The following is a 288,358-nucleotide window of genomic DNA, read 5'->3' as shown; positions in this document are numbered from 1 at the left end:
GAGCTCACCCCATCGCGGGGATTTGAACCGCCGACCTTCTGATTGGCAAGCCCTAGGCTCTGTGGTTTAACCCACAGCGCCACCCGTGTCCCTATCTAGGGTACATGGCATGGGATTAATGAAGAGCAGTATGGGCACAACCGTTTGCATGGTGATTGTCCCAAGCAGCAGGTGCTCCTGAGCATAGACTGGGTCTGCCGCTGCCATCACAGTCAACACTGCATCATGGGTGATGGAGGAAGAGACAACGTGGCCCACTCATTGCCCGATTTGGTCTCACATGCTCCCCAGGGAGTGCATCGCTGACAGGAGGCTGTGCTGGAGTTGTGTCAGGCAGCTGTTCCACCACAGTAGGAGCATTCAATGGCAATGAGGTGGGAGCCCTCCAGAAAAGCCCACTTGGCCCATCCCCAGGTGAGCATCCAGGTGAGTGCCTTCCAGACCAGCAGGCCCTTCTCCAGGATGTGGTACCATGTTCTGGCCCCAATCCTCCCCAGCCTCTAGCCAGCTCTGCCAAGAAGTCTTCATGACGCACAAACCTTTTATAAAAGAATGGAAATGGTTTATTGAATATTAAACAAACTAATTGGAAGCAGATAAGAACATTGGCAGGATTATTGCAATAACCTGCAGTTTTATAAGAGTATATATTTAAAGTAGATGAATGAGTAAGTTAAGTTAATTTGGAATATGCAGAAAATATAGAAAATAAATATAAGGAACTGCAGAAAAGGAGGAAGGAAGTCGAGTTTTGAAATGTTAAAACGATTGTAAAATTATTGAAATGTATAAAACTGAACATCATACGAAAGAAGTCTCAGTGACAAATGTATTTTCTACTTCAATAGTGATCCTGTTAGAGGTGCCAGGATGAAGGGTACTATAGAAATTTAACGAATAAATTAATTTAAAAATGTTACTGGCAGAAGTGCGTGTCCATTGCACAGGTGGCAAACCACCTGGATAGAAAGCAGCCACTTTAAAACTGCATCTTTAACACGTGTAGGAATGTCATGGTAAGATGTTTTCGGCATCTTAAAGCTTTCTGAAGGTGTCTCTGTGCCTGCCATGGCCTTGAGGAGAGTGCAGGTGCAGACCATGAAATAGTGTTACCGCCAAAGAAAGAGGATTACAGAGCACATAATAACCAGCTCACAGGGCGAAGGAGGAAATGGTGTGGGACAATTTCTCAGTTTATGCTTGAGAACCATCTGCAGCAGTTTCCTAATTTCTGTGGTTTTAAGCTGATTTGATGTCATAATTGTATGCATTGAAACTGTTTAGTTTTGAGTTGTTAACGTGTTGCTCTAGTTTTGAGAGTACTGAAGCCATTCCAGTTTGAAATCCTCATCAAGTAACACGTTCACTGAAACAATGATTATTGAACTGGGATAGCTCAGTCATTAGAGCATGAGAATTAATCTTAGGGTTGTGGGTTCAAGCCAGATTCCTGCACTGCAGGGGGTTGGACTAGATGGCGCTCTTGCTCCCTTCCAACTCAACAATTCTGTGGTTCTGTGACTTCTTTTTGTTGTGTATTCCTGGATTTCTGCTTCTTCTGGAAAACTGATAGATCAGCCTTCCAACAGAGGGCCATGCTTCCTAAACACTGCACTCATGTGCTCAGAAGGCACCATTCCAGCATGTCATACACACTCCCTTGCACATCCAACATGGCAAGAGAGTCTATTGGTGTGGAGAGGAAGTTCACCTTTTGGTTAGAGTCCCGCTGAAGAATGAAGCAGTGGGCTGGATAAGAGACAGCACTCCTCTGCCCACTGTTTTCAGACACTTAACTCATGTTCTGTGGTAAGAAGAGCATCGTAGAATCTCAATTAAAGCATGCAAAGCATGAGTTTTTTTAGAGCAATGCGATGGGCCACAAGGTAGGTTATTTTCTTTTCTTATGGCTAAAGCCAGGAGTCCTTCAAAGTCTACCTCCCACCCCCACACTTAGATACCTTTTGAAGATTTAAAAATAACATTCAATATCAAGTTCTTACTCAAGATGCTTTTCTGTTCTGTTCGCTGGCCAGTGTGAACTACTGCTCTGCTGGTTGACCTGTGCAATCCCACCCCACGTTTTTCAGACTTTGCCACCATTCCCAAAGCGAAGTTGCTGGTTAACCTTCAGATGAAAGTGGCGGAGCCAGCAGGTGAGGAGGAAGAGGAAGAGGAAGAGGAGGCAACGCTTCCCACCTGAGTGAAGACGATATTCACGTGAATGGAAATGGAGGTTTGTATGTGGCTGCCTTTTGACAGGTAGATGAGGATCGTATGTTTTGTAAAGAGAAGTTCTCTGCTACACACTGGTCCTTCACAAGTACATCATAGTGCAAATCAACGATATGAAATACAAGCACGATTTAGCAGTAAATATCTTGACTTATTTTTAGGTTATCAAGACCATGGGCGACAGAACTGAACGGAGCTGTGCAGACAGAGCCTCTGTCAGGCACACTAGAAGGAGTTCTGGCAACTGTGGTTGTCATGGAGAGAAACATAGAATCATAGAACCATAGAGTTGGAAGAGACCCCAAGGGCCATCCAGTCCAACCCCCTGCCAAGCAGGAAACACCATCAAAGCATTCCTGACAGATGGCTGTCAAGCCTCCGCTTAAAGACCTCCAAAGAAGGAGACTCCACCACACTCCTTGGCAGCAAATTCCTGAAACGTATGTGAGAATCATCAGAGATGCACTATTACATGCTCCGTTGCACCTACAAAACATGCTTCTGATCTGATATTTTTCATTGTACTATAGTGATGAAGGTTTTTGATGTCATGGACTCTGCGTAAGGATATCTTGGAGCCGTGAGAAGATCTGAGCATTTTGAAGAGTCAAGATGGAGTTCAAGAGCAACAGATGACTGTTGCAATTCTATTTTGTCCCAGCTTGCTTACTACACAATGTCCTGCAGTGCAGTTTTAATGCTGCTACTTTCTACCTCAAAATGTGACTCTTTAACATCACCTGTTCCACAGGTGTGCCAAATAACAGCAGGTTTTATTTACAAAATTTGTAACTGCTGTCTTACTGTTAATGTAGCAGTCATTAAAAAATAGTCAACATTTGAGGGATTCTTTTATTTGAACCCCACTTTTTGAGATGCATTGAACACCTTTTTGAAAAACATTGCTGCAATGTCATCTATTGCTGTTGGGCCATTCCATGAAAAATGAGCCTGATAAGAATGCTAGATGAGCGCTGGACTTTGGTGAGGAAGATTCCAAACGTGCAGTCTAACCGTTTTTTTAAAGCTAAAGACAAAAGAAGTTTAGTTTATGGACCTTCTTTTCAAAAGTCCACCCACATAGTCTTCACAGAAGTGTTCAAGTTAAAAGTTTTCTGATGATTGTCCCACCCGTGACAGCATTTCCCCCTTTATTTTGTATCGTTAAATTTCTTAAACATAATTTCTGATTGCATAGTTGTAACCAATAAACATTGATTTAAACAGATATGCTGAGTTTACCATTGATTCACCTCCCAACACACAGTTTTTCCATAAATCAAACTTATCTCAAGCTCAATGTCCTTTTTTTGTCCCACCCGTGACAATACTTCAACATTTAATAAAATTGTCAAAAATATCCATAAAAATAACAAAAAATTAGTAAAATGTTTAGTATCTTATTAAGAACATAGTTTAAATTTTGGTTGTTAATTTTTATGTATATTTACATTGTTACACATGTGTGAATACCAAAAAACATGGTCAAAGTGTCCCACCCGTGACAATGGAATGGCGCTGCTGCATAAAATGGATTCCACAATGTTCTCCCTGGCACTAATGTCTAATTGTTTATTAACACAATTTTAATAGTACAAAGCAAACCCCTTTACATCTCTTAGAGGACACATGGGGAGTCAAAAGTAAAATGGAAAACAAACCAAAACATTAATCTGTCATCAAAACCCATTAGGAAGTACAGCCGTGCCTTGGCTGTCGAACGGAATCCGTTCTGGGAGTCGATTCGACTCCCGGAACCGTTCCAAAAGAAAGGCATGGCTTCCGATTGGCTGCAGGAGCTTCCTGCAGCCAATCGGAAGCTGTGTTGGACGTTTGGCTTCCAAAGAACATTCGCAAACCGGAACACTCACTTCCAGGTTTGCAGCATTTGGGAGCCAAAACGTCCGAGTCACAGGTTTTTCGGGATCCGAGGTACAACTTTATCAAAATTCAAGTCCACAAGGTTCATAGCAGCCAGAAAGTTTTGTATGCTGCTGGTATATACATTTGTATTTCATCTTTGCTTACGTAAACAACATCAATCAGATGTAGGTTATTTGTTAATTTTTCCAGCAAAGCAACTTGCCAAACCGTCTTGTACCAATTAGCTAACATGGCACCGTTTAGAGGATTGAGCAATGTTCCGCCATTCAGACTGGAAAACAACAGCAAAAGGAAATCCTCTGTTTATTTTTCTTCCCTTTTCTTGATTTTTAATGTAAAATTATATGCTTTTCTGTGCTTAAACAGAAATATTTATTTTAGAAAGGGAAGCTTAACTCCCATGGAAGTTAATAATATGTAGAAACAGGTGGGTAGCCGTGTTGGTCTGCCATAGTATCTGAAGAAGTGTGCATGCACACGAAAGCTCATACCAAGAACAAACACAGTTGGTCTCTAAGGTGCTACTGAAAAGAATTTTCTATTTTGTTTCGAATATGTAGAAAGTTTATTATGATCAGAGTTTACTTTTTGTTTTCTATGAAACTAGAAACAAAAAAAATAAAAGAAACATTTGAATTTTCAAAAATCTCAGGTTTTAGCATTGCAAGTTTACACATCAAGTGCACACCTGAAATTAAAAGGAAACAAGCTGGCTCCCTTCTCCATGTGACAGCCCCTTAGATATTTGAAAATAGCTATTGTACAGTCGTACCTCGGATTATGAACGCTCCGGGTTGCGTACTTTTCGGGTTACAAACTCCACTAACCCGGAAGCACAACCTGATGCATGCGTGATGTGCGCATGCACAGAGCGTTTTCCACGGTTTTTCCAGTCTGCGCATGTGTAGAATGAATTGTTTGGGTTACGTCCTTTTCGGGTTACGTACTGTAACCCAGAACAGATTAAGTATGTAACCCGGGGTACCACTGTATCTCCTCTCAGTCTCCTGTCTTCCGGGCTAAACATACCCAACTCCCTCAACCATTCCTCGTAAGGCTTAGTTTCCAGACCCTTAAGCATCTTGGTTGCCCTCCTCTGCACACGTTCCATCCTTCTTAAATTGTGGTGCCCAGAATTGGGTACAGTATTCCAAGTGTGGTCTAACCAAGGCAGAATAGAGCAGGACTATTACTTCTAGACACTATACTTCTGTTGATGCAGCCTAGAGTAGCATTGTTGTTGTTGTTGTTCGGTCGTTCAGTCGTGTCCGACTCTTCGTGACCCCATGGACCAGAGCACGCTAGGCACGCCTATCCTTCACTGCTTCCCGCAGTTTGGCCAAACTCATGTTAGTAGCAGAATAGCATTAGCGATTGTGATTTTTATCTTGTGAACTGCCCCGAGACCTCTGGGAATAGGGAGGTATACAAATTTAAATCACCACCACCACACTGTTGACTCATGTTAAGCTTGTACTTTTCACATGTACTAGTAGGAAGACCTCACGTCTTCAAGATTATAAACGCCATCTCCAACTCCTCGAAAGATTCCATCAATGGTGTCTCCAAAATTTTTTACACATCACTTGGGAAGACAAGCGAACTAATACCAGTGTACTGGAAGAAGCAAAGATCACCAGTGTCGAAGCAATGATTCTTCAACATCAACTCCGTTGGACTGGTCATGTTGTGTAGATGCCTGATTATCTTCTTCCAAAGCAACTACTCTATTCTGAACTTAAAAATGGAAAGCGTAATGCTGGTGGTCAACAAAAGAGGTTTTAAAGACTGTCTCAAGGCAAAATTTAAAAAACTGTAGTATAAACACCAGATATTGGGAAACACTTGCCTGCCAGTGCTCCATTTGGAGAACAGCCTTTACCAAAGGTGTCATGGGCTTTGAATACATTCGAACTCAGGACGCAAGAGAGAAACATGCTAAGAGGAAGACACGCTTGGCAAATCCACACTGTGATCAACTCCCACCCAGAAACCAATATCCTCACTGCGGAAGGACGTGTGGATCCAGAATTGGCCTCCACAGTCACTTATGGACTCATTGTTAAAACCGTGTTTATGGAAGACAATCTTACTCGGCTACGAGTGATCACCAAAGAAGAAGATGAATGGAAGAAGACACTCAATTTCTACAAATACATATTTATATACCAATATTTATTGTTTGGGGCTCAATTATTTATGTTTCTAATTTCTGCATTGTGATAGGGAAATGCCAGATATGTTTTGAGACCTTGTTGTTGTTGTTGTTCAGTCGTTCAGTCGTGTCCGACTCTTTGTGACCCCATGGACCAGAGCACGCCAGGCACGCCTATCCTTCACTGCCTCTCGCAGTTTGGCCAAACTCATGTTAGTAGCTTCGAGAACACTGTCCAACCATCTCATCCTCTGTCGTCCCCTTCTCCTTGTGCCCTCCATCTTTCCCAACATCAGGGTCTTTTCTAGGGAGTCTTCCCTTCTCATGAGGTGGCCAAAGTACTGGAGCTTCAACTTCAGGATCTGTCCTTCCAGTGAGCACTCAGGGCTGATTTCTTTAAGAATGGATAGGTTTGATCTTCTTGCAGTCCATGGGACTCTCAAGAGTCTCCTCCAGCACCATAATTCAAAAGGATCAATTCTTCGGCGATCAGCCTTCTTTATGGTCCAGCTCTCACTTCCATACATTACTACTGGGAAAACCATAGCTTCGAGACCTTAGCTAACTGCAAATTAATAGTGGCCCTGAGATATCAATGAGAGCAGGATAACGAGTTGCCTTCCAGGATACAACCAACTTGCCCTTCCGGGCTGGTCTCTCACCACTTCCATCTTCACACACAGGGTAGATCTTACCCGTGTGGGACATGCAAGGTCAAATGCTGATAGCTAAGGAACATTGCTGTCGTGATGGACAGTTGCCACATTTCTTTCTCATTTGTCTTGATTAATTAGCAGCGAGCAGGGACAAGCAGGCTTTAAAACTTTCCTGTTGTTGGATGGTCCCAAATTTGTAAACGACACAAAACTTCAGCTTTTATTTATTTAATTTTTTTAGAATATACACCATACTTTTCACCACATGTCTCAAAGCAGCTTAGAAAAAGAAGGAAACTTTAGATTTCCTTGTCCAAAGCAAAATTTCCATCTCCAAAAATTGGTATTGGTTGGTATTCATCCCTCCTGGGGGAAGTGCTGTCTCTCATGACTAATCCAGCAGTATTTAGATGCTATTCGCAGCCTGGCGTTTTTAAAAGCTTTTAAGTCCAATTCAGCAAACTACTAACACTGCAAAGTAGAGAAGTTAGAATTATTTCTACCTTTTTGGATTTATTTTTTTAAAGTTTTACACTGTGGGAGGGTAAAAATGGGCAAACTGTTTTGGGGTGCATGCTTGCAGCTGGTAGCTGGACAATTTTCTTCTTCTTTTCTGCTGACCATCATTATTCTCTCCCACAATGCCCCCAGAAAGAGGTTATATCAAGGCACAGCAACATGGTCCCAAAGGGTTGTGTTTTGTTGGGGGGGGGGGAATGGTAAATATGTCCCCTGAAACTGCTTGAAGACTCTCCACACCCCATTTGAGGCTTGAGTTCTATATTTAGTGTGGGAAATACCTATTAGATAGGTATTTTCCCAATCACATACTGACTCAATTTCAAAACTGCACCTGTTTAGTAAAGAGATTGGAAGAGACTCTTGCACATCAGGAAAAGTTAGCTACTACAGTACCAGACATTGCTGACACAACAAAACCTTTGCGGATGCCGTTCTCCTTTACATCACATTCTATAGCAGTGAATCCCACTTTATGGCTACACAATGTGGTGAGGAGGACACCGTGTAATGATGGATAAACTCCCCTTGGCTCAGTCTGAAATTGGCTTGGCACCCAGAATGCTGAAATATCTGTGACTTGTAACCAGAGTTGCCATATTGACGGCATCCTTTCATTGTACAATATTAAATTCTTCCTAAATGAAATAAAACAAATCCGTCCTGGAAACTAATCAGAGCTCGGGCAGAGCCAAGCAAACCCCCTTTGTCGTCACCGAGTGTGATCTTTTACAGGCTCCATAAAACTCCAGAGCAGGGGAGGAAAGGGAGACATGCCGCCCTCAAACTGACTGACCCTTAAGTGACTTACATTTTATACAAATATATTTCATATATACTCTCTGTCAGCCTTCCCTTTATTCCAGAAGTGCCTAGCCCTTTTCAGTCTGAGGGCCGCATGGTGGGCCTGGCCAACTCGCATTCTAGCACATGCGGAAAGACAACACACACACAGCCTCCCCATGCTCCCCAGGGCCTTTGGCTTCTGCGCTCTAGTTGCCCTCTTTCCCTCCGCTGCTTCTGCGCTCTACTCTCGTTCTTCCTCCTCTTCCTCTCCACTGTCTTGTGCTTGCAGCAGTGCTCCTTCAGTCCTCCTTCCCTTTCATTTTAAAGGGGCAAAAGTCTTGGCCATAAGCGTTTTGCCTGGCCATCCCTGCCTGTCCCAGGCTACCTCCATTGCGCCTTTAAAGCTGCCTTCTGGCTGCACTTAACTTTGTTTTCCTGGAACGGTCATATCATATCACATCACGAGTGCCATGGGGAGGTAAATCACTTCTACTCCACTGTTCAGATGAGGGCATCTTTTCCCTCACTATAATGGCGCCGAGAGGTTTAAATCTCTCTGCCCAGCCCAGCACTATGACGTTCTCTTCCACTTCTTCACTTCTCCTCTTCTTCATGGAGGAGAGAAGCTCTCACCTGCTCCGATGTTTCCTGAACTGACTTGGAACAGGATGATTCCTTGGGTTATTAGGTGTGTGGTGGTGTACAGGTTGCTGCAAATGCGCCGTGTCTCAGGACATGGAAGAGACAGGGGCATGGTTCAAATGTAATGGTTAGCCAAACCATGGTTTATCTTGAATGAGCAAATGTGTGGATTCCAGGCTGAAGATGAGAGTGCAGTATTCCTCAGCCAGTCCTGCTGCTGCCCCACTGCCTAGGGCGAAGTCGCGGCTTGGCTTGGAGAAAGGTTTGAAGGTGATTTGCTAAATAACAGGCAGCAATACGGTAGTACCATTCTGCAGGCTCACTTGGTATCTGAAGAAGTGTGCATGCACACGAAAGCTCATACCAAGAACAAGGCCGTCTCATCCATAGGGGCTTGTGGTGCGCCGCGCCAGGGCGCCTGGCCCCCCAGGGGGGCCCCTGCGAGCCCGCCGGCATACCGGGCGCCCCCTCCCCAACCCGCCCCCGCCCCCACGGGCGGGCTGTCGGACGGGTGCTTGTGCGCCGGCGGGGCAACCGCTGCCGCCCATGCCAGTCCCTGGCTTTGGTGGCGAGCCGGCCGCCCTCGCCTCCCGTCCCGGGAGCACTGGAAGGGCGCACAGAGCCCCATGCCGCTCCAGCACCACGCCCCTCATCCCCCGCTCGCCCATCCCCCCTCCCGAGGGGCGGCAAGCGCGGGAGGGAGGCGGCGGAGAGGCAGCACGCCGGGGGCGCCGGAGGGATTGCCGCGCCACGGCGGCCGATCTCCCTAAGACGGCCCTGACCAAGAACAAACTTAGTTGGTCTCTAAGGTGCTACTGCAAGGATTTTTTTAATTTTTAATTTTGTTTTGACTATGGCAGACCAACCCGGCTACCTACCTGTTACTTGGAAGTAACTTCCACAGAGTTCGATGAAACCTACTTCCAGTGGTATGCATATAATTGCTAAGGAAGGCTGCTGTTGTGTTTCTGAGTGATGTCACCAAGACAACCAGTTTTAGGAACTGAGCACCACAGTCTGGAATGAAACTACATCAACCGTTCAAACTACCCACCTTGGCAGCGGATCAATGATATAAGTGTTTCACCACCTTGCCTCCCGGGCACACTTAAGCACAGAGACTTGATGAGGTTCCCTGTAGTTCTCTTTGGTTTAATTATCTAAATAATAACAAACTGCAGGCGTTTGTGGTGTTGTTGTGTGTATAGCCTCTTGCCATTCGAGTGGAGCATCTGTGATGTAATACCGGGGGGGGGGCAGAGGCTTGTCTCCTCTGCTGGTGGACTTGGCTGAGCAGCCCTGATGTCACAGACAGGCTGAAGAGCAAAGGAGAGGTGCGTATCAGGGAAATGTAATGAATCAGATCTAAGTTAGGGGATGTTCAGAAACCCACGGGGTTTTAGGAGTTAATGGGCACCCCAGTGTGAGTGGCAGATACCCCTTGGGAGGCGGGACATTCCGCTCTTTCAAAGGAGGGAGCAGCTGTTGGTGTGAGGAGAGAGTGGTGACTGGAAGAAGGAGGGTGTGGGGCCAGGTTAGGTTTAGGTTAGGTTAGGTTAGGAACGTTGAAGATGTGTATATGTTGCTGACAGTACTTTGGCCACCTCATGAGAAGAGAAGACTCCCTAGAAAAGACCCTGATGTTGGGAAAGATGGAGGGCACAAGGAGAAGGGGACGACAGAGGATGAGATGGTTGGACAGTGTTCTCAAAGCTACTAACATGAGTTTGGCCAAACTGCGAGAGGCAGTGAAGGATAGGCGTGCCTGGCGTGCTCTGGTCCATGGGGTCACGAAGAGTCGGACACGACTGAACGACTGAACAACAACAACAAATATGTTGCTGAAAGAAAGAGTTTACACTGTTATGAAACTAAGCTTATGAACCTTCACTGAAACCGTTATGTTCTGTAAGAAATAAAGACCTCTTATTGTTGAGCTAAGAAAATATCATCGTTCATTTGGTCCAGCGAGTTATATAGGCTCTTGAGGAGGTGAACTCAGGGAAAGGACAAAACTAACCTGAAGGGGGATAGTTTGTGCCTTGGAGTTCTCTCAGGAGGGGCTAGCGGGCGGAAACCCTGGTATTGCCACAGAGTTGCTAAGAGGGCTTAGCTAACTGATATAGTGAGGGGATCTAATGAAAGAGAGACCCCGAACTGTAGGCAAAGGAGAGGTTAACCCCTGAAGCCCAGAGCAGAGGATATAACCGGCCACGGCCACTGGACAGGAAAACTCCCGTTACTAAGAAATTCCCAGATTATTAATCAAAGGGAAGTGAAATAACAGACGGACCTCAGAGGGACAGGTGGGGTGCATTGTAATTTGACCCAGAACACCTGATTAAAAATTCACTTAGTAACGAGGGGAGAGTCTGAAGTGGAGGTTCGTCGCAGGAGCCCAGTGTTGTGAAATGGTTAGGAAAGGTTAGGTAAAGCAGGGAGAGCCCTGGGGCAAAAAGGACAGCACTTTTAAACAAAGACTGGCAGAGAACGTGGGGACGGCTGCAAAAGGAGGAGCTGCTGGGTCAGGAGAAGCGCGGTGTGGGGGGAGGCTTCTGAAAAATATACCATTTTCTTTAATTTCAGACTGATATTTTTGAAGCCACAAAAACACTTTGAGTGAATCATTTGTTGCATGCAATAGTATCTTTGGGACCCCTCTTGGATTCTGGGGTTGTTGTTGTTTAGTCGTTTAGTCATGTCCGACTCTTCGTGACCCCATGGACCAGAGCACGCCAGGCACTCCTGTCTTCCACTGCCTCCTGCGGTTTGGTCAAACTGTTAGTAGCTTCGAGAACACTGTCCCACCATCTCGTCCTCTGTTGTCCCATTCTCCTTGTGCCCTCCATCTTTCCCAACACCAGGGTCTTTTCCAGGGGGTCTTCTCATGAGGTGGCCAAAGTATTGGAGCCTCAGCTTCAGGATCTGTCCTTCCAGTGAGCACTCAGGGCTGATTTCCTTCAGAATGGATAGGTTTGATCTTCTTGCAGTCCATGGGACTCTCAAGAGTCTCCTCCAGCACCAAAATGCACTTGGAGCAGGAACCGGCAAGCCACTCCAGTATCCCTGCCAAGAAAACTCCATGGACTCTGGGGTAGGGGTTATAATAGAGGTCTTCTGACCAAGCTAACATGGCCAGGTTCAGCAGCCAGCATCGCTGCAGGAAGCACAATTGAATCTTAACAACTTTTTTGGCAACACTGACATACCTGCGCTTGGGAGCTGCTCCAAATTTATGCTTAAATTTCTAATTGCACCTGTAGATCAGCCAAGCCTTGTGTTAACTCTTCCTGTGTAATTTTTTATTGATGTTCCTTTGCTGGCGCCAGTCTGTCCCTGTTCCGCTAGGCTTAGATGATTCCTTAAGGAACCCAGCTTGGCAAGACATGGAGCATAATGAAATGCCCAAGGGACTTTGTAGCGCTATTGCTTGGAGAGGCGGGGCTGCTCTTTGTGGGAGGCTCTCTCCTATTATGCAGAAAAGAAGGGAGGAGAAACCTGGTAAGATGGAGCGAAAATGCTTGTTGTGCCTTTCTGCGTGTACTCCAGTGGTGGGAACAGTTTTCTGTCTCCCTTGACGTCTCTCTGGCTGTCAAGCATTAAGTGCAAAACACTGTATGCATGAAACATACACTCCTTTTTATGAGTTGCACGACTCCTTACTCAGAGGACCCCTGACTTCTAGGTGACATCCTTGAAATAAAACTGTGTTCTGTGCAGTTCTGCAAAATTTATGGAGTATCTCCCACTCCAAACTCTTTTGGACATGTCATAATCTTCCTGAAAAGGATGAAGGCTTCATTTATTTCAGTTTGCCTTCTCCATTTGCACTCATTTAAACAAAGATGAGTTGAAATCTAGGACACATCTTACATCTAGGGGACGAAGAAGTGCGTGTCTGAGCAGAATGTCATCCCAGCTCCTCCCCTGGCAATTGCAGACCCTCCAAGTGTCCCTATTTTCCAGGGACAGTCCTGTGTTTACAGAAGCCGTCCCAGTTTCTGATTTGGTCCTGGAATGTCCTGCTTTTGTTTAGGGCGTCCTTCTTTTCATTGGAGAAATGTTGGAGGGTATGGTGGGATGTCCGTATTTTCATAAGAGAAATGGGACGGGATGGAGTTATGTGACCCTCGAGCCAGGGAGATAAGGAACTACACAGCCTTTAGAAGACATCTGAAGGCAACTCAACACACATCCCTCTATTTCCTACTTAGAGTAGTTCCCAGTAGTAATGTACGGAAGTGAGAGTTGGACCATCAAGAAGGCTGATCGCCGAAGAATTGATGCTTTTGAATTATGGTGCTGGAGGAGACTCTTGAGAGTCCCATGGACTGCAAGAAGATCAAACCTATCCATTCTTAAAGAAATCAGCCCTGAGTGCTCACTAGAAGGACAGATCCTGAAGCTGAGGCTCCAGTACTTTGGCCACCTCATGAGAAGATAAGACTCCCTGGAAAAGACCCTGATGTTGGGAAAGATGGAGGGCACAAGGAGAAGGGGACGACAGAGGATGAGATGGTTGGACAGTGTTCTCGAAGCGACTGGCATGAGTTTGGCCAAACTGCGAGAGGCAGTAAAGGATAGGCGTGCCTGGTGTGCTCTGGTCCATGGGGTCACGAAGAGTCGGACACGACTGAACGACTGAACAACAACAACAGTTATGCATTTTGGGTAGTATCCAACTAACACGTTGTGTCAATGTGTCAGTGCAAGTATTTATGCTTGTGAAACAGAACACCCTCCCACCTTTCCATTCTATCTAGCGTTCTGTGTGTCTTCCCCAAATCTGCTTGGGGTGTTGTGTTGGGGGAACCCCTAGAACAGATTTAGCAGGCATGCAGGGGAGGAGGAGAATTGCATCAGTAGAAATACTTGCACTGGCGGGACCCATGAGTTGGATACCTCTTTGTTTGTGTGCCACCTGCTTACCAGAAATTGTCTAGAAAAACAATACGTGTTGGTTTACCAGATGTCATGCCAGAACAACTATGCAATTATTTTATTTATTTTATTAACTCAGCAGTATTGATGATTGTAGAAAAAAATTCTAAGCAGTTTACAAGAAGAAGAAGAAGAAGAGGAGGAGTTTGGATTTGATATCCCGCTTTATCACTACCCTAAGGAGTCTCAAAGCGGCTAACATTCTCCTTTCCCTTCCTCCCCCACAACAAACACTCTGTGAGGTGAGTGGGGCTGAGAGACTTCAGAGAAGTGTGACTAGCCCAAGGTCACCCAGCAGCTGCATGTGGAGGAGCGGAGACGCGAACCCAGTTCACCAGATTACGAGTCTACCGCTCTAAACCACTACACCACGCTGGCTCTTAATACAAGAAGTATTAAGATTATAAATAGAAAAAGTTAAAAACTTTTTAAAATAATTAAAATGATCAGCAAAAGAGAATAAAACACACCAACACCTATGTGTCTGGATAGGCTTGCTTAAATAAAAATGTTTTAAGCAGGCACCAGAAACAGAACAGCAAAGGCACCTCCCTGATATCAGGAGGCAGGGGGTTCCTATGTGTATGGGCTACCAAACTAAAAGATCCATTTATTACAATTGTGTAGGATTGTGCAGCACTTGTAGCAGTGCCAGTTCCACAGTTAAACAACTCTGAGCACTGTAGTTTACCCCTCACAGAGTTACAATGCCCAGCAACCCTTAACAAACAACAGTGCCCAGAATTCTTCAATACAAAAAATGTGCTTTGAATGTGCTTTTAAGGTGTACACAGCTTAGATTTGGATAGCCAACACCTGAGCTCTTGTGTGGAGGGGCACTCTACAATGATTGAAAGGCTTGAAGACTATTTTGACACTCAAATTGGTACCACCATGTGTTGTCATGCTCCATAATGAAGTCAATGTTACCTAGCTGTCAGGCCTTCACAGGTATGGACCATTTGTATTTAGGCATAGCATTATGCGAATCCCCGCGATGGGGTGAGCTCCCGTTGCTCGGTCCCAGCTCCTGCCCACCTAGCAGTTTGAAAGCACGTCAAAGTGCAAGTAGATAAATAGGTACCGCTCCAGCAGGAAGGTAAATGGCATTTCCGTGCGCTGCTCTGGTTTCGCCAGAAGCGGCTTAGTCATGCTGGCCACATGACCCAGAAGCTGTACACCAGCTCCCTCGGCCAGTAAAGCGCCGCAACCCCAGAGTCGTCCGTGACTGGACCTAATGGTCAGGGGTCCCTTTACCTTTGCATGATGTTCTACTTCTCTTCCCCAGAGATGGGACCAAGTATTTTTTTTAAATTTGCTTGTGTCACTTATTTATTATTTATCCAGGGCTTTTACCTTTTCATCCACATTTAGGGATAAACTGTTTTTTAGGAGCCTGTTTTGCTGTTTTTAGTGGGCTGGGGCCCAGGTGCTGCACAAGGCAAATACAGCCATTCCTCTTGTTGCCCTGTTGTTTGAAAGACTCTGTTGCGACTGTGATCTAGGCCCATCTGCAGTAGGGTTGCCATATTTCAAAAAGTAAAAACCAGGGCACCCTGAACGTTGTTTTTAAAAAAACCACATGTAATTTTTTATTGATTTTTCTATGATTCATGACAAAGCACCGCCTTTCAGAAATCCCCCCTGGACTGCAGCCATAATCTTCAGTATCAAACCGTACGTTTCCCAGAGTTCTCTGGAAACGGCTCTGAGAAGGCAGTACAGTGTTGTTGTCGTTCAGTCGTTCAGTTGTGTCCGACTCTTCGTGACCCCATGGACCAGAGCACTCCAGTCACCCCTATCCTCCACTGCCTCCCACAGTTTGGCCAAACTCATGCTAGTCGCTTTGAGAACACTGTCCAACCATCTCATCCTCTGTCGTCCCCTTCTCCTTGTGCCCTCCATCTTTCCCAACATCAGGGTCTTTTCTGGGGAGTCTTCTCTTCTCATGAGGTGGCCAAAGTACTGGAGCCTCAACTTCAGGATCTGTCCTTCTAGTGAGCACTCAGGGCTGATTTCTTTAAGGATGGATAGGTTTGATCTTCTTGCAGTCCATGGGACTCTCAAGAGTCTCCTCCAGCACCATAATTCAAAAGCATCAATTCTTCGGTGATCAGTACAGTAGGGGTCTCCTAACAACTCTCAGAACCCTTAACAAGCTACAGCTCCCAGGATTCTTGGAGGGAAGCCAAGGCTATTCAAAGTAATATGATACTGCTTTAGAAATGGGGTACTGGACTCCAGTGTGATGATCACAGATGCTACAACTCACTCCTCTTGGCTTCCTTCCTTCCTTCCTTCCTTCCTTCCTTCCTTCCTTCCTTCCTTCCTTATACGCCATTAGTGGCAAGAAAACTGCTATCTAGAATTGATTGTTTCTCCAGCCTCCGCCACTGTCCTTCCGCCACCGTCAAAGAAGTTATTTAACAACCTGTGTCAATCACAGCTTTTTCTCTTTGTGTGTTTGTGTGTGTGTGTGTGTGTGTGTGTGTGTGTGTAAACATTTGCTTCCCTGTTCTCCCTTCTAGAAACTTCTATAGTTCTTCCCCCACCCACTCCCGTGCCCCATTTTGACCTACCTGTCCTTGTGCCAATGACAAGACTCAGCCTTGCTCAAAGAGCTATATATCTTGCTTGAGTCAGGGCAGACCCAGGCAGCTGTTTCCCTGACCTGGGGAGGCATAGCCCATTGAAGGTTGAAAAGCCCCGGATCAAGCTACTCTTCTTGGAAAAGAACCAAGTAAAGGGGTGGGGTGAGGTGCTGGAACTTGGCTCAGATCTCAGGCTCGGGACTCGTTCTGGGAAGGGATCACTCGCGGATGGCACCCATATGCTTGCATAGCCTTACATGCCTTCATGTCAGGAGTATTATAAACATCCTTTTCCACGCTCCCCTCCCCAAATGTTTTGCTCTGGATGTTGCGATGTCCACGGTGGGCTGGGTTTTTTCAAAGTAAGCTGGCTGGCGTTGCCAAACAGCTGCTTTGTGTCTGCAGCTCATTGGAGTAGCAGGACTTGTGCTTTCAGCGGTTGACAGATCTTGGTTAACAACTCCCATCTTCTTTTGTAAAAATGGGTTGCACAGCGGCAAGTTTAGGCATGACCCATATTTTGAAAGAGGATTTTTTTGTTGTTGTTTCTCCTGCAGTTTCATGAGAAAATCCCACTCTGAGTCAATAAACATAGAGGCTTATTTTCTGCGCAAGGAGGCAGGAAGTTTGTGTTGTGTGGGTGTGTATGTATATAGAATATGGGTGGGTACATCTGCATGGCAAGGGGTACTTACAGGGACCTCCAGGCTTACATAAAATTAATCTGGGATTATTTTTCTGAAAGATACACAGCACCTCAGTGTCCTGCTTCATCAGTACAATTGGGCTCTTTAAAGCAAACGTAATTTGGGTGCAGCACATAGTCAAGGAATCACTTTTTAATATTTGTAACCTAGCCTTTTAAAAGGGGAGGTTACTGGTAATATTTATCTTCACAACAATGGATGGGGCATTGGAATCTCTCCTTGTGTAGATGAGTAACCAGTTATCACCTATAAGTCCTATGCTTTTGAAATTTTGGGGAACGGCAACTCTATAGTTCTGACTCTATGACATGGCCAGGTCCCTAGCATCTCTAGCTAAAATGGTCTCAGATAGCAGGGTAGTTGGGAAATGCTGGATAACTGCTGCTGGACAGTGCAGACAATACCCAGCTAGATGAAATAATTGTTTGACTCAGTATAAGACAGTACTCTTTGTACATACAAACGCAGGTCCTCAACATGGGTGTAAATAAATTAAAATACTTAACCAAAAGTAGAAATAATCAGAATATTTGAAATGTTTTGACAGATTTTTCTGAGCACTTGGAGTCAAAAGAAAGTAATTTAAAACAACTGTTGTCTCTGAATCTGCTAGACATTTCTCTCTGAATCTGCTAGACAGAACCAGACAGAGGTGGATGATAGATGGGTGTTCTGCCCTCCCCTCCCCCCAATCCTGGCTACACCCGTGGTCCCCAAGGTCTAAATTCAGCACTGTCTCTGCTGACAACAAGGCCTAAAAATAAATGAAAAATTGAAAAAGAAGTCATGTATAGATTCCACCAAGCAATTAACTGTGTAAGAGCAATGCGATCAAAACCTGGCAGAAGATCTTATTTGAATCCCAGTAACTGCATACTTTTATATGCCTGTTGTCTTTGTCCATGGAGTTTTCTTGGCAGGGATACTGGAGTGGCTTGCCAGTTCCTTCTCCAGGTGAATCACATTTAGTCTAAACTCTCTGCTATGACCTGTCCATCTTCGGTGGCCCTGCATGGCATAGCTCATAGCTTCCCTGAGTTATTCAAGCCCCTTCGCCACGACAAAGCAGTGATCCATGAAGGAGCTTTGGCCACCTCATGAGAAGAGAAGACTCCCTGGAAAAGATGTTGGGAAAGATGGAGGGCACAAGGAGAAGGGGACGACAGAGGACGAGATGGTTGGACAGTGTTCTCAAAGCGACTGGCATGAGTTTGGCCAAACTGTGGGAGGCAGTGGAGGATAGGCGTGCCTGGCGTGCTCTGGTCCATGGGGTCACGAAGAATCATAAAATCATAGAATCCTAGAGTTGGAAGAGACCACAAGGGCCATCCAGTCCAACCCCCTGCCAAGCAGGAAACACCATCAAAGCATTCCTGACAGATGGCTGTCAAGCCTCTGCTTAAAGACCTCCAAAGAAGGAGACTCCACCACACTCCTTGGCAGCAAATTCCACTGTCAAACAGCTCTTACTGTCAGGAAGTTCTTCCTAATGTTTAGGTGGAATCTTCTTTCTTGTAGTTTGAATCCATTCCCCTGTGTCCACTTCTCTGGAGCAGCAGAAAACAACCTTTCTCCCTCCTCTATATGACATCCTTTTATATATTTGAACATGGCTATCATATCACCCCTTAACCTTCTCTTCTCCAGGCTAAACATACCCAGCTCCCTAAGCCGTCCCTCATAAGGCATCGTTTCCAGGCCTTTGACCATTTTGGTTGCCCTCCTCTGGACACGTTCCAGCTTGTCAGTATCCTTCTTGAACTGTGGTGCCCAGAACTGGACACAGTATTCCAGGTGAGGTCTGACCAGAGCGGAATATAGTGGTACTATTACTTCCCTTGATCTAGACGCTATACTCCTATTGATGCAGCCCAGAATTGCATTGGCGAAGAGTCGGACACGACTGAACGACTGAACAACAACAACAACTGCATACTAAAACAGCCACCAACAAAGAAAGCTTGGTTAAAGACCACATGTTCCATCCCAGTGGCGATGCTAATCATGCTCATGCATTGCTATTTTAGTGTCCACAATGTTTCATGTTCATCACACCAGTAATTTTTATAACAGCTTTTTCCAACTCCCTAGATCCTTTTGACTGCAGCTCCTATCAGCCAAAGCCACCATAGCTATACTAGGGGGAGTTGATGGAGGCTGTAGCCCACAGCATCTGGGGGCTGCCAGGGTGGGGAGGGCTGCTTTATAAAAACCCAGTAATGAAAGTATGTTCATACATTTGCATAGAAGACTGCAGCCCAAGGTATCATGCCAGGCATATTCATGTGAAACAATCTCCACTGCTGTCTCCACAGTTGTTTGACATTTGCAGCACCCTTAGAGTTGCCAGTTCACAATGCTAGAAGTAAAACCAAAAGCTCCCACTATCACAATTCTACTCTGTACAATTCTAAATTGTGCAGCAGTGCTGTCATTGTATAAACTACCGAGCCAGCAACCCTATGCCCCAGGGCTCCCTTGCCTACATTTCCTGTTCCTCGTCTAAACCTTTGTAAACTTACTTCCTGCCAACTATGGACAGCCTCCCTGTCCCTAGGAATCCTGAGCTTCTGTTTTCTTCAGCCACATGGCTTGGATCCAGTCTATGCATATGGATAGCATATGATTATCCTATCTCCTTTCAACCCACATTTTACCAGCTTCTCCACAAAAGTATCATTGGGAACTTTGTCAAAAGCCTTACTGAAATCAAGATACGCTACATCCGCAGCTTTCCCCAGATCCACCAAGCTTGTAATGCTATCAAAAACAAATAAAAAAAAAAATTAGAGTCACCTGCCATTATTGGTTTACTCTGTTGTTGTTGTTGTTGTTGTTGTTGTTGTTGTTCAGTCGTTCAGTCGTGTCCGACTCTTCGTGACCCCATGGACCAGAGCACACCAGGCACGCCTATCCTTTACTGCCTCTCGCAGTTTGGCCAAACTCATGCCAGTCGCTTCGAGAACACTGTCCAACCATCTTATCCTCTGTCGTTCCCTTCTCCTTGTGCCCTCCATCTTTCCCAACATCAGGGTCTTTTCCAGGGAGTCTTCTCTTCTCATGAGGTGGCCAAAGTACTGGAGCCTCAGCTTCAGGATCTGTCCTTCCAGTGAGCACCCAGGGCTGATTTCCTTCAGAATGGATAGGTTTGATCTTGCAGTCCATGGGACTCTCAAGAGTCTCCTCCAGCACCACAATTCAAAAGCATCAATTCTTCGGCGATCAGCCTTCTTTATGGTCCAGCTCTCACTTCCATACATCACTACTGGGAAACCATAGCTCTAACTATACAGACCTTTGTCGGCAAGGTGATGTCTTTGCTTTTTAAGATGCTGTCTAGGTTTGTCATTGCTTTTTACTCTAAGCACAACTAAATCTGATTCCAACCCTGTGTCTCCACCAGCCATGGAACACTTTGTGAAGAGCTGAAAGGACTTTGAAAGCAGCTGAACTCAGGACTTGCTGTGGCCTCTGGAACAGCAAGAACTTTGAAGTAAAGAACCTTCTCTGGGATCAGAGAGAGATGCTTACTCACAAGAAGTGTGTATAGTGTATGTATGTAGTAGTGTTTGTTTGTGTGTGCCAAGTAAAAGTGAACTCTGCTAAACAACTGTTTAATGTGGTGAGCTAAGCTGCTTGACTGAAGCTTCCATTTGAGGGTGAGGATCCTGGCCCATTGGTAAGGTCTAGCTCAGGAAGTGCAGTCACTGGGGGTATTGATCTGGAGGTCTTGAGTGCAGGAGGACTGTGGTGGTTATACCCAGTTTCAGTGGTGACATGGTCCAGATCTGGCACCTATGCAGATTGTGCTATTTGCTCTTGGTTCCACTGACCTCCTGCTCTCCAAGTTGGTGTTGAAGTCATTGCTAGATGTCTGAGTCATGACACCAGTTGCCAAACTGTAGCAGGTGCAAGAGCACAGTTGAGTTCAGGTGAACTCCCAGGCTGCAAACCTTTGGAGTGGGAGTGGGGAGGGAAGCTGTCTAGAAGAGGCAAGTACACATCTCTTGAATTTTTAGGTGCTTAAAAACAAACATCAACTGAAACTCATGCATGCAGTTTCAACTGGATGATGCCTTGTATAGCTCTAGCTTGGATTTGAAATCAATAGTGGCTTCTGTTGTTTCATAACACGAGTTTCAAGAGTATTCTAAGCAAATCCAAAATTTGGCATCTCCGTAGAAAATAATGGTTTCAACAGTACCTGGCACTCCTGTTATCTTCTGGCATCCTGCGTTCAAACTGGTCGTATAGCTGTTGATGAAAACCTACAAGCATGACTAAGCACACCAGGGGTGCCATCTGGGGGGCTGAGGGGCAAAGCCCCCCCCAAATGTATTTCAAGGATGGGGCAAGGTCCCCTAATATTCTGTGGCCTGTGGCGGGCCCCGCCAGGCCTTCCCACTGCCCCACTGGGCTGACCTGCTGCAATGGCAGGCCCCACTCAGCTGTGGTGTGCCCCGTCTGGCCTCCCTGTGGCCGCAGAGGGCCTCATGGCCTCCTCCAGCCATGTGAGATCATACACATGCATGCTTCCCCCCGCCCCAAGTTGGGTGGAACCTGGCTCCTGTGGAGAACACAGAACCTGTTAGGCATCCTGCAACTTTTGAAAATCTGCATATAAATGCATGAATGAAAACTCATTCTGTTTTGTGTGTGCTAAGAGAATCATGATCACTAGCACCGATACAAATCTGCCATGCCTTATAGATTGGTTTGCTGGCTACCTTATTTCTCCAAGACCTACAGCAGAGCGCTGGGACCACAACAGGGCAGGGAGGATGTGTTCTTACACCCCTAAGGCCCTCCAAAATATATAGATAGCCTCTTCCGTCAGTAAGATGAAATAATGTAATCAAAACCTGAATGGGAAAATTGAGAGCTTTGATACACTGAAGTCTGTTTGAGTCCCTGCTCTCAAACTCGCGTCACACCAGTCTAAATTTCTGCAGGGCGCTGTGCGAGGTGACTTGGCCCTGCCTTAAAACATGCTTGACACATCCTGCCCAAATGGCTTGGTATTTAGAAAGGGAAAACAGAGCCCTAAAAGCACTCTCAGTTCCAAGTGAAGCGCAATTAAGGTGTAAAAGGGGCTGCCTGTTAAGTTCCTCTGCCACCCACACATAAATAGCTCCAAGGAGCATTTGGTCACATAACCACTAGGTTTGCAAAGGCCAGTTCTCATGTAGGAACATGCAGAAGAATTTGCATGAGGAAATTAGGCAACAAGCGATGAGAATCACCTTTGTTTCCCTGCTGCTGTTGCTAAAGTCTGCCCTGCACATGTACTCTAAACCCTGCCAACTGTCCATTATGTGGAGCATCCATAGTGAAGACAGAGATACAGAGAAGGCAGAGGAGAGTGAACTTGAGAAAACACCTCTTTCTGACAGATCCACACTCAAATAAAGAAGGGTGGCAAATACAAACAGCAGTGAAAAAAGGAAAACTAATTGTGAGGAGCTGTCTCTGCTAAAATAGTAATGGTTCTATGCATAGGAGCCAGCTCCTAGGGGCTGAGCTTCAGCCCCCCAATGAAATATTTGAAAGGGCTGGGCCCCCAAAAGTTTTTGGGCATTGCCATTCAAATTGTGTGCAGGGCCGGCGCGTCCATTTAGGCGAACTAGGCAGTTGCCTAGGGCGCCAAAATGGAGGGGGACGCTGGCCAGCCTGCCCCCCGCCCCCCGCCCGGTGCCGCTCCACCAGCGGCAGAGTGACGGGGAGGGGGGAGCAGCCCGAAATCGGGCTTCTCCGCAGTGCTGGTGCTAGGGATTGGCAGGGGGAGGGGGCGCCAGAAGGTGAACTCGCCTAGGGCGCAAAAAACCCTAGCACCGGCCCTGGTGTGTGCCATATCTCATGATCAATTAGGCGGGGCAGGGCTTACCTGCCCCCCTATTTTACTCAGGTTTGCACCCCTGGTTCGATGCAAATGGATGGTGAAGTTTGAGTACAAAATCCTAAATCAAATGCTGGCACTAGAGCTGTTCTCACCTTCCTGTATGTTTGGGACCTTTATCTGTAAAAGTGTGTATGCAGTTTTTGCAAAGTGGATCCCAATGACTGAAAAGAGCTGCACAGATCTGAATCATTGTTCCCTATTACACTCACAGTTTGCTTAACTGTGCAACTGTGCAGCTTGCACACTTGAGTCACTCCTATTTCTTTCTATGCCACTGATAATAGGAATAGGAATAATTTATTATTGGCCAAGTACATTTTCCAACATACTTGGAATTTGTTTCGGCTACATTGCAATGTAAACATACAGACACTGTTCCTCTCACAATACAAAGAAGCAAAGAAACCCCACCCATATTTTACCTCCCCTTCAGCTATACAACTACGAATTTAACAAATTAATGGCACAAGGGAAAAAACTATTCTTGTGCCTGGCCGATTTTGTATATGAAGTCCTGTAGCGACGTCCAGATGGAAGTAAATCAAGCAGATGATGACCGGGATGCAAAGGATCTGCTACAATTCTCTCTGCTCTCTTCCTAACTCGGGTAGCATAAATTGTCTCTATTGAAGGCAAGCTAACACCAATTACCCTTTCTGCAATTCTTACAGCTCGTTGGAGCCTTTTCTTGTCTTCACAGACCTACTTTGAGATGCCTATCTGTAATTTATAATCTGTGACTTTCACTTCAAGCCTGGAATTTCATTGATATCTGCAGCACCCTGTTACTGATTTTAGTCTGCACTGAAAAGGAGGCACAGCAAACAAGAGTTTTGCAAGCTGCAGCTTGTCTGATTCCCCAGCAATGAGAGTTTTGTTATGAATGAACTGCATGTAATTGAATGTTACGGGATCATTAATTAGGTGTTGGTGCTAAATAATGAAACTACTTGAAAGATCCCAAAGGGCACATGGACAATAGTCCTTAGCCTTCCCGGTATGTACAAGAGAAAGCAACAGAGTCAGATTTATGTAAAATAACATGGTCTCATGACGCATGACTGTAAAAGTTTTTTTGCAGATAAAGTCGCTCAGATTCAGAAAGACTCCACTGTGGAAGCAAGGCTGGGGCGGAAGAGTGCTAGAGTCCTGTCTGGTCGAGTTGCATGGGATCAATTGTAATCTGTTACCTCCGAGGATGTGAGCAGGCTGATTGGACGAGTGAAACCAACCACTTGTCTCCTTGATCCTTGCCCATCCTGGCTCATAAAAGGGAGCCGGGAAGGGCTGGGTGATGGGCTCTGCAGGGTGGTGAATGCTTCTCTCTGTGAGGGAGTCTTCCCAGACCCACTTAAAGAAGTGGTTATTAAACTGCTTCTTAAAGAAAAAAACATATTTTGACCTGGCCAATATGACCAACTATCGCCCAGTCTCAAATCTACCATTCTTGGGCAAGGTGACTGAGCGGATGGTTGCTAAAAAACTCCAGGCACACCTGGAGGATGTGGACCATTTGGATCCCTTCCATTCAGGATTCAGGCCTCATCATGCACTTAAACGGCCTTGGTTGCGCTGTTTGATGATCTCCCTGGTCCTTAATGGGGTAACTATGCCCCTGAAGGACCAGGTGCATAGCCTGGGAGTAAATTTGGACTCACAGCTGTCCATGGAGGTGCAGATCAATTTTGTGTCCAGGGCAGCTGTCTACCAGCTCCATCTGCTATGTGGCTGAGACCCTACCTGCCTGCAGACTGTCTCACCAGAATGGTGCATGCTCTGGTTATCTCCTGCTTGGACTACTGCAATGTCTTCTATGTGGGGCTACCTTTGAAGGGGACTCAGAAACTACAACTAATCCAGAATGTGGCAGCTAGACTGGTGACTGGGAGTGGCCACCAGGACCATATAACACTGGTCCTAAAGGATCCTCACTGGCTCCCAGACTTTTAGAAGACATCTGAAGGCAGCCCTGTATTGGGAGGCCTTTAATGCTTGGTGTTTTTATTACATTTTTTGATATGCTGTAAGCTGCCCAGAGTGGCTGAGGAAACCCAGTCAGATGGATGGGGTATAAACAATACAATAATAATAATAATAATAATTATTACATGACTCATGATATAGTGAACAAATTCTTCACCAAACAAGGGGAGTCAGGGATGCTGTAAATGCGTATAACCTGAACAGTAGAATGCACATGTGTATTGTATACATATTATTAGCAGATCTTGCAGCTTGGGTGAATTAGATTGAAAGAATAACTTACAGTTTCTGGAGTTCAAAGGCTTTATTCATGCAGGAACTGTTTACAGGATGAGTGGAGATGAGAGAAAGATATTGCCAATATCTTGTCTGGAAAGAACACTGAAAAAAATGGCTCCACATTTAGGGGTAGAGTTAAGTTAGACAAAGCAAAGCCTACAAGCAAGTGCTGGCTAGATTGCTAGATAAGCAGTGCCGTCTTCTGGTTTAAATTAATGCATGCATGAACTACAAACTCAAATGAAAGAAATGCATTTACTTTACTCCAACAATTGTAAGCTTCTGGGAGATTGTTTTTGCATTTTCAAGATACAGCATGCAGCCACATGCAAATGTACAAAACCATTTTGACTAGAGGCTGCAGTAGGAGAGAGGTGGCATCTGTGGCATGGTGCACCTTTCACCCGTTCAGTCTAAATGTGTCACCTGCAAGCCTCTTCCAGATAGATAGCCTTGTCATAGGTATCCATGCTGTAAAGGTCCAGATTGGACAACTGCAGTGCATTGTATGTGGGACTGCCTCTGAAATTGGCAGGAAACTGCTGTTTCACCCCAAATTCAGCTGTGATTAACTGGGACTCATCAACGGGAATATATTATGCTAGTTCTTCAACAGCTATGTCAGCTGCTGCGCCATTTGTGAGAAAATTTTAAACCGCTAGTGCTCGTCTTCAAAGCCCTGCATAGTTTGAGACTCAGGTATAGTTTGAGACTCAGGTATTGTTTATTCATTTATTAAATTTCTTTACTGCCCTTCATCTGAGGATCCTTCAGGTATCTGATCCCACCTGACAGGGCCTATTGCAACCTCAGGAGGGCTCAACAAGTCCCATTGTGGGCTTGAGAAGTCCTCCTTGAAAATTTTGGGGGGCCTCAGCCCCCCCCCCCCAGATTGCATCCCTTCAGAAGATTATCCTTGCCAAGGCAAACTGTGTGAGAGGCAGGATTTGCTGAGAGTCCACTGCAACAGCTGAAAGCTTGTTCACATCTCCTAGCACTGCAGAGTCTCAAATGATCAACAACAGACACTAAATTCCTACCTAGAATTTTAGAATTTCTACTCCCCTAACACAGACCTGGATGTCGATGGAAAGGTGGCCAGGAGCTATTCAGCCATTTTCAGAAATCAGAAAAGCACATACGGTACAGGTATACTTTGTCCATTTTCTGTCTCTCGCCTGGCAAAGGTGCAGCTTGGATACATAAAATGAGAGGAGACAAACCTGACTAACAGAATATGTTGAGGAAACCCACCCTTTATCGAGTTCTTTGAAGTAGAAAGGTGTCACAGCCCTATCTTGGTGAAAGATCAATCTTTTGAAATTCCACTTCTAACAATGAATTAAGTTAATTTGCTGCTTAACCCGGAGGGGGGTCAGGGAGGGATGGGCTGGTTGAGCATTATTCATTCACACCATCAGCAAATATTGCCATGGATACTGAGTCAGATGCCTGGAAGGAAAGCTTCTACTTGGTTATAAGCAAAAGTATAGAATAGGCGATACTAATTTCAGTTGATGTTGAGGAAAGATAGTGTACAAGTGCATTTACTACGGCAGGTCCAGAATTCTTATTAATCCGAGGAGAGAACCCACATAGACAGGGCAGGTTTGGGTTTTGTTTTAATATGTGCAGTGGTTTTGGCAATGGGGCCCTATTCCAACAATTACTAGCTATCATGTCTAGCCAGAATTTACACTGACATGTGCTGGCGGATTTTGTAGCAGAAGGCAAATTCATATGGTTTGGGCACCAGGTACCTTAAGGGTGACTTTCTCCCAAATGAACCTGCCTGCCAGGTGAGGTCATTATTACCGGTAGCTGAAGGCAGCCTTGTTTTGAGGCACGTTTACCGGACACAAAGGACTGGCTGGTAGTGGTGGTGGAGGTGGAAGCTGCGAGTTGGTGGGGCTCTTCAGGGCAGCCTTGACAGCAGCAGCAGCCGCAGTCCAGTCCCAGGCAGAAGAAGGCCCTCTTACAGCAGTGGTGGCAGCTGTCAGCATCAGAAGCCACTGCAGGTCATTAAGGGTGTATGGGACACGTGGAGAGGTGTGGTGGGTGGTGGGTGGGTGGATGGGAGGTCAATGTTCCCTAGAATGTCTTCTAATGCTTAACACCATGCACAGCTTAATATACAGGTGAAACTCGAAAAACTAGAATATCGTGGAAAGGTTACTTTCTTTCAGTAATTCAACTTAAAAGTTACAGGTGGGTAGCCGTGTTGGTCTGCCATAGTCGAAACAAAATAGAAAATTCTTTCCAGTAGCACCTTAGAGATCAACTGAGTTTGTTCTTGGTATGAGCTTTCGTGTGCATGCACACTTCTTCAGATACACACTGTGCATGCACACTTAAGCTCATACCAAGAACAAACTCAGTTGGTCTCTAAGGTGCTACTAGAAAGAATTTTCTATTTTGTTTCAACTTAAAAGGTGAAATAATATATGAGATAGACTCATGACATGCAAAGCGAGATATGTCAAATCTTTATTTGTTATATTTGTGATGATTATGGCATACAGCTGATGAGAACCCCAAATTAACCATTTCAACTTTGGGGTTTTCATCAGCTGTACGCCATAATCATAACAATTATGACTAATAAAGGCTTGACATATCTCGCTTTGCATGTCATGAGTCTATCTCATATGTTAAACTCCAGTAGCTAATGAAAACAATTGCTTACATAAATGGACTTTTCCACGATACTCTAATTTTTCGAGTTTCACCTGTATGTGCAGGAAATTACCTATGTGCACACCCCTAAATTGAACATCCTACCCCCACCTGGAGATCCACTAGCCAGATACAGCAGTGTCGCTCCGTATTTAATACTTTGGGGAGCTAGTAAGATCAAAATGTCGATGATACTGTAACACAGGAAATGTATACAGTTCACCACTCTCCTCTGCGATGGACCATCCATCCCTGGAGATGGGTAGATCCACATGGTTTCCAGAACTCGTTAGTGGGTTTTGTAGAAGATCAAGGCAACAGCTCTGTCGCTGCTCTAGTGGTGGTTTGGAACAGGAGGAGGACGAGGGTAAGTGAGGGGGTCATTTGATGGTGCCCTCTCCCCCCAGTTTGCCCCGAAGGGAGGGAAAGCTGTGTTGGTTGACCTTGCTTACGAAGTATGGTGAGTTTAGGGGGCTTCCTTCTTTGTTTTGTTTTTTTCTTTTCAAAAATTTAATAAAACACAAACAAAACACTACATACAATAAAAAACAATATATCAAAATACAAAACAATAACACTTATTTAAACCAATCTATCCTTCTTTATATCATTGTAAATTGATTTCCTCACATCCTCTCTGTCTGCTTTCATTGTAAACCATCTTTAGTAATTACTTTACCTTTTTATATTCTCATATTTATACTCTAATCATCTTATCTTACTTAATAGCCTTAACCTTACTTCATCTAATACAACATCTTATCTAGCTTCTATATCTGCAGCCTAACTGTCTCTTCCTGCTTGTTTTAAATATTGATTTTAGCATAGTTCTTCAAATATACTTTAAATTTAGTCCAGTCTTTCTCCACCGCGTCGTCCCTCTGGTCTCGGAGTTTCCCGGTCAGTTCAGCGAGCTCCATATAGTCCATCATTTTCACCTGCCATTCTTCAATCGTTGGGAAGCTTCCTTCTTTGGAGGGGAGGGTGAGCAATGTACCTAGCCAGCCCCATCAGCCAGTAAGAGCATGAGCTCTGCTGGCAGGGCCATGACTAAGCAGGAGCTGCCCCCGAAATGCTCCACAAAGCGCATAATTATAACGTTTGGAGTCTGGGAATTAGTTTTGACCCAGCCCTGGGTTTTTTGTTTTGTTTCGTTTTTTTGCAAGCATGTTGCTGCACTGGTAGCTTTCTGTCGGTTTCACTTGCTGCGCAGGACCTGCCGCTTCCTGAACACAGAGGACCTTCCAATCCCAACACATGCTTTCATAACCTCCAGGCCTGATTATTATAATGCACTCTACAGCCGGCTGTCCTTGAAGCTTCCCTTCGTGCAAAGTCTTATGGATGAGAGCCATCACAAACACATTCAGCCGGTTTTGTTCCAGCGGCACTTACTGCATACAAACCGGATTTGATTCAAGGTGCTGATGCTCACCTATCTCCGGGTGATGCCTCTGGATTGTTCCCCCCTGTCAATACCCCCTTTCCCCAGGCCCTGCTTTGAACGCCAGCTTTACTCAGTGAGACGCAGGGTTTGGGGCTGTGTGCATAATAGTCCTGTTTACTCTGCACCCAGTGCACTCCCACCACAGGTGACTCGCAATCCTGCAATGTAGTTTCTTAAGAAATAACTGCGTTTTGATGCCAATTTCCTCCAACCAGTTTTGATCTGATTTGAAAACGTAAGCCACCGGAGGAGGACATCCATGCCCCCTCTCTGGTATGGACAGACTGCCAGCAACTCAGAAACACTTCCAGTCGTATTGACGTGTACAGCAATGTGCAAATGTGATTTGAGACGCAGAGCAGGGTGGGGTGAATGACCTCCCTGCATTTTAAGCTGGTAATGGGTACACTGCCTTTAAGCCAACTTCCCCAGGCTGTGGGGTGAAGGTCCCACAGAGCTTCACAATTTTCCATCACCACAGACCTTCCAGATGGGGTGCAAGACACATCGCTTCTTTTGGGCATTCAGGTCAGCTGGATAGTTTGCCTTTTCAGCGCTGTTTTTAAATTGATTTTTTTTAATTGTATCTGTTTCATTCATTTTGCCTTTGTCATGCTGCCTGAAAAAGGCAAACAAATTATTTTAATCTATATATATATAAATGTTCCCATTGTGTGCGCGGCGGACACCAATGTTCTCCGTAACCGCTGGACCAAAGCGCATCAAATTAGTACAAAGCGTAACATGACCATCAAGGAAGGATCTGGCATCATAAAAATTAAAAAAACCACACCTGTCATGCCTAAAATATAGAATAAAGGCAAAAAAAATTGGCACACGCATTAGACATCACCAGAAAAACAGCGCCCTCTAGCGACGGCTATACTGGTACTGCAGGTACAAAAGCTAGACCTTGGCTCCACAATTTGATGTCATACCTGGTACTGCAGCTAATACAGCTTCCCCCTGGCAGAGCTCCGTCAGCCATTTGCAATATCACAAACTGGTAATTGAAAAGGGGGGGGCGCGAAAATTGGGTAATTGAAAATGGGGGGTGGGGTGCCGCAAAGAGGGTAATTGAAAAGGGGGGTGCCAAAAAGAGGGTAATTGAAAAGGCCCCCCCCCCGAAAATAGGGTAATTGAAAAGGGGGGCATAATTGAAAACGAGGGGGGCGAAAATAGGGTAATTGAAAACGGGGAGGTGCCGCAAACTACGGTAAATCAATACAATCATTAAAAAAACCATTTAAAAAACCCACAGCAACAAGTGCCTGGGTCAGCTAGTTATAGATAACAAACGAATATCAAGTGCTTGTTTTTTTTTGCAAGTACAGTATTTTCCTCAGTACAGTATCAATTTTCCGTACAGTATCAATTTTCCTCAGTACAGTATCAATAAGGAGGGGGTGGAGAGTGGCTGTAAAATACTAGCGTCATTTTCTTTTTCTTCTTCTTTTTTTTCTTTTTCCAGTTCTGCACCATTTCCTGGTTTGCTTCGGGCTAGGGAGACCATATGCGCTACTTTGCAGGTAACAGCCCGTCAATTTGAAAGGCTGTCAGAGAAAAAAGATCCCTGCTTGTAGGGCTGCCTGGTCCAGGCCTGGTTTGAAGCGAAAGAAGCCTGGGGAGGGGCTCAAAGGTTCCCTTCCACAGTTAGCACCTCTCCAGAGGACTGGGAAGGGTTTTGCCCTTGCCTTCCCGGCACTACAGTGACACGTATGCATTGAAATTACTGTATTTAATTCAGAATCTTAATTAATTAATTCTAATAAATTACACCTCTACCTACACATTTACACCTCCAAATCTGTGTACTTTGTCACTATGCGTAAGTGGCCTCTTTATTTTAGGTGCCAGTAAATGAGACACTCTTAGATTATACAGAGAAACGTTTATCACTTGAGGGGAAATGCCTGGGGGAAGAACCAAGAATGCATTAAAAGGAAATGCCTTCCTGCACCGAGTGTCCCCATTTTGGGAGAGGCCACATTCAGAAATGTAATTGCTTCGGTGCACTTCCTATATCACCTGTGGGTCTTGTGTATATCATTCTGTGGCATACAGGCCATAGAAGGAGCAGAGCCCTGAGTTCTCGCGTAGCAAGGTAAATTGGTACCCGGGGGGGGGGTATTTTTTGTCACCCCCCCCCCAAGGCATGGGAAGGTCAGGTGGTACCCGGTGCGGAAAATTCCTTGTCAACCCCCCCCAATGATCCCCCCACCCCGCAAAAATGGTTTTACGTTATTTCATATTTTCTTACAAAGGAATAATAACAAGTAATAATTAAAAAAAACCTTTTCTTTATATCCCACCCTCCCCGGCCGAAGTTGGGCTCAGGGTGGCTAACATCAGATACATAACATGATGATGATCTCAAAATCAAATTAAAGTCTAATTAGATGGCTTTCCACAGGGTTATGGTTGGGAACAGTAAGTGTTCTCTGAACTGAAATTTCAGCCTTCATGGCATAGGAAAACAGCCAAGTGAACAGCTATTTTGGTGGAGGAGGGTCAAGATATTAACCGATGTGCAGGAAATTTCATATATAGCCATATAATCCCTAGTATAGTAAGATAAGACCTTCGGAGCAGGTATTTTCAAAAATAAAATAAAATAAAATAATCAAATTTCCCCCCCAAAATGAATTATTCCTTGATAATTTGTCACCCCTCCATTATGGAACACAGGGCGGCCCGCCCCCACCCCCCTGCTACACCCCTGCATGCAGTATTTAAAGTGAGCCGTGCACTCAAGACACAGGAAGAGTTCCGATAGTGCTGGCCACTTAATTTCTCCATGCATCTGGGTTTGTGCGTTTCCCATGCCCCCCACGCCCCAGAGCCCAGGCCCCATCCCCATGGCATCCTGCAGCCACTTAGGCTTGCTTCATTACTTCATTGTCAGTTCTGCTCTCTGCAAACCTCCGTTCATTTTCAATTCCTTCACACCCAGCCCTGCCTGCCTGCCTGCCTGCCTGCGGTCCCTGGCACTTCTGCCAGACAGCTGGGGGATATGAATGGAAATAGTTAAAAAGCGCACTTCTCCACCCAGAAGTGGGTGTTGCCTGTGAGAAAACAGTATAAGAACAGTAGGAACTTTCAGCTGGTGAGAAAAAGCCTTGCAGCAGCATTGCTGGGGCATTTACATCTGGCAGGAATTGCCTTTTCCTTGGGACTGTAAATATACTACTGCCTGTGCAGGATGTCTGAGAACAAGAGGAAGGGCAGAGGAAGGGGCAGAAAGAACAAAGAAGGGGGGACAGAGGAGAAAGAAGGCCCCACAGAAGGTACTTTCCATTTTTAGCACATTTTACTGCATCTGAACAAGAGAGCTTCTGAGCTAATGCAAATGTACCAAGAGACGGTTTCTGTCTCCTTCAGAGATACATTCCTGAACTATTTAAAAATAGCAACAAAAAACCAATCTCAGCAGGAATCAAGGCAGGGTGTTTTCTGGAAATATCCATGGTCACGACTCATAAAGTGCTGATGTGCTGATTAGAACGTTTCATGCAAATAGGCTTTTTCTTGTGTAACATCCAGAAATCCCCTGGTGTAGCAGCCGAAGAGAAAGAGAGTGTTTTTGAGAGACAGAAGCAGTAGCAGACCAAACATGACCCAAGTAACTACTGTTGTCGATGCAGTTTTTTTCACAAATGATGTGCTTACTATAGTTCTAAATGCTTTGGTGTAATCATTATAACTCCAGATTGTTCTTATCTGGTAATTTACTGGTGCTGGCTATCAGATGTTGACTGTCAATTAGTGGGCTAAAACGGCAAGGGGGCTGTGCGCTTGCTGAACGTATTCGGTGATGCCGAGAGAAAATTTGTGCCGTTTTAATTCTTCCTTTTTTGCCATAAAAAACAGAGCAACAGGTTGTATGGTTCAACAATGCCAGTTTATTTGGAAGGAAAATTTAAATGTTTAGTAAAGATGCAGCAACAATCTCTCTCCACACACTTGAGTGATGATTTCTTGAAGCGATGTATCTGTCTGCTGATCTATCAGTCTAATCATCTGTCTACACACACACACAAAACAACAATATTGTATTGGAATGGTGAAATAGTTTATTAATCTCCATTGTTGCTTTATTTTAAACTTTCCATTCTTTCAAATAGTTGCACACATGGTCCTCCCTATTGTATCACAACATCTCTGTGTGGTAGGCTTGGCTGAGAGAGAGTAACTGCCCCAGGATCATGCTCTTTGGGGTCTCAGATTTCAACAGCACCCTGTGCAACACCCCCCTCCTTTAGAAGTAAAATACTGGTTGTGGCACCCCCTGTGTCATCCCCCCAGGCTCAGTGTGACTAAACTGGTTGTGCTCCCCGAATGTATGAAGTTGGATCTTCCTCTTTTTGAGTTCAAGACTGTATCTGCCACGTTCTCCCCAGTGCATAGATGCCTTTAGCTGTGAGTGTGAAATATGTGTTTAAATACCGGTATATGAAACCTCCCCCCAGTTCTCAGCCCCCCGCCCCCATATGGTTAGGTGTTCATAAAACATCAAAGTTCCAGAGCGCTAGATTTTGTGTCATACCCTTCGGAATTCTGGGAGTGAGAATATTATGAATAATCTAAATGCCCTTTAGCAAAGGGAGGTGTTTTTTATTTTTTTAAAAAAGAGGATCAGCAGCTGTGCCTGTGCCTAAAGTGGAGGCAGAGAGCAGACATTTATCAGCTGCCCAAGGTGACTGGATCCAGATGAAGGGCCAGCTTGGTATTCTTTGTCTCCAAAGGAGCTATGCCTTCCTGGTTCTCTGCAGGCATCAAGAGCATGATTAGAAGGAGCAGACAACGAAACATCTAACTCTGAGTAAACTAGAGCGCCTTCTTCTTTTAAGGAGAACTACCTGGTTTGCATTTTTAGAATTCTCTGTCCCCTGGAGTGTGCTGTTGTTTGATGAATGTCCCTTTGCATGTGGATCATTTGGTAAAAAACAGATTGTTGTTGTTTAGTCGTGTCCGACTCTTCCTGACCCCATGGACCAGAGCACGCCAGGCACTCCTGTCTTCCACTGCCTCCCACAGTTTGGTCAAACTCATGTTGGTAGCTTCGAGAACACTGTCCAACCATCTCGTCCTCTGTCGTCCCCTTCTCCTTGTGCCCTCCATCTTTCCCAACATCAGGGTCTTTTCCAGGGAGTCTTCTCTTCTCGTGAGGTGGCCAAAGTATTGGAGCCTCAGCTTCAGGATCTGTCCTTCCAGTGAGCACTCAGGGCTGATTTCCTTCAGATTTGATCTTCTTGCAGTCCGTGGGACTCTCAAGAGTCTCCTCCAGCACCATAGTTAAAAAAAAACACAGATTATCTGCATTTATTTCCCTCTCCCCAGCATAAAAAACATTTCTTTTCCTTGCCAAAGAGTGAACACATGGAGGAGAGGAGAGTTTTGAAGGATCCACAAAAGGCCAAGCATCACTGATCAGATATTCACAAAATATTGCCACCTCTAGCCCCCAACTAAAGCCACTCCAACCATGACCAATGATCTATAGTCTACTATGGACACTGAAACTCCCCCTCATGGGCCTTGCTTGTAGAGAGCCCCCTAAAGAAAGTTACTGATTAGCTGGTCACATGCCAGGCCCATGTCTTCTGCATCTCTGCTTAGGCCATGCTGTCCCGGGACCTATTCATGTCCGTCACAACATCCAGCTCATAAATATGACTGTTTTTTCATTTACTTTCAACTCTAACATTTTATGATTCTATGAACATTCAAAGAGGCCACAAGGCACCTCTTCTGAGAGCTGCATGCCAGTGGAGGGTAGCGCTTGTGGGGGAAGTGGGTGGGGCCAGTTGGAAAAGTGGGTGGAGCAATTGAGCTGGACACACATTTCTCTATCCTATATTCAGGCATTTAAGCTTGTGCCGATCAAGGGCACATTCCAGCCAGGCAAAAGCACTCCAGCGGGATGTGGAACAGAAGGTGTGGGTGTGCTGAGCAGAGCCCCGAAGATCAGATAGAATCACTGCAACAATTTTACATTTATTTAAGTTTTAAAATAATGGTTGCTACTATTTTTTCACTTCATTTGCATCTTATCTCAGTGATTAAACACACACCCAAACACCAACTATACGTATGTATCTACGTATATGTATGCTATCTATATGGTAACTTAGGATAGCACTTCTGATGAAATGGACTCCAGGCCCATACTGTTTTTCCTCCTGGCAGACCAGAATACCCAGACAACAGAGAAGGTAGCCAGATTTGTTGAGAGGGCCATGAAATTGAGGGCTGCCAGCTGAATAACAGTGCCCCCTCATAATTAAGATCTCATTTATTCTTGTTTTAATTGTGCCGAATCCCGATTCAGCTCATTTATTGGTTATATATGGTTTTTGTCAGTATCTGTAATATGTGTCTTTCTGATGCAACGGCCTGTGGGCTATGCAAATAAATAAAGTTTGTTGTTGTGACGTCTTCCAGGCCCAGACCCTCCAAGTGTCCCTATTTTCCAAGAACATCCTTGATTTGGAGAAGCCGTCTCAATTTCTGATTTGATCCCAGAATGTCCCACTTTCCCTTAGGATATTCCTATTTTCATTGGAGAAATGTTGGAGAGTATGGAGTTATCCAACCCCCGAGCCATCTGAAGGCAATAGGGAAGGCCTTTTTTAATGTCTAATGTTTAATTATGTTTTTATATATGTTGGGAGCTGCCCAGAGTGGCTGGGGTAATGCAGTAAGAAGCGTCGGGCATAAATAGTAAAATTATTTTCACCGGAGAAATGTTGGAGGGTATGCAGCCCGTGAAAACTTGCCACATAAATGCGTTCGTCTTTAAGGCACCACAATCTTCGTTGTTGTTTCTGTTTGCAGAAGATCCCTCTGATCCTCCTCAGGGATGATATCCTGCAGCTCTGGCCTTTGCATTATGTTGCTAGATTAACCAATGTGGTTTATACATGGTTTAGATCCCATTTTTTATTCTGTCACTTGGAGCAGGGCCTGCTTTCCTTTCTGGCTGACAGGCACCCGTGTTCTCTTCCTTGAGCAAAGCAGGCTTTTGATCTTTCTATGCCTGAAACAAAACTTTAAAATTACATCTTCCTGCTCTGCAGCTTCCTTTTTTTTTTAAAGTGGCGCATACATTGTTTCATCATCATGTTGTTTCATGGGAATGCTGCTGTAGCCTAATAACTGCTGGCTTTAATTTGAATGCTAGATGTTTAGTGCCTCGGAACAAAGGTGTTCCATAGTTATTGATAGACCTTTCCTCCACTGATTCCACTAACCCTTTTTGGTCCTGCCTGTCGCTTTCAAGTTTGCCGGAACTTTTCATGTGCCCCATTTTGGAACATTTTGGTTGCCCCTAATAAAGGTGTTTCCTGAACTCTTCCAGCTAAAGGATAAATGGACATAAATCTGATATCAGGAATCACAAGACAGAGAAACCAGTAGGAGAACACTTCAATCTCCCAGGACATTCTATAAAAGATCTCAAAGTAGCTGTCTTAATACAAAGAAATTTCAGAAATAGACTGGAAAGAGAAGTGGCTGAATTGCAACTAATCACCAAACTTAAAACCATGGAGAGACCTGGTCTGAACAAAGACATTGGATTCTTATCTCATTATACATAACAAAGCTATCTTTAGCCATCTCACCCCTTGCCTTTCCCTGCAAGACTAATTGCAGCCGTTAAGAGTCGTCTACAGGTTTTCCACACCTATCAGTTGATCACCCATTCCCACCACCCTTCTGAGTAATACCCCTCCCCACTCCCTCACTATATTTAAGGATCTGGTGACTTCTGTTTCAGTGTATCTGAAGAAGTGTGCATGCACACGAAAGCTCATACCAAGAACAAACTCAGTTGGTCTCTAAGGTGCTACTGGAAAGAATTTTCTATTTTGTTTCTTCCAGCTCTACAATTCTATGATTCTAACTGGGGGTTCTGGAGTTTTGACCATTTTAGTACTTCTTTGTATTGTTTCCCATTGGAGAGCAAAACTGCACATAGTGTTATGAGTTTGGGAGAGGGGAGTAGGCAGAGACCCCTCTGAACCCTGGATCCAGCAAGTGTTAAAAGCTCACCAAGCCTTCTAATTCTGGGAACTAGCCAAACTAGCTTCCTGGTGAGGGGATGAGGAATTAAGGGGGCTGGTCTCCTCCCTCAAGTGAAAACAACAACAACAGAGTTGAGTTTGGGCAGTGATGTTGGAGAAAGAGAGTCAGAGCAATGTTTGCTTTTGGCTTGAATCGAAGGCTGCGGAAGAAACAAAACCTTTTGGCGGTTTTGATGCTGCGAACCCCTCCATCACAGGCTCAGGTTGTATATACGTGTAAATAAACCATACAGCATACAGACACCACAGCCACAAACTCTGGGTAAACGCCTGGAACCCCTGGAATCTCACACCGCTCAGAGATTGGGATGGCGGGCAACAATATTCCCCCATGTGATTATATAATGGCATTGTGACAATGGCTGCATCGTTTTCAAACAACTTCCTCAATCTGAACTATTTTCACTGCCACAGCACACTGAGTTTTTAAGTGAGCTTTCCACGGTGACTCCAAGATCTCTTTTCTAAATAGTGTGAAGGTAGTTAGATCTCTGGCCCACTATCTGAGTGATCTGATGGATCCCACGCTGAGAAGGGCCTTTACACTGGCTCGATTTCATGCCATTCCCACAGCATTCCTACAGGGTGTATTTTCCAATACCCCTCTGGATCGTCGACTCTGCCCATGCAACAATGGAAAGATAGAGGACTTTATTCACTTCTTCCTCTACTGCCCACTATATGCTTCAATAAGATCCAGGCTTCTCCCTCTAATCCCGCCGACTATCGCCAGGGACGATGACCGCATGAAATATCTACTGGTGGATGCCAACCCCTTGGTTTCACGTGGAGTGGCCATCTACATATTACAGGCCCTGAAACTCAGGACCACCTTTTTGGCCAACTTCCCTTAGCCTTGTTGTTGTTGAGTCATTCAGTCGTGTCCGACTCTTCGTGACCCCATGGACCAGAGCACGCCAGGCACGCCTATCCTTCACTGCCTCTCGCAGTTTGGCCAAACTCATGTTAGTAGCTTCGAGAACACTGTCCAACCATCTCATCCTCTGTCGTCCCCTTCTCCTTGTGCCCTCCATCTTTCCCAACATCAGGGTCTTTTCTAGGGATTCTTCTCTTCTCATGAGGTGGCCAAAGTACTGGAGCCTTAGCTTCAGGATCTGTCCTTCTAGTGAGCACTCAGGGATGATTTCTTTGAGAATGGATAGGTTTGATCTTCTTGCAGTCCATGGGACTCTCAAGAGTCTCCTCCAGCACCATAATTCAAAAGCATCAATTCTACGGCGATCAGCCTTCTTTATGGTCCAGCTCTCACTTCCGTACATTACTACTGGGAAAACCATAGCTTTAACTATATGGACCTTTGTCGGCAAGGTGATGTCTTTGCTTTTTAAGATGCTGTCTAGCCTTAGTCTTATGTCTTATGTATAGCCTTAGTCTTATGTATATTCCCAACATGGACACTGTCGTCACGCCTGCTAGTGCTTTTTATTTTATTTTATTTGTTTTAACCTGTACGATTTTACTTCCGATTGTTTTAACTGTATCTGTTGTATTCTCTGCATAATCGTGTCAGGCTACTGCCTGGTCTTTTACTATGTGCTATGGCCATAGGGCTAATGCAATAAATAAATTGATTGATAGTCACCACCAAACCAGTCCCCAAACATGTCCACCTCTAAACCTCACCCAGAGAACTCTAGTTAAACTGAACCAAAAGCAAAGAACATTGCCTGGTGTTGTTAGCAAGATCAGTATCTTATTTACCCTCATCCAGACAGATTTTCATCTTCACTCTGATGTGAATTTAACATTTGTAGGAATGTGTATGTTAAATCCACAGCCTGTAGGAATGTAAGAATACAGCCTTGTTTAAACAAGACTGTGGGTGGTGATCTATCTTATGTGGTGTTATGTGCCGTTACCGTGCGCTCTGGCTTCCATCACGGTGTCCCGTTGTGCCAGAAGTGGTTTAGTCCTGCTGGCCACATGACCCAGAAAGCAGTCTATGGACAAACGCCGGCTTCCTCGGCCTGAAGCTAGATGAGCGCCACACCCCATAGTCAAGTTTGACTGGACTTCACTGCCCAGGGCTCCTTTACCTATTTGCCTTTAAATATTTTCCAGGGGAACCATCATGCTTGGGGAAGATGAAGGCACTGATGCATTTTTTGAACAAGAAAAAAAGGGTGTTTGCCTGTGCACACACAGGCAAATTAAAAATGAATAAATCAGTATCCGAAGGGTACAACTAATAAGGAAATGAGCCAACCTTCTAGAGAGACAAGAGCTGGTAATAATCACTCATACTTTTGAAGGGAGGAAATAACGAAATGTGTTAGAAGTGGCATTTCTTAATCTAAGCGAATTGCCTGTACTTAGAGTGCCCTAGCTCCCGTATTGTTGAGATCATTGTATTTTTGTTTAAATAGATCTTTTGCATTTTGTGTGATGAAATGGTGAGGTTTATTTTAATGGACAGTGCTTGTAAATTACGGTCCTCCTAGGTTCTAACAAGGGACACAGGTGGCGCTGTGGGCTAAACCACAGAGTCTAGGGCTTGCCGATCAGAAGGTCGGCGGTCCGAATCCCTGTGACGGGGTGAGCTCCCGTTGCTCGGTCCCTGCTCCTGCCCATCTAGCAGTTCAAAAGCACCTCAAAGTGCAAGTAGATTAATAGGTACCGCTCTGGCAGGAAGGTAAACAGTGTTTCCATGCGCTGCTCTGGAACACCAGAAGCGGCTTAGCCATGCTGGCCACATGACTCGGAAGCTGTACGCCGGCTCCCTCGGCCAGTAACGCGAGATGAGCACCACAACCTCAGAATCGTCCGCGACTGGACCTAACGGTCAGGGGTCCCTTTACCTAGATTCTAACAAAACACCAGCCTGGTGGGCCATAATGCTCAACGTGCTTGCAATGCTACCATTAAAAAAAAAAAAGGCAAGAGAAAATATCTGCAAGAGTGCCTCCTCCCCTCCGTTGTCCGTCAGGATGTTATGATCTGCAGGAGAGGCTCCTGTTATGGTGCCAACTGCCTTGGAGGTGCTGGGAGGTGTCCAGGAGAGAACCTCTGTGATGCTCCTCCTCAGCAGGGGAACACCCTCCATCCCAGGTGCCACATCTTTACAGCTTCAGGCAGTTATTGAAGACGCACCTCTTTCCCTGGGCTTTGCACAGTTTAAACTATTACTGCCAGTGTTGTATTTGGAGTGGGGCTTTCGTTTGTATCTATTTGTATTTTCTTTTTCTATAGCTTATGAAGGGAAGGTAACAAATATAACTAATAATAATAATAATAGCATTAGTAGTAGTGTAGATCCTCAGATATGCTGATGACACAACCTTGTTGGCAGAAAGTGAGGAGGAATTAAAGAACCTTTTAATGAGGGTGAAAGAGGAGAGCGCAAAATAGGGTCTGAAGCTCAACATCAAAAAAACTAAGATCATGGCCACGGGTCCCATCACCTCCTGGCAAATAGAAGGGGAAGAAAAGGAGGCAGTGAGAGATTTCACTTTCTTGGGTTCCATGATCACTGCAGATGGTGACAGCAGTCACGAAATTAGAAGACGCCTGCTTCTTGGGAGAAAAGCAATGACAAACCTAGACAGCATCTTAAAAAGCAAAGACATCACCTTGCCGACAAGGTCCGTATAGTTAAAGCTATGGTTTTCCCAGTAGTAATGTACGGAAGTAAGAGCTGGACCATCAAGAAGGCTGATCGCCGAAGAATTGATGCTTTTGAATTATGGTGCTGGAGGAGACTCTTGAGAGTCCCATGGACTGCAAGAAGATCAAACCTATCCATTCTTAAAGAAATCAGCCCTGAGTGCTCACTAGAAGGACAGATCCTGAAGTTGAGGCTCCAGTACTTTGGCCACCTCATGAGAAGAGAAGACTCCCTGGAAAAGACCCTGATGTTGGGAAAGATGGAGGGCACAAGGAGAAGGGGACGACAGAGGATGAGATGGTTGGACAGTGTTCTCGAAGCTACTAACATGAGTTTGGCCAAACTGCGAGAGCCAGTGAAGGATAGGTGTGTCTGGCGTGCTCTGGTCCATGGGGTCACGAAGAGTCGGACACAAATTCATAAAATTTATACACCGCTCAATTGCCAAGACCACACACACCTCAAAGCAGTTTACAAAAAGATAAAACAATTTCCGGCGGCGACGCCATCGCCGGGTGGTCGAAGGCTGCTTCGGGTCTGAAGCGCCTTGTCCATCCCGGGGGTTAGGAGCCGCGCTACCGCAGCGCGCGGCTCCGGTTGGGGTGCGGGAAGAGCGTCCCGCACCCTGGGCTCCCCGGCTGCGCCCGCGGAGGCTCCGAACCCTTCCCCTGCCCCCCTGTAAAGGGGGAGTGGGGGTGAAGGGACAACGGAGCCGGGCTTACGGGGATATGCCCCAACCGGGATGCAAATGCGGCGGCAAAGCCCGCGGTGAGCGTCTAAGTCTACCTGTGAAGAATGGAGCTAAAGGAACCCGGTGGTCGTGAGTAAATAATCTTGGCAGAAATCGTGTTTTTGGAACGATCCGGGGGGAAGGAGAAAGGCAGCCTGCCTCCCTCCCTTCGAGCCTAAGAATTTAACCAATTTGAGGGATTGCTGCCACAGAACTGGTTATAAAGTATCTAAAATCGATACATGAGACTGGCAAACTTTTTTCTTGGGAAGCTAACTAGCGGAAAATATCTCTATTTAAAGTTGCGGTGTTTGCGCTCCAGCTTAGGAAAATGGCGACGAACAAAGAGACAGGGGAAGAAATATGATACCCACTTCCTCCTCCTCTGCCAGTATGCTGGGTTTCGTCCTTGAACTGGTATTGAACTCTGGACTAACAGATGAACAAAGGCTCACTGCCTTGAAGGTGGAACTACTTTACAGAAAAGTTAAAGTCTTGTGTGGGGGTCTGAAATGGAACCAACTGCCCACAGAGGAGGCTAACAAAACTTTTGACACTTTGGAAGAAAATCTTGTCAAAGAGCTGAGAGGATGGATGGAAAGATGGGAAGAAATGAATGAGCTACTTCGGAGAAGAAATTCGCTTGTTGGGGGTGGCAGCCCCAAGGCGATGTCAAGATTGCTATATCCAGTCCCCGAGGTGTGAGCTCGGGGGCCAGGGACAGAGAATTAAGGTATATACAAGAAGAAAAGGAATGCTACAAAGAACCGGAGAAGCTGAGAGAGGGAGAGTTGGATACCTCGGAGCTCGTGGCAAGGAGAGCTTTGGACTGTGCCTGGATCTGTGGACGTTGGGAGAGGGAAGTTGCATGGAAGTTCAGTGCTGATGCCATCAGGAGAAGAAGAATGGACAGAGGGGGTGTGGGGTGAAGTATTAAGTAAAATCTAAAGCAATCTGTTATGGTATTTTGAAATCGGAGGGTGAACACTGTCAACAATAGTTTTGTTTTATTATTTGTTTGAACATGAAAAGAGATATTTCAAGTTTCTATGTTATTAGCAGCAGTTCAAAGGATAGAAGAGATAGATTTGCTGAGGACGATTTGTGAGGATTTATGAGGATGTAGTATAAATAAAGTCAATTTAAGTGGTTTAAGTTTATAGATTAAGACGATTAAGATTAAGATGAAGATTAAGATGAATGTTTATTTTATATATATAATTAAGTTTAATTTTTTAAATGAAGAGGTTAAAAGTAGATTATGGATATAAACTCGAAGGTGAAAAGGCAGGGGAAGTCAACTGTCAAGATTGGAAAAAGAAATTTTTTTTTGAGATGTCTAATTAAGAAGAAAAATCATGGCAATTTTTGTATTAGATGTGTAATTGTATTTGTTTTGTATGTGTATAAATGTAGGTGTGGTTAAGGTTGTATGTTGTTATAAGTAAAAATGTCAATAAATTCTATAAAAAAAAAAAATACAAAAGATAAAACAAGACAATCAAGAGGGGGGGGAATCGCAACAGGACTTTAAAACAGAGAAAACCTAAAATACCGAAGTAGATTAAAATCACCGCAACTTTCTAAGCACCTGGGTAGGCTAGTCTAAACAAGAATGTTTTAAGCAGGAACCGAATAAGTACAGTGCAGGTGCCTGCATAATCTCAATAGGCAGGGAGTTCCAAAGTTTGGGGTGCTGCTACACTAAAAGGTCAAGTTCTTACAAATGCGGAACAGGTATTCATTTTGGAACCTGCACTAGTGCCAGTTCCGCGGATTGAAGCAGTCGAGTGGGCACATGCAGAGTAAGGCAATCTCGTAGGTGAACTGGGTGGAATCTACACACAAATAAAAACGTTCTGAAAATGCTTTTTTTTAAAAAAAAGCTTTTTAAAAAATACATTGAATTTTCCATAAGGCTCACTATCGCCATCTAGTGTCACATTGTATATTGCACTTAAAACACACTTAAAACGTTTTATTTGCAGTCGATAACTGAGTCCCTGTCCCAAGTTGTTAAGGACTTTTTATACTAATATAAAGAGTCGGACACGACTGAACAACAACAACATACTAATAGTAACACCTTGAACTCAGCCCAGTAGCAATTAGCAACCAGTGTAGATCTCTGAGCACAGGTTTTATATGCTAACCAGGCCTTGCTCCTGTCAGCAATCGTGCTGCAGCATTCTGCACTATCTGCAGCTTCCGGATCAAGAGCAAGGGTAGCCTCACATAGAAAATCAATACATGAACTACTGTGGCCAGGAATGGCCCTAGCAGTTGACCCATGCCCTTTCCCAGCATACTCTATTTGTCTCCAGAAGACCTTTTTCTAAGTTTTCATTGAGTTGTTTCTCCTCCCCGTCTCCCACCCTTTAGAGTGTTGTCCCCTAAGGTTTGGTTTTACAGTTGTACCTTGGATCCCGAATGCCTTGAACGTTTTGGCTCCTGAATTCTGCAAACCGCAAATGTGAGTGTTCCAGTTTGTGAACGTTTTTTGGAACCCAAAGTCTGACGCGACTTCCATGGCTTCCGATTGGCTACAGGAGCTTCCTGCAGCCAATCGAAAGCTGTGCCTTGGTTGTCGAACGCTTTGGAAGTCGAACAGACTCCCGGAACGGATTCCGTTCAACTTTCGAGGTACGACTGTACTTCTGTAGACCTACGGTTCCTCCATGCTCATGAGACCTCTCACCACATGGGTGGATGATGCCAATTAGGAAAAATGTTGCTTAGCACATCAGTGCTTTTTTCTGGCAGAATGTATTGGAACACAGTACCGAGACCTTTTTTGGGTCACATCCAGGGAGGCAGAACAAAGGAAGCTCTACTGGGCTGGCACTAGGGAACCCTGCACCCCCTCAATGGAGCAGCTGCGCCATGGCAACTGTCAGGTGGGTGGAACCCAAGACCTGACAGCGATTGGCTGCTCCTTAGGCTGGGGTGGGGAACAGCTTCTGGCATATATGCATTGCAGTGTGGGTAGGAGGCACCAGTCACACCTGTGCATTGGCCTCCTGTCTGCAGGGGAAGATGGTGCGCATCAAGGAATTATGAATGGTGGGACCATCGAGAGAAAGGCAGGGTCCCCCCGGCACTGTCCTCCTCCCCTCAGTGCCACCACGCATGGTTGCCCCTCCCCTTCCTGTGGAACCCATATGTGCCAGCCATGGGTGTCCCTCCTTTCGCCTGGGGATAAAAGGGGATCCCTAGGATCAGCTAGTGTTTCTCAAACTAGGGTCTCCAGCTGTTGTTGGACTATACAACTCCATCATCCTTGACCACTGGTTCTGCCTCCCCCCCCCTAGAAAAAACCGCACTGGCAACATATATGCAGAGTCTACTGTATCAGATATACTGTATGAGATATAGTTAATGGTTCCGGCAGGACTGCAAGTGAGTCTTCTGCAATAGACAGAGCTTACCTAGAGTCTATCCTTCAATACCTCTTAGCCCTTCAAGTGTGGTTCAGAAACACAAGAAATCTTTCTCTCATACAGAGTCCAGCTGAACTGAGCATTAACGTAACAAAGGGCTCAGGCATGTTCAGATAACCTGCCCTCAAATAATTTTGGGCTTGAAAGGCCAATACAAGCAGATGGTAACCAATGCAACTGATATATGAATGAATGAATTTATTTTTACGGTCACAGACCAACTTAAGCAACTGATATAAAACCACTGCAATGTGCTCTGAACATCTCCCCCACATCTCTTCCCCACCACCACCACCCACGTCCATTTTGAACTGACTGGAAGCTTCCAAACAATCTTCATTTAAAGCATTTTTGCCCAATTCTTCAGCCAAAAAGGCTTACGGATCAGTCCTGCATTGAGACACAACACAAAAAAGAAAGGGAAGGGGAAAGCAAGCCAATGCAGGCACTGGTATAACACAGTTCTTATAATCAGCTGGGATTTAAGAAGTTTAGGGAGGACGGGGCACTAAAAGGCACTAGTCTTCCAGCAGGGCTACAGAAAAAAACAGCTCCAAATGAAGTACATTGCAGTACTGGTAATCTAACCTGGGTGTAACTGGGGCATGAAGCAAGGGCTGCTGTTTCCATTTGGAGTCATAATAGCCTAAGCTGGCGAAGGGAGCTTGGGACAGCATTTCCAGGGAAAGCATCAAGTCCAAGAGCACTGGCGTAGGAAGGGTGGGGCGTAGGGGGAGGGGCACCCCGGGCAGTGGGATCCTGATAGGGTTCCACCTCGGTGGGCCACGCCCCCAGAATGCGTGCTAGCCCCACCCCTGCCCGCTTCCCGCCCACAGTGCTGGAGCATGAAGCTCCACCACTGTCCAAGAGGACCCCAAATTGCAAACTTGGTCTTCCAGAGAGAGAGCAGCCTCACTTTACAGACACCAGCAATTCTGAGAGTTTGGCAAAAATATCAGGCGCTTTATTAATCTGTATTTAAAGGAAAGAAACACAAGTGGGAATGAGACTCTGGCCTTGCATGATTATACAGTGGTACCTCTGGTTACGTACTTAATTCGTTCCGGAGGTCCGTTCTTAACCTGAAACTGTTCTTAACCTGAAGCACCACTTTAGCTAATGGGGCCTCCCGCTGCGCTGCGCCGCCAGAGCACGATTTCTGTTCTCATCCTGAAGCAAAGTTCTTAACCTGAAGCGTTATTTCTGGGTTAGCGGAGTCTGTAACCTGAAGTGTATGTAACCACAGGTACCACTGTAATAATGAAGAGCCCATAGTGGATAAAGTCTGTGAGAGCCGACCAGATTTAAAAAGCTGTCCGGGGCCGAAGCTCACTGTAACGCTAAGGGAACGCAGTCTCTGTTTTATGTACTGCATTTCACCAGAGTCTGAAGTAATCCCAGTCTAGGCTTCATACACAGCTTTGGAGCTTTATGGCCCCAGGCACTTGGATTTCTGGTGGGCTTTTCTCATGCCTAATGTGGAATGCAAGAAGAATCAAACCTAGCCATTCTCAAAGAAATCAGCCATGAGTGATCACTAGAAGGACAGATCCTGAAGTTGAGGCTCCAGTACTTTGGACACCTCATGAGAAGAGAAGACTCCCTAGAAAAGACCCTGATGTTGGGAAAGATGGAGGGCACAAGGAGAAGGGGACGACAGAGGATGAGATGGTTGGACAGTGTTCTCGAAGCTACTAACATGAGTTTGGCCAAACTGCGGGAGGCAGTGAAGGATAGGGGTGCCTGGCGTTCTCTGGTCCATGGGGTCACGAAGAGTCGGACATGACTGAACGACTGAACAACAACAACAATGTGAATTAGGCCACCTCATGAGAAGAGAAGACTCCCTGGAAAAGACCCTGATGTTGGGAAAGATGGAGGGCACAAGGAGAAGGGGACGACAGAGGATGAGATGGTTGGACAGTGTTCTCAAAGCTACTAACATGAGTTTGACCAAACTGCGGGAGGCAGTGGAGGATAGGCGTGCCTGGCGTTCTCTGGTCCATGGGGTCACAAAGAGTCGGACACGACTGAACGACTGAACAACAACACCAACAATGTGAATTAGAGTTTGCTCTGAATAAAATGGTTTAGGCACCCTTTGTGTAAACAAGAGAACACATCTTACACATACCTTGCTCGCCATCTTGAGCACACTCAGCTTAACCTCCCCTGCTGGAATGAATAATACAGGTTTATCCTAGTGTGATCCTTGAAAGTGTAAGAAACTACAGGAGACTTGTGATGGCTCTTGTGGTTGTGTGCCTAATGTCTGGTGGGGCCTTTGTGGGTCAAAGGAGGCTAGCGGCTGTTGGAGAACCATTCTAGATGTGGCCCCGGGGCAGTTGCATTTGTTGTGCCCACATGTCTGTTCATGTATAAGGCAAGGAGCAAGGGAGTTTCCAATGAAAACAAACAAAAGGGTCATGCAGGTGATGGGAATACCAGGAGAATGGAGCAGAAATGTGAATAAGCAACATGTCCACATCTATCATGCCTAGATCCATCCTGATTTTCTGTTGTTGCTCAAATGGACTCTTCGCCCCCTACCCCCCCGGTTTGTTTCTTTAATTTCATAGCATTTATTTAAATAGCACTTTAGAATGCCCAGATTGCTTCATATTCATTTCCTTGTTGCATCCATTTCAACCGCTGTGGAAAGTAGGTCAGGATTATTATTTCCATAATGCAGATAGAAGAGGCAGGATGAGGCAGAATTGGCTTGCCTTAGGACAAACACACACACACACACACTTCACGGCAGAGGCAAGATTCAGACCGGGGACTTCACTTTCTTCCTTAGCTACTGTGCAAATTAGCTGTCTAGAATCTTGAATTTGACTTAGTGAGGCTGGGATGAAAATGCCAGATTAGACTGAAGATTCCTCAGGGTATTGACGACAGGATTCGGAAGGTTAAAGGAGCTTTAAGATGATCTACACTTTTGTTGATCTTCCGATACCTGCATTATGGATTTCTTTTGCCTGCAGGCTGAATATGAGGAATGTAGCTACATTTTACTGCGATGCGGAAATGCATCTTTACTGTCAAGTTTTTTACGATTCTGTACATTGCCTGGACTAGAGTTTCCCTGACAAGTAAATTAATCTCTAAAATAAAATTTCAGGTTGCTTCTAGTATAAATTCTGCATCAGATATCATGGATTCAGAACAGTATGGGGAACCTGCTCAAGATCCAGGAGTAGTCATTTGGGCTAAAAAACTATTACATTAAAGTATGGTAAAAAAATAATACATAGACCAGGCTTCCTCAAACTGACCCTCCAGATGTTTTGGCCTACAACTCCCATGATGCCTAGCTAGCAGGACCAGTGTCAGGGATGATGGGAATTGTAGTCTCACAACATCTGGAGGGCCGAGTTGAGGAAGCCTGAGCTAGGATGTGTAGTGCCTGTTCCTTCTCTTGTGTTGGGTGCTTCAGTCACCTTTCTTTTTTCTTTTTTATTAATCAAAATACAAACTTACATATACATACACATATACATATACCTACACATAGAACAAATACACATTAACACACCTACACATATAAATCTAATTCCATATACTTTTTTCATCCAATATTTTTTATTACACAAACTCTTTAAAAATATAATTTCATTCTAGCCTCCTGTTCGCTTCCAGTAAGGCTGAAATTTGTACATAATCTCTTCCTTGGGCTTCCCACTTTAATCTCTCATTAAAATTAGGACATTAGCATGCTTTCATATGCATATTTCATGACTCGGCCCAGATGTTGCTCTTTTCTATTTCCTTTTTCTTTTTGATTTCTTTTGTTTTGTTTTTAGTATTCTTTTTATCATTTTTTATTTTCATTATGCTGTTCCATTCTTGGTAGGGCAGGAGCTATTCCAAGATTATAACTGTATTAGTGTTGCACCTTTTTTTTTAGATATTGCATAAATCATTCCATTCCTTTATGAATTTTTCCTTTGGATTGTCTTTTATTTTCTCTGAAAGGTATGCCAGCTCTTAAATTCTAGCGTTTTGTTAATCCAGTCCTTTTTACTGGGTACTATTGCACTTTCCCACTTTGATCCTATTAAAATTTTTGCCGCTGCTGAGGCGTATAAGAAAAAATTTCTCACCCTTTTTGGTATTTCTGGTGTTGTTATACCTTTCTCACTGCGGTCGTGTCGGGGCTGGGGAAGGAGCTGGCAGGTGAAGGTGATGTGGCTTGAACCATACCAAAGGATCAAGACTCTTTTCGATTCATCGGGGAGATGCTTATGCATCCCTGTTCAAAATCCACAATGGATGTTGACTTTTAAGGTTATGTTCTGAACTCTGACCAAATCCACCCTAGCTGGCCATTGTGTAGCATCCTTTTTATTTTGGGAGAAGCATTGGAAGAATGTATGAAGTCTAAATGCCCCCTTGTTATTTTTCCAAGAGGAATAGGGGGCTTTGTCATTGGTAGAGATCTTTCCTTACATAGCTTCCACACAAGTTTTCTAGTCCTGGTCATCCCTATGCAGGCTGACAGAGTTTGGAAACAGTTACAGAAGATGTTATGGCGCTGGTGAACAGTTGGTTGGCTTTGCTGCAACCAGATCAGTAGCAGCTAGTGGTAGGGGCATGTTTCAACCTGATCGCCTCAAAAAGCTGTTAGATAATTTATTAGATAATTTTTCTATATCTTGGTTCGTTTTTGACATTTGTTTTGTTATGTTATTGCTCGCGGCTTTGGGCTGCTTCCTTTTGGAAAAGCAGTGAACAAACATGAAATGAAAAGCTCTAGTTCCTCTTTTTTACATAATAGGGAAACTAACCTAAAAAGGAAAGCATGGGTTGGAATAAAGCAGATGGATGCTGTTCAGAAGGAATGAGTCAGCCATGGTATGCTTCGCCTCGGGCCCTGAGAAACAAAGGTACCGTAGGTCCGGAATAGGAGCATGTTGAGAATGTGGGTGCAACTGTTTGGATAGAAATGAGAAATAGGATCAGTCAGGTTTTTTAAAGAAAGCATTTCCTAACTGACATAGCAATCTTCTACAGTAAGCCTGCAAGCTTATGCAACTTACGTGTGCACTGAGCTTATGCATGTGGCAACAAATAAATAAATACAAGGGAGTGGAGCATCCAGGAATACAGTAATGGCTTTGGCAAACCTCCCTGCCATTGAACCCAATGGGTTTTGACTTACGCAATTTTTGCCTTTAGGCACGATCCTGGAATGTAAACCCCGTGTAAGCTGCGGGCGTTGTGTACACCACCGCAACAGGGCCAGAGGATAAGCCACTGTGACATCGCCGGAATGGTCACCATATCCAAAGTGTGCCAAGTTCGGGAGGTGGAAAATAGGAGAGTGGAAATTCTTGTCTGGTGATGTTTTCATATATAATGGTTACTTTAAAGTTGCAATGTTTTGGCTTTTGGCATGGCAGGATTCAGAGACAAAGGATATTTGGGGGGGGGGAGTGTTGCGGATGATAAATGTTGGGTACTTCCAGACTGTTGCTGTTTGGGGGTGGGACTCAGTCACTACTGGCAAATTCAGGCTTCTGCACTCAAAGTTGATTTTGGAGCTCTTGAACAGGCAACCCACTTCTTCACAAACTGGACTCTTTAAAATAAGAATGTGACACAGAAATGTACTCGAAAAGTGTGCTTGATGCGACATCAGAAAACAAACAAATTAGAGTGAATAGTAATGTATGATAGTAATGTATGGAAGTGAGAGCTGGGCCATAAAGAAGGCTGATCGCTGAGAATTGATGCTTTTGAATTATGGTGCTGGAGGAGACTCTTGAGAGTCCCATGGACTGCAAGAAGATCAAACCTATCCACCCTTAAAGAAATCAGCCCTGAGTGCTCACTGGAAGGGCAGATCCTGAAGTTGAGGCTCTAGTACTCTGGCCACCTCATGAGAAGAGAAGACTCCCTGGAAAAGACCCTGATGTTGGGGAAGATGGAGGGCACAAGGAGAAGGGGAAGACAGAGGATGAGATGGTTGGACAGTGTTCTCGAAGCGACTGGCATGAGTTTGGCCAAACTGTGGGAGGCAGTGGAGGATAGGGGTGCCTGGCGTGCTCTGGTCCACGGGGTCACGAAGAGTCGGACAGGACTGAACGACTGAACAACAACAACATGCAATAAGCAGGTTATCTGGAAGCAACTTTCATTCATTTTAATGGACTTCTTTCCTCACTTTCTCCTCTAGCTCCCTCTGCTGATTCGTGTTCACAATACTTTCCTTCCTTCAGTTTCATGCCATCGCCACGTTTCCAGGTAGCACAGTCAGGTTTGCTGGGGGGTTTTCTCTTAAGCTAAGAACTTGAACATGAGAGCATAAGTAGGGCCTGCTGGATCAAGGCTATAATGGCCCACCTAGAGCAGCATCCTGTTCTCACAGTGGCCAACCAGAGGATTGTGGGAAACCAGTGCATGAGCAAAAGAGCCCTCTCCCTACCTGGCGTTATGTCAGAGCCCCTTGGTGCCATGGTCGTTTACATGACTAGCAATGCTAGCTGCCGCCCAGCCATCTCCGGATGACCCCTCACATGGCCGGGGGCTCATGATGGGATTCCAAGATTGTGAGATGATTGCTTTGGAACTGCTAGCCTAGCAGGTATACGTAGCAAGAGCAGTTTAGTTTATTCAAAGACACCTAATGAGGAGGGTGAAAAAGTCTGCCAGTAGTCATCAAGTGCTTCCCTTAGGAAATGAAAAAAACAATGGGTCTCGTGGTTCCCTTGGCATCCGCCAGCAGAGATCAGAGTGAGCCAGTGCTGTTTTCCAAGGCGCTTGAGTTAGGAGCTGTGAGAAAGTCTGGGCTTCTTCACACAAAAATGGAATATAAGCTGCCTGAAGCACAAAGCATATTAGACTCCACATATCGTTATGTATTTTATGGAATTCAGAGTCCATAATTACCTGCTAATGGGTTCCAGCAGGACTGGGATATGTCTGGGTAAGTTTAATATCTAGCTATTCCTCCCCTGTGAACTTAGATGGGATGTTTGGCGCATATATCAATGGGAATGGAAGGAGGTGGCACTCATCCCACGCACGATGTACTCACTTCCTTCGCTCAAACAAATAGAGAAGGTAGCTATCCGTTCCTCCACCATTACCCAGCAGTCTTATCTGCAGAAACACTCATTTTCGGACCCAAATGACACTGATTAAGTTAGACCGCAGTGTGAAGGAAACCCTGTTCCAAAAATTTCCAAGAAAAGGTTTATTGGTCCTCTAACTTAAATCTACACAGCAATCTATCTCAATATATATATTATTATTATTATTATTATTATTATTAATTTCCTTTGTATTCTAGATGGAAAGGTATAAGCCAAAATGTGAACCCCCTCTAAACAGCATGTGTTTGTCTCTGGTGTGTAAAAATCCCACCTTTTCCACAGGTTTACAAGTTTTGTGAAATTTCTCTTGGCACATGAATTACCTCCCATTTGTAGTTTACATATCAAAAGGGAAGACAGCTATGTGACTGAAGGCTAAATTTCTCCATTGGCACACAGCCATTGTTGAGATGTGTTACCTTGTAAGATATGTTACAATGGGAGCATGGGGATTGTAAAAACATGTCATTGTAGGGGCCACCAACCTAGTATGGGCCAGTGGACACGTTTGAGGAAGTACAATTGGTGCCAGTCACAGGATGACTGCCAAGGAGACATGGCAGAACACAAAATGCTGCCACATCTAAACGCAGAAAAGACACACAAGCACAAAATGGTGCAGGCCTGTCTCCCCATCAGTGCTCACTCACAGAGAGCTCTTTCTGCCTCTCCTCTGTTGGGGACAGATGGAGGGGTAAGTGTCTGATCCTGGGCATCTAGTGAAATCTGGGCGTGTTTTTAAAGGAGATGTTCAATGTAGGAGAGGCTGAGCCAGTGGAACCGAAACTGGGCAGGAGAGAAAAACACTGTCATGCATAGTGATTTTTTGAGGAGACACTTACTTAGACCAGGGGTCCCAAACTAAGGCCCAGGGGCCGGATGCAGACCAATGCCTTCTCAATCCGGCCCGTAGACAGTCCGGGATCGGCATGTTTTTACATGAATAGAATGTGTCCTTTTATTTTAAAATGCACCTCTGGGTTATTTGTGGGGCCTGCCTGGTGTTTTTAACATGAGTAGAATGTGTCCTTTTATTTTAAAATGCATCTCTGGGTTATTTGTGAGGCCTGCCTGGTGTTTTTACATGAGTAGAATGTGTCCTTATATTAAAATGCATCTCTGGGTTATTTGTGGGGCCTGCCTGGTGTTTTACATGAGTAGAATGTGTCCTTTTATTTAAATGCATCTCTGGGTTATTTGTGGGGCCTGCCTGGTGATTTACATGAGTAGAATGTGTCCTTTTATTTAAATGCATCTCTGAGTTATTTGTGGGGCATAGGAATTGGTTCATATTTTTTTTTCAAAATATAGTCCGGGCCCCCCACAAGGTCTGAGGGACAATGTACTGGCCCCCTGCTGAAAAAGGTTGCTGACCCCTGACTTAGACCTCTTGTGTGCACCGTATGGGGACCCCCTTTTGGATAAGCTCATAGCCAGGGCTTCCTTTGAGGTGGCATGTGCCAGTACGCCATAACACCAGCTCTTTTTTCCTTGCTTGCTGCCACCGCCACTCTTCCCATGAGGCGCTTTGGTGTGACTCTTTTACAGGAGCCAAAGCGCGAAGGGGTCGCTATTCATAAAAAGTTTGTACCAGAGCACAGGTGACAGCGGCAGCGGGGTGGTGGTGCGATCAGGCAAATATCAGGCTTGGCAGGGGGTTGGACTGGATGGCCCTTGTGGTCTCTTCCAACTCTATGATTCTATGAAATAGCGGCGGGATGGGTGGGTGTGGTGCATGCCAACACCTTTGTTCATAGAAATAAAGCACTGCTCATAGCATTTTTAACAGGCAATAATAATTCATAGACAAAATCTATGGACTGAGAAGGAGATTAAATCATAAACTGCTTATCATTAGCAGAGAAAAGAAAGCAACGTTTGATAGCTGTTCTTCATTATTTTCATTTATGGGATCAAACCTTTCATGCTTGCAGCTGCACATGAGTGTTCTGGATGCAGCAATAGGCTTCCAAATGGTTATTCTACATCAGCAAAAAGAAAAGAAAAATAGGATTGCATGCAGAAGATATAGCAGCTAAGTGAATTTAAAGAATGGGGAAGTCTGCAGGTGAGTAGAGGTGTTTAGTTGTAAATTCTAGACAGATGCACAATAGTAAATCGTTTCAGTGCATTTCAGTTGGGAACTGTGCTCAGTTCCAGGTATTATGTGCTGTTAATGGGGAACAATGCTAATATTGTCACTATGGAGAGAGAGAGAGAGAGAGAGAGAGAGAGAGAGAGAGAGAGAGAGAACCACCTTCTCCTCTTCCTTTCTTTATAAATGGACTGCGGAATCAGCTTTTATTACCACTGCTGATTCACCTAGCCACTGCTACCATATATCTGTACTATATTGCTTATGAATGCCTTATAACTATCCCAGTAGCATTAATTTAGACATGGTAAACCAGCCAGACATACTTTATAATTAAATAAAGTAACAATATTTATTTATATTAATTTATAAAAGTAAAATAAGGTAAACATTCTACTTGAATTATTTACTGTCTCTTTAAAAGTTGGTACAGTACTTTGATCAGTGGAATTGGCACTACAGTGGTACCTCAGGTTACAGGCGCTTCAGGTTACAGACTCCGCTAACCCAGAAATAGTACCTCGGGTTAAGTACTTTGCTTCAGGATGAGAACAGAAATCTCGTGGCAGCGGCGTGGCGGCAGCAGGAGGTCCCATTAGCTAAAGTGGTACCTCAGGTTAAGAACAGTTTCAGGTTAAGAATGGACCTCCAGACAAATTAAGTTCTTAACCGAGGTACCACTATACCGCAGGTGCCACAAAATAGCTGTTCTGCATTAGTAAGAACTTGTTTGTTTGGTGTGGCAGTGCTTAAACTGTGGAACTCCCTGCCTATTGATATCAAGCAGGTGCCTTCACCGTATTCTTTGCTGTCACTTGAGACTCAGGTGGTGTGGAGTGCCTTCCTTCAGTTTCAGCTGGTGGCCCAGCTGTGACCTATCTGGATAGGGATAGCTTTACTGTTGTTGTCTATGCTCTGGTAACCTCCAGGTTAGATTACTGCCTCCAAAGATGGTTCAGAAACTAGGCAGAAGTTGGCAGTCATGTTGCTCACCGGGGCAAGACGGTTTGAGCAGATTACAACGATCCTGGCCAGACTGCACTAGCAGCCAATTAGTTTCTGGGCCCGATTCTAAGTGCTGGTTTTGACCTATAAAGCCTTAAAGAGCTCAGAGCTGTGATACCATATAAACTGATCCGGACACTGAGAGCATCATCAAAGGGCCTTCTTTGTGTGTCTCTTCTGCAGTGGCTCCCCGGCAAAAGTGTTTATCACCAAGCCTCTGGCTGATTGAACACATAGCCTTTTTAAAATGTATTTGTGGAGGGGGTTATTGGCTTGTTTTGGTTTTATTATGTATTTCACATTTTCATTTTGTATTTTTTTCTGTTGCGAACCACCCTGGGATCTTTTCAGGGCTTGCTAACAACTTTCTTACTTAGGCAAGCCCACCCAGATGCTTAGAAATGCTGAAGTGATTTTTAATCTGTTTTGGTGTTTTAACTTTCCCTAGTGTGGTGTAGTGGTTAAGAGCAGTGGACTTGTAATCTGGTGAACCGGGTTCGCTTCTCCACATGCAGCTGCTGGGTGACCTTGGGCTAGTCACACTTGGGAAAGGAGAATGTTAGCCGCTTTGAGACTCCTTCTGGTAGTGATAAAGCGGGATATCAAATCCAAACTCCTCCTCCTCCTTTTCTTCTTCTTCTACTTCTTCTTCTTCTACTTCTTCTTCTTCTTCTTCTTCTATGTTTTAAAGTATTGCTATTTTTTTCTTGATTTTATTGTTGTATCTTTTAATAAACTGCTTTGAGGTGGGTTTTACACACACACACACACACACACACACACACACACACACACCAAGCGGTGTATACGTTTTATAAAACAAAGCAAAAGGTGATTGCTATTTTAAATGGCAGTTTGCTTTCAAATCAACATATGTCTGATTTAGAAGCTCAGTTCCTAAATCTATTTAATTCATAGGGCAATTATCCTTATTCTCTCTTCCTGTATCAGCCAGAAGGACTTTTACTGGCTGCCCTATGAGCAGAGGCTTGCAGGCTGCTATCGCTCTGTTCAGCTGCAGAAAATTCTGTGCTGAATTCTCCTCACCGTCCTTATGTAGCCTCGCTACCAATCTTCCCCGTAAGCCAGTGAGTCAGCTCTTTTGGGCAGGCTATACAGTCGTACCTTGGGTCCCAAACGCCTTGGTACTCGGACGTTTTGGCTCCCGGATGCCACAAACCCGGAAGTGAGTGTTCTGGTTTGCGAATGTCCTTTGAAACCCAAATGTCCGACGGGGCTTCTGTATTTATTTAATTTTTTGACTGGGTACATATGTGTGTTTGCCCCTCTTAATTTCAAAAGTTTTCAATTTGTCGTGTAATTAGAAGCATTGTAGTCTTGTTGTTGAAATGCATGTGAAATATGAACAAACTTACGTAGAAGCTTTAGAAAACTTAGTTCTGGTTTACGGTAGTGGATTTGGAATTGTAGATGATCAGAATTGTTGTTATAAGGCATAATAATAATTTTGGAAAATGGGCCTTTTCTACTAGGCTTTTTGAGGGCCTTCAAGCAAGAAATACCTGGGTCTCCATTTCAATGTGTGTTACAGATTCAAATAAAGGATAAATCTCATTGTATCAAGTAGCATGTGACTAATTGGTGAGAAATTATAAAGGCTATTTACATAAACCTTCCGCTATAGTCTCAGTTTGATAATAATCGTGTCCTTACTTCCTTGGGAGTGAGGGCCATTTAACTGAAGGGGAGTCGCTGCTGAGCAAAGAGGCAAAGGACCGGGCCGCCTGGTTTGGCTTGGGACATTGAAAAGAGGATGCATGAGTGAGTTGTGCTTCCTCGTTCCACAGTTCCACGTAATGTGCCTCATGCTTCTCCCACATTAGGCCATCAGGTGAGATTCACTTTTTGTGTTACCGTATTTTTCGCTCCATAAGACGCACTTTTTTCCTCCTAAAAAGTAAGGGGAAATATCTGTGCGTCTTATGGAGCGAATGGTGGTCCCTGGAGCTGAATTGCCCAGGGGCCAAAAGAGGATCATGCTTTTTATTTTACAAAGAGAAAAGGGGGTGTTGAAAGGACCCTGCTCAGCAGCTGATCAGCAAGAGATCGGGAGAGAGATAAGAGTCCCGACTCCCTTTCAGCCCAGGCCTCCATTGTTGAATGTGCTTCAGAGGGAGGTTGTTTGTTTCCCCAGCAACATGTGACTGGCTGATTAGATTATCTGCCTGGAAACTGTAGAAAAGGCTCCCTTTCCTTTAGAAGCTGCAGAAATGTGAGTTGAACCCCATAAAAACGGGGCTTTTCCTCTTTGCTTTTCCCCCTTTGCAAAAAAAGCTGCAAAACTTTTAGCTGATCCTCAAAAAAAACAGGGCTTTTAGAGGAGGAAAACCAGAAAAATATTTTTTTTCTTGTTTCCTCCTCTAAAAAACGAGGTGCTCCCTATGGTCCGGTGGTCCCTATGGAGTGAAAAATATGGTATTTTATGGTGTTGTCTGGGAATGGCTTTCAATCCATCTATTACTAATATAGCATGATGCTTTACACTGTGACATTTTAAAGTCTGTTTCCTGCCCTGGGCAGTTTCCAATCTAAATTTCAGCAGAAGGGAGGCAGCCGAGGGAGGGGTACCCAGCAGAGGGAAGTGGGGGGCAAAGATATCAAGAGGTTGCCCCTACAACCATGCACTTACACATACTTAAAGGTAAAGGGACCCCTGACTGTTAAGTCCCAACCCCAACTTTGCGGTTGCAACACTCATCTCGCTCTATAGGCCGAAGGAGCTGGCGTTTGTCCACAGACAGCTTCTGGGTTATGTGGCCAGCATGACAAAGCTGCTTCTGGCGAACCAGAGCAGCGCACGGAAACACTGTTTACCTGTGGGCAGCTCACTTTGCCCCTGGCTGTAGGGCGTGTGCGCCGCTCTGGGCACACAAGCGGCTATCCTGCGCCTGGCAGGGCACCCTCCGCACTGTGCCCCCCTCAGGAGCACGCCCGCTCTGGGCAGCACCCGCCCTGGGCAGCGCGGGCATATGCTCCGGCTCTGTCTGTTGCCCCTGTGAATGCAGCCTCCCAAGGTGGTCGCCTCACCTTGCCTCATGGGTTGGTCGGTTGACATTCAGTGTTGCTGTGTTACAAACATTCTGTTTGCACAAGCATTTCAGTTTGCCAGGTGGAACAATTCCCCTTGCATGCTGTTCTGCAGGTTCTCCAAATACCCCCAGAGCTGGGGAGGGGGGCATGCAGGGGGAAAGCCCTGTTGCACGCAGAACCTTGTGCAGGGCTTCTGCTGATGGGGCTCCTTGGGTGAATCCTGCCCAAGCAGCAAGGTGGATACAACTCTGGTTTGGTTTTAGTTTAGGAAGAAGGCAACTGTTAAGAGGAAGGCAGCATCATGGTCATTTATAGCACTATTCACATTTAATGAATAGTGTAGGGTTAAAGGGGGGGGGGGGCAAATCATCATTTTTGACCAGTGAAATTTACTGGCAGATGAAAGGAAGCACATCTTCACACAGTGCCTAATTAATTTACAACACTCACTCCACAAGCTTCAGTGATGGCCAACAGCTCGGGTGGTTGTTTCTAGGCTTATCAGTGGTTCTAAGTCAGGATACCTAAGTCGAGTGGAGTGGTGCTGAGAAGAGACCTCAACTCTCTCTGCATATCAAAATGAATACATGTGTCAGGAAACCGCCCTCGCCGGAGCTGGAAGCGGTGCCGGGGCTTTTTCAGTATCGTGAACCCCCGTCTCCGCTGAGCAGCTCGTCATCTTCCCCGAGTGGGGAGGGGGAGATGGAGGCAGGAAGTGGGAGCAGGGGCTGTGGCAGGGATGGACAGCCTCTGCGCCAAGCTGGAAGAGGGGGGAGAGGGACCCTTTCCGTCGCCCCGTTTTGGCAGGGAGGAAGGATGTAGAAGGGGGAGGCGGGGGTTCAGGATCCTGCGCCTTTTATGTTGGGCAAAAAACCGGAAACAGACATTCCCGGATTCTGCAGAGGGATGAGCTGGACGTCTTTATTTTAGCTCCACTGTAAATAGCTGCACAATAAAGAACTTAGTGTTTAGAAGTTCTGCGTTTGCCTGATTTCTCATGAGCAACCACTGAAACTCCTTACAACATGGAAACAGCCTCTTTTGTTGTTCACTATGAAAGCAAACGCAAATCATCTGGATCATGCCTCTTCCTTGGGCCGCATACCCTTTTTATCTCCTGAAAAAGAAAATGCATTTTCTTGAGAATTCTGCATTCTTTCTACTGGGCTGCTATCCCTTGGGTATTATACATTATTTTCTGAGCTTTGCGGACGTGCTCAGGGCTAATGGGTGTTGCTACAATATCTGTGTTTGTATTGATTATTTTGTAGGCTTCTGAATCTGCGTTGCTCAGACAGGAACTTACATAAGATTTAGTACTCCCCAGGATACTTGTTTTCAGTCAGACTGAGCTGACTTTTGCCTGCACTCAGCTTTTGGGTTTCACAGGTTCTTCTTCAGGAGACTGAACAAAGCAAAAAATAAATAATTATAATTATAATAATACATTAAACATATTTTTTTTAAAAAAAGCATGATGGTGGACCCTGCCTGAAGTTTGCTGCTGCTGATAAACATAAGATGGTTTCCATCCTTGATATAGTTCAATGTGTCCTAGCAAAAATATGTTTTATTTAACTCCTATATTTACCATAGATATGGCTTTATACTAAAACAGTCCTGAAGTGGTTTATAAAATTAATAAAGATCATAAAGCATTCAGAAAAAAAACATGTACATTAGTGAAAATAACAAGCAAAAATGTATTAGGGAAAATTGCATGGAAAGCATTAGGGAAAATTGCATGGAAAGCAAATCATACTGTGCCTGCCCTTCTCTAATATCACTAATTCCATATTCCCTCTGTACCTCATACACATCCGTAAACACTCCATCTATTTAATCACTCCAATATTCATTCTCTCTCCAATATCTTGTGCTCTGTCACCAAACCACCATCACAAATCAGTTCTTTCACTCCACTCTAAAAATATGCTGCAAAACACCAGGAGAAAAATGGAACAATTCACTTACAGAACCATAAAGGTGAAGGTAAAGGGACCCCTGACTGTTAGGTCCAGTCGTGTCTGACTCTGGAGTTGTGATGCTCATCTCGCTTTACTCGCCGAGGGAGCCGGCGTACAGCTTCCGGGTCATGTGGCCAGCATGACAAAGCCACTTCTGGCGAACCAGAGCAGCGCACGGAAACACCATTTACCTTACCGTTTACCTTCCCGCCAGAGCAGTACCTATTTATCCACTTGCACTTTGATGTGCTTTCGAACTTCTAGGTTGGCAGGAGTACAGAACATATAGGGGTGGCCAACTCCCAAGAGGCTGCGATCTACTCACAGAATTAAAAACTGGCAGTGATCTACCCCCTTTTTGAGCTTTTTTTAGGAAGGAGGAAGGCCCATTTTGGGGGATTATTTGGGTCAAAGTTGTTGAGTTTTTTTCAGGAAGGAGGTAAAATGTTGAGGGTTTTTTTTAGGGGAGCCACAGTTGTTCAGCTTCTTTGGGGGGAACCAATGATCTACCAGTGATCTACTGCAGACGTCCAGTGATCTACTGGTAGATCCTGATCTACCTGTTGGACATGCCTGATTGTATCAAAACAGATTTCTCCCCATCCATCACACAGGTGTACTCCTTCCTCTCCTCCAGGAGTGCCCTCAGACATCTCAACCCGTCACAGCAAACAGCTAAACTATGGGATGAAGGGTGACCACAGACTTGGATGGCTTTACAGGAGAAGTGGACAAATTCTTGGAGGAATTTGCCTCCGAATGTCAGTTTCTGGGAATCACAGGTGGGATGAGAACCGTTGTGCTCAGGTCCTGCTTACAAGTTTCCCATGGAGGCTTCTGCTTTGGGTACTGTGAGAACAGGATGCAGGACTAGATTAAGGTTACCAGATTTTTTTCCAATTAATCCGGGGACACTTTTCAACTTCAATGGATTTTGTATGGGGACTGATTTGTAAATCTGGGGACTGTCCCCAGGAAATGGGGATGTCTGGTAACCTTAGACTAGATGGGCCTGATCCAGCAGCTTCTACTTATCCTCTTATCCTTTTTAAAAACCCATTCTCAATATATCCTCCCAGGAGTTCTGCAGTCTAAGGTATATTGACATTTCTACCATTTTTTATCTACGCTTTGGAACTTTTTAATACTTCCAGTACTGTATGTATTTTTATCATTTTGAAATTATTTTGTAGTGATTTTTAACTATCTTAGGGAGGGTGAGACAAGCAAGGCACAATGTGAATTCTAAGAATCTGACACTGTGATTGCCACTCCGTAAATATTTTGATGTAGACTGGTAATATCTTGAAGCTTAAATACTGAATTTGGCAAGACATAGGAGGAAGAGAGTGCATGAACAAAGTTTCCCTCATTTGGTCTCACTGTTGCTGCTCCTTCTAAAAAAAGAAAATATATCTTAGGTGATGCAGAATAAATAAGAGGAAGGTCATGCTAAGATAACTGACATCAATAGCATGATTATTGACTTTTGACATGTTCTTTGGCATTAAGACAAATGAGGTCTCCATAATTTCAAAGAAATTTTATTAGTGAAGTTTTATTAGCGAAGAGAAATTATCAGGATGCTTGCTATAAGCATCCTTTCATTGTGTGGCAGTGGCAGGTTGGTTGAATTTGTGCATCCTTTCCTGGTGCATAGTTAGCTAAATTGCTACAAAAGCATCCAGCAAAGGTCATAGGCACAGCAGCAGCCGCTGATACCTGATGGTCTGGACTGTTTATCTGGTGATGGCGTGAAGGGAAAGAGGCATCTAATTACCTAATTGCTGGATTTCTGAACTCTTGCGACCCAGAGCCCTCTTTATCGTCTTTCGCAGGCAGACTTTCCTTTTGGGGTCCTTTCTGCTATTGTTCAGTATGGAGCACTAAAGCCGAATGACCTTCTCAGTTCCCAGTTACTTTCTCTACGGAGATGTGCTTTAGCGTTCCCAGAATGAATAGGCAGGCACATGAGCATTAAAAAACAAAACCCTGCAGTGATTGTAGCTGAACTGAGAGGAAGAGAGAGTCCTCCTCCCCATCTCTCCCCTTCCTGTAGCCAAATGCTACCATTCAGATCTGCACAGGCTGTGCAATCGACAGCATGTCTGCCAACAGCAGCAGAGGTAAGAGAGAACGTAGCAAAGGAGATTGTGGCAGCAGCGACGCCAGAATGAGGGCAGGAATCATTCTCGGAGAAAGCCCTGCCTGAGTTGATGCTGCTTTCCAGTTGGATACGATGTGCATTTGTGTCTTTTGCGCATTTGGGGAGGAATGAATGCTGTGCTGTCATCCATGCTTAAGGAGAGTGGGGAGGTACCGGAATGAAAATGTGCAGAAGGAGCAAGGGATGGGAAGTGCTGTAGAGCCTGAAACTCAAGCATCTCAAGAGATCCAGTGGCGATCTTAATAGGGCTGCTTTCTCTCTCTCTCTCTTTGCAGCTGTCCGCCCAAAGCTCAAGAAATTGAAGAGCTTAAATGTGGAAGTGGGGGCAAAAGTTTCCATGAAATGCGAGGCAAGTGCTGGAAATCCCCAGCCATCCTACAAATGGTTCAAAGATGGCAGAGAACTGAAGAAGAGCAAAGATATCCGCATAAAATATGGGAATGGAAAGTAAGTACAAAACTGCTTCTTTTCACCCTAAAAAAAAGAGAAAAAGATTCAATGTGTTGTTCATATAAATGTCATCTTACACCTCCATTATTATTTTTTTGGGGGGGGGAACCTGGGTTAGCTAGGTGATTTCTAAATAGTAGTGATCAGGTTGAAGTCTTCCTGCATGTGACATAAAAGCCCTTTTTCACACGACCGAGTCCTAGACAGCTACTGTTACTTTGGTGAAAGAAATGCATCCATAACATGCTCAGACATGCTTGTTCTTATTAATGCCAGTGTTTTAGGGGTCAGATTCAGCATTTGTAGCATTCTAGAGCTCAAAGAAAGAAGTTTATCCAAGTTGAACTTGTTGCTACATATTGAGAAATACGTCTTCCTATAGTTTGCTACATTATGGAAGTCTTCCTATAGTTTGCTACATTATGGAAGTTCTAGAGCAAGAAAGGTCAACCAAGGAAATATTTTTAATCACATCCCTTAGGAGTGGTGATTAAGCTGCAAGGAAGATGGCATAAATTGTTCATTAGAACAAAACTGAACTGTAAGTCTGACGTTTGCTCCTGGTGTTTAACGGTAGCCTTCTCAAAGCATGGTAAGGCCATCTGATATTAGCAAAACTTCGTGTGGTGTGTCAGTTTGGGGACAAAAATAGGGAAGAGGAGCCAGATCCATACATACAAATACATCTTCCTTGATATTGTTTTTGATGTGTCTGGCCCTTGACTAATTATAGAATCAGAACTGTAGAGTTTGAATGGACCCTGAGGGTCACCGGGTTCAACTCCCTGCAATGAAGGAATCTCAACTACAACATCCCCGAGAGATGGCCACCCAACCTCTGCTTCAAAACCTCCAAGGAAGGAGATTCCACTGCCTCTCAAGGGAGACCATTCCACTGTCGAGCAGTTCTTAATATCAGAAAGTTTTTTCCTATAAAAAAGAAAAAGAAAAAGAAAACATTTTTTCCCTGATGTTTCGTCAGAATCTCCTTTCGTGTAACTTGAAGCCATTGGTTCGTGTCCTATCCTCCAGAGCAGCAGAAAACAAGCTTGCTCCATCTTCCATGGGACAACCCTTGAGATATTTTAAGATACCTATCATCTTATGTCCTCCCAGTCTCCTCTTTTCCAGACCCTTGGTCATCTTGGTTGCCCTCCTCTGCATACATTGCAGCTTGTCAATATTCTTCTTAAATTGTGGTGCCCAGAACTGAACAGGAGTGGTCTGACCATGGGTGTAGCCAGGATTTTTGTCGGGGGAGAGGCCTTTTGTTGAGGGGGGGCAGAACCTCAGTTTGCTATGTATTTTTATTGATTGGGGGGGCAGCTGTCCCTCACTGCCCCCCCGGCTACGCCCATGGGTCTGACCAAGGCAGAATAGAGTAGTACTGTTACATCCCTTGATCTGGACACTATACTTCTGTTGATGCAGCCTAGAATAGCGTTAACTTTTTTTTGCTGCTGCATCATGTGGCAGAATAATGCCTGCTGATGATTCAGGTTCATCATGGGTTAACCTATCACTCCCATTTTAGGTAGGCGATCCCTGGGAGGCGGAGCTTGTTGGCATTCTAAAAGGAGGGGGAACAACCGTTGAAAGGCAGTTGGGGGTTTGGCAGTTGGGGGTGGAGGGTTAGAGAGAGAAAATGGGAGGTTAGGCTTTGTGGAATGGGAGGAAAGGTCATTACCATTGCTAAAGGGATGCAGGAAATATTATAACTAAGCTGAATTACATGAGAAGAAGATTTGTAGCAGTAATAACCCGAGACATCCATGTTTTCAAGTTACCTAATAAAGTTAAATGTGCTTAAACGTTCGCTGACTGTGGCAGTGTATCAGTACCTTAAGAGGTGTGACTAAGAGGAGAGAACAAAGCTGTCCTGTGGAAGAGGAAACTGTTTGCTTATTCTCCTGTCATACAGAGGGCTGGACAGTGAAGCCAAGTGTGCCACTTAGTTGCCTAAAGGGGAGGCAAACTGCAGTAGTTGGGAACCCTGGTAGGGAGATCCCATAGGTGGCAAAAGGGTTTTAAATCGTAGAGCCCTGAGGTACCCCAGAGACAACTCCCATATGAACACTGAAGGATTCATCCTAGTTGTCAGTGAAACCTAGGGAGAGTCACTGTTGGGGAATTATTGAAGGGGAGGGAATAGGATCCCTCACATTTCACACTGTTGACTCATGTTAAGCTTGTGGTCCACAAAGAACCCTAGTTGTTTTTCACATGTACTGCTAGTAAGCCAGGTTTTCCCCATCCTATAATGTGCATCTGGTTCTTCCTGTCTTAGTGAAGAACCTTTGTCCCTATTGAAATTCATTTTGTGAGCTTGCGCCCAATTTTCCAACCTGTTAAAGTCATTTTGAATCCCAATTCTGTCTTGGTGCTCTTTTATACCTATATTCCCCACAAACATTGACCACATGTCATCAGAAACATTATTTCCTGACGATACCACAGTATATCTAGTCATCACTCTGTTACTTGATACACGTTCACAGTTACATCTGCTTTTAGAAGCACGTGCTGTGGGCACTTGCATGATGACTCCACAGTAAGCTAACATTTTCATGGCTGGCTTAGAACAATGGGTTCTCAACTCCTGTCCTCAAATGCCTCTCTTCTGCAAATGAAGTGCAGAAGCAGGATTGATGGCCCAGCAATAACCTACTGCTGGAAAGAAGAGAAAGTTACAAAGCACCACTTGTCACCTATAGCTCCCAGCTAAAGTATCATTAGTGACCTATAGGCTGTTCTGGAAAGTGGTGCTTCATTCTCACAGACTTTGGGTGACAGGCCTGATCTTACCTACAGCCACCTAACCCCAGCCTCCGGCAACAGCAAGCTTCTATATGGAGATACGAAAGGTCCTCCTGCAGGAAAACCAGAGGCCCTCATTTCTACCCAAGCACACTATTACAAGACCTAATCATGTCAGCCTCGAGATTCATTCATCTGCTCGTCTTCACCCGCCTTTCTGCATTCTGCATAGGACAAACTGGTTAAGCATAAAAATAAAAAATAAACACAGATTTCACATAAAAAAGCGGCAATACTCAGAAACAAAAAGGAAAACATTTCAACCTATCAGGACACTCTGGAGCTGGCCTTAAGGCTGTGATTCTTGAACAAGGGAATTTCAAAGGAAAACTGCAGTATTACAGCTTATCAAGAGATTCAGTTCTGTTATCTGTGTCCTTAATAGGGATCGCACTACAGGGGCTAATTAGCTGACCAAGGCTACTCCGAAGATACTTTTGCCAATATCACACTGTGAATGGTCACTCTCATTATTTTTACATTTACACTTTTGCATTTCGTTTCACTTTGATCTCATGGCTAACTCTCTCTCTCTCTCTACACCCAGCATTCCATACATACTGTAAAGTGGACTCAGGTCTGTAAAAGCTTATACCACAATAAATTTGTCAGGCTTTAAGGTGTCACAAGTCTCTTTGTTGTTTATGATATATTCTGGATTGCAGATTTCATCCTGCACTTGATATCTACATTCATTCAGTTGAAGAAAACAAGATACGTACTGTATATTCTGGCGTATAAGACTACTTTTTAATCCAGGAAAATCTTCTCAAAAGTCGGGGGTCGTCTTATATGCCGGGTGGAGAATCTGCGGTCGAGTATATCTCAAATTCTATATTTTAACTGGAAAAGTTGGGGGTTGTCTTATACGCCGGAAAATACGGTAATTGGATGTGACCCTGAAACTATCAATAATAATTCTGCATCCAATACCTTAATTAATTCAGACAGTTAATATGGTTAGCTATTGTCCTGGAATTTGTTCCAAACTGTTGCAGATAAAACATTTGAAGGGAAACCAAAATGCTCTTTACAAAGCAATTCTACTTCCAACTTAACTGTGCGCTTGTGAAACATGGATCACTTATAAACTCCATCTCCAACTCCTCAAAAGATTCCATCAACGGTGTCTCTGAATATTTTTGCATATTACTTGGGAAGACAGGCAAACTTATGTCAGTATAATAGTAGAATAGCCTCTACCAAAGATGTCGTGGACTTTGAAGAAGAAAGGAAGTACAAAAGGGAGAAATGAGCTAAGAGGAAGGCATGTTTGGCAAACCCTCACTGTGATTAACTTCTGCCTGGAAACCTATGTCCCCACTGTGGAAGGAAGTGTGGATCCAGAATTGGCCTCCACAGACACTTAAGGACACACCGTTAAGACGGTGTTCGTGGGAGACAATCTTATTCGGCTACAAGTGATCGCCAAAGAAGAAGAAGATGTGGGCTCTCAGACATTTGTACAAAGTATCTTGAAGTTTCTTGGGTTTTATGAAATCTGGCTTTTGCTCAACACACTGTTCCACCTTCCCACTCAAAGCGAAATTGGGGCTGGAAGTATGCAGGAGCCCCACACATGCTCTGCTAATTGGATTACCGATGCCAATATGTTTGTGATATCAGCTGCTCTCCTGCTCTCTTCCCTTACACATACCCCCCCCATCATGAAAATGCAGTCTGTGCTTTGCCTTTCTGTAATGTCTCACCATACCTTGAATATCACATGCTGGGATCAAACAACAGGAGTTGTCTGCCACCATCATGTCCTGACTGTGTGGCTTCCAGAGGTATTCTGCAAACAGGAAGTTGAACTGGGTGGATATTTCTAGTCTAAAAGGTAAAGGGCAAAGGACCCCTGACAGTTAAGTCCAGTCGCGAATGACTCTGGGGTTGCGGCGCTCATCTTGCTTTACTGGCTGAGGGAGCCGATGTTTGTCCGCAGACAGTTTTTCTGGGTCATGTGGTCAGCATGACTAATCCGCTTCTGGCGAAACCAGAGCAGCACACAGAAACGCCGTTTACCTTCCCGTTTGGGCGGTACTTATTTATCTACTTGCACTTTGATGTGCTTTCGAACTGCTAGGTTGGCAGGAGCTGGGACTGAGCAATGGGAGCTCACTCCGTTGCAGGGATTCAAACCGCCGACCTTCCGATCGGCAAGCCCAAGGCTCAGTGCATAGCTGTCAACTTTCCCTTTTTTGCAATGGGAAACGGCGCTGGAATAAGGGAATTTCCCGCCAAAAAAGGGAAAGTCGACAGCTATGGCTCAGTGGTTTACACCACAGCACCACCCACGTCCCTATTTCTAGTCTAGCAGAGTCTTTAAAAACAACAGTTTTTGTCAACCAAAATTATGTACTAACTAGAATAAGTGGCAGTCACAAAATTTAGACCTTTGCTTATTGCAAATGCTTTCCTGAAGTTCTGTTAACGGAAAACTTAAAATAGTGGTTTTAAGGCCAGTAATAGTGAGTGACATTTTAAGGCCAGTTTGTGGCGAATGCCACATGTTATTTAAGACCCTTATGCTTTCATATTGAGCAGCCTTCTCTGTTTCCCATTCCTCAAGCCAAATGAGTTTAACATCCCCTCCAGTAATGATGAGCCGTAATGGCACTGAGTACAGTGTGCTGCAGAAAGTAGCAATTACCTGTTTGTCAAATCTTCTACTTTCCCATCAATTTACCACTTGCACAGCTTCCTGGCGCCACTGGGCAGGGGAGTTGTCCTTTCCAATGAATGTTTGCCGGAGTAGAGGGGGAAACTCGTTACTTGTGAGCTGCATGTTCTGTCACTAATTAGCAGCAGGCAGAGGCAAGCCTGTCTTGCTCAGAACAGAAGGAGATTTGGGGAGGAAGATATTTTCTTCTGCTCAGTTTAGCAGGAATTATTATGTTATTGCATTATTGCTCAACTCTTTTGCCATCTTATTCACATTGTAATTAGCAGAATACAATGTGAACAAGGTAGCAAAAGAGTTGAGCAATAATGCAATAACTTAATAACTCCTCTGTCCTTGAGTACCAGCATAGTTTTAATGATTAGTACAGCGAGAAAGGAATCCTTACTATCTGAACATGACTTTAGCAAATACACTCACTGTATATAACCTCATGCCAGTTGAACCAGGACTCCCTCTTAACCAGACTAATTATTAGAGATTTGTTCTGTACATAGTTAACAAATCTGTTTGTTTTCATTTTAATCTGATTGCTTTCATTTTAACTGTCATTTTTTTCAGAGGTGAATTGGCAGTTCTTTAATTTTCCATCCATATTTAGTTCATTCCTTTTTGTTTTTCCATTGACTCCAATGGGATACTAAGCCAGTCTCCTGAAATCTGTACCTTGGGTGTTTTCCATTCTATTGTGGAACCACAGCTAATCAAAGAAGGGGCATTGAGTTTGGATGGATGCATTGTCTCAGGGCATGGCAATTCCCTTCATGGTTGTGTCCCAGATTATTCCCATTTCCCTTCCTACCTAGCTGACCCCACCCAGTTTGGTCAGTCTCTTTTTCTTTTTCTCTCATACCCATGGGTGTACCCAAGGGGGGGGGCAGGAGGGGGCACCTGCCCCCCCCCGAAGCAAAAAATAATAATAATTAAATGGTTATCGGCAGCCTAAAAGGAAAAAAAGCTCTCCTAAAAAGCTCAACTACCGGTCTTTTCCCCCCTCCCAAAATCTAAATAACAATTGAGCTCTGCCGACCGGCAACCGGCCACTGCGTGTGTGTGTGTGTGTGTTGCGCCGGCTGATCGTTGCAAAGGAGCTTTGGAAACAATTCCCTTGCATGGTGAGTTGCGATGGCTGAGGATCCTAGGAAACTGAGTTTTTCAGCCATTTGGGGGGCTTTCTGGTTGGGGGGGGAGTTTTTCTTTTCTTGGGGCATTTCTCATCCCCAAAAAAGGTCAACAACTTTGAGCTGAACCCCCAAAAACGGGGGTAGATCACTGCTGAAAGTAGATCACAGTCTCTTGGGAGTTGGCCATCCCTGGTATAAGACATGTAACTAGAATAAAAATAAAAATAAAAAAATCAAGCAAATAATTGTAATAACTACCGTAATAAAGCACTGCTATAATTATATATAATTTTCCTAAAATTTTGGTTTCATTCGCCTTTCCGTGCTGAAATGTGAAATGTCACAACCTGAACGACCATGGCTTGCCCCCCCCCCCCCAGTTTTGATCCTGGGTACGCCCCATTCATATTCTCCTCATGTTCTTTTGGTTGTTTGACTGGCAATTGTTTCCCTTTCCTTATGGCACAGTCCACTAGCATTAAACAGGTGGTTAAAATCTGCTAACTTCCCCAGTTGCCCTGTTGAGTCACAGTGACATTTGGACCGTTGGGATGAGGGACACAGTGACTGTTCCCTTCCTTCTGTTATATAAAATTCACGGGGTGTTAAAAGTCAGCCAAAAAACAGCAACAAAACCAAAACAGGAGTAATATTTATTTTATGCGCAAATGAAACAGAAACGTTCTGAAAACTATAGGTAAATTGCTGTAAAGCATGATTAGGGATAGAAATGTCAAGTATGTAGAACAGCAGGACTTGTGAAAAATCAGCATGGTTTCTGCAAAGAGGAGTCTTGACTCACCAATGTTTTTGAATGTTTGGAGTGAACACAATTTGACAGACATTATATACTTAACTATCTACCCGTTTTGACCATTTATTTCCTATTAAAAGTTCTGATGAATTTTTGGGATAGCTCTTTTTTAAACTGATCATATTCATAATAGAGGGAAATAAGCAGTGGAGTTCACCAAGGGTCTTTCTGGGAACTGGTTCTGTATAGCAGGTTCTGCTTACATATTACCTTCAGGACCTGTGGTACAGGGGCATACCCAGGATCAAAATGGGGGGGGGGGATAAGCCATGGTCGTTCAGGTTCAAAAACAAAAACAGCTTCAAAAAACAGAAAATCCCCCCCCCAAACAGAAAGCCCAAAATGGCTGAAAAACTCAGTTTCCCAGGATCCTCAATCCTCGCAAAGGAACTACTCACCATGCAAGGGAACTCAGTTTCCCAAGCTCCCTTGCAACGATGAATCCCGGCAAATTCAGAAACTGTTCCTCTCTTGCTAGCACGATGTAGCGTGGATACAAAAAGCAGACAGACGAGGAAGGATGAGAACCCAGGCTAAGACCATGGTCAGCCCTCGGATTCGCCCCCTGACACTGCCCAAGTCTCACCCTGCATCCCCATTTGACCAAGCAGGGTGCAGGCTAGGATCCGGTCTCTGATAGGCACGCCAGCTCTTTGTCGACATGAGGGAAGGGGAAACAGCTGGCGCAACACACACACACACACAGAGCGGCCAACTGTGCCTCGGCAAGAGGGCAAGAGCTCAATTGTTATTGAGATTTTGGGAGGGGGAGAAATACCAGTCATTTAGCTTTTTTTCAGGAGGAGAGCTTTTTTTCCCCCTTTTAGGCTGCCGATAACCATTTAATTTTTTTTGCTGCTGGGGGGGGGGCAGCTGCTCCCCCCTGGGTATGCCCATGCTGTGGTACCAGACCTGCAGTCAGTCAGTTGGAAGACCAGAAGTCAGAGATGAGTTTGTAGCTCAGGTAGAGCCAAAGTCAAGGACCAGAAAGGTGAGGGCCAACCAGAGAGGCCAGAGGCAAGAATATACTCAGGTCAGCTAAAAGTCAAGGTCCAGAGCAGTGAACAGAAATTCCTACCCTCCAGAAGCTGCTGTTGTGAAGTTCTCCAAATCTGTTACCACATTCACAAGTTTGTACATGCATCAAATCCCAGAGCCCTGGTCAGGCATTAGGCTTACTTGCTTTCAGAGAATGCACTGAGAGGGAGTAGGGCCATACAGTGCTGGCTCCACTTCTGACCTTTGTGCACTCGGCATTCTCAAGTGGGATTTTGTGTTTAGTTGCATGCTTAAAATCCCCTGCCCACATGCATGCTGAGTGCATGAAGGCTGACAGTGCAGCCAGCAACAATGGGGGTGAATGGCAGGTGGGAGCAGTATATATGACCCATTCTTTGAATGCAAACAGACCGAAAGACATCACCAACAGGTATGTTATGTAGAATTCTGATTCCAGAATTTGAAGTGCCCTGATGTCTCTGGTCACAGCTTAATACCTTTCTCTGCTCTGTGTCTCACTCCTATTTGTTTGTTTGTTTGTTTGTTCACTTTGCAGAAAAAATTCCAGATTGCAATTCAATAAAGTGAAAGTAGAAGATGCAGGTGAATACAGTTGTGAAGCAGAGAATGTGCTGGGCAGAGACACCGTCAGAGGCAATCTGAATGTGAAAAGTGGTAAGTTACAGAGTTTAAGTTTTGCTGTTGCTATTGTTGAAGGGGAAACGTTTGAAATCCCTCTGGATATTTTATTCCCTGAAGCTCATGAGACCTGGGAACAAGAGAGAAGCACCGTCTTTGAACATCTCTGACCAGAACTGAGCTAAAGCTTAGGCAGAGTATCTCTTCCCCAGGCCCTGTGATTGCTCTCTGTTCTAACTAGACCTGGATACAGTCACATAGTGGCCTGGACTTGGATAAAAACCAATAAACACTTTTGATCTCCATTTAATTTTTATTAGCTGTTTGGTGCAGCTATTGACTTGAAAATCCAAACTGGAAAAAGTTCTGCCCAGCCCTAGTTCTAAGGTTTCTGTTTCTTTGCACTTGCTTGGCTCTTGCCTTTAATTCCTTCTTCATATAGAGGGGGACACAAGAAGATCCTGGCTGCTGGATTAGGCCGAAGGCCCAATAGTTGAGCATCCTGCTCTCACCATGGCCTGCCAGGGGCCCATGGGAGGGCCACCAGCAGAGCCTAAGTGCAACTGGACTTTCCTCACTTGCGATTCCCAGCAGATGGCATTCAGAGGGATGCTGAACACAGCCGTGGAGGCCAGCAGCCACGGATAACCTGATCTGCCATGAATTTGTCCAGTCCTCTTTAAATTCATCCAAGTTGGTGACCACCATTACCTATTCTGAGAATGAATTGTGCGCTCTAAATATGCTCTTTATGAAGAAGTGCTTTCCTCATAGGGACGTTCCTCCACCCCCTTCATCTTTTTGGTTGCATCTTATGAATCTTTTGAGGTGAGGTGACCAGAACTGTACGCAGCATTCCAAATGCGGTTGCATCCTAGATTTGAATAACAGCATAATGATGTTGCCAGTTTTATTCCTTAGTCATTGATCTCTAGTATGGAATTCGCCTTTTTCTCAACTGCCACACACTGAGTCAAAGTCTTCACTACGACTCCCAAAGCCTTGTGTGACGAACCTCCCTGCCAACTACCCCTCTGTTACTAAGTGTATTATTTCTGAGGTGTTCCGGCTCACTTTTTCTCTTCACCCCACCTTGATCCTCGAGGTCCGTCTGTGTGGATAATCACCTTTTATTATAACTAGGGATAACTTAGTAACGGGGTTCTCTTGTCCAGCTGTCGTGGCCTGTTATATATATATATTTGCTCTGGGCTCCTGGGTTGAGAATACCTCTCAGCTCTATCAGTTCTGGGTCTCTCTCTCATTAGATTCCCCCACTGCGTCAGTTAGCTAAACCCTTTTAGTAACTGTGTAGCCTTACCAAGGTTTCTGCCCTTTTGCCCCTCCTGAGTGAAACTCCAAGACACAAACTATCACCCTGCAGGTCAGTTTTGTCTTTTCCCTGAGTTCACCTCCTCATGAGCATCCATATATCGCTGGACCAAATAAACGCCTCTTTTCTCTTGGCTCAACAAAAACAAGTCTTTATTTATTTCTGAACATCATGTTTCAAGTACTTCAATAGTTCATCAGCTTAGTTATATCTAAAGTATAAACTCTTTCAGTATAACCAACTAATCTTCATCCTATCCTAGCCTAACCACCACTATCCTGGCCCCACACCCCTCTTCTTCCCTGTCTCCACACACACCCTCCCTCTTCTCACGAAAGCTCATACCAAGAACAAACTCAGTTGGTCTCTAAGGTGCTACTGGAAAGAATTTTCTATTTTGTTTCGACTATGGCAGACCAACACGGCTACCCACCTGTAACAGCAATTTAACATTTGAGTTGTTTAAGGACTCTCAAGTAGAGACTTAAGATTACATTAAAATGAAGCCTGAATCAGTTATAAAACAGGAAACTGAGTGGAGGGGCTCTTGTTCCAACAAGACATGCTTTTCATAGTAAAAAGAAGACACAAGCGAATAAGATAGGGCTATACAGTGATTATATAAGTTGAGGGGCCAAGCGCCACCATCCTCTTCATGAAGGCATCAAACTATTCTCAGACCTCATGACCACTAGCCCTAATCCTGGGGCACGGTGGGTTAGTACGTCTGGCTGTTAACCAGAAGGTTGATAGTTCGAGTCCACCCAGGGACAGCTGTGGACAGGATTCCTGCCTTGCAGGGGGTTGGACTAGATGACCCTTGGGTCCCTTCCAACTTTACAGTTCCATGATTCTATGAGTCTGAGATCTAGCAGTATTGCTCTCTCCCCTTTTCTGCAGCCCTCTTTGAGCACACGCCCCGTGTGGATATATATTATGAGATCTTTAAGATGAATACAATCTTAAGAGCAAGCCTCTCAGCTTGTTCAGTTAGACTTCATGCCGTTTGAGATAATTAGCAAAGATTTGAGTCCAGGACACTTCCTTGCAGTACATATAAGATTTAATAGCTCTGCCATACATTTGGAGATCCCCAGTCATGCAGTGGGAGAAAAGGCAGCCTAATCCTTTGGTGAAGGATCTCCAACTGAGATCCAAATGAGGCTTACTCCATGGTAAGAGCGATTAGGAACGGAGACAGCATCAGAGAATGGAGCCTAATAATTATAATATTAAGATGTCTGTGAGAAAAGTGGACGGGTGTTAGGACATGTTTGGGTAAAGTTTTTCATCAGCGCTCCTGTCCAATTTTATTCATCTCATTTTTTATTAATCTAGATTTTCGAGATAGCCTACAAAAGAAAACCACAAGACAAATATAAAACAGATCAAAAACACCTCTCTTTTTTAAAAGAGGGAGTAGGTGAGAGAGACACACAGGGAGAGACAGAGCAAAGAAGCTGGTTTGGAATGGTTCACCCCCTCACACAAACACTCCCGACAGGCCTTACATTTTAAATCTTTCCTGGCATTGGAAGTAAAGCTGCTTACTCAGAAGTAAATCCAGTTGATGTTTTCCCCTTAGCAAGTGTGCTTTGGGTCACAGGCTGGGGGGTAGGAAAAACTCTTTGCCTTTATAAGCCCCTTTTACTGTCTTAACTGCACCACAGTAGTTTTGTGAAGCTGGATTTTACCACAGATCTCTGTGTTAAGCACATTGCCTGGTTTTAGCTTCCTTTGGCAACTTCCATCATCTTATTTATGTTCAGTGTATATTGAAATATACAGTCCATCATTTTTCCTCAGTCACCTTTAAGTCTTTTATGGCTTCATTGCCTGTCAGAGAGTACATTATATGGGACCACTTTTAACCTCAACCTTGCCAGATGTATCTCCATTTACAACTTCATAAACTAAAACATGCATTCTGGTTGACTCCTCAACATTTCATTGGAATGTTAAAAATTCTAATTATCCATCTTTATCTCCTTATTTGAATAAGAAGGTCGTGGGTGGTTCTGTTGTCTGTTTCTCCTGATGCCATCAAGAAGATATATCCTCTAGTAGAAATTGTTTTAAGCTACGAGGATAATACTGGGATCTCCATTTCTCAACCACTCCTTAAACGTTTCTTCTACTCAATCACACAAATGGCTTAACAATCAGAAAACTGCTTCAGATATCACATGCCCGGCAAGGATTCTTCTCCAGTTCTAACATATGTAGCTAAGTTACAGGTAGGTAGCCGTGTTGGTCTGCCATAGTCAAAACAAAATAAAATAAAAAATTCCAAAATAAAATTAAATAATTCCTTCCAGTAGCACCTTAGAGACCAACTAAGTTTGTTCTTGGTATGAGCTTTTGTGTGCTCATCTGAAGAAGTGTGCATGCATACGAAAGCTCATACCAAGAACAAACTTAGTTGGTCTCTAAGGTGCTACTGGAAGGAATTTTTTATTTTAATATGTAGCTAACTTTACCATTATCTCCACTCTGCTAAAGGGGTAACTTGCTTCTTCCTTTTTTTTTTTTTTTACTGCTTTCTTACCTAAATTTCCCTAGGAACAATGAAAGCACCCCAAGTCAGAATCTAAATTACCGTAGTTGTAATAGAAGAAACGTGCAAGTACCCCTTCCCCCAGATGCTTTCTTTTAAAATATTTTATAATTGATTTTGCTTTTACATCTCTCCTGGCCTATTCTTTGCAGCTTTCACAGAGCCTCCCCCCAAAAAGGATTTGATCATTAGTTAAGTGTCCACACAGGGGTATTTACTATTTATATCACTGACATCCAAGCTGTAAAGAATCAGAAGCGGTTACTGGATTCCGGTATCTTTACTTGGTCTTTAGATGCTGTAGCACCCAGTGACTAAATAATAAACATTGTTTAAACTGCCTGCACAAGAGTAGTCTGCTGGCATTTATGGTACTCCTCTAAAGGGATGATTTGAGGATTTAAGCTCTTTTTCAGCAAAAACATTTTTATTTATGGAAGTAAAATCTGTTTTATCCCTTCCTTGCATTTTTAAAGATATCCTCTCCTCTGCACCTTAGCAAGGAACAAGCAAACAGAGCCAATACAGTAATGCAAAGAAGGAAAATGTAAAGAAAAATCTCTTCCATATAGTATATATGGGGACGCAGGGGGCCTAGGGCTTGCCGATCAGAAGGTCGGTGGTTCGAATCCCCGCGACGGGGTCAGCTCCTGTTGTTCAGTCCCAGCTCCTGCCAACCTAGCAGTTCAAAAGCACGTCAAAGTGCAAGTAGATAAATAGGTACCGCTCGGGCGGGAAGGTAAACGGCGTTTCTGTACGCTGCTCTGGTTCAGGTCTGCTTAGTCATGCTGGCCACATGACCCGGAAGTTGTACACCGGCTCCCTCAGCCAGTAAAATGAGATGAGCGCTGCAACCCCAGAGTCGTCCGCGACTGGACCTAAAGGTCAGGGGTCTATATATATATAATATAAAATAAAATTAGAATTGTATAATTGTTTCAACACATTTTTGACATGAAATTTTCCCAAACCCCTAACCCAAGTGGATTTATTTAAATATAGCATTTACTTATGGTTTGTGACAATACGTTTATTTTTGGTTTTATAATGTTTCATGGTGAAATTCTAGAGATAACATAAAATCAAGATGCAAAACTCCTGGGAGGGAAACATGTTTTGTTTAATAGTGCTTCTATTTAGTGTTTTCTTTCTTAAAAATAGAAAAAAAATGATGTAATTATACATATGCTTTCATAAAGATTGTTTTAGATGTTATATTGTTTTCCAGGAGTGTTTGTAAAAACAGTGCAAAATGAAGTTGGATATCAGGCTTTTTGCCATTTTGTAAATGAATGTACATGCATGTCAGTAATGTAAAGATGAAAAAGTTGTGAATTAACCAAGAAAATGAAAGTTGAGGCAAACTGCATGTGGTACAGAGGAGCAATAAAAGAATGGAACAATTTTTTAAAAAATCACACCTCTTATTCTTGCCCTGTTTGCATATTTCTTCTTGCGTCCTGCATCTGATGGTGCCTCCAAACAAATATCATTCATACATAAATATCTATACAGAGAGTACATGATTTTTGTCTACAAAATGAAGTTACAGTGACAGGAATTATTGCCAACTCTGAATCTAAAGTAAGAAGTTGGAGTCTTTTGGAGCTACTGGAAGGCACTTCATGACTTTGTATAACTGCACCAGGTGTCATGGTGGGGTCTAAAAGGACATCACACAGAGCACACCTGAGTGACCAAGGGACACTTTGACTTTAGCCTGTCATGGGCAACAATACAACTTATGTACAGTATCATTATTGTAGTGTTATCTGGAATATGTTTGTTAGTTTATTCACTCTCTTGGAATGGGGTAGAATGAACAGTGTGACAGATGTGGTATAATTGCCTGCGATGGGTAGATGTTGCTGTGGTCAAATTCTTGCATTGTGTTCTTCCACCTCCACACAACGACTTCTGCCTCCCAACCCATATATTTTTAAGAGTGTGAGTCTTGTGGCTGCTGTGCTGCACCCCTTTGTATTTATCACTCAGTGACTTGAATACCCTACAAGCAAAGTAGCTGCAGAGAAGAGGGAATTAGACATGCCAGATCAAAACATTCACAAAAAGCAGCGGACACTCAGATTGCTTCTCTGGGGCAGCAGTAGTCAACATAGGGCTCTCCAGATGTTGTTGGATACCAGCTCCCATCATCTCCAACCAACATGGCCCATTGGTCAGGGATGGCACCTGCCCAGGGCAATTTAACCCTTCTTGAGACTCCCTGGGGAGAGTATACTAGTGTCAGATGGTGCCATCACAGGGACAGAGCCTTCTTAGTGTTGGCATTCTCATTGTGGAATACTCACCACAGAGAGGCTCACCAGGTTCCTACTTTGATTCCATTTTGTCACCAGGTGAACAGCCTCCACCGTGCCATCGTGATATTATTTGATTCTGTTCTTTTTCTGGTTTTAAATCTTCTGTTTGTATGCTTGAACTGTGTTATTGGTTGCTGTTACGGTGCAAGCAGCCCTGTGGTTTAAAGCTAATGTGTTTCTTTTCTTCCCCCAGTCACTACAACTCTCTCCTCTGGGCCTGGACACACTAGACAATGCAATGAAACAGTCAAGTCCTATTGCGTCAACGGTGGAGTGTGCTACTACATTGAGGGCATAAACCAGCTGTCCTGCAGGTAAGTGAACAGATTTCTTTTTTTCCTACACAAAAGCACCCTTGGAATCCAAGAGGGTAAGTGCTTTGTGCAAGAGGACAAGGTGTGGCATTGCCCTGGCGGTCCCTTGGCAATGGCTAAGAAGAGGAGCAGGCTTAGCTAGAGGCTGTGTCTGTGGCGGCAGGCCATTTCCCCCATTCATCTCAGTGCCTTGTGCACCATCAGCACTATAACAAAAGTGCATCTATGCTGGGTGTAAGAGCAGCATCTCTCTCTCTTTCTCTCCCCGCTCCCTTCTTTCTCTGTCTGCTGTCTTCCAGATTCAGGTAGGTAGCCGTGTTGGTCTGACGCAGCCGAAATAAATAAATAAATTAAAATAATAATAATTGTCCAATAGCACCTTATTGACCAACTAAGTTTGTTCTGGTATAAGCTTTTGTGTGCATGCTCACACCAGAACAAACTTAGTTGGTCCATAAGGTGCTACTGGGCAATTTTTTATTTCGACTGCTGTCTTCCCGTTTCTTCCAGTTGCAGGGAAGGATCACCCATTCCACTTTCCTTCGCAATTTAGAATCACTATTTTGTGGTGCAGTTTGGCAATTTTAGAGTGTGAACTTAATTGCTTTAACCCAGCAACCCCCCTTTAGATGGGTATATTTACTCTAAAATGGGGTAAGCAACCCCTACTGGGTTTGGGGACCCTCCTGCTCATCCTGCCATGCGGGGCCCTGGAATTCTGCCCCAACACCTCCACTGTCATGAAGACGATCTCTTCCAGGGTAAAAAGCCTGGATATTAATAGGCCAGTGTCTACCATTATGCCGAAGATGCCATCAGTCAGCAAAAGGGATGCATTTCGTACTTTTCCATTTCTAGTGGTCCAAAGTGAAATAAATAATCATTTAGTAAAACCAGAGCTTCGTTTTCTGGGTGCAGAGAGTGAAAGTCACATAATTTGGAGTGCTATATGGTAAGAAATTATAGATAACAGTATTTGCCTATAAATGACTACTTGCTATAAAGCAAGTAGGAATTGAAAACTGGGGATTTTGTGTGGCTTCTAAAGGTTGCCTAATATAGACCTTATCGCAGAAAAGGGGATGTTTTTCATTGCTAGTTTCCAATGGTAATGGGTCTATACTACACAACCAGCATCCTGGGTATCCTGAAGAGAAGGTTTGTTGAGAGAAAGGACTGTGGAGATTGAGGTTGCAGTCCTATGCATACCCTCCCAGGTATAAGCCTCACAGAATACAGTGTGACTTACTCCCAAGCAAACATGCGTAGAATTGCCCTGTGAGCCACCTGGAAAAGCTGACAGGTTACAATCCTTTGGCAGAACATTAATCAGGATGGTCGTTTCTGCTTGTTGTACTGGTATGGACAGTTTCCCCTCAGTTACTGGGGTGGTCAGCTCCAAACTTTGCCTCCATTCATGTTTGTGGCATTCTCCATTTCCATAGCTGACAAGACAATTCCGCATGCCTTTTCAACACGTCAAGAAATCCTTTTGGTTATCTAAGCCCACTCCATCTCACTACCATGAAGCAGTGCCAATGCAGTTGTAGGCGGTTCTGCCAGCTTTAAGCATATATATGTAATCACAGTACGCAAAATCTAGATGCCACAACTGGCTGCGTATTTCAGCCCATGCAAACTACTGAACTGGGTGCTGGTAATATTCTGTATAGACCTGAAAACCATTGCTTTGTGGCAGAGCTGGCGCTATCATGAGGTATAGCTAAGTTGGGTAGAGCATGTTACAGGTAGGTAGCCGTGTTGGTCTGCCATAGTCAAAATAAAATAAAAAATTCCTTCCAGTAGCACCTTAGAGACCAACTAAGTTTGTTCTTGGTATGAGCTTTCGTGTGCATGCACACTTCTTCAGATACACTGAAACGGAAGTCATCAGACCCTTAAATATAGTGAGGGAGTGGGGAGGGGTATTACTCATAAGGGTGGTGGGAATGGATGATCAGCTGATAGGTGTGGAAAACCTGTAGACGACTGTTAACGACTGCAATTTGGTCTTACAGGGAAAGGCAAGGGGTGAGATGGCTAAAGATAGCTTTGTCATGTATAATGAGATAAGAATCCAATGTCTTTGTTCAGACCAGGTTTCTCCATGGTTTTAAGTTTGGTGATTAGTTGCAATTCAGCCACTTCTCTTTCCAGTCTATTTCTGAAATTCCTTGGTATCAAGACAGCTAGTTTGAGACTCTTAATCTCAGGGTTGTGGCTTTGAGCCCCGTGTTGGCCAAAAGATTCCTGCTTTTGGGTTGGACTAGATGACCCTTGGGTCCCTTCCAACCCTACAATTCTATGATTCTAAACAGGTGCAAATGTTTAGTTGACTAGTCAGCTTGATAGCTTCCTCACCACCTTGAAAAACCAAGCCTCACAGTCCTTCTTTGCCTATTGGCTTGGAGGGAGAAGAGGAAGAAGGGTCTGCTGGAGGAGGGAGGAAGAGAAACAGACAGGTAACTAGGGTTGCCATACGTCCTGGACATAATCGGAAGCAGTGTCCAGGCGGAAATTGGCAAAAATGTCTGGTAAAAGCCAGATGTATGGCAAGCCATGTCAGCAGTCTTGTTTTTGCCAATTTTCCTTTAAAAAATAGCTCATAAAGCTCAACAACTTTTCACTTACTGAAATATGGCAACCCTGCTAACTGCCTCACTGTTCTGTCATTCTCCTGTTTGCTTCTTGGTTTTTCTGAGAGAGAGTATTTTGGGGTTCCTTTCAGTTTGGGGAGGAGGGATCATTTGTGATCCAGTCAAAAGGTGTTTGTGTTTGCTTCAGTTGGGACAGAGAGAGGATCTGAAGGAAGCTGGGTTAATTTCTGTGCTGGTGTGTCTGGGAAAGGCTCTTTGCACGAGGATTGGGCTGAAGTAGTGAAACAAAATAAGGCAGAACAAAATATTTTGGGGACCAGAAATGAACGTGTGTGGTGTGTGCAGGAGAGAGAAAACTTGTAACACTACTGCATTTTTAATCAGATGTCTATTTTTGGAATCCTGTTGTCTTACTCCCAGTTTATATATTTTACAGAAGACAAAGAAATGCTAGGTGTTTTTAATTTAATTATTGTTGTATCTTAAGATAGATTTCTTCCTAGGAATTAGTAATTTGGGGGTTTTCCCTAAGTACACAGTTCAGAAATTTTGGGATTCAGTCTCTATAGTTTTGTGTTGCTTTTTGTTGTTTGCAGTTGGTACTAGGTACCGTAGTTGTGCTCAGGTCAGGTCAGCTCTGGAAGATTATCATCCTTGGCTCTGATAACATTTTCAACTCTATTTGACTACCTGCTTATGGAATTATTTTTATTTTTATTACACATTTTTATCCCATCTTTCCTCCAAGGAGCTCAGTGCAGCCTACAAGGTTCTTCTCCTTTCCCCATTTTATGTTTGCAGGAATTAGGTTAGGCTGGGGGACAAATAAGCTGAGATTTGAACCTTGGTCCCTCCCCATTGCTAGTCATTTGGGAAGAGGAGGCAGGCAACATAGCAATGTAGACATGATGTTTGCTCTCCCTATCGATCTGAAACAAAGTACTTCTTCAAAGCCCGCTCTGGGCACATTCACTAACCAATCTTTGCAAATTGCTAAATCCTTTGCCGCAATGTTCATCTCACGGCAGGAAGAGCTGTAACTCAGCTTTGTTGCTGTTGTTTAGTCGTTTAGTAGTGTCCGACTCTTCGTGACCCCCATGGACCAGAGCATGCCAGGCACTCCTGTCTTCCACTGCCTCCCGCAGTTTGGTCAGACTCATGTTGGTAGCTTTACTCAAGCTAAATGCAGACACTTGCTCTGCAAGTAGTGTGGCTCATTGTCCCCATTTTAGGCAGGATTTTCTGTAGATGTGCTAAGGCTAAGCAGAGAGGGCTTTTCTTGTATATTTTCCTCTTTCCACTCTCATTTGTCTCTCAACGCAACTTTATGCATTTCCTGCAACTTCCTCTATTCTCTATTCTCCTTTCACATTACTCTAGCCAGTGTGGTGTAGTGGTTAAGAGTGGTAGACTCGTTATCTGGTGAACCGGGTTCGCGTCTCCGCTCCTCCATATGCAGCTGCTGGGTGACCTTGGGCTAGTCACACTTCTCTGAAGTCTCTCAGCCCCACTCACCTCACAGAGTGTTTGTTGTGGGGGAGGAAGGGAAAGGAGAATGTGAGCCGCTTTGAGACTCCTTCGGGTAGTGAAAAGCGGGATATCAAACCCAAACTCTTCTTCTTCTTCTCTCCTCTTATCCCACTCGCCAGTTTCTTTCATCCTTGCTGATACTGTACTTTCTTCCTCTATCATCACCACCACCAGCACCATTCTATCTCCCTTTCCAATTTCCTTCAACACTTCCTCTCCCTAGCCCTTTCCCTTCAATTTCCCTGCCTCCCAGTCACCTTTGCTCAGCATGTCAGGAGTTGGTGGTGCTGGCATTGGTCCAACCAAAAGGCTATGGCATAACTAGAGGGTGCAGCAGGCATGTAAGGAGGTACTGGGCAGGCTGTGGTACTGAGGCCCAACTGAAAGTGGTCCAAGGCTTGCAGCACAGTTGGGCTTGACTTGAGGGAAATGGCCTCATGGGTCAAAGTAGGATCTCTACTTTGGCCTGCAGGCTTGAGGTTCACCGCCGATCAAGTGGACAAACATCATTGTAGGCATTAAAAAAAACTGAAAGGCCTTTTTACCTCTGCAGAAAATGATCCCCAATGACACAGAGTACTTCCACATCATCCCTACTCTGAAATGCTCTGGTGTACCCACCAGCCTAACATTAAAAAGATAATGGAAGTCCTTCTTATACTCAGGCAGTCACAATGAAGGCCCATACAGCTCCTGCAGAGCCCCGTGTCCTTTACCTGCATGGTTTGATTTCACACAGAGGGTGATGTTTCACCTGATGTCAACCACCCACCTGTCAACGTGGCTCACAGTGATTGTGGGAGATCAGGGTCCAGCTCACTAGCCAGATCCAATTTCCCACCCTTGGCCTTTTCATTGGCATTACATTCTCTTGCGCTCTCTCTCCCCCCCCCCCCCAACTTAATTTGGATTTATAGGCTTCTGGAGAGATCTTTTTGGAAGTCCCTGCCTCTCCTCCTTGCTTCTCTCATGGGATTCTGCTGCTCACGGCAGCTTTGCCTCATGTTCAGGCTTGCCCTGTTATGTGGCCAAATCCGATGCAGTATTTTGAGACACCCTCGTTCACTGAATGATCCCAGATTAGTTGGGAACACTGAATAAATCAGGAACCAAGAAGCCTAAATAAATCAGGAGATATTGCCCTCACTTTGACTTTCTTCTCGGTTATATCATCATGAAGCTGACTGCGTTGTGTTGTGATGTCACCCTAATCATTGCATGATTCCTGATTGGCTGGGATTTGCCATGTGATCCAGGAAGGCTGTATAATCAGAAGGGATAAGTGATGTCAAAGCAATAGTATCTGCTAGAAAACAAGACGGGAAGAAAAGGAGAATATTCTCACAATCAGCTTTTTTTTTCTTTTTTGGGGGGAGGGGATACTTCTATCCCTGTCCTCCAGAACCAGTATTTCTGGCTTAAAATTTGAAACAGAATAATATTTATCACAATTTTACTCCATATACCCATGGATTTTTAGCAGAGATGGCCAAAAGAGAGTTTCTGACAGGATATTTTAGCCAAACAGACTTCTTGCTGAAATAAGTTTGACTTTCTTCCAATGTGTATTGGCTGTTTGGTGAAACAATTGTTGCAGACATACTGACTGATGGCAAAGTTGCTTTCTTAATACTAACTGGGCACCTGAAATACAAGATAGGATTGAGGTATGAAGCTGGCTTTCTCCCTGAGACAAGAATATACGAAGAAAGATAAGGGTTCTGTGACACTGAATGGAGATATATCCCGTTACTTGGTTGGCTTTCACTGAATAATTGTAGCTCATCTTTCGGGGATGGTTCTTGGCCACTGTTTGAGGACCCTTTCTTTGCCCATCCCCCTACTACATCCTTCCTTTTCTTGTTTCCTGTCCATAGCTATTGCCATCTACTATAAAATTGGGGAAAATCCTGAAAAACAATAAATACAATATTTTCCATTTATGATGTAAGAGAAAGAAAATATTAGAAGGTTTGGGAATTGGATCGTAGAAGGTATCTTAGAGTTTGGGGATAGCTGCTGTTGCTTAGAGGCTGAGACTGCCTTGGGGTTGAGCTCCCTGCCTGTTAGCTGCTTAACTTACATACAATAGACAACTGTTACAAAAATACCATAAGTCTCTATTGCTGTGTTACCCAAAGTAAGCTAACAATGCAATTGTATACATGCCTACTCCAGCTGTAGGTCCCATTGGGTTCAATGGGGCTTACTCCAAGGTAAGTGGGTATAAGATTGCAACCTAAGTGGCTTTCTAAAACGAAAACTCCCCACCAGTTGGAGAAAAAAACACCCAAATATTCCATTTGCTGTTTCTCTAAAATTAAGGAAGAATATTGCTCCACAAATAGATTTGTGCGAAAGGCATAAAACATGACTGGCTTTATAAAAACTAACATTCCATCCATCCAAGTATTGTTGTTGTTGTTAATTTGACTTACTAACTATCTGAATGCCCACCTTCCATTATGCTAATTGCCCTCTATGGAGCAGTTGGCTGCCTGGGGGTGGGGGTGTCACTGATGAGTTGTTAATGAACTCACATCATTCTGCCATGGATTTCCTTGTAGGCCACAGGCAACAGCTTGGATTTTGAACAAGCTGGAACAAACTTAAAGTAAAATTGCCATCAAATTTTCTTCTAAAACAAAATTCAAAATTAATTTCATTAACTTTTCTTTTTAACAAAAATAATTTCAATTTTCAAACATCTCTTAACAGGTTCCATATATCTCTCTTGTCTGGATTTCCCCTAAAGAGACAAAACAGCCAAGGAATTAAAACAAAGGCACTCAGTTGCGGCAATGCAGACCCAGCATTATTTCATAATCTGATTCACCCAATCAGGATTGACACAACCATAATCAGAAACAGGGCAAAATTACTGTAGATGATTTACAGAACAACAACAAAACAAAAAAAGCAAAGGGAAGAGAGAAAGAAATACTCCTCAACCATCCCAGAATTAAGGAAGCCATCCCAGCTTCTGATAGGAACCCGGAATGTCTTGTTTTTTTGTCCTGCTCTCTGGGGTGAGTCAGCTGTCTTGCACCAGAGTGCCAGACCAAAAGATGCTCAGTTTTAGGTTCCACACTCTCGCGTGATTCACCTGTCTCCCACAAGAGCTCGGGACCAAAAAACAAGCCTCCTGATTTTGATCAGTGGGATGTTGGAGGGTATGGAAAGAGAAGGTGTGTCCCAAGGTGCTTATAGGGAAAGCAAATGTTATAGGGGTGAGTGAGAGGCAAGGGTAACCAAACGACCAAGAATAGCAAGAAATGGAAGAAGTGAATAAATGAGATGCATATGAGCAAGTGATATCTGTTTTGGCTTGGTTTCATTGGCGGGTAAGGATTGAGGCAGTAAACCAAGTGCTTCAAAGAAGATACAGATCTTGTGATTCCTCTGGTCCTCAAGAGTCTTGTCTTCCTGATCATGTGTATAGTCAAGTTTCAACTGTTGGCTTTACATCACCCCTTTTCTCCCTTGGTCTTGCTCCCCGAATCGCTCTGACCAGTCGCCAGTACACTGGGGAATGGACTTTATAACATCTGGGATTATATGCTGCACTGATTCTGGATAATAGGTTCTCACTTCCCATTTCTCACATGCTGTCACAGCTGCTTTGTCTAGGGATGCAAGATAAACTTTCCATCTTGAAAATGAAGCTGTTGATTTAGTTTCAAAGTTCAGGGAGCCCTCAACATGCATTTGAGATTTCTTGGAGCTAGAATAATATAAGAGAACCTCCTTCCTTATAACAGCAATCAAAGATCAGTTTTTCAAAGCCAAATTCTATTGTTTCACTGGAGTTACAGCAAAGGGCTTCTCTGCCAGTATGGTTTGTGACTGGAATTTGAATATGGGCTAAATTTTGCATGCTATTAAATAACAAAATAGTGTTTTGCTCCTTCCGGGTTATCTTTTGCCCAGATTCTTTACTATGTAGATTAGAGGCCTCTGTATTTCACATACATTCTAAAAAATAACCTGTAAAAAAACTAGTTTGTAGGCCTACACAAATGATCAAAACAAATGGGAATATGAGGAAATTACTCAGGAATCTGCAGCAGCGTTTGACTTTATATATTAATTGGTTTAAGAAAGGAGAAATTAATTTGGACCAAAAGCATAATGGTTCACAACGTAATTCCTCACTTGACGAAGGAAACGTTTGCAGAGATGTTTTTTCTAAATGTGATGCCAATGCCTTTTTAAAATAATCGCTTCCCCCAATGCTGCTGCTTCCCCAGATTGTGCTAATGGGGGCTATAGCTTAGTTTCTCCAGGTGGGAATAAATTCATAGCTGGAGTTTATGTTTGTCACTGATTGGAGTTAACTTTACCAAGATGAACCTGGGAAAAACAATATGAGGGAGTAGCACCTGAATCAGGAAAGTCCAGACCAAGGCCCAGATGCAGTGGTGGTTTGTGTGAGGGAAAATCAGTTGAGTTTGACTCCTGGCACATGCAGAGCCTCTGAGGGTGAGTGGTTACCATGCCTCAGATATAGGCCAGCTGCCTGCCCTGGATGGGGTTGTATTCCTCTGAAGGAGCAGCTGTGTAACTGGACATCGCTCCTGGATCCCAACTCTCTTGTTAGGAACGCCTTCTGATGGGATGGCTTGATCACAGTAGTTCAAGCATTGGTAATTTCAGGATTGAATTATTATGGTGCACTATGTATGGGGCATCTCTTGTGGCCGGTACGGAAGCTGCAGTTTGTGCAGAATGCTGTAGCTCGATTACTGACTATGATCCGGCCAGCAGTGCTGTCAAGTATCCCGTTTCCCCCGGGATTCTCCCTTATTTCAAGCAGTTTCCCGCTGCTCTCCCTTATTTTTTATTTCCCTTAAATTTCCCGTTTTTAATGGAAGCAGCTCCTCCCCTGCTGGCCAGGGACTGGGTGGGAAGACCTCGCCTACTTGGAGAGAAAAGCCTCAGCCCTCAAAGCAAGTGGGAGCCGTTTCCCGTGCTTACAGGGGGGTGTATTCCTCCCCCTGCATCAGCCCCTATCCGTTGCCGCCGAGCCCCTCAGCCGGCCAATAGGGTTAGCTGGCGGGCGGAGCCTGGCTGCCTTTGAGCAACTGCTGCTTCCTGTCCTGTTTTGATGGGATCAGACAAGAAGACGATGGGGCTCCATCGCGCGGAGCACATGGCTGCCCTCCTCTTTACTGGCTGCCTTCCTCTATGCTCTGCTCCGAGCCCGAGCCTGCTTGCTTTTCCCGGCTGCTGACACGTTCAATGCTGCTCCGCCCACTTTTGCTTCTGGCCCCGCCCACCACTGACATGTGACTGTCCCCAGGATGGGTGAGACTGCTGATCCCTTATTTTCAAATCCGAAACTTGACAGCTATGCCGGCCAGGAGCAGTGGCGTTGCAATGGGGAGGGGGGGCAGGGTGCCCTGGGTGCCATGTCTGGGGGGGTGACAAGAAGGCACCCCATGGGGGCTCTCCCTGCAGCCGCAGCACAAGCAGCCATAGCGCCGCCGCAGCCACATGTGGAGGATCCTCCGTTCGCAGCTGCAGCCACGAGCAGAGGATCCCGGACCCGGCGGCAAACCGCTATGTACAGCACATATGCGGCGGCGCTACGTACGGCACATGCGTCGTACGTAGCAATGCCACATATGCGCCCTACGTAGCGACGCCTGCCTCAGGTGTCATGACACCTTCGTTCGCCCCGGCCAGGAGATTACATCTCTGCTCAAAGATCTGCACTGGCTACTGATTTGCTAGGAGCTCAAAGCTCAATATAGTATATGAAGCCCTTAACAGCTTGGGACCAGTTTCCTTGAAGCATGGCTTTGCCCCCTGTGTGCCTCAGTCAGATCTATGAAACTTGCAAGTACTGCAAGTACTGCACCATACAATGTTCACTCTCCATCTGTAGGAAGGTCAGCTTTCAGTTTGGCCGCCCCTGTCCTCTCTGGACCTTCCCACCTTCATTGTGCTGTTGTAGACAGCTGCTAAAACCCTTTTTGTTTTGGCGAGTCTATCTGGACCTGTAAATGAGCTATGAATACCTGTTTTAAAGTTTTGCTGATTTTTATTTTTATATTGATAATTGTTTTATTGTCTTCTATGGTACACCACTTGAGGATTCTTGAATAAAGCAGCTTATACATTATTCTAAATAAAAAGAAATATTGGATGGCTCACTACAGTGTAAACACTCTCCGAAAGGCAGAGAAGGACAAACGACCATCCTTTGTGCTATGAACTGTTACATCCAAACAGTACAGAAATGACAACTATTGCATGGAAAGAGACTTCAGTCCCTTTTCGGCCTCGCAGAACTACAGTTCCAGTGGTCACTCCCTCTTCCCAGGGAATTCTGGGAATTGTGAGTGGGAAAGGGGTCTCCTTACAACTCTCTGCAGCCTTAACACACTACACTCCCCAGGATTCTCTGGGGGAAGCAGTGACTGTTTAAAGCGGTATGATTCTGCTTTAAATGTATAGTGAAGATGGAGCCTTAGAAGTAAATCCAGCATGATTTTTCTGGGCATTCTGGGTTTAAATGTACATTCAGCTTTGCCCACTAGGTGAACTGGTGGTGTTAGCTTTGTTCCTTTTCCAGTGCTTGTCCGAGGATTGCCTTTTAACTTATGCCAGAGCTATGCATTGCAATCCTGTGCATATTTACTTAGAAGTAAACCTTCCTAATTTCAATGGGGAAACTCCCTAGAAAGAATGCACAGGACTGCAGCCTTGTGGTTAGAAGATATGTATAGTCAAAACACGGGTATTCTCCTCCGACCATGTTGTAATAGCATGCTCCTCCTCATTTGCTCACTTTGGGTTAAAGAAGATGACCGCTGACCTTTTGTTTTGCTAGATAGTGTCTTTTTGAAGAGAGATGCCTTTAGATTTGTTTTCCTAGTCGGCATAACTTATTTTCACTTACTTATACCTTCCATAGCCAGCTAATTATATTGAGAGATTGAAATTAGCACCAAACAATCTGAACAGGATACTGGCAATCCCAGAGATCACGACTGTATCACACATAAGGAAGAATTATGAAAAATTGGGAACGGCACCCCAACACAACACATTTAGAATGGGGGGTTATTCAAATCCCTAGGCATGGACTAGTGGGCCTTCTTTTTTTTCTCGGGGCTGAAACCAATTGCCCCCAAGGAGGCCTGTGCAGAGCTGGGGGGCAGCTGGGTACACTTGCCCCAGGCTTCGGAGGGCTGAACTGTCCGGGCACCCCCACCAGGGGCCTGCCAGGCTTACGCTGTCATGCCAAGAATGAGACCCAGACAAGCTCTGGCTGGACCTGCCCTCTAGCTTGCATATAAATTAGAAGAATAAAGCTTTCAGAAAGCATGGGGAGGGAATGGAGCAGTTGCACAGAAAAGGAGCTAGGCAGCCCCCATTTGACCCTGCAAAGATTAGCTCAAGGTACCTTGCATTAGACGCTTTCATATTTTTTTAATTCATCGCTGTGCACTTTTATTTCTAACCATAGCCTCAAGGATGATGCCAGCCTTGTTCTGTGATTTGTCCCCTTTTCCTCCTCCAGATGTCCAAATGGATTCTTCGGACAGAGATGTTTGGAGAAACAGCCTTTGCGATTGTACATGCCAGATCCTAAGCAAAGTATGTTTGAAGAAAAAAATTGCACCATACTACTTATAATCTCCTGGGTACAGCGCTGGATTTAGAATGGCATAGTGAGGGTGTTCTTTTGAGTTAAGGTCTGGGTTAAGGTTTAGGGTTACAGGTAAGGGACCAACCCCAGGCACATCAGAGGAGGAATCTCGAAAGGGAGCTGAGTTGGCAGCAGAAAGAGCCTCGTTTCAGTCTGTTTGGATGTCATGCTATCTTGTTTCTCTCTCTTTCTGGTTTTCTTTCTTTTGTTAGGTGTCCGAACGAATTCACAGGGGACCAGTGTCAGAACTTCGCAATGGCCAGCTTCTCCAGTATGTCTCTTTCCACTTCTCTCTTTCTCTGATTTATCATAACAGACTGTGTGAAAAGCTTTAAAGCAGCTCTTTTCTGAATAGGAACCTTCACTTCCCCGCTTTGTGCTTTAGTTGTTATTGCTCCTGATTCTAATCTGAACATAACTCACCGCTGATGTATAGTTCAGGCAAAATCTAAATGCAGCAAAGAATGAGGCTGTGTACACATTGTCATTTACTCCAGCTCCAGTGTGCTCCTGCTGCTGGCTTTTGTGCACAGGTGATATTACCCACAATGTAGAGCTAGCTATCCTGTAGCTGGTTGAGTAATAATGCTGTTTGATGCATTTTGTCTCAACACAGCTTAAATCTGAAAGTAAAATTTAAGCCACATTCACGTCACAGTTCAGCGGAGGTGTCTGTATTTGTGAGAGCAATTGTGCCTGTGTGTGCTTCATGAACAGTAATTTGGGGGGAATTTACATGGGCTGGGAAAACAAACAGTTTAATGAGCATTGGGTGAACACATCCCTACCTCACCTCTCGTGTGTACAACAAAATGCAAACGCAACTTGAAACACAGTAGGAAGGAAGCAACTGTACCACATTTTAAGCTGCTAATGTGTACATAGCTTGGGTCCAGTTAATCTGTGAGATGCCCTGAAAGTGTCCAGCCTGCAAGGAGTTCATTAGTTCATTATGTCACAAAGCATAATGCAAGGGGATCGTTTTCTTGTCCTCAGAGCTATAACAATTTGGCAGTTAGATGAAGATTGCACCCGACTCTGAACTTTAAAAACAACCCCAGTCTTATTCCAAGGGCACTCTATGATGGCAACAGAGGAAGTGACTGCAGCTAAAAAAGACATGGAGAGAACCAAAGTTCTTTGCTGCCATCAAATGACTATATGATGCCATTTTGCATTAAGACAATGACACTTATTAGTGGCCCAACCTGTAGCCATCCCTATGTTGATCCATCTGTTTCCCAAATGCCTGGCAGCTAGCGTAAATCCCTTGTACCAACACGGGGACCCTGCAGCTCAGTGCCACTGAGAAGCGATCCACAGAACCAGGACAATCCTGTTATTTGCTTTTCCTGAAGTGATGTTCACTATGAAATATGGCTGGCTGGCTGTTTTTTTACACATTGATCACTTTGAGAGAATATGGAAGTCTGTGCTTGCAGACCAAAATTTGATATTATAGTTGATACCAAAAAGTTGGGGAAATGTAAAGGTAAAGGGACCCCTGACCATCAGGTCCAGTCGTGTCCAACTCTGGGGCTGCGGCACTCATCTCGCATTACTGGCCGAGGGAGCCGGCGTACAGCTTCTGGGTCATGGGGCCAGCATGACTAAGCCACTTCTGGCGAACCAAAGCAGCGCACGGAAACGCTGTTTACCTTCCCGCCGGAGCGGTACCTATTTACCTACTTGCACTTGACGTGCTTTCGAACTCTAGGTTGGTAACAACAAAAACAAATTTTGAAAAAAGCATGTTTTGGACCTTCCAGTTTCACCTCTGCTGGATTTGCTGCTCAACGCCTAAAATGGCACTGCAGCCTATCACAATCTGCCCTCCCTCCCCTCCTCCACATTTTTACTACTGGTGATTTTTAGTGGATTGGGGGGATATAAACGTTGAAATAAATGATATTTTCTGCATACATGGCCAATTTCATTGCAGTGCAACCTTCTTCAAACAAATGATGCTTAAAATAGAGTGGTGCTCTTACTTTTAAGAGCTTAGGATAGGAATCCTGGCCGTATAAGTCCTACACTCTGTCATAAAGAGTATTCAATAATCTGAGCCTTACGAGGTTTTGTAAACTATAAACTAGAACAAAACCAACTCAGAACCCAATAAAATAGTTTTAAAGTTCCAACAGAATACTTGCACTCGTGCAAGTCAACATAAGTCTAAACATATGCATGTTTAGTTGGTACAGTAGTCATATGCAGGAATATTTTTTTCTAAATTCCATGGTAGTTTAGTTCAATGGGGGAGCATCTGCTTTGCAGGGAGAAGGTTCCAGGTTCAGTCTCTGGCATTCCTGGGTAGGGCTGGGAAAGACTCCCCTCTGGAACCCCTGGGGGGCCTGCGGGTGCCATTCAGTGCAGACAAACCTGATGGATCCATGGTCTAACACTGTGCACAATCTCAGTCCTGGAAGACTGGGAAGGTTTTAAATGAAAAATTAGGAGAATAATGTTTCTCTTACTTGGCCAGCCCAGAAGGAAAAGCGGAAGCTTTGGAAAAATCAACTTTTTTAGAAGAAGGAAATGAAAGATCCCTAAATGAGAGGGAACCCTATTTAAACGAACAGTTGCCCTCACCAGAACCACTAGACTCTCAGTTGTGAGTGAAGCTTGGGGGGGGGGCGGAATTAAGATTTTGTCCCCTTTCAAGTTACACACAGGAGTAGCATTCCATTTATTTGTTTTGTAATGCAAAGCTGAAGAGGAGTTTGCTGAAATGCAGGAGCAATGGTAAAAGTAACATTTCCATAGCAGTTTCTTTCATACAGCAATTTATAGAACACTGTTAGAGGTTTTCTAATATTGTACAGGATGCAGGAAAATAAAATTTGTGGATTATGTGTGTTGGGGCTTTTGGTTTTAACTGGAAAAGCCTCAAAACCAGTATAGCACTTGGAGTGGTGTCCAGCTACGCTTCCTGCTGCGTTTCCCTGCTTCTCCAGTGCTTTTGCAGAGTTGTTCAAACTTCAAACTTCTTCTTGCGCAACGGTATGTGTGCCTTTCTTGCCAGCAATTAAACTCCCATAAAGTCTAGCTTGTTTCAAGTCAAGCAAGCTTTATTTACAGGCATATAAATCACGGAGCTTCTCTCCCGGGCTTACAGAAGACATGTCACCCGGTCAAAAACGAAAGTAGGACTGACCAGGAAATAAACAGTGCATCACATAAATCACATAGGCTTCGCATACAGCAGATACCCCGGGTGTTGTGACGCATCTTCCCTGTGGGAAGAGCGTACTGTTGAGCTTATTTAACCCTGAAAGCTCCAAACCTCACAATGTGTCAGGAAACATAAATCCAAAATATTACTTGAAGGGGGGAAAGAATGAACCTTGAATGTTCTCTAAATCTTGGACCCTTGCCCAGTGGTTTGAATAATTTGTTTGGCATTCGCTACAGAATTGCTCGTACAACCATTTCATTTAATGATTGTTTTATGAAACTGCTTTGCAATCTTTATTTCAACACGAAGCCTCAGTTAACGGAACTGTAGCTCTAGGAAAGCATTAGTTAACAGTTACTTCAAAATATTTTGAAGAGGTAATCTATAAATCAGAATGTAATAAAAAGAGCAGGCAGGTTAAATAGAAAGCCTCTTTCCTACAAATATCAGTTAACATAGAGACTATAATGAGGCCAGAGACATCAGGTAGGCTTAATCGACCTGGGGGCGGAGAATCTTCTGAAGAAAAGGAGGGCCATATTTGTGTTTCCTTAGACCACAATCTGACTAGTTTACACACCTACCTGGAGAAGGCTAGGACTTCATTCCATAAAACAATCCTTTTAGGACACCCTTGTTTTCACCAGAGAAATGTTGGGTGGTATCACATATCTTCTGTGTAACAGTGACCAAGCCTTTCTGTATTTTCATCACGGCCCACATACTGCAAAGAAGAGCCAGAAGATGCTATCTTTGGGCATGCATGGTCTAGAGAGTGGGGTGGGTTTTTTAAAATCATATTGTGGTCTCAAAAGAGGGCTTTTGCATTCCAGCCGTTTACCTCCAAATGCTTCCTTGTTAAAATTCAAAAATCACAATTCACAATTTCCTTATGGTTGCCCCCGAGGTGCTTGGTGGTGCCTCAGTTTCTCATATTAAGCCCCCAAACAGCTGTTTCTCTAGCACTGTAATTCTAGCACTGCAGTGTGTTTGTTAGGTTAAAAGGTGTCAAATACAGAGGCTGATTAGTGCAGGTTAAAAATAGGGCTCTTTGTTGGAAAGATCAGTTAACATTATAAAATACAAGGAGACATTCCTAAGAAATTATCTAACCCATAGAGGTAGGGCCCAAACCTTGATAGACTCAGAGTTTACAGTCAAATAAGGACATAGGGTGGTGCTGTGGGTTACACCACAGAGCCTAGGGCTTGTCGATCAGAAGGTTGGCGGTTCGAATCCCCACGATGGGGTGAGCTCCCATTGCTTGGTCCCTGCTCCTGCCAACCTAGCAGTTTGAAAACACGCCAAAAGTGCAAGTAGATAAATAGGTACCACTCCGGCAGGAAGGTAAACAGTGTTTCCGTGCACTGCTCTGGTTTCGCCAGAAGTGGCTTAGTCATGCTGGCCACATGACCTGGAAGCTGTACGCCGGCTCCCTCGGCCATTAATGCCAGATGAGCGCCACAACCCCAGAGTCGTCCGCGACTGGACCTTAATGGTCAGGGGTCCCTTTACCTTTAAGGACATAAGAAGCAAATGGCCAGCCTCCATACCTTTAAAGCACATTTAATCAGAAAACAGCAAGAGCAGACTAGAAATTATCTCCAGCAGCAAAATCTCCAAAGAAGCCAATAGAATCTGTAAATTATTTCCCCACAGGTGGTCTAACCAGTTCCCCTCCAGTGTGTTTATAGGCGTTTATAGGCAAATTGGGCAGCAATCAGCTGAGCAGCAGGAGAAGTGGTAGTTATCTTCAGGTAGAAGCAAACACCTTACTCTTCATGAGTGAAGCTCCTATGCAAATAGCAAGATGCTCCTGGGTAACAGCACCCTGAGAATGGAGGTCTTCTGCAGAGTGTCATCTGTTAAGTGCTAAGAAAGATGATTGGGGCTGAGAAAAGAAGATAAGGTGAAGGATAAGTTTTTAATGAGCAGAATAAGTGAGTTTGTACAATGCATTCAATAGTTATGTGGCTCAGATAACTTTCCAGTGTATGGGTGAATTTGTAAGCAGTTTAAATTTTCTTTTAATCTGAGGAGCGGTTGATTCCATAATTTCTTTATATTTTGAAAAAAGAAATTCACAGACTTATGTGATCCCTCTGAAGGAAGGTGACAGGATTTAACTTCAGTAATAGCTGTCATTTGTTGGAAGCATTTCACACACATTGCCTGAGTGATTTTTACAACAGACCTATATATGGTAGGCCATTTTATTATCAGTCCTGTATGATCCCTCTTTTATTATTGACTTTAGAGTTGTCAAATAGGTCAGGAAGTGTGCCAGGCATACCGTGCAGTCTGTTATTGTTACAATGAAGGGGAGGGTCTTAAAGCCGAGAAGGAACAGCTTACAGCAACATTGGCTTTTTTATAGTACAGTGGTACCTCAGGTTGCGTACTTAATTGGTTCCGGGTTGCCGTTCGTAACCCGAAAAGTATGTAACCTGAAAATCGCGCTTTGCACATGCGCGAACTGCACAGACCGCGCTTGCGCAGACAAGCTGGAACGTGTCCAGAGGAGAGCAACCAAAATGGTCAAAGGCCTGGAAACGATGCCTTATGAGGAACGGCTTAGGGAGCTGGGTATGTTTAGCCTGGAGAAGAGAAGGTTAAGGGGTGATATGATAGCCATGTTCAAATATATAGAAGGATGTCATATAGAGGAAGGAGAAAGGTTGTTTTCTGCTGCTCCAGAGAAGCGGACACGGGGCAATGGATTCAAACTAGAAGAAAGAAGATTCCACCTAAACATTAGGAAGAACTTCCTGACAGTAAGAGCTGTTGGACAGTGGAATTTGCTGCCAAGGACTGTGGTGGAGTCTCCTTCTTTGGAGGTCTTTAAGCGGAGGCTTGACAGCCATCTGTCAGGAATGCTTTGATGGTGTTTCCTGCTTGGCAGGGGGTTGGACTGGATGGCCCTTGTGGTCTCTTCCAACTCTATGATTCTATGAGAATACTTCTGCACATGCGCGGATCACGCACGCACCCAAAAGCACTTCCTGGTTACGGGAGTACGTAACCCGAAAAGTACGTAACCCGAAGTGGATGTAACCCGAGATACGACTGTAGATGGAAAATGGGGTGAATCTGTGGCAGAGATCTGAAAACAAAAACCAGTAGAAATTACTTGAAGAAGGGAACCAAGTTACAATACAGTGGTACCTCAGGTTACATACACTTCAGTTTACATACACTTCAGGTTACAGACTCCACTAACCCAGAAATAATGCTTCAGGTTAAGAACTTTGCTTCAGGATAAGAACAGAAATCGTGCTCTGGTGGCGCAGCAGCAGCAGGAGGTCCCATTAGCTAAAGTGGTGCTTCAGGTTATGAACAGTTTCAGGTTAAGAACGGATCTCCGGAACGAATTAAGTACGTAACCCGAGGGGTACCACTGTATGGATTTCTTTGCGAGAACTTAGCGTATCAAAAGCAACGACAAATCTTAAAGATAGGAAATGGAGACATATAGGACTTGAGTAATATAGTATTGCTCTCACATGCACATACCATCTTTCCCCCCTCTTCCACCATGAAGTAGCAGCAGCAGCAGCAGCAGCCCCCTCCCTCCTTCCCTATATTGACTGTGTCCTGATAGGTGGGTCAGGGGTTTCCCTTCCACACCTTTCTTCTCATAGGCAGATGGCTCACTGATTCTTATAACATTACTATTACATTATTATACATTAATACAGATCCATTTTGTAAAGTGCCAAGTACAATGTTTCATAGGCAAAAATACAAAGGTCCCTGCCTCCAAGGAACTCTAGCCTCTAAAGGATCCTCTGAAGTTTCCATTGTATGTCATTATAATGGAAATGTTCCTGACGGGGATGGAGCTGTGATGCTCTTCGTATGAGGTTGCCCTACTAGAAAGTTTTCCTTTCTCCCCAGGCTGTATCAGAGTGCCTTGTGGTATTGGCTCCCTGTTGAAGGATTGTGTAACTCACTTGTTTGGTATTTCTGCAGTCTGAATGTATCCTCAGACCATGTTTTTCAAACTTGAACCTTCTTGAATCAATGGGATTCTTTTTCTCTTTAAAAACACCCCAAACAGCAGCAGTTTTGTGAAGTGGGTCTAGGCTTCCTCAAACTTGGCCCTCCAGATGTTTTGAGACTACATTTCCCATCATCCCTGATCACTGGTCCTGCTAGCTAGGGATCATGGGAGTTGTGGGCCAAAAACACCTGGAGGGCCAAGTTTGAGGAAGACTGGAACCGTTAACCCCTCCTGCACATGCCAGTAGTTCAAATCATTATTCCTTCATTATTCCACCCAACCCCATGACTGTTGTTAATTTTTAAAAGGAGAATCCCCAGTATGGGACTCAAATATTTGCTTAACATCACTATCACTTCTGGTTTGATACTTAGACTTTTGTGTTTGCTTTTAAGGGTGTTATCGTTCTTTGATCTCCTTGCACTTTAAAACTTGGGAAGTACCCTATGGCCAGTTATCAGAGAAAACATCAGATATCAATAAGCATCCCAAGAGTTATAGTATATGCAAATAGCCTTGGCCACAATCTGTAGAAGCCTGAAGGGATTTGGCTGATGCTCAGGATGCTACTGGGATTTTAGCTTACCTAGAGGCAGGAGCTTGCTTGTGGTGGCCCCATGTTAATTGATATGATTACCAAGTGTAAACCTTGGGGCTTCAACGAAATGGCCAGCATTTACTCTCTCTGTCCCCTTGCCCCAGGTTTTCCTTAACGTCCAAACTGAAGAAGAGTTCTGGAGAACTCAAAAGTTTGCCCACTGTGATTATTAGATTTGCTAATCAGCTGAAATTACTGTATATGATTTTAAGTCTCCTGTGTGCTGAGGAGTCAATGCAGTCTTATTGGCCACTAACAGAATTTAAGTTTTAAAAAAACAAGCCTTCAGTCAGGAATAGGACAGGAGATAAAATGGATTCAGTTTGCATTTAAAGGGTTTATCAAATTTGCCCTTTCCAAAACATTGTAGAAACTGAAACACAGCCGTCCATCAAAATTCTCATTTATATGAAATATGCTATGCAGTTCTCCAACCAAACAATGCTCAAAGTGCACATAAACGTTATATTTGTGAAAATAACATACAAAAAAGGCACATCAAGTTAGATGAAATTGCTTGCAAAAAATTGTACATTAGTCAAAACTGCATGTTAAAATGTGTTTATGGGGGGTGCACTAAAATGCTGAAGAATTTTCAAAGGTTTCTTCCTAAAAGAAAATCACAAATTGCAGCAGAAATGTGGAAGTATGAATTTAAGATTGAGAAAAATGAGAAATTGAGAGAACTGAGATTGACAGATTCTTCTATCCCTAGTCAGGAACATTGAATCTGTACTTTCCCATCCTCTACTTTATTTTCCTTTCTCCATTTCCTGTATAGGTTGCACAAGTAATGTTAGACTAAGTTTTTTATTCTTTCCTTTGGGCAATAATTATATTTCTGGGCATAATTAATTGCCCCCTTTTCATTTCTCCTGTTGTGTGGATAATGCAAACTGCTATCCCAAACCATTAATGTTTATAAGAGATAACACTATTTCTTTAATGATTCTTGGTGTTCATAAACGATTTCTTAATTTAGTGCAGACTGTGGGAAATGCCTTACAGCTTGATCTTAACCACATTCACTTGGAAGTAAATTGATTTCAAGAGGACTTACTTTGAAGCAAATGCGTTTAAGATTCAGCTGGAAATGTCTTGCATAAATTTCATTTCGTTGCAGATGTAATGGGTTGTCCTTCAGAAGTTGTTCATTTAAGCTGCAGTCCTGTACATGCTTACCTGAGCGGAAGTCACATTGAACTCAATGGGACTTACTTTTGAGTAGACATGCATAGGATTGTATTGTTAATGCTATATATTGTCATTGCCATGTATGGCAGTAAAAAAAGGGTTGTGCATACATGTGCAAATCTACTAGCTCAATGTCGCGACAATAGTGAGAAGGAAAGATCTCTTTAGCAAGAATACACCTGCACTTAAATAAAAGTACCGGTATATGTGATAAATGCCTATACCATTGCAGATCTATCTAGGCATTCTTTTACATAGAATGTTTTAAAAATAAACTGGTGGTGACAGTTCTGTATGCTTTGATTCTTCTCTTGTGATTTTGAAAACTGATATATTTTATGTTTTTTTAAAAAAGTATTTTTAAATATTTGGCAATCTCTCCTATAAACCTGTTTCTCTTTTTTTCCTTTCCTTCTCTGTTCTCTTTCTGCACTGGCAGAGCACCTTGGATTAGAATTAAAGGGTATGGACCAAACCATTCATTTGTTAACCAGATACCATTACGAGCCGCTGACAGCCCTTCACGTTGTATTTTGATAGCTTCAATGGGATGGTTTTAAAAATCAGCTGTTCTGTTCCTTGTTCTGGCACAAATTGGGCCAAACGTAATAGCTAAAATTAGACTGAAGGAATTAATTCCTAAATAATCTGCATGGGTTCATTGCAGCACTCGCCTTAGTGGGAAACGCGCCCAGCTCAGCTGCAGAGACTGGTCTGTGTTACTTTCCACTTCCGTGCTGCATGATGTTTGGATGTAAACAGAAAAATTGATCGTGTCATTCTGGAAAAACCATCTATAGTGGGAGTAGTGGACAAACACTCCAGTAAGGAAAAGGTTGGTATGAAAGAAATCAGGAAGTTCCAGCAATTCTACAAAGCTACCCTGGCTCTCAAAAAAAATAAAAAATAAACATGGAAAAGTCAATTTTTATTTTCCCCTCTGCCTCACCCCATGATATTCCTTGTTCGTTTGGAAGGAATCAATTAAAAAAGATAGAGCTAGGTAGGTCAGGAGTGGGAACTCTTTGACTTTCCAGATGTTGCTGAACTACAGTTCCCACCAAAGATGGTCACTGGCCAGGGATTATGGAAGCTGTAGTTTCAACAACATCTGGAGGACCAAAGGACCATCTCTGAGGGAGGCGTATGTTGAAATGTAAGGCCCCATAGCGGCCTGTCCTATTTCACCACCAGTAGTGCTAGGTTTAGATGAGTTCCCCAACAGCTGTTCTAAACATGACACAAAATGAAGTAAAACCCTGGGGTGGCAGGTTTCTGTGCTGTACCACTTCCAATTTCAAGCAGAGGGTATATTTACCCTTCAAAAAAATACACAATTCACTGCATATACTGGATTTAAGGCCAAACTACATGTTTAAGAGAGGTTTATGGAGGGCTCTGATTGTGTCAAGTAGCAGGCCAGAGAGGATTGGGTCCAAACAGTGACACTGGGGAAGAGAATAGCCAACCTTTTTTCTGAACAGTTTTTGCTTCCAGGTCCTCTTTGCTGAGGGGAAAATACAGATAAAATACAGTTTGGGCCCTAGCACCTTAGACAGAAAATGATGCTGAACCTTTCTCTCCAGTATGCTAGTTTCCTATTTGGAAGGAGAATTTTGTATGGGGAAACATCCAGAAATCTCCCCCATCTCCAAGTGGTACAGGCCAGAATTCTATCACCCCTGCTCCCCATAGGAGTGGCATTCATGATGGAATAGTGTTGAAAGCACTTACTGGACATGCTCGTTAAAGGTTGAGTGTTCCATGTTAATAAGAACTGCACATGCAACTGGAAAATCAGGATTCCCAGCCGTACATGCATAGAGACCCTTTCTCGCTAATGCTTGATGCTGGGTTGTCACTGCTGGGTGTGTTTTGCCTGTGTGTGGTGGCATTCACTGAGGGGCTAGTTTGAAACCCACCCACCCTTCCCCTCCGCTTATTCTGCATCATCTTGGGAAGAAGAACATGATCCCAATGCCAGAGGAACTGCACTGGGGTCTGAATGTGTATAAAAAGCTAAACTTTGAGCATATCAGCAGTTTCTGTAGGAGGCTATAAGGCCATCCCTGGTTATTACCAACCAATCATCTGCTTCCTGCTTCTTTCCCCATTCACTCAATATAATAGCAAAAAGAGCTTGTTGCGTTGTCACGCTGCTATAGTAATTTCCAAGAAAAAACGATTTCCCATGCTTAAACTTAATAAACAGAAAAATATGCTCACACATATTCAGAGCTGGATAATTTATCCCAAACACCTCCCTTTGAGTATCCTCCTTGTTCTACCCACTTCAGGTGAGGTTTATGAGGCTGGTTTAAAAACAAACCAACCATTCCACATGTATGTCAGGGTGGGGGAACCTCCCAGTTTGGCCTATGAAGCTGTTCCCCCCCCCCCAATGATACCCTCTTGCCTCACATCTGATGTCATTTCCCATGGGAAACTCATTTGCACAGATGACATGCCTGGCTCGGTTGGACTTGGGAAGAGGTGAGCACAGGGCAGGGCGAAGCAGTGATACCCAAACACCCAGCAAACCACCTGGCTATCGGATGCTTGGGTGGTGATGGCCAAGGGACCTTGATAGGCAGGTGGGTCATACCTGTGCCTGATGGACGCAGCGGTTAAGTCCAGGGGCGTACTCAGGATCAAAACTAGCCATGGTCGTTCAGGTTCAAAAACAAAAACAGCTTCAAAAAACAGAAAAACTCCCCCCCCAAAAAAACAGAAAGCCCCAAATGGCTGAAAAACTCAGTTTCCCAGGATCCTCAGTCCTCGCAAAGGAACTACTCACCATGCAAGGGAACTCAGTTTGCCAAGCTCCCTTGCAACGATGAATCCCTGCAACGATGAATTCGCCCCCTGACACTGCCCCAAGTCTCAGCCTGCATCCCCATTTGACCAAGCAGGGTGCAGGCTAGGATCCGGTCGGCATGAGGGAGGGGGAAACAGCCGGCACAACACACACACACACACACACACACACGAGTGGGCAACTGCCTCGGCAAGAGCGGAAGAGCTCAATTGTTATTGAGATTTTGGGAGGGGGAGAAAGACCAGTCTTGAGCTTTTTTCTCCTTTTAGGCTGCCGATAACCATTTAATTTTTATTTATTTTTTTGCTTCGGGGGGGGGGCAGCTGCCCCCCCTGGGTACGCCCATGGTTAAGTCCCCTTCCTTCTGCCTTGCAGCTGTTCTAAATCCTTGCTAAACAGGTTTTTGCATACTTCCTCCTCCTCCTCTTGGCTACGTAGCACTGACACGCTAATGAAGCCAGTGAAAAATTATAAAAGCGGAAGAATATAGAAAGGGAATTACTATAACATCAGGTGTCTTAGGAAAAGCACATGTCTTTCTTGCCTCAATGACAGTGGCTTGTGTTCAGAGAAAGGTTATAATAATACTTTCACTGGTACGAAACATGGAACTTAGTCCACAGTGCTTGGTTATCATTTGCCCACACAATCAGTTTGCAGGACAGCCTATGTAGGAAAGAGATGCTGTAGAAATTGGAGTTCTTGGTGATATCCAGAAGCCAAAAATAAAAAATCCAACAACTCTGGCCAGGCGGGAGATCAGTTTTAAAGTCTTCAAACAGTTTTATTGTTAAGGTATTGGAACAAATTCCAGTTGAAATAAATTCCAGGACAAAGCCCTGTTTCGATAATTCTTCAGCTAGATTTTCATGGTTAAGGTGTACCAATTCTCTGTATACATTATTTTTATTTTTGATATCTAGGAAAGAGAGGCAAGTGCTTTCCAGAAGGAGGGTATATATAGCACTAGTGAGCCTATTCCTGGGTGGAGTGTTTGTCCATGTTTCCAAATCACTTCTGAATCTTGCAAAATTTCATACTGATAGCACCAAATGGACCTGTGTGAATTCATTAACCACAGTTCATTCCCATCAGGTTCTTCTTTGTGGTGGGAATAATAATAATAATAATAATAATAATAATAATAATAATAATATTTCATAGGGAACAGCTACCTCCCACCCCATACCGCCTGCTGACAAGAATGCTGCAATTGAAGGGGAAATGTGCCTACTTATGTATCAGACCATAATTGCCAATTATCAGGAGGTCCACTTCTGTAAACGAACAAACTTCAATGTAGAAAGTGGCCTTGAATTGACAGTGCTCCTGAATCAAAAACACTTTGAAATGACATTTGGAATTGAGGATTTTTGACATCCCTACTTAGCTTAAACTCGTGTTGCTTTAAAAAAAAATGTATTTCTTTCTAGGCTCGCTGTTACGCAAGAAATATATTTTGCATCCTGTCTCTTCTTTTCAGCCCTCCCCCCCCCCAGCCATGTGTGTGCCTGTAATGCTCCATGGATGACATTTCTTCACATGCACGTGGTTTCCTCTTTACAAATTATCACACAATGATAATTTGTTATTTAAAAAAATCACATTCTAGCACATGCATGAAAGAGTTACTCCAAATTTCTTACAATTTAAGTGGAATTTCGAGTTGCTGTTTACATTGCCTCATATTCTCACTGTACAAACCTGTATACGTTTACATGTTATGAATTGTTTCATAGCTAATTATTTTTGCTGAACATTAAGGTCTCTAATTTCAAATGAAACTTTGTGATTCCAAAGTATTGCCACTACACGGTAACAGGTATAGCAACAAATGAGATTTGCAGCACCAGGCCTAGACATGTCTACTCAGAAGTAAGCTCCATTGCGTTGAATGAGACTTACTCCTCCGTGATTTGTATAGGATTGCGGGTGCTGCCATCAAATGTTTGATGTTGCAAATGGATGAAGACGGAATTTTTATGCAGGTCTCAAATGGTGGATGGATCAGCTCATACTTGGAGCCACACTTCATGTCAGAGATTAGGATTTCATGTGAGAGAAATAAGATTATGGAGAAAATTATTACCTTGATAGTTTTGCTCCTCCAAATAGTTAACAATTCACTGTTGAATTCAAGAAAATTCACAGTAAATCTTGGTGAGGACTTAAATTTCTCATTAGGAATAATTATATTCACCAATCTGAGAATCAACATTTGAGTTCTTTCTCTCTCTCTCTCCCTCCCTTCCTTCCTTCCTTTCTTTCACATCCTGCCTTATAGGAAACAAACCCTCCCAAGGCAGTTCACAATAAACATAAACCGTTGTTGTTGTTGTTGTTGTTGTTGTTGTTTAAAAACCTCACAACCAACAAATAATATAAAACTATTAGAAGCCATCAGGATCCTTCCCACCTGGCAGCCGGTGGTGGAAAAGTCTTGTGGCGGTGAGATCAGACAGGGGTAATCCCAGTTGGAGCAGATCTGAGGTTGTGGTCATGGAATTCATTTTATTTTGAAACAGAGTTAAAAGAACAAGAACACTAAAGAAATAAACTCACAGATAAATTATTGTATTAAATCTGGCTACTTTTGCAGAGCACCAAGATTCATGGGTACAGCACTCAAGAACAACATCTCTAAGTGGTTCACGCATCACAACAAAAGGGGTACAGTGGTATACCTTGGTTTACAAATTTAATCCATTCCAGAAGTCCATTCTTAAACCAAAGTGATCTTAAACCAAGGTGTGCTTTCCCATAGCAATGAGGGACTCGATTTACAAATGGAACACACTCAACAGGAAGCGGAACATGTTCTGCTTCCAAGGCAAAGTTCACAAACCAAAACACCTACTTCCGGGTTTGCAGCGTTCTTAAGTTGTTCATAAACTAAGCCGTTCTTAAACCAAGCTACCACGGTATTGGTATAAGAAATCGGTAGCTGAAGGTGGCACCACTCAGCTGACCTCTCTCTGGCTGAGTCGCTGCTGCATTCAAAGATGGCAAGCAGGCAGGGTGAGGCCAACATGGTACAAACACCATGACAGGAGCAATGGATTGGCTCCGGCAGCGCATTTGCACTGCACCAACTCTCTGCCACCTTGTCCCTTCCCCTCCCCATCCTGGTTTGCAGCAGGAACTCAGCTGGAGAGAGGTCAGTTGCAGAGAAACAGCCCCCCCCCAACATTCAAAAGGAAACTGATAATAATTCCAACTACAGCTCACCTTTGTAGCATAGATCTTTTCTGATCACAAACCAGTGCTGTCAAGTATCCCGTTTCCCCCGGGATTCTCCCTTATTTCAAGCAGTTTCCCGCTGCTCTCCCTTATTTTTTATTTCCCTTAAATTTCCCGTTTTTAGTGGAAGCAGCTCCTCCCCTGCTGGCCAGGGACTGGGTGGGAAGACCTCGCCTACTTGGAGAGAAAAGCCTCAGCCCTCAAAGCAAGTGGGAGCCGTTTCCCGTGCTTACAGGGGGGTGTATTCCTCCCCCTGCATCAGCCCCTATCCGTTGCCACTGAGCCCCTCAGCCGGCCAATAGGGTTAGCTGGCGGGCGGAGCCTGGCTGCCTTTGAGCAGCTGCTGCTTCCTGTCCTGTTTTGATGGGATCAGACAAGAAGACGATGGGGCTCCATCACGCGGAGCACATGGCTGCCCTCCTCTTTGCTCCGCTCCGAGCCCACTTGGAGTTTACATTGCTGCTCCGCCCACTTTTGCTTCTGGCTCCGCCCACCACTGACATGTGACTGTCCCCAGGATAGGGGAGACTGCTGATCCCTTATTTTCAAATCCGAAACTTGACAGCTATGTCACAAACCAGGCAGAGAGGAAGGGTTTGGGGACTGGCATGTCCAACTGGTGAAAAGGCAATTGCTTTCCCTGTTTCCAGCATTGCATGTCCTGAGTATAGAGAGATACTCTTAACATCTCAAGTGAGAAAAAGGCATCTCATCTTAATGATATTCAGTGGGATTTGCCCATTTAAGCTGCTTTGAGCTAGATTTATAATACCACATGCCCATTTCAAAAAGCAAGGTATGGGTATGAGGGCCTAATGTGTGCCTGCAAATCCTGACAGCCCAAGTATAAACCTCCTGAGTGCTTATATACTGGAAAGGTAACACAGTAGTCAAGCCATATAATCCTCAGATATATTCACACCTGAGGCTGAAAGTGAAGTCTACCATGCCCTCCAGTTCTATGGCATCAGAATGAATAGCAGGAGCAGCGGCGTAGCAAGGTTAATTGGTACCCGGGGGCAAAAAAAAAATTGTCCCCCCCCCCCCAGAGTCATGGGAAGGTCAGGTGGTACCCGGTGCGGAAAATTTCTTGTCAACCCCCCCATTGATCCCCCCCCCCCGCAAAAATTGTTTTTACGTTATTTCATATTTTCTTACAAAGGAATAATAGCAAGTAATAATAATTCCTCCCTTATTTCCAGCAGTTTCCCGCTGCTCTCCCTTATTTTTTATTTCCCTTAAATTTCCCGTTTTTAGTGGAAGCAGCTCCTCCCCTGCTGGCCAGGGACTGGGTGGGAAGACCTCGCCTACTTGGAGAGAAAAGCCTCAGCCCTCAAAGCAAGTGGGAGCCATTTCCCATGCTTACAGGGGGGTGTATTCCTCCCCCTGCATCAGCCCCTGTCCATTGCCGCCGAGCCCCTCAGCCGGCCAATAGGGTTAGCTGGCGGGCGGAGCTTGACAGCTATGCGCCAGAGCACGATTTCTGTTCTTATCCTGAAGCAAAGTTCTTAACCTGAAGCATTATTTCTGGGTTAGCGGAGTCTGTAACCTGAAGCGTCTGTAACCATCAACAGAATGACACAGGGCACAGCAGTGATTTGCCAGTGCAGCCATGCTACATCGGCTGCACCAGCAAATTCACATTACATCACAAATGTTAAAAGTAGGACAAAATGAAAAATGAAAAGAATAAATGCATCTGAGCATTTGCTAAATGCACCCCCACAGAAGGCACAGAACTCATAATATATTTGATTGCTATTCTTAAATGAATGGTGAAAGAAGTGAAACTAGTGAACATGAGTAAGTAAAAGGTGAGAATAAATGCTCCATTCTTGCTGCCTGCAACATTTAGACTGTGATCCCATGCATGCCTACTCCAAAGTAAACCTACTGAGGTAAACAGGGCTATCTCCCTGGTAAGTGTGTTTGGATAGCTGCCTGATTGCACTGTGGCCTGTCTTTTAGGGCATGTTATTTCATTTACTGGTTCAAATTTCACAGCACAGCAAAAGCTTACCTTTCATACTTTAAAGTGCATTGCTCCTTTATTTCTACAGCTGTGTTCAAATAGAGGAGCTTAGACTCTTATTGTGGAATAAATCAGAAGTTCATGGGCAGTGACACCCCCCCATTAGCCTCCTTGTTAGTTCATACCACTTTTTTGCAAAATAGCTTTAAAAGTGAAGTAGAATTCATATGGGCTGGAAAGTTACTCAGTGGATGTGAAAGAAATGAATTGACTCTAAAATAAGGGCCTGATTAAAATTGAGCCAAAATTAATCAGGGCCAGATCCAGATCACTGAATCAGGCCCTGAATTGGATGGGGGTCATGCTTGCACAGCCCCAGTGTGAATGGGGTGAGAGACTGAATAGTCTCCCTGGGAATGGAGGGTCTGAGTAAGAAATGACTGCAAATAAGGCAATATAAATTATAAAAATCCATGAAGGCGTGGTTCGTAGTCTGCTCCAAATAATTCTCAAGTTACACTTGTTGGGTACACATGCATAATATTAAGTTACAATTTCATAAAACAGAGAAGATTATGACCTTGAAAATGATCCCCTCCCAATTCCTCCCAAAGTTTTGGTATAAACAATATCAGCCCTTTGCTATAGGCAGTATTCACATATTTTAGGTACATGGAATATTTTGGATTCTGCAGAATTAGAAATACACACACACACACACACACACACACACACCGGTGTGTGTGTGTATAAAATGCCCCAATGAGAGAGAGACAGTTGTTGACGAACATCATTTCAGACAACATGGAGGCAGATACGCCAAACAAACCAACCAACCAACCAACCAACCAACCAACATGACTGGCATTAGAGACCAGATCTACCATTTCTAGGAGATTTGGTGACTGAGTGGTTGTGAGACATTGTTAGACCTGGCCTCTAAGAAAATTATATTCCAGGTTTGCTTCTCTGTTGTTTCTCAGTGGGTGAACCTACATCTAAATACCACCTGTTCACAGAGGCGTAGCAAGCCCAAGTGGTACCCGGTGCGGATTTTTTTTTTGTCACCCGCCCCCACATCCGCCCACACCCCTTCAAGTCACAGTGAGCGTTTTGCTTCCCCCACAATGCTTTGTGGCACCTCATTTGCATACGAGCCGCTGCAAAGCATTGTGGGGGAGAACGCAAAATGCTCACTGTGACTAGAAGGGGTGTGGGCGGATGGTTCCTCAGGTCCAAGTGGACTGAGTAAAGCAAGTACAGCTAATGCTTTTGCAGTGCTGTGGTGAGTCCTAAGCCCAAAGCCACTGGATTTGCTCTGGCTTGTGCTTGAGGCTCTAGGTGGAAGTGCCAAATGTTACCCCTTGAAGATGGCACCTTTGTGCCCCCTGGTGAAATGTGCCAGGCTGCTGGGTGGAGCCCTGGCTGGGCAGAGCTGTGCTTCTGTGGCTCTTCCCAGCAGGAAAGAAAAAGCAAAGTGTGTGCTGTGTAAGCCAGCTGCTGCACTGAGCGACTTATGAGTTGTGGGGTGGGCATGCTGAGAGTCACCCCCTCTCCCCTGGAACCTGGGGCAGCCTGCCCCCCCCAGTGATGCCCCTGCCTGTTCACTCACAGTTGTAGCCCCCCATTCTTTCCCTGGTTTCCTTCCTTCTCCCAGTCTTTAACCAGGTGCACTTCTGCTCCAAATGACTTGACAGTCCCTGCATTTCCTTAAAGCAAAACCCCAATATGGCCAGGCTCACAACACTGGGCTACACCTTCATGCTGGCCATATGCTACTCTAAGCCTTCCTCCGCCCAGCAAAATGTGTGTACTGACACTGAGTTACTTTGCAGGGTCGACATAACCCATGCTTTATCAGCATCAATCCTACCCTCTGCAATATGAGCATAATAATGATGGCCTTTTTTGCAGTGGCATTAGCCCAGTAATTTTTTTTAATGTTTACTAACTCAGAAAAATATTTTTTTGTATGAAATAAGATATGAGTCAGAAAGATCTTTGCTGCTGCCATTGTCTTGGAGCTACTGCACCTCAATCACAGCAACACTGCCATTCTGGATAGCAGAATTGCCTTCTGTGGGGCAGCAATTGCTTCTCCACCATTAAAGACTATCAGAAAAGTCTTAAGAACAAACCAAGATGTTCCTGTTTTGAAGACTATATAATTCATGTTTCATTCAAACCTTCTCTTTGTCTTATTGGCTAGATCTTCTTTCCTAAAAGTCAGTTATTGCTGGCACTTCATTCATTGACCAAAAGTACTGAAACGTGGGAGCAGGCTAGTCTGTCATAAAAACCAACGGGCGAGCATAGTGCTTGCAAATGGTGTCTCATGGTGAGAGCCAGTGTGGTGTAGTGGTTAAGAGTGGTAGACTCATAATCTGGTGAACCAGATTCGCGTCTCCGCTCCTCCACATGCAGCTGCTGGGTGACCTTGGGCTAGTCAAACTTCTCTGAAGTCTCTCAGCCTCACTCACCTCACAGAGTGTTTGTTGTGGGGGAGGAAGGGAAAGGAGAATGTTAGTCACTTTGAGACTCCTTCAGGTAGTGATAAAGCAGGATATCAAATCCAAACTCCTCCTCCTCCTCCTCCTCCTCCTCCTCCTCCTCCTCCTCCTCTTCTCCTTCTTCTTCTTCTTCTTCTTCTTCTTCTTCTCATATCTCGTGTTCCTCAAGTGCTAGAGACATACTTTTTTTAAAAAAAGGGAAAGAAAGCTGAGGAACTGGAGATTGTGTCTTATTCAGGGGTGTGTGGGCAATTGCCCTCCCTGCCTTCCCATGCAGGCAACCCATTTCTCCCCAGCAAGTAATCACTTCCAACCATTGGTTCATCTGCACAGCTTCTGATAGCAGAAAGGCTGGGTCTACACACATGAAAGAAGTGTTTCAGTTAAACGCGTTGTAAATTTAAACAGGGAAATCTGGTAGAGAAAAACGGGACTCCACAATGTTATATTGCATATACAACACATATAGATGGTTTCTTCTTTAGCAATCTAGCTGAGTCCTGTATAGTCTCATACTCCTCTGCTGTTCTTAGAGGCTCCAGTAGCCAAAAGATACACAGTGGTTCAGCTTCTCTTCCCCTGTCTTCTGCTTAGTTTTGTGGGTTCTGTGACTTCTAAATGCTACCAGAGTTAAGAGATGTTGGACTGTAATACTGGGCTCAGAGCGAAGTGTATGTAGGTATATATTTCCTTTGGCCTCTTCACCAACAAAAAATGGAAATCGACAAGTGTTTCCACTGTGGGTCAACATGAATTTTCTGCAGTATTTGAAGGAAATTTGTGAGTATGACATAGTGCCAAAACAGAGAAAAGAAACAAAGTAGATCAATATATATATATATATATATATATATATATATATATATATATATATATATATAATGTGAATATTGTTTTATGTGTTATATTTATTATTTTATGTAGACATAATTACATAATTTAAACAACTGCAATACATTTCATCATAGTGGGGAAGCATGACCATGTGATCTGAATGCCGGCTTACTCCGCTGTTCAGGTGCTAAGCAGCGTTGATGGTCAACTTCAAGGCCCCTCCTTTCTCTTCTCGGGGTTGTTTATCTTTAAACCAGACTTGGACCAGATAGCCCTTCCATTAGAAAGGTTCTTCAAATGCAAGACCACTCTCTGTAAAGTAGGACACATGAGCACTCTATGAACATGAGACCTCTGTCAAAATAAAATTAAAAAATTTCCTTCCAGTAGCACCTTAAAAGGTAAAGGGACCCCTGACCATTAGGCCCAGTCACGGACGACTCTGGGGTTGCGGCGCTCATCTCGCTTTACTGGCCGAGGGAGCCGGCGTACAGCTTCCGGGTCATGTGGCCAGCATGACAAAGCCGCTTCTGGCGAACCAGAGCAGCGCACAGAAACGCCGTTTACCTTCCCGCCAGAGCGGTACCTATTTATCTACTTGCACTTTTGATGTGCTTTCGAACTGCTAGGTGGGCAGGAGCTGGGACCAAGCAACGGGAGCTCACCCTGTTGTGGGGATTCGAACCGCCAACCTTCTGATCAGCAAGCCCTAGGCTCTGTGGTTTAACCCACAGCGCCACCCGCGCTTAGATACCAACTAAGTTTGTTATTGGTATGAGCTTTCGTGTGCATGCACACTTCTTCAGATACATACCTCTGTGATATGGAAGAACTGGTATGCTCTTACTTGAATGCTGTCATTCATCAGGTATTCTACAAATAGTTGTTCAAAAAAGCAGTGGGATTATTATAAAATATGGAAGAGATGTCTTGGAAAGAAAAAGGAAGCCAGTGTGAATTGTTTTTTTGTTGGATTTGATTCACATGGACAGGGAATAGTAAAAGCAAAGGTTTGGAGAGAAGTGGAATATCTACACCTAATGTTGGGCTAGGAGTACAGATTTTAGTGTATAAATCAGGAAAAGAGCCCATTGGGTTCCATCTGCTAGTGAGAGGGTTGGTATATTCAGAATTCACATTTTAAAACTGATAACGTGTTGTTGTTTTTAATTTTTAACTGTTCGTTGTTTTTATGTCATTTGCAGAAGCTGAGGAGCTGTATCAGAAGAGAGTTCTAACCATAACTGGGATTTGTGTAGCGTTGCTTGTTGTGGGAATAGTGTGTGTGGTAGCTTACTGTAAAACCAAGTGAGTGACATTTATTAATACTAAAGAGAGCTTTTATAAATGCGTGGACAGTTTGTGCCATTCTTAAAGTTCCAGTCGTTATCAGCCTAAAATACTGTTGCGTGTAACCTGAGCTCTGAGTAGCGTCACTGCAGGGATTCCAGCACTTACCCAAGGATCAGTTTCACTGGACACATAGGGTTTTATTTACACCTATGTGCAACTTTACTAAGCTTTATAGAAGGAAAGGAAGGGAGTGGGTCTGCTGTTTTCAGCAACTGATGTCACATGCAGTTCCAGAGTGCTTTCAGGCGGGCAGCTGCTAGTACCACCGAAGAGGCTAGAGCAGTGGCCACTCGCCAGGACAGGAATGGGGCCGAGTGAGGCGGAATTGAGGTCTTGTGGTTGCTCCCACAAGTGGGTGAATGCCACCACCCACCGGGAGCACTCCCCACCTCATTGCCACCTTGCTCCACTTCCATTCCTCAGCGACCAGCACCAGTGCTGCTACTCTGGTACCCTCAGGCGCCATTGTTGTCACCCATGGCAAGTTACATTGTTAACAAATTTAAAAATATAGGCAAAAAGCTGTTGAGGCATGAATTAGAAAATCTTTAAAGAAAACAAAACAAAAAATCTGGAAAAGTGGTGCAAACCAGAACAGTATTAGTGAAAGTTTATTGACGTTTAGATATTATTATTATTATTATTATTATTATTATTATTATTATTATTAATTTTTAAAGCTGCTTTATCTCACTCAAGGCATCCCAAAATGATTTACAACCAAACAAAAAACCCCACACAGAGGCATTGAAACCATATGTTAGCCAATAGGCCCCCTCTCTCAATACATCAATGCACGCATTGAAAACCATGCTTCTAAAGAGAACAACAAGGTAGTGCTAAGAACAATTTCCAGCTGAAGTAATTGTACTACTGTTCTCTTCATGCATCTCCAGTATCTTGTCTAATCGGATAAAGTTCCCATACAGGGGCGTAGCAAGGGGGGGGGCGGGGGGCGTGCCACCCTGGGTTCCATAATGGAGGGGTGAGAAATTATCAAGGAACATTTTTTTAAAAAATGCCTGCTCCGAAGGTCTTAACTTACTATACTAGGGATTATATAGCTATATATGAAATGTCATGCATATCGGTTAATATCTTGACCCTCCTCCACCAAAATAGCTGTTCACTGGGCTGTTTTCCTATGTCGTGAAGGCTGAAATTTCAGTTCAGTGGAGCACTTACTGTTCCCAACCCTAACCCTGTGGAAAGCCATCTAATTAGACTTTAATTTGATTTTGAGGTGTTTTTAGGAGGCAATTTAATTATTGTTTGAATTTTATACCAATGTTATGTATCTGATGTTAGCCACCCTGAGCCCGACTTTGGCCGGGGAGGGTGGGATATAAATAAAAGGGTTTATTATTATTATTACTTGTTATTATTCCTTTGTAAGAAAATATGAAATAACATAAAAGCATTTTTGCAGGGGGGGGGGCGGGTTGACAAGAAATTTTCCGCACCGGGTACCACCTGACCTTCCCATGCCTGGGGGGGGGACAATTTTTTTTTTGCCCCCGGGTACCAATTTACCTTGCTACGCCCCTGTTCCCATATGCAAACTGCAAAGATTGAGCACAAGCCAAAATTCTCTAATTCCCAGCCGCTTGTCCAAAGGGGGACCCTGTCTTCCTTCTTGGCACAAGGATACAGTAAAAAGAGCTGACTATTGTCAAACTTTTTATTTCCCTATTCTTTTTTTTTGTTCATTTCATTTTCAAAGGTTTACATACTTTGCCATCCACAGTACATTTAATTTTTCCATTGACTTCCCATCCCTTCCTCCATGATGTTCTACGTCTATCTTTTAATGCTGTATATTTTAACTTATAACACTCCATATATACGTCCTAAGTTATTGTCATTAATGTCGTTCTACTGTTGCTCATATTTCAAATCCTGCTGGCATTTTCATGCAATCACAATAGTTCTTTAGATATTCTGCAAAAGGTTTCCAATCCTCAAAGAACATTTCGTCATTTTATTCCCCTGTTCGTATCTGAACATCTTTTCAGGATGAAGGTAAATACATCAGTAAAATGTATTAATCTGTTTAACTCTTTAGGAAACAGAGAAATCAAATGCATAACCATTTGCGGCAAAATATGTGTCCGGCCCATCAGAACAGAAACCTTGCAAATGGCCCTAGTCACCCCCGGCTGGACCCTGAGGAAATCCAGATGGCTGATGTAAGTAGCTCTTTTAAGAAATTCAGGGTGTGGGAAGCTCTGAAATAGCAATGGGGGGAGGGGATAGATCAAGGACAGAGAGGGAAATGGCTTTTCCAGAGGCAATTCATGTAGTAATTTGGGGTTTGGGGGGGGGGCTCCCAGCTGCTGCGCTAAAACTGCTATATGTGAGGAAGCGAGAAAAGGACACAGAGAGACAAAGGCACAGAGGCTGCTGCTTCAAGTCGCTGCAGGTGCATAGCAGCCGAGTGGGCAAGCAGCAGCCCAAATGGTCTACGAACACACAGGGTGTGTTGCCTAATAATAATAATAATATTTATTATTTGTACCCCGCCCATCTGGCTGGATTTCCCCAGCCACTCTGGGCGGCTTCCAACAAAAATCAGATACAAAAATATCACACATTAAAAACTTACCTGAAAAGGGCTGCCTTCAGGTATTTTTTGAATGTCAGGTAGTTGTTTATCTCCTTGACCTGTGATGGGAGGGTGTTCCACAGGGCGGGCGCCACTACCGAGAAGGCCCTCTGCCTGGTTCCCTGTAGCTTTGCTTCTCGCAGTGAGGGAACCGCCAGAAGGCCCTCGGTGATGGATCTCAGTGTCCGGGCTGAATGATGGGGGTGGAGACACTCCTTCAGGTATACAGGACCTAGGGATGGAGAAGAAATTTCATTGCATTTAAAGGCAGATCCGTCAAATTCACACTTTCTAGAACAATCTGAGAACACAGAACCTTCCTTCAAAATTGGCAGCCAACTGGATTTTGTGGTGTATTTCTCCAATCAAACAGTGTTTACAGATACGCATAATATTCGCAGTAAAAGTTTGCATTAAAAAGGAGCCTGTTAGTGGAGATAACAAAAAAAAAGTGCATCGTATTATTAGGACAAATTGCTTGCAAAAGTGTGTGCGTTATGTAAAACTCCACTTTGAAAAGTCGGTTTGGAGAAACTCACACAAAAATGCTGAATAATTTTCATTGCTGTCGAAATGTGGAGAACTGAATTTAAGATTGGAAAATGAAATACGGAGATCACTGAAATTTGCAGATCCTTCCATCCTTTGTGCTGCCCACTTTGACAGCCACGGTGTGTCTTCAGGCTGCCACCCCCCCCCCACTGCCTTGCAATGCTGTCCTCTAAGGATAACGGGGGAGGGCCTTCGTCATGCAGCAGCTCCCACCTTTGGCTCAATTAATTGGAAAATTCCAAACAAAATAAAATAAAAAATTCCTTCCAGTAGCACCTTAGAGACCAACTAAGTTTGTTCTTGGTATGAGCTTTCATGTGTATCTGAAGAAGTGTGCATGCACATGAAAGCTCATACCAAGAACAAACTTAGTTGGTCTCTAAGGTGCTACTGGAAGGAATTTTTTAATTTTTAATTTTGTTTTGACTATGGCAGACCAGCACGGCTACCTACCGGTAAATGACAGTAAGTGTTATCTTCATTTGGGTTGTCTGAGATGAGCATCTATGCATTTCAGTTGGGGCTATTCGGTGTGTGTTTAATATTTTGGGAAGACTTAAACGTCTCCAAAGAGATTGGTTTTTTTGCCCGGGTGATGCAAATTGTCTCCTCTTTATATGCAAGTTGTCTCCTCTGGTGATAATGTGTTGCTCTGCATCTTCGGTGTTCTGTGCTTTGCTGCTGGGGGGTGGGGGTGGGGAGATGCCAGCCCAGAGATTAGCATTACAAGGTCATAAGCTTTTAAAAGCTATCATAAGCAGCACTTCCAGGCAGGCTAATTGTTTTGGAGGTTCTGAAATTGAAGAACAAAAGTCAAGCATATTTAGGGCAATCTGAATTGGCTGGCCTAATTCTTAACCCTCTGCAAATGGAAGCACAATGTTTATAGCAAGCCTATAAATAAAACAATGTTTTCAGCTTAAAACCGATGTCAGATAATTTGTGACTTTCCGCCCAGTATATGTCGAAAAACGTCCCTGCTACTGAGCATGTCATACGAAGGGAAACGGAGACCACTTTTTCAGGGAGCCATTCCTGCTCACCATCGCACCCGTGCTCCACAGGGACTCCGACTTCAAGGCAAAGGTACGTCACACCTCAGCTTCGAAACTCAGTTTTGTCTCAACTTATACCTGCATAGTGATCATAGCTGTCAAGTTTCGGATTTGAAAATAAAGGATCAGCAGTCTCCCCTATCCCGGGGACAGTCACATGTCAGTGGTGGGCGGAGCCAGAAGCAAAAGTGGGCGGAGCAGCGATGTAAACTCCAAGCGGGCTCGGGCTCGGAGCGGAGCAAAGAGGAGGGCAGCCATGTGCTCCGTGCGATGGAGCCCCATCGTCTTCTTGTCTGATCCCATCAAAACAGGACAGGAAGCAGCAGCTGCTCAAAGGCAGCCAGGCTCCGCCCACCAGCTAACCCTATTGGCCGGCTGAGGGGCTCGGCGGCAACGGATAGGGGCTGATGTAGGGGGAGGAATACACCCCCCTGTAAGCACGGGAAACGGCTCCCACTTGCTTTGAGGGCTGAGGCTTTTCTCTCCAAGTAGGCGAGGTCTTCCCACCCAGTCCCTGGCCAGCAGGGGAGGAGCTGCTTCCACTAAAAACGGGAAATTTAAGGGAAATAAAAAATAAGGGAGAGCAGCGGGAAACTGCTTAAAATAAGGGAGAATCCCGGGGGAAACGGGATACTTGACAGCACAGATAGTGATCTGTGCAAATGCAGACATCTGGGAGTGCAGAAAAGCCCTCCAGTTAATGGCAGGATGGAAATGTTCCTTGCAGGCCTGTGGCCTCATTTGCAACAGTTTAATTTCAGTAATTGACTTTTGCTTGCGCCTGTGACATTTTGCTTTCGGATCTCCCCTCCCACGTGCTTAGCAGGGTTATCTTTCTATAGACAGAGGCAGTCAGGAAGGCGTGAGCAGCCTGGCTCTCTCTCAAAATCAGTCAGGCTCCTTGGAGTGTTTTTGTGCAGCTCTGAGCAGGTTTGAGGCGGAGGAAGTCGCTTCGCCACCCGGGGCGGCAAACCTGGGGGTGGAGTCACTCCGTAGCATGCATGTGCAACGCTACGTTTGGCGCATGTGCAACACTACGTTTGACGTAGAGGAGGGAGAAAGGTTGTTTTCTGCTGCTCCAGAGAAGCGGACACGGGGCAATGGATTCAAACTACAAGAAAGAAGATTCCACATAAACATTAGGAAGAACTTCCTGACAGTAAGAGCTGTTTGACAGTGGAATTTGCTACCAAGGAGTGTGGTGGAGTCTCCTTCTTTGGAGGTCTTTAAGCGGAGGCTTGACAGCCATCTGTCAGGAATGCTTTGATGGTGTTTCCTGCTTGGCAGGGGGTTGGACTGGATGGCCCTTGGGGTCTCTTCCAACTCTAGGATTCTATGATTCTATAGCGATGCTGCGCATGCACGCAACCGAGCGGAGGTGAGCCAGGGAGGGGCGTCAGCAGCCCAAGAGAAACCCACTCCTCCCCTCCGCCCACAGCCCAAGCGGGAAGGAACAAAGCACCTTCCTGCTTAGGCTGTAGGTGGAGGGGAGGGGCGGGCTTCTCTTGGGCCACTGATGCCCCTCCCTGGCTCACTTCCGCCTGCAGCCCAAGCAGCAAAGCACACGCCAACGGCTAACCTGCTCAGCGCGTGCTTTGCTATTTCTAGCTCCAGACCGAGCCGGAAATAGCAAAGCGCACGCCGAGCAGGTTTGCGAGCCCCGCCGCCGAGCGTGGCTTCTTCCCGGCGTCCGCGGGGCTTAGCTTGGGTGTCATGCAGGGGGGGCCACCCAGAGTGTCACCTCCTCCAGCCTGGAACACAGGGCGCCCCGCCCCCTTCACCCCCGCTTCCTACGCCACTGGCTCCACATGGAACTCTGTGCTCACTTAACCCCTGCATGCCCATGTATATGCAAAGCCCATTTCCCGGTGTGGGGGGGGGGAAGCAAAATTCTCTTGGGATGGAAACGCAGCTGGGGCTGCATTCATTACCAGCCTCCTTCCTACCCCTTAGAGCTGCATACATGGGGTTAGCACATTTTATTCTCTCACACATCAAGCCTGCTAAGTAATTTGTGTGGATCTATGCATTATGAGGCTGCTGGGAGGGATCAGAAGTCATTTGCTCTGGTTTGATCCGTAGACACGGAAGCCACACTTGGAGCTTGGAGCAGACAGAAAGCCTGTCTTCGGACTGCCAGTCTGGAATTATGCTGTCTTCGGTGGGAAGCAGCAAATGCAACAGCCCTGCCTGCGTGGAGGCTCGCGCCCGGAGAGAGGCTGCCTACGCTAGTGAGGAGCAGAGGAGGCCCATGATGCAATACAGAGACTCCGTGGATTCCCTTCGAGACTCGCCACATAGTGAGAGGTCTCGTTTTCTGTTGTTATTCTCGCTTGCTATTCCCACTGGCTTGTCAGTATGGATGGTGCTTCACAGTCCCCCCTCACACAATGTCTCTCATGAAACAGTGAGAGGGAAGGAGAGGGGTATGCATACCCCTGTGTCCCCCCAGAAAAAAAAGCACTGAATTATTCCATTGTTACTTGTTGCTTGTTCACCTTGACTTTGGGGTTTTACCTTGCAAACACAAGTGGAGTTAGGTTTTCAGCCTTAATCTGCTTCCCACTGTAAATTTTAAAAATCACTGAACTGTTTTGCTCATAATTGTTCTTTTCACATGTAAAGAAGTGATCACATTTGTTTCCTGTGGGTTTTATCTGTGCTCCTAAGTTAAGGTCTGAGCCTCCAATTGAAAAAATACATCCCTTATTGTTCATTTGACCCAACCCCATGAGAATTCCCACGTTGCTCCTGTCGGTGTGGTAATTCTTCCCAGGCCTCGGAGACGATGACTTTCTCCCTTCCACCTCTTTCTATCTCATTGTAAATAAAACACACAGACAAACAGGGGGGAAAAATATTTATGTGCAAGTTGGGCTATTAGAAAGCATTAACTGCACTTGGAATAAAAGTTGTGTGCTAAAGGGGGTGGGGGGTGAGCTCTTCGTTGTGACACTTCGGCTTGATCCCAATGCCGTTGTTTCTTCTTCTAGGTACGTATCTGCCTTGACCACCCCAGCACGCCTGTCGCCGGTTGACTTCCATTGCTCAGTCTCAGCCCACATGCCCACCTTTGAGATCACGTCTCCTAATTCAGCTCATGCAGTCTCTCTGCCACCTGCAGCATCCATTAGCTTCCAGGTGGAGGAACAGCAGCCATTGCTCCGGAGGTACCAGATCCCTTCCCAAGATATGCAAAGGTATGAGAGTTACTACCAAAGAAGGAGCTACCTGAACGAGAGCACGGGGAGCTTGCCCTCCAGCCCCTTCCGCATCACGGAGGACGACGAATACGAGACGACGCACGAGTACATCTCTGCACTGGACCAGCCAAAGAGAACGGGTGGCAGCAAAGGGCGGTGGAGAAAATCTAAACTGAACGGGCACCTGTCACACAGGGGCAAAATGCTTAGAGACTCCTTTTCAGTGAGCAGCGCCTCGTACAGTGAATCTGATGAGGAGCTGGTGGCCGAGAGCACTCCTTTCTTAAGTATGAGAAACACAGAGGAAATGGACCCCGATTCACCCCCTCTGTATCGCCTGGCCGATAGCAGGACTTACTATTCATTCGACAGATGCAGCACACAGGGAGGGGGCCAACTGGCACATCATAGCAGATCCAGCCAAGATCCAGCCCCACCTTAGAGGCCGCACTGCTGACTCTTCCCACGAACACACCGGGACTGAGGAAGGGGGGGGGGAGGAATAACAGAAAAGACAAATTTTTATTTTATATATAAAAAAAGAAAAAAAATATGAAATGTTTTATTTTCATTTTAGCAATGGTGTCTTATAATAGCTAATGGCAAAGACCTTTTTATAAGGAATCTCTATTTATACGTAACATCTTGATTTACAGCTTCTGAGAAAAGAAGAAATCAACAAAAAAAATTAAAAGAGGTGGGCCAATTTTTGACTACTTACAAATCATTAAAAACAAAAAAAGAAATCGTGGTGCCTTTTGCTGTACGCTAATGCCAGAGTCCACAATGAAAATTACGTTTAAGCATTCTTGAGATCATAAGCTTTATGTTCAGGACAACTTGTTATGGAATATTTTAATAAGCACTTTTCCGTTTGAACAAGAACACCCTTTTAAATTGCTTGATATCTGGATGTTGGTAATCTAGTGCTTTTAAAATGTTGCGCACACATACACTTTCTCTTTTGTGCTCTCTCTCTCACATACAAACACACATACACACACACACACACACAACACATGTGTCAATGTTTCCATAACTACCTTTCCCTTTCAGGGAAAACAATACGTACTGGTAATTACGTTTTTTAATGCAAGATAAGTAGGAAGTGAAAAAAGCACACAGTAGCAACGGCCCTTGCAATATATCACTTATTCTAAACAGATCCATGAGCAAGGGGGAAACCAGATAATCAACCAAATTAAATACTTCGAAACGGTGTGGTTAAATAGGACTACTTCAAGAAATGCTGATTCTGAGATCCGCTTCAGCCCTGCTACTGAGCACAAGCGCTAGCTCTTCATCGGTGACTCTGAGCATCTGCTGTCTGTTCTTCAGAGCCAAAAAAAGGTGCGGCCCAGATGCTGATGCTAGCTTGCTCATAAAACCAACGTGGAAGGTTCAGGGGCTGTTGGTGACGTGTGCGCACCTATTTTAAAAGCCCAAAGTGAGCTAAGAAGCTCTTGGAAGTACATCGGCCCGGGCGCTAGCTGTCTCCCCCTCCTCCTTGTCACAAGTAGCGTCACCAGCATGTTGCTCTTGCCGCTACCTCTCCCCCCCCCAGAAAGAAACAAAATAAATGCCACTATCAGTGTGCCATGTTTTGTGACGACAGTTGTTATAGCGTTTCATAATGACTTTCTTGAAAATATATATCTGTATATTTTAGAAAGCCGCACAGCATCCCATCGTGTCAATAGCAGCTCTGAGACAACTTCTGTGTACAGCTGGCAAGAAAACTCCCGTGTCAGAGAGAGAGATCCCTCCTTTCGTTCCCTCTGGTTTACATCCTCTTTTCTTTTTCCTCTTTTGACTTCTGCATGTCCTTTGCATTTCAGATACTGTAGATTGGATGCATGGAGAAGCTGTGACTGAGAAGATTAAAATACAATTGCCAGTGTATTTCTTTTACCTTTTAGCAATAAAGTACTTTAAACCCTTTGTTCCTCATCCACAACAGGGTCCAATAGAAACGCTGCTAATTTGTCATAAAGATGATTGTTAAAAAACAAAACAAAACAAACAAAAACATTGCTCTGGATTGTCTGAATGTCAGAACTCTTGACTGTTTAACACTTGAACTTTTTTAATATTATAAATAAAAGTAAGAAATGACTTATCAAGATTCTAAAATCAATTTCACAGTCTGTGGTGTGAGAGAAAATGAAAGGCTGGGAGCCATTATAGGTCTCAGTTGGATCTAGACTAAAGTTCTCTGATTTGCAATAGCAGACCTGGCCTAATCACCATCCCTTTCCTTCAGTGAATAGCCAATTGCTCTGACCTGGGCTGTCAAAGCCAATTCTGACTAGGGATGGAAGGATCTATCAATTTCAGATCTCTCAGTTTTTCATTTTTCCGATCCTGAATTCAGTTCTTCACAATTTGCAGGAATGCGTGAATTTTTTAAATAAAAAACAAACAAACACATTTTCATTTTAGTGTGAATTTCTCCTAATAAACACATTTTATTTATACACAATTTTGACTATTGTACACATTTTTGCAAGCAATTCCCCTTAATATAATGCATTATCTTGCTTATTTTCACTAATATATTACTATTAACAACATCAATAGTAATTCTGTGCACACTTTCCTGTAATGTATCATTTTTTTATAAAAAAAAAAAACATTAGTTGGTTGGAGAATTGCATTGCAAAATTCAGATAAGTACAAATTTCAAAGGATAGTTCTATTTCATTTCACATATTGTTCCAGACAGTGTGAGTTTGAGGGTTTAGGCTTCCGACATGTACCAAATTGAATCTCCCCTCCATCCCTGGTTCTGACACACTAATAATTTGTCCCAAATTGGCATATAATTGCAATTGCATTAATGCTGTAATCCTGTGCAAATTTCCTCTGGAGAAAAAAAGCATAGGATTTGAATATATCTGCCATTTTATTGCTTGTTCAGCCAGTTCTTTTTTTTCTTTTTTAAATTGGGTTTTGCAAAATGAATAGCCTCACTTTTTATATTTTACAAACATTGAGCTTAAACTACAAAAGAAAATAAATACCCCTACTCCCTCCAACCTTCAAACACGGAAAGTCGTTCAAATGCAGGTAAGTATATTCATGTCTGGATAGCTGAGATGTCATGAGCCTCATATTTCCTTTTCTGGTGTAGGTTCAGCCTTTGAACAGGAAAAAAACGTATTAACGGATGTGAGGGCGATCTGGCTGCGACATCTGTCACCCCATTGATCGCCAGGGTTGATTCGGCTGATCTGGCTGGCTAGGCGGGTGTCCCCTTCCTCCCTCACCGCTCCATGTGCATCCCTCCCGAAGCTGCGCGCTTGGTGGAAGAGGACGACCATCCCAGATAGAAGGAGTGTACAGTTCTTCGGTCAAGGGTATACGATAGATGCGCTCCCCTGCTAGAACCTCCAAACAAGCTCAAGGAGAAAACGTATTAAAATCTATTCTCAAATCACACTCTGAATCATGATTTTGCAATTAAAATGCAGTTCTGTCTGGACTCCAGTAAGGTATTGAAGCTCCACTGAGTTTCATCAACAGGGAGCCTTGTTCTTCACACTGGGTAAAAGACACAGGAGCCAGCACTGACCTCAGATGAGGATGTGCTGAAATTCATGAGTTTTGCAGGGCTGTGGACCTAGTGGGTAGAAGTGGGTGATACCTATCCAGATAGTAAACTGCTGAGTGTGTTGAAAGGGCAACTATTTTGTCATACTGTATTTTCTGGCATATAAGACTACTGGGCATATAAGACGACCCCCAACTTTTCCAGTTAGAGTTTGCGATATACTCGACCGCAGAATCTCCATCCGGCGTATAAGACGACCCCTGACTTTTGAGAAGATTTTCCTGGATTAAGAAGTAGTCTTATACGCCAGAATATACAGTAACTACAACCAGATCCATTATGAAATTAAACGTTTGAAAGGTGATTTTGTTTTGAGTAGCTTACTAGTGCTGCATACACCAGCAGCAAAATGTGTGTTTGTGTGTGCTCTTCCTTTCTCTGAGCACAGAGTGCCTTTTTTAAATCTGTGAAATGTTGGACAGTCTGGAAGTGGTGCAGCCTTTAGCAGCAGGTGCGGCAGCCCTAATAGCCCTTTTTGGTATCCCATTCCCCTTTTGACATTTTGTAAAAAGATGGACAGGTACATTGGGGTTTATTCTAGATTTACGGTATTGAGATTTTATGCGACTTCTGCTTTCCTTTGCGTGAAACATCATATGCAGATTCACTCACCAAAGAGCCCATAAAGTTATTTTGATGTTTTCATGCATTTCTACATAGGTTTTATTACACCTACCTAATAAAACAGATTTCTTATCTGCATCTGCCTGATTTCTTTAACATACTGCCTTGTTTATATATATATATATAACTGCCAAGAGTCTAGTTTTCACCAAAGCTTTGTAAGCGTTTTTCTTTGCTGTGATACAACAAGCATTTGCAGGTTGCTTGGGCAATTAAACCAAACAAACACTTAGGAATGCCCACAACATAAGAAGCCAGCAATTATTACATACAGAAATAAAAATGATTGCATACAGAGTCTAGCCAGGTTCCAGTAATCTCTCTCACACTCCTGAGGGGAAATGGCGCAGGTGAGCACAGCTCCTAAAATACCCTTTAGAACAATGCCACATTTTGGCATAGGGCGATGGGAAGCCTGGAAGGAAAGGGTGCTGCTCCAAAAACCTGCTTGGATTTCACGGAATCAGAGAATTGCTGAGTTGGACAATGCAGGACTCTCTTGGCCAACGTGGAGCTTGAAGTCATGGCTATGAGATTACGTATCTACCAAGAGCTGCACGATGATATCATCCTGCCCCATGGGCTTTCGCAGAGTGTGTGTGAGAGAGGCAGAGGGCAGTTGCCAGTAGGTAGTGCCACCTTTGCTGATATCACATGGCCCCCATGTGATCCCTTGTGCACGCCACATACCGACCCGAATATAAGCCGAGGCACCTAATTTTCCTACAAAAACCTGGGAAAGCTTATTGACTCAAGTATAAGCCGGTTCACCTTTGCTGCTGTGGAGGAGGAGGAGGAACAAGCAGCCCAAAAGCAACCCTTTGGGCTGCTCCTTCCTCTTCCTCCTTTGCCGCTGTGGAGCTCACCCAATCGCGGGGTTTCGAACCGCCATTCTTCTGATCAGCAAGCCCTAGGGCTCTCTGGTTTAACCCACAGCACAATGTTCCCTTGTGTTATACAGAGAAGGCTGGGATCCTGTCCTGTTTAAGCAGGAGCCAGGGAAAGTGAGCACCTGTGGGGTTTTAATACTTCCTTAACTGATAGGCTTTGTGCCTTCTGGGGTCTAAAGTTTGCATTTATGTGAGCAGTTCAGGAATGGAACAAGCTGCCGGGGGAGAGTAAAGAACCGCTTTTCTTGTATGCTTCTTAAGGAATGGTTGACAGGGGTGAGCGGGTGACGGCGGCACAAGTGGAGAGAAGGGGCTTCTTTATCGCCCCCCCCCCACCTGCCTCACTCGAGTATAAGCTGGGGGCAGCTTTTTCAGCACAAAAAATGTGCTGAAAAACTAGGCTTATACTCAAGTATATACAGTAATTTGAAAATACTAATAAACACAGTACAGTACAGGGGAATATAACAAATAGAATAAGATGACTTCAGACTCCAGAGTTTCCATTTAAGGCCAAAATTGCTCTAGGAAAGAAACTGTTCTTGCAGGCTACAGAGGAGACTCTCAGTCTCCAGTATGAACATGGGACGCAATGGAGTCTGAATTTGGAACCGAGGAAAAAAACTATGTAAGCTACCGTATTTTTCCGTGTATAAGAAAATATTTTCCCCTAAATTTTTAATTTTAAAATTGGGGGTCGTCTTATACAAGGAATGTTGCAATTAAATATATAAATGAATACATGCCACCATCCATATTCTCCCCCCTCAGCCTCCCCTCACTATTGACCTCATGACAAACCTTGGTCTGGTACTCCCCCCCCCCAGCATCCCCCACTCCTGACATTGTTCCTTCCACCCAGTTCCCTCAGCCGTCCCCTGGCTACCCAGACCCCCCATTCCCCAAGCGCACTCACTCAGGCACCTCTGGCAGTTGCAGCTCCTCGATCAGCGTTCGCGTCTGCCTGCGCTCGTGGAGTAAATACGGTACATACCGTAAATACTGAGACAAAAGTGCAGCACGCAGGCGGGAGAGCTGAAGCTGCAGCTACAGTGGAGTTACACTGAGCTGACAGGAGCAGCCGCCATCACACAGCTTGCCTCACTGTTTGATATTTAAATATACGGTACTAAATATACTGGCGTTTTGAATATTTAATAAAATATCAAAGTTGTTCTGTTTGGTGTTTAAAATATTTATTTCTTAATTTGGGGCTCAAGAAATAGAGGTCGCCATATACACGGGGGTGTCTTATACGGAGAAAAATACGGTATTTCCGGGGGGGGCAGTTTGCCAAGTTTTGTTGTTGTTGTTACCTGTGACATTAGCCATTGTGGGGGGAAGGCCTGAATAGTCCCAGCTTTTTATCCTCATCATCCATTCTGAGTTTGTTGGAGTCGCACTAGATATGGCAGTTGGCTTTTATAGAGGGAACATAACTAACAGTTGCTCACCAAGTCTCATGAGCAATTCCCCCCCCCTACTCCTTGTTTTTCCTCCGCCACTCTCACTCCATCCTCACATTTCTCAGGAAGGCTAGGGCCTCCGTCAGAACGAAGGGAAGGGGTGGGGGCGAATAGTGCGCAGCAGAGCGCTTGGCCAAACTTGCACATGGTTGTAGCTTCAGCCAGACAGCCCCTAAATGGCTAACAGGCATTTCCCTTCTATCTCTTTTCACATCTCTGACATGATGTGTGAGATGCCCAGATAATTGCTTGTTCCTGCAATTGTGGTTTTTTTCCCCTTTGGGTGCTCTGGGGGAGCAATGTAATTGGTTTGTCCCACTGGCTCAGCAGGCGTACACTTGTGGGTGCCTAGCTGGGTGTGTAGAGAGCTCCAGTTTCCTTGGTGCCAGGAAGTCTGGGGGAAAGAACTTGCAGTAAAATGACTTTCCAGGGCCCTGCAGCTAGCCAAGACCAAGAAAGCACACCTTTTTCCCAGGATGGAAGAGAGGGTAGGAAAAGTGGGTGCAAATAATAATAATAATAATAATAACAACAACAACAACAACAACAACAACAACAACAACAACAACAACCAAACTGTGGGAGGCAGTGGAAGACAGGAGTGCCTGGGTGTGGTCTGGTCCATGGGGTCACGAAGAGTTGGACATGACTAAACGACTAAAGAACAATAATAAAGAATCTAAGAAGGAAGCAATGTGGACATGCATGTGGTGGTAGTCAGGGAAAACTGGGAATTCAGTGGTCAAGTTCATGACCAGATGGAATCTGAGTTTGTGCTATCTTGGGAGCCTGAGAATTTGGGTAAGCAAACTAAAAGTTGGAGGGTCTTCCCAACCCTAATCCTAAGTAATACAGTGGTACCTTGGGTTAAGAACTTAGAATCATAGAATCACAGAGTTGGAAGAGACCACAAGGGCCATCCAGTCCAACCCCCTGCCAAGCAGGAAACACCATCAAAGCATTCCTGACAGATGGCTGTTAAGCCTCCGCTTAAAGACCTCCAAAGAAGGAGACTCCACCACACTCCTTGGCAGCAAATTCCACTGTCCAACAGCTCTTACTGTCAGGAAGTTCTTCCTAATGTTTAGGTGGAATCTTCTTTCTTGTAGTTTGAATCCATTGCTCCGTGTCCACTTCTCTGGAGCAGCAGAGAATTCGTTCTGGAGGTCCGTTCTTAACCTGAAACTGTTCTTAACCTGAGGTACCACTTTAGCTAATGGGGCCTCCCGCTGCTGCTGCTGCTGCAGCGCCGCCGCACAATTTCTGTTCTCATCCTGAAGCAAAGTTCTTAACCTGAGGTACTATTTCTGGGTTAGCAGAGTCTGTAACCTGAAGCGTCTGTAACCTGAGGTACCACTGTAATAGTTATAATCATTTATTGCCCGCCATGGGAGGAGGGTATATGATAGTGTTCTTGTACATATTTGTAACTTGCACCAGCCTGTTGTTCTTTCTAAACTCTGAAGTGGAGATGAAATACCCGGAAAACTGTTTCAGCAGTCCATATCTCTTTGCAGGCTAAACTGAAAGGAAAGATCCAGATGACTCTTTCTGGGCTGGGGTTCCTCAGCCCACCCGAAATAAATAAATGTGCGGTTTCCTCCACTGTGGATAATCTCTCTATATGTGTGGGTATCATTCCTGCTGAGTTGTTGAAAGTCATCAGAAAGAGCACCAGGTAGAGTTTTGGATTAATCCACTTTATTAACAGGTTCATCATCATTTGTACATGATTCTTAGTTCATCATTTCAAATAAAACTATCAAACTGTACAAAAAACAAAGAGATTTAAAAAGGAGGTGGCAAAACAGGATGGTGGATTCCCCAGTGGTACGAAACATGGAAACTCAATAATTTATAAATTCTCAAAAGCTGTGAGAATCCAAACAAATCTCTTTTATTATCTTCCTCTTAAAAAGCTGCAAAAATAGAAACTGTAAATCACTGTAATTAGCAGCTACAAGATCCTTTAAAACTGGAACTTGGTTAACTGTGAGCATGTCTAGAAAAGAAGATGAAAATGAGTCAATCAGTAAATAAAGTGCTGAAGGCCTTGAAAACGCAGCGGAGTCACTTCTACCACAGCAAGAAAGGAACAGAAGCACAACATCCCATTGAGTGAGTATATTTATGCTTACAGCAAGATGGAATATGTACAGCTATCTGTGATAAGCGGCTCAGTCCCCCACCCTCCCCACGCATGTCGCTTAGCTTGCAGTTGCCTGGATGCCCATGAAGTAGAAGCAGAAGGGAAGGGGCACAGGAGAAGAAGCAAGAGTGAATTCCCTATTTACGGTGGCTGAGTGCACAGCACCAGCAGAGCCTGCACTGCAGCACAGCCAGATGGGATTTAGTTACAGAAGAGAAAAAGAAATGTCCATTAAGCTACTAAATGTTCAAAACGTTACTTAGCACTGCTAAGATCCCTGTATAGCAAAGTTATTTTCTTCCTGCCCGTGCTTTGGGCACTCTTACCTTTACAAGGTTATATATTTGACACCAAGTTTTAAAACTGTACATACATTTTGGCAGTAGAGCAGATAATGCAGTTATTGCAACGCATGGGACACTCATTGAGTTCGGATGACAGCATTTGATTTTACATGTATGCTGTTCATCCAGCTACCTGTAGAAATCCTGCCCATTGATTCTGTTTATCTGCTGTCCCAGTATTTCTTGACTTGTATATTGTAAGGACTGTGGCACTGCAGCACCACTGGTAGTAGTTAAAGGAACAGATTTGGTCGTGTCTCCATGTTGCTACAGCACTGCAGCAGTTGCTCAGTGGAAAATCCAGCTGCTTACAAGGAAACACAGCTGGCAAAAGAACATCCCAATCCTCGTATGGAAAACTTGTCCATTTATTGCATGCACAGTAAAGGGAAATGTCGACAGTGATAACCAGTGCAGACAGTCTATGATCCTGGAATACTTAAGCACCAGAAGAGAAGCTTCTTTGAATTCTTTCTGCTGTAGTATTTGCACTGTGTACTTAATGCACACCCAAGAAACCATTGTGCTCATAAGTTTCAGTTGAGGAGGACAAGATACCACTTTCTGGTTACCTTCACCTATTGGTTACCTGAAGTGTTTTGGTCTATCATGTCTTTCTCTGCTTTGCTGTTTACCACAGGCAACTGCCCTTGGCTTATGGAAGGGCTGGAGTAAGTCTTCCTCAAGGATACGTCTTCAGCTTCCATTGTGAAGAGGTTGGCTTCTATTTTTTCCAGATCATCTGTCCCGGCCTTTATCTTCGCACACAGAAGATTGATGTATGTCTCATAGCGGCTTTTCTGTGAAGGACAATGAAACAGACCAAAAAGCCTGAGAGAGAAAGTCAGAAATGGCCAGAACAAATAGATAGAGAGACAAGTGCTGGGGATTTCAATTTGTGACCAGGAGGATGTGTAAGGACGGGTAAGCTGTCAGTAAGGGAGCGACTACAGGACCCTAATCTGGCTCATTGCATCACATGAATTGACATATAAATCTGCTCCATCCCACATTTATCTGAATAATTTTTGGGAAAGTTATTTAAAAATCCACATAAATTTAATTCTTAAAAAAAGTTAAGTAATTAGGTGGTGGTTTAAGAGTTCTCCCTCTTCCCCTTTCTTCTTTTTTATACCTACCAGCCCTGGTTTCTGCCCACAGCAACTCCCTGAGAGCAAGGGCACAGCATGTCCCATCACGCACAGGAGGAATTGCAGTGTGTTTTCCAACACATGCAGCAGCAGAAATACTTCTTCGATGGTATGGAAGGAATAGTGATAGGGAAATGGCTTCCAGCTTGAGCTTCCATTAGTGTACTTTAGAAGTGGACTTACGTGCGTATTTTTTCTATCATTTTGAAATACATTTTGGTACATTTTTGAACTGAGCTTTTGAAGGGGAGCTAAGTCTGGATCCATGCCAGGATTAGTCCAGGAAGGGTGGATCAGATCTTGGAATGCACAAATGCTTAATTCCTCAAGCATCATTACATGCACTTGGGCTCCTGGCCAATGAATTCTGTGAGGACAGAGAAGGTGTACCTCTTTTGGGCAAGCCAAAAACAAAGAACAGCAGAAGTTCAGAAAACCCAATAAAATGCAACTTCAGCAGAAGACCTACTGAGAATGGATAACACCTTGAGCTCATGCATTGTGCAGAAATCACATGTGCAGGTGCTATGCACTGAATGCCTCACTTCAGGTGGATAATAACTTTGTTTATCTCAACAGTTTAAGGACCTTCCTATATTCCTACGAATAAAGAACCTTATTTATAGTGTTTTACAGGTATAAAACTACTTGAGAGACATGCAATTAAGTCTAATCAGGATAATTACACAGGGAACCGAGTCTTTTGACTGCCGGGAAGATATTGTAAGCCCTGAGCTTACACAGAGATGCTTAGAGATTTGCTTCGTGTGCTTCATTTCTGCACTAGGAAACCATGTTTAGGGCCCTACAAAAATATGTTCCCTGGGAGAGTATCCCAGGCACCATAAGGTATTGCTCATACCCCATCTGAGGGTGGAAAGAGGAAGTGAGACCTCAGAGAGGAAGATCTGGCTCAAGTGGGTTCCCCACCACCACCACTATGCAAAACCTTCTGTTCCCATTGCTTCACTGATGCTGGAGCTCAGGCATTTGTAGAGCCTGACAAGGGTGTGGCAGGGACATATCTAGTCCTCCAACATGCCCCAAACCAGCGGGGAGACTATGCAAACCCAGTATCTGACAGGGTGCACTTCTCGCCCATAGTTTCCAGTGGGAAGGCCACTGGTAGAATGATGGAAAGTCCCTAGGAATGTGTATGTGACTCTGCAATTCTACTTCAACCCTGGTGTCATGAGCCCAGCAGGACACTGGAACTCCAGTTCTCCCTCCTGCTGTCTGGTTGGACGGCTCATTAAAAGTCTTTAAACAGAAAGAGATTATGAGCCCACCCATGCTTCCCCAGTCATTCTCTCCAGGTTTATCCTATCTTTGTCCCACAGATCGTTTGTCACCTGGAAAGCCTCACCTCAAATATTAAGTAATGCTCTTTCAGGCGATATTCTTCAGCCTCTTTGGACTTGAGACCTTTCACTACTGGGTGTAGTTTATGCTCCGTCAACTCATCTGCAACTTGCCTCATTTTATTCTCATGAGACTGCAGCTGCTCATCCTGGAAGGCGAGGAGGAAGAGAGACCGAGTCAAGTTCTTCAGAAATAAGCACGTATGCAAATACAAAGGGATTTGCCAGAATTCAGACTTGGCACTTATTCCGGAGACATATAGTTGGAGCGGACCTGGCCAGAGTCACACATGCCTTCGTTAAAAAGTTACAATTGGATTCTCACATGGAACTGCCTTTGAAGAGTGACCAGATGCAAACTGCTGCAGCTGAAATTTTTATTGTGCTTCTGATTGGATCATGTGACCACATCATTACATTGACTTCATATGTCCATTTCCAGCACAAATCAAAGTGACCATTGTTACCTTTGAAGCACTGAATGGTTTTGGATCATTGTAGCGGAACCTGCCTAACCGCCCAGGTCATGAGGCTTTCTATATCCTGCCACCAGCAAGGGTTCAATTAGTGAGTACATATCAGATGGACTTCTCTGCAGTGGTTTCTGGACCATGGAACTCCCTGCCCCAGGGGTTCTACCTGGCCTCCTCTGTGAGGCAAGAACTTTTGTTTCAACAAAGCCCATGGGCTTAGCTGGTTTCTGGGTGATCTCTCAAACTGGATTCTTTCTTCTGCTCATTTTAGATTGTGCTGTGTTGCATGGGTGTACCCAAGGGGGGGCAGGAGGGGGCACCTGCCCCCCCAGAAGCAAAAAATAATAATAATTAAATGGTTTTCAGCAGCCTAAAAGGAAAAAAGCTCTCCTAAAATGCTCAACTACCGGTCGTTCTCCCCCTCCCAAAATCTAAATAACTATTGAGCTCTGCCGACCGGCAGCCGGCCACTGTGTGTGTGTGTGTGTGTGTGTGTGTGTGTGTGTGTGTGTGTTGTGCCTGATCGTTGCAAAGGAGCTTTGGAAACAGTTCCCTTGCATGGTGAGTTGCGATGGCTGAGGATCCTAGGAAACTGAGTTTTTCAGCCATTTGGGGGCTTTCTGTTTAGGGGGGGGGAGTTTTTCTGTTTTTTGAAGCTGTTTTTGTTTGCTGTTTACATAATATGGTCAGTAATCCAAAAACAAACTGAACCCCTAAAAAACGGGGCATTCCTCATCCCCAAAAAAGGTCAACAACTTTGAGTTGAACCCCAAAAAACGGGGGTAGATCACTGCTGAAAGTAGATCACAGTCTCTTGGGAGTTGGCCACCCCTGGTATAAGACATGTAACTAGAATAAAAATTTAAAAAAAAATCAAGCAAATAATTGTAATAACTACCGTAATAAAGCACTGCTATAATTACATATAATTTTCCTAAAATTTTGGTTTCATTTGCCTTTCCATGCTGAAATGTCACAACCTGAACGACCATGGCTTGCCCCCCCCCCCAGTTTTGATCCTGGGTACGCCCCTGTTGTGTTGTATTTTTAATTGTGTTGATTGTATGCCACCTTTATGCTGCAGAAATATTTTTGGAAATGTTAGATATGGATTTAGAATGAATATTTAAATAAAGAAATAACAAAAATAAACATGGTGGAATGTAATGGGTGGTCTATCACCACTAGCAAGGTGACCCCAATGTCAAACTTGCCACAAGGGCATCACTCTAAGGGTGAAAGGGTAGCTGTGGGAAGATCCTGGCTCCCTCTTGTGGGGGAGCTATTTTGGAGGAAGCAATACTGTAGTCAGGTTCACAAGAATGACACCACATGCCTCTTCCCTTTAACAAGAGTGGGCAAATGTGGCAGAGAGCTCAGGAAGGGTGAGGACAGAGGGCAGCCAGTTTGTTTTATCCCAGATTGCAATCCTGCTTCATTCTAGCACTATTAGTGTGTGTGTGTGATCCTCAATGACTGGGCTACTGTCATGAAGAAATTAAGAAAAAATGGGCCAAGATGAAGACTTATGTATACATTCAGCACTCAGCTGGATGGCTTTCTGCCATATATGTACATACACATGCTTTCCCCCTTTTTCCTTTTACCTGACAGAGCTTGGTTGTTGAAGATGGCAAGAGAGGACGGCAGAATTTCTTCATGGAGCAAATAGCAGCTGGAAATGCAGGGGCAGAAAAAATGGCAGCCACCAAGTTTATTCTCAGAATCCAGGACAGCATTTCTCCTTTGCTTCTATGGAGACCAGGCAGGGTTGAAGGAAGGGGGCCATTTCACACAAGAGTAGGAGAGGCAGGATGGGTCAGAAGTGGGGCAGGAGAGAGACAGAGAACACGCATGCCAATATGATAAAAGTGAAGGGAGACTCAATGCATTTCTCTTCCCACTAAGCCGCCTTCCTGAGCTGCTGGGTGTGTATTGAAGCCTTTGCTAATGACTTGAGATCCAAACAGCTTGGGGCCAGATTATCTGAAAGAATGCCTGATTCAGTATAGACCTGCCTACCCACTTTCATTGCAGCAGAGGAGGTTCTCTGGCCATCCCGCTTCCTGCGGGAATCCATTACATGACCTCCAGGAAGAGGGTCTTCTCCGCATCCACTTTGTGAATCTAAGGCAAATTATGGTGGTTGGAGACCCAGGTGCAGTTTCCAAAATAGCCCCCCCCCTTTCTCCCCAGAAGGAAGGCATGAAATAAGGTGCCACACAAAAGTCTTGTGGTATCTTAAAGACTAACATGTTTACAATGGCATAAGCTTCCCCCCTCGGTTCCCCACCCATTTTTGCACCAAGGAGCAACAGTGGGCACAAGTGTGCTGGGGTTAAACACTCCCCTGTTTCATCTAACCATGTCATAGAGATGTAAGCCAGACAAGAACCTTCATCCAGAACCAATCATCTCTTGAAACAAAATAGGAAATTCTTTCCAGTAGCACCTTAGAGACCAACTGAGTTTGTTCTTGGTATGAGCTTTCGTGTGCATGCACACTTCTTCAGATACCAATTGTCTTCTGAAGGCAATTGCCATAGCCGTATGCAAAAGTGTGCATGCACACGAAAGCTCATACCAAGAACAAACTCAGTTGGTCTCTAAGGTGCTACTGGAAAGAATTTCCTATTTTGTTTCGACTATGGCAGACCAACACGGCTACCCACCTGTAACTGCAATCATCTCTTGGTTTGCGTGGTTAACAGAATGCTTGGTGGACAGTTGCTAGTGCCTGTTAAGTAGCCATGTCTGCAGGAGGACTCAGAATAGGGATAAAGACTGCTTGAGTCTTCTGAAGGCAATTGCCATAGCCGTATGCAAAATAGTTGGCCACGGGTCTTAGAACACAGAGGCAAAACCAATAGAGTCCTTCCAAAGCCAATAGTACATGGAGAGGGGGATTATTTGGGGGTGGCCAGATCTTTCACTATTGGAGGGTGGGGTCGGAGACACATATTTGAGAAAGGGAGAGAAAGAGATAGATCACACTCATATCTTATTATTCCAAAGAACTCAGTACCTTACACACTTTCCCCAGAGGCTTAGGAGGCCATGCCTGCTTAACTTCTGCACTAAAACAGAGTCATGTTTCATCAGCTAATAAGGAACTATAATGCCAACTAAGCAGCGATGTCCTATTTTCTAATTCTGTCTTTAATAAGAAACACAATGCGACAAGGTACTTATGAATAAGCCCCCTTGAGATGAGGACTTTCATAATGTCCCCCACGGTGTGGAGAATGGCTGGACAATCTGCACTTGGCGAGGTTAAAAGGACAAGAGTAATCCCACATGGGTTCTGTTGGAACACTTACGGCGCTTGGAAGAGGAACACTCTCCAGTCTGCAGTCTTCAGCTTCAGCACATTGGATTTTTTGCTATAATCAGAGGCTTTTGTGGCTAAGGCATGGTGAATGCGGATGGCGTTCTTTAGATCTACTTCAGAAAGATCTTTGTCAGGTTTGTATTCGTCCTGTGAAGGAGAAGAGAGATAACAGTAATAGCAACTCAGATAGAATCATGCTGGAAGGGACTGACTAGGTTTCCAAAACTGTTCCAGACAGGTGTTTATCCAGTTTCTCCTTAAACATACACATACACATCTCAAATGAAGAAAATAAAAGACAGAAGGGATTGATCAAATGACACCCACCAGTTGGCAATATTTGTCTCATGGCAAAGGGTAGAAGAAACAGTGGCTTTGATTCAAAGAACCATGAGTGGAATGAGTTTGTTAGCACTGCTCTGTGAACTATTGTTCTAGAATAAGGTTTTGTGCATTGTTGCATCTTGAGTTGCATCATATTGCGTATTAGAAACATGAAGCATGATACAGGTTTTAGTGTTTAAGTGTGTGATGTTTTTAGGGAAGTGATGTGCGCTGGGGCAGGACCCATGTTGTTACATAAAATCAATGGGGTGTTGCAGAGAGAAAACGCGGGTGGCTGTGTACTGCAGATTTAGTAGACACGTTTTGCCCTACACAAGAGCAGCCAGTTGCATCAGTGCCAGCAATACACAAATTCTTTGTTAGCCAACAGTTAGAAGTATGACTTCACTGAAATGTGCACCAAACAGGACAAATCCTTTTCCTTCAATGAACTTTATTGTTACAGACCAGTGAAAAATTGTGCTCTAATACAAGTGGAAGGAGCTTTTGTGACGCAGCTCTCCTGTTGGACACCCCCTAGTGCCATTGACATCAGTGCTCTCCTCCTCCTCTGTCGTGTTCCAGGGGACTCTCGCTTGGCCCTGACACATGGCGGTCTAGGAGGTGATCCATGACCCTCTCTCACTCTGCATGGGCTCTTCGTCAATGCCAGCCATTTCCCTTGTGATGGTTGCGGCCGTTTCTTACATGGGTTCTCCCCCATAAAAGTTAACTGGTGTTTTCCTTAGACCCCTCAGCTCCTGTCCTCAATCTTGCATAGCCCCACTAATATTCAGAAGTCCAGTCCACATAGCCTTGTACTCTTGTATGATAGTTTGATGCAGTTGGTGAACTCCTGCCAGTTGGACCTCATCATGCTAGTGTTCTTCTCAATCTGCCTTTTTCTGGGCCCACACATCCATAATGATATGTGGGTGGTGTTGGGCATCGTTCAGAAGGTGGGCAGCACATGCTGTATGCCTCAAGAGATGGCAAGGGATGCTTCTGGTAATGGTGACACATAGACATTTCTTGTCCTTCTATTATTGGTGGTTACACCTAAGGCAGAAAGAATGATAGAAAATATCAAACATGACACAGCCAGCTGGCATCCATACATTTTTTGAAATACATATACACTTACAACATTCATGTACACAAACAGCCCACTTATATGGTGATTCTCAGATACAATATGCTAATAACTTACATTTCATCAAACAGGTTGTCAGTTCAGAGAAATCCTCGAAGTCTTTGTGGTCGTGCCTAAAGTTTGAGGTGTCTTATCTGTGCATTGAATGACAGAAATATATCTGTAATACGCAGTACATGGATCAAGGAAATTATGCTAAATAGAAAACAATTAAAGCCAACCAACCATCAAATGAATAATTGTCATTATGCCATTAACAGGAACTCCCACTGCAAAGTTTTTGCCAGGCTTCTGGAAAGAAAGTGTAGTACACACACAGAGTATGGAATTACTTGTAGAAATACACACTGCCATATTAATAGATGATTATTAAGCATTGCTAGAGAAAACTGACACCTGACCTCACAGAAGGCCAACCAGAGGATCCCTTCCACAGTAATCTCTGAGAAATGGGGAGAAAAGTGTGAGTCCGGGCAAAATTAAAGCAGAAACATTTGAAAACATTTCCCAATCATAAGTGATGTTTTCCACATGGTGGAAATGTGTAATGGCGTCAAAGAAATAATGGAGGATTTTTTAAAATCAATTGATAAGGATTCTAAGCTACAAAGTCCCACTGCAATACCCACTGGTATTTCCCCCCCTCTCTATTAAAAGCATTGCAGGGGGTTGGACTAGATGACCCTTGGGGATCCCTTTCCAACTCTACGATTCTATGAGTCTATTAAATTCTGTAGGCCAGAAGAATAAAGTACTAGACTCTTATATTTTAGTCCTTTGCAAAAACATATCGAGATTATCAGCACCACCCAAAATTAAAGAATAGGTTGGTAAACTGTTGGACTTTGCAGCAATGGCTAAGCTGACACATTTCCTTGGATTTTAGGAAGGAAAAGAAAGACAAGACAATAGTTTGATTAGATTGCAAAAATTTTATTAAATATAATGAAAGATGGGTTAATATCATATATGAGTTATGGTTTTTGCAATGTTCTAATAATAATTAATTACAATAGCTAATAATGTAGCTTAAGATGTAATAGGTATGCTGGCTTCTGGAGAGAATTCTTATTAACTATAAATGTAATATCAATTTGGGCTGTTTTTAAAAGAAATCCCATCTACCGCGAGTGATTAATGTTTATGCGAACCTCTAAAAGAGTGGATCTACTTTTTATCTGCAGTAGTATTTGTAAAACATATTTAACACATATGTGAAAAGTGTTCCGTTGGTTTTCCCCCAGCTCTCTTTGTTTTCCGGTTGGTCATAAATGTGCTGTTATGAAATCGTACAGACTTTAATTTTATATATTGGGGCTTCCATTTCCAGTTGTGAACTTGTAGAGTTGCTCCCCTGGGCTCTCCAAAGCTCGCCCCCCCCTCAAATTGGAGATAATGGGGGACAGCAGGGGATAGTCTCCCTCTTAATAGCTCCGATGAAGTTTGTTCTGTCCCATTTCTGCAACAGTGTGTGTGTTTGTGTGTGTGTGTGTGTGTGTGTGTAAAATCAGCATAAAATTGTGACACTCTGCCTCTCAATGAATGACGGTTTGCTTTGTCTTTCTTTACAGTTAGCAACAACTATGGAGGTTTTATCCCCCACTCCCAAATATCCTTTAAAGAGATAAAAGCTGCATGAAGCATCTAACAAGTGTAAATTGCATGTGTGCACTTTGAAAACTCTGGTCCCAAGAGCCTCTGAGTCATCATGAGATGGGGGAATGATGTGCTGACTTGCACTGTAGAGGGGGAAAAGAGGCTGCCTCATACACCTATGGCAGCAGTCATCTTCTTTGTGTGCACAATGCAAAGCATATCCGACTCATCACCCAAATCACATGACTCATGGGAATGTTGTGATGCTCAGTAGTATCACATTCCAATTTGCATGTCAGCCCACGAGGTGCAGATCAAAGAAGTTTGTGAAAGAAAATGGACTCAACACATTCATCTCCCCTCCCTACCTAATAGTGAGGAGGACTGGGAGGGCAGATATTTTTCCTTCAGGAAGTACTTTGTCGCAGGGATGTTGCATTTTGCCAGCATTTGCTAACTGGGGAATATAATTGTGTAAGTCTCGTGGGGACTGCTGTATGGTGCCGAAGGCGTCAATAGTTGTGTCGTTTTCCCAAAATGCTTGAATCAATTAAAACTTTTTTTTTGCTAATGATTATTTTAATCTCTTTTAAAGGTCATCTCTCCTCTGCTGTGGCAGGGGAGTTTAAATTAAATATTGTGACACTTAAGACTGAAAGCATATGTCTAATCTTTTAAACCAAGCACGACACACATGAATGACAAAAGCCTCTCCCCATTTGGGCGAGCTTTCCTTTACATTCCTTTCAGTTCTCTGAAGGATGTGGGCTTTCCCTCTACAGTGCTGAAAGGATACCTCACAGCACTCAAGCAGGGGGATACGGGGGGGGGGGGCTGTGCAGGCTTGCAAACAGCAGCAACAGCGGGGTTGCTGAAAGGAAGTAGTAGAGAGCAAAGAAGAAAAATAATGGCTGCTCTGCTGAGGATGAGTGATCAGCCTGGTGCTCTCCCTGAAAATCAGCTGCGTCCTTTAATTCTTCTTTTTAAGTGCAGAAAAACGTTCAAAAGAAACACTAGAGGCGTCCATTTTCCTATGACATCTGCGACCTCCTCCCCCCAAAGGGAAAAAGGCTTACCTTAGAAAATAGGGTGAAGGTAGTAAGTGGTATAAAGGTAAAGGGACCCCTGACCGTTAGGTCCAGTTGCGTCCGACTCTGGGGTTGCAGCGCCCATCTCGCTCTATAGGCCGAGGGAGCCACCATTTGTCCGCAGACAGCTTCCGGGTCATGTGGCCAACATGACAAAGCCGCTTCTGGCAAACCAGAGCAGCACACGGAAACGCCGTTTACCTTCCCGCCGGAGCGGTCCCTATTTATCTACTTGCACTTTGGATGTGCTTTCAAACTGCTAGGTGGGCAGGAGCTGGGACCGAGCAACGGGAGCTCACCCCGTGGCAGGGATTCGAACCACCGACCTTCTGATCAGCAAGCCCTAGGCTCTGTAGTTTAACCCACAGCGCCACCTGGGTCCCTAGCAAGTGGCATAGGGCTCCATCAAAGATGGGAACGGCCTTCTTCCCCCACCCTCCATTTGAGAAGTGAGTGACGCTCTCCATGCACCGACTTCTTGCAGCAAATTCCCCAGGATCCCCAACAGCAAGAGATATTGCCAGTGCTACTGCCTGGTAGCGTCACCCGCTTAACTTTCTTCTAGAAAGGAAGACAGACCTGGCAAGCTACTCCCATCTTCTCAGAGCGTTCCCCATGACCTGGCCTGTCTCCCCCTTCACCAAGGAGACTTTTTCTCTTGGAATGGAACAGAAGGCATCAGAGAGTTCAGGACAGAGCCGTCTCATCCATAGAGGCCGGTGGCGCGGCGCGCCAGGGCGCAGGGCACCCCAGGGGCGCCCCCGCGAGCCCACCGGCATACCGGGCTCCCCCTCCCCAACCCGCCCCCGCCCCCACGGGCAGGCGGGCACTCGCGCGCCGGTGGGCGGGCAGGCGGGCTGTAAGCCGTCCGCCCTCGCCTCCCGGAGCCCCAGCTGGAGCGCTGAAGCAGCGCGGGGCTTTGCGCGACCTTCCAGCACTCCAGCTGGGGCTCTGGGAGGCGAGGGCGGCCGGCTTGCAGCCCGCCCTCCCTCCCGCCGGTGCGCGAGCGCCCGCCCGCTCGCCCCTCATCCTCCGCCCGCCAGGGCGCGGGCGCCCGCTCCAACGCCACGCCTCTCATCCCCGCTCGCCCACCCCCCCTCCCGAGGGGCGGCCAGCGCGGGAGGGAGGCGGGCGGAGAGGCGGCAGGCTGGGGGCGCCGAGGGATCGCTGCGCCAGGGCGGCCGATCACTCTAAGACGGGCCTGGTTCAGGAATATGAGCAGAACTGAGGTGGGGGAAACACTTTGATTTTTGCCACAGCCCACCTTTACCCACCCTTTATTGTCACAGGTATCTGGCTCATAATCTTGCGAAACAGGATGCTGAACTAGATGGTCTACTCCAATATATGCCAAATTCATTATTTATGGTGTTTGTTTTAGGCGAAAAATCCTTGCACTGTGGAGAGTTTACTGGGTGGGAACCCACAGAACTCTCAGAGTGTTAAATAACCCGTACCTTTTGCAAATACAGGATTGTTCCTTTAAGAACAGCATAAAACTTCTTCCATCCTCTTCTTCCTCTGGGAGCTGAAAAACATATAATTCTGTTGATTACAGCATTAATACGAGACACCACAGCAGATCCACAGAAATACAATTTTTGAACTAATCCACAAAAGACTGCAATTATGACGGGGTGAGGGGGTAATACAGTGAAGTGATTATCAATAGAAAAGGGAGAGAAATTTAATCCAGTTCACATTTAAAACTGAATTTAATATATTTGCACTTTTTGAAACAACATGAGAGCCAAAACACACTTAGCTGACTTTTGTGGTGCATTTCTCCCAACCACCAGTGTTTATGAAAATGCATATATTAGGCAAAAGTATGCATAAAAACAAACATAGTGAAAATAAGGTTGCCAGGTCTGCTTCCAAAAAATAGCGGACAAGCGGGGGGGGGGTGTTAAATTAAATTAAATTATATATTTTCTTACAAACATTTTAACACATATTAAAATACCATTTCGTCATAAAGCTTTCGAATAAAAAAAAAAGGTCCACTATTTTGTGGGGGGAAATAGTGAACATAATGTGAAAAAGTGGACTGTCCACTCAAATAGTGGACACCTGGCAACCCTAAGTGAAAATAACAAAAAAAAATGCATTATATTAGGAGAAATTGCTTGCAAAAATGTCAAACTGCATAAAAATACTTTGGTTGAAGTAAAAAACCATGCTAAAATGCTGAAGAAATATCATGGTTTTTTTTTTAATGGTAATCACAAATTGCTGCAGAAACATGAGGCATTTTAAGGGAAACTGCCATAATTGGCCTTGGCAAAGGTCTTCCCATTAGTCCATTTGTGGCCTGTTTATGTGCATAAGGACCTGTTTATTTCACACCCAGCAATGGTGTGAGAGTCACCTTCCTATGGCTTCTTCTCATGCTACTCCAGTAACATTGGTGGGAATGGTGGTGAGGAATTCCAGTACAGTGGTACCTCGGGTTAAGAACTTAATTTGTTCTGGAGGTCCGTTCTTAACCTGAAACTGTTCTTAACCTGAGGTACCACTTTAGCTAATGGGTCCTCCCGCTGCTGCGTGGCCGCACAATTTCTCTTCTCATCCTGAGGTAAAGTTCTTAACCCGAGGTACTACTTCTGGGTTAGCGGAGTGTTTGCAACCCGAAGCGTTTGTAACCTGAGGTACCACTGTAATTGCTTCCACCTAAGCATAGTCCCATTCGGAGAGAGCAGCATTTACATTGCAAGGAACCCTACAAAGAAATCCAAAAGTTACCAGCGTGTTGTAAGGAGAAGCCATGGAGAAGGGACTCCCATGCTATCACCAGTGGCTAAAACAATCCTGAGAAAATATGAAGGATGGCGCATCCCATGCTTCCTTGTTGTAGCCCATGCGTGTATCAGTGAAAAGCCAGACTCTCTCCTTGAGCACAACCATTTCAACAAGCGTCTCTGCCACTCTACCGCGCATCTATTGCCCTTGTCACTGGACCCCCTTCAATACGTACTTCTCTTCCCATCCATGTCAGCATGGGTTTTCCGTGTGAGGATGCCATGCTTGTAGGTTACAGCATTCTGGGCCTGGGGGACATCCAGGAATGGATTGCTGCCATCAACTATCCTTGCCATTTTCTTTGTGCTGGCACCAAATTTATCATCCACCAGTTCTGACAACGACTTTCTGAGCTCATCTTCATCACTTGGAAATAAAGCGAAATAGAGAAGTTAAGCAAACTAAGACTGAGATGGGTTTTTTTCCCCTTTGAAAATGGGGTGTGTGGCAAATGGGCAGGAAGCAGTGTGTGTTTGGAAGGGAGAGGGAGTAGTCTCTATTGGCATTAATGGCTGTTGCTCTGAAGTCATCACTTATGTCTAAAGGAGGTTCTCCACCCCCATCATTCAGCCCAGACACTGAGGTCCAGCTCCAAGGGCTTTCTGGCAGTTCCCTCATTGTGAGAAGTGAGGTTACAGGGAGCCAGGCAGAGGACCTTCTTGCTAGTTGTGCCCACCCTGTGGAACACCCTCCTATCAGAAGTCAAGGAATAATAACAACTATCTGACATTTAGAAGACACCTGAAGGCAGCCCAGGAGAGGGACGTGTGGTGTGTTACTGTTGTTCCATTTTTAGAGAAGTTTTTAAAGTTTGATGTTTTATTGTACCGTGTTGGCCTGAATATAAGCTGCACTTTCCCCCCAAATTCCGACTGGGAAAAGTTAAAGTGCAGCTTATATTTGCAACCTTACGGTATTGCTGCTGAAACAGCTGCCCACGAGGGCCATCGGGGGTGCGGGACAATGGCGCCCGTCCCGACTGCATCTCTCAAGCCTCCCCCAAGCCGCTGTAAGGAAGGGGGGAAGGTGTCAACAAAGCAGCCCGGGAGCGCAGGGCAATGGCACACAGCCTGCCCGCCGCTCCCTGTCCTCCCCTGGGTGCGTCTTATATTCGGGCCAATGCGGTATTTTTAATATTCTGTTGGGAGCCGCCGAGAGTGGCTGGGGAAACCCAGCCAGATGGGCGGGGTATAAATAAGTTGTTGTTGTTGTTGTTGTTGTTGTTGTTGTTGTTGTTGTTGTTGTTGTTGTTGTATAATTTGTTGGAAGCTGCCCAGAGTGGCTGGGGCACCCTAGTCAGATGGGCAGGAAATTAACAGCAGCAGCAGCAGCAGCAACAACAACAACAACAACAACAACTTGGGAAATGACTCCTGACTCTTAGGAGACAGGACAAATGTTCTTCATCTGTGTGCACATCAGCTGCAATCCAAAACTACACCCAGAAAATGTACTGCTAGGGGGGCAAAAGCCAACCCTCTCCAGGGGTCCCTTGAGGTTCCCCAACAATGGCTTTGCTTTTCTGGGCACAACCTCAGAAAGCAGCCCTTGGTAAGCCCTCACTATGACAGTTGTATTCAGAGTAGCTATCTCTCAGTGAAACTGTGGTTTCTATCAAATTTCACCTTTCTCGTTGAGCCGATGTGAGAGATCACTAGGGAGACCAAATTGTAATAATAATAATAATAATAATAATAAAAATAATAATAATAAGCCATCAAAAGATTACTAAATACTTAGACTGTGTCTTTGATCTACAGATGCAGGTTCTCTTTAGACAAACATGGTTTTCACTTAGGTTTCAATTAAAAGGATGAGCAAAACAATGGAAGCTCATTTCAGGTGTCTTGTCAGATAAAGAAATGCTTTGTAAAACATTGTTATTGTCATTGTTATTATTATTATTATTAAAATCACTCTTTAATCCTCCCCCACCCCTACCTTGAGAGAGGAGGGTTTTTTGCCCTTGGGACAGAGGGACTAGTGGGAAAAGGAGAGTAATTTTGAGTGTTTCTATCCAAAACTAAAAACAAAACAGAAATCTAACAAGGATTATAAAGCAAACAGGAAAGGTTTTGAAAAATCCCCATTAATTTTCAGGGTAAGTTGGAGGGGGCTTGCACACCTCTATTGAAAAACGTAGTGCTCAGTCTGACTCAATTCCTCTCTGCAACTTTTTATCACTTGAAGAAGTGGGGAGTGCATTCACGCTATGGTTCTACAAAGATTCAGAAACAGTAAGGTTGTGTGGAGGAGGGTTCGCCGGCCTCTTCCATGTCTGTGCTCCTTAGCTGCTGAGACGAACAGCAGCAGCAGCATCCTCAAGAGAAAGAGCTGCAACAGAAGTATATCTTGTGGCTAATGCACATATTGTGTACTATCTGGCAGAAAAGCATATCTGACAGCAGAGAGATAACCAGAGCATGAAGGTAGCTCTACCATCTGCTGGGAAATCTCTCTGCTTAGAGGTTGAAATGTCCTAGATAGTGTCCTATTTTATCATCAGTTTACACCAAAGGGTGTCAGTTCTGGAAATCATATACCTGTCTTTCAAGGCTAATGAGTTCGTCACCTGCCTTGGGTATTTTTGAATGGTGTTTCTCCTCCTCCTCCTCCTCCCTTCCTGCATGCATTTATTTATTTAACCAGATGCTCAGATGCACTTTCTTTGAACTCACTTATATAACACTCCCCCCAAATGCTAGTAGTTTTACACGCAGCCAAATGGAGATAGACAGCTAGCTCCCTCCAGTGGATCTTTTAAATTAATGTTTCAGTGAAATGTATTACTGCCGCTCTCTTTCTCTCTGAAGTAAAACTGACTTTAGCAAAAGAAGACTGTATTTTGAGGACCCCACCAAAAAAACACAACACCTTTCTCTAGTGCTCTGAGTACTTGAAACTTTGCATCTGCAAAACCTTCCTGAAAAATGTCATTAGCCGGCCATATTTTTCCTCAGAAAACCAGGTAACAAGCAAATTTAAGCTTTTTTTTAGACCCAACCTGTACAAATTGTTGTGACCCACCAAGCCATCTATTAGGCTGGCAGGTGAATGGTAATATTTTTACAGTTTTACAGTCACAGGCAATAATATGTTTATTAAACACCTGGTGGGCTGCCATACCTGGCTGGTGGTGGTTGTTTGTTTGATAGGTCAGAAATAAGGGTGCTGGCCATCGGGTTGGGGTGTGGGCCAGTTTGTTTGAAAATTTGGGACAGCCTCATAAAAACCAAGGAGCAAAGCCATGCACCACGCCAACTGCTGTTTATTTTTCTTTTTTTACATCTGGAGAATTCAGGTTGTTGTGCTAAATTCCCTCAACTGCTGGGCCCACAAATCTGTCGGAATGGTTTCATTTTAAGAGTTGGTAACCCTAGTCCTAAATTGTGCAGGCCTGCTTTCGATGCTATTAAAATGACTAGAACTTGATTTTGCCTTAAAAGATCATTATGTAAAAGCCACACACAAATCCCTGTGATGTAATACTAGGGCTATATATAGATGACTTTTTTTTCTAGTCAGATTGCTGATTGACCCATTTTCTTCCTATGGCAAATGTCCCTGCTGCTGTTTGAGTGGCTGTTACAACCAGCCGATTAGATAATGTCTGTAATATAACTAAATGTGATATGCTGTGCTCCCCCATCCAAAACAATGTGAGTGCCATATCCTCACGATATTTGGCATTTTCAGAAGGAAATAAAGAACACTTTACAGTATCCTTCTCCACAACTGTACTCAAGTAGTCCTTCTAAAATGAGGTGGCGGGGCGAACAAGCAAGATTGTTCCAACAACCTGCATTTCTTCAACATGTTGTTCGTTATTTGCTTCCCTTTCTCTGCCCCCCCACCCCACCCCATCTCAAACATACACAGTAATCCCCATCTCCTGCTTTTTGTTCCCAGCATGCAAAGCTGAAATTCCTTCTCTCCCCAACAGTTGCCTGATTTTTGCAGTACATCTACAGCAGGGGTCCCCAAACTAAGGCCCGCGGGGCGGATATGGCCCGAGCGAGCCAATTATCCAGCCTGTGATGACCCCCGCCGCCCACTCTTACTGGCGTGGCATGGTGTGGTGTGGCGTGGCGCGGCTGCCCATCTCCGGGTCGGCGCGGCGCCAGAAATAGCTTGTGTGCATGCGCAAGCGTCATTTCCGGCGCACTTTCAGGTCTGCGGAGGCCCGTTCGCATGCGCACAAGCTATTTTCAGTGCCGCGCCAACCTGGAAGTGCGCTGGAAAAAGTGAGTGCATGCGCGTATGGGCACACGCTCCCCTGACCGTCACACGATCGGCACCAGAGGTACCGGCCCGAGGCCGGGTAAGTTTGCCAACCCCTGATCTACAGAGTGGGGTTCAAGTGGTGATAGTGCCATTGGGGGGGGGGAACTATAGCAAGCCTGTGAAGCAAATAATCTCACAGCATAGAAATGATGCTGAGGCAGGGAAGGCGCAATCCCATGTACTGCATTGCTGGACAGGAGGGGGAAATCCAGGTCTTAAATGGGCTTTTAAGGTTTTAAAAATACATTCTACATGCCTGACTCTATTAATTCTCCCTTGCGTTTAAATCTAATCAAACAAAGAACGTGAACTGAATAGTCATGAATTTTATTTTTGTTTTGAAATACTCATTTTGGTTGAGGGAGAATGATTAAGTAAATTGTACTCAGATCACTCAAAATAAGTTTTCCTGTTAGTTTTGCGCAAATGTTTCCCAAATACCCAATTCGACTTTTGTCCTCAACAATGACCTCCAGAAGAGTGCTTATAATGGATGCAGTCCTGGAGGAATCAGCAGTTTGCATACAGGGGGGAAAAACTGCTTGCCTTTGCGGTACTGCATCAAGAAGGACAACGTGAGGGAGATTCACGTTGTTCCCTACAATGCTCACACGATGGAAGCCACCATCTTATGTGCTTGAAGGCCGGTGACTCTTCATTCACTACAGAGTTACATGTGATCTAAGATGGTGGTACCCATTGTGTAGACTTTCCACAGGACACTTTCGATGGTTCTTGGAGATAATGTCATTTAAAACATAGCTGAAAAGGTCAACAGGAGGCTAGCAAACTTTCCCCCCCCCAACAACAACAACAACAACTCAGTTTTTTTAGTGCAGGGGTGCTAGCATGGTGCCCTTCAGATATTTTGGACTCCAATCTCCATCAGCCCCAGTCAGCATGGCCAATGGTCAGGGATCATGGGAGTTGTAGTCCACAACCTCTGACGGGCGTCTCATTGGCTACCCTTGTGCTTTGTGATAGGCAGGCTTGCACTGCAATGTTTCAGAAATAAGATGAGCTGCTTCTTCAGATGCTCTCTTTAATTTCTGCACAGTACAATGTGATCTGGTTTTAGTGGGGAGACGTAAAGAGGACGCAGAACCCAAAACAGCTGGTGTAGAGCAAGCAGCAACCCACTGCAGAAAGACCGATGGGACACTAAATCATTAAAAATGTCAAGAAATGAAGCAATAAGTGACTAAATATAATAGCAGATCAGAGCAGGTTAAAAATGATATTGCATGTGAGTGAATAATCTATATATAAATGTTCCCATTGGGTGCGCGTCCGGCCCCACCTTGCTCCGTAACCACTGGACCAAATCACATTAAATTTAGGACAAAGTGTAACATGACCATGGGGGAAGGATCTAGCATAATAAAAATTCAAAAAAACCACACCTGTCATGCCTAAAATATAAAATAAAGGCCAAAAAAATTGGCGCACGCATTACGTGTCACCAGCAACAGAACTGAAGACTTTGAAGAACAACCAATAGAAAGGCTGATCGCAGGGCAGCGTCACAGACTGTGCGCCGAACAAGAAACCTCCTTCACCTCAGTCAGCCATTTTCAGACAGCAGGGAAACCCCCCATTAATCTCCCTAGCCTCAGCCTCTGCCAAGGGCCTTACCGCCAAAAAAACAGTTAAGAGGAAGGCCTAAACTCTTCTTAGTAGTTTCAGCTCCAGGCAGGAAAAGGTTTTTAGGCCCGGGCCATACCATTCCTTATGGCGGGGGGGGGGGGATGTAGGATGAGAAAGCTCAGCAACTATGCTTTGCTCCCTATCCTGTCTCCACACACAATCCTTTCTGCACTGCTGTATCGCTTTACAAATGAAACTCCAGTTATCAGAAGAGGAAAAAGCGCCGCACACAAATGTATAAGGACCCTACCAGTTTCCTATCACCCCTCCTTGCAACGTTATGGTCCCTTCTGACCCCAGGCTCAATGCCAGAGCGGACTGTACCATGTATCAGGTTTCCAGAGGGGGAGGAGATAGTAAAAGTTCAATGGGATAAGCTGTGGGGAGGAAGGCAAAAACAGGGGAAAGACAAACAGGAGGCAGGTGGAAGTTCAACGGGAGAAGCTGTGGGTAGGAAGGCAAAAACGGGGGAAAGACAAACAGGAGGCAGGCGGAAGTTCAATGGGATAAGCTGTGGGGAGGAAGGCAAAAACGAAATATGGAGAGGAGGCAGGCGGGAGTTCAATGGGAGAAGCTGTGGGGAGGAAGGCAAAAACAGGAAATATGGAGAGGAGGCAGGCGGGAGTTCAATGGGAGAAGCTGTGGGGAGGAAGGCAAAAACAGGAAATATGGAGAGGAGGCAGGCGGGAGTTCAATGGGAGAAGCTGTGGGGAGGAAGGCGAAAGTTGGGGGGGGGGAGAGAGAGGTGCCAGTCATGAGTTCAACGGGAGAAGCTGTGGGGAGGAAGGCAGAAAGGGGGGAAAGACAAACAGGAGGCAGGCGGAAGTTCAACGGGAGAAGCTGTGGGGAGGAAGGCAAAAACGGAAAGACAAACAGGAGGCAGGCGGAAGTTAAACGGGAGAAGCTGTGGGGAGGAAGTCAAAAACAGGAAATACAAAGAGGAGGCAGGCAGAAGTTCAACGGGAGAAGCTGTGGGGAGGAAGGCTAAAACGGGGGAAAGACAAACAGGAGGCAGGCGGAAATTCAACGGGATAAGCTGTGGGGAGGAAGGTGAAAGCGGGGGGAGGGAGACAGAGAGGTGCCAGGCAAGAGTTCTACGGGAGAAGCTGTGGGGAGGAAGGCAAAAACAGGAAATACGGAGAGGAGGCAGGCAGAAGTTCAACGGGAGAAGCTGTGGGGAGGAAGGCTAAAACGGGGGAAAGACAAACAGGAGGCAGGCGGAAATTCAACGGGAGAAGCTGTGGGGAGGAAGGCTAAAACGGGAAAGACAAACAGGAGGCAGGCGGAAGTTCAATGGGATAAGCTGTGGGGAGGAAGGCAAAAACAGGAAATACGGAGAGGAGGCAGGCAGGAGTTCAACGGGAGAAGCTGTGGGGAGGAAGGTGAAAGCGGGGGGGAGGGAGACAGAAAGGTGCCAGGCAAGAGTTCAACGGGAGAAGCTGTGGGGAGGAAGGCAAAAACGAAATATGGAGAGGAGGCAGGCGGAAGTTCAACAGGAGAAGCTGTGGGGAGGAAGGCGAAAACGGGGGAAAGACAAACAGGAGGCAGGCAGAAATTCAACAGGAGAAGCTGTGGGGAGGAAGGCGAAAATGGGGAAAAGAAAAACAGGAGGCAGGCGGAAGTTCAACGGGAGAAGCTGTGGGGAGGAAGGCAAAAACGGAAAGACAAACAGGAGGCAGGTGGAAGTTCAACGGGAGAAGCTGTGGGGAGGAAGGCAAAAACAGGAAATACAGAGAGGAAGCAGGCGGGAGTTCAACGGGATAAGCTTTGGGGAGGAAGGCAAAAACAGGAAATACAGAGAGGAGGCAGGCGGGAGTTCAACGGGAGAAGTTTTGGGGAGGAAGGTGAAAGCCGGGGAGGGAGACAGACAGGTGCCAGGCAAGAGTTCTATGGGAGAAGCTGTGGGGAGGAAGGCAAAAACGAAATATGGAGAGGAGGCAGGCGGAAGTTCAACTGGAGAAGCTGTGGGGAGGAAGGCGAAAACGGGGGAAAGACAAGCAGGAGGCAGGCGGAAGTTCAATGGGAGAAGCTGTGGGGAGGCAGGCAAAAACGGGGGAAAAACAAACAGGAGGCAGGCGGGAGTTCAACAGGAGAAGCTGTGGGGAGGCATGCGCTTTCTCTTTTACATCTTCCTTTTCCATTTCACAAAATGAGCCACAACAACGCGTGGCCGGGTCAGCTAGTAATCATAATAAAAAGTACAGCTCCTTGCATCTGCATTGTGCTAACAGCCGACATGTGGGATGGATTTCTGCAGCTCCTGGTGTCACAAATGGTCAAGGGTGTCCTGCTGTAGGCAAACTGGATTCAACCCACTGATTCAGCTCCCCTGCCAAAGTTTCCTGCTTTTTTGACACCCCCCCCCCTGTCCTTCCCATTGAGCAGAGAGCAAAGGAAGCTGCTCCAAAGATGAACTCTTTGCTCTAGAATACATTCACTGTGGATGGCAGTGTCTCTGGCAACCTCTTCTACTCTGACAACCTCATACCATTCAAGATGTCGATTTCTGAAACTGTTTTCTGTCTTGGACAAATTCTAAGATCCATCATTAATCCTTTTTACAAAGGCATATTATAAAACACTTTGAAAACATACTTACATAGCCCATTCCAGTTTTTCATTTTTTATTGAGTTATACAGTGCCTGAAACAAGAACACAATGTCAGCTCTTAGTAGGTTCTCCTAAAATGATTCCCATCTTTGGACGGTGCCCATATCAACCATTACTAAATCTGCCCATAATGGTGAAATTTCGTCATAGCGATATTCTATCCCTGACCGATCGTAGGAAATGGTTTTAAAGAGCTTGTCCATCTTCATTTTTAATCAAATCGTTTAACAATAAAGGAATAGTTGTTGTTTCTTCTTGGCTTGGTCACACTTGTAGGCATTTGCAAAACTTGTAAGAATTCACATAAGGAGAGTGCTGCTGGATTAGACCAAAGGCCCAGCTAGCCCAGAACACCACAGAACTAAGGAACCTTTCGCAGCCCTAGGGCTACATTCGTTTTGGGGCTACCTTCCGCCCCGTCTGCCTCGGCCAGAATGGCTAGTGGTCAGGGATGATGGGATTTGGAGTGCAGCAACATCTGGAAGGGCCAGGGAACTACTTGTTCAAATTCTCTCATATAAGCAACGCTTCATCTTTGAAGAAGATTAGTGCACCAGAGGCAGAAGCCTAGGCTTTCATCTTTCCCCCTTTCATGTTAGCTTTCCAAAGGCAGGGAGTTTTGGCATTCAATTCTGCCATCCCGTAGCTGCAATCTGAAGTGGGGCAGCCTCAAGAAAGTGGAACCGCATGCATTTATTTCCTGATCATGACATACAGAAGAGCATCTGTAAGAATGAAAGTGAAAATAATCACAGCATAGATAGTGGAGCAGAGGCTAGGGTCCCCACCCCCCACCCCCAATTCATTCTTACTGCATGCATGTTCGGCACCTTAGCATAATGGAACTTCAGCCACAGACACTTGGAATTTCCTGCAATAACAATGCACCCCATTTCTCCCCCACTTTCCTTTACTTGATATAGGATTACCTTCAACAGATCCTTTGCAAAATCCTTCCCATCATTCAGTCTGTCCAGATTTGCTGTAAACTGTTGGCAGGACATCTTTTTCCCAATATTCTGCAATGCAGAAGAACAGATACTTTATTTCCCCCCTAAGTTTTTAATGCTACAGGCAATGTGTGTGTATATATATATATATATATATATATATATATATATATATATATATATGGAGATAAATGAAGTAAACATACTGTATATACTTGAGTATAAGCCTAGTTTTTCAGCACTTTTTTTGTGCTGAAAAAGCTGCCCTCGGCTTATACTTGAGTGAGGCGGGCGGTGGGGGCGTCAAGAAAGAAGCCCTTTCTCTCCGCTCGTGCCACCACCTGCTCTCCCCAGTCAACCATTCCTTAAGAAGCGTACAAGAACGGTGGTTCTTTACTCTCCCCAGGCAGCTTGTTCCATTCCTGAACTGCTCACATAAATGCAAACTTGGCAAAGGAGGAAGAGGAAGGAGCAGCCCAAAGGGCTGCTTTCGGGCTGCTCGTTCCTCCTCCTCCTCCACAGCGGCAAAGGTGAACCGGCCTCGGTTTATATTCGGGTCGGCTTATATTCGGGTATATACGGTATGTCAAATGAACTCTTTCTTTGCAGCCCAAAGTAGAGCAATGCCAAAGAAAGAAAATGGAATATTTTCCTTGCATAAGCTGCCAGGATTTGACTGAACCAGGTTATCAGTTTTTGCCTGTGAAAGTGAATGTGAAATGAAATGAAGAAGGCACTCTGCTGTGGGCACCCAGGCTGGGCTATGGTCTCCAGTCTTGCTGCAGGGCTTTTTTTGCGAGGGCGGGGGGAGAAACTGGGGAATTGTTTCCCCATTGTCATCTCACTGGCTTTTTTTCTTTCCAGGAAACCTGTTTGAAATGTGTGTGTTGATGTGTGACACTGGAGTTGCATTATGGGACACCTGATATTAAAAACAGAATAAAGATACAGGTGGGTAGCTGTGTAGTCTTTCCAGTAGCACCTTAGAGACCAACTAAGTTTGTTCTTGGTATGAGCTTTCATGTGCATGCACACTTCTTCAGAATAAAGATAGATGATAGATAGATAGATAGATAGATGATAGATAGATAGATAGATAGATAGATAGATAGATAGATAGATAAATAGATAGATGATAGATAGATAGATAGATATTGAGACAAAGGGTGCCTTGCACGGGTTCAACCTATCAGTTCTGAATTATGTTGCTCAGAGTTGGAATGATTGTGAAAGCCAGATTCTCCTCTCCTTGATACATCTGACACAATGGCTGCTCCTTCACTGTCCCTGGTCCCATAGCTTTTTGGTTGAGCAAGTTTGTGCGATTTATCTACAATACTAATATCACACCTCTTGCTAGAGCAGGGGCATGGTTATGAAAATTTAGCCTATTAAAACGCAATACTTCCTAATCAAGGGATTCAAAGAAGTGGATGTTGCTGAGAGTGGCATGGGAACAATCATGAGACCTGCAGACCCAGTTCGCACATCACAGTAAGCCAAACTATGGTCCGCTGTGAAAGAGAGGGCATGTTGGTGCATGCTGCTCCCATTGCGCCCACCCTGCTCCTCCCTTTCCAAGCTGGAAGGGGGGGGAGACTAGCTTAGGTTTATGTGCAAACTAGTGCTTATGGATTGTTTCTCTGAACAATCATGAGAGGAAGTGGGTTTTTTTTTTTCTTGAGGAAAAAAGTTAGGAAGACATGCACATTACACACATTTCCTTTTTAAAAAGTGCACCACTTTGGTAGGTACTGCTTTCATCATTAACACATATATTTTAACAATTCCAAGTGCCCCAAATTTATAGAAACGTAGTGCAAATTGTAACAACTGCACTTACCACCTGAGAAAGGGTTAAAGAGCAATAATAAGAGGATCCCGGAGCAGAAGAGAAAGAGAAAGGAGGAGAGAGGAAAGAAGAAATTAATGTCACAATAGCCATTGGAAGTTTACAGCTCTCAGGTGCTTTCCAAATACTTATCCTGACTGAACACCATTTCACCTACAGAAGAATTTGGGACTTCGAAATTTAATTTCCTGCCCAATTCTCCTCCTCCTTTCTCAGTGGTAACTTAGGCCTGGTTCTCACAAGCAGCAGGTAAACCCTCTTTGGCTACTAAAGCATTTTAGTTCTGACTGGAGCTGCAGATTGAATGTTCCTCACGATTGAATGTTCCTCCCCAGACAGAAAATAAAATCTGCACACAGGAAACAGGCATGTCAGAGAGAAGAAAGTTCCAAGGAGCAGCTCCCCGTGACATTTCTATTTGCAGGTAAATTGTTGCGCGGGGAAACATCTTGTTATATGAACCCCTTGCTCACTTCTGAAGTGGAACAGTGGAGAAATCCGTTCCCCGTGCCATCCAGGTCCTTTTCATACATTCCTTTGGTACGATCCCCCCTCACTCTCCTCCATGCAATTAGTGTATTCATGGAAGAACGTGTCAAAAGGGCTCTGCTGCTTGTAAAAAGTGGGCCTTAGAGACAGAAAACAGAGACAAGCATGCAACTGGGTTTGGGTTAACCAGAGCCTGTTCGTCTTGTCAAACAACAGTGTAGAAACATTAACTCAGGCTTCCTCAAACTCGGCCCTCCAGGTGTTTTTGGCCTACAACTCCCATGATCCCTAGCTAGCAGGACCAGTGATCAGGGATACTGGGAATTGTAGTCTCAGAACATCTGGAGGGCTGAATTTGAGGAAGCCTGATAATTGCTCCCTTTAAATGTGCTTAACTTTAAATATGCTTAACTGGCGTACCCAGCTCACTATGCTGACTGGCAGCTCCTTTCCAGAGCTGCAGACAACTGTCTTTCTCGGAAGTTGCTAGGGATTGTGTCTTGGACAAGCAAAGCTTGTGGTCCACCATGGAGCTGCAGCACTTCCGCCTAAAAGGATGAGTGCTACTGTCCAAATCAGTGTAAATTGCAGTGTTCTTTTCTCAGCAATCACCAATGCAGCAAGCAGAACAAAGCAGCTGGGTGCATATTTATCTAATTAAGCAAATCACAAACATAAATACTTTTTGGGTATGTGCCTTTGCCTAGTATATTATTAGCCACTTCACTCATTTGAATTTTAAGAAAGAATTTTAAGAAAGAACTAATTCAGCACTTATATTCCATAGGCAGCCCATGTGCCTCATGACACCCGCACACCAATTCTGGCATGTGGAATGCAACAAGGCTCTATCCTGGCTCCTTTGGAAGGAAGGGTCGGATGTGAATGTAGCAAGTTGCCTCTCATGCTGTTTAACTTGTATATCTCTTTTATATAGATCCTAGCCAGTCTTGGAACAGACTAGACCTGACAGGAAAGCGATATTTTTGAAGGAATCTAATAGGAGTCTTCATCATATATCTCAATTTATTCTGAAAATACACTCTTATACATGGTTATCTTAGTTTGCCCTACACAATCCCAGACTTAGAATCATAGAATCCTAGAGTTGGAAGAGACCACAAGGGCCATCCAGTCCAACCCCCTGCCAAGCAAGAAACACCATCAAAGCATTCCTGACAGGAATGGGAAGGAAGAGGCTTCCATTGCTACATACCCTCCAACATATCGCAGAGGAAAATCGAGACAATTGTCTTTTGGGTCTGCGCACTGGTGTAGGAATGTGGGACAGTTGAGGGGTATGTTGCCACAGGCAGCATTTTAGCTGCATATAGAGCACGGAATTGAATGCCCTTCCCGGCCATTGCCACACAACTGCCATGACAACAGTTTCCAAAGGCATTTTCCAGATAGAAACAAATCTGCCTGAAGAGCAGGAGCACAATGTATGTCTTCTTCTGAAAATACTTACATGGCCATGCAGATCTGTGTTGAGCAGCATCAGGGCACAAGTGAGTGTGTGGATCCCATCTGGAAGATGCAAGTAATTTAGCCTGTTTTTAAATTGCACTAACAACAAATATTCAGCATATTGGGGTCCTTGCCCTCACATTCAAAAAGTGTGCTGATAAGGTCAGCCTCATTTTTGCCCCAAATTTTCTACTTTCGCAACAGCCTCACTCCCACTTACTTTTCATCCTAATAACTATCTAGCTATTTGAAGTAAATGTGGTTATTAAGCAGGTGGCATTATTCCAGGAAACTGTCTAGTCTTTCCTCACAGTTTGCTTAAAAAGCAAAACTTACCATTATAAAGCTCATTTCAAGGGTTCAAAGTGCTGCTCTCAGGAATATGTACAAAGATTCTAAATAGGCCAGTCCAGTATTAGCATTCTCCTGTGGTGCAGTTAGATAATTTTAGGCTCTTATTGATGGAGGGGCAACTCCTCTTTAGATAGCAATGTGCATTTAATGCATTGCGTTATTTCAAAATGCAGGAAGCCAGTTATTCTGTTTTTGGGAGCCCTTCTGCTGATTCTGCCAAACTCTGCATGTTTTCTGTTAACTTTTAAGGTAGATTTCATGGACAAGCCTCTCGAAAAGCTAGTTATGGCAAGGTGATCTACGGGGCAAAAAGGCCCAGTTCTGAACATAAGGTGGTGTTACCTTCTGATGTGCTCTCTTCTGGATTGCATTGGCAATATCGGTGTGAGAAATGGATGAGGACCCGTTCCCGTTCCTGTGTCTCTCCCATCAAGGGGAAGGCTTTTAGGAATGTTCTAGACATGGAAAGGTAAGAAAGTTAGCAAATACAGTAAATCAAAAGGAGACCAAAAGCTGCTGACCGTAGGCCATGAGATGCCTAAAATGGATGTGACTCTGAGACTTCTAAAGTCACACTTTACTATTTATTATTATACTATTCATTATAAATGTTAAATCTCCACGTAGCTAAGCATGCCAACACTATACCTGGTTTGGGATGAGAATCATAGAATCATAGAATAGTTGGAAGAGACCACAAGGGCCATCCAGTCCAACCCCCTGCCAAGCAGGAAACACCATCAAAGCATTCCTGACAGACGGCTGTCAAGCCTCTGCTTAAAGACCTCCAAAGAAGGAGACTCCACCACACTCCTTGGCAGCAAATTCCACTGTCCAAGAGCTCTTACTGTCAGGAAATTCTTCCTAATGTTTAGGTGGAATCTTCTTTCTTGTAGTTTGAATCCATTGCTCCGTGTCCGCTTCTCTGGAGCAGCAGAAAACAATCTTTCTCCCTCCTCTATATGACATCCTTTTATATATTTGAACATGGCTATCATATCACCCCTTAACCTTCTCTTCTCCAGGCTAAACATACCCAGCTCCCTAAGCCGTTCCTCATAAGGCATCGTTTCCAGGCCTTGGACCATTTTGGTTGCCCTCCTCTGGACACGTTCCAGAGAAAAGGCACAGGACTGAGGCTTTCGGCATCATTAACCATGGTGACCTCTGGCAGCAGCTCTGCACAATGGGGATTAGGGGCACAGTGCTGCAGTGGGTCTGCCCCTACCTAGGGACTACCCAGACCTGGAGAAAGTTCACATGTGTTGATCTTGTTTTAGCTTTCCAGTGATTTGAATTGGTTTTTTTATGTTTTTAATTGTCCTTTATTGATATCTTTAAAGTTTTGTTATTTTGTAAACTGCCTGGTGGTCTTATTACAATCAAGCAGTATATAAATTTTGTTAGATGAATGAATGAATGAATGAATGAATAAATAAATAAATCTGACTTAATTCAGAACTCCTGGACTAACATGTGAAAGGGGGGAAACTTCATATTTTGATACAGTTCATTGCTTTAAAGAATGCACTACAGAATGCATTACAAATGCATATATTCGGATAAAATGCATTTAGAAATGTGTACATTGATAAATAAAATATTATTTAAGTACAAAATGTTATGCAGATTTTATTTTTAAAATGCAGGTTAATCCAGAAATAGAATAGATTCATAAATGAGCAAATGTGAAATTGAGAAGAACCAGAACCAGACCCATCTGTCCATCTCTGCCTCTGCCTATCCATTCCTATTGCGATCCAGAAGGACTGTGGGCTCTGGTTATATGAGTGCCATGGGTACTTGTTAGATTAAACCTGGAATGCCACTTATAACAATAAGCACAAATCTTCTCACTACTTCCCAATTTGTGTGCCTTCGTAACCTTAAATAATTAGTTGTATAGCCTGTTCCACCCTGAGGAGTTGAGGTGGACACTAAAGGCAGGAAGTTTCCAGCAAAACAGGGGGGGAAATGTTTCTATGTTATAAAAATATAATTAAAATTCATTCTGTCTTTGCCAGCCTGAGACCCAGGGAGGGGCCATAGCACATGCTTTGTGTGCTGAAGGCCTAGTTCAATCTGCACCCACAGTTTAAAGGATCTGATTGCACATAATGGGAAAGACCATAGCCTGAGGATTTGGAGAACTATGGCTGCCACACCTTGCTTGTCCCATGCCTAGAAAGCACGGGTCCAAGAGGTTTTCCACTTGTCCTGCGCTTTCTGTCCAAGCGGTCTTCTGTTTGCCCCACTGCTTACCCCAGGAAAACCCTCTTTACTGCTGAATTGTAACAAACATCCGTCTGTGGAAAACATGACTGACATTTGCCTCAATTCAGCTGGAAAGAGTGGGTTTCTCTGGGTGGGGATGGGGGGAGGTGCTGAACAAGCAGAAGTGTGGACAAGCACTCAGAGTTTTATTATTTTTATTATTATTTATTAAATTTGTACACCACCCTATACCCACAGGTCTCAGGACGATAACGGTCTAAATGGGCAAACAACTTGGTAAAAGGCAGCTTCGTATGTTCCTATGACCCAAAAAGTCTTAAAACACATCTGGAAGATACTTAGGTTTATACTCCCAAGTGTGGCTCTCTAGTGAGAGAAAGTCTCCCTCTGTGTTCTTGCTTTCTTCATCTGTTGCACAAACTGTAAAAACAAGCTCCTAATCTCAGGTGTTGCAAAGGGATCTGCGAGTGGAGATGTCTCCAAAGTACACTGAAGACAAGCTCTTCAGATCCATGTAGTTTAAAACCACCTTCTTGAATTGTATCTGGAAGAAAACAAGGAGCCAATGCAGACATCGTAGTACAGGCCTGATGTGCTCCCAGTAGCCTTCATTCATCAGATGGTGTGGGGTTGTACTGAAGCTTCCAGGCAGTCTCATTTGGCAGTTCAACACAGCAATTTTGAAAAGATCTAGAAGCTAAGCATGGAAATGCTCTCCCAGATATAGAAACAGTCTGACCTGCTATTTCATTGGGGAAATGTGTGCTTGTATTAGATGACATCCAAATATACAGAAAGTAACCATTTGGACCAAGCCCAGCACCTAGCCGGAGGGAGAAGGTTAGAAGTGCAAAGCACAGCAGAGAGAAACAGATGGGAATAGAGACTGAGAAGAAATGTACTCTGGCTGAACAGGCTGGGTGTCTTAAATGAAAGGACTAGAAGTCTGAAACTGAATCTGACTAAATGTTGTGGAGAATCATGTATGAAGGGCTTTTTCCAATGCAGAAAGGGATTTCCTACCCCTCCGCTCCTGCTGGAACTCCCCTCTCCTGGCAAACGTACATCTGGAACCTCCGTGAGAAATCACTCTTAAGTGACTTTTCTCTTTTGAAAGAGCTATCAGGCTATCACCACACATATTTGCTCATGATGTTTCATAAAGCCCTAAGGATTTTCAAAGGGAAACAGAAAGGTAACAGAAAAGGCAATGCTAAACTTCAGCTCTGATCGTTATTTCAATGAGGCAACATATGAGCCAGCACTGGGACTTCTGTTGATCCAGCAGCCCTTTCCCACTTCAGCAGCCTTCGTACAAAACCCAAAGCACCCTGCCGGTAGATGGGAAGTGAAAAGCATCACAATATGAAACTGTGTTATTGCTACACTCGGCCCACCACCCGGTCGCCTGCCCTTTATCTGATGACCCAAAATGCGGCTGATAAAACTAACCTATTTCAATGCAGTATCTGTAAATAAAGAGGAATCCAGACATAAGAGACATGCAATCAAGTTGAAAGTGCTTGATTTTTGTTAGACTCCAGAGATGTCTGAAATTAATTGATGGTAACAGAAATGGATAGTGTGGGGCCTTACCTCTAACTCACGCATTCGAGATCCCTGCCCTTGCAGCTCACCTGAGTGCTTTATCCAAGGTCAGTCCAGTGAAGTCAAAGAAACGGAGATATTCTTCTGCTACCAGTTTGCTGAATTCATTACTGCAATTAAAGAGGCCACAGTCAGTGTACTTGTGCATACTCTTCACCAGAGAATCGAATTCCACTATCCACTGAACGTGGGTTTGTGTTCCTACATTAGATACACGTCCCAGCACATCCCTAATCTGTAGTGAAACTGCTCTAGCCAAATATGAGCTCTTTCCAGTCCCATTGGTTTTCAACTGCAGAGCCAAGATATCCCACTGGACTGAAAAATATTCATGCTCCGAGTTCACTATAGAAATCTTTGTATTGTGTGACTTGGAGGTCCTTCCCCCTTTTAATGTTTGCTTCATTATTGTATTAATGAAGCAGACACTAGAATTCTCAGTGAGCGGTGAATAGCAGTTATTAAACGGTCAGGATTGGGAGCTAGCCAGGAGAACTGCTAGCAATGAAGGCTTTATACAGACCAAAGAACCGGATTGTGGTTGGGTGGGGAGCTGATGTGGTAAGCAAGGATACATAATATTTTGTTGCAATGACAGGTCCCACTCCAAGATTTATGTTACAGGTAGGTAGCCATGTTGATCTGCCATAGTCAAAACAAAATATAAAATAAAAAAATAAAAAAAAATCCTTCCAGTAGCACCTTAGAGACCAACTAAGTTTATGTTAAAACAAAATAAAATAAAAAAATCCTTCCAGTAGCACCTTAGACACCAACTAAGTTTGTTCTTGGTATGAGCTTTTGTGTGCATGCACACTTCTTCAGATACACACAAAAGCTCATACCAAGAACAAACTTAGTTGGTCTCTAAGGTGCTACTGGAAGGAATTTTTTATTTTATTTTGTTTTGACTATGGCAGACCAACACGGCTACCTACCTGTAAGTTTATGTTGTTAGCCTTTGAATGGCTTCCTCATTCAGCTTACGCTCTTTGCATTTATTTTTGGGATGTTTCACTAAAAGAGAGAAGAGGTGGGTTTTTAACAGTTACGTACCAGTATGTTGGATATTTGATAAGTGTTGGCATTTACCAATAATTTTTAGCATTTTCAGGAATGCAGTGGGAAATTTCAGAAAATTCCGTCATATACTGGTAACTCTCACAACAAGCTGCCTTGGGTAAATGACCAGATTTTGTTGTCAGTTCTAGTGTCCCTCACTGGTGCAGGTTGGAATTCACCACATCCAGATTGCTCTTTGCACATATCTACCAGCATTGATTTGTTGCAATAAATGAATTTTCAGATGGGTAGGTCTTGCAGCAAAAAGAACAGAGTCTTATGGCACCTGATAGACTGTTGTCTATGACAGCTTATGAAAGCTTAAATTTTAGTTTTTAAGGTGTCCCATCACTGTTGCTTTTAACAAATGCATTTATTAGTATATATACAATTCATTTGGAGAAGCAACATATGTAACAAAAGCACATTAATTTCCACAACTTCCCAGCATTGCTGGTGAATGGGGGATTTACCAGTAAGTGATAGGGATGAGAGTAAAAGTGAGCCATTTGTTGCCATGCTAAATGCCTTTGAATAATCAAAGCATCTTGACCACTGTTCCCCAGGCTATGCCAAGCAAACAAGAAAAACAAAAAGAAAACATTGTGATTGATGGGAGTGTGTTTTTACATGAAACTCCATTTCACATGTTATGGATACTTGAAATCATGTTTGTTAACTCCTGCTGCAGCTCCAGTATTCCAACAGGAGTAAGAATAAAAGTAAATACAAGTATTTTTTTTAAAAAAAACACATTCCCAAAGAAAAACATTTACATTCCTTTGAGTTATTAAATTTTCATATTGCCTTTCTGAAACAGTATAAATGCTGGAACAATAATTCTCCTAGGATATTTATTCATCTAGCATAATGGATTATCCAGGCCAGCTCTCTCAAGACCACCATAGGGATTATGGTTGGGAGGACAACAGTACATTCCTAGGCAGGATGGGGTTGGTGTCTCCAGCCACAGTACTTCTTCCTGTAGAACAGTCTTCCCTTTTTGGGATTCCCAACCTCCTAGATGTTCAGAGTGACACCCTTGCCTGTCCTCCTTAAAGAGTTTGTATCCAGACATAAGCAACCCACTGGTTCTCTCTCTACATCAAACTGCTGACTGGGGTCAGCCAGAGTTTTGGAATATATCGTCAGCAACATCATGATGACACACAGCTCTTCTGTGATTCTCAGATGAAGGCTCTCGGGCCAGAATTAGCCAACCCTGGATCAAGCCATCTAATTTACCAGTCATATTATGCAGTGTTTAAAGACAAGCAGTAGAAGCAGAAAGAAATTAGGCTCAGAGAGCACAAACACAGCAGAGATGTATCCACTGCAGAGCAAGGTGATATCCTTTCCTCCTTGATCTAGTCATTTGGCATCTTTTGGTCATCTCGTGAGCAATTTCTTAGCTCTGTTGCTATATTTCCCTTTCCAGAGAGCAACTATGAAAAGCAGAGAAAGTCATTGATGGGAACCGATGTCTGCAGGGATTCAGGACCGGCCAACCCCTGAGGCAGGCTAAAAGAGCCACCTTGGGTGGCAGAAACCTACAGGGCAGTGCTCCCATGAGTGCCCCTGCTGCCACTGGGGTTGTGTGGTAGCAGTTTCTTCTGTCGAGATCTGTGTGACCCCAGTAAGCGAGGCTGGGGTGAGGAGGCAGAACCTTCCTGTTTCACCTCAGGTGGCCCAATTGGTGGGGGCGCCCCTGAGGAAAATTAATTTGATTTTTTAAGCACCCCAAATGATTGGGTGATGCAGCAGTGTAGTGGAACAGCAAAAAAGATAATGCTATTCTAGGCTGCATCAACAGAAGTATAGTACTACTCTACTCTGCCTTGGCCAGACCACACCTGGAGTACTGTGTCCAGTTCGGCCCCCACAATTTAAGATGGATATTGGCAAGCTGGAACGTGTGTAGAGGAGGGCGACCAAGGTAATAAAGGGTCTGGAAACTAAGCCTTACGAGGAACAGTTGAGGGAATTGAGTATGTTTAGCCTGGAGAAGAGGAGACTGAGAAGATATAAGATGGCCATCTTTTAATATCTCAAGATGAAGCAAGCTTGCTTTCTCCTGCTCTGGAGGGTAGGACCCGAACTAATAGCTCCAAGTTACAAGAAAGGATATTCTGACTAAACATCAGGAAGTACAAGCTGACAGCAGGAGCTGTTTTACAGTGGAATGCTCTCCCTCGGGAGGTTGTGGACTCTCCTTCCCGGGAGGTTTTTAAGCAGAGGTTGGATGGCCATCTGCCATGGATGCTTTAGTTAAGATTCCTGCATTGCAGGGGGTTGGGCTTGGTGATAATACTTCTCCTTTACATCTGCAGGTGAGGCAGTGGGTGAGCCTTGCTTTGGTAATGGACTGGAAGAGAGCCAACAAACTGAAGCTGAATCCAAATAAGACTAAGGGGCCTAGACCTGAAGGAGTGGGAATGCAGCTTGGGGGTCCTTCATGATCCTTTGCTGTCGCTTGAGCCTCAGGTGGTCTCAGTGGTGCTGGTTACCTTCCATCAGCCTCAGCTGGTGGCCTTGCTGCACTCTTATCTGAACAGGGATAGCCTGATTTCTGTTGTCTATGCTCTGGTAGCCTCTAGATTAAATCAATGCAACACATTATATGTGAGGTTGCCTCTGAAGCTGGTTCAGAAACTTCAACGGGTGCAGGAATCAGCAGCCAGGTTGCTCATTGAGGAAAGACTGCTTCTGGGCCCAAGACACACTGCTGGTTTTTTTTTTGGGTTTTTTTTTAGGATTTAAAAAAGTTTTTATTTGATTCTTTAAAAATATTCTTACATATATCACATATACACATGAATATATGCACAAACAAGTTTACAACTTACATACATCTTCATCCAGAAAAAAGAACAAAAAGAAGAGTAGGAAAAAAGATAAAGAAAAGAAGAAGAAAAGAAAAGAAAAAGTAAGAAAAAGATAAAGAAAAAAAGGCCCTCGAAAACAGGACACACTGCTGGTTTTAAACAATCTATTAAACTGCGGGGGTTATTGGGTTTGCCTGTTGCTCTGTTGTGTATTTTCGCATTTTTATATTGTAAACCACCCTGTGATCCTCAGATGAAGGGCTGTATAGAAAGGTGGAGTTCAGAGGAATTTATATTTGAAGACTTGAACTGGCCTTAGTAGATTTGAAATCTCTAGCATATGCCTATTCATGGGCGTACCCAGCAAGGGGCAGGGGGGGGGCAGCTGCCCCTCCCCCTAGAAGCAAAAAAAAATAAATGGTTATAAAGTGATGATTAGGTAGGGCGATGGCAAATAATCAATTGTCTACCACACTGAAATGGTGTAAAAACCGAGAAGTATCTAGAGCCACCTAGCGACTGGTAGAGGAATCTATGTCAGCCAGCCAGTGGGATTCAAGGGAGGGAGAGGTCTCTAGCGGGCTCTAGCAGAGAGAAGAGGGAATCTTCTAGAGGGGTCTAGTGAGTTCCGCGTCACTATATAAACTGAGCCGCCCGCCGCTAGTTGCTTTCCCGTCCACCACAGCTACTGTTGAACGATCTTTCAGTACCCTTCAAAGGGTAAAGACCTGGCTCAGAAGTACAACGGGAGAGGACAGACTGACTGGGTTGTGTTTGATGAGCGTCCATCGGAAATTCTTCAAGGAAAATCAGGACTGGATTGAAACGAAAGTTTTGAACAAGTTTTCTTCAAACCCAAGAAAAATGATATTAGTATAAGACATGTAACCAGAATACAAAAAAAAAAAAATCCAAGCAAATAATTGTAATAACTACCGTAATAAAGCACTGCTATAATTATATATAATTTTCATAAAATTTTGGTTTTATTCGCCTTTTCCGTGCTGAAATGTCACAACCTGAACAATCATGGCTTTGCTCCCCCCCCCAGTTTTGATCCTGGGTATGCCCCTGTGCCTATTCCTTTTTAAGCATTAATCCTTTCCTTGTTTCTGGGGAATGCTTCCCCTGCCCTCTTTCCTATCATTTCTCTCCTTTCTCTCTTTAAACTTTAAATTAGAAACTAATATGGAAAGCAGGAATACAATGTCAGGGAAAGCTGTCACTTAGAAAACCAGGTTCCTCTTTTTTCAGCAAATGAGGTCAATGTGCCTTTAGGGAGACATTGTAATAAAGCTATTTTCATGCTGTTTGGAACTTTAAATTAGTAGGTGCCCCTTCTCTCAGAAATAAGTGTTCTGATGGGAAACTGCCCCATTTAGTTTCAAGACATACATCTGAGTGCAAAATATATTTAAATGTGAATGCTAATATAGTGGGATGGGGACAAGAACTATTGACCCTTTTCAGATTTGCCACACAGCAGCCTTAAGAGCAGAAGTACAACAAGGAACCTGGGCTCAGTTTCCCCATGCGATAAAATATTAGAGAGAGGGAGGTAGAGAGGAAGAGAGTGGTGCTGATTTGAAGCAAGCCTGGAAGTCACCCCCAAAGCCCTGAAAGACACACTCTGTCTCCAATCTCTGAGCGCAGTTTACTGTTGGTGGAAGTTGACACTATAGCTGCTCAGAGAAAAGGTGTGTATGCATGTGTCCCAGACCTAAGACCTCAAATGGAAAAGAGATTCCAAGATAAAGCCTTGAGTGAGCTCTGACACAATTACTGTAAACCCTCCTGCAAAGGGGTGAAGTTTTCCATGGAGGAACTGAATTTTTGGGAACTTTTTCTCCCACTGTGAAGATTGTCTAGATAATAATGGTGGTGGAGAAATGTTAGTGGGAAACCTTTTTATGTTATAAATTCAACAAAGTTTCTCCATACTTTTTTCAACCCCTGTTTCTCCAATCTGCTGCTGCTTGGGTGATTTATTTATTTTTACAAAGTTTTTCTAAAGCCACTCAGAAACCACATAGAGAAAATGGCAATGTCACATTGCAACCAGAGGTGGCTATGTTTTTTGACAGAGTAGATCCATTGAATCTAATGAACATTTATTTGTTTGTTTATTTAGTTAGTTAATTTATTGCATCTATATACTACTTTCATCTTCCAAGGACCTCAAGGTGGTTTACATCAGGGGTAGGCAACCTAAGGCCCGTGGGCCGGATGCGGCCCAATCAACTTCTCAATCTGGCCCGCAGACGGTCCAGGAATCAGCATGTTTTTACATGAGTAGAATGTGTCCTTTTATTTAAAATGCATCTCTGGGTTATTTGTGGAGCCTGCCTGGTGTTTTTACACCATTAGAATGTGTGCTTCTATTTAAAATGCATCTCTGGGTTATTTGTGGAGCATAGGAATTGGTTCATTCACACACACACACACACACACACCCCAAAAAACCATAGTCGGGCCCACCACATGGTCTGAGGGATGGTGGACCGGCCCACGGCTGAAAAAGGTTGCTGACCCCTGGTTTACATGCTTCTCCTCCTCCCCATTTCATCCTCACAACAGCCCTATGAGGTAGGTTAGGATAAGAGGTGGTGACTGGCCCAAGGTCACCTACAGCACTTCATGGTTGAGTGCAGATTCAAACCCTGCTCTCCAAGATCCTAGTCCAATACTCAATAGTCACACCACACTGGCTCTCTTAACATGACCATTTAGTTAAAGTCCATTAATTTCAGTGGGTCTGCTCTGAGTACACTGTCTCTCTCCCACTCTGGCCACACTGCGTTGGCTATCTAGTAGGCATGACTAGTTGGGACAAAGTGGATAAGGGTGCACATTCAGATCAATCAAATGGGGATCTTTTTCACCCATGTTGCATTTCCTTCAATGAGCATCTCCATCCATATTTTATCTGCAACTGGATCAGGGTAAGGGAACTGAGTTGGTCCAATTGCTACAAAAGCAGGGCCTTGTTCTCTCTTCCTTCTCACTTCCAGACCTTTGCAAACGTTTTCATACTCTGTGGCAACATACGGTAAGGGGGGGGGCACCCCTTTCATGAAAAGAAAACCCTCCCTCCCCCTTTGGCTCTGCACTTGTTTTATCCTGGTTCTTTGATGGTGGCACTTACTTCTTCCCAAGCTGGCGGGCTACATCACAGTGCTTGAAACCTTCAAGGTGATACAGGCGTTTGGCCAACCTCTTGGCAGCCGCGTTGTCTGCCTTGCAGCCATTGACAAGAGTATCTGTGCTTCCCTGGTCAAGTTGTTCTGTGCTGCCCATATCAGAGTCTGAGTCAGAAAGGGCATCTTTTATGCTGGCATCACTGCAAGGACAAAACAACAACAACAACAACAACAACACAGCTAAATATGCAAAAGCTTAACAGGGTTGTGACTAGGGGGAAAAAGACAATCACGAGAATATCCAAATAAAAACTGCGTCAACTAAGGAAATTTAAATTGCCCCAGGAAGTGTTGATCCAATTCTACAGAGGCATCATTGAAACTATTCTAATTCTATAACAGGTTGGTACGGTACAGCCTCCAAGAGAGACAAGAAAAGGCTCCGACGAGCTGTAAGAATTGCAGAAAGGGTAATTGGTGTTAGCTTGCCTTCAATAGAGACAATTTATGCTACCCGAGTTAGGAAGAGAGCAGAGAGAATTGTAACAGATCCTTTACATCCTGGTCATCATCTGCTTGATTTACTTCCATCTGGACGTCGCTACAGGACTTCATATACAAAATCGGCCAGGCACAAGAATAGTTTTTTCCCTTGTGCCATTAAATTGTTAAATTCATAGTTGTATAGCTTAAGGGGAGGTAAAATATGGGTGGGGTTTCTTTGCTTCTTTGTATTGTGAGAGGAACAGTGTCTGTATGTTTACATTGCAATGTAGCCGAAACAAATTCCAAGTATGTTGGAAAATGTACTTGGCCAATAATAATAATAATAATAATAATAATAATAATAATAGAAAAAAATCAACACCGTGAAAGATCCCTGTAACAAGATGAGAGTATGTAATACTTAAATAAGTATAGTAATACTTAAATAACAAAGTAGAATAGCTCAAAAAACACCAAAAAAGTTGTGAACTAATCCAAAGGAAAATAATAATTTAACAAACTTAGCAAATGACTCCGAATACCAAAAATAACTACCAAAACAACCTTGACGAGTTGCCGGCTAAAAATCTCGTTTCACTGTTGTGATTTATCAGTTTCCTCAGAAGGGAAAAAGAAGAAGAAATTATATTTTGTGTAACTCAAGACAGCTGCAACGAGATTTTTTAGCCAGCAACTCGTCAAGGTTGTTTTGGTAGTTATATATGCTCATCTCGTTACAGGGATCTTTCACGGTGTTGATTTTTTCTTTTTAACAGGGTTGTGAAGCTATCAGGCATTAACAATACCCCCATCAATTAAACCATGCTGTTTTTACAAAGCACTATATTTTTGCCCCAAATTTACATTGATAAGTTGTTCAAATAGATATGAGAGTAATATTCCCACAAGCAGATGCCACATTGGCAGACACTGGTTTAAATGTATTTTTCTTCTTCTTACAGAATCGTGTTAAATGTTTGGATCATCAAAACAGGATTTTTCTGCCTTATCTTAAAATGGTCTGACAAGGCCCTCAGCATTCCACATATAGGATGTTTGGAATACAGGGGTCACGCTTCGCAATATACTAGGATTTGGGGTAAGTCAGAAGCACAGCTTCAGTCTGTACAAAACAATTCAAATGATATGCGACCATTGTTTCTGTGGTCTTTCAAGAAGCCAAAGATCATCAATTAAGACTTCCAGATTAATGAGTTGATAGGATAGTTTTATTATGAAGACAGCTGTCGAGAGTTAACATATGTTAGGATTCATACTAGTTTGGCCTCATAACAAGTTGCCTTCAGGTACAAAACATATGCACTATGAGTATGGAACACTAAAGTATATTTTTTATAAATGATTGCTTAAAATACATGGAAAAGATGAGCAGCAACGGGTTAAGCTGTCGCTTCCATGACAGATCAGTAACACAGCCTTCTCAAAACATGTGGCATTTCTCTATCTGAGCACAGATTCTAGTGAGAAGCAGCCTTTAGACCTGAATGTTCAAGGCCCTTTTAGGCTGTTATGCTTAGAAACCTGTGCTCTGATCTTGACACATTTTTAGATATGTCCTCCTTTCCGTACATCTTATTTATTCCGTACATCTGGGATTTAACCTGGTTTCTGTCTTGGGGCTGTGCCCTGGCCTTATAGGGAAAAAAATGTACCCATCCTAAAGAACTTTAATCTAACTTTACTATAAGATAAAGATGTAGCCTTTTTATGGTCGTTTACTTGAAAACGAACATTTTAAATTAAAAATACAGAAAGACGTGAAATCCCATAACAACTTATATTTTAAAAATATGTCTTACAGTGGTGCCCCGCTAGACGAATGCCTCGCTAGACGAAAAACTCGCTAGACGAAAATGTCTATGGGGCTGCCTTGCAAGACAATTTTTTTTTTCGTTTTTTTTTTCCGTCTAGCGAAAACCGCGGTTTACATTGCCGCTTCGCTAGACGAAAGACCCGCTAGACGAAAATACTCGCAGAACGAATTCTTTTCATCTAGCGGGGCACCACTGTATTTCAGTAGCAATAAAACTACACCTTTCCTTTTAAGGTGTATCCAGAATTCTCTTTCCTTGTGTAATTTTGATTACATTATATAAATTCATAAGCTTATATAGAACTGTAATAGTCCATATTTTATCTATTTTATATAAATAATTTATTTTATATTCCATGTTTTCTTTTATTCAGTGGAATCAAACTGTTGTTACAAAGGTTTGCAGTTAACACTTTTTCTGCCATTCAATAGCTACCGTCATTTAATACTAGAATCATAGCCATCGTCTGTTGGTTTCAGGCACCAACAGTTTTTAGGCCAAAACCCACACAATACGCAGCTCCTCTGGCTTCAAAACCAATGGTGTGCATGAACAGAATCATGCGAAGACCCACAAATGCTACAAATACCCCAAATATCAAATCATGGAAGCGCGTGGTGTAAAAAATCTGATTTCTGCCATGGCAAGCCACCTGCCCTCTCAGCACTGCTATGGTTGTTATTTCTTCAACTTTAGACTACGAATTGTACGGAACATGACATGACTTGCTTTTCCGACCCTACCAGATCTGCAATATACTTCACACCCATCCAGCTTTCTCACCTCTATATAGAACTGGCCAAGGAGCTATGTGACCAAACATATATCTGCCATAGCATGCCATAGTCTGTCGTTCTGAAGCGGTGTCCCTATGTCACCAAGGAGGAAGACTCTTAAAAAAATTCTTCTGTACATAGTGCATCAAGGAGTAGGGATTAATAAAAGCAAGCCTGACATTACCTAGGGAATGATATTGTGCTAATGGGAAGATCGGTTGGTGGGAGACTGCCTATATTGGATGACGATGAGGAGAGAAAACAGCAGCGGCTTCCCTGCCATGGGGATTTTCTTGCTTCTGGAGGGCAGAAAGATGACAGGCTCCTTGCGGGGTGTAAAGGAAGCCCAGGGCCAAAGTGGACTGGTGCTGATGAGGGATTTCCTCCCAATGCAAACAAGCAGCTTCAGATAAGGGGTTTTCCTAAGGATTGCAAGGTAAAAAGGGAAAGGACCCCTGGACGGTTAAGTCCAGTCAAAGGCGATTATGGGGTGTGGCGCTCATCTCGCAGTGGAGAAAATGGTGACGATTGCCCTCCCTGCTTGTAGTGATCTTGGCAACTATCAGTGCCCACAGTAAACTAGATACAGTTACGTACTTAATCCGTTCTTAACCTGAAACTGTTCTTAACCTGAAGCACCACTTTAGCTAATGGGGCCTCCCGCTGCCCCTGCGCTGCCAGAGCACAATTTCTGTTCTCATCCTGAAGCAAAGTTCTTAACCTGAAGCGTTATTTCTGGGTTAGCGGAGTCTGTAACCTGAAGCGTATGTAACCCGAGGTACCACTGTAATTATTAACTCCCTAAAAACTTGCAAGTCAAATGCAAATTAAGGCATTTGATATCACATCTAGCAGAATTCCTGAAAGTAGAGAGCATTTTCCAAAGCTGATTGAACAAGAAGTGGAGTCTATGGAAGGAAAGCCTGATAGTGTATTTCCATCATTTATCTCTTCCCTCCTTCTCTCCCCTATAGTAAAAAAATAGACTGTAAACTCCTTGTTACCTTTCACTCCCAACCCTGCTTTCTTAAGCACTGCGGCAATATATAAATAATTAGGGTTGTTGACCCATTAATGCAATTTAAAGTGCAAACCTATATTCAGAAATAAGTACCATTAAGTTTAATGGGCCTTGCTCCCAGGTATGTGGGTATAGGATTGCCACTTCAGTTTATTAATAACGCAATTAATTAATTAATTAATTAAATTAATAAATAATAATAATACAATTAATAATCTGCCTTTAACCAATTAATACATTAACTAGGGTTATATTAATTAGGAGCATGTCATCAAAATCTCAGTACAAGTGCCTTCTGAAGATACTTATGAAAATGTGATAACAATTTAATAAACAAAATCTACCCATCACCCTCTTCAATCAAATTTAGCATCCAACAATTAATAAACTTACACTTTCATAGATTGTTCTACTAACTGGACCATTTAAAGCCTGCAGCTCTATAAATACTGCAACAACATCAAGAATATGAAATAAAGCAGAGTTTTCAAGTGATTCATTAGTGAATAATTGGTTAAAACAGCATAGTTAATCAACTGCAAATATCCAATTGATTGACAGCTGTTAGTATAAGAGGGTCATTTTACCTGATTGAATTAATAAGCCTTGTGGCATCTTCTTCTGGTCTCTCCATGTGGTACCCATTTGGGGTGTTTTTCAGAGATACCCTGCTCAGCACATTTTCGGACCGGCTGCTGGTGATGGAATGCTTCAGGGGGCTCCCAGAGTCACCATCTATCGCCCCGGCCATTGTGTCTTCCTGCCTCTCTGTTCTTGTGGGCTCCAGGACTTCCTTTCCGTGAGCAAGGAGTTTCTGTTCCAAAAGTTCAGAGCTTTCCTTAGTTCTTTGCTGAATAAGAGGTGTGAGTGGAGCTTCAAAGCTAACACAGCTGTCTGTCTCATCTGTCAGTGAGAGCACATCCAAGGAATCCAGACTGCTATAGTATGTACCCTTCATGAGGTCAGATTCAACAATTTTTTCAAAGGTAGAACTGAATCCGTCCCTGATGTCTTTGAATGCAAAATCTTCCCTGTCATCATCACTGCAACTTAGCTTGCATTCTGCACCAGTGAAGCTGAAATGAAATCATAACACTCGACAATAAAGAAGTTACATCCACTGAATGTAATTTTTTTTCAGAGATAGTATAATTTGTGAATTGGGTTTTAAGAGTAGAGATGCAAATCACAGAATATAGGGACGTTTTTGCAGTGAAACATACCTGATCCTAGAATATGACTTTTGCAATAATCTAGTCAACCGCTGTAGCACAAGATGCTCTCTAAGACCATAAAATGCCTAACAGCGTGGTAATTTCTTAGACACTTCTATGACATTGCTGAAGAGGCAAAATGTTTTTGCGTAAACTTTTTTAAAACAAGAAAAGCAGTTTGCTTCTTTAGCATTGAAAAGGGTGGAATGAGAACTTCAAAGAATGATAAATTCTTTGACAAGTAGAAGGATGATAAATAGAACCAAGAAGAGAGAATCTGCCTCCAAAATGGGAAACATTTGGGCAAGGCTGCAAGAAGCTTCTCACATACAAGACATACTGCACAACTCCTCTGATAATTAATTCCTTTGTGTCTGGATTTTGTGTCAAAGAGGTACCACAGTCACAGAATCCTGGGGCTGGCTCAGGCTATTAAGGTGAAAAATCTGAATCTGCCCACCCACCACCCAAGGAAGTTTACTTGCCTAGGAATTCCTGTTGGAATAGGCAGAGGGCACAACCCCAGGGCATGGCTCCAGGTTGGAGTACCAGCCCTTTAAATAAAAATCTGACACACTGGGGAAAGGAGGAACAAAAGGAGCAGCAAAGGAAAGCACCCTTTGAGTCACTGGCAGCCTTGAAAATGTTTCTTTGGTAGTGGCCTTTGCAAATCCAGTTCCCAGTTTAAGGCAGCTTCCAGGAGAAACTCAAAGGCATTAATCTGAGTATCAAATGAATGGACTACATTTCTGTTACCTTATCTGTTCTTCTCCCTCCTCAGGATCAAACAGCTCTGCAACATCCTGCTGTAAATGCAACCTTGCGTTGCTGAGTGTCTCGCTGAATAGCGACCTGCTCTCTTCCAAAGCAGCAGCAGCAGCACCAGTCCTCAGAGTGGTTTGAGGCTGTGTCAGAGCTTCCCCCTTGCTGCCAAAATCTCTCTGTTCTCCAGACTCAGACTCTGTGTGTAAGCCGTTTGTCAGCACCAGGCTGCTGGTACTGTCCCTGACACTTCCTGACTGTTCTTGCTGTCCCCTTCCCTGCTGCAGAGCCCTCTCCCTCCTTGTGTCTGCTGCTGCTCCCTGATGTTGGATTGCATCCTCCACACAGGAACCCTGATCCGTGCCTTTGTACATTGATCTGGCTGGCTCGTCAGCATTGTTCCGGATGCTGGGTGCGATGCCAGGGGTTTCTGCTGGCTCGGTCGGCCACTTGCTCTCATTCGAGAGGACTGTGGCTAGCTGCATGCTTGAGGTATGTGGCTCATTATATGTTGCCGGTGACTGTGAAAACGGAATATTTCCATTCATGTTCTGTTGGTTCTGGCTTGACTCGCTGATTTGAATATTGCCTACAAAGAGAGAGAGAGAGAGAGAGATGGAGAGAGAGAACATCAGAATCTCAACTGATTGATCTTTAAAATTAAATGACAGTTAAATGATGGTAAGGCTTTTTAAAAGCTGGCATCTCCAGCCAAAAGAAAACCCAAGCACCAAGCACTGCATTGGCACATGTCCACCCTTTTCTCCCTTCCTGCCCCGATTCCATTGCTCCCCTAACTCCTAAGCCTTTTTTTAACAAGCTTGATACTGTGTAAAGTGCCTTGTCCATTGGTAGTCCTATAAAAACCATCCAGCTGAAAGTATCACATTATGTACTACACTTGGGCAAAAAAAAAAATGAAAGGCACAAATACAGGATGGGTGACACCTGGCTTGAGAGCAGTACATGTGAAAAGGATCTAGGAGTTTTGGTTGACCACGAACTTGACATGAGTCAACAGTGTGATGCAGCAGCTGAAAAAGCCAATGCAATTCTGGGCTGCATCAATAGGAGTATAGCGTGTAGATCAAGGGAAGGAATAGTACCACTGTATTCCGCTCTGGTCAGACCTCACCTGGAGTACTGTGTCGAGTTCTGGGCACCACAGTTCAAGAAGGATACTGACAAGCTGGAAGGTGTCCAGAGGAGGGCAACCAAAATGGTCAAAGGCCTGGAAACAATGCCTTATGAGGGACGGCTTAGGGATTTGGGTATGTTTAGCCTGGAGAAGAGAAGGTTAAGGGGTAATATGATAGCCATGTTCAAATATATAAAAGGATGTTGTATAGAGGAGGGAGAAAGGTTGTTTTCTGCTGCTCCAGAGAAGCGGACACAGGGCAATGGATTCAAACTACAAGAAAGAAGATTCCACCTAAACATTAGGAAGAACTTCCTGACAGTGAGAGCTGTTCGACAGTGGAATTTGCTACCAAGGATTGTGGTGGAGTCTCCTTCTTTGGAGGTCTTTAAGCAGAGGCTTGATAGCCATCTGTCAGGAATGCTTTGATGGTGTTTCCTGCTTGGCAGGGGGTTGGACTGGATGGCCTTTGTGGTCTCTTCCAACTCTAGGATTCTATGATTCTATGTGGTGTTGGTAAAGAATGGTGAGCTAGCATGGTAAAGTGCTAGTGGATCACTCTGTATATTTGGATCACAACAGCTTTACTTCTACGAACAGAGAATTGTACTTAGTAGAATAGTTCATAATGCACCAGCGTCTCTTAAGTTAGTGTGTTTATATTTGTCTCTTAAGTTAGTGTGTTTATATTTGTCTTGTGTCTTTATACAACAAACAACAACAACAACAACAACAACTTTATGATTTATACTCCAACCTTTCGGCTGGGTTTCCCCAGCCACTCTGGACAGCTTACAGCACATATAAAAACATAGTAAAATGTCAAACATTAAAAACTTCCCAATACAGGGCAGCCTTCAGATGTCTTCTAAAAGTTCTTTATCTCCTTGACATCGGATGGGAGGCTGTTGCACACCTTATGCTTTGAACTGAACTGTGTGGGCAAGGACTCTTCTTAACCAGGAACTGGGAAATGCTGACAACTAGAGAGCATGCAGACTGCCGTGCCTTGTGCTGCTGCTGGATTACTATCCTGTGCTGCATGATATCTGTAACTTGTCAAATGACTTCACAAGTCTAGCAGCTTTCAGCAACTGGTCTTCAGAAGCTTACTGCCTCTGGCAGTGGAGGCAGAAAATAGCCAACGTGGTTGGTAGCCACTGATAGTCCTCTCCTCCTACACTCCTCTTTTAAAGTCTTCTTTTCAAGCCATCCAAGATGGTGGCCATCCATGCCTCCTGGGGGAGGGAGTTCCATAGTTTAACTCTGTGCTGTGTGAAGACGTGTTCTTCTCATTTGTCCGCCCTGAACCCTCCACCATTCACCTTCCTTCGATGTCCACAACTTCTAGTGTTATGAGAGGATAGAAACCTCTCTCTATCCATACTTGCCACATGTTATAGACACCTCTACCATGTCTCCTCTGACTTGCCTGTTATCTAACCCAAAAAGCCCCCACTGCTGCAACCTTTCCTCTTAGAAGAGTCGCTCCATCTCCTCGAATGGCTTTGCAATCTGTTATTCCGAATGCTTTCCAACAAACTATTTCCCCTTCAAGCACACAAAAATGTCAAAACCCCAAAGGGCAGCCGAGCTGCTTTGGCTCAGCAAAACCCAGAGTGAGGCCACCTTGAAGACTTCAACTTTGCTGCGGAACGAGCTTTTATGGACTTCATCAGGTCCATGAAATATCCTGAATTGAAAAGTATATATGGCTACAGAAGGGGGAAATTAAAGGGTGAGGTGAGAGGGAAATTTAGCACAAAACATACCGAGAGTGGTTGCCCTTTCACATAACTGTCAGTCTTTGTACTTTGTATACCATTTCTCTCTGACCTCATTGTCAGTTTTTTAAAAGAAATATACACATGTATATTAGGGCTGTGCATGTGATTTGGCCAGGCTGGCTTGAAGCAGGCCTGGATCACCACAGGTTAGGGCAGGTGCACCTGGAGTGACCTGAGGTCATCTGGGGGAGAGGGAGAACCATGCAGGTGGGAGTTATTGCCTTATTCTTCCCCCCACACCACCCTTGTATATATACTTGCCAAGCAAGGAAAGTAGACGCATGAACACTTCTGTTACTCTTTCTTTGGAAGGCATCGTCCACCGTGCAGCAGCTTATGCCCATTGCTTTCGACAGCCAGTGCTTTTTTTCTGGGGGGACGCAGGGGTACGCCTACTCCTAAACATTTTAGATTCATGTAGGTAGCCGTGTTGGTCTGACACAGTCAAAATATATAAAAAATATATTTAAAAAATTGTCCAGGAGCACCTTAGAGACCAACTAAGTTTGTTCTTGGTGTAAGCTTTCGTGTGCATACCCATCTCCTACTATCCTCCTGAGAAAAACCCCCACCCCACCCTCCCACTATATATAAGGGTCTGGTGACTTCTGTTTCAGTGTATCTGAAGAAGTGTGCATGCACACAAAAGCTCATACCAAGAACAAACTTAGCTGCTCTCTAAGGTGCTACTGGGAGGAAATTATTTTATATTTTATATATATATATATATATACTAGCTGACCCGGCCACGCGTTGCTGTGGCTCATTTTGTGAAATGGCAAAGGAAGATGTAAAAGAGAAAGCGCATGCCTCCCCACAGCTTATCCTGTTGAACTCCCGCCTGCCTCCTCTCCGTATTTCCCATTTTCACTTGCCTCCCCACAGCTTCTCCCATTGAACTTCTGCCTGCCTCCTGTTTGTCTTTCCCCTGTTTTTGCCTTCCTCCCCACAGCTTCTCCCGTTGAACTTCCGCCTGCCTCCTGTTTGTCTTTCCCCTGTTTTTGTCTTCCTCCCCACAGCTTCTCCCGTTGAACTCTTGCCTGCCTCCTCTCATATTTCCCCCATTTTTGTCTTCCTCCCCACAGCTTCTCCCGTTGAACTCTTGCCTGCCACCTCTCTGTCTCCCTCCCCCCCGCTTTCACCTTCCTCCCCACAGCTTCTCCCGTTGAACTTATGCCTGCCTCCTCTCCGTATTTCCTGTTTTTGCCTTCCTCCCCACAGCTTCTCCTGTTGAACTCTTGCCTGGCACCTCTCTGTCTCCCCCCCCCCCCACTTTCGCGTTGCTGTGTTTTTGTTGTTGTTGTTTTTTGCTTTTTAAAATTCTCCTGACCCCAAGAGTAGGCCTATTCTGGAAGCTCCTGTTTTCATTCTTCCCTGTCCCTTTAGAGCAGGGGTCAGCAACCTTTTTCAGCCGTGGGCCGGTCCACTTTCCCTCAGACCATGTGGTAGGCCGGACTATATTTTTTTTGGGGGGGGGGGGGGGAATGAACTAATTCCTATGCCCCACAAATAACCCAGAGATGCATTTTACATGTGAAGAAGCTGCGGCGGCCATTTTAGGTTAGGGCACTGGAGCCTTAAAAAGCATTCTCCCCTACCCCAGTCCCAAAATTACCCAGTCCCAAAATCACGCACCCCAGCGACACAATCCCCTCACAGCTGGTCTTACTCAGTGCGACCTCTCAGGCATGCCTCCTGCTCCGTGTTTTTTTTTCTCGGCACATGCGAAGCTGCGGCGGCCATTTTAGCTGAGGGCAAAGGCATTGTTGCTCTGGCCAGGTCTGATGACATCAGCAGGCAATCCGCCTTTCTATTGGATGCTGTTGGATTCTTCATTCCTTTTGCTGGTGAGGTATAATAGGCGCGCTATTTTTTTGGCCTTTATTCTATATTTTAGGCATGACAGGTGTGTGTTTTTTATTATTATTATGCTATATCCTTCCCCCATGGTCATGTTACGCTTTGTCCTAAATTTGATGTGATTTGGTCCAGCGGTTACGGAGCAAGGTGCGGCCGGACGCGCACGCAATGGAAACATTTTTATCCCTAAACATTTTGTGAATCTGCTGACAAGTTAGTTATAAATATCTTTCTCAGTGCAAGAATCTAAGTTTGGCCTCATTGAGGAGCAGTATTTCAATATGAGTAGGAAAATAAGACTACAGTGGTACCTCTGGTTACGTACTTAATTCGTTCCGGAGGTCCGTTCTTAACCTGAAACTGTTCTTAACCTGAAGCACCACTTTAGCTAAGGGGGCCTCCCGCTGCCGCTGCGCCGCCAGAGCACGATTTCTGTTCTTATCCTGAAGCAAAGTTCTTAACCTGAAGCGTTATTTCTGGGTTGATGGAGTCTGTAACCTGAAGTGTATGTAACCTGAAGCATATGTAACCCGAGGTACATTTTTTTAGAAGAAACATTTAGAGAATGTTTTTTAGAAGAAACATTTTTTAGAAGAAACATTTAGAAGAAAAAAAGCACTGTCAACAGCTGTCTACTTTAGGGGGTGCAATCCAAACCATATTCTCCAATCTGCAGCACATTTTGGAGCCTAATCCACACACACACACACTTTGCATGGTGGCCAGAAGGTAGGGCTTGACAGTCTGCCATTGATGTCAGGCCCAGATCAGGTCTGATGCTGCCATGACACAATGGCAGTGGAATCCCCTCCGCTCCTCCTCACCTCCAGAATTCCACTGGCAGCCACTGGGGGGGCAGATCCCACACTACTCTGTTGGTGGTTTGCAGCAGCAGAAGGGCACCCACTCAACCCAAGCCCTCTAGCAATGGTTGATAATGACTCCACAAGCACAAGTTCCTCAGCCACTGATTCATGCTAAAGTAGGAGTGGGTTTCCTCATGATACTGATAAAACTTTTTTCTTTTTAATAGAAAAATCTGATATTCTATGGTACCCTTTTGAGCTTGGGGCAGGAGGAAGCCACAAGATGTGTTCAAACCCTGGGAAAATTGGGACTGAAATGATGGGGGCTATTATGCCACATTATCATGTTTCTGTTATAACTATTATTTGTGCTTTTATCTTGTATTTTTTATACTGCCTTGAGATCTTTTGATGAAGGGCAGGATATAAATCTTAAAAAACAAATAAATAATTGTGCTCCTTGTGGGGGGGGGAGAATAGCACAAGTTACCTGCACAATGAGCAGTGCAGCTTCAGAATGAACAGAATGGGAAATCTTCAGAATTAAGTCAGGGACCTTCCATGTCAAGTACAGAAAAGAATTGGGCAGAGCCTCAGGGGTGTGATAGAGACCAGAACAAATAAGCACTGAGCCTTCACTTATCTGTTTGTTGAGTATTGTCCCTTGCAGTTAAAAGTGGAATTCTTTATTTACAGCCCCTCCTGCCCTAAAGACTCAAGGCAGATTATGGCAATTTCAACTCTGAAATATAGATAAGTCTCTGGCAGCGTTTATAGTTTCGGCATAGGAGAGAATATTTGTAATTTCCGTAACACCTTAAACTACAGCAAAAATGTGCAAATTTGCAGATTTGTTCCTGCTGACAAGTTAGTTATAAATATCTTTCTCAGTGCAAGAGTAACACCTTTAGCTTCCCATTAATACTGCTGAGATGCATCACACCAGAAGGGTGATTGGAATTGTGAATTTACTGGTGTGTAATGAGGAAATCTCATCCAGATTCAAGGAGGGCTTTTACTGGCTGGAACCAAAAGGAGGACCATACATACTGTTTTGAGGTGTTTTTGGGGGGTGGGGGTAGGCTGTATGCCTGAGTCTTATATCCAACAAGGATCCAATTGCTGGAATAGGCATACAAGTTTCTTGCTAATGCCCCCTAAGCATGGATCATTAAATAACAACTGCCAGAGGACAAATGGGGGAGCCCCCTCCCTCAACTGTCAAAGCTAGAGTAGAGATGTGTGAACTAGAAGCTAGTAGCAGGAAGCAGGCTGGGCAGCTGAGAGACAGAGGACTCAGCTACCCTAGAAAAGAAAAAGCACTTTATGTGAGTTATAACACTGAGACACCAGATGGCACTGTGGAGTCCTGTCATTTGCCCACGGGATTTCCCTTTAAGAAGTTTACAACATGTTTAACAGAATCGTGTAATTTTTGCTGTGTCTAGATCCAGCCAGAGTGAGGCCTGATTTCTGCTGGAATTGAACCATATTAACTTCCAGTAGCAATGTATGGAAGTGAGAGCTGGACCATAAAGAAGACTGATCGCCGAAGAATTGATGCTTTTGAATTATGGTGCTGGAGGAGACTCTTCAGAGTCCCATGGACTGCAAAAAGATCGAACTTATCCATCCTTAAAGAAATCAGCCCGGAGTGCTCACTGGAAGGACAGATCCTGAAGTTGAGGCTCCATTACTTTGGCCACCTCATGAGAAGAGAAGAGTCCCTAGAAAAGACCCTGATGTTGGGAAAGATGGCGGGCACAAGGAGAAGGGGACGACAGAGGATGAGATGGTTGGACAGTGTTCTCGAAGCGACTAGCATGAGTTTGGCCAAACTGCGGGAGGCAGTGAAAGATAGGGGTGCCTGGCGTGCTCTGGTCCATACATTTTGTCACCTGGACATGATATATATATATTTTTATCTTAGTACAGTACTGTTATAAACTACAGAGTTTGGTGTTTTTCTTTCTCTCCAATTTTCAAACACACAGACACTTGAACATTTTAAGCAAGAATTCTCAAGAACAATATTATAAATCGTGTTCACTAATTTGTGTATTTTTGTTAACCCTAGTTAAAAGTCTTGCATTTTTTTTCTTTACTGGCCTAACACAACTTTTGTCTAACAGACACCTCATCCACAACAAATCACCAATATATATTAGCTGCTATGTTCTTTGCTGTTACCTTATTTTTCTCCTGTGTAAAAGATTGTTGCACATCACTAACAAGGCAGCTCCCACAGGAAAGTATTCCAGAACATTTCTACAAGTTCTTCCCATCCCTGTTTTGCCTTGTGGTCAAATTGGGTCAGCTCCCTCTGCTACTTTTTCCATTATTGTGATCAGGACATGGCAAGAACATCCACCAAAGCAGCAAACATTTGGCCTTGCTTTGCTTGTAATTGGAAACAAGACTGTAGTTGCTTTAGGAGCCTGATTTGGTACCAGACCAGTTTTTCATTAAAACTGAATAGGCAGCAAAAAGTATTTACTTGGTAATTTTACTGCTATGCTATTGGAAGGATTCCCACCGCTGGTCTGGACTAAAGCAGCGGGCAGGGATGGCTTTGAATTGCCACTGCAACTGGTTCTGATCTTGTTAGCGGTGAAATGGGAGGAGGCTGCAACAAGGACAGTAAAAGCCTTTCATTCAAAGACTTCTGCATCAAGCCCCTAAATTCTCCTTCTTCTGGCAATGGAATATCATTTGTTCCTTGCTAGCAAGGACAAAATCATCAACAGCAGCAAAGTAGAATCCATAGGTATAAAATCAATGGGGATTACTCAGAGAACAGAAATACTTATTGAAGATTACAAGTTAAATTTGGGGTCATTTATTATTATTATCATTATCATTACTACTACTAATACCTTCCTTCCTTCCTTCCTTCCTTCCTTCCCTGACAGGGACTCAAGGTAGCTTACAGATAAAATAAGAACAGCTAAAAACATAGGGGAAAACAATAATTTTAAAACAACTAAACATACACACACACACACTGCCAGATCCCCTGTGACACACGCACTATTTTTAATAACAATTTTATTGAAAGGGTAAGAGAACAATCAAAACAAAAAGTCCATAAAGAATGGATATTGTTTAAGGAGTATATGGAGAATAATGGTATAGGAAAATTCCTATTAGCAGAATTAGACTGAACCAAGTAAGATATGAAATCAGAGTAAGTAAAGAGATAAAAAGAAGGGAACAAAAAATGTATAACTGTGCGAGAACCTGGGTAAAGAATAACATATACAGCGATACTAATTGGGAGTCTTTTTATTTAAAAACAAGAATGTTTTAAATTTTGGGAAACATGTAAAAAAATTGTTTTGTGTTCTTTTGGCTTTTTGAAATTTTTTGAAATTTTTTTTGTCTTTATATGTGTGTGTGTGTGTGTATAAATATATATATAATTTCCTTTTTTCCTTTTCCTTTTATCTTTCTTCCTTCTTTGTATAGTGTGTCATCTTTTTTGTTGTATTTACCAAGTGTGTGAATTGCATGAATGTTTTTTAAAATAATAAAGAGTATTAAAAAAAGAAAGTTTTTTTAATTAAAAAAAACATATTAAACAATAAAACTCAAGTCATTTATAAGAAAATACAAAACACAATTGTATAGGGGAAAGAAAATGAGAAAAGAATAGAGGAAGACTAACTTAAAAGACAGTTTATCACGTTCATGTTATGCATATTATACCATGTAACCACATATAGCAAGGCAGATCCCCCCAGGCCTCACCTGGGTGCCCCCCTCTTCTCCCATTCTCCCCCTTTGAGAGATCCTTCCTACCCTCCACACGTCCCCTTCCTGTGTGTGCCCTCCTTGATTCGTAATAAAGGAATCTTGATATGAAAGATACTAAAATATATAAAAAGAAAAAGGAATCCCCGCCTCCCTGCCTGACAGTCCTCTAAAACAACTATTCTGAATATTTAACATATGCACTCCAGAATAAAATCCAGCCATTCTCCCCTTCAGCAAGATTTCAATTTCCTAGATTCCCAAGCTGAGCCCTAAAATTTTAACCACTCAGACAGCACATTATGACTCTCAGAATAATTTTCCAATAATCCAAATTAGCATTCCTCCAGTTTCTATATCCAATTTCTTATAAAGCCTCTTTAAAACAGTTCCAACAAATCTCAGCCAAGTCATGATCCAAAATTCTTGTCTATTTTAATGTCCATCCAATCATGCTTCCTCCTCCTCTTCTTCTTCTCTTTCCTTTCCCCCCAAAATATTTGAAGACTTTAATCCACTGTGGTGGGGCGGGAGGCACCTTAGTTCACTTTTCTCAAAGTTACCCTCCTAGAGGAACATAACTTGCGTTGTCAACAGTTTCAGTAAATTTTTCCGTGCCGAGATCTCCCACGCCAGTTCAGCCAAACCAAGCATTTCCATAGAGCTATTTCTCTCTCGCTCCATTGCTCATGCTGGCCACCCATTCCTCTCTGCTGGAAGTTCCCACGCCTCCCCAACAGAACTCTCTGGCACCTCCATCGAGTCATCCACAACCACACCCAGTTCATGATCGCACAGTCCATTTCTTCTATTTTTTGCCTTATCTCTTGGGTCCCCTGTTTAGTTTCTTCTTCCCCCTCCTCACCAATATCTCTCATCCTCCTTGTCCATTCTCTAGCGCTGCAACAGGCTGCCCAAGGGAGGAGGCCGGCAGTGGCGGCCATGGGATGCGCTCTCGCAGCTGCTGCCGCTGCTCAGGCCCAGCTCCAGCTTCTCCTCCTCCCTGAACTTGGTGGAACTGGTGGGAGAAATGGATCCAGGATCAAATCAAGCTGGGATGGCTTTCGTCATTCCAGGACTGTCACTCGAAAATAGGACACTTGGAGGCAGGGACAAAGGAAGGCGGCGTGACACCCGGGGCAGGCATTGCTACATAGGGCGCATGTACAGCGTCGCTATGTACAACACATGCGCCATACGTAGCGATGCCGCACATGCGCTGTATTGTATAGCGGATTGCCGGCACCGCCGACCCCAGCATCACTCATACGCCACTGGAGCGCCAGCACCGGCAAACCACTATACAGTGCATGTGTGGCGTCACTACATACAGCACATGTGTGCGACGCTGCACATGCACTGTACATAGCGGTTTGCCAGCGACGCCGGGATCCTCTGCTCATGGCTGCAGCCGTGAACGGAGGATCCTCCACATGTGGCTGCGGCGGCGCGATAGCTGCTCATGCAGCCGCAAGCCCCCGCGGGGTGACTTCTTGTCACCCCCGCAGACATGGAACCTGGTGCGCACTGCCCCCCCCCCCGCCGCCACCCCTGTTGCGACGCCACTGCTGGTCTTGCTGTAAATATTCCCAGCTGCTGGTCCATGGAGCTAACTAATAAAGTATGGACGCCTGGAAGAGGCAAGTGGGTAGAGGTTAAGCTATGTGTGATAGCTACTTTCACACATACCAGCTTATAATTTTCAAAGATCCCTAATGGCAATATTTATTTTAAAATCCAGTCAATGCCTATAAGGTGGGGGGGGGGAGATGCCATCAGTTTCAGAACAATTTCTTGTCATAAAATTGCTATGTCTCACCTTGGACATGTTACTGAACTTTGTATTCCCATCTATGCCAAAGAGATTCTTTTTGTACTTGCTAGCTGAGTTGTTGCATTCTGGCAATCAGAGGCAATTATTGAGAGAGATTGGGCTGTTTCCCGTCCCTCTTTGTATGCACAGATGTAAAAGGAAGAAGCGGTGTGAGATATTCACAGTCCCCTTACAGAGATATTAATAGCATTTCATCCACCTTCATTTTGTGTGTGGCTCTGTGAGGTTCCTCTGCTTGAATCCTTCCTCTTTAGCCCTTTGTATCTTCAAATTTTGAATTATGGTGCTGGAGGAGACTCTTGAGAGTCCCATGGACTGCAAGAAGATCAAACCTATCCATTCTTAAAGAAATCAGCCCTGAGTGCTCACTAGAAGGACAGATCCTGAAGTTGAGGCTCCAGTACTTTGGCCACCTCATGAGAAGGGAAGACTCCCTGGAAAAGACCCTGATGTTGGGAAAGATGGAGGGCACAAGGAGAAGGGGACAACAGAGGATGAGATGGTTGGACAGTGTTCTCGAAGCTACTAACATGAGTTTGGCCAAACTGCGAGAGGCAGTGAAGGATAGGGGTGCCTGGCGTGCTCTGGTCCATGGGGTCACGAAGAGTCCAAGACATTATGGCATCTGAGGTGAGTGAAGATCTACATAGGAATAAGGAAGAGATAAAGTTTTGCATCGGGACGCGGGTGGCGCTGTGGGTTAAACCACAGAGCCTAGGGCTTGCTGATCAGAAGGTCGGCGGTTCGAATCCCCGTGACGGAGTGAGCTCCCGTTGTTCGGCCCCAGCTCCTGCCCACCTAGCAGTTCGAAAGCATGTCAAAGTGCAAGTAGATAAATAGGTGCCGCTCCGGCGGGAAGGTAAACAGCGTTTCCGTGCGCTGCTCTGGTTCGCCAGAAGCGGCTTTGTCATGCTAGCCACATGACCCGGAAGCTGTAAGCCGGCTCCCTTGGCCAGTAATGCGAGATGAGCGTCGCAACCCCTAATGGTCAGGGGTCCCTTTACCTTTAAAGTTTTGCATCAGGAACAAGGGAGAAGTGAAGCTCTACACTGGGAACAAGGTGGGGAATCAAATCGACCATACTCAATGGTTGAAGTGGGAATCAAAGGCTGTTGCAAGGTTGGGGAGGGGCCTGCTCTGAATGTTGCTGGGTGGGTACAGAGCCCATGAGGCCCCAGTGGGCCAGCGCTGGCACCACCTCATGCAACGTATCTGAAAAAGCTCAGGCCTATTCTTAACTATAATGCAGCGTTGTTATGCGGGAAGTCTAGTTGTGAATAGCTGAGATGTGTGAATAGAGATAAAATTAAGAAAGAGAAAGAAGAGATGCAGTTTATTGAATAACATTCTTACATGGAATCACAAAGCCAGGCTAAGTCACATGACCATTTATGCAAGGTGATGAATGAACCAAGTTGCATTTTGTGGTCAAGGCTTCCCAGCAATGGAAGCTCTCAGTTCCAAGGCAAGAAACAAAGTGGTTGGAAATGACTGAGCTGTGTGGAGCTCTTCTAAATTAAATGTAATTTGGAATGCAGTTCCAAGTATAATTATCCATTGAAAGGGTTGGGTCATGTCAGGAAGTGAAAGAATGGTTGCTCTGGCAGCAAACTTCATATGACGCCTGGAAACAGGAGGAAGGTTCTGGCAAGACACGGAAGAGATGACCGGAGAGGCCTCCTGTACCTTTAAATCTTAAGGGCTCCCAGGGGATTGGTAACAGTGCCCTTCAGGCCAAAAAAGGTTAGCCACTCCTGCTTTTAAAGACGCATGGGAGGGGGAAATCCAGCCTTCAACCAATGCAACAGGATAAGGGTGGCGGGGTGCTTTCGGTGACGCCTCCCTTTCCATGGGATTTTTACAATTTAGGGTCTAGAGGTTGAAGCCCTGATACGATCAGTGACAGGGGAAATGAAACAAATCTGTTCCTAGGAGAGATGAAAACAAGATCCTCTACGAAGGAGGGAAAGATGAAACAAGCCCTGGACCACGGTTGAGCCAGATTCTCTCTAGGGAGACTCCCTCTCACTGCAGAATGTGAGCAGCTGAACTGTAGCTGGTGGTCCTGGGTGTTTGTCCCTCGCCCACTCTGTTAGTGGCACCTCCACCCCTTGAGCGAAATGAGGGGCACCAGGTCAGAAGGATGCTGGCCAGGTAAAAGATCTGTCTCTGCTGAGGCCTCCCTTCACCTCTCCTTCTGTTTCTGGGCTACTGGCAGCCCCTACAGGATGGGGCACAATGGTAGCCCTAATTCTTTTGTTTCACATTTATTTGCGTTGTTGTTGTTTAGTCGTTTAGTCGTGTCCGACTCTTTGTGACCCCGTGGACCAGAGCACGCCAGGCACTCCTGTCTTCCACTGCCTCCCACAGTTTGGTCAAAACCACAAAATGTTTGACCGCATTTATTTACACATCCATTTAAATGTCTCTCACCTTTCTTTCCCTTTTTTAAAAAAAAATGGCTAACAATGACATGACAATAACCTGTGGTTGCCATATTTCAAAAAGTATTAACCAGAACACCCTGAAAGTTGTTGACCTTTTTTTTAGACGTCAATTCTGCCTTTGAAATCCTGGCAATGTCCAGGAAAATCAAGACATGTGGCAGCCCCAAATAGCCAAAACAACCATTGCATCAACAACATCAAAATACTTTAACAAGGAGCAAACAGCAGTCCTTTCCCAACACTGAGCATAGTGTACAAGTGGAAAATGTAGACCAGTCAGTGTCTGAAATTGCAATTTCTTGACTTGGCAGAGAAATTAAGCTGCAAATAAGGCTATGACTGAAAAGGCCCTGCTCCTTCTGCACATCTACTGCGCCTGAATCAATGGCGGAAGCTGGAGCAGGCTCTCTTCTGTTGCTCAGAGTGCATGGAGTGTGGGGTGGGCCTTAGGGAAGAAAAAGTCCTTCAGGTACCTAAACCCCAAGCCATTTGGGGTTTCAGAGGTAAGAATTGGCACCTTTAATTGAGGCCAGAAACAGATGGGTAGCCAATGGAGATCAAAAATACTCAAAGTAATACAGTATGCTCCATCTAGCCAACACCAGAAAATCTACCAGTGGCATTGTGCACCAGTAGAAGTTTCCAGACACTTCTCAAGTGCAACACTAGGGAGAATATTCTACAGTATTCCAGGCTAGAGGTTACTTAAACTTAGATGAATATAGGCAGGTCTGTTTTCTCCAGAATATAATACAGCTAGCTGAAGCTGTTCAACCAAAAGCAGCGTCAGATCCAAGAGTACCCAAGCTGCAAACCTGCATCTTCAGGGGGAGTGCAGGCTATAGACCTATCCCTGGACCAACCCGTAACAACAGTGTTTCTATCTTAACTGGATTAAATTTCACTTTGATCACCTATATCCAGTCCCTCACTGTTCAAGGTTTCTACCACATCCCTATAATCTCTGGAGCAGCAGAAAACAACCTTTCTCCCTCCTCTATATGACATCCTTTTATATATTTGAACATGGCTATCATATCACCCCTTAACCTTCTCTTCTCCAGGCTAAATATACCCAGCTCCCTAAGCCGTTCCTCATAAGGCATCGTTTCCAGGCCTTTGACCATTTTGGTTGCCCTCCTCTGGACACGTTCCAGCTTCTCAGTATCCTTCTTGAACTGTGGTGCCCAGAACTGGACACAGTATTCCAGGTGAGGTCTGACCAGAGTGGAATACAGTGGTACTATTACTTCCCTTGATCTAGATGCTATACTCCTATTGATGCAGCCCAGAATTGCATTGGCTTTTTTAGCTGCTGCATCACACTGTTGACTCATGTCAAGTTTATGTCAAGTGCCAGATCCAGGGGGCCCTGAGTGCTCTAGCCCCCACAAAATTCCTGCCGAGGGGGCGGGGCAGGTGCACAGGGCACACCTGGTGGCATGGGGTGGGTGGGTGCTGATGTCACTCCTGCACACTGCCGGATGTGCTGACATCACCACATGCATCCCCATGGGGTGTGGCCCTGGGCACCAAGGGTCACGAGGGCAAGCTGGCGTTGCTGCATGCTGATCAGTCCAAATATCTGAATAATTTCACTCAGTGGTTTTGTCTGGGTGATTTGAAAAAAGGCTGAGCAGAGTCACACTCGCTCTCTCTGTCTCCTGATGCAGTTGTCCCCAAGGCTAATGTTGATCCACAACTGGGCCAGAAACCACGGATCTAGATGGAAAATTTGAGATTGGAAGTCAGAGAGGTCCCAAGGCAATTTTTCCATAGTGTGCTGTTGCTTGTTTCAGTACAGATGAAGGTATTGCTGTCCATGTAGACAGGCCCAACCAGTTTATCTTAATTTATTAATTTGGAGGGACAAGGGTCAAGCACACACATGACCAGCCTCATCTCTGAATGAATCTTGTTCACATCCTCAGCTGTTCACATACTCAGCTAGTATCCAGCTAGAGTGCAGATTGGCACCTGACCTATCATGCAAACATAAAACACCATCTTGGATGGATTGCTTGGCCACAACTCGGGGGTCTGCTAGCAAATTATTTTTCCTAGTCTTGCAGATATTACTTACATTAAAATTTCCTTACAATCCTTTTGCCATTCCATTGTATTGGACATGCTGCTGACAGGATAGGAACATTAAAAATAAAGGTCAAAATTGTATTTTACAGAGACAATGCAAAAGCCTTCCTACTGCATCTCTCAGATTCCTTCAAATTACACATTCATTGTATGAGCACATAATGAGACCAATCATAGGCAAAATTTGTGCACCTATATAAAGAAGAGTCTGGTGGAGTTCCAGCTACAACAGAAGCATAACATGTCTGTGACATGAAACTGAATGCATTTCATGAACAACACGAATACAGTTTTCAGGAAGAATCCTTTGTAGCGCATTTTGCCTTAGGCAGGAGAAATTCTGCCGTATACATTATTCATTTCCTTCAGTAGCTGACACATTTCCTTTTACCACTTGCAAAATGTCACAGTCTGGTTTGTAAAGGTGAAACGAGCAGATACTGAATCTGTACTGTCAAGACTCAGAGAAGGGTGGGTGGGTGGAATTGGACCCAAGCATGGGTAAAGCAATTAAAATATTCTTTTGTTACAAAATACTGTAATACATCTGCATTGCTGCTTGTGGAGACATCTCTTTCAGATGTATACCAGCCCTAGAGCTGCAGAACTGCCCTTCCTATGTCATCTCCATTTCCAGTCTGACAAAAAAATAATAATAACAGCCAGACGTAAATGTTAATGTTAGCAATTAAAATTATGATGTGATGTCAAAGCAGCCACATCCATTTAAGGTCATAACCCTTTAAATCCTATAAAATTGCACTGAATCTTTCTAAAGTGGGGTGGTGGTGGTGACCTGTAACTTAGCACAGCCTTTTTTTAATACACTAGACTAAAACAACACACACACACACACACACACCACTACCACAGATCAGGGTGCAGCATCAGAATCTTCCGTGGTCCAGCTGCAGTCATATTGCTTCACCTTCCCTGCACATCTCCATGACAACCATGTAATTTGGATGCTATACTACTCAACTGATGCTGAAATACACTTGTGCTATAAAATACAGAATGCATCAGAGTTCTTGTAAAGGAAGGCAGTCCTATTCATGATGGCTGGTAACTTAAGATTTATTGGGTGTGGGTGTTTAAAAAAAAAAACCCACCAAAGCTGGTAAAGTGATTTGATTGTGTGTTCCTAATTGTTACCCACCCAGAGCCTTTGAGGACAGAGTGCTCTAAGCAGCCACATAATTACATGAACCTAATTTCCAAGCTTCCTTCCCAGAATTCAGATATATAAATAATAATTAATCTCATCCCTGGATGATTCAAGGATTGTGAAATCAATTAGAATGAAATACAATTGTGCTTGATTAGGACAATAATCTTCGCATTCCACATTCTCTCTCTAGGAACACGCTCAGGAAATGTTTACCTCGGGACCCAAGGATGCAAACTAGAGACATCGAGAGATAAAATCAAATCCTAGTGATTGCAGCTTTAAGCCAATACATCACATATGAATGACCATAACGCTAACAAAACGCCATTCCAAGAACAATATTGCACAGGTTGCCACAGAGATGCATGGATAGAGGATGAAAATGAAAACGTTGTTATTCTACTTACCAGAGCTAAAAGGTTTCCCTCACAAGTGCAGCTTGTTTTCCCCTCAAGAATCCATGCAAAATCGCCAGCAGCTACATATAAGGAGACATTCTAACCCCCATGCCTTCTCAGACTTTCCTTTATTGTCTCTCCCCCCCCCTCGCCACTTGCAATGGGTTACGCCTCCCCAGCTTTCCTTCAGGTGTCAAAAGATTGCTAGGAAGCAGGTTGCAGGAAAGAAGGGAGGGGAGAAAGAGGAGGGGGTCGAGAGATGATGGAGCCTGCCTTCAGCAAAAGGGGGGGGGGGAGAGAGAGAGAGAGACAGAGAGAGAGACCTGATGCTCAAGCCTTCGGATGAATGTATGCCGAAAGGCCAGCTAACACTTTAGAAAGGAGATGCTACAGCCACTGTGAGCAAATCGCTAAGAATATTCAACATTTTCCTCAAAGATCTGAGAGCTGGCTCTGCCTTCTGCTAGCCAATCAGATACATTGAAACTGGACCTTGGAAATCCCTGCCAAACAGGCAGGCTGTCTTTAAGAAAATGGGATGCATACAAACCAGCAACCTCAATGAAACTCCCAAGAATATCTTTAGATGGCCCGTCCACCCTCTTTCCTACCCACCCTGACCACAAAAGAAAGCTTTCATTTAGGTTTTAAGGCTTTGTTTTCCCTTTGTGTTGTTGTTTCCTGTTAGGCTGTCTTGGTGAGCTGAACTGTGAACCTTTTCACCTGTTTTTGAACACACACAAAAATTCATGTCCGGTGCATTTTCACCTGCACAAGATGCTGTACATGCTAATATTTTGCTTCACTTTCCATACAGGGAAGAGAAAAGGTGGTCACAGAAAGCATCCGAGTTGTCCGTTCGTTGTAGTGTGCATGAAATGTGCACACTGAGAGTGACACTGGACTGGAGAAGACTTTTTCCGATAGGTAGAAAGGAACAGGGTCCTGAACGTGAGCATAGCAGAGGAGCAAAACACTTTGTTTTACTTCTTCAGCGTATTTCTTTATCAATGGCTCCATTTTGTCTTATCTCCACTTCCAAGTTAATTGGCTCAGCTGGATGGGATATTGAGGAATAGGGTGAATTTGGGCAGATTTTGTTGTGTGTGAAAACATTTAGATAAAGAAGAAGAAGAAGACGAAGACGAAGAAGAAGAAGAAGAAGAAGAAGAAGAAGAAGAAGAAATCTTCTTCTTCATCATCATCATCATCAACTGAAGTGACCTTTGAGTTATCAGAGGTAATGGAGGCTTCCAAGTCACCCTATATGTACCTCCCAGGCCTTTGGGCTCGTCCAAACTCCCGCTTGTCTTAAACATATGGGTTCAAGTGGTTTTCCACTTGTTATGCACTTTCTAGGCATGAGTGGCTTCGCTTTGTCCCACCGCTTTCCCCCAGAACACCTGCTCTTTAGTGCTAATCGGAACATACAGCAATCTGCAGAAAACCCAACTGCCATTCAGTGCTTAACTGCGGGCTTTCTTGGAGCAAATGGAGGCATGAATAACCCCTTCCACTTCGGTCCTGTATACCTGAAGGAGTGTCTCCACCCCCATCATTGAGCCTGGACACTGAGATTTAGCACTGAGGGCCTTCTGGTAGTTCCCTCACTGTGAGAAGCAAAGCTACAGGGAACCAGGCAGAGGGCCTTCTCGGTAGTGGCACCCGCCCTGTGGAACACCCTCCCATCAGAGGTCAAAGAGATAAGCAACTACCTGACTACGAGAGCCAGTGTGGTGTAGTGGTTAAGAGTGGTAGACTCATAATCTGGGGAACTGGGTTCGTGTCTCCACTCCTCCACATGCAGCTGCTGGGTGACCTTGGGCTAGTCACACTTCTTTGAAGTCTCTCAGCCCCACTCACCTCACAGAGCGTTTGTTGTGGGGGAGGAAGAGAAAGGAGAATGTGAGCCGCTTTGAGACTCCTTCGGGTAGTGAAAAGCGGGATACCAAATCCAAACTCTTCTTCTTCTTCTTCTTCTTCTTCTTCTTCTTCTTCTTCTTCTTCTTCTTCTTCTTCTTCCATTTAGAAAATATCTGAAGGCAGCCCTGTTTAGTGAAGTTTTTAATCTGTGACATTTTAATGTATTTTAACATTTGTTGGAAGCCGGCCAGGGTGGCTGGGGAAGCCCAGCCAGATGGGCGGGGTATAAATAAATTATTATTATTATTATTATTATTATTATTATTATTATTATTATTAGTGAGAGACACCCTCCCTACATTCATCCCAGTGAGCTACCCCACCCCCACCCTTTGGCCCTCCTTCCCAGCCCTGCCACTTTCTCTTCCTCATTTCCTCGTTTTCAAGTTGCAGCATGCATTCTGTTTATATTAAAATCATTCTCATATATTTGAAGAAATAATACATAACATCAACTGCTCAGTGGATTGTTTTTTTCTCACTAGAAAGCCTTGGTCTCAGATGGCAGCGGTCATTACCTCAAATGCACCATGTGGCAGCACATCTATCCACAGGCCCACTGTGGAAATCACGGAGGCGGGGACCAAGAATTGGGAATGGCATACATATGCAAAGTATTGGCATGTCAAAGATTGTCCGTATTTGCTTCGTTTCACACCCAGAAACCTGATCAGTGAAGAGATGATATCAAGAACCAATTTTGAAGAATCACAATTTGGAAATCCTCTTATATATTTATTTATTTATTCATTCATTCATTCATACATACATAATAAAATCCATAACATTGTCCCTAGAATACTATTTATTTATTTATTCATTCATTCATTCATTCATTCATTCAGTAACTGAGTCTTGCTTTGCGGGGACAGGCGGCAGGTGGGTATGGGGGACTCCCTGGTCCTGAACAAAGTAACCGTGTCCCTGAAGAACCAGGTGTGCACCCTGGTTAGTCATTTTGGACAGCTGTTCATGGAGGCGCAGGTCAGTTCTGTTTCCAGGGCAGCTGTCTACCAGCTCCATCTGGTACACCGGTTGAGACCCTACCTGCCCACACTTGCCAGAGTGGTGCATGCTCTGGTTATCTCCTGTTTGGACTACTGCAATGCACTCTGTGCGGGGCTACCTTGGATGGTGACTCAAAAACTACAACTAATCCAGAATGTGGCAGCTAGACTGGTGACTGGGAGTGGCCGCCAGGACCATATAACACCAATCCTAAAGGATCTTCACTGGCTCCCAGTATGTTTTCCAGCACAATTCAAATTGTTGGTGCTAACCTTTAAAGCCCTGTACATCTGAATAAGTGTCTCCACCCGCATTGTTCTGCCCGAATACTGAAGTCCAGTTCCGAGGGCCTTCTGGTGGTTCCCTCACTGTGAGAAGTGAAGTTACAGGAACCAGGCAGGGGGCCTTCTCAGCAGTGGCACCCTCCCTGTGGAACACCCTCCCATCAGATCTCAAGGAGATAAAGTACTAAACAACTTTTAGAAGACATCTGAAGGCAGCCCTGTATTGCGGAGTTTTTTAATGTTTGATGTTATATTATGTTTTTATGTGTGTTTTTATATTTGTTAGGGCAACCCAGGCAGATGGGTGAGGTATAAATAATAAAGTTGTTGTTTTTCTCTTGAATAAAATATTCTCAAGAGAGTAGAGTAGAAATTAGGCTTGTCTGCTCCTTTACACTGAGGAGGCCAGAGAACTAAGCTGGTGTCTCTCTCTCCCAACACTACCTGTTCCACTGTAAGCATTAATGCACATGTCTTCCCACCATTTACTAATGTTGTAAATAATCACTGTGCTTATTTTTATTGTAAATTGCCCTGTGGCCCTTGAATGAAAGTTGGTGTAGAAATTAAATAATATATATATAAATTAAATTTGCACACACACACACACACACACACACACACACACATATATATATAATTTAACAGCCACAGCCACAGATGCCAATCATAGATATATTTTCTGCTTGGATATATTTTTTCCAAATCGCTATCAAAAATGTCGTCACATTGCATTTTGCTCAATTCAAGAACACAAAATGCCTTCTCCACTACAGGCACAGCCATTTTGCTTGACTAGTCATGTGACACGTGCGCTATTGCCTATGTCACTTCCCTCAGTAACGGAACCAGGGGTGGAGGAAGGGGGGGCGGTTCGCCCTGGGTGTCACCACTGAGGGGGGTGACAAAATGCCTGGTGGCACTCACCATGGGGCCTGCAGTGCGCCCGAGCTACACGTCTCTCCTGGGAGTGACGCAGTGGCTTGGGTGCGTGCAGACTCCATGCTGCCCAAACGGTCCGCCTGCTGCCTCCCCCCAGCTGTAGGGTGGCTAAGTGGGGGGAGGCAGGAAGACTCCTCAGAGGCCCCACGGTGTGCCATGCCCCTATGGGTGGCTTGCCCTGCCGCTGGGCATACTGCCCCAGGTGCCCAAGCGGCTTCCTCCGCCACTGAGCGGAACATAAACTTTATAAGTACATCTACCTCACGGTTCGCAGTTGTGGTCTGTGTCGTCGCTTGTCACTGTCTTACAGCATCTGGAAACTGTATGCTTCATTATGAATCACCCCCTGTATATTTCTTTTATTCTGTGCTTTAATTGAATTGTCACATACTCTTGCTTTTCCATTCCATTACCATTTCACCCCACATTCACATAAACATTTTAGCGTGCAGCTCACCTAATAAACACATCTTGGCATGCGGTTTTGACTAATGCACTATTTATTTCCACTAACATGTACATTTTAATGCAAACTTCCCCCCTAATGTATGCATTTTTGTAAACATTGGTTGGTTGGAGAACCTCATTGCAAAATTTGATAAATGTGAATTTCATAGAATAGCTGTGTTTCTCACGTTGTTTCGGGAAGTGCCAATTTGATAGTTTCAGCTACAAATGCAAATCAAATCAATTTTCCCCCTTGCCTCTAGTAGTCACTAACAGGTTTACTCAGAAGTAGACTCTGGTGGACTTCAGTGGTGCTCAATTCCACTGAAAGCAATGAGGCTTAACTTAGGTGGGATGCATATGTTCTGTTGGTTTCATTAGGATGTTGCCACAGCTTATATTAGCTAGAAACATGTCCCCACTTAGACTGCAATCCTAACCACACTTACTTGGGAGTAATTCAATAGCACTTACTTCTTAATAGACAAGGTTAGGACTGCACTTTTAAGGTAGTATATGAGTACAGAGCAGCAGAAACAGAAGCAGCATTGCTTACAGGCCATGTACCAAATGTAGGTAAAATCCATATCTTATAGTCTGGTACACATGGGTTATCCCTCGTCCTTTACTCCCTATTATTTCTCTGTTTAATTTTGATACAGTGGTACCTCGGGTTACAGATGCTTCAGGTTACAGACGCTTCAGATTACAGACTCTGCTAACCCAGAAATAGTACCTCGGGTTAAGAACTTTGCTTCAGGTTGAGAACAGAAATCGTTCAGCGGCAGCGGGAGGCCCCATTAGCTAAAGTGGTACCTCAGGTTAAGAACAGTTTCAGGTTAAGAACGGACCTCCAGAACGAATTAAGTTCTTAACCCGAGGTACCACTGTATATGTAACCAATGGAAAAATAATGGCCATTGAAACATCAAATTTTGAATTGTTACTGGTATTATTTGCCTGTGTTCACCAACCTTAGCATCATATGGTATTGTACATCATACAGTAATTATAATTACTCTGGCATTCATTCTCATAACTCTGCCCACAAGTTAAAAATGATATTATTTGCAATTTTTATCTTACTTGATTGTTATATGTTCATATGCAACCAAATATGTAAGTCTATGCAAATGTATTAACATTTTTTGAATTAATAAAATATATATTTATATATTTTTGAATCAATAAAATATATTTTAAAAATCCAAATCCTACTGTGCTGTTTATTAGAATAAAAAGCACATGCACTTTTTACAGTGAACCAGGACACAGCTTCTGAATGCCAAATGATTGCCCTACTGCCATAATGTTTGTGTTTCTCGTTGGAAACTTCTCCATGGCAGAGAATGACAAGCAAAATTATTCAGGTGGAGCAAACAGTGTTGGCTTTAGGGAGCAAATAGATCACACAGGCCTTTAATTCGAGAAGACAAGCTGAATGGTTTAATGATGGAGATGGGCTGCATTCATTATCCTTAGGTCCCCTTTGTAGGAGAGACAAAGAAGAATGTGCACAACTCAATTTGCATCTAAGGCTTCTTCCACACTAGCCCTTTCTTCTGGAATTGCTGCCCTTTGCTCACCCACATTCTGAGAGTCCGGCCCCTGCCCCCCCAAAACCCCAACAAAACTTGATTGTGTTTTCTGTTTTGTTGTCCTGTGTTTTCCCAGACCTGATTTGTCTTGACTTTTTGGGGAGAGCGGGGAAAGGGAACACCAACCTGTCTAGTATGCACAGGCAAAGAACCGTTCAAGCTTTTTAGGGCTCCTGTGTCCTTAATGAAACATTTCCTGCTTCCAGGTCCTGCTCAGGTTATTGCTTCCTATTGATAGCAGTTGAAGTGATGAACTGCCCCACTTTTGCCCACTGAAAAATCCTCTCCTACTTGCCAAAATGCCAGTTCCCATGGTTGGTGGTGGGTTTCTGGGATTCCTCCCTCTTTTTTACACAAACATGGTTCCATTCCACTATAAAAGAAAATGGAAACAAGAATGCCAGGGTCCTTGACAGGAAATAACGCACAGAGGGCTTCTTTTGCCACCAGGAAGATGTCCCATGAGGCATCTCCTGTGCTTCATATGCCTTCTCTCCTTTCCCAAAGATAAGAAATTTTGAGTTGGATAGAGGGGGAACTGTAGGTGTGGAGGATGGTAGCACAAGTCCCATTTTCAGCTTGGTTCAGCTTGAGGGAGAGCTGGACCAAACTCAAAATAAGCTTAATGGGTCACATCCCCCTGCCACATTTTTACCCTACCCCATCAATTTCAAATACTTGCTCCATTTGTATGTAGGGTGTCTGCTTTTTCCCCAGTCAAAAATGTCTGTGTTGTCTAGATGATGACCTTGAGCTATTCCTCACCATGTTCAGAAGCAAGAGACATGAGATCAACGGAAAGACTACAGGTCAGTGTGGTGGCAGTGGGGCACAGGGGTTTTTGCACCAGGTGCAAAATTTTAGGGGCGCAAAATACAGCTGCAAGCTTCTGTTGCTGGGCTCCGTTGAAAACTGCCTCCCCATGCAAACCAGGAAGTGACCTCTCCAGACAATGCGGGTTTTCTTATCTCTGTGGCTGCAATCTCCTAGGTGAGGTAGACACCATTAGGCCGTTGAATGTGCATGCGTACTCCATCCGTTTCCCTCTCACTCAGCCCCTCCACATGACCCCAGGTGTTGGCAACCCGTGCTATGCCACTGTTACAGATATATCAGTCCCTACCTGGATTCTTTAATCAATAAGGCTTGTCTATTTTTTCAGGTTTTACACTTTTAACATGGGGTTGTTCCTTTAGCAGTAGCTCTCATGTGGCTGGCTGATTGCGAGTCCTCCTGCTGCTGCGGCTGCCATGGGCCGGGGGCTGCTTCCCCTCCGCGGCAGGAGAAGGAGGAAGTGAAGGAGCCACCATGTTCCTGACTTGCGCGACTGTGCAACACCTGGGTGTCATGTACAACAACATCACATCCAGGTGTCGCATGGTGCCCAGACGAATATTCAGGGGGCCCAGCCCCTCAACAAATGTTGGAGGGTGGCTCAAAGGGGTTCAGCCCCTAGGAGTCAGCATTCCTACTTGCAGGGGCGGGCTGCCCCGGGTTCCATAATGGAGGGGGTGACAAATTATCAAGGAACATTTTTTTGGAAATTGGGGGGGGGGGAATTGAAATTTTATTTTTGAAAATGCTTGCTCCGAAGGTCTTATCTTACTATACTAGGGATTACAGTATATAGCTATATATTAAATTTCATGCATATCGGTTAATATCTTGACCCTCCTCCACCAAAATAGCTGTTCACTTGGCTGTTTTCCTATGTCGTGAAGGCTGAAATTTCAGTTCAGAGAACACTTACTCTTCCCAACCCTAACCCTGTGGAAAGCCATCTAATTAGACTTTAATTTGATTATGAGATGTTTTTAGAAGGTAATTTAATTATTGTTTGATTTTATACCAATGTTATGTATCTGATGTTAGCCACCCTGAGCCCGACTTCGGCTGGGGAGGGTGGGATATAAATAAAAGTTTTATTATTATTATTATTATTATTACTTGTTATTATTCCTTTATAAGAAAATATGAAATAACATAAAACCATTTTTGCGGGGGGGGGAATCAATGGGGGGGTTGGCAAGAAATTTTCCGCACCGGGGTACCACCTGACCTTTCCATGCCGGGGGGGGGGGGTTTGACAATTTTTTTTTTGCCCCCGGGTACCAATTTACCTTGCCACGCCCCTGCCTACTTGTATGAAATGCACTTGTCAAAACTAGCTAAAAACCACTCCAAAGTTGCTGACTTCTGGGGAGAGTTAAAAATACTGATGAATCAGAACTGGATTTCAACCAGGAATTAAAATGGCTCAGTTCTCTGGTTCGGACACAGAATTCCTTATGTTAAATGCCATATAGAATCCTATTTAAGCTTTGGCCTTTCAATTAAGCAATTGGAAGTAATGTGGAACATTGTAGTGGATTGCAGAGACCTCTACCCTTTCCCAGCCTCCAGTCTCTGCCACCAGGTGTGACATAAGAAGGATGGTAACTCCAGTACCTGAGACCAGAGAGGCTTAGGGCTCATCCAGACTTCCCTTTGTGCCACTTTTCTAGGCAAAGGCATGTGCTTTAAAGCTCAGTGTCCAAGTGCTCCTCACCCACCCCACCCCACCTACTTCCCCCAGAAAAATCCACTCTTTAAACCTCATTCGGAACAAATGGTAATCTGAGTTTTCTGTGGATTGTTGTTTGCTCCGATTCAGCAGCAAAGAGCAGGTTTCAATGGGGAAAGAGCCAGGGCAAGAAAAGTGCTCAGACATGGAGCTTTAAAGAGCAGAGCTGTACCTAAAAATGTGGCAAAAATGGAAGACGAGGCCTTACTTTCAATGAAGCTTTCAAGAAGCTTTGGCTGGTGTCCTCAGCTCCAGTGTCTTTTATAGCCAGAAGAAGAACTTTCCCCTCAGCTGGTATAGAATGTAGTGGCAAAGGCCAATGTAGATGTGAGGATTCCCAGCATTCACTTAAAGAGGTAGAGGCAGATCTCAGAAGGTCATGAGACTCATCGTGCCAATTGCCTTCTCTTCAATGCCCAATAGAAGAGGCATTGCTACAATTAACAGTTTGGAATGTACAGGTTTGGAATGTACAGGTGAAACTCAAAAAATTAGAATATCGTGGAAAGGTTCATTTCTTTCAGTAATTCAACTTAAAAGGTGAAACTAATATATGAGATAGGCTCATGACATGCAAAGCGAGATATGTCAAGCCTTTATTTGTAATGATTGTGATGATTATGGCGTACAGCTGATGAGAACCCCAAATTAACAATTTCAACTTTGGGGTTTTCATCAGCTGTACGCCATAATCATCATAATTATAACAAACAAAAGCTTGACATATCTCGCTTTGCATGTCATGAGTCTATCTCATATATTAAACTTCAGTAGCTAATGAAAACAATTGCTTACATAAATGGACTTTTCCACGATATTCTAATTTTTCGAGTTTCACCTGTATATGGATTTCTGCAGCTCATGATGCTCAGGTGTATTGCATCTATTGAACACGACAAAGAGAAGAATAAAATAATCAATTAGAGCCGTTTCAAACAGCTGCTTAAAATATCCAGGGAATAAGTAAAATCAGAGATAATCCAAAAACATGACAACTTTCTGCATGTCTGGATAGGCCTGCCTAAACAAAAATGCTTTTAGCGGGCACTGAAAAGAGAACAGTCAAGGCAGCTGCCTGGTGTCAAGAGGCAGGGAGTTCCAGAGGGTATCTGCTGCCACACTAAAAGCTTGGCTTCTTACAAAAGGGGAATGGCTATCCTGTGCGTCTGTGTAACAGTGCCAGTTCCACAGTTCGAAGTGGTCAAAAGGGCATATTTATTTACTATTGTATTGTGTTATTCATTTTCTGTACCATCCTTCATCAGGGCCGTTCACAATTTAAAAACACAAAAATACGTAACGTATTAAGAAACAAAACAGGCGATCTCGCAGGTTGTTAAGGGCTGTATATACTATTATGGGATATGTTTTCATGGATTACAGTACCCTCCATCAGGTGCTGTTTTCTCCCCTGTTTTTTGCGGATTGGACCCTTTTAGTCCTTTGGAAGGATCTTTGGCCCCATCTAGTGTCCACACTCTGAACTGGCGCATCTCGCACCTTTCTGCTGTCTCACGCTGCAGCTACCAGGGGCCTGTGGAAATCTGAGGGAAGTCTTTCCCTGAAGGAAACCACAGGCTGCGTTGGAGGTTCGGAATGCTATTCCTGCACTTCCATAGGATCCTGATTCCTGATCTCACAGCAAGGAAGCTTCCGCTTCCAAGGCACAGTCAGCAGGCAGAACAATATTGGGGATGAATAACTGATATTGGGGAGGGCCTGGCTAGTAGGAATCACAACAACGTGGCACATCAGGTTGTCTGTGCGCCAGGATGGAAACAAGGCTTTGACTCAGAACTAACTGTAGAGTTGGAGGGAACCCTGAGGGTCATCTAGTCCAACCCCCTGTGATGCAGAATCTCAACACACTGCCCCCCCATCCAGGCGAGACCCTGCTTAGCTTTGCAAACGGGATCTGATTGCTTTCTACAAGCAAGAAACGATGTGCATGCCATCTTCAGGTTTCTCACATCTGCAGTAAGGTCATGCATGGGGAAAACTAGGGTGACCAAGCATCGTTCCCTGTGTACAGTAAATCCACATGTCTTCACGACAGGTGGCGTGAGTGAGGAGAAGAGACAGCAACAGGGATCAGTCTAGAGTCGTTTCTTTCGTACCGGTGTTTTTGTTGCCCACGGACGCATATGCTTCCCCCCCACCGGCATCTCAGCGTGGCCTCAGGTCAAGCAGTCTTTGTAGGCTTGGGGGCTCCTAATGATTCCCACCCTGAGTCTTTCTAAATTCTTCTATTGGGACAAATCCTCTGCAAGTAGAGTAATGGTATAATTTTGGGGGTGGGTCTGAATGACCTTGCAGCGTCTTTTTATAGTCCCATGGACTGCAAGAAGATCAAACCTATCCATTCTCAAAGAAATCAGCCCTGAGTGCTCACTAGAAGGACAGATCCTGAAGTTGAGGCTCCAGTACTTTGGCCACCTCATGAGAAGGGAAGACTCCCTGGAAAAAGACCCTGATGTTGGGAAAGATGGAGGGCACAAGGAGAAGGGGACGACAGAGGATGAGATGGTTGGACAGTGTTCTCGAAGCTACTAACATGAGTTTGGCCAAACTGCGGGAGGCAGTGGAAGACAGGAGTGCCTGGCGTGCTCTGGTCCATGGGGTCACGAAGAGTCGGACATGACTGAACGACTGAACAACAACAAAGCTTTAAAAGTAGTATAGGAACTGGATTGGCAAGAACCGTGCTTGTGCCTGAGTTAACTGATGGTTATCAACTCAACTGGTAGCTTGTGAATAGTCCAGAAAAGTGGGAAGACCGTTCACCTTTTTGTCCTGGGCAAAGGGAAGGGCTGAGTGAATTTGCCTTGGGGTGAATTGCCTGCCTGACACAATGGTTGCAGATGTTGACTGTCGTCTAGGGAGCCTGTGGATAGTGCTGGGGAGAACTCCGTGGCTGCGGTGCATGTGGGCATTTAAACCAATTGTGGGGTAGGGGAACAGTAGGAACTGAGGAGGGTTGAGTTTGCAACAAACCTTGCCCCCAAAACAAAGGTGAAGGTGAACAAATTATGAGCATTTCAATGGGGGAGGGGTAGAACGAGGCATTGAGAGTGCAGGATAGCAACTCAGAGAGGCCAAAGCACCATGGGTTAAGATACAAGCGACAAAAACATTTAGACAGAGGATGGATATGTGTGTTTATATGCTAATGAATAAGCCCAAACAGGTGAGCTGGAGTGCTTGGTCACAGAAGACTGTGAAAGACACTACAATATGAACTACGAGAATATTATGAAAATATTTATCAACATTTATATCAACAAATAGACTGAAATCACGTAAAACATGTATGCAAGTATCTACTCGAAGGCATGATCTATGGCTTATTATCCAAGTGATCAGCTCTGAAGGTGCAGAGTTTGATGTGCAATATTTATATACTGTAAAGGTATATAAATATGCCTTTACAGTATATAAATTAGGTCCAGTCGTGTCCGACTCTGGGGTTGCGGCGCTCATCTCGCTTTACTGGCCGAGGGAGCCGGCGTACAGCTTCCGGGTCATGTGGCCAGCATGACTAAGCCACTTCTGGCGAACCAGAGCAGTGCACGGAAACGCCGTTTACCTTCCCGCCAGAGCGGTACCTATTTATCTACTTACACTTTGACGTGCTTTCAAACTGCTAGGTGGGCAGGAGCTGGGACCGAGCAACGGGAGCTCACCCCGTCGTGGGGATTCGAACCGCCAACCTTCTGATCAGCAAGCCCTAGGCTCTGTGGTTTAACCCACAGCGCCACCCATGTATGTAGGAAAATAATCAGCCATAAAATCTGACTACAGGGTAGCTATTCTGCATTACGTAACAAATCGGATTATGATGCATCCTGAGTCTGTCCCTGTGTTTTTCACTCTCTCGTGCTCCTCCACCCCTTTTCCTTCTTTGCTTGCTTGATTGAGCAGACAGGCGACCTTCCGATTTTGCCAATGGCTGTGGCCCGGGAGGATGTTGCTAAACAAAGATCTTCACATTTCCTATTAGTCCAGGGCTACAAAGGCCTCTTCTGAGATCCTCTTCCTGGAGATGGAAATGAAGGGGGTAGGTATCTGTGCACAGAGCACCACAGGATGTTTTCCTCTCACCAACAGGCAACTGTGATCCTCATGCACAGTGCAAACATCTGATAGGCAAGACACATTCTTAGCCTTTTCCTTTTGGGTAAGAGCAGTTGCTAAGCGACGGCATCCCTCGGGAGTCGGTGGTGCCAGCGTGCTGATCCCATTATGTCAGCGAGAAGGGATGAAACCACCCTGCAGCTTTAGGCGGAGATGCCAGGGAGGATGACAGAGAGGAGGGGAAACAGCTTGCGCCATGAGACACAGTGCTGAGACAAAGACCACCCTTCGGAGTCCCTTGTGGGGTCCCTGCTTCCCTGGTCTGAAAGAGGGCGAGGAATCAAATGAGTCTTGTGAGGAGATGGAGGGAGGAATGGGCTAAGACCCACCCACAAGACCACCGAATAGAAAGGGTCAACAGCAACTGTGTGCAAATAAAGCCAAGAGCCACATAGCCCACCATAATGTTTAGGAAGCAATAGCAGTGATGCACTGCAAAGCCAATGTGGTATAGTAGTTAGAATGTCTGACGAGAACCTGGGAGAACTGGGTTCAAATCCCCACTCAACCATGACGCTCACTGGTTGACACTCTCATTCTAACCCAGGCCTCCCCGACCTTCGGCCCTCCAGATGTTTTGGACTACAATTCCCATCATCCCTGACCACCGGTCCTGTTAGCTAGGGATCATGGGAGTTGTAGGCCGAAACATCTGGAGGGCCGCAGGTGGGAGATGCCTGGTCTAACCTACCTCACAAGGCTGTTGTGGAGATCCAGTGAGGAGGAGGAAGAGACCTATGTAAACCCCCTCGAGCTCCATGAGGAAAGGTGGGATGTAAATTTAATAAAGAAAAAAGGTGAATGACATATGTGTGTGGGCAGGAGTCACTCAACACGGATAAGAACAGGCTGCATTGTTACAAAAAGTGGACTCTGTCAGGACACGGCTTGCAGTATTGTGTCTCATTTGCGCCATGGGGGCAACTGCAAGACCATGAGGAGCTATTTATCTGCTCCATCAGCAATATCACCAGGCAAGCCTCACCATTTCGCCATAACTCCAGGTTCCTCTTTGGCTGTGGGAGTGCAGCAATGCTTGCCTGGTCACATGACTGCCATTGGTTGCAGATTCTGACCTTTTATTGCTTCCTGTTGACCACATCCGAGTTTTTCGTTGTTGTTAATGTGCATGATGGAGGGCACAAGGAGAAGGGGATGGCAGAGGATGAGATGGTTGGACAGTGTTCTTGAAGCTACTAACATGATCGAAAATTCTTTCTAGTAGCACCTTAGAGACCAACTGAGTTATTTAAGGATATTTAAGGATCTGGTGACTTCTGTTTCAGTGTATCTGAAGAAGTGTGCATGCACACGAAAGCTCATACCAGCAACTAACTCAGTTGGTCTCTAAGGTGCTACTAGAAAGAATTTTCGATTTTGTTTTGACTATGGCAGACCAACACGGCTACCCACCTGTAACTGCTACTAACATGAGTTTGGCCAAACTGCGAGAGGCAGTTGAGGATAGGGGTGCCTGGCATGCTCTGGTCCATGGGGTCACGAAGAGTCGGACACGACTGAACAACAACAATGTGCATGTGGGGCACACGGGTCCATTTTTTCTTTGCATACTTATGTACAAGTTCATCCACACATGAACCAAATTCATCATCAAGTCCATGTGGTCCAACTGTGAACATACCAAACAGCATTGTGAGGGTGGGTTTTCTAAATGTGCCTGGTGACCTTTGGCTGGGTGCCATTTATCACCTCATCTTCCTGTTGGGAAGGTGCTCCTCCTGGGATGCTGGTCAGGCACACAGCCCAAACCTGCAGTTTTGCAACTCTAGTATACTGGGAAAGGTGCATATATATATTTTTAATGGCCACAGATAAAGAAATGGCTGCCAACAATGGACTTCAGTTTTTCAGAACATATGGTGGGCAGGGGAGTAATGCTTGAGGGGAAGGGACAACAGCACACAGGGTGAATATATCCCATCAACCACCACCCACTACTGTGGACAGGAAACATCAAGGGATATTTGGGCGGCATAAAATTGAAAGCACTCATCTGTGGACAAATGTTCAGAAATGCCCTCACTGAAACAGCAACCCAGATATGCATGAATGCCCTAATTGTGGACACAGCCTACTTGCTTGCCTGCACCTCCTCCTTTGCAAACCTCCATCAAAGCAATCTCCTCCGTTTGAGCTCCTGCTAAAGAAGTCACCCCTGGCCCTCACCGTCCATTCCACACTGTGTGTTGTTTCATTTGTGTCCTGATCCCCTGACCTACCTGGCAGGCAGACAGTGTGCCAAGAGGAAGTTCCAAGCCCAGAGGCCAATTCGAAAAAGCAAAGTCCAGAGATCAGGAAATGCAGTGCAGGGTCAGTCCAAGTAAGCCAAGATAGAAGCTCAGCAGTCAGGATACAGGCCAGAGTCAACCCCGAAGTACAGACCCATGAAGGTCTAAGGAGAATCCCAGATGAGGTCCTTCAGTGTGGGTAGTTGAGCAAACACAGCACCTCAGCTCTGCTGCCTTCTGACACTGTGTCTGCTGATTGCAGCATCTGGGCTCGGTGGGCCATATGACCCTCATCTGCTCCCCGCTGAGGAATTACATGCCTCCTTCCCCACCCGGCCAGCTAGTGAACTAAGCTGCAGGCCCTGGCCTGCAGCTTCTTCTTGAAGTGCCCCACACTCTGTTCCCTTCGTCTCGAGACCCGCCATGTTTGTGGGGGGTGGGGGCCTCTTTAGCGCCGGCAAGGGGGTCCCACTGCTCAGCTTCCTGTGCACTGCCATCATCCTCTGTCACCCCCTGAGTACTACCTACACCAACCTCTCCTTCCCCATCCCCAGCTGGGTCTCGTTTGACCCACTCCCAGCTGCACCCCTTACTCAGATCTTCCTCCTCCTCTTCCTCTTCCCCAAAGTCCTGCCAGTTCATGACCATTTGTTTGCATGGACATCAAAGATCAGCTGCCCTTCTCGATGGGAGGGAGCTGGTACATGCACCAACCTTCCATATTTTTAATACTGCAGTCTTGGGGCACTTCCAGGCTGTGACTAATTTTGGGTGGAATTCAATCACATATCAGCAAAATGAGGTTTTGATCTGGAGTGTGAACTGAATCGAATTGCTCCTCCATTCCTAGCTGAGGGAATTAAAAGGTTCTTTAATTCCTCCTCACTTTCTGCCATCAAGGTAGTGTCATCAGCATATCTGAGGTTGTTGATATTTTTTCCGGCAATCTTAATTCCGGTTTGGGATTCATCCAGTCCAGCCTTTCGCATGATGAATTCTGCATATAAGTTAAATAAGCAGGGAGACAATATACAGCCTTGTCGTACTCCTTTCCCAATTTTGAACCAATCAGTTGTTCCATATCGAGTTCTAACTGTAGCTTCTTGTCCCACATAGAGATTTCTCAGGAGACAAATGAGGTGATCCGGCACTCCCATTTCTTTAAGAACTTGCCATAGTTTGCTGTGGTCGACACAGTCAAATGCTTTTGCGTAGTCAATGAAGCAGAAGTAGATGTTTTTCTGGAACTCTCTAGCTTTCTCCATAATCCAGCGCATGTTTGCAATTTGGTCTCTGGTTCCTCTGCCCCTTCGAAATCCAGCTTGCACTTCTGGGAGTTCTCGGTCCACATACTGCTTAAGCCTGCCTTGTAGAATTTTAAGCATAACCTTGCTAGCGTGTGAAATGAGTGCAATTGTGCGGTAGTTGGAGCATTCTTTGGCACTGCCCTTCTTTGGGATTGGGATGTAGACTGATCTTCTCCAATCCTCTGGCCACTGCTGAGTTTTCCAAACTTGCTGGCATATTGAGTGTAGCACCTTAACAGCATCATCTTTTAAAATTTTAAATAGTTCAGCTGGAATATCATCACTTCCACTGGCCTTGTTGTTAGCCAGGCTTTCTAAGGCCCATTTGACTTCACTCTCCAGGATGTCTGGCTCAAGGTCAGCAACCACATTACCTGGGGTGTATGAGATCTCCATATCTTTCTGGTATAATTCTTCTGTGTATTCTTGCCACCTCTTCTTGATGTCTTCTGCTTCTGTTAGGTCCTTTCCACTTTTGTCCTTAATTGTGGTAATCTTTGTACGAAATGTTCCTTTCATATCTCCAATTTTCTTGAACAAATCTCTGGTTTTTCCCATTCTGTTATTTTCCTCTATTTCTTTGCATTGCTCGTTTAGAAAGGCCCTCTTGTCTCTCCTTGCTATTCTTTGGAAATCTGCATTCAATTTCCTGTATCTTTCACGATCTCCCTCGCATTTTGCTTGCCTTCTCTCCCCCGCTATTTGTAAGGCCTCCTTGGACAGCCACTGTGCTTTCTTGCATTTCTTTTTCATTGGGATGGTTTTCGTTGCTGTCTCCTGTATAATGTTACGAGCCTCCAGCCACAGTTCTTCAGGCACTCTATCCACCAAATCTAAATCCTTAAACCTGTTCTTCACTTCAACTGTGTATTCATAAGGAATTTGATTTAGATTGTATCTTACTGGCCCAGTGGTTTTTCCTACTTTCTTCAGTTTAAGCTGGAATTTTGCTATAAGAAGCTGATGATCTGAGCCACAGTCAGCTCCAGGTCTTGTTTTTGCTGACTGTATAGAGCTTCTCCATCTTTGGCTGCAGAGAATATAATCAATCTGATTTCGATGTTGCCCATCTGGTGATGTCCATGTGTAGAGTCGTCTCTTGTGTTGTTGGAAAAGAGTGTTTGTGATGACCAGCTTGTTCTCTTGACAGAACTCTATTAGCCTTTGCCCTGCTTCATTTTGAACTCCAAGGCCAAACTTGCCAGTTGTTCCTTTTATCTCTTGACTCCCTACTTTAGCATTCCAATCCCCTATAATGAGAAGAACATCCTTCTTTGGTGTCATTTCTATAAGGTGTTGTAAGTCTTCATAGAATTGATCAATTTCAGTTTCTTCAGCACTGGTAGTTGGTGCATAAACTTGGATTACTGTGATGTTAAAAGGTCTGCCTTGGATTCGTATCGAGATCATTCTATCATTTTTGAAATTGCATCCCAGTACAGCTTTCGCCACTCTTTTGTTGACTATGAGGGCCACTCCATTTCTTTTACGGGATTCCTGCCCACAGTAGTAGATATGATAGTCATCCGAACTGAATTCGCCCATTCCTGTCCATTTTAGTTCACTGATGCCTAGGATGTCAATGTTTATTCTTGCCATCTCACTTTTTACCACATCCAGCTTACCAAGGTTCGTGGTTCTTACATTCCAGGTTCCTATGCAATACTTTTCTTTACAGCATTGGACTTTCCTTTCGCTTCCAGGCATATCCGCAACCAAGCGTCCTTTCGGCTTTGGCCCAGCCGCTTCATCAGCTCTGGATCTACTTGTACTTGTCCTCCGCTCTTCCCCAGTAGCATGTTGGACGCCTTCCGACCTGAGGGGCTCATCTTCCAGCGTCATATCTTTTATATGCCTGTTGTCTTTGTCCATGGAGTTTTCTTGGCAGGGATACTGGAGTGGGTTGCCAGTTCCTACTCCAGGTGGATCACGTTTGGTCCAAACTCTCTACTATGACCTGTCCATCTTGACCTGTCCATAGCTTCCCTGAGTAATTCAAGCCCCTTCGCCACGACAAGGCAGTGATCCATGAAGGGGACAGACATCTTAGGCTTACATCTACTCATTTTGACTTTGATCCCTTGGACACCAGTCCAACCAGCTCCCTAATCTGCAGAAAAGTTTGCATTGCACCAAGCAGTCCAACACTCAGCAGAGTATTCTTGCACATCCCATGAAAGTGATGTGTTGTTAGTGGGTGGCCAGGGGGTCCCACTCCAGATCTCTTGCTCCTTTGCCCCCCTTCCTTTGCATTTTGTTCTGTGCTGCTGAGGATGCTTCAAGACGCAGGAGCAAAGTGAGACGCCAACCTCTCAGTATCTAATTCGCTCAGAGACCTAAATTTGCATTGATACACAGCAATATATACAACTGTGATGCAGGCGAAGGGTGAGCTCACTCAGGCTGCAATACACAGTGGCAACAGGGATCTCTTCACCATTTCTAAGCTGCTCCCATTCCAGCACAAAGGATCCTTTCCATGAGAGTGCCCAGGAAAATGAGGGGGAGGATTTAGGTAAATAATAATAATAATAATAATAATAATTATTATTATTATTATTATTATTATTATTATTATTATTATTTTATACCCTGCCCATCTGGCTGAGTTTCCCCAGCCACTCTGGGCAGCTTCCAACAGAACATTAAAATGCAACAATCTATTAAACATTAAAAGCCTCCCTAAACAGGGCTGCCTTCAAATGTCTCCTAAAAGTCTGGTAGTTGTTTTTCTCTTTGATATCTGGTGGGAGGGCGTTCCACAGGGCGGGTGCCACTACCGAGAAGGCCCTCTGCCTGGTTCCCTGTAGTTTTGCTTCTCACAGTGAGGGTACCGCCAGAAGGCCCTCGGCACTGGACCTCAGTGTCCGGGCTGAACGATGGGGGTGGAGACGCTCCTTCAGGTATACTGGACCGAGGCTGTTTAGGGCTTTAAAGGTCAACACCAACACTTTGGATTGTGCTCGGAAACGTACTAGGAGCCAATGTAGGTCTTTCAATGTGGTCTCGGCGGCCACACCCAGTCACCAGTCTAGCTGCCGCATTCTGGATTAGTTGTAGTTTCTGGGTCACCTTCAAAGGTAGCCCCACATAGAGCGCATTGCAGTAATCCAAGCGAGAGATAACTAAAGCATGCACCATTCTGGCGAGACAGTCCACAGGCAGTTAGGGTCTCAGCCTGGATACCAGATGGAGCTGGTAGACAGCTGCCCTGGATACAGAATTAACCTGTGCCTCCATGGACAGCTGTGAGTGCAAAATGACTCCCAGGCTGCACACCTGGTCCTTCAGGGGCACAGTTTACCCCATTCAGGACCAGGGGCTCCCCCACACCTGCCCAGCTCCTGTCCCCCAAAAACAGTACTTCTGTCTTGTCAGGATTCAACCACAATCCGTTAGCCACCATCCATCCTCCAACTGCCTCCAGACACTCCTGACAGGACCTTCACCGCCTTCACTGGTTCTGATTTGAAAGAGAGGTAGAGCTGGGTATCATCCGCATGCTGATGATCACCCAGCCCAAACCCCCTGATGATCTCTCCCAGCAGCTGCCTATAGATGTTGAAAAGCATGGGGGAGAGGACAGAACCCTGAGGCACCCCACAAGTGAGAGCCCAGTGGTCTGAACACTCATCCCCCCCCACCACTTTCTGAACACGGCCCAGGAGGAAGGAGCGGAACCACTGTATAACAGTCCCCCCAGCTCCCAGCTCCTCTAGACTCAGTGCCCAGCACTGAGTGCTGTGTCTACAGTCCTCAACAAACCCAGTGCTATGTATCCATTGCCCTGCCTTGTCTGCAAGAGAGCTGGATCGGATTTGCGGATCTAATCAATATTGACCATGTGCAGTGCAAATGGAAATGTGCATGACCTCCCATCTCCTGCATCGGGGACAACCTGTCCATCTCTGGATCATTATCTAGCTGAGATCCCTGCGTTGCAGTGGGGTTGGACTAGATGACCCATAGGGTCCCTTCTAACTCCACAATTCTATGCTTCTGTGGAAACATTAGGGGGCGGCCTGAACAGGAGGCAGGCAGTACTGAAATCACCAAGAATCAGTTTAATAGGAGGGGTGATTTAAAGAATATTCTTGTCAGGTTTCAAAGTTGAATGCTTTGTCTTGTGGGACCCTTGTAGAATCTGCAGTCAACTTGGGGGAATCTGAGCCTTGGAGGAGGGGAATTGGGGTGGAATTGTCGAAGAGTTAGTTTTACTCTTTACATCCAGGTATTACAGAGTCATATGCTGCCACCATGTGGCCTTTTGTGGTGATACTAACACTACCGTAGCTCACATTCTTTTTCTTGCTTTTACTGTACTTTGAAAAATAAAACCGAACGCTTTGTTTCAACTGATCTGTTCTCTGCCAAAGCGGTTCTCTGGAATACCACTGGATTTGCAGAAATCTTCTCAACGCCAATTCCACCGAAAGCTGCTGTTGTCGGATGAGCAATTGGGTTGGTAACAAGGTCTAGATTGGCTACGCTACCGTTGTAGCTGTATTTTGGGAACAAAATAATTCATTGTATGAGGAAGGACTTACAGTATAATAAAATATCTGATTGCTCAGTTTTGTTGGGTGACCCTGTTCTAGTAGGGGAAACATTGATCCCTCCTCACATGCTGTTGTCTGGCCTTTCAATGTGCCCTTTCAAAGGGAGCTTCAGTGTGCTCAAAGTCTGTCAAGGTTATATATTTGGATAAAGAAATAATGAAACTGTCAGTTTTATTATTTCCTTATAATTCCTAACACTGTATTTAACTTTCAGGTTGTTTCAACTATTGCACTACATTCAAATGATCTTTTTTTCCCCAGAACCCCATGATCTAGGGTTTGGTTATAGTCCTGAATATGTAAAGACAAACTCATCAAAGTTCTGTTACCACCCAGTCTGGAGAAATAGTCTTGGAAATCTACACAGCATGTTTGGGATTTCAGAATCCCATATTTGAATGCGACCTGCAAAATTTAATACACATGAGCTGGAGTCACTGTCCACCGTGCTCCAGATCATTCTCTATTAGAATCGTAGAACTATAGAGTTGGAAGGCCCCAGAAGTGTCATCTAGTCCAGCCCCCTGCAGTGCAGGAATCCTTCCCCCCCCCCCCAACGTGGGGCTTGAACCCACAATCCTGAGATGAAGAGTTTCATGCTCTATGGACTGAGCTATCCCACGGTCATCACATTTTCTGTTAAGTACATCCCTGGAGGAAACCACGGTGAAAACTGTCTATTGACAACTGTCCATGGCCTGCCGCCCTCTCTCACCCAGTCACCCCTGGCACTGTGCCTTCTTCATTCTATCAGAAAGTCAGATCTGCCAAAGAAGAGAAGTCAGTATGGTTGCCCTCAGGCCTGCTCTGGGTGGGCTGCCTCTGTTGCATTCCTGCTTCTGCCCTTCTTTATCCTTTTGGTACTGCTGCCTGCAACCTGTGAATGCAGGAGCTGCCCTTGTCCCTGACTGTGGACTTACTAATACAGAAAGCTCTGAGCAGTTTGGGAGCAGCATGCCAGCAGGATCGCCCTGGCCACGCTTGACTGCTTGGATCTGTGGAACTTGCACTTCTCCAAGGAACACATAATGTTTGTTCTGCATCTGTTTCTTTTCATGTGGCAGTGCCTATACTTAAAGGTAAAGGTAAAGGGACCCCTGATCGTTAAGTCCAGATGCAGACGACTCTGGGGTTGCGGCACTCATCTCGCGTAAATGGCCAAGGGAGCCGGCGTACATCTTCCGGGTCATGTGGCCAGCATGACTAAGCTGCTTCTGGCGAACCAGAGCAGTGCACGGAAACACCGTTTACCTTCCCGCTGGAGTGGTACCTATTTATCTACTTGCATTTTGACTGCTAGGTTATCTACTTGCACTTTCGAACTGCTAGGTTGGCAGGAGCTGGGACCAAGCAACAGGAGCTCACCCCATCACAGGGATTTGAACCGCAGACCTTCTGATTGGCAAGCCCTAGGCTCTGTGGTTTAGACCACAATGCCCCTGCTAAAATAATGTGTTTTTTTTCAGCAACTCTTGTCCTGACGCATTATGTAGTTAAGTATACTTGTTTTAAATATTTGCCAATTATTTCTCTACATTATGGATCACTGTCTTATATTGTTTAAAGCACACTCTTCAGTTGCATTGGTAGACTATTAAATAGTTTATACATTTTTCTAAGTTACCGGTAAGCAAATAATTTAGTGGCAGCCATTCAGGTTCTGGAAGAGCTAGGATTCTTGAATTTTGACTTTGCAAACTCCCATCCACTCAACTACTGCTGCCAAGCACCGATGAAGAACTAGGAGGGCTGATACTGGGTCCGGTATTTACTGGAAAACAGTGGTGATTGCCATCAGCACACTTGAACTCTCCTGCTACAGATGCTTCATGCAGATGTTGAGCATCAGGTGAGATGAGGGCACAGATGAGGGTTTGAAGAATTTTGTAGCCCAGCTCCCACTGGGTCTGGGGAACAAATCCTCCAACACGAGCCCTTGAAGTAGGGTTGCCATATCTTGAAGAGCAAAAGGAGGACATCCCAAGCCGCTGCCAGCCCAAGCCAGGGAAAGAGGCACATGGGTGCGCAGGGCTGATGCCGCCACACCTGTATGCCTCTTTCCCCAGCTCGGGCTGGCAGAGGCTGTGGCATGCAGAACAGCCCAAGCCCAAGCCACCCAAACCTGAGCCCCAAAAAACTGGACATTTCCTTACAAATGTAACAATCTGCCTGGATGAGCATGTTGGCCCCCAAAAAGAGAACATGTCCAGGTTTTCCCAGACGTATGGCAACCCTACTTGAAGTCGTCCCATGAGGAAAGAGTAGAGGGAGAGGAAAGTTGTACCCTGCCTGCCATACTTTGGAGGTGGCGTAGTAGGACCTATTTACTACATTTGTACTGTGCCTTCCTTCAACAAGTTCAGGCTGTCACATTCTGCAGATATTCCTGATATCTCTAAAGCTGGGCTAAAGTTTCCACTATGAACTGGGGAGGAAGAAGAGGAGGGCAAAGGGGGTGGGGAAAGAAATAGGAGACTTCCAACGGTGGAGAGAGTTATTGGGGAAATAGCAGCAGTGACAAACTCCTCCATTTTTAGGGGCAGGTGCTTCTCTATCACTTCCCAGGGCCCCTCCGTCACCTATGCTGAGAGACCCGTTCCATCAGGCTCCTCCCTCTCTCATCATGGAGCAACCTTCCCCCAACTGTTCATTATAAGCACTACTATGGATCTTTCAGGGGATGCAGGTAGCACTGTGGGTTAAACCACAGAGCCTAGGGCTTGCTGATCAGAAGGTCGGCGGTTCGAATCCCTGTGACGGGGTGAGCCCCCGTTGCTCGGTCCCAGCTCCTGCCCACCTAGCAGTTCAAAAGCACGTCAAAGTGCAAGTAGATAAATAGGTACCGCTCCAGCGGGAAGGTAAACGGCATTTCCGTGCGCTGCTCTGGTTCGCCAGAAGCGGCTTTGTCATGCTGGCCACATGACCCAGAAGCTGTACGCCGGCTCCCTCGGCCAGTAACGTGAGATGAGGGCCGCAACCCCAGAGTCAGACACGACTGGACCTAATGGTCAGGGGTCCCTTTACCTTTTATGGATCTTTCAGAATTAGCTCCAGAGTTTCCTTATTTTACCCTTCCTTCACCGCCTCTCTTTCCCGTTGTGTGGTGTCTTTTAGATTGCGAGCCTTTGGCCAGGGATTAGCCATTTTATTGATCTTGCTAATGAGGCTTTGGCTAAAGAGCAGGGTAAAAACACACACCTTAAATAAATATATAAAAATTAGCCCCCCAAGGAATGCTCCCCCCATTGGTGACAATTGCGCTCTCTCTCTCTCTCTCTCTCTCTCTCTCACACACACACACACACACACACACACACACACCTTAAATTGTAGGTGATTGGTAGCTCTTCTTCATAGTGGAATAAATGTACTATGGTAATACTTCCTGTTGTGTATTGATTCAAGGGTTATCATATCTGTATTACTATTGTCTATATTCACATTAGGGGAAAGTAACTGCCTTCCTGTTCCAGAAGGAACAGCTACTATTGGTTCATTCAAGTTGCTGCATTTAGATCCTCAGTCTTATTGGTTCCCACCAAAAGGCAGCTTTGTGATTGCTTGAGATTGTTCCCTCCAAAATGTATCCTTTCTAGCCAGTCTACTGTCCCTATAAATGTAGCTTCCCTCTCCTCAGTTCCCCAGTCTTGTTTACTTGAATAAAGAGTGTTACATGAAGAAGCTGTCTCCTGCCTGCTATGTCAGAGAGCTGAAGTCACTTGCTGAATCACTATCCCCACACTACCCCACGCTACAACACTTCCTTTCTTGAATATCCTGGATATAATACTGGTTCTTCACAGGGGTTAAAAGATGCTAGGACCTTTTGCTACTAAATCTGCTGCCTTTTCTGACAGCAGCATTACCACCTTCCTCCTAGGGCTGCAAGCTGCCGGTGGCCAGTCTCTTGCTTATGATCTGAAGCTTCCCTGCTTAAATTTGCATCTATTCACGTACTATTTCTTCAAGCTGTCCTAGATCAAACAGCACCCTCATTCAGACTGCAGTCTCTTCTGTGTCACATAATCAATTCCTCAGCCCAAATGGCAGTGGTGGTTCCCTTATTTTATGAGCCATACCTTGGGACATAATTAAGGCAATTAATCAAACTTTTACATTGGTAGGTGTCCCTTCATTTGTCCACTGGCTGCCCGAAGTGCCTTTCGGCTGCACAGTTTTAATCCTCCTCCTGGATCCTGGAGAATAGGACTGGAAACATGGAAGCTGAAGGGTCTAAAGTCAAGGGGCAGCCAATGTTCCTCCCACTATTGTTGCATGAGTTTACCAGGTTATGGAGAAAGGCGGAAAGGTAACCCTTAAACACCATCCGGAAACCCAAACGTTGGGTGCAGCAGAACTGAAACAAAGCACACCTCTCACACTCTTCACCTTGCTCAGTTGACCCGTGGATCCTTATATCTCTGTGCCACCAGAAGCAGCTTTAAGGGCAGGCTCAGAAAAGTTAGGAAATCCAAGAACAAGGATAGGCAGGGCAAATGGGATCTGGAACACAAGAGTGCTTTACTTAACAAAGTTTTTAAAAAAATAAAGTTTATATACTGCTTCTATTAAGTAGTAGGTGGACATAGCAGAGGACACAGTGATTCTCCAAGCAGCTCTCTTTATTCTCAGGCTGGAACGGAACAAAACTGAAAGGCTGAGCCAGCCTGCTTATATAGTACTCAGTAACATGCAACAGTAACAACTCTCTCTAGCTACCCAATCTGTGAACGGCATGGTGCTGGAGGAGACTCTTGAGAGTCCCATGGACTGCAAAAAGATCAAACCTATCCATCCTTAAAGAAATCAGCCCCGAGTGCTCACTAGAAGGACAGATCCTGAAGTTGAGGCTCCAGTACTTTGGCCACCACATGAGAAGAGAAGACTCCCTAGAAAAGACCCTGATGTTGGGGAAGATGGAGGGCACAAGGAGAAGGGGACAACAGAAGACGAGATGGTTGGACAGTGTTCTCGAAGCTACTAACATGAGTTTGGCCAAACTGGGGGGAGGCAGTGGAGGATAGGGTTGCCTGGCGTGCTCTGGTCCATGGGGTCACGAAGAGTCGGACACGACTGAACGGCTGAACAACAACAACATGCAACAGTAACAACTCCCTCTAGCTACCCAATCCGTGAACGGCACTCTCAATCCTTCATTTGCATGTTGTGGACCTGAGTGAGAACTGCAGTCATGCTGGGCAGATTGAAACTATATACACAACACCCCTAGTGGCTTAGGGAGGGTGAGAACTTCAATACATAACACCTTCATTGTAACATAACCTCTGTGCTATTTGCATGAAACAGTAAAGATATCAATATAAAGAGGTAAATCAGTGGTAAACTGAAAAGGAATCAAAACATGTCAGCATCTACATGTCTGGATAGACTTGCCTTAAACAGAAATTATTTTGCTTTTTATTTGTATTTAATGATGCTTTCATTAATACTGTGTTTCAATACACCACCGCAAATCCAGCAATACCTCACATATTTTGCACCATTGCAATTGCCAAAAAGTGTCTTTTTAACTCAGCATGTCGCCAACCAATTTACTGACGAGGCTACTGGGTTGCTGTGGGTTTTTCTGTGAGCGGAAGGGAGAATAAGCTCTTTGTTTTCATCAGGAAACAAAATGGAGAATGCCCCCTTGTTTTTTCCTTGCAGCGCCACACAACGAGGGACCACAAATTTGCTTTCTGCAGGACAGCGTCACCCTGGGTTTCCTTCTCACGGAAGGCGCCACCAAACCCCTCCATGCTCAACAGGGGGCTTGGGCCACAGAAATGTTGGCTGGGGAAACGGCTCCGGCCTCCTCTGCAGTCTGGCGAAGAAGAAGCAGGACTGAAACCGGTGTCTGTGTGACACAGGCTGCTGCTCTGCTTGGCCCGACCCGAGGAAAGTTAAAAATAGAAAGGTCACTGCGGAGCTGATGAAACCGCCTGACAGCAGCACTGGGCGAAGGCTGGAACTAATATCTCTCCCCCTATTAGTATTCTAACAGCTGCCGTGTGACGCAGCGGAGAAGCGTCGCCTTCATAAACTTAATGAGGAGAGGAGACGAAAGCCCCTGAGCGTGGTGGGACATCCGTGCCTCTGGCTCAGGTGCCTGCTTCTTCTTCCTCTCCGCCTCTCTCCCAACTCTGCAGCTGGCCATGCGGCACTTTGCAGCCTATCACAGCCCTTGCTGGGGGAAAGCTGCTCCGCCTGATTGGCACTGCCACCGGCTCCACAAAGGTTAATTGATGCTCCAGCACTCCAGAAGTCCCACAGTCAGCACTCTCTCTGCCACAGCAGCTTCCCTCTGCCTGCTCAGCCTTCCCTGCCAGGAAGTTTTTCTCTCCTGATAACCTCTCCCCCACCAGCCCCACCTCCCCTGAGCTCTCCCACCAGCAGATGGTTCCCCGCTCCTCTGCGCTTCTGAAAGGCAACAGGTTCGCAGGCCCTTCTCCTCTTGGGCAGCGGGGATCTTCCCTTCTTTCTCTCTCTCTGGCATGTGCTGTTCTCCCAGCAGCAACTGCTGCCTCTCGCCAGCCTGGAGTCACCCTTCTTTGTTTCCATGCCTCGTCTTCTGCAGCAGGAGAAATGAGGCTTTCACTTTTCTTTCCCTCTCTTTGTCCCCATGCATACGGAAATGCTGAGAGAGAGAGAGAGAGAGAGAGAGAGAGAGACTGATGCACACACACACACACACACACACACACTCAGAAGAGTTATACACACAAGTTCAACACAAGTTCAATCAATTGAAGCTTGCATTTTGCGTGTTCAGACCCAGAAACCTCCCCCCTAAATAAATTCACATTTGACTCAAATTTTACTTTTGGTTTTTGGCAGAATTTAGGCCACGACTTTACAGAAGGCAGAAAGCTGGGAACAGACTATGTCTGCCATCCAAATGTCCCCCTGGACTCAGGCATGGGCACAACCCCCTCTCAGGGATTGACCAAACCATTGAGTCCCTGGATTCCTTTAACGGAATACCCTTCACCAGGGGCATAGCAAGGGGGGTGGGGACAGTCCACCCCGGGTTCCAGGGGAGGGGGTGACACTTTAGCCCCCCCTACCCCACTCCACCGGGTGGGCGGGCCCCGAATGGGGGCATGCCGCCTTTTACCCCTTCCAGCGGCTTTTTTTCGGTGCGAGGGGTGGGCCAGCAAGGAGGGGGCGTCACGCGGCCCTTTTTTTCCCTGTGCAGGCACGGGGCGTCGCGCTGTGCACATGTGTCATGACGTCATGACACACGCACACGCCGCGATGCCCTGTCCCCAGGGGTGCCTCTTGGCTTCCCGCCTTGGGCAGCCAAGGGGCTAGAAACACCCCTGCCTTTCACTTAGGGGTGGCGAGAGCGTTCCCCCATCCCTATCACCTGAACCAGATCCTATCCGCAACCTTCCAAGTTGTGACGATTTGGTACGCGGCAGGCGAAACCCAAATGACACCAGCCAATCAGCCAAGTGGGGAAAATTCCTGCCATGCCCCGACCTCCAATCTGGTGTGGTGGCTGACCAATTGAACCCACCCACAACACAGGGTGTTGGTTTCCAGGTCTCACCACAATACGTGCCCTCTTTAAGGCAGGACCCGATCTCCATGCACAGATGCATGTTCCTGGCTGCTACTGGAAAGCCCCAGGGGCGTAGCAAAGGAGGGCAGGGGGCGGGCCGCCCCGTGTTCCATAATGGAGGAGGTGACAAATTATGAAGGAAATATTTTTTTTTTTTGAAAAAAAAAATTGGGGGAAAAAAATTGAATTTTTTTTTTTTTTAAATGCCTGCTCCGAAGGTCTTATCTTACTGTACTAGGGATTATATAGCTTTGTATGAAATTTCATGCATATTGGTTAATATCTTGACCCTCCTCCACCAAAATAGCTGCTCACTTGGCTGTTTTCCTATGTCATGAAGGCTGAAATTTCAATTCAGAGAACACTTTACTGTTCCCAACCCTAACCCTGTGGAAAGCCATCTAATTTGATTTTGAGATGTTTTTAGAAGGTAATAAAATTATTGTTTGATTTTATACCGATGTTATGTATCTGATGTTAGCCACCCTGAGCCTGACTTTGGCCGGGGAGGGCGGGATATAAATAAAAGTTTTTTATTATGATTACTTCTTATTATTCCTTTGTAAGAAAATATGAAATAATGTAAAACCATTTTTTGCGGGGGGGGATCAATGGGGGGTTGACAAGAAATTTTCCGCACCAGGTACCACCTGACCTTCCCATGCCTCTGGGGGGGGGGGGTTTGACAAAAAAAATTTTGCCCCTGGGTACCAATTTACCTTGCTACGCCCCTGGAAAACCCCTCCCTTTTTGCCAAATCCTGGGGTGCTGATCCCTATAATGGAAACTTAATGTCCCTCGCTTCTACTATGAGGTGCCCAAATGCACTGTTTTCAGATGTCAGTGTGTCTTGGGTGCCAAAGGGCAGCTTCTGGGTGGTCTGCGGTCAAGTTGGAGTACAGCTGTTGCCTCTCTGCCAGAACTCCTCAGCTCTGCTCCCTTGCCACCCACATATTCAGCACAAGCTGCCTGGAAAAGGGCAGAGATGTGGGAGGCTTTTCCATAGAGCAGCCTCATAAGCAAGAATATGGAGCCCCCTGGCAGGTGGGAGAGAGTTTGGAGAGGAAAACAGCTGGCAAGAGGACGGGCTAAGTACACAGTGCCCCGGCATGCCCAGTGCAGTCCTTAGCGAACTGGTTTATGTATGCATATCTATCTAAGGCAATTTAAAAACATGCTAAAGCGTATCAAATTTAAAAGGCTGATGCTGAAGGAATAATCCTTCTGGTAACGAGAACAACATCCAATGGTCACTTGACTCGTTAAAACCACTGTTTATTGTACCCTGAAATAAAGAGCAAAGCAAAGGTGCTGTCTTTCCTTTTAATGAAATGCTAGCAGCAAACCTCTTGGATTCCTTGAAGATAGGTGTAAGGGAAGCTATCAGTTGCAGAGCATTTGTTGTGATTACTTTCCATTTTAATAGCTAATCACAGGAACAGTCGAGTAGTCAAGAATTCTTCAAAAATGCACCTTTGAAGATAATTCAAGGTGAAGAAACATCGCAGCCCAGAATACACTGAGGTCATATAAAGACTCAGGCAAATGCTACTTACTGAAACCCTTATGGGGCAGTTGTGTGGTGTCGTTTTTGATGGGCTAGAAGGAGACAATCGCATTCTTGAATCACATGAAAACTGTCCAGACATATCAGGGAGAAGGCTAAGTTACCTAGTCAGAAGAACCTCTTTCCCTGGGCAGTTTTTGTTTTGTGTGAAAACTTTGCTTTAAAGCAGAAGCATTAGAAATATCGGGTGCTGACTTGTTCCCATTCTGATCGAGATCAGTCCTGTCTACACTGACTGGCAAAGGTTCTCCAGGGTTTCAGGCAAGGAGACTCTCACAGCACCCTGCAAACTCTCCTGCTAGTGTGCGCAGAAACTGCTCTCAAGAGTCAGATTGTTTGCACTGGCATGAATCATTATTATTACAGTAAATAAAAGAAATGTTCATCACCTTGCCAACAAAGGTCCGTATAGTTAAAGCTATGGTTTTCCCAGTAGTAATGTACGGAAGTGAGAGCTGGACCATCAAGAAGGCTGATTGCCGAAGAATTGAGGCTTTTGAATTCTGGTGCTGGAGGAGACTCTTGAGAGTCCCATGGACTGCAAGAAGATCAAAGCTATCCATTCTCAAGGAAATCAGCCCTGAGTGCTCACTAGAAGGACAGATCCTGAAGTTGAGGCTCCAGTACTTTGGCCACCTCATGAGAAGAGAAGACTCCCTGGAAAAGACCCTGATGTTGGGAAAGATGGAGGGCACAAGGAGAAGGGGACGACAGAGGATGAGATGGTTGGACAGTGTTCTCGAAGCTACTAACATGAGTTTGGCCAAACTGCGGGAGGCAGTGAAGGATAGGCGTGCCTGGCCTGCTCTGGTCCATGGGGTCACGAAGAGTCGGACACGACTGAACGACTGAACAACAACAAAAAAGAAATGTTGCACATTGCAGCCTCTGGGGTCCTAAAGGTTTAACCGTTTCCTTGCACGCCACAATCCTGGAGAAAATCTCCCTCTGCCAGGAGAGAAGCTCTCACAGTTTGACCCCATCCTTGTGCACCAGGGACCTGGGCCTTATGCCCCACCTCCTACTTGGGGGGCTGGGGGCTGGGGGAGGGATGTTATGTGGAGTCTGACTCTCTGTGATGGCTGTCTGGAAGCCACTATGCACCAGAATTTGAGCTTCTGGTTTTGGTGCTGCAGCTTTCATGCCAATCCATGCCTGCTATCATGAAACATTTCGGCTTCTCTAAGGTTTTACCGGGACACGGGTGGCGCTGTGGGTTAAACCCCAGAGCCTAGGGCTTGCCGATCAGAAGGTCGGCGGTTCAAATCCCCACGACAGGGTAAGCTCCCATTGCTCGGTCCCTGCTCCTGCCAACCTAGCAGTTCAAAAGCATGTCAAAGTGCAAGTAGATAAATAGGGACCGCTCCAGCAGGAAGGTAAACGGCGTTTGCATGCGCTGCTCTGGTTCGCCAGAAGCGGCTTAGTCATGCTGGCCACATGACCCGGAAGCTGTACACCAGCTTCCTCGGCCAGTAACACGAGATGAGCGCCGCAACCCCAGAGTTGTGGGTATAGGATTGCACCTTAATTTTCTCCCATTGAAATCAATGGGACTTAATTTCCCCTCTTGGTTTCTGAATATTTAGCATCCTGAGAAGCTTGGTGTTTTAGAATCTTGGCTGCATAAGAAGAAGGAATATTAGAGACATGGACTGCATCTTCAAAGGCTGATTAGGCTTTAGGAAAATCTCCAGAGGGAGACCATAAAGCAAGGAGGACGGAGGCTGACAGCTGGAGCACAGCAAGCAGGCACACCGCTGGGAGAACAGCCAAGCCAGCCTCTCTCCAGCGCCCACAGCCTTGCTCTGAAGTAACACAATATGGTTTCATGATGATCCCATTTCTGCCTGATGAACACTTTCCTGAAACCTGAGGACTTGCACACTCCCACCACAGCTTGCTCCTGCTCCCGCTGAGAAGATCTCATGCATTTTTGATCCTTGCCAAAGTGGTGCTACACATGGGCGCAGCCAGGGGGCGGGGGGGGGGGGGGCAGCTGCCCCAATCAAGTAAATAAATAAAAATACTTAACTAACTGACCATTCTCATCACATTCTCATCGGTTCTGCCCTCCCCCCCCCCATAAATCCTGGCCATGCCCATCGATGGGGGCACTGCAACCACCCCAACCGACTGGATGATCTGGCTGGTGGCTAATCTCCTCTTTCAGGGCAAGGTGTCTGAGCAGGCTGTCCAGCTCCAAGCGTGATGGGTTTCTTGGCAATGTTTCAGTCTGGCTCCTGGGATTGCTTTTGGGATGAAATGAAGGGTCACAGAGCAGCCTGTGTTGAGAGAGTGACAGGGTGACACACAACAAGTTGCTCCTTCTGCACATTTATGCAGCATCTGATTCCATCAGGCCATGAGGACTTTCTGGACCCCCCTGCCCGCTTCTGGGTATTTTACAGCAATTCCACTCCTACTAGGTGGAACAATAACATGGTGCAGGGACACTGTAGTTTGACACCCTGTCAGCTACGTTAGGATGTCCCAGAAGGTTCTGAATCTATATTGTCCTCCCTGCTGTTCAACATGCAGGACATGTCGGGAGTTGGGTGCCACCCATATGCTGATAACACCAGTTCTGTCTCTCGTTTACCCCAGGCTCAGGTCTGCTTCAGAGCACCTTGCTGCTGGAAAATGGGTGACTAACTTGTGACCTGCAGGTAGGTAGGTCTCTGGCTCCTTCAACTGATTTCTGGTGGCCCTGTTGAGGGCTATCTCAGTGATTGCACCCAATTTAGGGGCGTAGCTAGCCGCTGGGCTGCCGGGGGCGGCAAGCCCAGCGGCACCCATGGGGGTGGGGCATCGCTCCGTGCGCATGACGTCATGACGCATGCGCACGGAACAACGCCTCCGCGCCGGCCAGTTGGCCCGCCCCTCTCCCGCTGCGCTCCGTGAGCGGAGCCGTCCCGGGGAAAGGAGAGGGGTTGGGCCAGCGAGGGGGGTGTCATTCCCCTCGCTGGCCTGCCCCTGTCCTTTCCCCCCGGGCTCTGCTCCCTGAGCCCAGCGGGCAGGGAGCGGAGCGGCGAAAAAAGCCGCTGAAAGGGGGAAAGCCCCCTCTTTCAGCGGCTTTTTTTCGCCACTGGCTGGAGGCGGGCCGTGCGCTGCTGCTCCCGGGTGACGGAGGGAGCGGCGGTGTGTGGGGGTGACATGCGGCGGCCCCTCCCACCACTCCCCACGCATCACCGGTCACCCCGGCAGGAGCAGCGCTGCACGGACGGGGTGCTCAATGAAAGTGTGGAATTAACTCCCTCTGCATACTTATTTATTGATCTATAGCAGGCATGTCCAACAGGTAGATCGTGATCTACCGGTGGATCACTGGACGTCTGTGGTAGATCACCGGTAGATCAGTGGCTCCCCCCAAAGAAGCAAAAAAACTTTGGCTCCCCTAAAAAAAACCTCAACGTCTTTGCCCTGCATCCCTAAAATCACCTGAACCATCAAAACAGGGCTTTCCTTCCTAAAAAAGCTCAACAACTTTTACGTGAACCCCTAAAAAACAGGGCTTTCCTTCCAAAAAAAAAGCTCAACAAAAAAGCTCAACAAAAAGCTATTATTATATATGAATTCATAATCTTGTCTTCATCAAATTCATCTGGTTTGCTCTTTTTGCTTAATTTGTGATCTTTGACTTCTTTCTTGTAACGGTGAGCAACACGCTTCATGTTGGTCATCTTGGAAGTGTTGACCACCAGCGTGTAGACCATCTTGTCCATGTTGTTGGTGTATTCCCCATTCACTTTGGTAGCAACTGGAAATGCAGGTGCCTGGACAATTTCCCTACAGGGCTGAGAAAAATGGAAAAAACGGGGAGTAATACTTTGCATCAAAAGCAATTTACAAGTTAAATAGTGTTGCCATCTCTTTCACTGACCCTGCTGTTATGCCTTTTAAGAGGAATTTGATGTCTGAAATCCCAGTACTCCTGGTCTTAGATTGCTGTCCTGGATTTGACCCTGTGGCATAAAAAAGAACACCTGCTCCTCCTTCCCTTTGGCTTTATGGTAGTATGCTCATTGGTCCTCTATCTGCTATTCTGTGAAAGCTGAGCTTATTAGATGGCAAGATCATCTTTAAAATATAGGTAGGTATAAGTAGGTAAAAGTATATGTTTGGCACATATTTAGCCAGCTCACTGTAGTTAGAGTCCCAGGTGGTTCAGTTGTTCATAATTTAGTTTTTTGTGTACAAAGCACACATTGGGCATATCTACACACTAGACTATACATGGTTTTGTCCTTGCAAAGAATTAGTGAAATCACACTAGTTCTGTGAGTACTAAGGATCTCTAACAGAATTGTCAGCTCCAACTACAACTCCCAGGATTCTGTAGAGGAAATTGATGTTAAATAAAAGGAGTGCATTTATAGTGTGGCTGTGCTCACCTTGTCCTGACATGTGTTACTTAGAAAGTACTTCTGACTGGGAAGGAGGAGGGGATCAGCATTAAGACCCATGGTTTGTTTTTTTACATATATATTTTCTATTAAATTAGAATCTGAGTTAAATTAAAGCTAGAGAGCCAGACAATGTTCTAATTGAGAATATCTTACCGTTGTGGGTTTTGCCAGTCTCAGTTTCTGTTTCAGTTTGATGAACAGGTAGTGGACAGCTAAACCACTCACTATGAGGAATGCTACCTTACAACCTGCATACAGAACTTCTAGAGACTCTTTGGAGAGTCCCAAGCCAGTAAAACAATGGCATGCTTGAAACTTCAAATCACGAAAACAGTTAGATTCCTCTTGAGTCACCAGTAGTTCCAGATCCTGTGGAGTCATTTCCCAACCAACTCTTGCCCAATCTGGTCGTTCACAAAAGCCAATAACATCTTGAAACAACTGTCCAAAGAAGAGAAGACTGTCCAAAGAAGAGAAACCTGACAAGGACCTTGACAAAACATTCTGTGAAATTTTCAGCAAGAAATGTCTTCTGCTAATTGATGTTCCCTGTGTAGGAACCGTAGCAAATAACCGCAGCAAATACACGTTGTCTAAAAAAAGATTTAAATAAATCAAATAAATCTTTCCATCATGACTAAGCTTTCAGCCTGAGCACTGGAGAGATTTGAATGCAGGCAATATAATCAGCCCATCAGCTGGGGGAGGGTTCTGTGATGTCATAAAGGGGGATCCTGATCTTTATATATGAAAGCTTATATGATGTCATTATGATTGCAAGATTTTTCTCAGTAGCACTTTTCTCAGTGCAAGGTGTGGAGAGTTTATAAAACTGGAAATGTTCAAAATCTTACTTTATATTTGTCAGATAATACAGGGGGACATGGGTGGCGCTGTGGTCTAAACCACTGAGCCTCTTGGACTTTCCACAGTTTGAATCTGTGTGATGGGGTGAGCTCCCATTGCTCTGTCCCAGCTTCTGCCGATCTAGCACTGGACCCCCTGATGGGTCAAGATTGGCCGGCAGGCTGTAAATTCCACATTCCTACCCAAAAATATATCAGATAACATCCATGGGATGCTGAAACTAGGCACCAACAGAGTGAATCTCAGATTCCCAAAGAGATTGACATGCGCAGGCCATCTAAGGTAGCAATCCTATCCACTGATTTCTGGAAGCAAAACCTATTTCAGGCATGTCCAACAGGTAGATCGTGATCTACCGGTAGATCACTGGACGTCTGTGGTAGATCACCGGTAGATCAGTGGCTCCCCCCAAAGAAGCAAAAAAACTTTGGCTCCCCTAAAAAAAAGCTCAATGTTGCCAGTGTGGTGTAGTGGTTAAGAGCGGTAGACTCGTTATCTGGGGAACCGGGTTCGCGTCTCCTCTCCTCCACATGCAGCTGCTGGGTGACCTTGGGCTAGTCACACTTCTTTGAAGTCTCTCAGCCCCACTCACCTCACAGTGTGTTTGTTGTGGGGGAGGAAGGGAAAGGAGAATGTGAGCCGCTTTGAGACTCCTTCGGGTAGTGAAAAGCGGGATATCAAATCCAAACTCTTCTTCTTCTTCTTCCTCCTCCCTAAAGAAGCTCAACAACTTTTACATGAACTCCTAAAAAACAGGGCTTTCCTTCCTAAAAAAAAGCTGAACAACTTTGACCTGAACCCTCCAAAAGAGGGTAGATCACTGCCAATTTTTAACTTTGTGAGTAGATCGCAGTCTCTTGGGAGTTGGCCACCCCTGATCTATAGGGTACTGTTATTGCTGTTGTTGTTGCTGCTGCTGCTGCTGCTGTTCCTGTTTTTATCTGCCGCTGTCCTTCCTCTCTCTCTCTCTCTCTCTCTCTCTCTCTCTCTCTCTGGCTCATCCACACTTCTGTTGTCCTGCCACATTTAAACGTTGATGGGGTTTTCTACGGATTGACATTTGCTCTGATTTAGCAGTAAAGAGTTGGTTTGTGGTGGGACAAACTGCTTGCTAGGCACAAGCAGAAGTGTGGACGAGCCCCCTCTCTGCCTCTTCCGCCACCTCTTCCCTCTCCTTTGCTCTAACAGAGTTTGTTAACGGCCATAAGTAGATAAAATGCACCCTAGGAACACCATCCTGGTTTCTTCCACATCAAAAATAATGGAGACTGGCTGCTGCACTACCTCTGGAAATCTCAGACTAAAACAAGCACACAAACAAACAAAAAACCCACCACCAATCAGGTGCATCGCCAGAATCAGGTGCAGCCAGATCGTAACTGTACAGGACAGGCAATGTTGTGGTGGAATGCAGAAGAGCTGAAGTGGACTGCACTGCTTCAGATTGCAGCGGGAGGTGCTGTTTTTGAAAATTTCTCCATGTAAAATCTAAGGGTGTGCAGTTCTGACTCTCCTCCTAGATGGCTCCGCAGAGAGAAGAGATCGAGAGGCACCATAAATATTGGTCTAGAGGTTGACCAGTTAATGACAATTAGATACATAAAAACACAAAAATACATAACCTGTGAAGCTTAGATAGGTGAGCAGCATGGAAAAGACATCACATCCTGGGGTTCCCTGGTGTGTTATCTGAGGTTCCTCAATGAAAATATCATTGATCTTGGACATACACTTTCTTGAAAGACATCCAGCTTGCACTTGCCAATCTTGTCCTGCCAATCTGGAAAATGTGGGCTAAATTCTAGGAGTCACCCATGGCCGCCTTCTCTGTGTGAATCGTTCATGCCCTAGAATTCTCTGTTGTGTGTAAGTGCCATAGTGCTATTGGAAGGGGGGAAGTGTGAAACTGTCAGAACTAGGGAGTTGTGGTGTCTGGTGTTCAGTCCGAAGACAGCAAATGGGTTGCAGTCAATGGAAAGAGTTGGGGATGGATGAGAGAGGAGAGATTAAATTCTTCTCCATCTGCTATCCAGAATGGGGAGTGCACTAGATCTTTGTCCTGCAGAGTACAATTTATTGACATAATTTTGACCAGAAACATTCTGTAAACATTTGCAAATTCAAAGACACTGCTTGCTTTTGAAGGTGGACTTGATGGCACAATAAGGCGAGCGCTCGGTCTGTCTCAGAGGACAGAAATGGAAAGACCCCTACGGTGCAATGGCAACAATAAAAATGGCACCTGACCTGTGTTGACAAAAAGCTGCTCAAATAATAACTCCAGTTCTTCTACTGCGCTGCAAATAGTATTTTGCAAGGGAGCCATCTTAGAATGATGCTGGCCCATAAATTGTCAGAAATGTATAGACAGCCTTGACAAGCCTTGGAGGAGAACGGCACTGAACGGGCTAGACAATGCTACCATTCAGTGGATTTGTAACTGGCTGACTGACCGAACCCAAAGGGTGCTCATGAATGGCTCCTCTTCATCCTGGAGAGATGTGACTAGTGGGGTGCCACAGGGTTCTGTCTTGGGCCCAGTCTTATTCAACATCTTCATCAATGACTTGGATGATGGGCTTGAGGGCATCCTGATCAAGTTTGCAGATGACACCAAATTAGGAGGGGTGGCTAATACCCCAGAGGACAGGATCACACTTCAAAATGACCTTAACAGATTAGAGAACTGGACCAGAGCAAACAAGATGAATTTTAACAGGGAGAAATGTAAAGTACTACACTTGGGCAAAAAAAATGAAAGGCACAAATACAGGATGGGTGACACCTGGCTTGAGAGCAGTGCATGTGAAAAGGATCTAGGAGTCTTGGTAGATCACAAACTTGACATGAGTCAACAGTGTGATGCAGCAGCTAAAAAAGCCAATGCAATTCTGGGCTGCATCAATAGGAGTATAGCGTCTAGATCAAGGGAGGTAATAGTACCACTATATTCTGCTCTGGTCAGACCTCACCTGGAATACTGTGTCCAGTTCTGGGCACCACAGTTCAAGAAGGATACTGAAAAGCTGGAACGTGTCCAGAAGAGGGCAACCAAAATGGTCAAAGGCCTGGAAACGATGCCTTATGAGGAGCGGCTTAGGGAGCTGGGTATGTTTAGCCTGGAGAAGAGAAGGTTAAGGGGTGATATGATAGCCATGTTCAAATATATAAAAGGATGTCATATAGAGGAGGGTGAAAGGTTGTTTTCTGCTGCTCCAGAGAAGCGGACACGGGGCAATGGATTCAAACTACAAGAAAGAAGATTCCACCTAAACATTAGGAAGAACTTCCTGACAGTGAGAGCTGCTGGACAGTGGAATTTGCTGCCAAGGAGTGTGGTGGAGTCTCCTTCTTTGGAGGTCTTTAAGCAGAGGCTTGACAGCCATCTGTCAGGAATGCTTTGATGGTGTTTCCTGCTTGGCAGGGGGTTGGACTGGATGGCCCTTGTGGTCTCTTCCAACTCTATGATTCTATGATTCTATGAAACTGGGGTCTGGAGGATGCTGCATTTCTGCAGTTCATTTGCAGTGCTAGGAGGGGTGGGCTGGTGTGAAAACTGTTGCAGAGTGTTGTAGCAAAAGCAGAAGGCACAAAGAATGAGGTGTTGGCTGAGCTGCTTCTTGCAGCATGACTTTGGTTTCACAGCTGGATGCCAGTAGAAAGTTGGGGCAATTAGAAAGCATTGTAGGCACAGCCCACTGGAGGGAAGGCAGAACCATCTGAAAGGAGGGTGGGGGGTAGCTGATTAAGATTTCCAGTGGTTTGGAGAGTGAGGCTTCAATGAACTATTATGCAAAATAGTAACCACTGAAAAATACTTCATGCAAAATCATGTAAATTTCATTTCTTGACTCTGTGTAATTTATGCAAGGTATGCATATCCAGCTTTTCTTGATGTGAAAGCAAGATTGCCTTGAGTACCTAATTTTAACACCCTTCTGTGGCTCTTTTGCTGCCACCAGGACTCTAGAACGAGAGAGGAAAACAGATTGTGAGTCCAAAGCTCCACTGAAGTCATGCCTCTAGAGGCCCTTCCCTTGAGTCACAGATTTGTGAAATATGGTGGTGAATACTCAGTAGTTGAGAGGCTCAGGGGCTCTCTGCTCATTGCTGGAAAAACTGGTCCTTAGTTGAAGATCCTTGACTCAGTTAAGCCAGGTGGACCCCCATAACCTCTGCCCAGTTTATTCCTTTTCTGCCTGTTACGTCCTGTGTGATTCTTTCGTGCTCCTGCTTCCATTCCTCTTTATTTTCTGCCTGAACTACTTAATTCAGAGTGTAAGGGTGGGATTCATATATGACACTGTGAAAACAGACCCAAGGGGTTGTGAAATACACCTGGAGTGTGTGTCTACTAGCCCAGTGTTTTTCAACCTTTTTTGGGCAAAGGCACACTTGTTTCATGGAAAAAATCACGAGGCACACCACCATTAGAAAATGTTAAAACATTTAACTCTGTGCCTATATTGACTATATATAAAGTAATTCTCTTGAATTTTTCAATTTTTCCCACGGCACACCAGGCAACATCTCACGGCACACTAGTGTGCCATGGAACAGTGGTTGAAAAACACTGTACTAGCCAGCTCAGCTTGAGAGGAAGCTCTTGGTGGATACTGCTTTTCTGTCCATGTATTTGACTTTGAACGACTCTGCAGTGAAGGTGTCTGCTGATTCTGGGCTTCAGTGAGCTTTCACACAGAGTCCTCCTGGCTCCATATTCCAAACCCTCCAACACAATTTGGGACACAATCTTTTCCAGACACTATCTTCCTGTTTTTTCTTGCGAGAGAACGGCAGCCATTTTTGAAGCTGTGCTCTTGCATGATTTTGTGCCGCAATTCCCCCCGAAAATGTGCCAAAAAAATGCATGTTTTGGGGTGCCATGCAAGATCACGGCCCTAAAACAAGCACTTTTAGGGGGAATCATGGTGCAGAATCACGTGAGATCATGGCATCCAAAATGGCTGCCGTTTTCTTGCAAGAAAAAAACCAGGGTGTCCCTGTTTTTCCAGGACACTTGCAGGGTATGTATCCCATAGATTCAACTACCCGCTATAGCTACTGAGGCCCTTGTAGGTTTCATGAAGTCCTGGTCTTCAGATTTCAAAGCCTGATCAGCCACAAATGTCACTGGACGATCTTGGATTCTCGCCAAACCTTCAAGGATTGTTGTGAGGGTAAAACAGGAATAAGTCCCCCTTTTTCACCACCCTGGTTTCCTTGTGGGAGGACACAGAACAAATGTGCAACCAACTTCAAACTTAGTGAAAAGGCTGTGAAGAAATGCTTTGGTTATTTCCTTAAGATTTCACTATGTAAAACCTGGTCATGTTTTAGCACAAATGAGGGAAAGCAGAAAGTCTTCTCTCTTCAGGAGATTTGGGACACTGCTAAAATTTCAGCCATCTGTGATTGGCCCTTGGACCGTCATAGCCAATTTATTCTGCAGCCAAAGTTGTTCAGCCATCTGCTCAGGTGGAACAGCTTCCAGTATCTATTCCCTGCAGTGTTCCTCTGAGGGCAGGTGGATGTTTTCTCCCTTCAGTACAACAGCATTGCTATTTCCACACACAAAAAAGCAACCCACCCTCGCTATCCTGCTCTGGGAAGTCTGCTGACTACAGTGCAACCTGACCTTGAATTTTAAGCAGTTGATCAGGAAAGCGCGGATACTGTCTCCACCAAGAAAGAGTCGAGCTTTGAAACATCTTCACTGCAGGGTTGCTAATGAGACAGAGTTTTTAAGCTGTGTTCATTTGCATTTTCGAATGTTAAAACCACATTCATTCAAGGGAGAGGGAGAAACATGGGACCAAACTTTGGCAGGCATAATAGCTACAGATGATCCACATGTTACTATTGTGGTACATATTATAGCCATCCTGACTGAGATTTGCATTCTGCAATGTGCCTGCTTGCAACTACATCACCGTCAGTCACAAGATAACCATGGGCTACTAACTAATATGCTGAGATTTTTCTTTCTCAGTGAGCTACTGAAAACCAAAATGACGAGGAACCTTTGCCTCTGTCATTTCGGCTGTGCTCCTCACAGGTCTTTCTGTGCATGCATAATTTCCCCTTCCATAAACTTCGGGGGGGGGCAGTAAATGCTAATTTTGCACAATGGCACCCATGCACACTTGCAGCTTTTGAAAATTTGTTTATGAGTTTGCTTGGAAAAGATGGTTGAAGTGGGGATGGACAATCTTGAGATAGGATTTGCAAGTGATTGGTCTCTAATAAATGAACTTCTGCTAAAATAAAGTAGTGGAGCAAAGAAACTAAATGAGTATTTACAGTCGTTTTCTCCACCCTCTAGATGTTTGGACCATGGCTCTCCTCATTCCCATTGGCCATGCTGGCTGGGGCTGTGGAGAGTTTTTGTCCAAAACATCTGATGGCACCAGGTTGGGGAAAGGCAGATCCAGAGAATATCTTGAACAAATTCAACATCAAAATGTGCTGCAGAAAAGTTGGAAGAGCAAGTTTGAGGGCAGATTCAGCTCTGATTAAATGCAGCACCATGAATTGTGCCTTGAAGCTAACTGACAGCCTGTGTAGTTAAGCTTCTAGGCACATGATGAACATGTTTTTGTCTTCTTGCACACATAAAGAGGTGTGCAAAAGTTACGTGCATCAGCTGAAGCTTCCCAAGGGTTGTCAAGGACAGCCCCACACAGAATGCATTGCAGTTATGAGGACATAAATTCTCAAACCACCAATTAAAAGCAACAAGTACAGCTTAAATCTGACTCAGTGGTATATTAGCAGCCCCCAAAGCATCAGTGTTATATGGCTCCAACCAGGTTGCAGCATTCTGCACTAGCTGTGGCTTCCTGACCCTCATTAAGAGCAGTTCCACATAGCATGCACTGCAGTAATCCACTTGCAAGGTGACCGGATTGTGGTGGGTAGGGTGAAAAGGGCAAATTCTATGTTAGGGATCATTAGGAAATGGTTTAAAAATAAAATGCCGATATGATAAGGCTGTTATAAAAATCTATAATGCAACAACATTTGGAATCCTGCTACAGTTCTGGTCACTGCACCTTTATGTAACCTCTGAGGCCATTTTGTTTAGGGGCAAAAGGTGAAGGGGGTCATGTGTAAAATATGCATGGGGAGGAGAAAGCAGGCAGACAGCTTTTCTCCCTACAGTGTTGGAACCAGTGGAGTCATACAGGGAAGCTGAGTGATGGGAGATTCAGGATAGAGAAAAGCAGGTACCATTTCACAAGGTACATAATTAAACAACAGGAATAGCTACCACAAGGTGTGGTGATGGCCATCAACTTAGATGGCTTTAAAAGGGCATTTGAAAAATAACAGAAGATGCAACTATCAGCAGCCATTAGTCATGACGATGATGGCTATAAAGTGCCTCCAGGATTGGAGGCCTCTGCTTGCCAGTCACTGGGAAGGTACCGTGAGAGAGGACTCTTGTCCCTCCACCAAGCTTGCAGGATTCCCACTGTTCTTGCTAGGTCTTTGTGTGAAATTTCAACAGGAAACAATCTCAGTCTTTATAAATTGTCAGTGATGTGGTGAGCACCCCCATCACTGGAGACCAATTTTTGCATTTTAAAAATTCTAAGAGAATGGTGAACAGGGCAGTGGCCTCTGGTTTTAACAGTGGCGTACCATGGATTGCCAGTGCCCGGGGCAAGGCAAATATCCTTCGAACCTCCCACTGATAGGCTGGAACAAAGGGACAATAGCTTGGCAACCTACCTGAGTGGTGTCCCATGTGCTTTAAGCACAATGGAGATTGGGTCAGGGGATTGGTCAGGAGTGGGTATCTTTCTGAAGTGCATGCAGAAGGTGCTCCAGAAACCAGCCATCACCCAAATCTGATCCTCAGTCCACCCATGCATTTTGGGAGATTTTCTGTGTGAGGGTAAGGGCACACCATTTTGTATTTATTATTACTACTTTGCTGGGCTTTTTTCCAGGCAAAACTCGCCAGAACTCAGTTCCGGCACCTCTCAGGTGAGTGCCATTGCCATTGTAAGAGAACAAGGGAGGCATTCATGGTGAGTTTTGGCACCTCTTTTTCTAGGGAAAAAAAAGCACTGCTACCTTTTTTATTATTAAATTTGTGCCCCTAATAATTTTGTGCCCAGGGCAGCTGGCCCTGTTACTCTGCCCATGCTACACCACTGGATTTTAGACAGGGACAACAGAGAACATTTCCTTAAAAGGTTGAGCAGATGTCTTTTCACATCTGGAGATTGACGGGCTGTGCTGCTTGAATGTGAAACCCCAAAGCAATTAACTTCCAAAGCCATGCTTATGAAATAGGTTGGCCCTTCTTTCCAACTTAAAAGTCAATGCTCTTCATCAGAGGTTTTGATCCTGTCTCTCCCCACCTCCACCCACCAGGAACACCAGGAACCACTGTTGGAGAACCCAGGCCCTGCTGAAGCAGCTAATGGACATGGGACAGAAAATGCAGGGCGAGTTTAACGAAGCCTCTCTTTCCCGGCTGGCGACTGGGCCCTGAGATGCTGAAAGAATAAGGTCCCACTATCAGCAGCATCAGCAGCTGGAGTGCCTACCTGAAATGCTTTCCTCTCTGGGCTGAAGGAAGAACAACTGCAATCACTCTGCACAAACAGCCAGCAAAAGCAGCCATTAACCACAGACTGACACATCATCTCATTAGAGGACAGAGGTTTCCGCAACGCCAGGCTCCGCTGCTGTCTCAGCTCTCCAGATATCCCTGGAGGTAAAAGCCTGGCGAGGACGGGAGCATTAAAAGCACTGTTTCAAATGAGAGCAGGATTCCTTGTGCAACTCCCGATGACAAAGGAGCCATTGGAAACAGCCAGATAGCATTGCATCCAGAATTTTGAAGTTAGAAAGGTATTTTTGGAGGCAGTTTGGAGGAAAGGAATGATGCGTTCTAACCAAATAGTCCTGTCACGATGCCTAAGATGAGAGGGGAAGTTGATGCCTCTTGTACTTGTGTTGATCTATAGCACAGCTCTGCTCCTCTGGTGGCACCAAGTTGCAGGATTATGACCATGATGTAATTGTATATATAGGTGTAAGAACCAGCCATGCCATTTTACACAAATAGCAGCAAGTGGGATTCTCTTTTCCCACACAATAAGGAATAAGTATTGAGACAACTCAGGGTTTGTCCGCATTTGAGTACTATGTAGCTGCTAATCCAGCAGTTTCCCCCCATTGGAATTACACCAAAGTAGTGCACACTTTGAATTATGGTGCTGGAGGAGACTCTTGAGAGTCCCATGGACTGCAAAAAGATCAAACTTACCGGTATCCATCCTTAAAGAAATCAGCCCTGAGTGCCCACTGGAAGGACAGATCCTGAAGTTGAGGAGAAGAGAAGACTCCCTGGAAAAGACCCTGCTGTTGGGAAAGATGGAGGGCACAAGGAGAAGGGGACGACAGAGGATGAGAGTGTTCTCAAAGCGACTGGCATAAGTTTGGCCAAACTGCGGTAGGCAGTGGAGGATAGGGGTGCCTGGCGTGCTCTGGTCCATGGGGTCACGAAGAGTCGGACACGACTGAACGACTGAACAACAACAATATTGAGACAACTCAGGGTTTGTCCACATTTGAGTACTATTTAGCTGCTAATCCAGTTTTCCCCCCATTGGAATTACACCAAAGTAGTGCACATCTGCAAGCTGGATGCTTGCCATTTCTGATAAATGGTAGTGTTTATGTCCTTGTCTCCACTGCAAATTAGCTGTGTGTTGACTGTTGCCCGGCTGAATTACATTGCATCTGGCGTGCTCCCACAGCCAGTTTGGAAAGAAGTGGTATACACACGACATGAGCCACAATTCATATCTATCCTGTTGTCTCTTATGCAATGCTTTGTTTGGATGTGATTTCCCTCCCAAAGCAGCTTCTATCTGAATTCAGGAAAATAACAGCCTTGCAGCATTTTTAACTGGTAATGTGTACCCAGCCCCAGTCTGTATGGCTTACCCCAGGAATATTCCCATCAATTGGGGAGTTTCGGTACAATGACAGAGAAGCCCTCACAAACATGAGGAAACTCTCGTGTGACTGGCCGGGTCCCTGAGTGTTACCATGCAGACACATCTTGTTGTTGCCAAGACCAGCCTTAAAATGTTGATAATGCATCTCTCTCTGTCCAACACTGTCAGACTCCCCAGACTGACAAATTGCTCAGAGGAACAGTGCAACTGGATGTTCAAAGGGGGAGAAGCCGCAGGTGTGCGGAAGTCAAATTCGGAAAGCTAAAGTATGGCAGTAAGAACAAAATTATTCCCCAAGTGTTGTGATCATCTGTGAAGGTCAGGAGGGAATTTGTCACCAGCTGCCTGCTATGGGGTCGCAAGGTGGTTTCATGGCCAGGGAGGAAGAGTACCACACACACACACACACACACACACACACACACACCAGCATTGCAGAAAATAGTAAAACATGCTTATAATAGTGGTGAATGTCATTAGAGCATGATTCATGGCAACCACTGATATACTTTTCAAGCAGCTGGTGAAAAAATGCTTGGCCTTTCAAAATGCTAATATGAAAGCCCTAATAGTATGTCACCAGACAGCCATTCCTAGTCAAAGCAGTGCTTGTTGGTTTATTTGAAGGGGGAAGGCAAATCTACCCAGACTCTAAACAGAACAGCACTTTCTCTTGGTGGGGAAGTGGCCCTCAGGCAACCAAAGGTCCCAGAGACTCCACATCTGAACCCACAGAAGCCTTGGCCTAATTCACAGGGGCATACCTGGGGGTCAGACAGGTTGGTTCCCTTCAAGGACATGTGCCCAGCAGGGTGCAAAAAATCACACTGCTTCTTGCAGAGCCTTCAAGTGTCCCTGTTTTCAAGGGACAGTTCTGGATTGATTCACAGAAGCCATCCTGGTTTCTGATTTCATCCTGAAATATCCCACTTTTCTTTAGGCCGTCCCTATTTCCATCAGAGAAGTGTTGGAGAGCATGTAGTTATGCAATGCCTGAGCCAAGGAGATAAGTAACTAGGCAAACTTTAGAAGATCTCTGAAGGCAGCCCTGTTTAGGGAACTTTTTAAAAGTTTAATGTTTTATTATGTTTTTATATACCGTATGCTGGATGCCACCCAGAGTGGCTGTGATAACCCATTCAGATGTTAACAACCACAACAACAACAACACATCCCTATTTTCATCAGAAGGTCGGCAGTTCGAATCCCCGCATCGGGGTGAGCTCCCGTTGTTCAGTCCCAGCTCCTGCCCACCTAGCAGTTCAAAAGCACGTCAGAGTGCAAGTAGATAAATTGGTACCGCTCCGGTGGGAAGGTAAATGGCGTTTCTGTGTGCTGCTCTGGTTTTGCCAGAAGCGGCTTAGTCATGCTGGCCGGAAAAACTGTCTGCGGACAAACGCCAGCTCCCTTGGCCTGTAAAGGGAGATGAGCGCTGCAACCCCAGAGTCGTTCACAACTGGACTGGGTTCCTTTTCCTTTACCTTTACCTATAGTTTAGGTATGGCATCACATAGGAAAAATATACACACAGAGACAACTAAAATACATACATAAGAATGCATTTTTTAAAATCCCCAACCAGCTACAATGCAGCAGTGTCAGAATCAACCTTACTGTTGGGCACTAAACACCATCATCCTGCAAAAGCTTCAGTAAACAAATAGGCCTTCAACTGGTGCCTGTGTTGAAAACCACAAATGGTTTTTCAAGGGAAGGGGTTCTGTGGTCAGGGTGCCACCACAGAGGAGGCTCCGCCCCATGTCCCTAAACAACGAATCCTAGCAGGGACATCAGGTTTGTTTGTTTGTTTGTTATTTGTTTATTCTTAATATTTATATTATTTAGACCATTAAATTACATGGAACATTTAATCCGTGAAATTAAAGCATTCACAACCAAATCGACAGTAATTAATTGCATTTTAGCAGTAATTTTTAGATAAATAATGTGGCTGTTGCAGTAAAGAGATTTCTTTTTCAAAGGAGGGGGGGGGCGCCAATACAGCTCCTTGCCAGGAACACAGGGGGCCCTAAGTATGCCTCTGCTAATTCATAATAAATCTCCAAGACATAGGTGCCAACTTGAATAAAATAAGCCTCACACCACATAATCAATCACATGATGCGGTGCGCGCACACCATTTGAATGGCAGTGCCCATCAACTTTGGAGAGGGTAGCCCCCTCAAATATTCATTATTTTATCAGTCCCTCAGAGTTGGCTCCTGTGCTCCAAGAGTATTCTCCTTTCCAGAAACCCTTCCTTTTCCTTCAAGGTTTATTCCATTTATTTCCCGCCCTCCCTTTCACCTTCGAGGGCTTCTTGCTATTTTTAACCATTTACATATTTTCTCTGGCTTTCACGCAAGGCTCTCCTTCTTCCCTACCTGAAAACATTCCTGCAACGTTTCTCCTAGGTGAGTCATTCCTGCCATTGTTCTCAGATCGGTTCCTGTGGTGCCTCTTCTTCTCTGCCTGCTTTCTCTGAAAGGACACAGGGGTGGAAAGTTTGGCCAGTGCTCCAAAGTGGAGCAGTGCAGGAAGGCTTCTTGTCTTGAAAACTGGGGACTGGGCTGCATAGACACTTCAGGATTCCAGAAATCATTCACATTGCGTGGGTCAGATGTGCACCAGTGGGCAGCTGATGTTGAAATGGCCTATGCAAAAAAGCACTCATGTGAACGTGTCATTACAGAAGGAGGCATAATGGCCCATATTCATTTGCTAGCTGCAAAAAGAAAGAAAGAAAAGTGGTATGGGACCAAACCAGGGGCTGACAGGATGCAGCATTTGAATAAATGTCCTGACGGTGTAGAGTACGTTCCTGGCATATTAATGCCACTTGCTTCAGCCATGGCTGTGGTTGCGTGCGCAGGCAGCTCTCGATCTCTGAATGAATGCTCTGTTTTCCTCATTTTACGAAGCAGTGTCCCAATGTTTACTATCTGAGGCCCTTGAAATGCTTTTCAGCATCGTGCATTTGTTTGCTTTATGGGACTGAACGAAAAAGAAGAAATGCTTGCATGATGTGAAAAGAGCTCGATGCTGCGCATGCACAAGGTTTTCTGCCCAACAGTCTACAGGGTGGGCAAGCTGCACTTGTTCCGAATATATGAGTTTGAACTTTGTTGCATATGTACAGACTGAACAAACGGATTCACTGTGCGATGTGTGAATGAGAAGAGATCTTGTTTAAACACAATAGTAGGGTCCTTCTTGCATCTCACTACATGCAGAATGGTCTTGTAGTTGCAGCTACGTGCTTGATGAAAGACTTGTATAGATAGAAGCTGCAGATTGGTCAGAAGATGCTTATATTTCATATACTTATGAAGGTCTTTAAAAAGACCAGGACTCTGTCTGAATGAAGGGAACAATGAAAATGTGTTTTGTTTTGTTTTGTTTTGTTTTGTTTTGTTTTGTTTTGTTTTGTTTTGTTTTGTTTTGTTTTGTTTTGTTTTCCTTCTGGGTTTTGGAAATCTGAATAAATGATTCCACAGGGTACGGGGTTGAGAAGCAGGTTAAAGTCTGGTACCAAGTGGATCCTAAAGTAAAAGACAGGACAAACATTTTATTATTTTTTTAAGGGAAAGAGTGCAGTCTGTGGTCCAGCAGGATTCTCAACCTGTTGAAAAGGAATGCTGTATTCAGTGGGTTTTTTCTTTTAAAAAATGTTTAGGGGTACTCTCATTTTCCTACTCATATTGAAATACTGCCCCTCAATGAGGCCAAACTTAGATTCACAAAATGCACCCCCCCCCCAGAAAAAAGCACTGACTATATTACTGACCATCTGCAAAGTCAGCATTTGCTAGGACTAAGTCCATACACAAGAAGCATACAAATTATTTTTTGTATAATTCTTGTTAAAACTCCAGACCAGAAGGGAGGCCTGTCATATGAGCAGATGTCTGCTCATGCAGTGTTGGGTATCACCCTTCATCTTTAATCTGTAGCTAGGCTTCCTCAGCCTGGTGCCCTGCAGATGTTTTGGACTACAACTCCCATCTGTCCCAGCCAGCACAGCCAATGGCCAAAACATCTGGAGTGCTCCAGACTGCAGAAGCATGTTTTAGTGATGCAGGTGTACTTGTTATGATTGCAAAGATGGCTGGTTTTTGTGAGATTAATTTTCATATGTATATGATTAAGCAAGACGAACAGAGTATTTTTTTTAAGGGATGCTCTCTCCTTTATGCAGGCTCCTCTGGTGATCGCTTTCATTGTGTCCCAGAGGAGGGGGGTTGTTATGTTGCCCACATCATTGTCCTTAAAGTAATTTTGGAGAGTTTTCAAGAGACTCTTTCTAGTTAATTGGTTTGTGGTTAGGATGGGGCTAAAGGACCATGATGGGGTGGTTTGTGTTTCCTTTCCTATTCTGAGGGTAGCTTCAAATGGGGTGTGATCTGTGATTTTAATGTTTCTGTTATGTACTGAGTTGAATAGGATCCAAAATGCAGCAGTCTGATTGGTCCTAGAACAATAGGATTGAGATTGCAGCAGTCTGACTGGTCCCAGAACAATAGGATTGAGATTGCAGCAGTCTGATTGGTCCCAGATCAATAGGATTGAGATTGCAGCAGTCTGATTCGTCCGCAGGAGCCACCCAATCCAGCTCCAGGTGGAAGTGAATCCACACTCTGATTGGCATACAGGAGTATCCCGGAATTAGCCAATCACGTGGGGCCCATTGTGTAAATAGTGTATATAAAGCAAACGTTTTGGGGGAATTGCATTCCTCACTACTATGAGCTGAATGAAGAGCATGAAATTCACACTTGACTCCGAGTATATTTCAGTTTCCAACGTTTGTTGCTTCTATTGAGGGGATCAGGCTTTTTGTGAAGACGAACAGAGTAGATGTACTTTAGCTAATCAGATGTTCTGACTGGCTCACTTGTTCAGCAGCCTATAGCTATAGGCACAAAGCAGGCCTGGTCCTACTTTTGCTCCTAAAATACAAAATACTGGTGCTGAGCACATAAAGCATCCAAAGGCAGACAATGAAACTTGACAAAGTGCTCTCTGTACATAGCAGAGGTTACGTTTTGAACCTGTAGTGGATTGATTTCTTTCTTGTGCCATGTGGGTTCCATCTCCTTCCAGAGTAGTTGAAACCAAATGATTCAGAAGCAATAAAAAAACCCCAAAAAAAACTATTCTTAGGGTCATGTTTTTCTCCCAGAAGGCTGAGGAACTTTTTAAACGAGCTTGGAGACCCATTGTGGGAGTCAGGGATGCACCACTGGGGGACATTAACAAACCATCCATCTTCTTCCCTCAAGTCATTCCTTGATGGGCAACATCCACTGATTTCAGCACCATCTTCTCAGAGAATTGAGAGGAGTGCTTTTGACCTACTACTGAAGCTTTTTATTCTGGACACCTCCTGTGAATGAAATTGGCTAAAGCCAGGTGGTCCTAGCAATTTCACTCACAGTAGGAGCTACAGGTAAAATTCTTCCATGTGCAACCGAAAGGTGCTGTTCTGAACTTCCCCGCTGAAGCTTGGGAAAGCAAAGAAGGGAGACGCATGGTCAAGAAGGGGACGGGGGCTTGAAGAAGAAAAAGAAGGAAATATAATAAGTTTGAGCATGGCAAATGTCAACAAGCAAATATTGTTTTAAACTAAAAACCACCCTTATTTAACACCGGTTAAGCCTGCAAAAATGTATCATGGACAATGCAATAAATGCTGGAAGTGTTAGCAAGTAGAAGGGACATTTTTTCATATGTGGCGGACGTGCCCGAAAGTAAAAGACTTCTGGGAGAAGATATACAATGAGTTGAAAAAGGTGTTGAAAAACACATTTAGTAAAAAACCAGAAGCCTTTTTACTGGGTATTTTAAACCACAAAATCCCAAGAGAGGATAGAACAGTCTTTATGTATGCCTCAATAGCAGCAAGAATCTTTACTAGCTAAAAACTGGAAGACAGAGGAACTACCAATGATTGAAGAATGGCAGATGAAAATGATGGACTATATGGAGCTTGCTGAACTGACCGGGAAACTCCAAGACTAGAGGGATGAAATGGTGGAGAAAGACTGGAATAAATTTAAAGTATAAAGAATTATGCTAAGATTTGTATTTAAAACAACCAGGAAGAAATAGATAGGCAGCAGATATGGAAGTTAGATAAGACGTAGTTACAGGTGGGTAGCCGTGTATGCAATCAAATGCCAACAGTGCCCTTCAGCTCTCTATATTGGACAAACAGGCCAAACCCTACGCCAAAGGATAAATGGACATAAATCTGATATCAGGAATCACAAGACAGAGAAACCAGTAGGAGAACACTTCAATCTCCCAGGACATTCTATAAAAGATCTCAAAGTAGCTGTCTTAATACAAAGAAATTTCAGAAATAGACTGGAAAGAGAAGTGGCTGAATTGCAACTAATCACCAAACTTAGAACCATGGAGAAACCTGGTCTGAACAAAGACATTGGATTCTTATCTCATTATACATAACAAAGCTATCTTTAGCCATCTCGCCCCTTGCCTTTCCCTGCAAGACTAATTGCAGCCGGTAAGAGTCGTCAACAGGTTTTCCACACCTATCAGCCGATCCCCCATTCCCACCACCCTTCTGAGTAATACCCCTCCCCACTCCCTCACTATATTTAAGGATCTGGTGACTTCTGTTTCAGTGTATCTGAAGAAGTGTGCATGCACACGAAAGCTCATACCAAGAACAAACTCAGTTGGTCTCTAAGGTGCTACTGGAAAGAATTTTCTATTTTGTTTAGATAAGACGTAGTTATAGATGAAGTAATGATAAGGTGTTAAAAATTAAGAGAAAGTTGTTTTTTATATTAACATTAGATTATAAAAAGGTAAAGAAATTACTAAAGATGATTTACAAGGAAAGCAGGTGGAGAGGGCGCGAGGAAGTCAATATACAATGTTATAAAGGAGGGTTAGATAGATATAATTAATTGTTTGTATTAATCTTGTTGTTGTGTATTTTGTTGTAACTTTTTTTGTTGTATGTGTTATTTGCTTGTGTTTTCTTAAATATCAATATTTTTTTTGGAAAGAACTAAAAACTAAAAACCACCCTATTTTTTGCTGCTATGGTGCCATTTTTCTTTTGATTTTGGTTTCTTCAAGCTGAGTATCTGATTCTAGCCAAATGGGGACAGCACACCATAGGATGAAGTCTTACACTGCATAGCTATTTTCCATGGTTATATCACAAAGTCAATTCAGGGAGAGGGCAGGAATCCTAGTCCCCTGTTGCTTTGGCCCCAATGAACCATCTCACAAATCACTAACAGATGTGGAGTAGTGTTTTTCACAACTTGAAACACCAAAGTAGCCTCACTCATCTTCTCTGGTAGCTCAGACCCACTTGGTTTTGATCTTTGGGGTTCTTTCGTCTTGCCTAACTGGGAAGTTTCGTAAAATGAAGGCAGATAGCAGAAAATTGGCTCCAAAAACTTCACAGTGCAGTTGCTGCAGAATTTTCTGTTGCATTTGCTTCTGCTAGATGATCTGACTCCGAACTTCTGGAGGAGAGGAGTGGTTGTGGCTGCATCCAAATGTCATCTTTAAGTCTTAAATGCTGTTAGGATTATAAGTGAGGGATGAGGAAAGAATTTCAGTCTAATTGTTTGTCCAGTTGAAGAAGTGGGCCATACAGTATTTCCAAAATACCACCAGAGCACCTCAGAGAGTGAGGCTAGGCATCTTCCATCATTAAGAAAAATGGGGTAGATGTTAGCACACCTGAGAAGGCTTACAAAGCCTGCCCTGAAGTCAGCCCCCTCCTCTGGGGAGATTTCTCTGCACTCCTCAGACTGGCCCCTTGCCTGATTTTGCATTCTTAAGCTTTTACATGCAGTTAAGGGTTTGTCCTCCAACTTTGAAGATGAGGAAAAGATAGGGTTGCCATATGTCCAGATTTTTCCTGGAGATGTCCTCCTTTTCAGGTTTAAAAATTCTATCTGGGTGGATCTTTAGAATTCTCCAAAATGTCCAGGTTGTTGTTGTTCTTGTTTGTCTGCCCTGTGTGGAGGAGATACCCCTCCTTGTGGACTCTCAGTTTTCCCCCTCCTGCTCCTGCTCCTTCCTTCTTTCTTTTCCTTCCTCCCCCCACAGATATATAAACCTATTTTCCACCCCATCGCCTAGTTTACATGATCCGGAACTCCTATATTATTCCCTGCCATCGTTCTGAGTAAAAGAGTGGCTATAACAGGGGTAGGCAACCTAAGGCTTGTGGGCTGGATGCGGCCCAATCACCTCAGTCCGGCCCACGGATGGTCCGGGAATCAATGTGTTTTCACATGAGTAGAATGTGTCCTTTTCTTTAAAACGCATCTCTGGGTTATTTGTGGGGCATAGGAATTCATTCATTCCCCCCCCCCCAAAAAAACAATATAGTCCAGCCCACCACAAGGTCTGAAGGATGGTGGACTGGCCCAAGGCCATATCATCCAGCTTGGGGGGGGGGGCAATAAAGGACATTCCCACAGGATCCCTGCTTATTTCCTGGTCCTGCCTTGGTTCTTTTGTGCTCCAGTCTGTCATGTGACAAAGACGCATGAGAGCAGGAACAGCTGTTGATGCCTAACTGCCGTAACTGCCATAACTGCCATTCTAGTCTGTAACTGTCTTTCAGTTCTGTGTGAGTTACTTACCTTGACCGTGGTGACTAGTTTCTCTCAGAATGTGTGCCAGTATAGAGAAGAGCCTGTATTCTATATGTGATCTATTTTTAAGAATTTTATTTTAAACATAATAAAAGTTTTTTATTTGTTTCAATGAAAACTCTGCTTAAATAATTCCCACTGCGCGTCACAGTCTTCACCCTGCCATGTCATGAATTATGGCAACCCATGATGGAAATGTTGGCGAATTTCAATAGAAATAGCTCAAAAACTCTTCTCTTTTCTTTTTAGATATGGGCAAAACTTTTTTATTTTTATTTTTTTAAAAAAGCTCAACAACAGTGCCAAAAAACCTCAGTAACTTTTGAAATATGGCAACCCTAATCTATCTGTCTGTCTATCTATCTATCTATCTATCTATCTATCTATCTATTTATCTATCTTTGTACAGAGAAAACCTGGCAATCATTACATCATTACATCAGCTTCACCAAACAGGAACTGTGTGCTTCTGTTTTTTTGTGCTTGCAATTTTTTCATTTTTCTGTCATTTTGCCTTCCTGGTTCCTGTGGGGCTTTTGGAACTGCATGTGTTGTGATCAAGCATGGAAGGAAGAGGCGGGATCCTTCTTCTGGACTTTAAAAACAAATCCTCTGGCACAGGATCCGGTACTAAGGTTGCTAAAAGGAAGCAATCTTTAAAAAGAACTTGCAATGAGCACTGTGGTGGGCGGAATAGGTTTTCTGGCCAGCTCTCCCAAAGCTATCTGAGGAGGTGGCTGGTGTTCTGCACATGGACATAGGGACGGATCTGGTTCTGTTCTTCACACTCAGGGCTCATTCAGATGTTTCTGGAGCTGCTGTGGAAGTCACTTCATGGTGCATGGGTCCACATAGGTCTCTTTCCACGACGGCATTGCGCTTCCTCAGTGGTGTGGAGGACATTCTAGATGTACAGAAGTGTACTTTATCAGCTCCACTGAGTTTCAGATTAGGAACTTCTTCACAGGTGGGGTCATCATCTTAAGCACAACCAATCTTTACTCTCCAGTAATTATGGGTTCATCTACATGGGAGTTTAATGTGGGTTTGAAGTTGCTTGTGCTGCATTAAAAATGAAAATGAAATCGCCCCTTCAGGAAGAATCAGCAGGTGCAGGAGGCAGGAAAGGAAAAGAAAAAGGGGAGGGGGGATAAGAAGAAAAATACTTGCTCACTCTCCACAATCCTTTCCCACAAAACCACTCTCCCCTTGCCCATGTGTGCTTGTGTGTGAAATGTACTGTTTATTCTCTTCTCTAAGCCACACTGACAGCTTGCTATGGTGTGTGGTTTTTTCCCCAGGGAGGACTGTTCTGGAGATAAGATGGGCCCAACTATCTCCTGCCTGGTGGTTCTTTTCCTTTGTGAGGCCCTCCTCAGTGAGCTGATAGTTCTGTCCCCGGAGACAGATCAGGAGGCGCCTCTCTGTTATCATATCCTCCAACATTTCTCTAATTTTCATAGCAACAACGTTTATACCCAGCCCATCTGACTGGGTTGCCCCAGCCACTCTGGGAAGCTTCCAACATATATAAAAACGTAACAAAACACATGTGAAATGTTTGCTTTGGTGTAATGCCCCCACACAACACAATTTATTTTAATTGCACACATAAAAAGGTAAAGGGCGGACGACTCTGGGGTTGCGGTGTTCATCTCGCTTTACTGGCAGAGGGAGCCGGCGTTTGTCCGCAGACAACTTCTGGGTCATGTGGCCAGCATAACTAAACCATTTCTGGTGAACCAGAGCAGCGCACGGAAACGCCGTTTACCTTCCTGCCGGAGCGCTACCTGTTTACTAGCCGAGGGAGCCGGTGTACAGCTTCCGGGTCATGTGGCCAGCATGACTAAGCCGCTTCTGGTGAACCAGAGCAGCGCACGGAAATGCCTGAGCAGTACCTACTTATCTACTTGCACTTTGACATGTTTTCGAACTGCTAGGTGGGTAGGAGCAGGAACCAAGCAACGGGAGCTCACCCCATCGTTGGGATTTGAACCGCCGACCTTCTGATCGGCAAGCCCTAGGCTCTGTGGTTTAGACTACAGTGCCACATACAGGTAACTAAATGCTCCCATACACACACACAAAATGGATTTCAGGTTTTCAGCATTTATGGTGGGTGGGGAAGTAATAATTGAGGTGAAAGGACAGTAGTAAATGGGGCAAATGCATCCCATCAAACACTGTTCACTAGTGTGGTTGAAGAACCTTGGCGTAGATTGGGGAGACATAAAACTGAAAGCACTTGTGTGTGGACAAAAAGCGCACAGAAAAGCCCAGGAAAGAATTGACCCAGATGTGGATTAATGTCCTAGCGCGGACACAATCTCCATAGCAAAGTAGTTCTACTTTCCAAATATTAGGGTATTGTAACCTCAGCCCATGCGATTTAGCTTTTATCAAAAAGCATTTCATAGTTAACAAAGGTGCATAATGAATTCACACATGCAAGTCAACTGCTTGTTTCCCCCATGTGACCTCTCGTGGGTTTGGGGGAAAGTGGGGAAGCAAGAGTGGCAGTAAAAGAAGCCTAGCCTTGCCTCTCTTTGCCAACCTTTCATGGGGGGGGGGGGGGGCTTGACAAGAGGTAAACATTCACCTGCATTCCAAAGTGTTTTGTCCCAACAAGTCAATGGCACAAGATTCCTTTGAAAGTGTTGACTGGCCCTAGACTTGCCATATGTCTGGAAAATTCCTGACATGCCCTGGTTTTCATGTGTAAAAATGGTGTGTGTGGGGGGGGGATTTTGTTAAGGAAAACCTGGATGTATGGCAACATGATGGAAAAAGCAGCGGAAACAGCTCCGAAAGCTTAAAATCAACAGGCTCAACAACTTTGTGGATGTCAGAAATTTTACTTTTTGAAATAAAGCAACCCTAACGGGCCCTTGGTGTTGCATCAAAACATCGGAGAAAAATGCAAGGGAAAGTAGATGTTTTCAAGAAGGCCCTATTGCAAAGGATATTTTTTTGTGTGACAAAATCTGTGAAGATGGAATAGCCACACTGCAAAATGGACAGAATAGGCTAGATACTAGAAATATTCTGGAATCCATTTACTGTGGTGGTAAAAACAATATGAAAAATGAAAAATAAACAAATCCTTCCAGTAGCACCTTAGAGACCAACTAAGTTTGTTCTTGGTATGAGCTTTCATGTGCATGCACTATCTGAAGAAGTGTGCATGCACACAAAAGCTCATACCAAGAACAAACTTAGTTGGTCTCTAAGGTGCTACTGGAAGAATTTGTTTATTTTTTATTTTTATTTTGTTTTGACTATGGCAGACCAACACGGCTACCTACCTGTAACGGTAAAAACAATGTCACTGAGGAGATACAGTGCAAAGAATAACCACAAGGAGGCAGTAAAAACTGCAAACATCCTAAGAGAAGCTTTTCAAATTTGCTTTTGCTAGCATGCCCAGCGGCCCAATGCAGAGGGACCTTTTGGGGGCAGTGGATGATAACATGCTCATGGCAGGGCAAGGATGAGATCGTGCTAAAAGCCACACGGGGTCAAGAGCCAAACCTGGAGCAGAGATATCATGACCAGTTCTGCAATAAGGAGTAGGTCATTCCTGTGCTCACTCTAGCTGTGTATGCAGGGAGTGCATTCTGTCACAATTACTGGAATGTGCAAGTTCAGTTTCCTGGTGAACCTCTTCCAGTGGGAGAAGCATCTGTGCTCTGGAACTCCCTGCCTATTGACATCAGATTGTTTCAGACACTTGTTAAAAAGCCTTTTATTTCAGCAAGCTCAACCCGATGTATCATTTAGTAACCTATGCTCTTTTTAAAAGTTTTACTTATCAGTAGTTTATTGATAATTATCTTATGCATGCTTGCTTTTTAACAGTTTTGTGCGGTTCAGCTGTGTTTCATCAATAAACTTATTATGTTATGCTGTTCAGAGAGTTTTGTGGTTATGCAGTCTATATATATATATAAATATTTTTTATTTATCTTGTACATTTATATGTAAGTAAAACTAAGAAACCATTTGCTGTCCATGTGTGCTCCATCCAGTTTACACAAAAAACAAGACCCTCAAATTAAAGGAATTTTCAAAGCTGTTGTAACAACAAAGCCGGAAAAAACACTATTGAGTCTTTCACACTCAACTTTTGCGGCTTTTAAAAAACAAATTCAGGTTTGGGCACATTTATTGCATACAGCCCAGCCATCCTCCCTCGAGAATGTGCTGTTGAAAATAAATCACGTTTCCCCAGGACTTGTGTGTGCTATATTCTGCAGCTGAGAAATTGCAGCTCTATGCTATGAGAAGCCACAGCCGCAGAACCTGCCTCTGCCAGGACGGCACAGGGCCTGCTTCTGGCCATGCACCTGCAGGATGCTACCTCCTGCCTCCACTGCCACCAAGTGGCGCATCTGCGTATTGCAATGGGAGGCCTCCTTCCCACAGGAATTTCACAGGGGTGGTGGGCTACAACTGCCACAAGCTGCCCCTGGGAGAGAGCAAATGCTCATCCAGACTTCTTTTTGTGTTGCGTTTCTAAGCACAGGCCCATGCTTTAAAGCTCTGTGTCCGAGCACTTCCCCCCCCCTTGCCCCAGCATTTCCCCCATAAAACCCTCTCTTTACCGTGGAAAACAATTCCACAGAAAACCCAAAATGCCCTTTGTTCCAATTCAGTGTTAAAAAGTGGGTTTTCCTGGGGAAGAAGAAGAAGAGTTTGGATTTGATATCCCGCTTTATCGCCACCCGAAGGAGTCTCAAAGCGGCTCACATTCTCCTTTCCCTTCCTCCCCCATAACAAACACTCTGTGAGGTGAGTGGGGCTGAGAGACTTCAGAGAAGTGTGACTAGCCCAAGGTCACCCAGCAGCTGCATGTGAAGGAGTGGAGACACGAACCCGGTTCCCCAGATTACGAGTCTTAACCACTACACCACACAGGCATTGGGGCAAAAGGTAAGTGTGGATGAGTTCTAAGACTTTCTCCACCCAGTGACAGCACATGGGGTGGGAGCCTTGGACCTGCCCGGAGAGCAAACTTGGGCTCCTGGAATTAATGGGGAGCCCAAGTGAGCGATGAGAGGGCTAGCGGCAGGTCTGTTGATGCCATACTTTCAAATACATGAATATGAAACTAAATTCGTGACGAGAGGGGCTGAAGGCCACCTTTCCCTGCTGTTACAAGTGCTGAGCCTGTCCGCTGCCTGCTTGCCTCTTCCGCTCCTGGTGACTCTCACATGCGCTGCCAGAAGAGGGGACTGCGCTGTGTTTTGGTCGGGGAAGCTTTCCCCTGTTGTACACGAAAGAAGGGGAACCTAAACATTAATTTATCTCCATGCTGCTCTGCTGGCAGCTCAGAAAGGACATTATGGCAGGGGCAGAAAGCCCTTTTTGTTTGGCCATTCTGTTGTGGTAGACTCCTTCAAATGAAGCTGGCAAGAGTAGCCCTTTAAGTTCAGCGGAAGAACAAAAATCCAGGCCCGTCTCACAATTAAGCACAGCATCAAACTGAGAAAGGATCAATTGAGCCTAGAGGAGAAAGCTCCCCATGTGACAGATTCCAGAAAGTACGTGATACACCATGCCCAGAGCTAGTACATGCCTGCTGTGCTTCCCAGTACATGATTAATTTGACTCAGGGCAGCAGGGCTGCAGGCAAGGAATCTGCAGCACAGGCTGGAAAGTTTTAACTCTTGGAAGGCTGGATGCGCAGCTGAACAGGAAGCAGAAACAAAGAAAGGCAGGCAGGAGGGAGGGAAGGAAGGAAGGAAGGAGATTTTTTAGATTTTTGAATGATCATATCTCTGGGATTGGGGGGGGAACACACACACCCCTAAAATAGATGCACAATCTATTTTCCTGACAGCAGTTTTGCCCTTCCCTTCCCCAAAGTGGTCTCTCTCTCTCTCTCTCTCTCTCTCTCTCTCTCTCTCTCTCTCTCTCTCTCTCTCTCTCTCAGCCCCTTTGCTTTGAACAAAGGACGAGTGAGCGACTGACTGACCGTTGTGCCTTTTTGGATGACTGTCTCGTTTAATTCAAGTTGCCATTGTCTGTCCTCCAGCACTTCCTTGTTTTCTCACTGTGGGTGTAAGCAGGCGGCGGCTGGGGGGTGCAGGGCGGGCGGGCAGGGGGGTTGGTGTTCCTGCATCTACTTGCCTCGCTTTATAGCCATGGACAGATTAGATATAATTCATATTTTAGCCTCTTTAATTGAAGGAGGAAGAGCAATTTGGCAGTGTTCCTCTAAGGCAGATTGATGGAGCTACAGCACCAAGCAGAGACTCTGGAGTGGAGCAAATGTGTTTCTGCTCCTGTTTCTTCAAGTAAATGTTACCCTGTGGCTGCATGCAGTACTCGCCCTGGTGGCTCCCCCCCCCCCCCAGCAATATGCTCCTAGGACAGGGCAAGTGCAGGGTTGGTGTGTCCTTGACAGTCATTTTTATTCTGAAACTACACCTTTGCCACTCCCCCCCCCCCCAACTACAGGCTCCAGACCTATGAAGAAAACACAGGACTGGAATCCGGTTAGTAGGGTGGGTGGGTAGGAGCAGAGATTTCTGGGAAGAGACTTTCAGGAGAACAACTGGTGTGGGAAGGTGGAAGAAAAATTTCCTGCTTCAATAGTGATGCTGAAGCTGCTTCTCCCAGGACCCCCCACCCCACATTTGCATATAATGTGTAGTGAATTCACCTGAAAAGACGCAGCATGGGATAGGAAGGAGACAGTTCCCACAACCAAAATCTTGGGCCTCTCCAGATGGTTGGGTGACACAGATTCGCTTCCAGAGCGGCCTGGAAGAAGGTGGTGTCCCATTTGCCAATAGACCAGCTGCAGGACCAGATGGTGATAGTCATAAAAGAAATGTGGAAGCTGCCTCAGGGAGGGGGCTTCTTCCTGTAGTTCTCATTTCTGTGCCAAGGTGGCATTTCAGGGCCATGCCAATGTCGCCAATGCCTGGTGGGCAGCTGGCCAGGTACAACGGCCGGATGATAAAAGGGCAACCCAAACCACTCACCCAGATGTGGTTTGAGACCTTTCCCCATAACAGGTAATAGCCTACATGCCTTCAAAATAGTCCAAGAGAGCCTCTCTGAGAGTGGATCCATCTGCAGGATAGCCACTCCTGAAGCATAGCTGTCAACCTTTCCCCTTTTTGCGGGAAATTCCCTTATTATAGCATTGGGAAACAGCAGGGAGGGTTGACAGCTATGAAAGAAGACCTGTGGAAAATGAGGCTGGAGGGGCATATAATAACATGTCACCCACCCTTTGTCGTATTTGGTTTCCCTTATTGAAACTTTTGCTTTCCTTCACAAAAACCCCAAAGTATTTCCTAAGGTGGGGTCCCCAAATTTGCTTCAAAGTTCATTTTATGTGGAATTTCAATTGAAACTCTAATAGATAACCAGAGATACAACATATCTCTGTGAAATCCCATATCCAAGCTGCCAAGGCACTGCGCTGGCATCTCCTAAGGTGGTCATTTCTGCCTCAGAAGACAACTGGCAATCAACAAAATTCATAATAAACACAAGACCATTTAAAAAGTGGTGGTGACCGATGAAGATTTATGTCTGTGGTGGTGACCATGGTGTCCCCTCTCCTGGCCTCAGATGTTGTGGTTGCTGCCATGATGGCGGTTTCAAGTGAAGGCCTTCCAAGGTTCCAGAGTGATCACAGAAGACAACCCCTCTCCCCACCTTCTGTACCCCTCCAAGAAATGTGTAGATATTTCAGTCTCTAGGGAGCTGGGTGTCCTATAGCTCCCGACTCTTCCCTCTGGGAGAAGTGATTGATGAAGGCTCCAGGGGAACAATTATGTGGAACACCAGTTTACCCAGGCTTCAGGTGGAGCTGCAGAAGTGGGCTCCAGGCAACCAGGGCCAGATCTTTTAGTCACTAGGATCCTTCACGCGCTCTCCTTAAAAGTCCCACTGTCTCAGAAGCCACTGAAAGATCTGAAAATTCCCCCCAAAACAGAAATGCATCCAAGCACGTTCCCCCATGCCATCTCTGACCACCACATGGTGTGCTGTCAAGGGAGAACCATGAGGTAGCCCACGTTGCAGGGGACTGTGATCTCAAGTTCTCTTCCCAGGGTAATCATAGCTAGGGCTTTTTTTCAGACGGAACTCACCAGAAATCATTTCCGGCACCTCTCAGGCCTCTAAGAGAACGAGGAAGGTGGTCATGGTGAGTTCTGGCACCTCTTTTTCTAGAAAGATAACACTGCTTATAGCCGGTTCAGAAGTCATTTGGGGATATGATTGTGAAACTAAGATTTTTTTTTGTCACAAAGTACATCATTTCCTAAATTACAATGAATTCATCTGCCAGTTGGTTATCCTTTACTTTTGGATAAATCCTTGGCCATCTGCTTAGGATGTTAAGATCTGGAACAATTTGGTGCCATCGACAACTCTTTGTTTTAAGTCACAGTGGCGGCCAAGCTATAAAATGGCTGCCAGAATCCCAGCAGATCACTACAGTGAGCAATGACCGGAGTACTATAAGAAATAATGGGTTTGTCTCTGGCTGCTGCATGTATCCCTGACTGCGCCTGCCCTTTATCTCACTGCAAGGCTCCACGGGGCCTTCCTTCTCGCAGTGTCAGTGGTCGCTAGAGGATGTCTGGCAGGCAGCACAGGGCAGAGTACGAGAGACAGGCAATAAGTCAGAACCAAGTAAGGAGTCCCCAAATCGGATAGATGTGAAAAGGGGTCTCGAGGGTCAGGGAAATGCAGCAGCCGTGGAATATGGATTGCAACCAGGCAACTTCCTCACAAAACTAGCTCAGTCTAAGGAGGTGCAGGTAGATGGAGAGTGGGGAAAAGCAGCATTGCTTTTGTAGCCTGAGGGCTGGCTGGCTCCCCACATCACACAGAACACCCAGATCGTAGTTTCTGGATTAAATTTCTACCTGGGTTTAATGTTGAAAAGTTTAGAATAGGGAGCCAGTGTCTGTTCCCTGCAGGGTGATTACCTGTGTAGGGAACGCACCTCACATTAGGACCACAACCCATTTTTAAAATGTTTTCCCCGTGGCTCAGCGGTAGCACATGTGCTACGCGTACAAAATGTCCCTGGTTCAATCTCGTTAAAAGGATCCAATGGGAAATGCCTGTGCCAGGAGGCCGGTCAGAGGTGACAATAGGTTATTGTTATAATATATTTATTTGTACTCTGCCTGTTTTCCTGGCAGGGACTCAAGGCAGCTTAAAGATAAAACAGGAACAGCTAAAAACATTTTTAAAAAATCATTAAAAACCAATTAAACATTTATAGAATTAAATATATATATAAATATAAAATATCTATTAAAAACACACGGGTAGTTTTAATAAAAACAGCACAGCACCAGGCCTTTCGTTAAAAGCAGTCATACTCAATGGGTGAGTGGCCTGTCCTGGTCTAAGGCAGGTACTTTACAGTATTTACTATCAGGACATTGTGGTAATCTTCAACAATATTGTTCGAAATAAATGCCCAAACCAAAATACTTGGATTTAAACTCTACCTTTTTTTTTTAAGGGGTGGAGGAATAATGGAGGTGGCAATTCTACTTTAACCAGATCAGCTCCAGAGCTAGTGCTGCCATGTGTCCTACTTTACAGAGGGCAATTCTCTGTTTTGAAGGTCCGTCTGAGGACAGTCCTCTGTTTGGAGGTCTCCTCTGTTGGAGGACTATCCAGCTGCAATTTGGTTTAAAGGTGAAAACTCTGAAATGGAAGAGCAAGAGCTTTGGACTGGCCCATCAACAGTTAGCACACAAGTCACCTGCTAGGTGGAGAGATGGATTGTAGTTCCATTCACGTTATAATCATAATTTCTGGTGTGTGTCTATACAGAAAAATTGTCGTATGCAAATGGAAGGCAATTTTGTATCCTCTTTTGTGGTGACGCTAATCCTCTTTTTTTTTTCTTTACCTTGGCAATGACCAGCCTACCAAAAGGCCAGCTGGAGCAGATATTCTTCGGAAAGCCAGGGTGCACTGTTTTTACACTGCTATAGAAATACCTGCTTCCCAGTTCTGACTTTTGCTGCAATGAATCCTCTCACCTCCTGAGAGGAAGGTGCTTGACAATGCAGGATACAGCAGTAAACCAGAATTCCTGGAAGCAACTGATTATCAGGACCCGTTTCAGTCTGGCTTCAAGCCTGTTTGGGGGAGAGAAATGCTCTTGGTCACCCTAGTAGATCCTCTTCTCCAGGAACTAAAAAGGAGTATTTACCCTTTTTCCATGATTCCAGACCTGCCCCCCCCTCCCAATTCAAAATTAGCAGGCAGGCTGGAGAGAGACTTTGTATTTTGTTTGTTCCAGTGTCGCATCCTGGTTAGAGTGTTGCACTGGGACCTGGTTGGTCTCAGGGTTCAAATCCGCACTCAGCCATGAAGCTCACCTGGGCCAGCCACTGCCTCTCAGCCTAACCTACTTCAGAGGGTTGTTGTGGGGATTAAGTGTGGAGGGGGGAGATCCTTCGAGAAAAAGGTAAAATATAAACGCAAAACATAAATTAAATTATCAGTATTGTGTTTATATCCATTCCACCGTTACTTTACGCCATTGTTTTACACTTCTTCACATTGAATTTGCATTTGCAATTTCAGTGTCCGTTCACTCAATTTTGAGCCCTTGGTTGTTGTGGTTGTTGTTGTGGTTGTTGTTGTTGTTGTTCTAGTGACCCTGAACAACTTAATATCATCAGCAAACTTGGCCCCTTCACTGCTTACTCCTAACTAGATCACTTATTAACAATTTAAAAAGCACAGGACCAAACACCAATCTTGGGGGTCTCCACTTTCTACATCTCTCCATTCATTTATCTGCCTGTTGAATAGACCTGGCCAGGGCGGGGGGTGGGGGTCCTCCATGCAATTTATTATTTTTTTAGCATTTCTTCTGGACACTTAACAGCTGGTTCTCAAAGAACAGGACAAAGTGACTGAGTTGGAGAACCTGAAGAGAGTATTTTGATAAGAACTTCAGGGTCCAAATAATTTTTTTCATAAAAAAAGAACTTCAGGGTCCTACTCCCATGCCCAGCTTTGCTCAAGCAGCCCACATGGTTTGTGGGCAGCAATGCTTTCAGGGGTTCTAACAACCCCAGATGCATCCCACAATTTATGCTCAAAGAAAAATACTTAAGGGACAGCTAAAATAAATTATACTTTTTTACTGTGTAAAAGCTAGCATACCCTTCACCATTTCTCTGATGAAAATAGGGACATCCTTTTCCATACCCTTTAACATTTGCCTGATGAAAATAGAGGTGTCCCCTCCAACATTTCTCCAGTGTAAATAGAAACATCCTAAGGAAAAGCGAAGTAGATGGGGATTTCCAAATTGCTTTTAGTTGTTGCAGCCAGTTATCCACTTTTGTTGGCTTTCAGTTTTCCACAGGTAAATAAGCAAGGATAATGGTATTAAATGAGAATATGTAACTGTAATTACATGTCTTTAGAACTTGCTCATTACTGCATTTTGTGTGCACATGTGCTTCTGGCAAAAGGGGATATTTGTTCGTTGTTGTTCAGTCGTTCAGTCGTGTCTGACTCTTCGTGACCCCATGGACCAGAGCACGCCAGGCACGCCTATCCTTCACTGCCTCCCGCAGTTTGGCCAAACTCATGCTAGTCGCTTCTAGAACACTGTCCAACCATCTCTTCCTCTGTCGTCCCCTTCTCCTTGTGCCCTCCATCTTTCCCAACATCAGGGTCTTTTCTAGGGAGTCTTCTCTTCTCATGAGATGGCCAAAGTACTGGAGCCTCAACTTCAGGATCTGTCCTTCTAGTGAGCACTCAGGGCTGATTTCTTTAAGGATGGATAAGTTTGATCTTTTTGCAGTCCATGGGACTCTCAAGAGTCTCCTCCTTCATGGATCTCTGCCTTGTCGTGGCGAAGGGGCTTGAATAACTCAGGGAAGCTATGAGCTATGCCATGCAGGGCCACCCAAGATGGACAGGTCATAGTGGAGAGTTTAGACTAAATGTGATCCACCTGGAGGAGGAACCGGAAAACCACTCTAGTATCCCTGCCAAGAAAACTCCATGGACAAAGGGGATATACAGATGGTCAAACAAATTATGTTGTACGCATATTTTTACTACACAAAGATACTTTCAGGGTGGGACTGCTCTTGTGTGCAACAGCTTATCTTTCTGTATGTCTGCAGAAAGGGTGACTTCATATTCCAAATATCAGGTGGAAAGAGGTTAAGTTGCATTTTAGGTGTTATGGAAATTACAGGGGTGGGCACATCCTGCCATAATCCCTCAAGCATGAGGACATGTACACACACCCCACCAAGGGAAGTGCTCAGGGGTGACAATTGCTGAGCAGTTAAGTTTCCAAAAGCCCATCACCGGACTTGCCCCAGGCTATGGATGTGCAAATGGAGCTCTATTGTCCTTTGATGGTGGGTACTTGAGAATGAGTGGCGCTGTGGGTTAAACAAGAGCCTAGGGCTTGCTGATCAGAAGGTCGGTCGGCGGTTTGAATCCCGGCTACAGGGTGAGCTCCCATTGCTCGGTCCCAGCACCTGCCAACCTAGCAGTTCGAAAGCACATCAAAGGGCAAGTAGATAAATAGGTACCATTCCAGTAGGAAGGTAAACAGTGTTTCCGTGCGCTGCTCTGGTTCGCCAGAAGTGGCTTAGTCATGCTGGCCACAAGACCCGGAAGCTGTACGCCGGCTCCCTCGGCCAATAAAATGAGTGCCACAACCCCAGAGTCGTTTGCGACTGGACCTAATGTCAGGAGTCCCTTTACCTTTACCTTTACTTGAGAGGTGCCTGGACATGTTTTCCCTATGCTAATCTTGTACCAAGGACTTGTCTGGACATGTTTGCCAAGGTTGAACTGTCTACTTCTCCCCTTTTGAGACATGTCGGTGATGTAAAGATGATGTATCAATGATGCTGTACGAACTGTATTCTGGGATATTGTGGGAAGTTTTAAAAGCCACTGTCACGCCATGCTTGGGGTACCTTACTCCTGTGGGGACCTGTTGCACAACAATAAGGATCATGGTCTACTGGGCGCTGTTTTGCTCCAAATTACTTGTCTGGAATTTCCTTCTTTTAAGGACCACATGGACCCGTGGGGGACTTGTTCCCCAATGAGCTGGGCTGTTGAGTAGTCTCCCACCCCAGAATTTTCCTTATCATAGGCAAGTACTTATCTACCTCAATGACTGCTAAAGCTTTGTTCCCATTTTGCGGAGGATGAGCTAAAAAATAGAGGCTAGTGACTTGCCTAAGGAGGCCAGCAGATCACAGAGAATAGAACTAAACCAACTGCTGTACCCCAATGGAAACTTAAAAGGAGACCAGCCATCTGCAACAAGCCAAGCTTGTTTTGTGGAATTAGTTTTGTTTTCCTGAGCTTTATCCTGAGCTTGCTTGGGAGAGTTCTCACCATCATTAATCAGCTGTCATTCACCCAAGAGGTCTTAGACCTGAAATTGCTGATCTGTTATCAAAGATATGCAATGTCATTAAAATTAGTCTCCTCGCCATTTAATTTGAAGGACCCAGGAAGACTAACTTCCCACCCAGGAAGCTAAAAAGGAAAAACAAACATAGGACAAGCCTTGCTGAGGATGAATCTACATGGCTTCTGCACAGGAAAGCCCTGCCTCACTAACCTTTTCAGAACTCTTTGAGAGTATTGGTGAATTGTAGTGATTGTAAGGTTTTTAATGTTTTGTTGTTATTGTGAGCTGCTTTGAGCTCAACATTTCCTAGAAAAGTGGGATACAAATATTAAATCAAAAAATTAGTTAAAGAAACGTAGAGGATGGGCAGTCACGAAATTAAAAGACGCCTGCTTCTTGGGAGGAAAGCAATGACAAACCTAGACAGCATCTTAAAAAGCAAAGACATCACCTTGCCGACAAAGGTCCGTATAGTTAAAGCTATGGTTTTCCCAGTAGTAATGTACGGAAGTGAGAGCTGGACCATAAAGAAGACTGATCGCCGAAGAATTGATGCTTTTGAATTATGGTGCTGGAGGAGACTCTTGAGAGTCCCATGGACTGCAAAAATATCAAACTTATCCATCCTTAAAGAAATCAGCCCTTAGTGCTCATTGGAAGGACAGATCCTGAAGTTGAGGCTCCAGTACTTTGGCCACCTCATGAGAAGAGAAGACTCCCTGGAAAAGACCCTGATGTTGGGAAAGATGGAGGGCACAAGGAGAAGGGGACGACAGAGGATGAGATGGTTGGACAGTGTTCTCGAAGCGACTGGCATGAGTTTGGACAAACTGCGGGAGGCAGTGAAAGATAGGCATGCCTGGCGTGCTCTGGTCCATGGGGTCACGAAGAGTCGGACACGACTGAACGACTGAACAACAACAAAGAGGGTGAGCTCCTTACCTGTGTAAACTTACAGGTAGAAGTTGTGGGTAGAAAAAATACTGGTAGGTCTTCTTATAGATTGGTAATTTGGTGGAGAAGAGGGAAGCAATGAATATTAAGTTGTCGTGGTGGAAGGGAAGTAGGTAGTGAGCTCCCATAAAGCTTTTCATTAAGTCCCTCACCTAAGACTGCTGAGTATGTGTAGCAGTCATTGGAAGAGGACATGCCTGCTTATGGAGCAGGAAGCAGAGAGTAGGAAAAAATGCAGGGTTTGTAGGAAGTGGCACCGACCAAAGATCAGTCTTGGACTTGTGCTTTATCACTTGTGCACAAATGGTAGAATGAACAAAAAAAGGCAGGCATTAAAATGGCAAATGTGATTCAATGTAACTAAATGAAAGTGATTTGCGGACTATTAATCGTAACTTTACATATACACTGGTAGGGGCTGAACTTGCTGTGACTCACTAAGAAAGGGATCTTGGAGCCATGGGGTGCTCTCAAACTAGGTGTTTACTCTGGAGTGGTCACCATTTGTCAACTCAGTTTTTACAAGTCTTCTACACAACATGGTAATCTTGCTTTTCCATTTCTTTTGAGAGCTCACAAAATCCAACCTTCTTTGTGTGTGAGTGGGTGGGTGTGCACATATTCTCATGTGGTTTGCCAGGATCTTAGAAACATTTGGACTTGAAATTGAAATGAAAATTAAATAAGTAGAAAAGCGAGTAACCAAGCAAATATCATAAATAAACCTGTCCTGTCCTATCGGTTTCAGTAAATCCAAAACCCTATGCTATTTCTTTGCGGATTAATATTTGCAGTTCCTTTTGAATTAACATTCAAGAGTTCACTTCCAATTTTTCCCCTCAAATCCAATTTTCCTGCCTTAATATTTTATCCCCTGGTTGTAAGGTCAAACATAAGGTAGCAAATGTGGACAAAGGTGTCCCTTTGGGGTGTCCATACCTGGGCAGTGTAAGGCCCTCTGAGTCCCTTTCCCATTTTTATTTGCTACTTCGCCTCTCATAGGGTGCTTAGTTCCTAATCTGAATAACTGCAGCACATGGATTGCTTTATAAAGGAAATATCTATCTATCTATCATCTATCTATCTATCTATCTATTTATCTATCTATCTATCTATCTATCTATCATCTATCATCTATCATCTATCTATCTATGCTTTCTGCTATGCTCCTAGAGTGAAATTCTCTTCTCAACAATCTGGATTTTAGTAGAATTGACACTGTGCCTGGTTTTCAACTGGTCTTTCTCAGCAGGAGAGAATTTTACCCTTGCTAGGAACAAAGGAATTGTCATCGTGGAACAAAGTAATGTCAAATGTAGGCTGACATCCTGCTTCTGGCAATGGCCTCTACGAAATGTGTTCAAACAAAATAATATAATGGGCTAGTGGTTTATAGATGGTACAGATTTGTACCATGGACGGAAGTATGTCTTCCTGACCTTGTCCACCTAAGCATTTTCTCAGTGGCATATGGCCACAAGAAATCCTGAACCATGTTGCTGGAATCCCACCCAGCCTAAGTACTTTCTCTGCCCTTAAGCAGAATTTCATCCTTTAAAATGACCTCAGTCTTACACATGTTTACATGTATCTAACTTCCATTGTGATTATAAAGTGGGTGAATCACTTTAAAGACTGCAATTTATTTCTTGAGAAGTTTCACAGAGTGAGATGACCACACAAGACAAGGATTTCAATGGGTCAAAAGAGATGGTCAAATCTCCAGCTATTTTTCTGACATATTTTTAAAGCAGTGTTTGAACATTGCTGAAATGGGAAAGTTTTTAAAAGTGGAATTAAAATGTTAAATTCAAAATGTGAATTCTGACACTTGAAAGTTCATTTGGAATCTCTACCAATTTTGTTTAAATATTTGTGTGTGTGTGTGTGTGTGTGTGTGTGTATTCCCATTAGAGTGCAGGAAATTCTGGTGCTACTTAAAAGTAGGGAATGGGGGTAGGAATAAATGTACAACTTCACAAATGTAAGGATGTGCATGTGTCCTGTATTGGGAGTGGTGCTATTTGACTTATTCATAAATCGTCTGGAGTCTGGGATGAAGAATGAAGCAGATTGGAATATGTCACTGAATTATTCAGGATAGTTAAATCCCAAATGGAACTGGGAAAGGATCTCTCCAAACTAGGTGAATGGGTAACAGAATGACAGGTGAGATCCACTGTCGGTAAGGGGAACGTTATCTCTACAAACACTATAATTTGGGGTCACCCAGTGAAGCTTGCACTTGTTCAGGAGAAACAGGAAGAATATGTAAGGAGGAATTCATTTATGGAATTAATTGGCACATACTACTGAGGTGACCACAATCATAGATGACTTTAAAAACATGTTAAACAGCTACATAGAGGATAGGTCTAACCATGGCCCCTGGCAAGACCTCTCTCATAATACTAAAACTTGGGTCCATCGATTGAAGCTCCATATTGGAAGATTCAGGGCACACAATAGGATATACTTCTACACTGCATTTGGTTAAACTGTGGAATTCAGCATTTCAGGAAGCAGTGATGCCTACCAACCTGGATTACTCTAAATTCATGGCAGAGATGGCCATCAATGGCTGCTTGCCCTGATAGCTGCAGTTAACCTCCCCAGTTGGAGGCAGCATGAACCCCTGTTGCTGAGCATCACAAGTAGGGAGATGGCGATTGCCCTCATGTCATGTTTGTGGGCTTCCCACAAGTCTTTGCCACTCTGAGAAAAACTTACAGGATGTGGTGGGCCTTTGGCATGATCCAATAAGGTTCTTCTCACAAGTAAGCTTGAATTTGCTACAAGCCATAGGTGCGTGAGAAAGAGGACTGTGCTTATATGGTTCTAGTGTTTGTGCAGGCAGAGGGTTATAAAATCACTATTTGGCTGCCACTGTCAAGAGATGACTGAATTTGGAAGAAAGGGGATTGATTGGTGACACCTTGGAGATAATGACTGGCAGGAACAGAATCCCTGGGTTGAAGCTCCATCTTAGCCGTGTTCATGCTGTGGGGCGCTAAAGCTGATCATTAGAAACAGAAGCTGATTCTGTTTGTCTGGCCTGACCTTAATTTCTTTAGGTCAGTAAATGAAATAATTCCCCCCCCCCTGGTTCTCTGACCCCTAGCTCCCCACACACCCTCTTCTCGGGGTGTCGCTCCAACTTCTGAATGAGCCGAGTTTTAAATCACCGGGCCACCCTCCCCCTGTTCCAGATCAACAAAACCCAGCTTTCTTTGCACCAGCTCAATTGTGCTCGGGGCGAAAGGATTCTTTCTGGATTTTGGATGGAAAAAAAGAGTCCCCCAATTTAGCAATTAGAGGGTTAAGTTTTCCCCGGTCTCGCTGCATTAACTGGAAAGGAATGAAGTGTCAGGCATGTTCTCGCCCCAGCAGGCTGTTAGAAAGTGAGTCCCCTCTCTCCACACACGCACACCTCCCACTGCTGCAACCAAATTATTTTCAATCCTCCAGAGACCCAGGATGCCAGACAAAATCTGCAGTGTGAATCTGATTCATTGCAAAAGGATGCAGATGTAATATCCCCCTCCGCCTTCCTTCTTTCTTTCCTTCCTCTTCTGTGGTTCTTGCTGGACTTCCTGCCCTCAAATTCATGCCACACCTTCAGTGTTTAGAGGTCTGCAGCCCACCCACCCGCCCCCCACCCGCTCGCCATGCTGTCTTCCCAAACATAGAGCTCAGCCTCACATCTCAGACAAGGAGCCCCCCTCAACGTGCTAATTAGTGCACAGCACAGAAGTAAATAGGTATGACTGGTGGTAATTTCCTGGCTGAAGAGGTAATTATTTGTCTTCAAAACAACCCCTGAAAGGTGAAATAGGAAACTAAATTCAAAGAGGTTTCCTTGTTGTCACTAAGCGGGACTGAAAAGTGGTTTGAAATTCCTCTCTTTTTTTTTTATTTATAGTGCACGGTATCCATGGAAACCAACTGAGGAGGTCATGGTAGCTAGGCGTCCGTCTCACCCTGCTTGGGGAATTATGGTTTCACAGTGGCAGGCAGCCATGGAAGAAAGTGGATTCTCAGTTCCTTGCAAACAGTTCCCCGCAACCATGAACCTTTAATTTTTGCTCATAAATCTCCTCTGAGACCTTAAAATGAAGAGAATTCTTTCCACCGGCCCCAGAGAGAACAGCACTGAGTAAATACATGGAGGTCCAAGTTTAACTGTCGCGTCTGCTACCTCATGCTCCCTTCAACTGTTGTTGTTTTTTTATCATGGTGTTTGTTTAGTAGTTTCTCTTCTGTTATAAAACTGACACGAACTGATCCACAGGGCCGCAGTGACTGGTTTTTATAATTCCATGCGAATTCCATGTGAAATTTAACTTAACATCTTGAACTGGAGAAAGCAGGAGTGAGACTGGCGTTCCCAATAAATTCTTCCACAGTTTACTTCCAGGTGCTTTGCATTCAGTTTTTATTCACCTCCCAGGTGAAAAGAGGGACTCGAAATATGAGAAATGTCCTTCTGGAGGTGAAACAGTCAACATAGTTACCTAAGTGGAATGAGAGACAATGAACTGAAGCTGCATCTATACAAGACAAATATCTTGATGCTAGGTGCTTCTTCTGGGTTCAGTCCTCAGTAGGTGAACTTGAACACACCTTAAATAATCCACTTTTTATCTGGGTGCAGTTAAATCTCATTTTATTGCTAGATGCCAAGTGGCACAGTTATACCGGTACCAGGTGTAACTGGTGCACCAGCTCCTGAACTGAAATAGGCAGTACTTTGCTAGCCATGTTCTCATAGCCTCCAGACTAGAGTACTGCAATAGGTTGCATGTGGGGCTGCCTCTGAGAATTGTAGAGTTGGAAGGGACCTCGAGGGTCATCTAGTCCAACCCCCTGCAATGCAGGAATCCTGCCACAGCCATTCCTGGGTGGGCTCGAACCAACAACTTTCAGACACATTTAAGACCCATTGCGCCACCTAGCACTCAGTCTTTGATCTTTTTGGAATCCAGCAAATGTTTTATTTAACTGGGTTTTAAAAAACTTTTTAATGTAGTTGCCATTCCCCTCCCTCCTTTTAAACTCTACTGCTTCTTTTAGACTGTATTGTGATTTGTTTGTAATTTATTGTTTCGTTGTTTTCCCCCCAATTACAAAATGCCCTGAACTGAAAATGGAATATAACATTCTAAATAGATGGGATAGCTAGATAGACAGACAGACAGACAGACAGACAGACAGACAGACAGACAGACGGATGGATGGATGGATGGAAACTCTTCAATAGTTAGGCTGACCAAAACCAATTTAGCAGCCCTCCCTTTTATTCTGCATCTATATCTATAAAAATGTAAAAGGTGGATGTTTGTGACTGATCGATCTTCTCCGTAACCGCTTGACCGATTCCGTTGAAATTTGGACACAATGTTCCATGGCCATATGGGAGTGTTTGTACATGCTTACATTGTACAGATGGCACACCTTTCACAGGTAAAAACGTGATTGTGTGCAAAAAATAGCGCCCTCCAGTGGACGTCAAAGACCACACATCTCATTTTATCTCATTTAACTTTCCTTCTCCTTTCTCAGCTTCATCAATCTCCTTTAATACCTGAAACATAGGTCGTCGTACTTGCGCAACAAAAGCAACACAACGTGTAATTACAAAACAAACTCAGGAACAACGTTCATCACAAAATGAACAACAAAGACAAAGAATGACTCAAATGCGTACCGAGGAGGCACGCTTACAAACACAAGAAACGCGTTTCCAACTTTCACACCATAAGCCACAGCAACGCGTGGCCGGGTCAGCTAGTATAATACGGTATATAATGACACTAAAACAACAAGGGACAACTTAGAAAACAAACATGCCAAATAGTGGATTTTGAACTTAAAAAACATGGTTTGCCCCCCCCCCCATGAAAGTGCATCATCCTGAAAAAGGAAATATTAACAAAAAGCCCAGAGTTTTTTTAAAAAAGAGAATGGAGGGAGAGAGAGCCCAAAGTTTCTTCATGATACTTGCGAACCATTTAGCAACCAGAGTGCTAAACCTGCAGTGTCTGCCATGTTTTACTACTTGAGTGAAACTTATCAATCAACTCTGGATGACACCTGAGATTCAGAAGACACTTCAGCCACATCATTCCCCATGTAAGATAATGGATAATGGGGACTTAGGCATCTTAATGGGGAGCTAGTTCAGTGAAGGTTTAGATCAGGGGTCCCCAAACTAAGGCCTGGGGGCTGGATGCGTCCCAATCGCCTTCTAAACCCAGCCTGCGGACAGTCCAGGAATCAGTGTATTTTTACATGAGTAGAATGTGTCCTTTCATTTAAAATGCACCTCTGGGTTATTTGTGGAGGCTGCCTGGTGTTTTTACATGAGTAGAATGTGTCCTTTTATTTTAAAATGCATCTCTGGGTTATTTGTGGGGCATAGGAATTCGTTCATTTTTATATATATATATATATATATATATATATATATATATATATATATATATATATATATATATATAGAGTCCCTCCCCCCACAAGGTCTGAGGGACAGTGGACTGGCCCCCTGCTGAAAAAGTTTGCTGACTCCTGGTTTAGATCCTGTAGGAAAATGCCTGGACTGCGTGAGCCATTTACACTCTTGTTTGACTGCAGCTCCACTGCCTGCGCTACCACCAGCATGTTATTTTTTCTGTCACGACAAATGATGTAGTGTTTGTTTTTGTTTGTTTGTTGCATTTATATCCCACTTTTTTCTCCAAGCAGCTCAAGGGGTCTACATGGCTTTTCCCTTCCTCATTTAATCTCCACAAGAACCCTGTGAGGTAGGTTAGGCTGAGAAACAGCAACTGGCTTGAGGCCTCCCACTGAGCTTCGTGGTCTCCCAGGGCCTATTCTGACACTCTGAGCGCCACATCAGCTCACAAAGCATGTGGCCATTGCCACTGCACTTTGCCTGAAGTGCAGTTTGAAACCAGTTTTTCTTCCCTGCTTAGCGTTCATGGGCTATTTGAGGAAAGCCCAAAAGGATTCCGGTAGGACCTGACTCTTGTCTTTGAAAACACGCAGAGAAACCCCATCCAAAGGGAAAGTGCAAAGTGTGCCTTGCAGCGGAAGCAAAACATGTCAAGTGACAATACAGACCCTGCAGAAAACCTAGAGGTAGGGAAGCCCAGCAGCCTTTTTCAAGGAAGCAAAGCGACTGCTGCTGCGCTGCCCCTTCCTGCAGCAACCTTTGATCACTTCAGGAAATATTTTAGAACTGCACTATTGTTGTTCAGTCGTTCAGTTGTGTCCGACTCTTCGTGACCCCATGGACCAGAGCACGCCAGGCACGCCTATCCTTCACTGCCTCCCGCAGTTTGGCCAAACTCATGTTAGTAGCTTCGAGAACACTGTCCAACCATCTCATCCTCTGTACTATAATGGGATGATTTAATAATCCCGGCCGTGTTCCATGTATCTTTGGAACATTTTATTTACAAACACTTTAGCAGCGGTTCTTGTTTCTCATACCCAAAGCTACAATATGACGTCTCCAGCAGTTGTTCTCATCTGGAGTCTGGTGTGTCTTGATAATGCCCACACCCTAGTTTTGAAGGATTTTAGGATTTTCACCTCAGAAAGCGTGGCTCCTGCAAGACTCCTCCCCACTCGACAAAAGGTGGCCACAGTACGGCAGGAGGCTTGGGGCTGGAGGGACAGCCATGTTTGACAGAGGCCACAGTCATTGCTGTGGAAGGCTAATAGATGGGAGAATGAGTTGCATCATGGGGTCCTTTTTCCAAGGACCACAAACGTGTGGGTTTTTAAGGTAAATTATCCCTTTTGAAATGATCTAAATTGTGTGGGCCTGGGCCTTCTGGCTACCAGTGACACTCAGAGGCTGGCCAGTCAGTTGCCTGTGATGTCAGTCAAGGGGAGTAAGAGTGAGAGGGGCTGGAGGGCAGCATTGCTTGTAGTAGAAACCTCCAGTCCTCTTATTGGTGCTGGGATTGGAATGAGTGCCTTTCGCTCTTCCTGAATTCTGATTGAACAAATCAATTTCTAAAAAAATATTCCGGAACTGGAGCATGTGTAGTTTGCTACTGCAGCTTCGAGTTCCATCCATTCAGCTCCATCTATCCTTTTCCTCTCGTTGCAAATAAGCAGTCTTGATGTGATCGTACAATCACTGCGTCAATTGTCTTTTTTTTATACATTGCTTTACCAATGTTCACGTATGGTTCTAGGCAATGTCACGCAACAAATAGCTTGAGGCAGCCACAAAAACTGTCACATCAAGACACCGACACCTCTGATAGTGTTTGCTGGAGATTGTGAGTAGGCAAAAGCTGAAGGGTTTACATGCTCCTTGCAGGCCTCCCAAGGACATGTGGCCTGCTCTCATGAGAACAGAACGCCTGACGTGATAAGCATTTGGTCAGATCCAGCAGGGCTCTTAGAATCATAGAATATAAGAGTTGGAAGGGGGTTGGGCTAGATGACCCTTGGGGTCCCTTCCAACTCTTATATTCTACGATTCTAAGAGCCCTGCTGGATCTGACCATTGCTTACATTTCTTCTGGATTTTTGGTGGAGCATGGAATCATAGAATCATAGAATTTTAGAGTTGGAAGGGACCCCAAGGGTCATCCCCTCGTGAAACAGGAATCTCAGCTAAAGCATCCATGGCAGGTGGCCATCCAACCTCTGCTTAAAAATCTCCAAGGAAGGAGAGTCCTGAAGGAGTCCCTTCCACTGTCAAACAACTCTTACTGTCAGAAAGTTTTTCCTGGTGTTTAGTCGGAATCTCCTTTCTTGTAACTTGAGGCCATGGGCTCTTGTGTACTGCTGAGCTGAATTGGGTTGAGTTGAGATAGGTAGCCGGACATTGCAAGCCAGTCAGAGAAATGTTTGGCTGGGAAAGATTGGCTAGGCCCTCTCAACAAACCATTGGGTCCCTGAGCTTGGAGATACCATGTAACACCCCCGAGAGAATAGCAGTGCTCTGCCTTCAGGTAGGATGTGGAAAACACTGGTAGACAAAGATGAGCACAGATTGTTTCAGAAAGAACAACAAAGATTCTTGTGACCTCAAAGACTGGCACATTTTTTATTAGGGTATCTAATGAAGTGGCCCACAAAAACTTATGCAATCATAAATTTATTAGTCTTTACCATAAGACTCTTCGTTGTATGCACTCAATATTGCCAGTGTGGTGTAGTGGTTAAGAGTGGTGGACTCGTAATCTGGTGAACCGGGTTCGCGTCTCCTCTCCTCCACATGCAGCTGCTGGGTGACCTTGGGCAAGTCACACTTCTCTTAAGTATCTCAGCCTCACTCACCTCACAGGGTGTTTGTTGTGGGGGAGGAAGGGAAAGGAGAATGTGAGCCGCTTTGAGACTCCTTCGGGTAGTGAAAAGCGGGATATCAAATCCAAACTCTTCTTCTTCTTCTCCTGCGTTTCTTCTTACTGTATGAACACTGTGGCATCCTCGTGCGCCTGCCTTCTGTGCCTGATCTTTCATTAAATACCGAATGCCACCAGGAAAGTAGGGCATTGCCAGGGGCTGCCTGCTAGAGCATGCATGCCGCTGTTGGTGCAGACAGGAATCTGTCACTGCCAAGTAGCAGCCAGGGGAGGGCATGTGTTTATGACTCATTCTTGGCGAGTATTTGATTTCATGCTATACCACTTCCCTATCATGGCCTTTATCACAACCTCAGTACTTTCCTTGCGGTCCTGTCTTACTGAACTCTCTCCCTGTGCTGCATAGAAGGGATCAACCAAAGGATGCAGGGAAGCAAGACTTGATCACCATTATTTTAGAATTAAATAGTCCAATTCTAGAAGACGTGGAGAATAGGAGAAAAATGGAAGATGTGACACAAACGCAGTGCTTTCCCTTCCCTTGTACTCATAATGAAGTTGTTACAGTAAGTGCCACACTTTCAACATTTTTTGGGGGGGGGGAAGTGTTGGTACTAGAAAAAAGCACTGTGGAAGCTGAAAGGGTTAAAGGGCAATGTCTTTTAGATGGGAGGGGTGACCTATCACTTCACAGAACATTGGGGAACTTCAGGAAGCAGAGAAGTTCTGTACACAAGTCACTCAAGTATCTCAGGGCTTGCCAAACCAGGGGAGAAAACGTGGTTTTGTGGGGTTTTTTGGTAGAAGCATTTGGTGGAAAAAGCAGGTAGCTGTTTTAGGATGAGATCAAGGCTATTTTGTCAGGTTTTCAGAAAGAGGAAATTGATAACGTCTAATCAGCAGGTGGCAGAAATCAAGTGACTGCAAAGGACATTGAACCAGACCGAGGCAGACAAGGAGGAGGAAACTGACAACTTATTTGATGAAATGTAATTTTAAAAAGCAAACCTCTCTCACCAGAATAAAATCCTGTTTCGTTTCTGTTGCTCCTGAGGGCAGAACCTGAAGCACTGGGGTCAAACTGCAGGAGATCTTTACTGAACATTAGGCAGTAGGTGCATTGACAGGAGGCTGGGCTGACTCAGTGGCCTTTGAGATCCCTTCCAAATCTGTAATTCAGGAGGTCACAGTGAATTTCAGATCTTTAAAATGCATTTTGCATATTAGGCACACAGTTACATGTGTCACTGAAAAAGCCAGGAGAGGTCTATGGTCCTGTTAGCATGGCAAGTCATGAGTTGCAGGTGCCAGGCAGAATTCAATAGCAGTCAAGAAGTGGGGAGCAGCGGTCATCTGAGCTGCACATAGGAAAAAGAGACACATGGGCACTGTTGTGTAGTGGTTAGAGTGCTGGACCAGGCCCTGGAAGACCAGGGTTCAAATCCCCACTCAGCCATGAAGCTCACTGGGTGACCTTGGGCCAAGCACTGCCTCTCAGCCTAACCTACCTCACAGGGTTGTTGTGGGAAAATAATGGCGAGGAAGAGAAGGTAGATCTGCCGCCTTGAGTTCCTTGAAGGAGAGGTGGGATATAAATCCAGTTAAAGGAATATACAGACAGTTGTAAATGCACTACACTACACACTAGATCAATGAACAGTGTCCATTTTTTACAAGAAAATTGTGTTTTCTACAGTTGTCTGACTGAGAAATACGGAATGGAATATATCAAAGAGCGACATACCGGTATTTTAACAATACAATGAACTGCACTTATCTACAAAGTGTCAGACTACTCATTGATAGTGATGGCTTCTACCTCACTTTCTTCCTCACTGCCTCGAGTCCATAGATTTAGGCTGCTGTGGGAAAGAGTTGCATTTGCACAGATTTTTTACCTCATCGTTCCCAACCTTCCATCCCGTTCTGTCCAGGAATATCATTTTGAGAATGTACAGGCAAAGTACGCAATGTTTGTTTATTGTTGCAGCTACCTGAGTTTTGCTCCGCTAGATCAGTGTTTTTCAACCACTGTTCCATGGCACACTAGTGTGCCGCGAGATGTTGCCTGGTGTGCCGTGGGAAAAATTGAAAAATTACTTTATATATAGTCAATATAGGCACAGAGTTAAATTTTTTTAACATTTTCTAATGGTGGTGTGCCTCGTGATTTTTTTCATGAAACAAGTGTGCCTTTGCCCAAAAAAGGTTGAAAAACACTGCGCTAGATAATGAAAAAGCAGAATCTTTGCCCACAAAAAAGGTTGCAAGGTATTGAAGTACCACAAGGGGGCAGGAGGACCTGAGTTTTTCTAACCACATGGAAAGTGGCACCTCTGGCAAAGGAGAGCCTCCTAGGGACTTGGGACTCAGTGTACACAATAGCCCCCTCCCCCCATTTGCTCATCCATGGAAAAACACGCACACAACTGGCGACAGGGGAACTTGCTGCAGTCTGTGGAACTTCTGTTGGCGTCGCATGAAGTCTGATGCATCTGCAGTAAGTTCCAGCTAGGTAAGTAGAGGCACATTGAAGATGGTTAGTCACAGCGCAGTTCCAAGCACACGCTCCTATCTGTACAAGGCTAGGCAATCACCCAAAAGATCCCCCACTAGCTCTCCAACCAACCTCACAGCATCCTGGAATCTTTACAGACCATTTCACATTTGCTCACAGCCTCCCAGAGAGCGAGGCTGTCTGCTGTTATATCCCCTGTGGAGTCAGTGAGCAGAAAAGCTTGCTCTGTGGCTTCCAGGTCCTTTTTTTCCCTTTTTCCCTTTCTAACTATCGCACCATGCAAATAAGAGGCTTTGAAATTAAGCAGCGGCCCACTTTGAATCAAATCAAAACGGGGCCTGAGGCCGGAAGGGGTTGGCGAAGTGCACGTTTGAAACGGAAAATCCAACCTTACAAAGAGCACCAAATGTTTCTCGCAAATCCTATCCTCAAAGCATCCCACCCACCCATCAACCCACCCCTATCTTTCTGCCCTCTTGGTTGCTATGATAAATCTCAGAGGAAATGCTCATGCAAATGACCCCAAGGAGTGACAGAAGCAGTGGGGCTTGCTTAGATTCCTTCCTAGCCTTGCCAAAGCAAGGCGATATTACCCTGCCAAGGTGTGCGGAAAAGCCTTCCGTTTCTGTGTGAGTGCAGAGAGCAAGGACTAGAGAAGGGTTAACCAGAGGCCTGCGATTTTGTCCGCGGGCCAGGCTGCATCAGACACTTCAGCTTCTCTTGGCAGACGCAAGACTCCTGGGCTGGAAGAATCGGCTGACCATGTGACCCTGGAGAGTCCCTGGAATCTGAGGCGAGAAACAGGAGGAGGAAGCCACTCTGCAGCTTAGTAGCAACGCTCAAGAGCCAAGTAACTGACAAGAAGAGCAGCAAAATGGCGCTAGGAGGCACAGAAAGGAGACCGCTTCCTTCTCAAACTCATGCAGCCTTTCCCTTTTATCGGGATTGTCTCTGATCAACAGAGGTGCACACATAGATTAAGATCAACATACGTATATATTCAAGGGACGCGGGTGGCGCTGTGGTCTAAACCACTGAGCCTCTTGGGCTTGCTGATCAGAAGGTCGGCGGTTCGAATCCCTGCCACGGTGTGAGCTCCCGTTGCTCGGTCCCTGCTCCTGCCAACCTAGCAGTTCGAAAGCATGTCAAAGTGCAAGTAGATAAATAGGTACCGCTCCAGCGGGAAGGTAAATGGCATTTCCGTGCACTGCTCTGCTTTCGCCAGAAGCGGCTTAGTCATGCTGGTGCTACTGGAAGAAATAATTAGGTGTTGTTGTTGTTGTTAGATGATGATGATGATGATTTTGCTGCTGCTGCATCCCACTGTTGAGTCATGAGTGGTCTACTAAGATCCCTAGATCCTTTTCACATTTACTACTGGCAAGTCAGGTGTCCCCCATCTTATATTTGTGCAGATATTTCTTCCTGCCCAAGTGCAGAACTTTACATTGCCCATATTAAAATTATTTTTTTTATTTTAATGTGGGCCCTGTTCTCCAATCTGTTAAGGTCCTCTTGAATCCTGATTCTGTCTTCTGTCTTCTACCCCTCCCAGTTTGGTGTCATCTGCAGATTTGATGAGCATCCCCTCAGTATCTTCATCCATTTATAGAGATGTTGAACAATGGGTCCAGAACCAAACCCTGCGGCACCCCCTTGTCACTTTCTCCCCACAGAAGCGTTAGTGAGCACTCTTTGAGTTCAGTCAGTCAACCAGCTACAGATCCACTTAACAGTTACCTTGTCCAGTCCACATTTTTACCAGTTCTCCGCAAGAAGATTGCTCTGCAAGAATATTCAATGTTTGCATAGAAGAGAACACTTGAATGACACTAATATATTTTGGCTTGCCCCAAAATATTCCCCAAAATGTAGCTAATAAGCCTAAACACTTGAATGCCACCAGCTCTTCCATGAATTTAGGTACATTGTTTCTGTCTTTCTAAGTGGGCCTGAGAATGGAACAAGGGAGTATTTCTGATAATATCATCTTGTAGGTCCCGAATTTCAGCATAATTTTATCTAGCCCAGTTGACTCTGGAGTCCTCATGACCACAGCCTTCATACCAGACAAATCATAATTAGGTCAACATACTCATCACAAACCCATCTCTTTATATACCTAATTATAAAATCCCCCCCCCACCAGGACCTCTGCATTCTGAACTCCAGGAAGCCCACCCTTCTTGTGAGTGGATGCCAGTTAATCTCTTGAAAAATGGATCCCTTCTAAAGGATTGCTTTCCGCTTCCTTAGAATGAGCTCCTATGAGACCCTCATTCTCTGTGACAGGTGAAAAGCATAGGCTCAGGACATTTCCATCATGTCTCTGAAAATCTCATCTAAATATATCACTGCCTAAAACCTTCAAAGCCATTCAGTCACACCAATAATCCCTTGTGATCAATAGTATCAAAGATCACTGAAAGTTGGAGTACCAAGAGTTCAGTTTTCCAACTTTCTCACCATGCGTAAATAAACAGCCAAAGCTACAGGCAATACCATACCTAGTTTGTAAACCAGATGGACAAGCTGACCACATTCAGATATGATGTTATTAAACCAGGTGTTGTAGAACTTCTTCAAAAAACCTTCCTCTCTGAGGGAAGCAACTTTGAGTTCTGAGGTCTCCTCAAAGCCATGCCAAAGTACTTCATCACAGTGGACAGTATTTTTCTATGCCAGTGTTTTTCAACCACTGTTCCGCGGCACACTAGTGTGCCGCGAGATGTTGCCTGGTGTGCCGTGGGAAAAAGTAATTATAAAATACTTTCTTTGTGTTTATTTGATTCCTATTCAAGAGAATTACTTTATATATAGTCAATATAGGCACAGAGTTAAAAATTTTAACATTTTCTAATGGTGGTGTGCCTCGTGATTTTTTTCATGAAACAAGTGTGCCTTTGCCCAAAAAAGGTTGAAAAACACTGTTCTATGCAGCCCCTGGCTTCAGACTCTAAAAAATTCAAAACAGAGGCACCAGTACCACCCACCCACCTTTCTTTTCCTGTGACACATTTCCCCTGAGCACCACAAGTCCATCCTTGCATCTCCGCTTCAACTCTGAAGAATGCCACCCCAGGCCCAACTGTTCCAGTGGTGGAGGGAATGAAGGAGACCAGATGCAATGAACTGTGGAGGCTTCCAATTCTTGGCTTCTGATTCCTTATTTCTGCTGGAATATCCTGTCCTGTGCAGGCAAAGGTATATTGTAATAGCTTACAATTTCCATCTGACACCATATGCAAGAGAGAACAATCACACAGACAGGACTGTGGTGAAGATGCGAAATCAATGCAGCTAACTAGGAATAGAGGGTAATTGGGGAAACAGAAATAAACCAAACAATTTACTACCAATTAATCTCAGCTTAAGTAAAACAAAATAGATCTTTAGCCAGCCCACTTCATTTATTCTGGTGTAGCTCTCAGTGGAAGTTTGGCCGTCTCTATTTCTTCAGTCACATTGACTCCAAAGATGGTGCCTGGATTAGGCCTACTGTTATTCTTCACATTTTTTTTAACAACACACTTCCTCCAAGCTACTCAGACAGACATATATGTTTCTCTTCCAGTTGCATCCTCATAACAGCCCAATTCCATGATCACTGCAGATGGTGACAGCAGTCACGAAATTACAAGACGCCTGCTTCTTGGGAGAAAAGCAATGGCAAACCTAGACAGCATCTTAAAAAGCAGAGACATCACCTTGCCGACAAAGGTCCGTATACTTAAAGCTATGGTTTTCCCAGTAGTAATGTACGGAAGTGAGAGCTGGACCATAAAGAAGGCTGATCGCCGAAGAATTGATGCTTTTGAATTATGGTGCTGGAGGAGACTCTTGAGAGTCCCATGGACTGCAAGAAGATCAAAACAAAATCGAAAATTCTTTCTAGTAGCACCTTAGAGACCAACTGAGTTTGTTCCTGGTATGAGCTTTCGTGTGCATGCACACTTCTTCAGATACACTGAAGAAGTGTATCTGAAGAAGTGTGCATGCACACGAAAGCTCATACCAGGAACAAACTCAGTTGGTCTCTAAGGTGCTACTAGAAAGAATTTTCGATTTTGTTTTGACTATGGCAGACCAACACGGCTACCCACCTGTAACAAGAAGATCAAACCTATCCATTCTCAAAGAAATCAGCCCTGAGTGCTCACTAGAAGGACAGATCCTGAAGTTGAGGCTCCAGTACTTTGGCCACCTCATGAGAAGAGAAGACTCCCTAGAAAAGACCCTAATGTTGGGAAAGATGGAGGGCACAAGGAGAAGGGGACGACAGAGGATGAGATGGTTGGACAGTGTTCTCGAAGCTACTAACATGAGTTTGGCCAAACTGCGAGAGGCAGTGAAGGATAGGCGTGCCTGGCGTGCTCTGGTCCATGGGGTCACGAAGAGTCGGACACGACTGAATGACTGAACAACAACAACAGCCCTGTAAATTAGGAGAGGGAGGGACTGGTCCAAGCTCATCCCAACACTACACTGGCCAGCCCCTGCAAAAGGAGGTTCCTGGTGTCTACCTGCTTCTTCTGCACAGCCTGTCTCCTTGGATGACTCTGAAATGTATACTTTCCAAGCATGGCTTATAGCACAACTCTATGTGCGTTCACTCAGAAATAAACCTTAAATTCAATAGTGCTTACTCTTAGGTAAGTATAAATGGGCCTTATTTTGTGTCTGAAAAGAACACAGGAAAATAAAATGTAACATTGTTTTTATCTGAAATTGCTTACGTTCTTCCACATTTTGTAGACTGTATTTTGGTGTAAATCTTACCTATTCTTGTTGAACACATAAACCTTTTATTCCACTGCCTTACTTCCAGGGATGATCTTTGATTTAGAGAAGAGAAGTCAGGATGACGGCAAGCTACGCCAGCAGTTACTGGCTCCAGAAATGCCTTCATTTATTTGAGTTTCTTAAATCCAGCTTTTCATTCCACGCAAGCAGTGCTTAAATTTACAGACATGCTGTATTCTTGTCATTAGTATGCCATCAAAAAATGACAATGAAACCACACAAAACTTTAAATGAAAGTGAATACAATTGGATTCTATGGATCCATGTCATTATTGCATCGTTAAATGAATGGGTTAAGAAATATACCATAGAATCATGTAATTACATCTCCATTTGTACTTGTATTTGAAATGCTTCTCAGTTTCTTCTCTCTCACTTGCATTTGAATTATTCAGCTCTTGGGTCACTGAGCTCTGTCAATTGATGATGATGATCATCATAGGAGCCAGCTCCTAGGGGCCTTGAGGGCTTCGGCTCCCCCAATAAAATATTTCAGGGGGCTGCCCCCCCCAAGTTAATGGGCATTGTCATTTAAATGGTTTGCATGCACCATGCCATGTGATGATTATGTGGGGTGGGGCAAACCTCCCCCCATATTTTATTCAGGTTAGCATCCCTGATGATGATGGTTGGCATTTAGATGCCACCCATTCAGCAAGGTTCTCTGAGCAGTTTACAAAACAGTAGGTACTGGTGTAACTCAGGATATACAGAAATGGAAGATGTCTCTGTTTCTGGTCCGGAAAATGCCCTCATGCACATTACTTCATTGCCAGACGAAGAGCTTGGAAGCAGATCCGTTGTGGTTCCAAATTCCATGGAACACAACTGCTCCAAGCCACACATTCAGCCACTGCCTAGAGAAATGGCCCAGCGTTCCACTAGGACACAGACGGGTCTTGTACCTCAGGGTGTCTGTCAGAAACAATACAGCTAGAAGCCAAGATCCAAAGACCACTGGAACTTCTTATTAATGAGTCTGAAGGTGCCCCATGCCATACTGCAATTGAATTTATATACTGCACTATACTCGCAGATCTCAAAATCAGAATATAAAACCACAAGGTACATAATCAAAATAAAAACAACAGCAGCCCAATTAACACACCCACCCCATTTTGGATGAGGAAAAACTGTTAGAAATTGTTGCTTCATTGTCTTTGATAAATTTCTCTCTTGAAAATGTCACATGCAGACAGTGAAAGCAAAGGCACAGAAAACCATTGCGGCATTGAAACTACCCCAAAGACATTCGGTAGCAAAGTGCTTACCCAAATCTGGCATTGCAATCTGTGGCTCTGATTCAAAATCCATCAAAGTTTTTTAAACTGTGCAGAATCCCCCCCCCCCAAGCTATACTCTCCACCATCAGGAATATCAGCAACTCTTCTTCATAGAAAATCTGGGCAGCCAACAATTAAGGCAAGAGTGGACTGCGCTCAGTTAAAGTATATTTAAATAATTGCTACTATGCGTGTTGAGCATTTTCCTGCACTGTACTATATGGAATTGGATGATAACCAACTCTCAAGATGTTTTAGACTAATATTATTTTCCAGGACTGAGCTCTGCTTTGACCTTGAATAAGTGTCAACTAAGGGAGTACCTCTTCTGGATAGAATCCAGGATGAAACTGTAACTAGTTAGAAATACAAAATTTCCTCTTCCTTGACAAAGCTTCCTTAAGAATTGCCTTTATTGGGCTGTGTTTCCAAATACAAACTTTGTATTTGTGGTCAACCTCAGGTGGAAGACATCACACATTATCTGTTAGCCTGACACAAGAGATCACTTTCTGAAACCTTTGTTCACATAAGCAAGCAGGCACACCCTGGCAGAAATGGTTCGGTTACTTCTGAGTAACAATGACAGCGTCATAATACACAGAGTGGCCCTCTACACACCGTTGGGGGGGGGGGGGAATCAGGAAAAAGGAGTTAGATAAAACTATAAATTGTTGTGGTGATTCAGAGATTTAATCTGAAATCAAGCTGGATTTGAGTTTGTTGGTGTCTCCAGTAACCTGTCTCATAGATCCAGTTACAGGTTACAGCCGTGTTGGTCTGCCATAGTCAAAACAAAAAATAAAATAAAATAAATCATTCCAGTAGCACCTTAGAGACCAACTAAGTTTGTTCTTGGTATGAGCTTTTGTGTGCATGCACACTTCTTCAGATGAATCCCAAACCGGAATTAAGATTGCCGGAAAAAATATCAACAACCTCAGATATGCTGATGATACTACCTTGATGGCAGAAAGTGAGGAGGAATTAAAGAACCTTTTAATGAGGGTGAAAGAGGAGAGCGCAAAATATGGTCTGAACCTCAACATAAAAAAAACTAAGATCATGGCCACTGGTCCCATCACCTCCTGGCAAATAGAAGGGGAAGAAATGGAGGCAGTGAGAGATTTCACTTTCTTGGGTTCCATGATCACTGCAGATGGTGACAGCAGTCACGAAATTAGAAGACGCCTGCTTCTTGGGAGAAAAGCAATGACAAACCTAGACACAGCATCTTAAAAAGCAAAGACATCACCTTGCCGACAAAGGTCCGTATAGTTAAAGCTATGGTTTTCCCAGTAGTAATGTACGGAAGTGAGAGCTGGACCATCAAGAAGGCTGATCGCCGAAGAATTGATGCTTTTGAATTATGGTGCTGGAGGAGACTCTTGAGAGTCCCATGGACTGCAAGAAGATCAAACCTATCCATTCTCAAGGAAATCGGCCCTGAGTGCTCACTAGAAGGACAGATCCTGAAGTTGAGGCTCCAGTACTTTGGCCACCTCATGAGAAGAGAAGACTCCCTAGAAAAGACCCTGATGTTGGGAAAGATAGAGGGCACAAGGAGAAGGGGACGACAGAGGATGAGATGGTGGGACAGTGTTCTCGAAGCGACTGGCATGAGTTTGGCCAAACTGCGGGAGGCAGTGAAAGATAGGCATGCCTGGCGTGCTCTGGTCCATGGGGTCACGAAGAGTCGGACACGACTGAACGACTGAACAACAACAAGGTGCTACTGGAAGGATTTTTTTTAAAAAAATATTTTGTTCTGTCTCATAGATATTGCCTCATATTATGGATGTATGATCTATATTGTTTTATTGGTACTGTTGCTGTGGGTTTGTCATGACCTTTTGCTAGAACAATAAACTTTGATGGCTGGTGGCTACTAACTAGTGCACTTGCTAATGTCAAAGGAAAGGAATCAGTTTAGCAGCTGGACAATAGGCAGTGAAAGCAAGGGACATGCTGAGATCTTGCCTCTGGCTGGCAAGATTGTTAGTCAACTTGTGTATTTTCAAATAAACAGACTTTTCTTTTTCTTTTTCTTTTTTGAGTAACCAGAGAAGAATTCTCCAGTGCTCTCTCCCCAGGGAAGAAAGTGACCTTGTAAAAGACACCCCCTGGAAATTCCTGCTTTACAGAGAACTGTTTGCCTGTGTGTGTGTGTGTGCGTGCGCGCACCTAAGCATAGGTGTTCTAAACAAAATAAAGTCATAGAATCATAGAACTGCATCATTGGAAGGGATCCCAAAGGATCATCTAGCAATGCAGGACTCACAGTTAAAGAATCCCCAGGAGATGGCCATTCAACTTCTATTTTAAAAACCTCCAATGAAGTATTTATTGATAATGTTTATATATCCTGCCTTTTGATTGAATGACTTAAAAGAGATTGCAGTAATATGAAACAAACTCCACACACCTCTAAGCACACACACACACACACACACACACACACACACACACCCCAGCCAATGAATCGGCTCTGAGTGGAGCAGAGCATTCTTCCTGAAGTGGGTGGGGGGGAGGCATCTCCTGGAGGCTGCTGCTTCTCTGAGCAGGGCTGGGGGCCGGTCTGGTTTTCCTCTGGCACAGATGAGCTTCCTGGGTGGGTGGCTGCTCATGGCCCTTACTGCTCAGGCTGATGGAAGGCGCCAGAGTGTGTTTCTCTTCAGTCCCTGTTTTATTTCATTCCAAATTCATTTGGGTTTGAAATCTCACCCATTAAAGCTTGGTGGGTGGTTCCACCAGTTGTTTGTCTCACATACAACAAATATAAGGACCTTGTGAATTATTCTAAGTGCACGTGACTTCACACATTTCTGCAGATATTTTTTCAAATGAACAAGCTTTGTATTGTAATAAGAATTTTAAGGTCTTATAAAGTATATATGGGACACAGATGGCGCTGTGAAGGTCGGCGGTTCGAATCCCCACGACGGGGTGAGCTCCCATTGCTCGGTCCCAGCTCCTGCCCACCTAGCAGTTCAAAAGCACGTCAAAGTGCAAGTAGATAAATAGGTACCACTCCGGCGGGAAGGTAAACGGCATTTCCGTGCGCTGCTCTGGTTCGTCAGAAGCGGCTTAGTCATGCTGGCCACATGACCCGGAAGCTGTACACCGGCTCCCTCGGCCATTAATGCAAGATGAGCGCTGCAACCCCAGAGTCGGACACGGCTGGACCTAATGGCCAGGGGTCCCTTTACTTTTACAGTATATATATATATATATATATAATAATTGTTCATAAGTGTACCAAGCAAACATGTACATGAATGTATAGGCCACATGTCTGAAGCAGCACAGGAATACAGGCCTGACACCATTTTGGCTCCCAGCTGACCAAGTATTTCTCAGCAAGGAGGAAGACAATAAGAAAAGCTTCCCAATTCTCTTTGGGACTTACACCTCCCTGTAAATACAGTCTGGCCGTAAGAGATTCAGGAACTATTTACCACCTCAAAGGAATGGCCAGACTACCAGGAAAGGCAATCAGATAAGGCATTATCATATAAACTGGCAGACAGGAGATAAACAACACTCAGATTTCTGATTTCTGTTGGAGACCGCCTTTTTGTGTGATGTAGGTATGATGTATCTGAGGGTGGCTTTGGACTCCAGGGTGGGAAATTTAAATGTCTATATAAGGGCAGGCACACCTTTGTTCTAGATCCTTCCCCGCTCTCCTTTGTGAGGGGAGTACCCTGTTGCAACAGCTTTAATAAAGATCAGGCTTACTAGCTGCTTTGCTTCTCAATATTCTCTGGTTGGCCTCCGTTATTTTCTCCTATTTTCTCTTGTGTGCCCCATAAGGGAATAAGGGCAGATTTTTGTTGACAGCAGTACACTGGTATAATCACCAGAAGGAACGCATGCCAAGAAGTGACCAGCTTATAATTGCATGGAAGATGCAACTTACTCTTGTTAGCTTAAATGTGTGTGCTTAGATAGATGTTGTTCCTGTTATGTATCCATGTCTCTTCATATAAATTATATGAACTAATGGATTATATATTAGCTACGCACTATTCACAGTTGTCCGAGTTGCACACCCTCTATCTCAGCCGGTGGTGGATTTCTCACTTTCTCTCTGTGATTGCCTCAGAAATCTTGTGTTGTGTGTGTTACTCTGACCTTGACCTGGGTGAACTCACTGCAGAAACAGCTGCTGCAGGAGAAGGAGGAGGAGGAGGCAGCAGCGATGGAGAGAGAGAGAGCTCAGCAGACTTGGCTTTCTGGCAAGGGTGGGGCTTGGGAGCCTCCACTTCCTCTCAGCCATTTTGCAGCCACCGTGGCCTTGCTGAAGCTTTATGCTGGCTTTTTAAAAGGCTCCCTAGATGATACACACGCAACGCAGGGATGCACTTAGCCAAAGAGTGTCAGGTCCCCAAAAGCCTCATTTTGCAGGGCACGCTGGCTGTTTTAAGCTTGTCAGCATTCCCCAAAGGAAACTGTTTAAAGCCGTGCTGCCTCCCTTTCATACTGCCCAGACCAAAGCGCAACTTGATTTTGCTGGGCGACGGGGCTGTTTCCAGCCTCCCTTTGAGCCTGTAGAAACGTGGTCTCCCAAACTCAGCTTTCGCACCTCCTGCTAGGGGCATTTCCAAGCAGCAGCCCTTCCCATTCAGCCACCACACCTCACTCCCTTTGCCTTGCTGATGGACAGAGACATGCGGTGTCTCAAGGTGCTCTGCTTGGGCCCACCTGCTGGGTGCCCTGATCCTTCACCCGATGCAGGATCTTGCTGGCACTGAGAACCAGAAACTCCTGGGGACGAGACCAGATTTTGCATGGATCCCGTGAAGACTGGAAAGCAGTGGTGCACAGGCTCTTCTCAGCATCGCTCCCTGGGAGAGAGAGAGGTGGTGGCTGCAGTGCTGTCACATTGCATCAGCAGTTCACCCAGCGCTTCTTTAGCTAGTGGGAATACTGCACAGTGACCTAGTAATTGCTGGGCTGCTTGGATCCGATATCCTCTGAGCTGGGTGGCTGCAACTCCCTGCTCAGGATTAAGGTCTCCAAAGGACTGAAGGCTGAAATAAGACAGCCCTTAGGAAATGGGAATTCGCCTCCTCCTCCTCCTCCTCCTCCTCCTCCTTTGTCTTCGTTTTTTTTGCAGCTGAAGAAACAGAAGCAGGACCCTGCTGAGCAGATAATAGCAGGATTGATCACTAATGGCAGGAGTTGCTGGGGATACCAGGCAAGGAGCATGCCTAGTCTCCACACCAGTGTGCCCATGGGGGTCCCACAGTGTGTATCCCTTACACTCATGGCAAGCAGGTGTGGGGTCACCCCCCACCCCAGTCTCTGTATCTGGCCTTGGGACCCTTCCTAAACCAGGGCCCTGCTCCAAGCTGCAGGTCTCAGCATCCCTATTCTGCATAATCCTTAGCTGCTTTTGACCGGCTGAAATGGGTCCTTGAACTGTCCTAACTCCTCTTGCTTGCCAGGATGGATGAACCGGGTCCTCCTGGAAAGGTGGCCAGGAAAAAGTAGATTCAGTCAGGTAGCCGTGTTGGTCTGACGCAGTCTAAATAAATAAATAAATAAAAATTGTCCAGTAGCACCTTAGGTAAAGGTAAAGGACCCCTGACAGTACTGTAAGTCCAGTCACAGACAACTCTGGGGTTGCGGCGCTCATCTCACTTTACAGACCGAGGGAGCTGGCGTTTGTCCGCAGACTAAGCCACTTCTGACGAACCAGAGCAGCGCACGGAAACACTGTTTACCTTCCCGCCAGAGCGGTACCTATTTATCTACTTGCACTTTGACGTGCTTTTGAACTGCTAGGTGGGCAAGAGCTGGGACCGAGCAACGGGAGCTCACCCCGTCACAGGGATTTGAACCACCGACCTTCTGATTGACGAGCTCAGTGGTTTAGACCACAGCGCCACCCTTATACCTAGAACAAACTTGCAGTAGTTGGTCTCTAAGGTGCTACTGGACAAAATTTTATTTTTTCTATTTATTCAAGAAAAAGTAGTTGTCCTCCTCCCAGGGGTGTAGAAACAATGCCATCTTCCCCGGGAAGTGGGCTGGTGCACCCCAAGGTTCCTAAGAGGGCCTTTCCCAGTGTGAGGGGTGCCCTGGCACCCAGGGCTGGCCTGCCCATGAGGCAGAGTGAAGCAGCCCACTTGGGGCAGTGGAATCCAACAAGATGGGGGCCCTGTGGGTTTCCTGCCTGCCACTTCCACTGCTGCCAGAGTGTCTTGGAGTGGCTGAACACAGAGGAATGGTTGGAAGCACCAGCTGGGGCCACCCCCCCCCCCCCCGGGGAAAGGCTGTCTGCAGCTTGGTGGTAGGACGATGATGGGTTGACAGAGGGAGAAAGGGAAGCAGGCTGGGAGGAGGAGGTGTTGGAAGCTGAGGAGGTTGCAGGGTTTAGTGAGCAGGGAGAGGCTATGGCAGAAGCCGAGGCAGAGACAGGAGAGGAGGCAAAGAGGCAGAGATGAGTCAGGCTGGCACGGGGACAAATAGCAGTAGATGCCTTCAGCCCGGTATGGCTGCCCTTTATCACATACACAGCTCAACAAGACAATGACAAGAATCCACCAACAGCATACGGATCAATATGGCTAACCTGATCCAAAACATCCAGTCACACACACACCCCCCACACACATGAAAACAAAGTTCACCGCAGACAATCACACCCCAGGCCAACCCCCAACCTCTCTCAACACCAATGGAACACAAGCGAATAGCAAAGAGAACCTGCACAAGCGACACTGACACAAAACCCCACACATACATTAAGTAGAATAGAAACATCGCCACCCCACCTCACCCCCACTCACCATTCCCCCCTCCACCTCTTTTCCCCCCTTTCCCCTAATGTAACACTAATGTCTCAACAAATGAAACTGATCTGTAGAAAATGTAACTTGAAAAAAGAAACATTGCACATACTTTTGTAAACCAAGAAATCTTTAATAAAAAATACATTTTTTTAAAAAAAAATGATTAGTCATGCTGGCAAGAAGCTTTGACAAGCTCCCCTACCCCAGGTCTCCCAGGATCAGAAGAGGTATGAAGAGGGAGGAGCAGAGACAAGTGCATCTCCAGCTAAGCCAGGAGGAGTGACGTCCAGTGGGGCAGCCACGGCTGAGCCCACGTTCAGTAGGATGGAGAGCCACCTGTTCCAAACTGGCGGATCTTGGGTTTGGATGGCTCTCTAAAAGTCACTTCTTTAGCATGTAAAGGGCATTGACAAAATATTCTTGGGGACGTATTTCATAGTACAAAACAGAATAATAATAAAAAATCCTTCCAGTAGCACCTTAGAGACCAACTAAACTTGTTCTTGGTATGAGCTTTCGTGTGCATGCATACAGTATAAATTCTATTCCAAACCTTATTGAATAAGTCTCTGCAAAAAACCATTGATGCAAATAGCCTTCAACTTTTAAACTTCAAGTGTCAAATTTAACAAAGGAGAAAAAAAATTCAAACATGGACTTTAAATTTACAGAAAAAAACACAACAACTCTCAGCTCACACTGAGAATACAATAGCCACCAGCACTTTGCTCTAAAATTAGTGAGGTCCTTGGGCCATTTATCCTTCCAGGCTCAAAGTATAAGTCTCTTGGCAGCCAAAAGGGATTGATACATCCATTTTTGTTACCGTGCTGTTAATCCCTATACTAAAGGAATATAGTTTAAGACTGTACAAACACCTGCAAATGCCTTGGAAGAAGTGGCTGTGCTGCTGGATCAGGCATTTGGTTTTTCTCGGTGGCCAGCCTGACCTCTCTTGGAAGCTCGCAAGCCTGGTTTGCAGGTGAAGGTCTTCCTCTGTTGTCTGTCCCCAGAATCGGATGCTCAGAGATCTGATGCTCCCCCTGTACGTGCAGGCAGGGGTGCCAACTCAGTGGCATAGTGGGGGCTGGGTGGGCCATAGCCCTGGGCAGATTTTTTTGAGGGGGTGCAACCAGGCGCCCCCACAGCAGGTTCCCTCCTTGAGGGAAGCTGTGCCCAGACCCTGCCTTTGGGGTGGGGTGGCAGAGGCAGCTGCTCCTTCTCCTTAGAGCTGCCCCTGGGCCGGCCAAGAGGGAGGGGGAGATGCAACCACCAGCCAACTGCTGCTCCACGCCCGGGTCAAGCCTGACTTGGGGGCAGAAGCAGCAGAGATGAGGGGAGGCAGTGGCTTCCTTGCACAGTTTCCTCGCACAGCAGCCCAACACTGCCGACCGGCCACAACTCCTCTCCCAGTTCAGGCCTGACTCAGGGGCAGAAGTTGTGGGATCCGGTGCATGATTGCGCCGCCTGGTTGCACACTCAACCCCCACCCTGCACACCCCCAACACATATGCATGCACCCCAGTGCACACACGCCTGCCCCCACGGACAGCAATAGGAGACACTACATACCTGTGTCAACTTGAATAAAATATTGTGGGGGGGGGGCAAGTAAGCCCTGCTTTGCACTATCAATCACATGATGCGCTGCATGGACACCATTTGAATGGCAATACCCATCAACTTGAGGGACGTGGGTGGCGCTGTGGGTTAAACCACAGAGCCTAGGGCTTGCTGATCAGAAGGTCGGCAGTTCAAATCCCCGCAACGGGTTGAGCTCCTGTTGCTCGGTCCCAGCTCCTGCCCACCTAGCAGTTCAAAAGCACCTCAAAGTGCAAGTAGATAAATAGGTATTGCTCCGGCGGGAAGGTAAACGGTGTTTCCATGCGCTGCTCTGGTTTGCCAGAAGCGGCTTAGTCATGCTGGCCACATGACCCAGAAGCTGTACGCTGGCTCCCTCGGCCATTAATGTGAGATGAGCGCTGCAACCCCAGAGTCGTCCACGACTGGACCTAATGGTCAGGGGTCCCTTTACCTTTACCTTTACCCAGCAACTTGGGGGGAGCCCCCTCAAATATTTTATTGGGGAGGCCGAAGGGACCTCAGCCCCTAGGAGTCAGGTCCTAAGAATGCAGATTCCCTTTAGCTGCAATGGATAAATACCATTGCTAAAGCTTTCCTTCATGAGCCTTTTTAAAGGCCTCTCTATATATTGACTGGTGATATGTTTTCTTTTTCTGAACTAGTCATTTTTGTGGAGTGATTGGCAAGGCTCCCTCTGCCTATTTCTGATATTTTTATTTAGCTATTTGAAGTTCAGCACTCTAGTTCCTTAATCCCATTTGGAATGAGAGCCTTAGCTATTCAGAAAGATTGATAATATGGGATACACAGGATTTGGAGATTGAATTGTGGCCCAAGTGATTTGTTCTCTAGGCACTCCCATATCCCATGGTTTTCAGGATCACCTTTATGCTGGTGACACCCAGCTTTGCTTATTTATCCCTGATCACTCCCTCTCCTTTCAACTCTCACATCTCTGCCTATTTGATAGCTCTGAATGTTATCAACACCATCTCAAACTCAACATGTCCAAAACTGAACTGCTCATCTTTCCTCCAAACCCTTGCCCTCCTTTATTTCTTTGGGTCTTTGCTCTCCTTTGCACCCCATATCCAACCTGTTATCTGCGTGTTCTTCCAAGATAGTCCACAGAGCCAGTCACGCAGGCTTATTAGCAGTCCTTTGGAGGCACAGTCTCACCAAGAGCTCAGAGGGTCAGCCTGGCCCCACACAATTGTAAATGGCGATCTCTGGGAAACATGGGCATAGCCAGGATTTATGTTAGGGGGACAGAACTGAGCTATTTGCAATGTGAGAGGTACGCGGGTGGTGCTGTGGATTAAACCACAGAGCCTAGGGCTTGCTGATCAGAATTGGCGGTTCGAATCCCCGCGACGGGGTGAGCTCCCGTTGTTCAGTCCCAGCTTCTGCCCACCTAGCAGTTCGAAAGCACGTCAAAGTGCAAGTAGATAAGTAGGTACTGCTCCGGCGGGAAGGGAAATGGTGTTTCCGTGCGCTGCTCTGGTTCACCAGAAGTGGCTTAGTCATGCTGGCCACATGACCCGGAAGCTGTACGCCGGCTCCCTCAGTCAGTAAAGCGAGATGAGCACCGTAACCCCAGAGTTGGACACGACTGGCCCTAACGGTCAGGGGTCCCTTTACCTTTAGGTCACTTAAGTAAGCACTTTTTATTTATTTACCGGTATTTGCTTGATTTGGGGGAGGCAACTGCTGGGAAGACTGACTTGTGTGCACACAGACCCTGAGGGCTGAAGCCTCCATTCCCTCTGCTAAGCTCCCAGCATACTGAAGGGCTGATCAGATCAGCAACACCAAAGAAGGGGACTGTACGCAGCACAGCCTTCTATATGCAACCTTACCAATGAAGAGACACAATATAATCCGGTTGTCTAAGTGTAGCTCCAAACTCCTTGTTACTCTCTCTCTAACACACACACACACACACCCCTTTCATGTTGCTCTTCAGACCTTGCTACCCACTGGCTGCTTGTAGCACCTGCCAATAATTTCTCACAGGGTGTCTTTCCTGCTTATTAGCATCCACCAGGGGTATTAGCTAATATGTTTGCAGGCCAAGTCTTGATTTCTGTGCTCCTGACCCCTCCAGGGCACTGTGCTTTCTTGCATAGTATCCTTCCTTTGCAAATGGCAAGCAGAGACGTTCTGTACAGTTAAGCTGCAGCACCAAATAGCAAACCTGTATGATTAGCTGCCTTGCGTGTCTAAGCCAGACTGAAAAGCAAGGTATAGCTACAGCAAGCGGCTAACAATACTCTGTCCGTGCTTTTGGTGATGTTTGTGTCAAGGCAGCCAAGCGATCTTGGTGCCAGATCACTGTGACATCCGAGACATGTGCACTTCTTCCCCAAATCAAAGAGTACCTGGGCATGCCTGGGTAAAAAAGTAACAAATAATTCACCATTCTGCAAATTTTATATTATTTTCCTTTAAAAAAAAACAAAAACGTTCCACCCTTCACTTTAAAAAAACTGCCCCAGAATACGTAACTTTTAATATGAAAAACAGCAACTCCAAAACTCATCCCAAACTGACTTCCTGTTATTTGCAATTTAGAATTAACAATTTTTCAAAAAAAACAACAACAACATCCTATTACACTGCCTCTTGTAACGGACAGTCTAAAAGACAGCTATAGTATATCTAAACGATTAATGCACAGTAGTTATTCATTCTTCCTTAAATCAAGCAAGCAAACAAACAAACAAGCCCTGGGAACTGTGATTTTGTGAGGGGCTGCCAGCATAAAATCGTCAGCGTCTCAGAAAAGTGCAGGCAATACCTCAAGGAACATCTCTCCCCATATGAACTGCCCCGGACCCTGAGGTCAACACCTGAGTGCTTCCTCCATGAGAGGTCTGGAGGGTGGCAACACAAAAAACGGGCCTTTTCTGCGGTGACTCCCTGTGTGCAGAATGCTCTCCCCTGGGTAACTCTCCTGGGGCCTTTGTTACATATCTTTAGACGCCAGCATTCCTCTTCTCCCAGGCCTTCGGCTAATTAAGCAATATATAGCCTTTTAAACGGGCCCAGGCGGTGAGTATTGTTTTCGTTTGTTTCAAGGAGGGGGCCAAGCTGCCACAGCGTGCGCAAGTAACGTCAGGACGTCACATGGCATGTGTGCGTGATGTCAGCATGTCATGAGGCGTGTGTGCACAGCATGCACCCCTCATGTGGTGCTGGCCCCCTCAATCACTGACACACCTGGGCCAGTGGCTGACCATGTAACCCACAGAACTATCCTGCTGTTCCCCAGAAACTAGTATTCGGTGGCATACCAGCTTTGATACTGGCAGTGGTGGCTGGTGCCCATTTGAACTGCCCACAGACTGTCTCGCCAGAGTGGTTCATGCTCTAGTTATCTCTCGCTTGGATTACTGCAATGCGCTCTACGTGGGGCTACCTTTGAAGGTGACCCGGAAACTACAACTAATCCAGAATGGGGCAGCTAGACTGGTGACTGGGAGCGGCCGCCGAGACCACATAACACTGGTCTTGAGAGACCTACATTGGCTCCCAGTACGTTTCCAAGCACAATTCAAAGTGTTGGTGCTGACCTTTAAAGCCCTAAACGGCCTTGGTCCAGTATACCTGAAGGAGCGTCTCTACCCTCATTGTTCTGCCTTCTGGCGGTTCCCTCACTGCGAGAAGCAAAGTTACAGGGAACCAGGCAGAGGGCCTTCTC

General features: G+C 44.7%; 2 protein-coding genes across 4 annotated transcripts; one reads left to right on the top strand and one right to left on the bottom strand.

The window, feature by feature from the left end:
* The first annotated feature begins 62,530 nt into the window (after nucleotides 1-62,530).
* NRG2 (neuregulin 2) lies at nucleotides 62,531-120,091 on the top strand. Of its 3 annotated transcripts, XM_033154179.1 has the most exons (11): nucleotides 62,531-62,629; nucleotides 62,946-63,117; nucleotides 72,114-72,232; nucleotides 78,604-78,724; nucleotides 90,724-90,782; nucleotides 99,924-99,947; nucleotides 112,064-112,166; nucleotides 114,277-114,400; nucleotides 116,327-116,454; nucleotides 118,506-118,730; nucleotides 119,417-120,091. In XM_033154179.1, the coding sequence occupies exons 1-11, from the start codon at nucleotides 62,608-62,610 to the stop codon at nucleotides 120,066-120,068; spliced, it is 1,749 nt and encodes a 582-aa protein (XP_033010070.1). In that variant the 5' UTR covers nucleotides 62,531-62,607; the 3' UTR covers nucleotides 120,069-120,091. The 3 variants fall into 3 exon arrangements, with proteins under 3 accessions (XP_033010070.1, XP_033010072.1, XP_033010071.1); XM_033154181.1 differs by lacking the exon at nucleotides 99,924-99,947; XM_033154180.1 differs by lacking the exons at nucleotides 90,724-90,782; nucleotides 99,924-99,947 and adding an exon at nucleotides 90,383-90,459.
* An 8,744-nt stretch (nucleotides 120,092-128,835) lies between these two features.
* PSD2 (pleckstrin and Sec7 domain containing 2) lies at nucleotides 128,836-173,196 on the bottom strand. Its single transcript, XM_033154178.1, has 14 exons — nucleotides 172,607-173,196; nucleotides 171,224-171,712; nucleotides 166,524-166,718; nucleotides 159,521-159,601; nucleotides 155,991-156,103; nucleotides 155,294-155,354; nucleotides 151,463-151,553; nucleotides 150,522-150,565; nucleotides 142,167-142,357; nucleotides 140,647-140,717; nucleotides 135,018-135,175; nucleotides 133,305-133,449; nucleotides 131,230-131,373; nucleotides 128,836-129,512 (listed from the first exon to the last, which is right to left on the bottom strand). Exons 1-14 carry the CDS (start codon nucleotides 173,158-173,160, stop codon nucleotides 129,291-129,293), a joined length of 2,559 nt encoding a protein of 852 aa, XP_033010069.1. The 5' UTR covers nucleotides 173,161-173,196; the 3' UTR covers nucleotides 128,836-129,290.
* Nucleotides 173,197-288,358: the final 115,162 nt, after the last annotated feature.

This window comes from Lacerta agilis, chromosome 7 (genome assembly GCF_009819535.1).
Source record: "Lacerta agilis isolate rLacAgi1 chromosome 7, rLacAgi1.pri, whole genome shotgun sequence".
Taxonomy (NCBI): Eukaryota; Metazoa; Chordata; class Lepidosauria; order Squamata; family Lacertidae; genus Lacerta; species Lacerta agilis.
The sequence above is the reverse complement of the archived record's forward strand: the minus strand, read 5'-3'. Positions and strand labels throughout refer to the sequence as shown.

Excerpts from the sequence above, each read along its gene's own strand:
- NRG2 (XM_033154179.1), top strand. The coding sequence starts at position 62,608 with ATGTCTGCCAACAGCAGCAGAG. Across the intron at positions 78,725-90,723 it reads ATAAACCAGCTGTCCTGCAG|GTGTCCGAACGAATTCACAG; the intron begins GTAAGTGAACAG and ends TTCTTTTGTTAG. Across the intron at positions 118,731-119,416 it reads GACTCGCCACATAGTGAGAG|GTACGTATCTGCCTTGACCA; the intron begins GTCTCGTTTTCT and ends TTCTTCTTCTAG.
- PSD2 (XM_033154178.1), bottom strand. The coding sequence starts at position 173,160 with ATGAATGGAAATATTCCGTTTTCACAGTCACCGGCAACATATAATGAG. Across the intron at positions 156,104-159,520 it reads ACCTTGGATAAAGCACTCAG|AACATTCCTAAAAGCCTTCC; the intron begins GTGAGCTGCAAG and ends TTCCATGTCTAG. Across the intron at positions 129,513-131,229 it reads AGCATTACTTAATATTTGAG|AAAAGCCGCTATGAGACATA; the intron begins GTGAGGCTTTCC and ends TGTCCTTCACAG.